Raw genomic sequence first — 288358 nt, 5'->3', positions numbered from 1 at the left:
CAGGCATGCAATAAAGGCCTTCCCTAATTTGCATTTGACATGGCCAGCATCTCTATCAGCAACACGGAAATGTTTCGTTTCAAATCATGCGCACAGGCAAATAGTCTGATTAGGTTCCCTCTTCATGGATGTCTTTCGGGAGGTGGCACACGCACAGAGTGTACCGCCTCCTCCACATTGTTCCCCAGATCATGGCACTCTCTGGGGACCCTCACATTGGGGAGGGCGGCCTGTTCACTGTCATATTTCTATCATATAATGGGTAGCCATGACATCCCCAACCAGTGTTGGGTTCAGAACTGTAGCAAGAATTGCGCTGTCATTTATAAAGGGGCTTTCTGCAACCTATTTTACGTCACAGCAGGAATATCTGCCCCTCTGTAAAATTCCTGAGCTCCGAAAGGCTTCAGAACCCTTATTTTAACCTTTTTCAAACATTTTTTTTTAAATAACATAAATGTCCTTTAGAAGCAAATCCCCTTGACAGTGGCATATCTTCACATCATGTCATTACATAACACTGTGCATCAAGAAGTTAAATAAATGTTCTGCAAATAAGTACCCCGTTTTTTTCTGAAACATTCACGAACAATGGTCTTCAACTTTTAACTCATCATGTATACTGGAGTACATATCCCATCAACACTAGACAACATAGTCAAATATGAGGGATCATAGTCCGAAACCTCTGGAGAGGCATGTGTTGATGTTCCTTAGACTAGTACCTCCTGGAGGAGGTTTCCAATCCTTCCACTTGCAGACAATGGACAGCGGTGCAGTAATCAGAGACTTCGAAAAAAGCAGCAGCAAAGCCATCAATCACCTAATCGTGAAAACAAACTCTTTTTATTTTTAACAAGGCCTCTACAAGCCTCTGCAAATCTAAGTTCTATCTTTGCTCAGCATTTAGCCTCCTCCAGTGTTAGCTGTCCTATACTTAGGTATCCTCATGGAACAGACCTACTCTCCTCCAGTGCTAGCTGTCCTATAGTTAGGTGTCCTCATGGAGCGAACCTACCCTCCTCCAGTGTTATCTGTCCTATGCTTAGGTGACCCCATGGAGCAAACCTACCCTCCTCCAGTGTTAGCTGTCCTAGGTGTTCTCATGGAGCACACCTACCCTCCTCCAGTGTTATCTGTCCTATGCCTAGGTGTTCCCATGGAGCAGACCTACCCTCATCCAGTGTTAGCTGTCCTACACTTAGGTGTCCTCATGGAACAGACCTACTCTCCTCCAGTGCTAGCTGTCCTATCCGTAAGTGTCTCCATGGAGCAGACCAACCCTCCTCCAGTGTTAGCTGTCCTATACTTAAGTGTTCCCATGGACCAGACCTACCCTCCTCCAGAGTTAGCTGTCCTATACTTAGGTGTCCTCATGGAACAGACCTACCCTCCTCCAGTGTTAGCTGTCCTATACTTAAGTGTCCTCATGGAACAGACTTACCCTCCTCCAATGCTAGCTGTCCTATCCGTAAGTGTCTCCATGGAGGAGACCTATCCTCCTCCAGTGTTAGCTGTCCTATACTTAGATGTCCTCATGGAACAGACCTACCCTCCTCCAGTGTTAGCTGTCCTATACTTAGGTGTCCTCATGGAACAGACCTACCCTCCTCCAGTGTTAGCGGTCCTATACTTAAGTGTTCCAATGGAGCAGGCCTACCCTCCTCCAGTGTTAGCTGTCCTATACTGAAGTGTCCCCATGGAGCAGACTGTAACGCTCACCTGGTTCCCACGGAGGCGCGGCGTCAAAGGCGCAGAACTCTGAAGATGGACAGGAAGGGCCCCTCTATTCTGGCTTCCCTGGCTCGTTGGATACCCTCCTGTGCGTGAAAAGGGAGTATTACCAACTGTGGAACAATGCTCAAGCCTCCCACTCCCTTCCAACCCTCCACGATACCTCCTCCACGATTCCCCGTGAAGCCTCACCTTAGGGTTTGGAAGGATGAGCTCTCCATCCTGCTTCTGATGCAGGGGCGCGTTGAAACCCAGTTACTTCACTGGATTGAGGATTGATGGGAGTTCAGGTAAGCTTGACTGTTCAGGTAAGGCGCTGTAAAAGTTCTGTTCAAAAGTTCAAGCTTAATAATAATGTTTGTTGTCTAATTGCAGCAAGCGCTAATGCTTATGTCTTTTTCCCCTTAGGGGCCGGGGTTCGGAGTGCCGGAGATATGGCGCCAACCCGAAGTGAAACAGTTCTGGATGAGCGCTCAGGTAATGTCTTTGCATTCGCTCATTCAATGTCTTTGTCTTTTTTCCCCATAGGGGCCGGGGTCCGGAGATGCCAGGAAGCGGCAGGACCCGAAATGCAGTGGGAATAATCCAACAGGTAAGACTTAAAAGGAAACTGAGCTTTCCTTATTCCTTTTCTCCCTCTCACCTTTGTTCTTGTCTTTTTTCCTCTAGGCGCCGGGGCGTAGCTGAATCCGGAAGATCGCTGCTGAAGATGGAAGCGCCTTGCAAATGTGAGTAAAATGCAGCGCTGCAGCGATCGAAACGAAATGCCTTTAAAATGATGTCTTCCTTTTCAGGGCCGTTGGAGAAATGACTCCGGGTTGCAGATTTAGCAGGTAAGGGCTTTTCTTCTCCTATTCTCTTCCTTTCTCCCCTTGCAGGTGTTCCAGGGTGCTGGCAGGCGTGGCTGAAGTCAGGATGCAGGAGCTGACACAGTGAGCGTCCAGCTGCTAGGTGCAGAACAACGCGAAGCATGTGTGGCTGTTCGGGTGGGGTTTAAATAGCCTTGGAAGAAGTTCCTGGTATGTATCCTTCCACCAATCATGTATGTATCCTTCCCCGACCACACCCGGGTGGTGAAGTAGTCCTACAGGTTAAGTAGTCCCATTCAGGCCTCAAGAGGGCCTGGATGAAGCAGCAAGGTCTGCATCAGGTAAGTGTGCACCCAAGCACTTAAACACATATCCTCTTCTATGAGCCTGGCGCCTAAGGCGCCAGGACTGGGGTCCGCTATGAGCCTGGCGCCTAAGGCACCAGGACTGAGTCCAAAGGGCCCCGACTTGGGCCCGCTGAGACTTCCCTGGGGAAAATGATGTCTGCCTCTGGGGTTGCTGGGCCCGGCCTGGCTCCTTAGAGGTAGGCATCATGACAGTACCCCCCCTCAAGGCCCCTCCCAAGGTCTTTTTCCTCCGGGGGTTTTGGTTTGTGCGGGAATCTTCGATGGAATCTTTGAATTAATCGTGGTTTGTGAACATAGTTACTGGGTTCCCAAGATCTTTCCTGAGGTCCATATCCTTTCCAATCAACAAGATAGAAGAGTTTTGACTTAACTATCTTGGAATCTAAAATGTCTTTCACTTCGAATTCTAATTCTCCATCAATTTGGACAGGGCCTGGGGGCTCAGACAGTCTGGTTCCAGGTTGTACTGGTTTTAGAAGAGATGCGTGAAAAACGGGATGAATCCGCATGTTGGATGGTAAATCGAGTTTAAAGGCCACTGGGTTGATAATAGCTTTGATGGGGTAAGGCCCAATGAATCTGGGATTAAAAGTTCGCTGACCCTTGAGGGGTAGATGTTTAGTTGCTAGCCATACCTGATCTCCTACTTGGTAAGGAGGAGTTTTACTTCGGTGCAAATCAGCGTTTTCTTTATACTTTTTCTTGGCTTGCTGTAAGTGGGTTGTAGCTTCTTTGAAGGCTTGGGTTATTGTGGAATGTAGGTGATTTACTGTAGGCATCTCCAGGGTCAGAGGTGGATCTAGGTCAGAGGTCCGAGGATGGTGACCATACAGGGTATAAAAAGGAGTCTGTCCGGTTCCAGAATGCACTGAATTGTTGTATGCATATTCTGCAATCCAAAGGATGTCCTTCCAATTCAACTCGGATTGGTGTAACATGCACCGCAGATATTGCTCGAGAGTCTGATTGGTTCTCTCGGTTTGTCCGTCGGTCTGGGGGTGGTGGCTGGTGGATAACCGCACGTCTATTTGTGCTAGTTGGCAACATTTCTTCCAAAAGTGGGAGATAAATTGACTTCCACGGTCTGAGACTAATATGGAAGGGAAACCATGTAACCGCACTATATTTTCCATAAATTCCTTGGCCAAGGTGGAAGCTGACGGCAATCCTTTTAAAGGGATAAAATGGGCCATTTTGGAGAATAGATCCACTATTACGAGAATCGTGTTGTAACCACCACAAGGAGGCAGGTCAGTTATAAAGTCCATTGACAAGGTGTGCCAAGGTGCTGGTGGAATGTCCAAAGGTTGAAGTAGGCCGGCTGGCCTTTTCTATTGACTCTTATTTTGGGCACAGATTCCGCAAGACAACACAAATGACTTTATGTCTTTTCTCCAAGAAGGCCACCAGAAGTGGCGTTTGATCTTTTCTTCTGTTTTCGCGATACCGGGGTGTCCTTCCATTAATGATTCATGATGACGGGTAATGACAAGTTCCTGCAATTCTTTACTTGGCAGAAATAACCGCTCTTGGAAGTAGGGTAAATCATCCTTAACGGTGTAGTGAGGACCCTTTTGACTCCATTCCAGTAAGGCAGAAGAGTCAAAAAGCTGTTTTACTTGAGCTTGGATGTCCTCAATGGTTTGCAATGAAGTCAAGCCCAGAATTCTTTGTTCCGGTATGATTGGCACAGGTTCTAAACTCGAATTGGGTTCTTCCATGCCTATCCGGGATAAGGCATCTGCCTTACCATTCTTGCAGCCAGGGCGATAGGTAATTACAAAATCAAATTCCGCAAAGAAAAAGCCCATCGGAGTTGTCGCGAAGATTGAGCTTTGGCCATCTTTAAATACTGCAAATTTCTGTGGTCCGTAATTACGGTGATGGTATGTCTTGCACCGAGAAGATAGTGACGCCAAGCCTTGAAAGCTGATTTAATAGCCAGTAGTTCTTTGTCGGTAATTGCGTAATTGAGTTCAGGTGGAGAGAATTTTCTGGACCAAAAGGCTACAGGGTGTAGTTGGTTAGTTTCTGGGTCTCTTTGCGACAGGACAGCTCCCATGGCCGAACTGGATGCATCGGTTTCCACGATGTAAGGGAGATCTGGGCGCGGGTGCTTCAATACAGGTGCAGAGGTGAATTTGGTTTTCAGGTCCTGAAAGGCTTGTTCAGCCTCAAGAGTCCATTCAAAGCGTTTGTTTTTCTTTAGGAGAGCTGTGATGGGTTGAACAGTTCGAGAAAATTCCGGGATGAACCTTCGATAGAAATTGGCAAAGCCAAGCATGCTTTGCACTCCCTTCACAGAGCTAGGAGATGGCCATTTGAGAATGGCGTCCACTTTCCGCGAGTCCATTCGGATTCCTTGAGGTGTCAGGATGAATCCGAGAAACTCCACTTCTGTGGTATGAAAAACGCATTTTTCGAGCTTGGCAAATAATTTGTTCTGGCGCAATTTCTCAAGAACTGCCCTAACATGGTTTCTGTGATCAGATTCTGAGGAGGAATAAACCAGGATGTGGTCAATATAAACGATGACACAAACATCGATAAGTTCCCGAAGAACATCATTCATGAAGTACTGAAAGGCGGCAGGTGCGTTGCACAAACCGAAGGGCATTACTTGATATTCGAAGAGCCCAAATTTGGTGCGGAATGCAGTCTTCCACTCGTCGCCCTCTTTTATACGTACCAGGTGGTAAGCTCCTCGGAGATCTAGCTTGGTGTACACACGAGCATCTTTTACTTGGTCGATAAGCTCAGGTATCAGGGGCAAAGGGTAACGATTCTTAATCGTTATCTGATTTAGGGCGCGGTAGTCAATACAGGCCCTAAGGTCTCCTTCCTTTTTAGGTACGAAGAACAAAGCGGAAGAGACTGGTGACTTTGATGGGCAAATGAAACCATTGGCCAGGTATTGATCCAAATACTGGCGCAAATGCAGGTTCTCAGGTTCAGTAAGAGCATAAATCCTACTACAAGGTAGTTGTGCATTGGGTATCAAGTCGATTTGGCAATCGTAAGATCGATGGGGAGGTAAGGTGTTAGCCTGCTCTTTCTGAAAAACGTCTTGGAATTCTTGGTATTCAGATGGTAGCTGTACAGGGGTGGAAGTTACAGAGGCTAGACCCATAGCTGGATTCCTTGGGTAACAGGTTGGTTCACAATCAGGAAAAGTTATCTTCTTTGTTCGCCAGTCTATTCTCGGATTATGTGTTTCTAACCAAGGGATTCCAAGAAGTACTTGAAATTGTGGGGCCTTGATCACATCAAACACGATTGCTTCCCGATGTCCGTCCTGACCAACCAGAGTGATTTCAACTGTGGAATGCGTTACAGGCCCTGAGGCTATTTCGATTCCATCAACTGTAGTAATTACATCTTGGGCTACTTTCGGGCGGAGAGGAAGCTTAATCCTGGAAGCCAATTCACGGTCTATGTAATTTCCAATAGCTCCACTGTCTATGTATGCTTTTATAGCATGCAACTGCTGAGGCTGTTTTGGGTTCACAAGCACCATTGGCATGACAAAATGCGAGGTCAAAGAGTTTGTTTTCAAGCTCGGCAAGCGGACCCCTACGCTTGTCGGGCTAGGTCGTTTCCCGAACCAGGTGTCAATAACTCGTTATCAGTGGCTCCAACCACCTTCTTGGGTGGTTTAACTGGACAACTTTGAAGAAAGTGACCGGAAGTTCCGCAATACAGACAAAGTTGCATTTGTCGCCTTCTCTCTCTTTCCTTCTGCGTTAATGGTCCTTTAACACTGCCAATTTGCATAGGTTCGGAAACGTCAGTACTCTTGGAGTTAACGTGGGTCTTGATAGGTACTCTGGTTTCATACTTGAGCCAATCTGCTTTTCTATTTTGAAGTCTGTGATCAAGTTGAACCACTAAGTCTATGCAGTATGCGCAGGCCTGGGGTGGATCTACTATCTGAGCTATAACATCTTTAAGCTCTCCGCGCAGGCCTCGATGAAACAATGTGATCCTTTTATTTTCAGGCCATCCGGTTTCCACAACTAGTCTATTAAAGGTGGCGATATAGGACAAAAGATCCTGATTACCTTGTCGTAAGGATAGCAGTTCGTTGTCAAGGGCCTGTCCCTGCGAGTGTCGAGCGAACAATCTTTCCATGCTGGCCTGGAAGCCCTGGAAATCCCGGAGAATGGGATCATCCTGATTTACCAATGGAATAGACCAATCGGCAGCACAGCCACTAAGGTAAGATAGTACAAAGGCTACTTTGGTCTGGTCGTTGGGGAAGGCCCCGGGCCTGCATAAAAAGTGTAAACGGCATTGGTTCATAAAAACGGCATATTTCTTGGGATCCCCCGCAAACTGTTCCGGCGGGGCCAAAGGCATGTGTCCAGGTAGATTGATTTGTACCGGGTTATTCGAACCCATTGTTGTAGAAATATCTCTAGAAACAGGTAAAGGAGTGTGCTCTGCCTGGCCCTGCAATAACCTTTTGGCCAGATCATCAGTTCTTTCCTTGGATAGGATTAGTTCCCTTCTGAGAGCATTAGTCTCCTGGCGGGCTGAGTGCACTTCTGCCCGTAATTCCCCTAAAAGATGGGCCAGCTGATCTGTCTCGGAAGTCTCCATAGCGCCCAGGTGGGAAATTGTGGTAAGGCTTCGCGTTCTGTAATGCTCACCTGGTTCCCACGGGGAGGCGCGGCGTTGAAGGCGCAGAACTCTGAAGATGGACAGGAAGGGCCCCTCTATTCTGGCTTCCCTGGCTCGTTGGATACCCTCCTGTGCGTGAAAAGGGAGTATTACCAACTGTGGAACAATGCTCAAGCCTCCCACTCCCTTCCAACCCTCCACGATACCTCCTCCACGATTCCCCGAGAAGCCTCACCTTAGGGTTTGGAAGGATGAGCTCTCCATCCTGCTTCTGATGCAGGGGCGCATTGAAACCCAGTTACTTCACTGGATTGAGGATTGATGGGAGTTCAGGTAAGCTTGACTGTTCAGGTAAGGCGCTGTAAAAGTTCTGTTCAAAAGTTCAAGCTTAATAATAATGTTTGTTGTCTAATTGCAGCAAGCGCTAATGCTTATGTCTTTTTCCCCTTAGGGGCCGGGGTTCGGAGTGCCGGAGATATGGCGCCGACCCGAAGTGAAACAGTTCTGGATGAGCGCTCAGGTAATGTCTTTGCATTCGCTCATTCAATGTCTTTGTCTTTTTTCCCCATAGGGGCCGGGGTCCGGAGATGCCAGGAAGCGGCAGGACCCGAAATGCAGTGGGAATAATCCAACAGGTAAGACTTAAAAGGAAACTGAGCTTTCCTTATTCCTTTTCTCCCTCTCACCTTTGTTCTTGTCTTTTTTCCTCTAGGCGCCGGGGGGCGTAGCTGAATCCGGAAGATCGCTGCTGAAGATGGAAGCGCCTTGCAAAGGTGAGTAAAATGCAGCGCTGCAGCGATCGAAACGAAATGCCTTTAAAATGATGTCTTCCTTTTCAGGGCCGTTGGAGAAATGACTCCGGGATGCAGATTTAGCAGGTAAGGGCTTTTCTTCTCCTATTCTCTTATTTTCTCCCCTTGCAGGTGTTCCAGGGTGCTGGCAGGCGTGGCTGACGTCAGGATGCAGGAGCTGACACGGTGAGCGTCCAGCTGCTAGGTGCAGAACAACGCGAAGCATGTGTGGCTGTTCGGGTGGGGTTTAAATAGCCTTGGAAGAAGTTCCTGGTATATATCCTTCCACCAATCAGGTATGTATCCTTCCCCGACCACACCCGGGTGGTGAAGTAGTCCTACAGGTTAAGTAGTCCCATTCAGGCCTCAAGAGGGCCTGGATGAAGCAGCAAGGTCTGCATCAGGTAAGTGTGCACCCAAGCACTTAAACACATATCCTCTTCTATGAGCCTGGCGCCTAAGGCGCCAGGACTGGGGTCCGCTATGAGCCTGGCGCCTAAGGCGCCAGGACTGAGTCCAAAGGGCCCCGACTTGGGCTCGCTGAGACTTCCCTGGGGAAAATGATGTCTTCCTCTGGGGTTGCTGGGCCCGGCCTGGCTCCTTAGAGGTAGGCATCATGACACAGACCTACCCTCCTCTAGTTTTAGCTGTCCTATACTTAGGTGCCCTCATGGAAGAGACCTACCCTACTCCAGTGTTAGCTGTCCTATACTTAGGTGTCCTCATGGAACAGACCTACCCTCCTCCAGTGTTAGCTGTCCTATACTTAGGCGTCCTCATGGAACAGACCTACCCTCCTCTAGTGCTAGCTGTCCTATACTTGTATACTTATATAATGTCCTGTAAGGATATTTGGCGTGTTACAGCACAGAGTACAGCACTACTGCACAGGTAGCAATTTTTTTTTGATGCAGCACCAAATGCCTATGGTGCATTGCTATATGTGTTACCAGATTAACAAGGAAAGACAGGCTATTCAGTCAAAAACGATTTTAACTTATAAGATGCAAATCTATTTTTACAGTTAAAAGCACACGTGCACATTCAAAAATGCACACTATTTTTCACCTGAAATGCCTATGTGTAACGCTCACCTGATTCCCGTAGAGGCGCCGGTCTTGACTGGGCGTATACCGTATCTTCAAAGGTGATGTGTAACACACGGCTGGCTCTTTGGGCTGGACCTCTGTGCACTGTATGTCTGACTCGAAGGGTAAGATGTCTGCAGATAGAAAATATGGGATTAAGGAACTGGGTTATTGAATGTCTCTCTCTTCTTCCCTTTCTCTTCTCCTGTAGAACCCCAAAGGTTAACGCTCTCACCTTACGTAAGTGAACGCCGTGCTCTCCATCTGCCTCGGGGCAGGGTGCTGTAACCAGTTTCTTCACTGGATAAGGGGAGCAGGCCTCTTGACTTCAGAGGACTGCTGTCCGTCGTTTACTGCACGAACGGTAAGTTTCGAGTAATTCTAATGTCTTTAAAGTCTTTAGTAATGATGTTTCTTGTTTTGCAGGGTTCCGGCGATGGCGGATGATGGGCTGAAGTGAGTTGAAGATGGAGCCCGTGTGATGAATAGAAGCGCCTGGAAGCACGTACGTAAGCGCTTGTTGCCTGCTTCACGATGCACTCTAACTGTCTTTTTATTTTGCAGGTACAAGTCCGGAGCGGCTGCAGGGTGCCGGAATACCCACTGGGTTAGATGTGGAAAGGAGTAATGGCACGTGAGTATTAAAGTTCCCCAATGTCTTTAAACGCACCTTGTTTTGTCTTTCAGATGCGGGATGCAGCGCCGAAGGCCTCCGGAGCGTGCAAAGAGTTGGTAAGCTTTTGTCTTTCAGATGCCGGAATGCAGTGTGAAGACCTCCGGAGCGCACAAAGAGTAGGTAAGCCTTTGTCTTTCAGATGCCGGAATGCAGCGCGAGGCGTTGGTGACAGCTGATGGACCAGGTAAGTGAAGAGCTGTCACTGAAGACCGTAATGCTAACCTGTTCTTTCTTGTCTTTATAGGTGTTGCTGAAGACTGGATTCAGGATGGTAAGCCTTTTTCCTTAGGCCCAGGATCAGATGCAGAAGACACGATGAGCGTTCTGCTGCAGAGGATGCAGAATAACGCAAAGCAAGATTCATCCATCGGGTGTGGTTTAAATAGCCTCCTGTAGTGCTTAGGTGTCTCCTTCCACAGCCACGCCTAGGTAAGAAAAGAGTTCCTGCTTTCCAGAAGAGTTCCAGTGTTCTGAATCTAGGGAGTGGCTCCTGCCCCACCCAACAGGAAAAGTAGTTCCAAACAGAAGAGGATCAGAGGCTCAACTGGCAGGTAAGTAAGCAGCATGGTCTGCTGCAGGTAAGTCCACCCAAGCATTATGAGCCCGGCGCTTCCAGCGCTGGGACTGGGCATATTTATGAGCCTGGTGCCACTGGCGCCAGGATTGGGTCCAAAAGGTCCCAATTGGGACTGGTTGGCACTCGGAACCTGGGTTATGGATCTGCTTCCAAGGGAGTTGGGAAAACCCTGACCTTTTGGAAGCAGAGATCATGACACTATGGTGCAAGAGACACATTTGAAAATTAATAACTAACATTACTCATAAATAACCTGACTAATAAAATTGAATTTAACATAACCCACTAATAAAAATGTGTCTCCACTGCAGAAATAGGCCTACTCTGAAAGTGAACTTTTAAACGCACATTCATTTTTTTTTCGTTTTCTCTGCTGCTCTGTCCACATAACTACAGGAAGCAAAAGGGCTTGAAAGAACAGGAAATCAGTTGATTACAAAGTATTACTATAAAAATGAGCCATTGTGGAGAGAGGGAGGAGATGGCATGATTGATTCTGATTGGAGCAGCGTCGTAGCAAGTATCATGCTAGAGGCAGTGATTGGGGTTTTGCTGGTGGGAGTTTGAAGAGAGAAGGAGGACAGTGGAGATTTGGAGAGCTGGGAGAAGGACCTGTTTTTTCCTGGTTGGAGCATTTCTGCTGAAAAAGCTGAGAGTTCCAGGCAATGACCCCGGTTTGAAAACGAAAGGCGCTCGTTTCACTGGGGTTAATCTTCAAGGGAGCCACATTCAGAAAGAGAACAGCTGAAGAAAACTCGGGCTGAACAGATAAGGTAATTACATAAGTGTGGGAGCTGAGTGTGTACGAGAATATTCAGTCAGTGTAGGAAAGGAGATTCCTGTGCCTTAATCACATGATAATGTTGCAAATCGAGTTCTGTTCTTAGCTGTTACTGTGCTATTTTATTTATTTCTGTAAAGAGTGAGATCGTGTTTAAATGCAACTTTTATAATACAGAAAAATATTTGAAAGCAGACGGGTGGTGTGTTTTATATTTACCAATACAGTGCTGATGATGAGGGGAGATTTTTAAACAGTGCAATTGTCATTTTAAGACAGATGTGTGCATGATCATATTCAGTATGGACAGTTGAGAGTGATTGTTTGTAGCATAGCTCGTTGGAGGTACATGAGCCAACGGGAAGAGGGACTCTCTGGACATAGTTCCCTACCGTATATAAGGTAGTGGAAATTACCACAAAATTACCACATATAACTCTCTGTCGTAAATAAGTCAGTGAGATCGCCCATGGTGGCACACTAACACTAACACTGAAAATGTGGTATTCCTGAAATGTAGGTCTGAGGTCTCTCTAGTGATTACACGAAAAATCTAAGCAAAGATAAGGGATTCTGGACATTGGGGCCACAAATAAATCAAGGGAATTATGCTCACCAAAATACCACCAACCACGCATACCAACCACGCATACCAAATATGCATGTCTGGGTGCTGAAATAATGCATGTCCACTGTATTATTGTTGCACATGGCCCAATCTGAATACAAGGAGTGATTATTGCTAAGTTATTTTTCGGCGGTAATAAAATACCGTCAGGTTCCAAATCTCCACAAAATACCCAACATATTTATGGTGCGTTGCAGGCCGGGAAAGTGATCATAGAGTACCTACTGGGCGTGGCAAGCGTGTCTCACACTGCAATTTGCACATTAAAGGGAACCCATTTTATAATAGCAGTGTGCCACTAAAAACGAATATCAGAATGTCACAAAGGGAAACCACATTCTCAGATCTAGTGCAATATTTAGAGGCAAAGTTGTTTGCACATGGGAATTGGTCGTCGAATAGCACATTAGAATGGAGTAACCGCATTCAGGGTGAGGTGCAGAAAGAAAAACTAGACAATATTTTTGCAGAAGGCAGCATAATTCAGGTCTGCCTTACAAGATTATTGAATGCAGCCGATAAAAGTGCAGAGAAAGACTGTTTAATACGGCTATGCGGCAAAATATGGTTTATTTTAAACAAGTCCCTGCGAATGCAAGAGAATGATACTCAGCTAATTAACAGGTTAAAGACTGAATTAGATGGGGCAAGTAAAAATCAGGAAATGTTGAGAGCAGAATTGGATGTATGCCAAAAAGACATGCAATTAAAATGCAGAGACTTTGATACTCAGTTATCCAAAAGCAAGAAACAATTTGAAGATAGTGAGCAAGAATTGGCACACTTAAAAGCCTTAGTGGATCACATTAGACAGGATAAAATGAGGTTGTTTCAGAGATGCAGATTTTACAAAAAGAACATTGTGAAAAAGAATGTGATCTTCAGAGTGCAGAACAAGAAATGATTAAAATGATTCAAGAAAGAGACAAGAGAAATAAAGAGTTCAATGAATGCCAAATGCAAATGTGCGACATGCAGGAGGTGATTAATAAGATGAATGGTGAAAACAACTATTTGCAAGATGAAGCCAACAGACTCCTTAAAAAGTGTAAGGACTTAGAACAGCAAATGTGCATTCCCAGGTCCCAGGAGAGGCGGCAGGGTACCACATTCAATGGAGTGGAGGTGAATTCTAGCTCTGCCCAAAGAGCTAGTGCTCCAGTGACTGGGCCGGTGACTGAACTTGGTTGCAGCGCCCTTGGGGGATTTGATACTCCCATTGGGGGCAGCCACCAATCTCATACACCTGAAAACAGGATTGAATCACAAAATAGTGCAATTCCATGCATTGCAACAAGTAGCCCCATAAAAATAATGAAATCCATTAAAGCCCTGATCAAACCATTTAAAAAGGGAGGTGAATGCTGCATTGAGGATCACTTAGAAGCGGTGCATGACATTTTTAAAGCACTCCAGATACCTAAGGAACAGTACAGACAATATTTTCATTTAACTTTAGATGCCCCGACAGCCAGCATCATAAGGGGATTAAATGAACAGCAGAATATGACATGGTTGGAGTTTGAAAAGGAAATTAGGCGTCATTTTTCTCCTTTTCAGTCATTGCAGGAGGCAAAGAAAGTCACGTACACAATTACTGCTGGACCTAATACATCCCCTCGCCAATTTTTACAAGACTTAAAAAGAGCATTTTCTCGCTTTGATGTATCTTTTGACTCAAATTCCAATGAGTTTAAAACTGCATACTTCTATGGGCTACAGAAAGACATCATATCCCAATTGGTTCGTGAATTTGACCGTGACAAGTCCCTTGAATGGATTGTACATCAAAGCACAAAACTATATGAGGTACTCTATTGTCAGGGGAGAGAAAGTGATAAAATGAAAGATACTAGACCTAAATCTAAAGAACCCTGAGCCACAGTAATGGAAATCAGGTCAGCCAAAATGTCCCTTGAGTCTGCTCAAAGCCAAGGTAAAAATAATGTGACACCTGAACAAAGGGGTAATCAACAAAGATCGCCATTTCCTGTACCATTGTTCCAATCACATGATCCTAGTAATAGAGAGAGCTACATCAGCCCTAGGTGTTTAGGGGACAGACCCCAGGTAGGATACCGGCCTGATATGGCAGGTATGAACAATAACCAGAGACAAAATCAAGATCAAAGAAATGATGGTCCCTACCAGTCATTGGGGACACAGAGCAGATTTGATCCCAACACCATGATATATGGTAATGAGGATAGGCCCCGATATGTGGATCGATTTACTGATAATGGAAATCAACCTAGGGGCCAGTACCCACAATCTGAGAGACAGGACATGAGGCAAAACGTGAACTACAATCCACGCCAGTACAATGATTCCCCACCAGGGGACTATAATCAAAGGATGGGTGCAACCCGCTCCCCTCCACAAATAAATCAAGAGTTCAGAAACCATCCCAACCAACATCAATCACCTGAGAGGTATCAGAATAGATCCAATCAGGGGGAAAACAACCAATATCGACCTAGGCCACAGAAAGATGATCCTAGAGAGATGGAAAGGTTCCAGTGCCTTGAGGCCCAAGTGAAAATGTTAGCTGAGCAAATAGGAAAGCTCTGTACAGCGCAAAAACAACCTTCCAAAGAGGGGGCTGATGGCCATAGCAATGACCGGGGGGCTTCCGAAAAGTGACTAAGTACTCATGATAACTGCAGTGCCAAAATGACAGATTGCTCTGATATAATTTTGCATAACGACTCTGAGATGCCTAATGGATTAAAAATGAAAGTGCCAGTAAATGAACTTGTGACAGAAAGTGCAAATACTTCTAAAAAAGAGGTACGGTTTAACCTAGAGCTAAATAAAACAGTAAAGATTTGCACAAATGAAAAAGAAACATTAGGAATTTCAAAAGAACAAAGGGACAGATTTAAGAAAAATGACTCATGCATGGGGAATACCAGTGAACAGGGAGTAAGTGGGGATGCTATAGCTCCTTCCCTGGGCAAGCAAAACAATGACCAAACACAGACAGAAAAAGGAAATACTCAAAAGGAGGTTACAAGTCAATCACCTGAAGAATTCTTTGAGCCACATATTTTTGAAGAGGCTGAAAGGGCTGGTATCACACTAAATGATCACAAATGCACAGAATTAAAAAATGACAAATTGCTGAATGATGTTGTTACACATGTTCAGTTGGAGGATTGTAATGTGGTCTCTGATGTTACCCAGATGGATGGGCGAACAGTGGCCACACTCCAAAAAACCTCTGATCATGGAGAAATGAATAAAATCTCTCGCGCAGAAATAGGTAAAAAGGAGGGAAAAATGTCTTTCCATTTACCAATGTGTTTAGCCAAAAGTGAAAAAGACCTGAGAAAGGTGAGCCCTGAAATCAATAAGAATTCACATTTCTTATGTGTATTAGAGGAAGTTGAGGACAGATATTATGCACCCATCACTGTAGAAGAAAAATGCCACACCTTTGCTATGATTGACACTGGCGCACAGGCCACAATTATGTCCAAGGAGCTGGTAAAGAGTATCAATGAAGGGAGAACCCCACAGAGTCAGATCACAGTGAAGGAAAATCACGGCCCAGTGCATAACTTTAATGGGGAGGAGGTGCCCATCATAGGTGTAACTGAGGTTGACATAAAAATAGGAAAGCACAGAATGAAACAAGAGGTATTGATCACATCTATTTGTGAAATTCCATTTCTGATGGGGACAGATTGTCTGAAAAGATTATATCCTCTAATAGATGGGGTGAATGGAGTGTTGTGGTCCTTAACCAAAAAACCATTGAGGCCTAAGAAACTAAAATCACAAAACAGCAATATAAATGAATGTCACACCGGTGCCAAAACAAATGATGCTGTGGAGGTATATCTCCAGAATAGCTGCATACCTAGTGTCACTGTTATATTAATGTGTCAAGACAAAATGCAGAGCGACAATGAAAAACTACCTGTACAAATATACTTGGACCCAAGGAAAAATTGGCAGACTGCCATAGATGAGCACACATTACGTTTTTATTTAAAAGAGAAAACATACAAACAGAATATTGCTCCTAAAACAGATTCAGAAAAACACATTACCACTCTGGCAGAAATACACATGGGAGATGAGCAACCATGGGTTCATGTTGGTATAAATGACTATTTTAAAACAATAAAAGCCACTTTAGCGCTTGAACATGAAAGGAGTTTCATTAATGAGAAATTGTTGCAAAAAATAATGGAAAGGGAAGAAATCCCGAGATTTAGGATTAAACACCAATATGTTTCTGGCCTGGACAGTCCAGACTTTGAAAACCGAATTGCAGGCAGAGGCATGCTTAAAATTAGCATTGAGCAGAAAACAATTTACCATAATGTATGGATAGTGAGTGGAGCACAAAATGAATTTTACATGGGAAATGACATCATGCACAGAATGTGTATGGTGTTAGATTTCCTTAATCAAAAAATATGGTCACGCCTAGGTGGTCCGGCACCTGAATTTGAAGACAAAAGAAGGGCTTATCATTGTGCACAACTGGTTCCTTATGCCATCGAATTACAAATGATGAAAGATACTATTATTCCTGCATTTACAAAACAGTTTGCAATAACACTGAAATGCAAAAATGGACAGCAGATGAAAGGCTCTGATGCATTTGTATGCCTGAATGAATCCATAAAACAGCAAAGCCTGGATTATGAATACATTCCATTGGTAGATATTGGTGAAGGATCTGTAAAAATTATGGTAAATAATGAAGGTTGTCAGGATATTCATTTAGAGGAAAACTCCCCATTAGGAATGGCCATACAAAAATCACATTATACGGCAGATTTAAATAACATGGTGATTGGAAATATTCCTGAAAAGTATGTAGATGCCAAGGGTGAGTTGCCAGAACACCTGGACTCTCAGCCCAAAGGAATATTTAAAATTCATTCTGTGTATCCTTATGATTCAAATGAGACAGTGTGCTGCCATCAAGAGGATTGCATAATATTTAATTTAAATGAAAATGAAACAGAAAATCAGCCCATTGAAGTGGAAGCTGATATGCCAAAATATTTAAAAGTGGCAGCTTTACAAAAAGACACAGCGACACAGTTAGAGGAAAGCGCCGAGATTCGCTTACCAGAATATTTTCCAGAATTTTCCAAAATGGTAGAAGAGCAGATCTCCTTAGCGGATGCATGTGAAAGCAATGAAGAGAGGGACAATCTGAGGGAGATATTTATGGAGTTTAAGGATGTATTTGCAAAAGATGCTTATGATTGTGGTTTAACTGATTTACATGTGGCCACACTACCAGAAGGGTGTAGCGGAAATCCAGCGTTTGTGCGCCAGTATAGACTACCGCTGGCATGTTTAGAATCATTGGCAGAGATTATTAAAAATTTGGAATCGCGGGGAATCATCCGGCCCATTCATAGCACATCCAATACACCTATTTTAGGTGTGTTAAAGCCAAATCGTCAATGGCGGCTGTGTGCAGACTTGAGAGAGTTAAATAAAAGAGTACCAGTATCTAGATGGCCACTGCCATTCATTGATCAGGGCCTAGCTCAGATACATGGTTCAAATGTATTTACCACATTAGATCTCACCTCTGGATATTGGTGCGTGCCATTGGCAGAGGAGATACAACATTTATTTTCCTTTACATTTGACAGGACTCAATATGCCTGGCTTAGAGCTCCGTTCGGGTACATCAATAGTGGGAGTGAATTTGGCATATTTTTGAGAAAGGCCATGCCGGATGCAGCGGAAAGAGGAACAATAGTTTATGTGGACGATGTCCTGATAAAAAATGAAAGCCTGAAAAGCCATTTTGATGAAATAAGGCATGTACTTGGCCAATTGCAGAAAGCAGGCGCCAAAGTATCTTTGCAAAAAGCACAATGGTGCAAGAAAAAAGTGAACTTTCTAGGGCATGAAGTGACTGAACATGGGCTAAATCCACAAAAGAAGAAAATAGAGGCCATACAAAGATTAAAAGATCCTAAAAATGTGAAAGGAGTAAAAAGTTTATTAGGGATGACAGGCTATAACAGAAAGTTCATTGAAAATTATGCAGAAATCACTCAACCATTGACTAAACTGCTTAAACTGAATACTCCTTGGAAATGGGAAAAAGAGCAGTCTGATGCAGTGGCTAGATTAAAGGAATGTCTTGTAAAGGCACCATGTTTAGCATACCCCATAAAGGACAGGGATTTCTTTATAGAAATAGGTTTTTCTGAACATTGTATGTCAGCAGTATTATCACAAAAACACGATTTGAATCACAAAACCATTGCATATGCAAGTAAGGCATTTTCCCAAGTTGAAATGAAATTTAATGAATGTGAAAAGGCCCTATTAACCACTGTGTGGGCGCTACAACATTTCCGCCCCATTGTTCAGGGAGAAAAGGTGATTATTGAAACAAATCATCAACCTCTGCAATTTTTAGAGAGTAAAAGGATTAGATCAGGCAATCTAGCGCAATCCAGAATCACTTCATGGACGCTGGCATTACAAGGTTTTCCCGTAGAAGTGAGATATGGACAAAATAGAAAGAGCCCAATTGCTCAAGGGTTAGCTGACTTACATGACTGTGCAGCTGAACAAATACCAAATGAAATGGAAGTGGAAACTAGTTTGCAGGAATTTGAACAATCATCACACAAAGCTTTTGATGAAAAAACATGCAAGGATTTGCCAACTGTATATGTGGATGGTTGTGCTTTTCACATTGAAAATGACAGTAATAAACAGTTAGTGGCAGGAATAGGAAATGTCTGGTTGAAATGTGAAGATGTCCCCAGTATAGGGATGAGGATTGGAGATAGGAGCAGTCAGGTGGCGGAATTGGCAGCCATTTATAAAGCAATTGCTACTGCAGTTGATAAAAAGTTCAGTGAAATTGTCCTGGTGACTGATTCTGACTATGCACGGAATAGCTTTGTGGAATATTTGCCTGGTTGGAAAGCAAGAGGCATGGTTACATACAACAAAAAGCCACATAAGCATGGAAAAATGATACAAGCCATAGACAAATTGGTGTCAGAGAATAAGTTAACAATATACTGGAGAAAAATGTGTGGGCATTTAAAAACACCAGGAGAGGATAAGGAGGGAAATGATAAGGCAGACCACCTAGCTAAGATTGGGGCTGTGATGGGAGAATTGCTACCTATTGATTATTTAATGGGTGAAATACAAATTGATGCAGTCACACGTTCTAAAGCACCAAAGGAGGTAGATCAACCGGTGGTGCAGTGGAGTCATGACACGCCAGACCAAGATTTGATTGAGGCACAAAAGAATGATCAAATTTTGGGAATCTATTATAATCATTTGATAGATCCCGAACAAAATCCTTTAACAGAAAATGATTGTATGGGAAAAGAAGAGTTGAGGGTGCTATTAAAGAACAAAACACAAATTAGATTACAGGATGGACTCATGATTAGAGAGTCCATAACAGGACAAATACAGTGGGTAGTACCCCTTTCATTCAGAGGACTAATGCTACACCATGCACATGATGCCATAACTGCAGGCCATAGAGGTTCACAAAAAACATTAGAAATACTAAAAGATTATGCTTACTGGCCACATATGTCCCAAGATGTGGAATTATATACTAGAGGATGTCTAGTATGCGCCCAATTTAAACCTGCTTCACCAATGCATAGAGCACCATTGATGAAAAGAGGCCTAACTCTCCCATGGTCAGATTTGCAAATAGACTATGTAGGTCCTTTAAAAAGGTCGAGCAGGGGACACCGTTATATTTTGAGTGTGGTATGTTTGATGTCGAAGTGGATTGAATGCATTCCTGCACCAGATTGTAGTGCGCAAACAGCAGCCACATTGCTGGTGAACCATGTGTTCTCAAGGTTTGGGTTGCCACAAAGAATTGAGTCAGACAGAGGAAGTCATTTCACAAGTACTCTAATGAGTAAGGTATGGCAAATACTAGGTGTGAAAACGAAACTACATATCGCATATCGGGCGGCGTCTTCGGGTACAGTTGAAAGAAGCAATAGGTCTGTTGTGGATATTTTAAAGAAATTTGTGGCAGAAGCAGGTTCCAGCTGGGATTTACGTTTACCGTTGGTTTTGATGGCAATCAGGTCAACTCCTGCCAACGCAACAGGTGTTAGCCCCCATGAGGTCTTGACAGGTAGGAAAATGGTGTTACCACAACACCTACTATATAGAACACAGGAGCAGACACTTGTGAGTGCATCCACAGTTCATGAATATATTGATGAACTGAGGAGGCATTTGCAACATGCATTTGCTTTTGTGCAGAGAAATCTGGAAAGAGCTGCTGACAGTGCAAAATCTTATTATGACAAAAAGACATCAGTAAGGGAATACAGTGTAGGGGATCAGGTGTACAAGTTTCATTTTGGAAAAAGTAAACAGAAAAATTCTAAATTTCTAGCAGCCTGGCAGGGGCCATTTCGAATTATAGATAAGGTCTCTCCTGTAGTTTATAAAATTTTGAAAAATGAAGGTGAAACGGCAATAGAGCAGTTTGTCCATGTAAATCAAATCAAACCATGCCATCCCAGACATGAGATCAGGCAGCTTGAGCATGTAGAAACAGATAAAGTCCCTTGAACACAAAAAGAGAAAATAAATGGGTGCAATCAGGAGGCAGTGACAAAGAAGTTAAAAAGTTGATTGTTATAATGGCACATAAACACTGTAATATATGTAAAAATATATAATATAAAATAAATAAATAAATAAATAAATAAATAAATAAATAAATATATAATGGAAGCTCATGGTTGGTGTGCGGAGAGAAAATGTATTAAATATTGAATGCTGTTTATATGTGCTTGTTTTCTTTTAACTTGTGTTTAATTTCAGAAAAAAAAACGAAATATTTTTACCAAGCATGTTTTATTTTTGGCAAAAGGGTGAAGTTAGTATTGTGCTATGTACTTAATTTGTTTATTTTCTATTTGATTTAGAAAATTAACATTATTTGGTCGGAGGTTCCGGGATCAGAGGCCACGGGAGACAATGGAGTCCTGGAGTCCCCTGGATGAAGACCAAAAGCTGCCTGCCTCCAGGTGGAGGAGAAGACAAGATAACCAGAATGCTAAAAAAAGATGACTCCTATGGATCTAAGATTGCCAAGATGAAAGTGTACTCGAATGAACCAAATAACATCGCTGGTCGGGACATATCAGAGGCAGACAAGAGTCCTGACATATGGAGTTCCACGTATTTATTATTTTAATTATTTATTTTAATTTGTTATATTAATTATTTGTTTTGGTTTGTTGTTTTATTTCATTGTTTTTAATTGACTTGTAAAATATAAACTTAGAGTAATGCCACTTCCACTGAGAAGGCAAATGTAGAACATTTTGTAAACTAATGAACCCAGATGAATACTGTGTTGATTGCAACTTTTTCATTGATGCACATGAATATTCATTTTGTTGGATTGCTATATTGTGAAAAGAAGAAAAAGAACAAATTGTTTTTAGGAATTGGCTTGGATCGTAGCCAAATTCTAAAAACAAAAGGAGGGTATGTAAGGATATTTGGCGTGTTACAGCACAGAGTACAGCACTACTGCACAGGTAGCAATTTTTTTTTGATGCAGCACCAAATGCCTATGGTGCATTGCTTTATGTGTTACCAGATTAACAAGGAAAGACAGGCTATTCAGTCAAAAACGATTTTAACATATAAGATGCAAATCTATTTTTACAGTTAAAAGCACACGTGCACATTCAAAAATGCACACTATTTTTCACCTGAAATGCCTATGGTGCAAGAGACACATTTGAAAATTAATAACTAACATTACTCATAAATAACCTGACTAATAAAATTGAATTTAACATAACCCACTAATAAAAATGTGTCTCCACTGCAGAAATAGGCCTACTCTGAAAGTGAACTTTTAAACGCACATTCATTTTTTTTTCGTTTTCTCTGCTGCTCTGTCCACATAACTACAGGAAGCAAAAGGGCTCGAAAGAACAGGAAATCAGTTGGTTACAAAGTATTACTATAAAAATGAGCCATTGTGTAGAGAGGGAGGAGATGGCATGATTGATTCTGATTGGAGCAGCGTCGTAGCAAGTATCATGCTAGAGGCAGTGATTGGGGTTTTGCTGGGGGGAGTTTGAAGAGAGAGGGAGGACAGTGGAGATTTGGAGAGCTGGGAGAAGGACCTGTTTTTCCCTGGTTGGAGCATTTCTGCTGAAAAAGCTGAGAGTACCAGGCAATGACCCCGGTTTGAAAACGAAAGGCGCTCGTTTCACTGGGGTTAATCTTCAAGGGAGCCACATTCAGAAAGAGAACAGCTGAAGAAAACTCGGGCTGAACAGATAAGGTAATTACATAAGTGTGGGAGCTGGGTGTGTACGAGAATATTCAGTCAGTGTAGGAAAGGAGATTCCTGTGCCTTAATCACATGTTAATGTTGCAAATCGAGTTCTTTTCTCCGCCACTCTCTTTTCAGTGTATCACAGACAATGCTGTTACTGTGCTATTTTATTTATTTCTGTAAAGAGTGAGATCGTATTTAAATGCAACTTTTATAATACAGAAAAATATTTGAAAGCAGACGGGTGGTGTGTTTTATATTTACCAATACAGTGCTGATGATGAGGGGAGATTTTTAAACAGTGCAATTGTCATTTTAAGACAGATGTGTGCATGATCATATTCAGTATGGACAGTTGAGAGTGATTGTTTGTAGCATAGCTCGTTGGTGGTACATGAGCCAACGGGAAGAGGGACTCTCTGAACATAGTTCCCTACCGTATATAAGGTAGTGGAAATTACCACAAAATTACCACATATAACTATCTGTCGTAAATAAGTCAGTGAGATCGCCCATGGTGGCACACTAACACTAACACTGAAAATGTGGTATTCCTGAAATGTAGGTCTGAGGTCTCTCTAGTGATTACAAGAAAAATCTAAGCAAAGATAAGGGATTCTGGACATTGGGGCCACAAATAAAACAAGGGAATTATGCTCACCAAAATACCACCAACTACGCATACCAGCCACGCATACCAAATATGCATGTCTGGGTGCTGAAATAATGCATGTCCACGGTATTATTGTTGCACATGGCCCAATCTGAATACAAGGAGTGATTATTGCTAAGTTATTTTTCGGCGGTAATAAAATACCGTCAGGCCCTTAATCTCCACAAAATACCCAACAGTCCCCATGGAACAGGCCTACACTCCTCCAGTGTTAGCTGTCTAATACGCAGGTGTCCTCATTGAGCAGGCCTACTGTGGGGAAATCTTGCATTTTCCCATACACATCTATTGCATATAGTGTTTCTTCCCCACTGGATCTTAGCCTTAAATGCTTTTGTTTCACCTTCCTGGGTAAGAAGCTAAACTATTTATGTGACTTGAGTGTGTCCAGAATAAGGCAGGCAGCATTTTACTGGACCCTCGTAAGTTTTATCATGTGTGCTGCAATGTCCTCAATGCACAGACGCAGCATATTCAACTGAATTCGTTTTAAACAATTGTTTCTCATTAACTGAGCTAATTTGAGCCCTAAACATCCACCATTAACTAGGAGAAAGGCAGAATCACAGGTCGCAGAATCCCAGGGAAAGTTGTATGGATTGTACCATGCAGGCATTACATTTGTATATCTGTGATACGTGAACGGGGACATCTTGACACACTCATATGGATTTGACATGATATTACAATCCCTCACTGTAACCCAAACGACCTGTATGCATACGTTAGTCCCCTTCATATAAATGCCTTGTTCACCTAGCTGACACTTTTGAGTTTCACCTGTACTCTGCGCATGGCTGAGCAGCAGGTGCACATTCAAGTCTCATGTCCACAACCATTGGTATGCATCTCCAATAAACAAAATTACTGCATAACGGAGAGTAGGCCACTTCACGCAATGGCAATCCTGGTCTCCCCTCCAAATGTGACTTTGGAGTCTCCTTGTCGCGGACGTAATGTGCCTATATTTCAGGAGGCAAACGAAGGTAAGGGCTATGATTATGGCGGCCATAGCCATGGCAGGCAGGTATCACAGCCTGTGCAGCAACCAAACAACACTGATGAGCTTGTTCTCTGGGAAGAAGTCAACACTGATGCCTTCTGATCGAGGTGAGTACATCTACAATTTAGAGCATGGCCTCATTCTCCACTTTCAACCTCCTCAAGGACAATGTATCAAATGAAATGGTAAGAGTAACTCCGTAACATACGGAAAAGTATTAACATCAGACAGGGTTGACATATTTCTGTGGCATCTTTGGGGGAGTTGTCAAATGTTCCAAATACAAGTTCTGAGCTGGTCCCAACAAATATATTTCAAGGCAAATGTCCATTAAAGGATGCCCAGGGTGAATAAAACAAATCCAGACTCAAACAGTCAATGGCGGGAGCAGTGAAGAAATAGCATGAGGGACTGCAGTGCAGATGAGGGGGTGCTGGAAGGGACAGTGAAGGGGTAGTGTATGATGGACTCCCTCCCCACAAACTCCTGCATGTGAGAGAGGGGCTGCTCCTGTCAGCCATGAGTCGCAATGAAGGTGAACTGTGACTGAGCATAGCATTAACTGGCTTCCATCTTCTGGAAGTACACAGAGATATGTGTGTTAGCCATTTGGTGTACCACCGCAAAAGTGACACAAGCCAGCTCTTGGGCCCCGTGAGCATCCTCCCACCGAAACCCGTGAGTAGGCCCCACAGCTACTACAGTGAACTGCTTTCAGGCAAGTAGGGTATACTTCTCTGCCCCTGGCTGCTTCAGAAGCCTCTTTGAGGGTTCGGAGATCATCCTCTCTTGTCTCAGAATAGGCCACATCAGTTGCACCAGCAGCCACAGCAGCGGCTGCACTTGCCTCTAGCCATGCTGCCTGGAATTCCCAACAAATGTCTGCATCGGCTTGTTTGCTTACTCCACATCTTGCATCACAGACTCTGGGGACAGTTGGACCTTGACCAGGATCTGGCCCATCCAGGAACAGATGGCCACCAGTTCGCTCCAAGTCTCCTCTACTCGTGACTCAGTTGCCTTCCTGGCTGACATTATCTCTAAAAGATCTAGAAATACAGTGTCAGCTATGGTGACAGAGTCTAGATGAGTTGGGAGGGGTACAATGGATGCCTTTGTTTAATTATTTTTTATTGATTTAGGCAACATATATCAACTTTACAATATTAGAACTAACAATAAAATAATTCACAATTAACAACAAGAAAAGTACGCAGGTTTCATGAGAAGTAATCACAATAAAATTCATAAACTCAATGGAACAGTATCAACAGTAAAAGTTAAAAATAGAAAAAAAAAAGAAAAATTAGAATTGTATTTCATTACAACCTAATATAATATACTCAGAGTACTAAACAGTGGATGATAATCAATTCTATTCTCTATTAAAGATTAGTGGTGTATCTTTGTGCCTCGCTCAGTTTAAGTGCATACAGAAATCCAATGGCTCTGATTCTCACTTGCGTTAAAAATACCACAATGAATCATTTGCCATAAGAGCTCAGGGGACACTTCACGATATTTTTCCATGGTATGTTTCAAATACCTTATTCTCGTGTCAGTTAATGCAGCACAATCAACCAGTAAGTGTTTTAATGTTTCTCTCTGGGAGGACAGGTTGCAAAAATGACAGATGTTCTTTGTTGGATCAATTATTTTGCGTTTGGCTAAAACATCGTTAGTTGGCCATAGATTGAATGGTAAACACAAAAAGTCAGCTCTGTGTGTGGGTCTGGATGTTTTACTAGGTATGGCTCTGGTGTGCTATATCTTTTGGATTGTAATGGGTTTTTCATCAAAGTCTCGATAGGTTTTACATTTGGCTACAGTTCTAATCCAGCCACACTGGAAGAGTTTCGTCTTGACTCTCATAGGATTTTGAATTAAATCAAGTAGTGTGACGTCAGCCGAGAGCGTGAGTAACCATTCTCCGTCATTTACAAATGCACTCGTCTTTAGATGAAAATACATGGTTAGACAGAGCTCCTATTAACATAGTTGACTGGAGGACCAATATACACTTCCTGAATAAGGCTATTATCTGCCATAAGTAGCGCACATATAAGGAAATCAAACCAGGTTAATTCTGGATCCAATCTATAGGAACACAGTTAGGTAATTGTAACAAGCTCTGCCAATATTTACCCTCCATCTTGGCCCAGAAGCTCTCTGAAATTACAGGTTTAGTTTCCGAGGCATACAAGAGAATGGGTGTCACTTTTTGTAAATAATATGTAATGGCTGGTACAATTGTGAATTTGCCCTATTCGGCCTGAATTATTCTAGATTGACAAATGGAGGTCATTAAGTTGTTCTTCAAATTTTCTTTATAAACTTCAACGTCGTTATGATTTGCAATAACTACGCCCAAGTAAGTGTAACGGTGTACACACTCCAATTGTGTGCCATTGATGGACCATGTGCGATTTGTATTCATGTTTTAAATTATGTTAATGTTACACTTCATTATTTTAGTTTTGCTCAAATTTATAGTAAGAAGATTATCTTGGATATAGGTGGTTAAAGTGTCTAATAATATTTGCAGTCCCTGCAGAGTCTTAGACATTAAAACAAAATAGTCTGCATATAATAAAGATGTAACAGTCTTGTTTGCCTGTTTTGGAGCGTCAGTAATGATGTTGTAAAAAGCGTCTCCTATATCGGAAATAAAAAAGTTAAACAGGGTGGAGGAAAGTGTACACCCCTGCCTCAGCCCTCTATATGTATCAACTGACGATGTTAGTTTGCCATCCAGTGACAGTCTTACTTGGTTGGTATTTCCGATATGCAGGTCTCTAATTAAGGAGACTAAATATGCCGGCCATCCTTGACGAATCAGTTTGTTAATCAGTATTTGTCTAGAGACCGAGTCGAATGCGGCTTGTAAATCGACGAAGACCAAGTACAATGGTTGCCTTAAAGTTGCATGATGAGAAATGATAGAAGTTATTGTCAATAAATTGATAGATGTACCTAGACGTGGTATAAATCCTGTTTGAACAGGATCACGTTAAAAGTATTCTGACATCCAATTATTGAAGTCTCTGAGAATGAATCATGAGAAGATTTTGCCAGGGGCGTCCAAGAGCGCGATTGGTCTGTAGTTGTCAGCACAAGACTGATCGCAAGACTTGAAGATGGGAACTATAACCGAGTGACGCCATGATTCCGGTATGGCATTGGACTGTATAATTTGCTTGAAGATGTTATATAGAATCTTGGCCCATGAACTCGGATGCTGTTTTAGCATGAGATTGTTTAACCCATCTGGGCCAGGCGCCCTGGGACTACTCATCATAATTAGATGGCTCAGGAGTAGTGTTATGATCTCTTGTTGTCGGGAGAGCATACATTCTAGTATAATGTAATAATGGTATGCCTCCTCTGCCGTGCTACAAACTATGTGGATCAATGTGATGTAATGATAGAACAAAAAAAGTTAATCAATTGTTTGCGTGTGAATCAGTACTGGTTTAATCAAATGTTTACTACAGCATGTCACAAAATGTTTCTTCCTGTTACAAAAAAAGGGAAAGTGTTTCCCACATTGAGTTATGAACATAATGCATGGATTATAGATGCGGGTGACACATTTAGATTACAATATTAACAAAACTTTTGTGTTACCTGTTTAACACAATACATTCTTGTGCACACTGTCAAGCTAATATACAAAACTTGCACACCAGAAAACATTCACTGAACCCCATTGTTTTTTTTTACTTTAAAACTCTATAATCACAGTCTCAAAACGCCATTCATAGAAGTGAAAATCTATAATATAAGCTGACACATGTTTCGACCCTTTAAGGTCGTGATTAGGGCGAGTAGTAATGCACTGCTTCCATTATATTCAATCCTATGTTGAACCCAAAAGGTTGTGAGTGATATTTCCTTGTGAGGAAAAAGGAAAAGGAGTACACAACAGAGATTTATAATGTTGAATCGTCACCAACTCCATTATATAAACATGCTTGCTCTAGTGATCTACTGTTAACAGATATGAAAAACTAAGCTGTGGGACTGAAAAGTACTTCTTTTAAATCAAATTTAATATTAAACATCTCCTGTTTTTATGCATTGGCTCGGGAGGATAGCTCAGCTGCAACGTACTTGCCTTGGAAGCAAGACGATATGGAGCAACACAGGTTGGATCCCCGGGTCCGCGCTTAGAAACCTCTGGTTATGAATAACCTATCATATCAAAAGGTAGTCATTCTACATAGTGCGCAACCCATTAATTCTCATTGACTCCATTTACTTGGACAGACATTTGACCAGAATGCTTGGCTGTGTTTATTAAAGACCACATTTGCACTGAATGTTTGGTTGAAATGAATTTAAGCATTGCCTCTCCATCAGTTTGATGCATTTGAGCTTGCTAAGATCTTAACCAATTTCCATATTTGCAATTTAGGGCTCGAATGGTCTTCCTTTTTTTCAGTTACTGATGATATTAGTATGGCTTTCTTTTGTCTCCACAGGAGTGCGTTTCTCCTTTGGTCTTGTATGTCATATTCATGTCTTGGTTTAAAGTAGGCATGAGTCGATGAGTTTGTGTGTGTTTTATATAGATGCAAAAAAGCTGTGTACGGTTCACTCAGCCAAGTCCCATCCATGTAACTTCCCGCGATATTTCTATTGAGTGATGTCAATGTGTGTTCATTCCAACAAAATCGTATTCTGGCATTATTCACTATCATATGCTGAGAACATTTTTGCTTGCTATAATTCCCAGGTGAATACTCTAGTGGCCATTGCAAGCTAAACAATTCGTGATCACTATGTAATTGTTGAATCACTTTAAATTCTATTGCTCTATTGAATGTATTTTTATCAACAAAAATGTAATCTATTATCGATGCACTCTGAGCTCTCTGCCAAGTTTGTTTCTGGGGTAAATCTCCAGACAGGGAGCCATTGCACATCCCAAAATGTCTTTCATTCACTAGAGCGTACCATTTTTAATACAGGACAAGTTGTTAATATGGACATGAGATGTGAATAATTGCATGTTTAGGTCTGCCACCATTATGGTATTTTTTATCTGTGGTGACTGAGATAAGATGTTTAATAACTGTTCTAAATCAGTAAAAAAAACTTGTCTGTTATGCCCATAGGTTTGAAATAGATGTTAATTATCACAATCGCTCCACCTGGACATATGACATTGAGCATGTGTAGATATGGATTAGGGGCTGCCTACGGGAAGATTTGCAGGTCCTAGTGATTTTTAATTGCGATCAATAACCCAGAAGATGGTCTTCCTCTGGGAGAGGACTTAGCAGGATGCAAGATAATGGTTGGCCCTCCCATACAGGTTTTTCAATTAGCCTTGTTTCCTGCACTGCCACAATGTCATATGATGTAAGAAATTCCGCACTTGAACCAAGCAATTGAGAAAGGCTGCTCGTATTTCAACTAGCTAGGGGTATGACACACTGCTGAGGTGTCAAAGACAATTATGATTGATAATTTGGAACTTCATTGCGAGACCCAAAATTTAGACTTCGTTCCGTTCTGTTCGGACTCCAATTGTCATGTGTGTTCGACAATTTCTTGTTAGGATTCTTTTCGTAATTCTGAAGGTTTTCAATATTAATCACTGTAGGGTCTTGTGCTAATACGAATCCCAAAGCAAATAGTTTCATACAGGCTTGCCAAAGGACATTTCTTACTACATTTGACAGTAGCCACAGGCGAACTATAAACAAGTCATAGTGATTGAGGAATTCCATTTGTTCGATGTCCATGGAACTAACCTCTTGCAAACTACCAATTTCTTCAAAAATTGCCAGAACACTCGTTCTGTTTAGATCATATGTAATGAAGGGGGCAGGATGACACTTCAATATTAAACAATGGTATTTGTTCCAATTAGGTGAGTGCTTAGACGAGTTCAGGGCAAGTGTATTATTGCCTCGTATGATGACATTTGCTTTGGCATTCACAATCTGAGCGTCCTTGTTAGTCGGACGTTGAGGTCTAAGATCCAATTGTACCTGTTTTGCTTGGATGTAAGGGCCTTTTTGATATATGGGGGTAATTCATAGAATTCAGCACACGAGTGGCACACGTGGCTGGCGCAAAGAGGGAGCGTGAGCTAGTCTGCGCCAGCCGCGTGCGCCAAAACCCATTTCAGCGCACAGCGTATTCATGGATACTTACATCCATAACCAGCCGTGGCGCAGAGTGGTGCAGCGACCCTGCAGCAGCGCCAGTTATGCCCCCAATCCCGCCCCATGCGCCAAAAACTTTACACAAATCCCCTACATGGCGCAAAGGCCAGTGGACCAGCAAACAGCCCCCCAACCGCGAAAACGCATGGAAAACTCCCCGCGCACCCCTTGGAATACACGTACCCCGCTCGTGCCAGCAAAATCACATGTAAAACTCCCTGCACACCCCTGGGAAAAAGCGTACCCCGCTCGCGCCAGCGAAATCGCATGTAAAACTCCACGCGCACCCCTCGGAATATACCTACCCCGCTCGCGCCAGCAAAATCGCTTGTAAAACTCCCCGCGCACCCCTCGGAATACGCGTGCCCCGCTCGCCCCAAAACCTAACCCTAAAGAACTTTGTACAAAGACAGTGGGCAAGTCCTATGGCTTACTTCTTGATGTTCCGGGCCAGGGCATCATCGAACTCCACGTTGATGTTCCGGAGGCGGGCCTCTTCCCTGGCCTCGAGGTCTCGCAGGGATGCATCCATGGCCTCCTTCAAGTCCCTGCAAGTTGCCTCAAGGCACTCAGCCCGGCTCAATGCCCTGCACATGGAGTTCTCTGCCCTGACCATAGTGAGCCGTGCCCTCTCCGCCCGCCACCTCTCCGCATCTATTTGCCAGCCCAACCTCTGCCACATGAAAAACACTCCCAGTCCGGGGTTCTCCTGCCCCTCGGCCGATGCCTGCCACCGGGGTGTTGATGGCCCCGAGCCATGATGCCTCCCACACTGAGCCTGCTGCTGCCTCTGACGCAACTGCCTCTGCCACCACGACGGCCTCTGGGCTGATGGAATCCACCGGCGCCGTCGTGCACGTGACATGCCCGGTGATGCCGGCACATCCTCCATCTGCTGGGGTCCAGTTGGTGGGTGGCCACCCCTGCTGGACGTCCGACTCCCGACTGTGGCAGGGAGGGGATGTCCACCAGGCTGGCTGCGTTGGTTGGGGAGATACACAGGGGGCCCTGGTGGCATCTGGGCCGGAAGACGGCACAGAGAATGACTGGCGTATAGTGTGCACAGAGGAGGAGAGGGCCGCAAGACTGGCCGACACATGGAGGAAACCCTGACCACAGTCCCTCCCAACTGGGCCACATTGGCAAACAGCTCTTCGTGATGACGTGCGTGGTCCCCCCAGGAAGCACGCACGTCATCACGAATGTCACGTGTGCGCAACGCGACACCAATCAGGATGGACTCAATCCAGTCATGGGTCCCCACGTCTGCAGGTAGAGGAGTGCCAGATGATGTGGACCTCCCCTCAACCTGCGGAGGGGCCTGGGATGGGGCATCCCTGCTGGTGCATGGTGATGCAGTCACAGTGTCATGGACAGAGACATGCACATGCACCTCCGCGGCGACCTGTGCTGACTCCTGCCCCTGCCCCTGGTCTGCACCACTTGCATCAGTGGTACCACCCCCACCAGGCCCCCTGTGTGGCTCAGTAGCGGCCTCCTCCTCCTCCGTACACACCACCAACCTGGATGGCTCTGCACCGTCTTTCGCTGTTGCAAGCCCCTGTGGGGCTCACCCACCCCTTCCGCTGCAGCCGTAGTGGCAGACGCGGCACCAGTCCCCTCACTCCCGGATGATGGAATGTCCTGGGAGGGTGACTGGGCCTTGCGTTGCCTGCCGGTAGAGGTATCCTTGCCGCTTTCCTCCACAGCACTGTCTCCGCCCTCTTCTTCACTCACCGATGTGTAAAGGGAGACATCGAACACAAGCATCAGGGTACTGAACAATAGTCCCCTAGACACAAAACAATAGCACATGAGTTGCACTGTCAAACATCACTTCCATCATGTCCATCCACAACACATGGGTCAGTGCAGGCAACACACATGCAGGAACAGGCATGGCACATGCAACAAACATTTGCATCCATGTCCAAGGCACCGTAGAAACATCTAATGGTGGGCTGAAACTCACATGCATCATGGGACATGCTGATCACATGCACACACATCACCGGAGGGTCATGCACCTGGCTCTGTATACCCTAAGACATAGTGGATACAAGGATGACTAGGCCGTATCAGTGGATGAACACATCACGGACATGTGTCATGCATCCATGGCGTTTACCAGTCACTCACACACTACTCAGACTCACGGACATGTACACCATTCATGTCCATGGCAGCAGCACCCATCTCTCATACCCCAGACATGTCCAAGTACAGCCATAGACATGCATACACGCATACATTCGACATGCTGCTCCGCATGATGCATTGTGACACATACACCATCCATGTGGGTCACGACTGACTGCACTCACATGCAGCACCATCATGTCCCTGCACACACACATCCATACATGACCCATGTCACACATACAGCCAAGTAGTTAACTACCACCACACAGCAACATGCATGGGCACTTACCGTTCGACTCCAGTCGGGACTGCATCCTGACGATCTGGTGGTGAAGCACTGGGCGAATGCTCTCCAGGACCCTCATCTGCTGGGTGGTAAACTGGCCACCGGCGCCCCACTGCATCCACTGCGTCTAAGAGGCACTGGGGCCTTTTGAGGGTCCTGGACTTGTAGTCGTCCCATCACTTTTGGGCGTGTTTGATGTTGCGGGGTGCCACCCCCTCCGCGTTGATGGCACCCACTATGTCCGTCCAGATCCAACTCCATCCTCTCATTGTTGGCGCACGATGGTGTGAAGAGGGCATCATAATGCCCCAGGCATTGCTCCACCAGGATGCCAACTTCATTGGCAGTGAAGCTGGCAGCCCTCTGCCTCTCTGCTGGGGGGTTTCCACTGGTGCCAGATGGTGTTGCATCGGACATGGCAACCCAAGAGGCAGTTGTGAGTGGACAACTGGGTCCTGGGGCTGGGCTGTGGAGTGATGGAACACCAATCGGAAGTCTTCTGTTCCAGCAGGGGTGATCACAGCAACTGGACCCCTGCAGATGGAAGATGTGCAGGCACTAAATGGCAGGACACGGTGGCAGCAGGCAGGCAGCAGAAGATGGCTTGTGGGAGGCTGCTCAGGAGTCTGGGGGGCAGTAATTTGGCCTTCTGGGAGGTAGCGTGGTGTTCTGTGTGTTGTCGTGTGGCCAGCTTGATACGGAGTGATTTGGCACATGAAAAACAGCACGTTTGCGTGAATTCCGAGGAAAGGCCCTTAGCACGTAATTGCATAGGTGACGTAATGTACACGTGGGCGTTTCCCTCTGCACGGGTTAAAGGTCCCACGTGGGTTTCCATCAATCTGTATGTGTTTTTCGTGGAGAGCGGTGCATGTGTTTTCCAGACGTTGGGGTTAACACGCGATTACTTCACAGCAGCTACAGTGCGTACTTCTTCTTTTGGCGTGGGTGTTGGCTATGCATTCTTCTTCTACACGCAAGGCAGACGGTGAGTCGCGCATGCTGTTTTTCCCACTACGGGTGTCCCTGTTTGTCACGTATCCCTTTTTTTCAGTCATACTAGCCTGTGTGTTGATCACGTATGCATTTTTTGTGTTCCTGGATGCCACAGCGCACTGCGTGTGTTTTTTTACATGCACGTGGGCTACAGGGGTCACATATTTCTTTTTCTTGCTTTTTTGGAATGCCTGAGCGTTGCGTGACACGTCATTTTTCATAAGGGGCCACAGGCAGCCTTGCAGGAGCACAGGTGTGCTATTTGCATCACGTACCTTGCCCCCCTCACCCAAGTTGCCCAGGACAATTGTTGTGTGCACCTTCCATTGGTACTAGTACATCTGTGCCATGGTTGGGAGGCCACAAAATGTGAGGGGCACCTCAGTTGGGCAGCCTCCACATGCCCCTTCCCCTCCCATGAGCAGTGCCTGTGTGTGTGGTTGTGGATGTGGGGGCACCACCATGTCCACTGGTACGCCCCGCCGTGTTGCAACATTGTGCAGGACACATGCTGCCACAATGATCTTGCCCACTACTGGGGGCGGATGGAGTAGCTGCATGCCAGAGCAGTCAAGGGAGCAGAAGTGTGACTTGAGCACTCCAAATGTGCGCTCCACTATGGCCCAGGTTGCAATATGGGCTGCGTTGTATCTTACCTGGAGTGGGGTGGTGGGGTTCCGTATTGGCATCATCATGTGGGTGCTCAGGGGGTAGGCACTGTCCCCTGGAGAGGTGATAATGGTTGTCATTAGTTTGGTATGTGTATTTGTCTGTGTGTGACATGCATGCATGTCCACAGGCATTTTTACTCACCAATGATCCATGTGTCGCCATGCTTACAAGCTTCCAGGTCCCGGCTCAGAGCAGACATTCTGTATATGAAACTGTCATGGGTGGAACGAGGATAGCTAACATTGACAGAGGTGATGATCCCCTGTGCACCGCATACTACCTGCATGTTGATGGTATGCCAGTGTTTGCGGTTGCGGTGCATATTCTCTGTGGTCCTAGGTGGATGTAGGGACACATGGGTGCAATCTAGGGCACCGGGCACTTTGGGGAAGTGTGCCACCCTGTAAAGCTCCTGGACCACGGTCTGCGTTTCTGGGGGTTTTCTGGGCATGTATATGTGCCTGCGGACTGAGGGTTGCCCAGTCATGATTGCCAACACCTGGTATAGGCAGCGTGACTGCGTGGGCTGTGAGCCCCCCCACTATGGCAGTGATCCGCTGAAAAGACCCAGTGGCCAAGAAATGCAGTGCATTGAGCACCCTTTCCAAGGTGCTCAGTGCTTGGGAGCACAAGGTGGGTGATGTGAGGTCATCCTCCCACTCCTGGACCAGGTATAGGATGATATGAGGTGGAAACCTATCCCTGCCATAAACCTGGTCATCAGGCATCCCAAAAAGGCTGGTCCTGGGCATAAAAATGCAGGGCCTGGCTATTCTCCTCCTCCTGCGGTGTCCCATGATCAGTGCTGCGATAAATGGGACATTCAGCATAGCTGTATGTACGTGTTTGTTGTTTTTGCGCATTTTTATACTGCGCAGGGACGCTTCCGCCTGCCTTCGTGTGGCGGACGAGTTTAGGTCTGTGCGTGTCTTTTGGCGTGCAAGGGTTTCCCCTATTCGATTCCATGAATACGTGTAGTTTGCGTGCGTGTGGGCATTCCGTATACTTCACAGCAGTACTTCCCAGCCATTCCGTTAGGGAGCACTACACCAGATTAGGATTACAGGTGAGAGCAAAAAATCCCCTTTGGTATCAGTCTGTACCACACAGATTTAGTTGGTAGCTGTGGCTGAGCAGTCAGACTTATCTCAAGAGGGAGATGAGCAGTATTCAGGGTTTACACAATAGGTCTATTACACTATGGCACAAGGAAACACTGACCAAATCTTGGTAGTTAAAAAGTATATATATATATATTTATTTTATACACTTCTAATCAAACACATTTATCACAAGTATCAAGCAAGTTAAATTAAGTCAAGGAAAAATATACACACTCCCTATTTGAATTGTAGACCAAGTGAACCATAGTGAAAACTGAGCAAAACGGCACAGTGAAACTACACACAAGGGATCCTCTAACAATTCCTCACAAGGGAGAGAAAACACAAGTTATTCAGAAATAGGTTCTTATACACTCAAGCAACACTTCCCATCAGTTGTGAACCAGTTCAGCAAAACAGTGCATCAGTGTAAGCAATACTTAAAACGAAAACTGAGCAAAACGGCATTTCACAATGATTATGCAGAGGGAAGAAAGAGTAGTTATAAGAAAGGGGTGCACCACACAGTTCGAATGGAGAATCAATCTCGAGAAGGCAGGTCTAACAATGTGACCACAGTCAATAGGCCTGTGCCAGTGTTAGTGGTACAGGGTAAGGCTCCAGGAGCAAAATGTTCTTTTAGCTGCAGTCAAGTCTTTGGTTATCAACATTTGAAGAGGTGGTTGCAAAAGTTGAAAAGACAATGTTAAGAGAGAGGGGCGGCCAACCCAACAGGTAGGTAAAGGATTTAAAACACCTTTAGCACTACCGCGAAAAAAGGGCGGCCTGGCAGAACAATGTACCTTAAATGGAGAAGTGGCTCCTGTGCTGGCGGTTGTTCCTGGTAGTTCCTGCAGTTCAGGTGATGCGACAGAGGAAGAGAGGCTCTCGTCGTGGAGGAAGGTAAGAGTTACTGCACTACCCAAGGATGAAACCAGCCGCGATGCTGCCCGACGAATAAAAGGTACGCTCCTTTAAATCGCGGACCGGGTGGACTGGTGCCTGGCTATCCGGCCTCTGAGTACTGGGTACGGGAGATTCGACCAAGGCAGGTCCGGGAAGGCGATTGGCAAACTGGTTGGCCCCACCAGCTCAAGGGAAGAAGTCTCTTGCAGGTGAAGATCTTCTCTAGTGTGGAGAAAAGTGGTGAGACGTTGCAGCAGGGCTTCACCGGTGGTTCAGTCATTGCAGATGTCTTTGGCTTCTCTCCTCTTCGGCTTCTTAGTTCCAGTGGCAACGTCTTGCTCTTCCAGTCCTTAGGACCCTGCTTTTATGCAAAAAGATCCCCATTCATATAGCCTAGCTGTCACTCACACAGTGGAGTGGTCATCTTGGCGGGGAGACCCACCAGCCTATCAGGATAGAGTGCGACATGGGTTGCTGAGGCAACCCTGTCCAGGGGTCCTACTCTCCTTCCCACACAATGGACCCACCCCAGACCCAGTGGCACCGGAAGGAGGGCTTCTGGGCAGAAGCCTGCCAAACGGACGAACAAAGGATCCCCGACCTGGGTTAGGATTGTAGAGAAAGACACGAGAAAGAAGTTATTTTAAAGTTCTGGCAAATCAAATCTACCGGAGCAAAGTTAATATTAAAATGCTCCGGCGGTATGTCAGAGGCTGTCAGAAAATGTTGTAGCCTCAAACAATGGGAACATCCCATAGAGAAATATTTGTGGTTGAATATTTATGATTGTAACCACTGCCACCAGCCAGAAACAATTGAGAAAGGTACTGTAGGGTACACTCTCGAAAATTAACATAGGGGAAAAACTATTAACCCCTTCCAGTACCTCCATAGTAAGATGGTTTGTACTGGTTCAGTTCATAGGATTTGACTAGTAAAGTCAATGGGGACTTTACATGCCCTGGGAGACAGTAGTCAGTCCCAGGGTATGGAGACTATGTTTGGGGGTTGTTACGTCACCCCTGTGTCACTGCACTGAGGGTGCTGTGTAACACATGTGAATAAAGATGGTTCCTATGGGGTTGAGAAAGATCCCATAGGCATTAAACACAAAAATTGCCTAGAACACACATAGAACAAATGCCTAAGAGTGGGAAAAAGTGTCTCACTCTTAGCAGGTAAAAAGAAACAACCCCTTCAAATCCAGCAAAGCTGCTGGGGGACTCTTTAGGTAAGGGAAATTAGCCATAAAATGAGAATTCTCCCTAACACTCACCCCCCCCACCCCAGACTAAGGGGCAGGAGGATCTAATCCACTCCTGGATGAGTCTCTTACCTCTAGTCGGTTATTAACATCCTAGAGAGACCATCAGCATTTTGGTGGTGACATCCTGACCTGTGCTCAATGGTAAAATCAAACCCTTGGAGGCAGATTGACCATCTTAGCAGTTTGGGGTTTTCCCCTTTCATTTGCATTAACCATCTCAAGGGTTGGAGGTCTGTTTGAATGATGAAAGTAGATCCATACAAGTATGGTCAAAACTTCTTCAAAGCCCACACAATGGCAAAACATTCTCTCTCAATAGTTGCCCACCTTGTTTCAGGTTCCTTCAGTTTCCTACTGATTAAGAAAATGGGGTGTTCCTTACCTTTCTCATCCAGTTGACTGAGTACTGCACCTATACCTATATTGGAAGCATCTGTTTGTACAATGAAGGGTTGGTGGTAGTCAGGAGCTCTAAGAACTGGAGCTTGACAAAGGGCTTTCTTGAGGCTTTCAAAGGCCTGATTGCACTCCTCATTCCATTTGATCTTTTTAGGGAATTTAGGAGAAGAGATTACATTCAGTGGAGAAGCTATGCATCCATAGTTCTCAATGAAATTCCTGTAATACCTAGTGAGGCCAAGGAAGGCTCTCACCTGGGTCTGAGTAGAAGGGGTTGTCCAATTTTGCACAGCTTCAATCTTGCTGAGCAAAGGCCTTATTTCACCACCTCCTACCTCATGCCCAAAGTAGACCACGTTACTCTGATCAATTTGACATTTGCTTGCCTTTATGGTCAAATGGGCCTGTTTCAGAGCCTGCAAACCATATCCTAGGTGATCAACATGTTCTTTCCAAGTAGGGCTGAACATTGCAATGTCATCCAGAAGAGGCCATCCTCCCAGTGTAAACTGTACTTCCCAGGCTCTTGCCCTTCAAGCTGAGAAGCTGCCTGGTGGTGAAGGCCTTCCAGAGTTGGACATTCTCTTTGTCCCTTACTGAAGTCTGCCCTTTGGGGTCCACCTTCTGCCAGTAAAGACTCAAGGGATTTACCCGGGACTTATGGAAAAAGACGGAATATGATGTGTACCCTGTCAATGCCCTATTTTGTTTTGAGAAAGGCTCTTGAGTAGCCGAAACACGTGTAAACAAGTAATAAAGGGCTTTCTTTTGAGGTTTGTACCAGACAAGTGTGGCGCAATTCTTGAGTGGCTGCTCATCTCATTCTTGTGACCAACCAAGGAAGTAGGGGATTGGTTCCTCCAACAAGTGCCACACAGGATGAGACACGGCTGAAAAGCCAACAAAAGTTAATCTAGGTCGCCAACAGAAGAGGTTGTACCGACAAATATCCCGAAATAACAATCTGAGATTTTTGACAACCTAGGAGATTTCCTGGTTGCAGCACTGGCGTGCTTTCTGCTGTTTTTTTCTTTGAAGTCTTGGTTTTCCCCTTTGCATCTAGTTGCTTTGAAATAGCAGTTAGTAACTCCAGTGGAGTAGTAGTCATTTCTTTTTCTATCATCTCCTCAGGAGAGCCCCTCAAGGTCCTCTCCCTTGCAGGTCTGGTAAGCTCCTGTAATCTCTTACTATGAGGTCTGGGAGTACTTGACACTACTCCCAGGTCTTTCAGATCATTGCCCAACAGCACCCTTCCTGGTACTTCAGATTGTACAGTCATATGTATCCTGACAGTCATTTCATTGCACTGGATGAGAGCTGGTAATTGGGGAAGCATCTGCACAGGCCCTCCAGCTAACGTGGTGGGGCATTTGGGTGCCTTAGCAACATCCTCCACCTTGAAAAAAGATGTGTCCACCACAGTTATGCTGGCCCCAGTGTCTCTAATGGCAGGGGTTTCCTGACCATTGACTAGGACACTGTCTTTATAATACTCTTTAGTATTAGGAGGGATAGAATTATACACATCTAAATTCTGTTGTTCCCACAACCCTAGAGATACTAAAGATACACTAGCTGAGACTCCAATGGGATCATCAGCTAGTAGTTGAACGTTTCCACTGACCATATGTACTTCCTCCTCTGGAGCGAAGGCTAAGGAGACAGTGTGGACCCCTGAAGGTTTACCCTTACATCTGGGATCCCCTTTCACATGATCAGTAGAGCCACAAACATAACATTTTCCAAATGTCTTTATGAATGGTGGCTTGTTTTGGCCTCCTTCTGGTCTGGACCAGAAGGTACACTAGCCTGATTTGGTTTCCCTTGTGGCTTACACTTAGAATTTTGTTTGGGGCCCTCTTTGGAATTGGAATTATTTGAATTCTCTTTGTTGTCTTTCTTTGGCTCACAAGTCAGCAGCCTTAGCTAGTTTCTTAGAATCTAATTCTTTTGAATCAGCCAAGTGCTGTCTGAGCTCAGGAGAGCAGGCATCATAGATAGACTCCATCATGACAAGATTTCTCATTCCTTCATAAGTGTTAACTCTATAACCCTTAATCCATCCAACTAAGTTCTTCAAACACTCATTCACCCAAGTAGCCCAAGGGGTACTATCATGCTTTTTGAGGGTCCTAAACCTCTTAAGGTACTGGGAAGGAGTCTTCCCAAATCTAGCTATCAAAACTAGCTTTACACATTCATAATCCATCCTATCCACCTCCCCCATTTCCATTACCACATCAGATGCAACAGGGGGGAGCCTAGCGAATAACTAGGGGATCAGCTGATCCCTGTGATATCCTGGAGCCCATGATTATATTCAAACATAGCAAGCCAATCTAATACATTGTCATGATGCCTACCCCCGGGCATCCGGATCAAGCCCATCAGCCCCGGGAGCAGGCATCCAGGTATTTAATAAAACCCCAGCAGCCCCGGCTGGGGGCTGTCTGGGTTCCGTCCTGGCGCCTTAGGCACCAGGCTCATAATAGAAATCAGTCCTGGCCCCATAGGCGCCAGGCTCATAGACTTTACTTACCTCATGCAGACCATGCTGCAAATGAATCCAAGCCAACGTGAGGCCTGGATGGGATTATTTTTCTACAGGGACGGTTCTAGGGACTTCTTACCTGGAACTACTTTGGAGGCTATTTAAACCACGCCCGTACAGCAGCACATGCTTCGTGTTATACTGCATCCAGCGTAACGCTCACCGTGCCTGCAGTCAGCATCCAGTCTTCAGCCACGCCCGTCTCGAATCCAGAGCTCCTAGCAATAGAAGAAAGAAGAAGGAAAGGTTAGAAAACAGATATTATTTCAATCCTTAGCTGAATTCCGGATCCATCACATCTTCGAACTTGAAAAGGACATTATTCTACACGCGTCGCATCGCCAGCTGCAGCGCCGCGCCATACTCACCAGTCCTCACAGCATTTTTCGATCCGGCGCAGCCTCCATCATTTTCGCCGCCGAATTCCACCATCTAGCGGACAAAAGAAACTTAAGGTGAGCCGAGAGAGCCAACAAATACAACCTCTCCACCATAGACGTACCTGATTAACAACCGGGGCATTATTCTGTAACAAACCGCAACTTCTTACGCCGCACCTGTAAGGAGAGAGAAACCAGCAATTTAAACACACACATCTTTTGCCGGACAGTGTTGGTTAATACAGACTCTTACCTCAACACCATCAGCTGCCACAAGACAATCTTCTCTTGGACCCAGCTGCAACACAAGAAAGGAATGTACAAGAGTGAACATCAGACATATTGAACTCTCGAACTTTATACTTATGGGTTCTCGCCTGGAACATCAGAGTCAATTTTAATCCGGAACTCTTCCAACGCCCTCAAACCAGTGAAGTAACTGGTATCTACGCGCCCCTGCATTCCACGAAGGATGGAGAGCTCATCATTTACAAACATAAGGTGAGCTTATAGAAAGTGAATATCGGTGGTGATTAGTGGGGAGAACAGTGGGGTGCCATTACTAAAATCCACGGGTGACTGAATCCCTTTCTCCACTTGCAGGAGAATATTTCTACGGGTCAAGCAGATGAGACTAGGTGGTCCAGTCCAGTCTGTCATCTCTGCACTACGCTTCACGTTGGAGGAGGTCGCAGCTGTCCGGGTCCGATCGACGCCCCTGTGGGAGCCAGGTGTGAGTAACATACATCCAACTTAGGTTCATACATACTCACAATCTCTTTAGGCATCCGTGGTCTGTTTGGACTGGAAGATCCAGAAGATTCGGGGAGAGAAGCATTTTCCAAAGACAATTTCTTCATCTCAATCTCATGGTTGAGCTCCATTTCTTTGAGCCTTAGTTCTTGATGTCTCTTTTCAGTTTGGGCGCTAATTCTTTTGAATTCAAGTTCAAGTCTCATTTTTTCTAGTGAGATAAATTCAGGACTTAATGTGGGACCTGGTAAGGGTCCAGCAGCCACAGGCTGAGGCCTTTGATCAGGTAGAGGACCAGAGGGGGTGACATTGTTATCCTCCTCTTCCTCATCTGTCTCAACAATAACATCTTCAACATTATCCTCATTACTGTTTTCTACATTTGCTGGACTAGTGGGCACTACAGCACCACTATCCAGACTTTGTTTCTCTAACAGTCTATCAATCATTTCTTGTTTCTTGCCTTTGACAGGAAGACCTTTCTGTCTACACAGATCCCTTAAATAATCAGCAGTATTAGTAAGGAGGGTCTCCTGGCTGTAACTTTCCATAATTTTGATTTTTGTTTAAAAAAACTTGTTGTGACAGTTAGCCTTGTGGTTATTTGAACCAAAGCACTAGCAGAACTCTAAAATGTAAATCCAATATTTTTATCCTCACCACTGTACACCAGTGTTAGGCAGAATCCAGTGCAGTTCCCTTAGGGAGCACTACACCAGATTAGGACTACAGGTGAGAGCAAAGAATCCCCTTTGGTATCAGTCTGTACCACAAAGATTTAGTTGGTAGCTGTGGCTGAGCAGTCAGACTTATCTCAAGAGGGAGATGAGCAGTATTCAGGGTTTACACAATTGTCTATTAGACTATGGCACAAGGAAACACTGACCAAAGCTTGGTAGTTAAAAAGTAGAGATATATGTATTTTATACACTTCTAATCAAACACATGTATCATAAGTATCAAGCAAGTTAAATTAAGTCAAGGAAAAATATACACACTCCCTATATGAATTGTAGACCAAGTGAACCAGAGTGAAAACTGAGCAAAACGGCACAGTGAAACTACACACAAGGGATCCTCTAACAATTCCTCACAAGGGAGGAAAAACACAAGTTATTCAGAAATAGGTTCTTATACACCCTAGCAACACTTCACATCAGTTGTGAACCAGTTCAGCAAAACAGTGCATCACTGTAAGCAATACTTAAAATGAAAACTGAGCAAAATGGCTTTTTCACAATGATTATGCAGAGGGAAGAAAGAGTAGTTATAAGAAAGGGGTGCACCACACAGTTCGAATGGAGAATCAATCTCGAGAAGGCAGGTCTAACAATGTGACCAGAGTCAAAAGGCCTGTGCCAGTTCAGAGTTCAGAAATTAGCAATGATATACACATTTTTATACATATATATTTTTGTACTCTGATTAATAGAATTGTTTGATAAATAACTGTATGAGATAATTCGGTCATCCTCCATCCACTGGTTCAAATTGTTATATATTGTTTGATGTAACAGAAGAGAGGTTGATTTTGGATTGTTTGTCCTCAACAGGACCAATTATTGCTGTAAATATAAATACAAAACTCTCCTTATTAGCATGATCACCCGCACATATATTTTCCACACCAATTGGCACACACTGGGGATATTAATTAGAGTTTTCAGTTCAGGTAGCCATGCCCCACTCTGTTTAGCAGACCCTTTGTTTTTTGCAAGATCATTCATCCATAATACAATTTGATCTATTTGTTTGCTTTATTGAGTGATCTTTCAGTCCAAAGTTTCAAAAAGCTTTGTGAGTGACACAATTGTCATATGCATAGCATTCAAGGTAATCTCTAGGAAAACAGTTTGAGATTTTAACAGTGTTACAGATGGCAAAAAGGACTCAGTCGGTTGCTTGTGCCACTGAGTTCTGTTTCGGGTTGAGCAGGCAAAGGACAAAACAGGATCCTGAATGGGATTTTCAAATAAACTTGGAGATTGATAAAGACTATTGTTCACATAGTCAATGAGAAAAGAGGATGCTATCATGGAGATATTTCCGACAGACTGATTCATAGGGCCTCATTACACGGATGGTGGTGGACCAAGGAGCTATTAGCACCTTGGTCCATGCCGGTAAAATACCGGCACCGCCTTGGTGGAAAGGGGAATTACCGCCCTATTCCAAGGTTGGTGGGGCGGTAATTCCCCCTTCCCCCATTGCCCTTCCCCAGTCCCATTTTTGCCCCATAGGGCATAATGGGAATGGGGAAGGTACTAATTACGGCACCTCAATTTGCGCTACCGTAATTAGCTCCCTGGTCCCTTTGCGGGTTGGTTTTTAATTCCTGCAAAAAGCAGGCGTTAAATTCCCCAACCCGCAAAGGGACCTCGTAGTAAGGCGGTAAGGGTTTACCGGTACCGGTAAAATACCGGTATCGGTATCGTTACCGGTATCGTTACCGTGTAATGAGGCCCATAATTACCAATGTAACTTGAGTAGGGGCAGATGTCAACATAGTGTCTGTCACTAAGTTATTGACATCTAATACAGATGATTTGCTCATTGTTACTACAAGTTGTGAGGCAACCAGTTCCTCTTGGTGGATTCAATCCACCACTTGTGTAGTAATTTCAGGGTATAAGGGCCGCTCACCATCCACCAACATCATCTGATTGTCATTTATTGATAAATTAGATGATTCACTGCTCACGAAATCAGTAGCTCTGTTGTGGATGGGTTGTATTTTTTTTGGCGTCCGGGACATGTGAAGTATTTGCTGGATCTGGACATGGTCTACAAAAGCCCTGAATCTCTCCTGCACAAGTCTTTTTGTCAAGGGCTGAACATGACTGGCCAAGTAATTTGTGTTTAAATGCATTAGCTGAGGACGGCCTGATAGGAGTGGATTTGAGAACCATTGATGCACGTGATACTATCATGTTGAAAGGCATGCCTGTTTTCAGGGAGTAGGGCATGTGTCATAAATTGAACACAAGCAGTTTATACGTTTATAAAGCTTTGTTTTCCGTATTACATCAGCTATTACCGCAATGGCAATCAGTTAATACATTCTCATTAGACACAAGAGCCAAATCTCCTAGGCTGCTGCAAGAGGTAACTCCACAGTCACAGCCAATGAGTAGATGTAGCTGGAAAGTTATTCGATCCTCAACAAAATACTGCAAGAAGGCTGAAAACGCCTTCCAGCAGAATCACAATCAGATTACTTCCAAGGCTGGTCAAAGAGCTAGAACTCTGGTGTCACAGCGAGGAGGGAATGCAACTCATAGGTTAATCAATTCTCAGCAAAAACGCCACCAGCAGACGCAACACACCCAAAGACACCTCCCAAGCGGGTCTCTCTCAAGTTACTACCCACTCTGCAGTCACAGCCAAGGAATAAATGCTGCTAGTAAGTTATCTAGTTATCCACAAAGTGCCACTGGCAGGCGCGACAGACTCGAAAGCACTTTCCAACATAGTCACTTGCAGATTCTTTCTACGGCTGTTCAAAGAGGTAAACTCCATGGTCAGAGCCTAGAATACCCAGTAGTGTGAGCTGGAGTTGTGTGTCATTGTTGTTGGTTGCTTTTGTTAATTATTTTTCGAGTATGCACAAAGTGTAATGCTTGGTGCTCTATTATGACACACGCTTCTGCAGCTTTATGGTGATATTAATTATTAGAGTGAAGATTTGTTAGTAACCCAGTGTTCTGCAACATGGATGGTGCTGTTGGTAAATGTCTATTCATTCGTCAAACACAGAATTTTCAGTAAGACAAGATGTCCGTGTGTACCGGGGATGAGTTGAATAACAGTTATATGAGTTTGTACAAAACTTACCGATACGGCGAGATAAGAGTTCTTCTCCACTCGCCACGTGCCATCCACCAGACATGAGATACACAGCTAGCACACGCACAGCACTCTGCGCATGCACAGTGTTTTTAAGGACAAGTTCTTGAATATCCTGGTAATAGAAAGAGGACTCAAAGGAGGACTCGAAGCACTTCCAAAAGTTCAAACTCGGAGGAGAGTTGAAACAGTACTTCCTTCCAGTTGTCCAGAGACACACAGCTAGCACACTGTGCAGTGCTCCGTGCATGCACAGTGTTTTTAAGGTCAAGTTCTTGAACATCCTGGTAATAGAAAGAGGACTCAAAGGAGGACTCAAAGCACTTCCAAAAATTTGAACGTTAAGGAGATTTGAAACAGTACTTCCTTCCAATTATCCAGAGACACACAGCTAGCACACCACCAGTTTTCTGGGGTGAAACAGATGCCCCTTCCTTAGAGGAGCAGTAACCACCATTCCTGGAGGGGTAGGAGATTCATCCATAAGAGTGATGATTTTCCACATCACATAAACCACTTGTAAGAAGCTCCCTGACATGAACTGTTGGATGATGGGCTGGCCCACAGTGATAATGCCTGTTGTGGAGACATAGGTAGTGTCCTGGTCACTGTGACCTTTTGATGGCGTTCAGTGTTGATAGAGGGAAGGGTCTGTGTAATGTTGCAGGTGTGTGGACGGTGTGTCCCATCCTAGGAGTCGTGGCCAGGCTGGGTTGCCCCCTCCTTGGGATATTCCTCATCTTCTCCAAATCTCCCTTCAATGTCATCCTTATGACTGTCATCATGTTCTCCTTTGGGTTACAGCACAATGTTGCTTTGTATGGTGCACGCAACATTTACTTCCTTTACTCTGGTAAGACCTGGGGCTTCCATTCACATACACTGTCCCCCTGCTACTGCTTCCGTTTTCACTCTGTTACTTATTTTCCTGAATGCAAAAAAAAAGAAAAAAAGAAATAACTTTGGGACACATTTTCTTTATTGCAACCTTTTGTTTTGGTTGAACTTCGAGCAGCGTGTTTGGGAGCCTATGCGGTTGGCCTTGGTCCTTGTCTATCCACGAGTCATCTTAACAGGGAGGCGGGAGCCGGCCTGTCCTTCAAAAGCCCACTACTAGACCCTGCTGCCTCCATTCATCTTGCTTCCCGGACCCTGCTGAACACGCGCCCTCAGTGTGCACATTTACCAGCATTGCAGCTGGTTTTCTACTTCTGTAGTCCTGCATGTTTCATGCTTCATGTATGCACCTTCATCCTATCTCAGCTGAGCCTCCCTGAAGATCAATGTACCTAGGGCTCCCCACGTGCACATTACTGCCAAAATCAGCTGTTCCTGGTTTCGGAGGCTGAGCTTGCGCACCTCCGCGCATTCCAAATCCCCAATCAGCTGTGCTATCTCCATGGCGCTCACAAGTTGGCTACTTCCTTTACTCTGGTAAGACCTGGGACCTCCTTTCAGATACACTGTCCCAATGCTACTGCTTCCTTTTTCGCTCTGTTACTTATTTTCCTGAATGCAAAAAAAAGAAAAAAAAAGAAATAACTTTGAGACACATTTTCTTTATTACAACCTTTTATTTTAGTTGAACTTCGAACAGCATGTATTGAAAAAGCATGTTTTGAGCACGTGTTTTGTGTCCAGCAGTGATTTGTGAAGGCACCATATTCTTGGATTGCGAGACTTTGCCCAACATTACTGTTGCTTTCCACTTCTTTCCAAGATGGCTGTGTGAGGTGTTTGAGAGCCTGTGCAGCTTGGTCTTTGCCCTTGCCTATTGGCTGTACATGTTGTTATCCACCACTCGTCTTGACCGGGAGGCGAGAACCGGCCTGTCCTTCAAAGGCCAACTTCCAAGGCCTCTGTCTGCTCCCTGTCTGCTACTAGGACGTTACATGAAGCTATCATCACTACCTGATCCTCTGTGGCGCTTCCAGTACATTCAACAATGATTCTGGACTACCTTTCCTATTCCCTTCATTCCCCTTACTCTTTCCCCCAGCTTATTCCAATCTGTTCTCCCTGGCTATTCTCAATTGCCCTCGTCTTCAGCACCTGCTGCTAACTCATGCCTCATTTCCTCGACACATGCTCCCTTACTACTGCCATCATCACTGAAATCTGGGTGTGTTTTGAAAGTCAAATTTGGGTTGTTCTTGTAACTGAAATCTGGGTGTGTTTTGAAAGTCGAATTTGGGTTGTTTTTGTAACTGAAATCTAGGTGTATTTTAAAAGTCAAATTTGGGTTGTTTTTGTAACTGAAATCGGGTGTGTTTTTGGGGGTTTTCCCATTACCTTGACCAACAATTTGTACCTGCTAGCCCAGTGACTATTCCATATCGCTGTACTTGCATACTTTCTTCTACTGCTTCCTCTCCTTACTTGCTCATGGCACTATCTGTTTCTCCTATCTACTCTAACTGCTTCTCGATTAACTTTCCTTCCCTTCTCACCAAGTCTGTCAAGAAGAAATTCAAAAAGGATTTTTTGGCTTCTAACCCTGTCCTCCTCATCGCTGATACCTATTCCAGTTTATCTGCCAGACAAACGCTCACTGACATTCTCGTTTTCGTTCCTTCGCCAGTTCTATGGACTCCCCATATGATCTTTGACCTCTGTCCTGTCGCCTCCTCTCCCTTTAATGGTGGTACACGCTGGGAAGTCCTCATGGCTTGCATTGACTCCTCCACAGTCATCATTAATGTCTACCTGAATGGTACTGTCATGGTGCAAGGCCCTCAGGCTAATCTCCTCCTCTTAGATACAATTCCTCTACCTCATCAACTTCCACTCATCTCCTGCTGCCCCTTACCCTCCTCCCTTGGCTACTTCTCACTTTCCTCCTTCCTCCTCTGCCCCATCTCAAGCTCCCTCCACACCTCCTCAGGGTGTACCCCTGATTAGTACCCCTCCCCGGAAGGTTTTTAAGGCTGGCAACCTTCTCCATCTTGCCACTCTCAACTCTCGCTCTGCTGTCAAACAATCCTCTGACATCTGCCACCTCCTTGAAAAACTTAACCTTGATATCCTCGGTCTTACCGAGAAGTGGTTCACGGCCAGCTCTGTCACAATTTTTGACACTTTCCTCCCAGATGGCTGCAAGATTCTCTCCACCCCCAGATTCAACCGGCCTGGAGGGGGTGTGGCCCTGATCTTCCCTGGGTGGATTCCTGCCTCCATCATCTCCACTCAGACTTACTCTTCTTTTGAATGCCTTGTTTGCAGGCTCTCCCTCTCTCCTAGACACTATCTCACTGTTGCTACTCTCTACCAGCCACCTGGCCAAATTTCCTCTTTTCTCCCCAAGTGGGCTGACCTCTCCTCCTCCCTCTTGGCCTCATCGACTCAATTCATCCTCCTTGATGACCTCAACATCCATCTTGATTCACTCTGTTCCTCATCTGCGCTCTTTCGCGACCTCTGCGACTCACTCTCCCTATCTATCCTCCCCTCGGGCCCTACCCATTCGGCAGGCCATACACTTGATGTCTTGATCTCCTCCAGCCTCTCCCCTTACTACTCCTCTCTCCTGGAGTGTTCACTGCCTCTTCTCCTCTCATCTTTCCATCTCCTCCTCCAAAGCCAAGCCTACCCAAGACTGCCACCCACCTTCTCAGACATCCGGCCCATGAAGCGTGTGTCAATCGAGGCTTTCTCAGCCACCTTCTCCCCCCTTCTCCACCTCAGGCTGACTCACATCCTGATACAGCGCTTTCCCGGCTTTATTCCACTATCTATGCTACTCTTGATATTCTTGCCCCTGTATGAGGATCCATTTGAAGTCCAAGGCCAATTGTAATTCTTGGTACGACTCTGACCTAGCTACACTCAAACGTAAGTGTAGGGTGGCTGAGAGGAAATGGAGGGCTTCCTGCTCATCCTCGGACAAACTAGCCTGCAGCCTGCTCCAAAGGCAACACCGTCTTGCAGTCCGCTCTAAGAAGAGAGGCCAAATTCAAGCCTGTGTCTCTGCAGCATCTAACAACGTGGCCAAACTCTTTAAAATGTGCAAGGAGCTGGCCAACCCTGCTGCAGTTCCCCCCCTCACTTCCCAGGCTCTTTGCAACTCTCTTGCCTCTCACTTTAATTTCAGAACTCAGGACATCTTGTCCTCCCTCTCCTCTGCACCCCTCCCCTCTCCCTCACTGCCTGCTGACCCTCAATTAGACAACCCCCTCATTCTTTCACCTCCTTTCCTTTTTTCTCCCCAGATGAGGTTGCTAGACAAGTCAGATCTATGAAAGCCTCTTCAAAACAGGTTCATCCCTGTTCCTCTAAAACCTTTAAGGACCACATTGATACCCTTGCTCCAGCCCATGCTGATTTTTTTAACCGTTCCTTTGCCTCTGGATCTTTCCCCTCCCCGCTCAAGCACTCCCTTGTGCATCCTCTCCTCCAGAAACCCAAAGCTGATCCTTCCTATCCAGCTAGCTATCACCCAATTTCCATTACTCCCTTTCTGGGTAAGCTCCTGGAAAAGCTGGCCATCTCGCAGCTTAATCTGCATTCCAACTCTGTTGGCTCTCTCCACGACCATCAATCTGGTTTCATAGCTGCCAGAAGCATGGAACTTCTCCCCAGAACATCCGTGAAGACCTGCTCTCCAACCTTGACTCCAACATTCCCTCTGTCCTCATCCTACTGGATCTCTCCTCTGCTTTCGACACAGTCAACCATACCATCCTGCTCAATTGTCTCACTGACAACCTGGGTATCACTGATCAGACTTTGGCCTGGCTGACCTCTTTCCTATCTGATCGACCCTCCCAGGTATGGGTCCTTCCTTTCCTCTATCTCCCTCTCTACCTGTGGTGTTCCCCAGGGATCTAACCTCTCGCCCTGGCTTTTCAACCAATACCAGGCTACCCTCGCCTACTGCATTTTCTTTTTCTGCTCAAGTTTCCAGTGCTATGCTGATAACACCCAACTCATTTTCAGGCTTTACTCAGACACCTCCTCTCCTTCCCTCCTCTCTGATTGCCTAATCGCCATTCAAAATTGATGTGCCACCAATGATATTTTTGTCTGAATGCCAACAAGATGGAGATCCTCCTCACTGTTACATCTTCACCATCCTTTCCCCTCAGTCTCTGGCCAGCCTCCCTTGGCCCACATCCTAACCCTACCTGTGAGGCCAAAAATCTCGGGGTCATCTTTGACTCCACATTTTCCTTCTCTGCACACATATCTGACGTCTCAAAAGAGTTAAACATCCTACTGCACCTCCTTAGAGGTACTCTGCCTTTCCTCGCCTTCTCCCAGAAACTCACTGTCTGCCAAGCTCTGGTTCTATCTAGGCTGGACTACTGCAACAGCCTCTTTCTTAATCTACCTGCCTCCACTCTCCGCCCCTTACAACTAATCCAGAAAAAGGACTGCAGGACTTATCCTTGGCCTCAAGCCCTGGGATTGTATCTCTCCAGCTCTGAAATCGCTTAATTGACCACCAGTGGATGCAAGGTTTGCATTTAAACCCCTCTGTATTGTCTGCAAGGCTTTCTGGGGCCTGGGTCCAAAATACCGTCAACTATCCCTCTGTAAATACCTCCCCTCTTGAGCCCTTCGTTCCTCTACGTCTAACTCTCTCAGGGTCAGCCGTTTTTCCGAAAAAAACGAGCTGGGGGTAGATCTCTGTCTTCGGCGGGGTCCTCACTCTGGAATAATCTCCTGGCCACCTTGAAAATCTCTAGCTCCGGAAGCACCTCAAGACATTCCTCTTTGCTTCTGCCTTTGCCCCTCTTCTCCCCTGCTGATCTGCTTTCTCTCATCGGCACCATGCTCCTGGCCACCCTTTGTCCTTCGAGTCCAGGTATCTTCTCACCCACCTGCACTGCCTCTGAGCCACCCCCTGCACTAGGATCTGTAACTGTACCCATACAATCCCCCACTTTTCTTCTGCACTTATCAGTTATACCCTATCTGACAAATTACACACTTGCCTCTGTCTGTATTTATTTTATTTATTGCATTTATGTATTTACTGCACATGATCATATGTTGATATATAAATGCGTGTTGCCAATAAAAGGCAGTATGGGGAGGCAAGCACGCTGATGACCACTGATTGCCATACACTTGAAGTTGTTCTTCAGATCCCAGCATATTTCACACTATGACTACAGTTGTTGGACATAACATAATGTTTTAATTTCCTTCCATCGAATAGGTTTACTCAGCATCATAGCAGGTGGCGGATAGGTGGACGTTTCCTTTCCCTTTCCCATGTACTTTCCAAGCTCTATTGTATCAAACAGACTACACAGTTTTTTGAGTCCATAAAACTCATAGGGGTCCTCGTGGCTCTTTGCATTCCATGTTTACGAAACAAAACTCGATAGGGGACACATGATGCCGAAATGTCAGGAGTACCGCATGGCTGGTATGCAATGATTTCAGTTATAAAAGAGCCTGCAATTGCACATCACTGTTCTCATCCAACTATCGATTATTTAGACGTGGCAAGAGGGTCATATTACATAAGAATCCTGTGGAATACACATGTCTTCTTGCAACTGGTGCATGGTAATTCCAACCACTACACTATGAGGCATGCACACAGTCAGGTTCCCATGTCAAGTGCGGCTATGTGATGACTCAATGTGCCTGGGGAACCTGTACAGGGGTCTGGTCCAGTCATCAATGTTGTTTACAGTGATACTCTCTTTGCTGCCATTTTAACAGCAAACAGTACAAACACACTGATGCACCAGGTAATGTACACAGACAAAAGAGTAGGATAGGGTGTGCACAGGGAAATGGACAGTACATAACGAGAGCCATGTGTGGAGTGACAGGCAGATGTGGTTTGGATGAGCAGGCATTGCAGATGTCTCCAGTCTAAAGCTGTTGGCACATGAATGTGTGTGTGCTGACATCAGTAATTGTGCACATTTATACAACAAGCAAATGATGGGCTTGTCCATTCAAACAGACAGCAAATCACATAATTCCTTTTTGTCATGGATATGATTGATGCCAGGTGATGTTGGAAAAAGTAGCAGCAAAGCTGGTTAGGCTGGGAACACATTGTAAAACCAGTCTGCAGCAGCAAGAAATGGGCAGACAGAAAGGGTTTCAGGAAAGGTGAATGAGGATGGGAAAGGGGCAATTTGGGGAAAGCTGGGGAGGTTGGTAGCAGCAGTGGTCTGGTGTTTGTGCCAGAAGAAGAGGGAGGTAAATTGACTAGTGCAGTATACGAGGAAAGCGGAGGGATTATGGCAGTCTGAGCAGGTTCAGCGCAGTCATGGAGGAGAAAGAGCATTCGGGGATCGTTGAGAGCACTCAGGAAGGGATATAAAACAGTCAGGGAGTGCTGTGCCGATGATAAAAAATGAGGCAGAGCAGTCAGCGAGTGCTTTTCAGCCGTCAGAGTGGGGGCAGAGCTTGCAGGCTGTTCTGGGCAGCTGTCAGGCAGACTGGTGGTTTGTGAGGTTGACAAAAGGATAAGATGCCACCATTAGGTAGGGGATGCTGGACCAAGGGGTGACATGGGAAAATCCCCTGACTACCCATAACATGCCATGAACAGAAGGCAGGGTTTTGTCACAGTTCTACCTTAACCCAACCAGAGACTTCAACAGGGATACAAAATCTGGGAGTCCTCATGAACAACCACAAGTCAACACAATAGCTAAAGCTGCTTCTACCTCCTCCAATTAATTAGAGGGATCCTCTCTTACCACAACTTCACACACAGAACCCTAGCAGTCATCTCGTTGGTATTGTGAAGGATAGACTGCACAAATAGTCTATACCTGGGAATGCCCGAACGTCTCACCAAAAAACTACAAAGCACCAAAAATACTGCATCAAGTCTACTCCTGAGATTAAATAGAAGAGATCACATCATATTGGCCCCAAGAAGTCTACACAGGCTACCAGTAAAGAAAAGCATCAGCTTGCCCGCCCTCTGCATTGCCCAGAAATCACTACATGGATAAGGAGCTGAATTGATCCAAACAAACATCACCCATTCCAGCCGTGGAGAGACTTAAGATCCAGCACCGACCTCCAAATAGAAACAAGCCACTATGGAAAAGAAACTTTGGAGGAACTGTATTTTCCTATCTGATACCCAAACTCGATCCCTAAGGAAATAAGAATGACGGAAGACCACCTCACTTTCAGGAAACGTCCAAAAACCTGGCTTGTCAACTTGCCGCGATAACCACTGACCAACCATTTAACAACCACCCCATGAACGGACTGTACAACCCAGAAAATCCCTGCTTCTACAAAACATAAACCAGAAACAAGGAAAGCAAGGAATACATTCAGAATGGAAAACAATAACATAACCACAACTAACCAGAGATCACTCATAACCCACACACAACTTCTGCTCTGCCACACAACCCACACTCCTCACCTGCAACACACATCCAGAAGGAACCCACCAATACATGCAAACTGCACACGGAAACCTCACATCACTCTAACCAAACTACAAACCCAATCACCTCAGACAACAAACTTGTTAAACACTAAATGTTGCCCTTCTGGACACAACAAGCCATGTTCACAAAACAAAGCACTTCCAGAAAGCTCACTTACACAGATGCCAGTTGGTCCTGGTTCTGCACCATTTAACAGATGAGTACACCATCTATCATACCCGTATCTCCCTCACTAACCAACCCTATCCACATTTCCTTACAGAGCAACGTCAGTGCCTGGGGACCATAAAAATAGCAGTGGTGAACAGTATAAATCAACTTTACTTAGCTAACTACCTTAAATGCCCCTTCTACCTTTAAGGTAATCAATGAAGGGTGCATCCCTCAGAGCCGTTAGCACCTGGACACTCTTGTGTGGATTCAGAAATCATATCTAAAATAAAAGGGAGAAACAGTACGGCCTGCTCAAACACAACAATTAATCATTTGCCTCACAAGGTCTCTACACACATATAGATAAATCCTTTCAGGTAGGGGGCTGTTAGGGTAGAATTTCATTTTTGCGGGTTCTGCGGTCCCATTTTATGGGGCCCCTAAATGTTTTGCTATCCTGCTTTTTCTACTGGAGCTTCTCTGCCACTACCACCTTTTTGGATTTGCTTTCCAATGTTAGTCCATATGGCTCTTAGATCAGGGGTGCTTTTGAAGTCACCATATTGGGCGAATATCGATTTGCATCATCCTATCCTTGTTTTATGGAGTAAGCTAATTTAGTTTTGCTGCAATTGGTTTTAGCGCATAAACAGCCCAATTCAGCAGTATGGTAGACATTGGGCTACTAATGTACTTTTTATGACCTACTTCTAGACATTTCGTTTCTGGTTATCCATGTGTCTGTCATGACCATGAGGCTGGTCTTAAATTGTCTTACCTTGAGCCCATCTCTGCATCCTAAGTTTTTCTAATTGTGTTGGTTTCCTTTTCCAGACAGCCCAGGTATGCTTCCAGTGTGGGTGGCACGGGGTGGGGGATGGGGGCTCTGAGTGTTTTCCACCTTATTTGGCCTGCCTGATTTGCTAGTCGCAAACATGTTTGTGTGCTTTCCCGGTGTATGATTTCAGGGCTGCCTTAGGCTGACACATGAGTAAAAGTTCATTTCTAGGCAGTATCCTATGCATTCTGATCTCAATTGATTCTTACCTGAATTGCTGTAGAATGTGCCAAAAAGATGGGCTACTGATTTCCTAGGATCAGGTTTGATCATACTGGCCGGGCCCTGGTTCCTTTGCTTTAGACCAAGTTTCTGTGTTGTCTGCTGGATGTCCTATGTGGGGTGTTACTCATCCTTCTCCCAGTCCTTCTTGCTGGCTGGACTGGCTGACGCATGCAGGACTGTTCCTCGATTAATGCAGTGTTTCTTGCCCCCAAAATCCGAAATCCACTTGGACCAAATGTCTCAAATGGTAAAACCTCCAACTCCCTGTAGTTGGGGAGGCACTACTGCAGCTCCATCTTGGATTATCCATGCTGCAACCATTCTTTTTAGGCTGCCTTCTATGTTTTAACTCCAGAGGTACTGGATCTCCTAGATCAGGTACCCTGCTTAGCTTTCCTAATTGGCACCTAAGACTTCAGTTGATGGGTTTTATACCTGGGTAAAATTAATATTTTCCTCTCCTTTATCTGGTTCATCGTGGGGGACGGACTCAAGGCGATGAGTAAAGGATCCTATTCTCATCCCAGTGGAAGAAGCCCTGTACTTACTATGTTATTCTGCTTCTTCCAAACTGAATCATTTGCAACTGGCACCATGAGTACATGTCCTCAGGTCCCAGGGACCTGAAATATTCTTCATAAACCAATTCAGGGGTCCAATGGGTACCGGAGTAGTGGGACTTTGGAGTACCTGTCTATAGCAGTTTATCCTTGGCTTACATTGGCCTAAATCCAGCTCTGCTTCTTTCCTTTTCTGATCTGCTGGGTCTCTAGCCTCAGACTAGAGCTGTTCAAGAATGTGTCCTCTGGCATTCTCTCTGGTTGGTTCTTTGTCCAATCCTTTGTGGTGGAGCCAGTGCTTACCAGATTCCAACTTCTAACCGCAGCTCTGCACAATTGTAGTAAAAACTCTTGGTTTACTGCACAATTTCGTGAATTAAATCACTGCACGGCATTCCTGCCACAACAAAGTATTTAGAGACGGTGTCTAACTGTGCTTAAATTGCATCTATCAATTTCTAGTAGCGTAATGGGAAGTGCCAAAAGTGTAGTTATTGCAGGAAAGTGTATTAAGAGCAAAAGGAAACTTCTACTCAGGAGAGTCCTGTCTTCTGTCCGTATGTGCTTGTGCATGATCAGAACTGCCTGCTCTTCAAAAACCCTCCTGAGGTGCGAAGCACTGCAAAGTGCCCCACGTGCACTCATTGCAGTTTGTGCATAGTGTGAGAAATTGCCATCTGGCAAGGGTGCCAAAGCTCTGGATTTCTTTATTTGTATTATTAATAAAATGATGAGGGTAATTCCATCTCTGAAAGCGTATCCTGCCAATCAGATTACCCGCTCATAAATTGCATGCCAAAAGCATAGTAACCTGATCAGTAACCTGATCTGTACTGTCTGCTCTACCAGTGGCACACAGCTTGTCTTTAGCGCAAGTCTCAGTGGGTGGGGTGGGTGATTCGAGCTCTAAGAGGATCTTGAAAAGCTATTTAGAGCCCGATTTGGCATTGGAGATTCTATTATTAAAGATTTTGCTTTTCGTTTGGTGGATGGCTAATTTGTATGTCTTGGCTGACTTTAAGAAGGCATCTCTGGTAATGTCTGTGGGATGGTTTTTCGAGGTCAATTCCCCAGTCCTTTTATTGGCACGTACTGTTTTTAGGTTGGAAGAGAACCAATTTTTGAGATGAGCTTGAGGCTTGGCTTTCCTTAATTTCAATCGGACAATAGTGTCAATGACTTGGAGGAGCGTGAGGTTGTAGAGCTCCACAAAAGTAGATTGGACTGTATCCGTTTTTGAGTAGTTGAAGAGAGGTTTTAATAAAGGTAGTAGGTTTTCCGTTGTGATGCTTTTGTTGTTTCATGTTAAGGCCAGTGGAGCCATGTTGCTAGGAGTTGGAGGGAGTGAGCAAGGCTGCATGGAGAATGTTATTAAATGGTGGTCAGTCCATGCACATGGTGCATTGGCAAGGATGTTGGTTTCACAGTTAAGGTCAGCTATCCAGTCGAGGATTCTGACTTTGTCATGGGTGGGTTTGTTAATGCGGTGGGTGAAACCTAATTCCGTTATTGCATCAGCTAGTGATATGGCTGGGCTGCCTTTCGGGTCATGGAAGCCCAGGTTGAGATCGCCAAGGAGCAGAATTTGTGAACTCGGTTTGGTGTCTGTGATGAGGAGTTGTTGCAGATCATCCTTGAATGTAGCAATAGGGCCAGGTGGTCTGTAGATAAGACGGATCTTAAGGATGCGTGAGGCTGAGAAGTGGAGTTTTACAAAGAGGGGGCCTGCAGGGGGAACGGATGGTGGGGGAGGGCTCTGATACCAAAGTCGGTTTTGCTGATTATGGCACTGCCGCCCCCTTGAGAGGATTCTCTATCATACCTCGTGATAGTGTATTTGTCGGGGATGGCTAGTGCCAAGGAAAGGCCTAACGCAGCATGCAGCCAGGTTTCCGTAATTGCAAGGAAGTCAAATTGGTTGACAGTGATAAGGTCTGCCACTTCTAAAGCATGAGCTGTTAGAGATCTGGCGTTGATGAGGGCACCTTTGACAGGTATGTAAGGTTTAGTAAGGTTACTGCTGGCAGTGGTACCTTTCATAGTGCAAGGAGAGTCTCTACTGGTGTCATTCTTATAGGCCTTCCTGGTATTGTTAGTAGTGTTGGGTTTTACAGGCTTGATTGGAGGTATGAGCTTGGGAGAATATGCATCTAAGTCTCAGATTTCTGTTTGCTGACTTGTCTGGTTTCAGTGTTGTATTGGTTATGATTATAGACTTGATTAGGGGTTTAGTAGTAGAGAGGTATTGTGTTTTCAGTCTTGATCCAAGCCTAGTATTTCTGCTGGCTGCAGTGCAGGGTTGATTAGGCTTTGGCCTGGACGCATACCATAGTTTCCATAAGGCAGGTGAAATAGTTTCATTGTGGTTTAAGAGTATGGGTACCAGATGAGGTTGGCATGTTAATGGAGGCAGATACTGGGCCTCATTACGACCCAGGCGGTAAGTTACCGCCTGGGCCGTGACTTTACCACCATGGCGTAAACTATGTTTACGCCATGGTGGTTGGCGGACTTACCGCCCCATTCCGACCTTGGCGGGGCGGTAAGTCCCCAATCCCCATTTACCCTTCCCCATTCCCATTTTTGCCCCATAGGGCATTATGGGAGTGGGGAAGGCGTTAATTACGCCACCGTAAATTACGGTGGCGTAATTAACTCCATGGTCCCTTAGCGCCATGGATTTTAACACCTGCTAAAAGCAGGTGTTAAATCCGCCATGGCGCTAAGGGACCTCGTACTCAAGCGGTAAGGGTCGGCGCTGTTTACGGTGCCGTAAACCCCTTACCGCCTGAGTTGTAATACTGTGTAGGTGATATGGAGTCATGGTGTGGGAGGGTAGTTGACATAGAAAGTGACACGTAGTTCTTGGTAGAAGGGATATGGTGTAATGTTATGGTGCTGTTGATACATTCCATATTGCACAGGTTTAAAGCTAACACCTGTGGGAGCAGGATGGTTATTGTGCTTGAGATGAGATAAGATAATAGCGAGCAAATCTGCAAGGGAGGGTTAGCAGTGTGCAAAGGCATGTCTAGTTATTTGGTGGGAGGTTACTGGCGACATAGTGGCTGATCTACTGGACACAAGGTGCTGGCAGGTGCTATGATTGAGGCATAGGCTAATACAGATGGGCACAGCAGCACGAGCAACACAGTGTGCCACAAAAAGGCGCAGGACAAGCAGTTTGCACAAATAAAATGACTGGGTAAACGTCACGCAGTTGGGCACAGTTACTGTGGCTAGCAGTTATATGTCACTCAGGCACAATTAGTATAACTAGGTATGGGCAAGTTGATTATATATGGGGCAGAGTAACACAAGCACCGCAGAACACCACAGTAGAGCACAGGTTAAGCACTTAGCACATATAAAATGGCAGAGTATACGTCACGCAATTAGACACAAATAGTGTAGCTAAGTGTAGGCAGGATACAATTATCTACGGGCACAGTGACACGAGCACCACAGTGCAACATAATAAGGCGCAGGCAGGCAGTTTTTCATAAAGTAACAAGGCATGATGCGGTATAAGCGAAGTTCCGATGTCTAAGAGCGCAGGATATCAACACAGCGAATAGGTCACATGATGCACCCAATCAGGTGAGAGGTATCTAATCAGATGTGTAGCGGAGCATAAGAGCATAAATATAGTAGAAATGCTTAGAAGATCAAATGCTCAAGTACAACATTTTGATAATGAATATCATATTGTGTAGAATGGGTCGTAAGGCTGTTTCTGACAGTCGAGATACAGTAGTGAGTGATTACAGTGATGCCGTTAGTGGCGGTATACAGGAATGGGGGTGGTCAAGTAGATCATGGCGTAAGAGCACTTAGGCATAGGACTGCAGGCCTAAGACTGCTATGTGAGGCATGTTTAGTCTGTGGACAGTCAGAAGGAACACCTGGTAGGTCGGCAACCTGATGGGTAGGCAATGAGCTGCTCAGTAAACTGTGGCAGGACTAGGGGATAATAGAGGTTTGTAGTGGTAAACTACGATGACAGATAAGGACGCTGTGCTGTAGGTAGGGTGTAGGTGGAGAGGCGCGCTACTCACAGGGGCAGCTGGTATACAGATAATGATCTATATAATGTACTGTATGGAGGCGGGTGATTGGTGGAAGAGCACGATGGCAGATCTATAAATACATAACAATCTTACCAATAGATTTGTCAGGTGCACTCAGTTATGTTTATGCTTTGGTCAGCCAGTGTTCAGGTCGGGAAAGGTGTAGACTCCAGGGCAGCCCTCCGGTCCTCTCGGCTCCAAAAGGCTCTGGACAGGGCCTTATGCTGGGGGCCTTAGGGCATTGGGGCCGGCTTCCACTTGCCGATGGGGCCTATTAGCTTATAAGCCAGATGACGCCTCAGGTTGCTTAGCAACAGAGTAAACAAAAACAGATTGGTGTGAAGTCAGACATTTTGCAGTCAGCTGCAGAATGCAGAGCCTGGTGCTCCGCATGGCAATGTCAGCCGCAGCTCGAATTGAATACATTCTTCGTGGTATGGCCATATGACACTGCAGTAGTTCTGCCAGTGCATAGATTCTTTGGTACATACTCTATCTGTAACCTATGCAAACATCTTCATGTCATATACATTCTACTCTCCTACCCTAATGAAGGCTGTCTGCAGTCACCAGATAAGCCAGCAGCCCGAGGCCCTGTTTGCGGACTACCGCGGTATCCTCGGACTGCCGCAGACACCACACGGTCTTCTTCCGCCTAAACAAATACATCATATCAACCATCTTTCACTCCCCACCCTTCCCATGTCCTCTTCCCAACACCAAATGCCCCAAAACATGTTTTTCAGCACTGTCCCTCCTCGCTGAGCTGTCGGGGAATACAACATGGCGGGCAATTTGAAAAATATGATGCACGTCACGTTTCCCTCCAGCCAATCAGTGGGAGCGTTATGGGTCTGCGGACATCACGCGGCCCACCGGGCCAATAAGAGTCATCTCTGCGGAGCGAACAGGGAAATGAGTCCGCAGAGCGGACCCAGATACTACTAATTTTTTAAGACCTACAGTTTGCCTGATTTTTTAAAAAAAAACTACTGGGTGGATTTCCAGCAAATTTACAAAACCACGCTTTTGGGACTAAGCCGCCACTCCTGCTGCAAATTTGGTGAATATCAATCCAGCGGTTTGGACTGTCGGTGTGAGAAAAACATTTTTCCATAATGTCTATAGCAAACATATTTTATGGGACCCCCTTACAACTTTGCCCCCCCTTCACTAAACCTCACCAAACTTGTCAAGAAAGTTCAGAATGGGCCATATACTTCTTCTGCAAAGTCCAGAAGGGGGCCAAGTTATGAGCCACCCAAAAAGTGTTCTTCCTATGGGTTCAGCAACTGAACCATAACTGCACGGCCGCTACCACAGGCCGTGTAATATGTAAGACTGGTACACTGAGCTGGATAACAGAAGGAATAAAAAATACATAGTGCATAATAAATAAACAAAATAAACATAAATAAATAAATAACAATAAAATACCTTACCCACATTAGAGTCTAGCGTATACGGTTACAGAAATAAGGCCAGTCGATCATATAGAAACATTGTGCTCCATTAATTGTATTTGTTTATTTGTAAAGCGCTTTTACACAAGTGAAGTGCTTCAAAGGACTTAGAGTGGTTCAATCACTGGCCTGAGGGCGGGGATGTTCCACCAGGATCAAATCCTTGTTTCATCAATTGTGGGGGCATCAGTTGACCGCTAAACCTAAGGTCCATAAAGGTTACACAGTGACATGAGCCTGAATGCCCATGTGCTTGAAAGGATGCTTACATCACACTCTCCACCTCCTAAGACCACATCTGTGTGTGCTTTGGACAGGGCACACAGGTGAATGTGCTTCAGCCCCATTGAATGAAAATGAGACACCTAGAGCCAAAACGATGAACAAGGTCTCGTAAAGCTATGGCCGGCATGCGTCCAAGATAAATTGGGCTTCTTAATGGTGGAACAATCTCTTGGTGAGATGGCCATTTCAACCAATTAAAAAAGAGAGATGTACACACCTCACGCTCAACTAAAGTACTTAAATCCAATCCTTTAATTCAAACACGTGTCCTTCATTATAGTAAAACATGATTAACTTCAATCATTTCAGCTCTTTCTGCACGCTGTTCAAACCTGCCTCTTCCATCGGTTACAAGCAAGCATCAATAGTTTTGGGACATATGTAGCAAAATGTGGAGCTATAATGAGCAGTTGAAAATAAAACACAAAAGATAGCTATCTAACAAACAATAACGTTAACAAACTGATATTCATTTAAAATAATGCCAATATTGTAACCTGTGTTCTGTGAATAGAATACCGGCATAGAACATTTTGGGAACATTGTTTCCGTTTGAATTTTTATTTGAAGAAACCTTGGTTCTGAGGATTCCCACTGTCAACGATGAAAACAAGTAAAATAAATAATGCCATGAGGCAAGTGTAATTTGCACTTCATGATTAACTATATAGCAATCCAAACTTCTGCTAAAAGAAGAGCTATGGTGCCCTTACTATATATTGGAATGACGTTTTCCATTGTGGGTGGGAGGTGCCAGATATTGTGTGGATTTCGATCTACACCACAGACACCGCTGTTTATGCCTGGAGTTTAAATAACGGTGCTGTCAGGTGGGGGCCTGAATCAAAGCCGTTTGGACAAGTACCTTTTCATATTAGTTTAACAGATGGCCAGAGTGCAAAAGTGCACAAAGGTTACCCCTTATTTGCAAAGGGGTGAAACTTTCCTGCACTCCTATAGGGTCGATGCCCTTCTTGTGTCCTTTCCTGGTCAAATAATGATGACCACTTTCAATATTCAAATGTTATTGCTTAAAACACAGTTCGCGGTATTTCAATGGTAACCATTTCTACAGGATGTGTTCATTTAAAGAAAGTACTTTACTATCTCTATAAGAATGAGTCTCAGAAGTCATAAATATATGTTTCCAGGAGAATCAGATAATGTACCAATTTTAATCAAGTTAATCACATTAGGCATTCATAGCATGTACTTGTTAACTTCGTAAACAGTCTTAGCTTCAAACTGTACAAAAAATTCAACATTCAAAGTAAGGACAAGAATTCAGTTTTAAACATAAAAAATCTCAGGTTGTCTCTAGTAGTTCACAGTCTATCCATTCCCCATTGACTTCATGGGGTTCTAAGTAGGCTTGTGCTTAGTTCGTAAAGTATAAGAGATAGTCATTTTAGGTTTGTTTTTCAAGGTCCGGAGGATACTTGGAACAATGTTTTTTGAAATTAGTGCCCACGCGTTTCGAACTTAATGAAGTTCCTCTTCAGGGCCATCAAGTTGTCTGTTCCACAAAGGGTAATATTCATTCTGTGGGTAAGACAGAAATGGGCTTAGTTGTAGTGGTTCAACAATATCTCGTCTGTTGCAGTTAAAGTAGTATAATTTATTTGCTAATCGTCAGTTAGGTGACTTTTCGAATTTCATCCATTCCATGTAAAGCGTAAATTTCATTTGTTGGAGTCAATAAGTTAGGAGAGTAGTACTCACCATAAGGGCGAGTGTATTCTCTCTGAGGTAAGTATGGTGTTGGAGAATATCTGGTCAATCGCCCACAGGAAATGTTACCAGAATCTGTACAAATGAAACTTATTTCAGTACATTGTGCTTCGGGCTTAGATTTTACATAATGCCTTATGTGTGTGCTCGTATGGCAATCCGCATCGAGCCATGTTTCCGAGTGTGTTTTACGGCGGGATTCAGACACTTCTACATGTTCACGGTTATATCGAACTCGTGACTTCCCATTAGCGCTCGTCACATCTGAAAGTATCTCTGTGTTAATAAGTAAGCTGAGGGAGTATCTATAGGTGCGGGAAAGGTTAAAGTGGTATATTATCGTAATTTAATTTACCTTTCACGTTGCGTTCTGCTCTTCTCACTGTGGGTCTGTAGCGGCCGCCATCGAGATTGTATTCTCGTAACTATGGTGACCGTGCACATGCGTATATCCTAGTATAGCGCCCACCATCTTGGTGTTGGCTCATAGAATGAGTCCATTTAGTCATGGATACCGTTTATTTTGATTCTCTGCAGTGTTGTGTGTATTACAGCCTGCACTTAACTGAGTTTGTCTAATGATTACTGGCGGTCGCTTTAGGATCTCAGATTGAGATATCGATCGAGCTGTCTTTCTAGGTGAGTGCAGCCATGGTAAACAAAGTGATTGTACGACCCTAAGTGCCGTGGAGTCGGAACACTGGGACTGAACCCCTTGTTCCTCCGGAGCACCTGGGTCATAACCTGTCAATTATTTAATTTGCATCTTTCAAACATTGCTCATTAACAATTCGAATTTGGCGCTGTGGATAGAGATACTCAATAACCATATTCTATTATTCGATCGTGGGAACCATATCAGTGGATTGGCACTATTGTACAGTAATCATATCTTATATTCAAAAAGATATCTGTCGGGTGACAGTGTATTGCATAAAGCATATCAGAGTGCAAAAGTGGCCAGCTTGATGGATGTCGAAGTGGGGGGGATTAGGCATTTATAATCGAAATCTGCTTGAAAAAACAATTGAATTAGATTCTGAAGAGGATGTATTGAGGGTTCATTCAAATGTGTTGATGGAGAACTGAACGAGTCAGTGGCCAGTCAAGAAAATGCCTTTGGCTGAAGAATGCTGATAGGAAGGATGATCTCAAGTGAGGGCACCTTTATTGCTGCGAGTCTCTGGTGGGTATTAAGCTTCAAGAAGTGATGATGATGTGCTAGGATTGACCAACATGCTTATTGCAAACTGATGATCTACTCCTCCCAATTAATTAGAGAGGTTTGATTTGTTTTCCCATATCTGAAGATAAATCTTTAGTGTTAATGATGTCCCTAGTGAAATTGGGAATTTGACATATTGCATCCGTAATGCAATGCATTAGGAATGAAAAGTGTACTTAAGAATCCATCTGTGGCAGAGGTGTGTGGCACTAACTTGGAGTCCTTCAGAGATCTAACCCTGGAAATGCTGATGTACACATTATACACAGAGAATCAGCTTTCCAGGAGATCTAGTGGGAGACTACCTGGAAGTCTATGAACCCTAGAGGATGGGGTTGAGCTCCAGAAGCAGTAACTGGTCGTGGGCCTAGTCGCCAATTGGTCTGTATTGAAGTTGCTTTAAATGGACTAGATTCATTCTTCTGTTACTCTTCCCCTTTTGCATTTCTGAACACTCTCACTTTATTTTATGTTCCCTCGTTCTTGCAGCACACTCCCTGCTCTATATGCCACTGCTTGCAAACTGACAAGATGGTTCATCTCTTGATCATGTAACTCCTTGCAAGACATTGTTAATGTAAAAAGAAACACATTAACATCGTACCAGATGTTGTTCCTGTCGATAAGCAGTGCATAACTCTGAAATTGCTGTTTACCAACAACTTTACATGGATTTGCAGAAGGAGATGCTTGCTGTGTGACATAAAGAAAAGAACTGACAACACTAGAACAAAATCTATTTCAGATACATTACGACAAATATATTTTTTACTTTTGCAGGTCATTTCAAGGAACGATCAGCACTGTAAGTAGCCTAACATTATTTATAACTTTAACCGAACAGAGATGAACATGCTTAAATGCAGATCATATAGATGGGGTTACATATTTACCAAGCTTTAACTGTTCCAATAAAAGAGACTCCCATGTTAGAGGCTGATATGAGGCTAGAACAGTTTAAGAGTTTTTAAAGAATTAGTATAAAAAATATCAATGAAAGATATTGGGGATAACATTCCAATCCCCAAGTGGTAAATTGGTTGTTAAAACCATGCGGAAGCGAGGTATTAACAAAACCCTTTCCATGAAGAGTATTAAAGTGACACATAAAATCGAGGTTGCCCGGATTTAACGTGTTACATTTGCACCCTTCACTGAAAAGTTGTAAAATTAGGAACTGAAGTGGCCATAACTGATCATATTCGCAGTCTTCATTCAACTGGGACCGCAGGGAATATGTGTCCAATATTGTACACTTTATTGGGCTCCTATTGGGGGAACTTTGCAAGACATACTTTGCATACAAAAATTTCAATTGGTGTACCTGTCCTTGCGGCACCAGCAGGCCTGTCACGAGGGGGGAGGGCAGAGGGGGCAAACTTCCCCAGGCCTCGCACTTGGAAGGGGTCTTGTAGTACACCTGAGTGGAAGGCAGCACAGTCCACCCGTGTTCTTTATTGATACTGAGGATGGTGCTGCCTGCCTCTCAGCAGGGTCCAATCGATTGCAATAATGTTGTTTGTTTGTTTGGATGCAGAGCTGTTTGGCACCGCAATAAACAGAGAAATAATGAGAGATGGCAGAGCTCAGAAGTGAGCTCTGCTGGCTCTCATTTTTGTGCAGATAACGTAGAGACGCTAAATGACAGCAGAGAAGACCTCTCCTGTAAGTCAGTATGTTAACATTGCAGAGACCAGCAACACGAACAAGCTGACTGGTATGAGAGGCCTCTTCAAAATGCAGCGACCCTGTGGGGTCACTAAATGTAGGGGTGGGGACTGGTTGGATGCTTTACCCTTGATACACAGAACCATGCATCAAGGGTGAAGCAAAATTAAGGGTAGATCCAGGGACAGTGTCAGGGCCTTTCAGCATTTTCAACTAAAAGGTGCCTCGACCCTTGGGGGCCCCAAGCAATTGCCCCATGTTGCCAGTCAGCAGTGTTGTAACACAGCAATATGTTCCATTCTATATTACTTTCATTTTGGGGCTTCAAATGAACGCTCTGAAGTGCTTGGTTTACAGCTGTGTTTGCTGAAGCCCTTCCACCTGTCACTTCCCTGGGGTATACAGAGGTGTTATCACCTTGTTGTATTTTAACACTGTTTCCTACACATCATCCACTTGCTGACAAATAAATATTTAAAGCTTTTCATTGGGCATTTAGTGTTGTGATACTCGTCTGTTAATGACCGGCTGTATTTCTTTGTCTCCATTATAATGTATGAAGCCCATGGGTGCCTCAGACTGTTTCCCCGCTCTAAACAATGGGGGGCCTCCAACCATCATGTTCGAATGGGTCCCCAATCGTCTTCAGTCCTGTATGGGTAAATAAAGCATAAGTGTTATCATGCAGCCAGACTGGCCAACATTGAAAATTGGCCTGTCTAGCCAGTAGTATCACATATCGTGCACAGCCAGTCTGGATATACTTTATGTGGCATGGCATGTATTACCGGCTGTGAGTCCTTACATGCATGTACATGTATGGGAACAGCCAGCATGAACATTTTTTTAAGCTGGCATATTTTGTGGGCAAAGGTGGCATGAAATGCATTGGAAAATGCTCCTGGCACGGTTGGTGACTTGCATCTATTGGGGTTTACCATGTACTACCATACAAAACCAATTGCAAACTTTGCTTAAAAATCATTGCGTGTTACACAATTTTTCGAGAAAGTTCTGTAACATGCACCATTTCAATCCTTCGTTTCAAAAAATGTTCTCAGGGCAAGAAACCCTCTCAAACACCTCTTGTTTGTTTTGGGCTCCATCACTCTGCTCTGTCGATCCCACATAATTGGCACAAGCGTTTAAGCCTTACAGTTAAAAAATGTCACTCTCTATGATGTGTTTTTGATGCACATGCAGGGGCAGGTCACTCCCTAATGCTGTCACTGCACGCTGTCAGGCCATCCCATATATATTGATTCATATGACAAAAATGTTAGTCTGGAATAAACCTTTCTTTAGTAGAGAAACATAACTTTAATGTAGCTGATTTGCTGTCATAATAGGAAAACCATATGTGGGTTCCTCCACACATACCCAAGGGGAGATGTCTTGTGTCTCCTCTTTGCGGTGGCACTACTGCTGGCCAGAGCAAAAAATCATAAGGGGGCCTCTCCAAATGTTATGCCCCGGGCCTCACCGCACCTTGTGACAGCCGTGGGGACTGGGTACAGTGACCTAATTGTAGGACCGTTGCCAGTGCACACACTCAGAAATCAGAATAGCCCAATGAGTCTCCAATTTTATGCATGTGAAACTGCCAGACAAGTCCATTCACTGCAGAATTACATTTGGACAGCCAATTCTATGGCATATGTCATACACAGAAGGAAGCAAAAAACATCCCTTTGATGGAGACACATAATAATATCTTTATTTGCATGAACAAACTAATTCCATACAAATCCAATCAGTATACAAACAAGGAGACAGGAAAATCAATTTATATTGAGGGTCCTCAGAGGGTGGCTTTTTGATGAAGGTCCTTTACAGGAAAGATTGATTGGTGAATTGTTGTGACATGCCATACAACTGTCTGTGCCAGACGGACATTAAGACACTACTTATGGATGGGAGTGGCTTGCTAAGTGCAATATATTATATTTAGTTATTATAGAAAAGAAGGCCGATGGTCGGAGTTCTTTCCAAATAATTAGAGAAAAATTTACTTTTGCTGCCAGACTCTTACACTAGATTGCTTGAAGATTTTTTGAGCAACACTTAAATGATTATACATTGCAGAGATAACTACTTTTTACCCTTGCTTGATTTAACCCTTACTGTACTTAAAGTTGATGTTCCATTATTTAGCCACTGAAACACGATGTTCTTTTTTTGTGGGGAGGGGCTAACACTTCATGGTGTAGGATGTTGTTGTTAGGAAAGATTTCTCTAAATTCAACTTTCCCTCCATAATTATGGACCACTCAAACTGTTTGCTTGTTACAGTACCCTGACCTGACTTTTCACAGTGGAGCCCAGCTTCAGCTGCACTCCACTGGGCTTTCAATCATTGTTATTGGGAAACTGACAGGTCCCTCAGACTGTCAATACTGAGAAACATTGTTTCTCTAAATCTTTCAACTTTCTTGTCACTTTTGGTAACAGTTTATCATTGTGCAAAGTACATTACTGTACTGTGCAATGGGGTCTATGTGTTTTCTGGACCTAGACACCCTCTAAGTATTTTGGGGTGTGTTACGGTGTACCTAGGAACAGACTGGTGGCACCAGTAGCTTTTCTTTGTATTTTTACAACTTTTTATCAATTTGTTCATGACTAAATGCAAGTGTGTCTGTAATGGCCGTGCCACAAGGTCTTGTGTCTGTTACTTTGGCCATTTTGTCTGTTGGCCTTCCCCCTGGAATGTCTGTCCTGGGACTTCCTTATTTGGGCATGCAGTTGTGCAAAATCCACTTCTTTCGCAGGTCCATGCAGGTCATGTGTGTGGGTATCCAGGAAGTGGGTTGGGACCGTCTGGTCCCAATCCACACTGCTGGTAACAGGATGTCTGATGCACATGAACGCATGAGAACCCTAGTGGTCACTGATTGGACCACTGCTGGTGAGCATGCATGGGGCAGATCTTCCCATTGGTGGGCCGGGTGCAAGCACTTGCCTGACTTTAGGATATGAGGAGGGGTCCTGAATGTATTCCAATAGATCAGCAACAGATCAGTACCGCCATGCAGATGGAGCCAAGTATCCAGAAGAGCGCGCAAAACAAAGGACAATCCTGAGACACGCAGAAGAAGTTTGGCACCCGAATCCCATTGTGGTCCCGTTGGAGCCCTGCTTTGCAATCGATCTCCGACGACTTGCGAAGGTGCTTTGAAACTTTGAGTGGTGGGATTAATCACTCTCGATGCCACCTGGTTGCCCTCCAAAAGAGCCTGTTTAAAAGTGTCCTTGGGTCATCCAGCTGTAATCTGGGTGACTGTGCAGGAGTTTTGGATAGCTTGCTCTGCAGAGCACCCATCCACCAAATGTCATTGTCCCAGCCTGTTTGGGTCACAAGATAGAAGGCTTCATCAGATCGCAAGAGTTGGGATCACCTGCATCACTGTGCTACAGTGATGTTAACTGAAGGTAAGTTTCCCGCATTCCTTCTTGACCCCTGAGATCAGCTGCATTTGTGTTTTCTTTCTTCATCACTGAAATCAGGATTTACAGCTCCTGTTACATACCGAACATGCAGCCGCATGTGCAGTGCCTGTACACCTAGAAGCCAAACCAAGGGCAGGAAATCAAACCTTTGACACCCACTTCCAGACTTACCAAGTTTGGACCAAAACCGAGCAAAGGGCAGTGAGTATTGCAGTCACTTACCATTGTCCCTTTGTTCATCCAAACACTTTTACGGATAGAGTATCACTTGCGGTTCTCTTTGGCTTGGGTAGCCTTCACTTTCTAAAGTCCTCCAAAAAGTTGGGAATAGCTTGGTTCATCGTAGAAGACCCACTCCTGACTCTCGAAACCTGTTTCACCCCTTCAGAATTCTTACCCTAACTTTCTCTCCAGCTTCCTAAAAAGGTACTTTGTGACTTTTACGCACGACCGGGTGCTTTTACACATGCAACGAACATTGAGCAATTGCGGGGCTGGACTTCTAAAGTTAGGATTGTCATCTCTGAAGTTTGTCTGTGCTCTAAAGGTTATTCACCCTTTTCCCTTACAGGTATTGGTGGCGTTATTAACTTTATCACAATGACCCCAGTGAAAGTATGCATATTACATAGTGTGTTGCTTGTCTGGTATTTTGCTACCGCTTTGCTTTATTCATTTGTATTGATTCTTGGGCCCCTAATAAATAGTATATTTTTGTATAATTCTGACTAATGGTAATTCTTGGTGTTTCACTGTGTGTGCTCATTGTGGACATCTGATCACGCTCAATTCTCCTGAGACCTAACCTGCCTCCAAGCTACAGTGAATTGGTCTGGCTCTCTTCCCAGAAGTGTCCCCTGTTCATCTAACAAGGGTGGCCTCATAACATCTGTCCACCATGCCAGAGTTTAGAATTCCATTCTAGAAAATTGGTGTGCAGTGGTGAGGATATGGTCTAAGGTGCTTCAGTGTTGCACACTGGTGTAGTACATGAATTACAGTTACACAGTAACACAGTGACTTTTGATATCTAGTAATTAGAAACAACCTGCCGAATGTATAAAATGGAAACAGTCACTGCTATTACTTTAAGTGATTCCAGATCTGAAACATTAAGAAGGCTGTGTGCTGGGAGAGGTATGACTACCTCTGGTACTAAAACTGAACTAAGTCAACAGACTGCTGATTGGCAAAACATTGGCAAAACAGTAGTGTTATACCTCTCCACTCCTATGATAGTGCAGTAGGTGTTGGGGCTGCTCTCAGTTACAGCCAAGACGTGGCTGTTGATACCACCATAGAGAGAAAGGATGAGGAGGAGGATGTTCTGTCCCATGTCTCCTCTGTTTCCTCTGAGGCTGAGGCTATGCTGGAACTTAAGAAACAGAGGCTTAGGCTAAGCGAAAAAGAGCTTGAGTTCAGCATGGCTAAGCTGGAGATGGAGACAGTGGAGAAACAGAAAGATAGGCAACATCAATTGGAGTTTGCCAAGATTCAAACTGCCAATAGCTCCTTTACAAGGCCTTAGAGTGGTTCTGGCCCCTCTTCACATCCTAGCATTCCAAATTATCTGCTCAGTGGGTATGATTATAATAATGATATCATGGACTGGATAACTGTGTTTGAGCATACATGTGGTGAAGCCCTAAATGTTAGGTCCAAACCTTGGGGGTCCATTCTTTGAGTCTGTCCTTCTCTCATGATGAGGAAGAGATACTCGCAAGGGCATCCATCTCTTCAGATTCCTTACCCTGCGGGATAGGAACTGAAGTAGCCTTAGTTTCCCTGGGATCCTTGGAGCCTAGAATAGCTGAGGCATATACCTCCAACCCTGACAAATACCAAGTATTGCTTTAAGGATAGTGTAATGGTAGATTGTGTAGAAACCTCTGTCATTAGGGGCACTGGGGCCAACAGAACTGTGGTGGATTCCACCCTGGTAAACCCAGAGGAACTGGCCAAAGCTCATCTGATGCCCACCAAGTTGGCTGATGGACCCCCTCTCAAGTTCCCAGTTAGACCTGTAACTCTAGCTGTGAATGGTGGAGTAGGTAGGATGCATGTGAGTATACAGAGGCATGTCCCTGTGAGAGTTATGTAGGTAAATGACTTCAGAGACCCCTAAGCCTTTTGGGAGATACAGCAGAATGACCTTGCACAAGTTCTCAGACCAAGGCTGCCCTGGTCCACTGAGGTGGAGGCAGTTGGCCAAGCACCTGAACCTGACAAGGAAGAGGGACTGCCTGAAATTGTTAAACCATTTGACCATCCTGAATTGCAAAGTTTGCTTGCTAAAGGTGGTTTTAACAGGGCAGAGTTTAGTAAAGGCCAACATGAGTACCCATCTTTAGAAAGCATTAGGAGACAGGCATGTTCCTCCCTTCAGAGTGAGTCTCCTGGGAAATATAGACGTGGTTGGGAAGGTAGGCTCCTATGTACTGAGCCCACAGAGTCCACTAAAGGAGACCATAGAAGGTTGGTGGTCCCCCTTCACGTGAGAGCCTTCCTCCTGCAGTTGGCACATGAGATCCCCTTGGGAGAAAGAAGTATAAGGAGAGGTTATCCATGCATTTCTACTGGCCCAACATGGGGGTCCAAATAGAAGACCACTGCATGAGTTGTACCAATTGTCAGATCTCTCAGAAAAGTGTGTCAACAATTCAGGCTCCATTGGTACCACTTCCAGCTGTGGGTGTACCATTTGAGAAGGTAGTGATTGACTTTGTTGGTCCCCTTGACCTTCCAATATCCTCTGGCAGTAGGTTTATCATGGTGTTGGTTGGCCATGCCACCAGATATCCTGAAGCCATCCCACTCGAGGCAGTAACTGCCAGGTCTAATTGCTAAAGTATTTTCACCAGGGTTGTATTGTATTGTCCTGTATGCTAACTTATAAAGTGTGACAAAGACTCAAATGCATCAAGGCGCTGAGGCAGTAAACTGCCAGAGAGAGAGACAAGTGAAGTAGACTCAGAACAAACAAGTTTTCAGTTGCCTGCGAAAGGCAGATAGTGCCTGAGTACTCCTAATATGCAACAGGAGTGCGTTCCGCAGCGTGGGTGCCAGCACTGAAAAGGATATGCCACCCATCCGGGTATGCCGAAAGCGGGGAACAGTCAGCAATAACTGATCAGCCGAGCAAAGATTTCTCTTAGGTTGATAAAGATTGAGCCTTGACTGAAGAAACAAGGCCACTGTAGCATGGATGGGCCGATGAACAATACATAGAATTTTGAACTCAACCCGAGACTTAACCGGGAGCCAATGAAGGCGCGCAGAAGGTTTCGAGAGTGAGCATATCAAAGGGCACTGAGGGCCAACCTAGCTGCCACATTCTATAAATTTGGATGTCGCTGCAATTGTGCTGCCAGTTGACCCAGGTAGATGCCATTGCAATAGTCAATGGCATCCATAATGGCAGCAGTGACGATTTTGCTCCTGGCATTACCAGGAAGAAATGCAAGCACCTTCCTCAATATCCTAAGTTTAGCAAAGCCGCTGCGGCATACTACAGAGATATGTACGTCTCTGGAACCAGACAACATGATCTTAATACCGAGGCTTTTCACTGCACTGGACGGTTGAGGACAAGACCCAAGGCAGGAGGGCCAGTAATCAGGAGTGCAGCCAGTGATTGTCTTTCTGATAACAAGAATTTCTGATTTGTCACCGTTTAGCTTTAACCATTTGTCAGACATCCATTCGCACACAGCAGAGAGACAGTCTTTCAAAAGGGCCGGGGGACTGTCAGCGGTTGCATTTAGATGAAAGAAGGTTTGTGTGTCGTCCGCGTACATGTAAAAATAAACACCGAAGCTGGCAATAAGTCGAGTCAGGGCGGCCATGTACAAATTAAAAAGCAAGGGGTAAAGTGCCGATCCCTGAGGGACTCCGCAATCAACCACTGTGCACGAAGATGTAAAAGGGGGAGGAGCACCACCTGTGTGCGCCCTAACAGAAAATAGGGGAACCATGTCAGCGGCATTCCCGAGACACCGGCATCCATGAGACACTGCAGCAGTCTTGAGTGGTCGACAATGTCAAAGGCCGCAGAGAAATCAATTACGGTGAGGGCACTTGTCTCTCCGAGGTCTGATGCCAGTGCAATGTCATCGTGGAGGGCCTCCATCCATGACTCAGTACCGATCCCAGGACAGAAACCCACCTGGAAGGTATGAAGGATGTCATTAACCTCATGATGAGTGGAGAGCTGAGGTGTAACAATGGTTTCAAACAATTTGGACTGCACTGGGAGGAGTGTTATAGGGTAACAGTTTTCCGGCATCTCGCGATCCAAATGAGGCTTCTTGAGCAGCAGGGAATCCACTGCATGATTCAAAGAAGGAGCAATGAATCAGGTACTGCATGACTATTGGAGCGCCTCAGTAATAAAAGGGATCATATTCATTGCTGGGTCCTGTAAGATATGCAGAGGAATCAGATCCATAGGGGAAGCCGATTTAAGTTTAAGGAGTGCTTCTACAACCACACTCTCTGAGATGGAAGCAAACTGGAACATTTAGGAGCCATGAAGTGAGAAGATGCAGTGGTCTTAAGGGTGGTGCATCTCTCTGCATGAATATTATCTCTGATCGTGCAAATCTTATTTAGGAAAAAAGAGGCTATGAGATTGCATCGAGATTGGGATCGAGAGTCTGTGGCAGGGGGTTTGCCACTAGAAAAAGCTCATTAGAAGAGCCTGAGGCTTTGAGGATTCGATCAGCATAATGCTGAGATTTAGCAGATTTGACTGCCTTTTGATAGTGGTTTCTAACATATACATATGCCGATTTAGTTTCAGGGTTAGGTAGTGACTGCCATTTCCACTCAGAGTGGCGGTATACTTGTTTCAGGAGCCGCAATTCTTGAGAGTGCCAGGAGGCAGATGGCACGTCAATAGGAACTTGAGACCATTGACATTGTAGTTTTAAAAGGGGATGTGAGTTAATTTTGGAGTAGGAGTTGGGCAGGGAAAACAGAAAAAGAAAGTGGTCAGTCCATAGCATAGGCAGAGGCTCAAAGACCTGCAGACTAGAGATGTTTGAAAAGATTAGCTCCAGTAGATTGCCCCTAATATGGGTAGGTCCATGATTGTGAAAAGGAAAACCAGAGTCACTAAAGGAGGTCACAAGGCCTTGTGAATGGGGTTTAGGGGCGACTGAAATGGCAGGTTAAAATCACCTAATAACACTAGATTGGAATGGGTCATGACAAGGTCAGCAATGGTTTGAGAAAAGTCTGCCACAAACTCATTGGATACATAGCCCGGTGGGCGAAATAGTACCGGACAGAGGCGTAACCAGGGGGCAGAGAAAGCCCTCAGTCCAGATTATATTAGGCGGTACAAAGCTCATGAGTGCACCGCGTGAGTAAGTAGTATAGTCATGAGCATATGCAGTATCTAACTGATCAAAGACCCAGAGCCCGGACCTATCACGGACGGGCACAGAAAGGCTTGCCTTAAGAGCACCTTCGGTGCGCCTGTCCACTGGGCGGGCGGTAGGTTTGGCACATAAAAGCCGATCGGGATGAGGGAGAGGCAGTAAGTCTTCCATAAAGAGGTTGTGCCTGACAGAGGCAGCAACCTTATGTCTAAGTACATGCAAATCATGTGGAAGCAGTGTGGGGTCTCCTATATGTTTTCTTAAGCATATCATCCATAGTAAAATGGCTTAGTAGAGAGATTCAACAGATCTCTCAAAGGCATGATTGGAGCTCTTGAGGAGCCCTAGAGGAGAAATTGGGATCTCTTTTAACCATGCTTACTCTTTGCCTACTGAGCGGTCCCTCAAGAAGGGGTTAGCTACAGTCCCGTTGACCTTCTATTTGGTCACCCTGTCTGGGGACCACTGGCTATAGTGAAGGAAGGATGGGAGCTCACCACTCTTCCTGTCATTACAAATGTGGTGGTCTATGTGCTGGGTTTGGGAAAGAGGGGGCCTCACTGATGGTTCAGGCTGGTGACAAGGTGAAGGCTGGTCAGGCATTGGTCAAACACTGGATAACTTACCTACCCTCAACAAGCACTCTAAGACTGATGATGCCCCAGCTGTCTTTTTAACCCCATAGGGCCTGGGAAGTTATCCAGTATGCCCATTGGAAACCCGAAGATTTCCTCCAGACACCCATGAAATGGAGAACTGTCCTGAAGAAAGCAGCCAATGATCAGAACCGCTGAAACCGGTTCACTGTTATTAAGTAGTTTTGGGCTGATGACCCTTACTCCGATGCCTGCCATACTTCGATGAAAGGGCTCGATTAAGAAAGCATCATAGTGATCCAATCTAATAGAAGAACATACCAACTGTTAGATGGATACTTATTTTTAAACATTTGCCAACCAGTAGGTTGAATAGTTACTAGTGATAAGACACACATATTGGAGGCAGTAATATTAAATAAGAGAACCGACCACCAATGAGTCCGCACTTGACCTTTTTAAGCATAGGAAAGTAGTGAGTGAGGAAAGGGAGAGGACTTCTACACCTCATTTGTAGGCGTCGCATCAACGAACACCAGGGCTGATGAGACAACTTCAAACGTAGAAATTAACACAGGGCAAACAAGTCATTTATAGGGACTTAGATGTAGGAATAACTTTTTTAACCAAGTACTTCTGTCTATATTGTGTTACAGATATTAGGGTACAGACAGGTGGTGATATGCCCTTGACTCGAATTGTATTTACCTATTTCTTCTGGCGACGTCAAAAACCGCAAGTCAGTGTACCAGAAGCACACTATAAAAAAAGAGAACAAGTACAGACTTGGGCATCAGGTTTGAGTGCTTTTGCCTTTATTAGGCAACTACGAGAGACGACAGACATAAAAACAATGGCAGAAGCCATATATCTGGCTTTTGCGGAAGAGCTCATACAAGGGATATTGGCAAACCCCTCCATCCTAGGAATTGAACAATAAGCAGCCATAGCCACAAAAGGCGATGATTGGAATGAATTGGAGATCGTAAGGAAAAAACATATCAGAACTGAACTGCACAGGGCTATCATGACAGAATATCTGCAGGCAATATTGCACCTGACGGTTTCATCATTAGAATCGAACCCAGAATTTTTCTGGAGGAGTTACAATTTCAGAAAGACTGGAGTTTTATTGCCAATAAATGCATGAGGGACTGGATCATTCTGATAATTAACACTGCGAAAACCGTCTCAGAAAGAATCATGAACGACATTATCGCAAAACAAGATGCATTGGCAACTAAAATGATAGCAGGGGATTGCCTGAAAAACATGGCAACTTTAGATGCAACAATAAATGAATTTAAAGAACTTAACTTGAATAAAAAAGTTATCAAGCTAAAGAAGGACATCACTACATTTTCGCATGAGAAAAAATACCCCAACACAACTAATGAATACTATGAAGAACCGAAAAAAGGCGGCAATATGCCCAGCAATACAGGCTCCAAAAGAGGAAGACAAAATCAACAAAGAAAAAGGCCAAGACCAGGGAACTGGAACTTTTCCAGTGGCAGCTCAGACGAGGACACAGGAAGAACCAATAAAACCCTCAGTTTCGAAGATCAAGAACAGAACAGAGGTGGAAACACTCAGGGTTTTCAGGCTCCAAGAGGCTGTGGCAGACCAAGAGGGTGGTGGCAGGAGCAGTCACCCAGGGTCACCAGGAATTGAGGGAGAGGATGGTACCAACAGAACATCCCCCAAGAATAAGAGATTATCCCGAGACAGTTGGGAATTAATCACTAGTTGTGAATGTCTCCGATTTTGCCCTAACACAAGAACACTCAATGGTACTTCAGAAAGGGTTGTCATTTGTACCTACATCCACACATGACCCTTTCCAGACTAGAATTGAGATAACCCAACTCATGAGAAAAATACGATTGAAGCAACATTTTTCCAAAAATACCTATGAAGGATCAAGGGATGTGACTGGACTTCATAACAAATCAACATACTACCTGCACCACATGCCGTCACAGTGGAATCACAGACCTTTGAAAAAATAATTTTGAAAAAACTGGATACACATTGAAAAAGAAGAAAAAAAGCATTTTAATAACATGACCAGGACGAAAAGAACAGCTCTCAAGGAATTACAGAATCATGACAAAATAACAATAAAACCCACCGATAAAGGGGGAGCAATTGTCATTATGAATAAACTTGACTACGAGGGGATGGTGAATACTTTAATTGAGGATCAAACCACACACCAAAGTCTAGGGAGTGATCCCACAGAAAGACTCAGAAATGTGATAAATCCAATCATAGAAGAGGCAGAAGCAGAAGGGCATATTAGTGCAAAAGAAGCAGCCTTCCTAAACCCACAACATCCAAGATGTCCCGCATTCTACACACTCCCAAAAATCCATAAAGGTGTCTCACCACCACCAGGACGACCTATAGTGTCTGGTATCGGCTCCATTTAGGAACCCCTATCGCAATTCACAGACTTCTTCCTACGAAATCAAGTTATCAAAATGCAATCCAACACTAAAGACACCACAGCGGTTTTGGTATACCTGGAAAACCTGAACCTGGACAACCCGGATACCTTTATTGTAATCATGGATATAGAATTGCTATATTCCAAAATCCCTCAAAGAGGAATTCTGAAAGTTATATAACAAGTTCTACAGGAAAAAACAGGATCCCTGGAGATGCCCATCTCCCTCATTATGCAATTAGCAGAGATCGCACTAACAAAGAACTGCTTTCTAAAAGAGGAAAGTTATTTTGAACAAATAGCCGGGACAGCTATGGGTGCGACTTTCACTCCAACATTGGCAAATTTATACGATGCAGATTTTGAGGAGAAATACATCTACCCTGAGACTAACCCTTTTTCTAACAACATACTGAGCTGGCGTCGCTATATCAACGACATTCTAATGATTTTTGAAGGAGATGCAGCAACATTAGAACATTTCATTAAATGGGTGAACGAGCAGAATCCATTTTTGAGGTTCACATACGAGGCAAGCAAAATGGAAGATACCTTCCTGGACTTAAATATTACCAGGACAAGGCATACGTTGGAAACTGCAGTGTTCCAAAAGGCGATGGACAGAAACTCTCTCTTGGAATAAACCAGTTTCCAGCAAAGGTCCTTGAAAGAAAATCTCCCTTCGGACAATTTCTTCGGTTCAGAAGAAATTGCACAACAAGAACCAAATATGATATACAGGCGGAGAGACTAGCAGCCAATCTTAAATAAAGGAACTATCCTAACAAAATAATCAAACAAGCAAGAAAGAGGGCAAGAAATATACCAAGAGGGGTGACCCTCACCCAACATGGGAAAAAAGAGAGAGGAGATGACGTGATTACAGCTGTCTTCAGCCACTCACCAGTCATAAACCGCCTCACGTGATTACAGCTGTCTTCAGCCACTCACCGTCATAATGACCCTTTCCAGACTAGAATTGAGATAACCCAACTCATGAGAAAAATACGATTGAAGCAACATTTTTCCAAAAATACCTATGAAGGATCAAGGGATGTGACTGGACTTCATAACAAATCAACATACTACCTGCACCACATGCCGTCACAGTGGAATCACAGACCTTTGAAAAAATAATTTTGAAAAAACTGGATACACATTGAAAAAGAAGAAAAAAAGCATTTTAATAACATGACGAGGACGAAAAGAACAGCTCTCAAGGAATTACAGAATCATGACAAAATAACAATAAAACCCACCGATAAAGGGGGAGCAATTGTCATTATGAATAAACTTGACTACGAGGGGATGGTGAATACTTTAATTGAGGATCAAACCACACACCAAAGTCTAGGGAGTGATCCCACAGAAAGACTCAGAAATGTGATAAATCCAATCATAGAAGAGGCAGAAGCAGAAGGGCATATTAGTGCAAAAGAAGCAGCCTTCCTAAACCCACAACATCCAAGATGTCCCGCATTCTACACACTCCCAAAAATCCATAAAGGTGTCTCACCACCACCAGGACGACCTATAGTGTCTGGTATCGGCTCCATATAGGAACCCCTATCGCAATTCACAGACTTCTTCCTACGAAATCAAGTTATCAAAATGCAATCCAACACTAAAGACACCACAGCGGTTTTGGTATACCTGGAAAACCTGAACCTGGACAACCCGGATACCTTTATTGTAATCATGGATATAGAATTGCTATATTCCAAAATCCCTCAAAGAGAAATTCTGAAAGTTATATAACAAGTTCTACAGGAAAAAACAGGATCCCTGGAGATGCCCATCTCCCTCATTATGCAATTAGCAGAGATCGCACTAACAAAGAACTGCTTTCTAAAAGAGGAAAGTTATTTTGAACAAATAGCCGGGACAGCTATGGGTGCGACTTTCACTCCAACATTGGCAAATTTATACGATGCAGATTTTGAGGAGAAATACATCTACCCTGAGACTAACCCTTTTTCTAACAACATACTGAGCTGGCGTCGCTATATCAACGACATTCTAATGATTTTTGAAGGAGATGCAGCAACATTAGAACATTTCATTAAATGGGTGAACGAGCAGAATCCATTTTTGAGGTTCACATACGAGGCAAGCAAAATGGAAGATACCTTCCTGGACTTAAATATTACCAGGACAGGGCATACGTTGGAAACTGCAGTGTTCCAAAAGGCGATGGACAGAAACTCTCTCTTGGAATAAACCAGTTTCCAGCAAAGGTCCTTGAAAGAAAATCTCCCTTCGGACAATTTCTTCGGTTCAGAAGAAATTGCACAACAAGAACCAAATATGATATACAGGCGGAGAGACTAGCAGCCAATCTTAAATAAAGGAACTATCCTAACAAAATAATCAAACAAGCAAGAAAGAGGGCAAGAAATATACCAAGAGGGGTGACCCTCACCCAACATGGGAAAAAAGAGAGAGGAGATGACGTGATTACAGCTGTCTTCAGCCACTCACCAGTCATAAACCGCCTCAAAAAAGAAATTAACAAGGCTTGGCACTTATTGAATGTAGAAGACAGCAATCTACCGACACCCCTGTTCGCAATCAAAAGAAGAAAGAATCTAAGGGACAGTCTGGTACACACGTATAAAGAAGTAAAGACATCTACATTTTGGAACATAGCAAGGTCACTTGGACATGCACCTTGTGGTAACTGCTCTGTATGTCAATTCACGAAACAAACCACCTCCCTAGACATCGGTTTGAAATATCCATGGGAACAAAGGAGCTTCACTAATTGTAATACCACCAATGTAGTGTACCTTATCCAATGTCCATGTAACAAAAGATACATTGGTATGACAACCATGGCCATAAAAACACAGATATGTGAAAACAGATCCAACATCAGGACAAAAGATGTACAGCCCCACTAGTGGAACACTATATGGTGATGGGCCATACAGAAAATCAATTGACATGGACAATATTAGAAAAAGTAATGACACCAAGAAGAGGCGGCAATATAACGGCGCTCCTATTGAGGAGAGAACAGATGTGGATCTTTAGACTTCGGAGCCATAAATCCGGCCTCAATGAGGAAATCTGCTGGCAAGCACTAGCAGTAGAGTGATCCCCACAACACAATAGGCACACGCCCAACCTTAGCACTTTTTCGTACCACACTAAAATCACTGCACTAGAAGGACCTGTTATGGATGTAGCCATCGATTTCCATAATATTAAGTTACACACGCATCAGCACTTATCAGAACTAGATTGCTCTAGACCCTTATCACTACCCTCAGCCAGTACCATTGGTACACGGATCATAGACTATGACGTTACGACATGCAGCGTAACACATAACAGTTGCCACTGTAGTAACTGTGGACGAACGATAGAAGTGATTCCCACACACACACAGTAGGGACTACAACACCCACAATCCCCCAGGAGCCCCTTCATTAAACACTGACAAATAGAAACATGCGGCACCTGCAAAAAGGTCCCTCACAATGTAATTGGGCATACCACCGGCACGCAACATTGCACAACGGGTTTATAATGACACCACAGAGAAAAATCTGTATATCTCCTTAAGTTCTAATCGAGAAAATTAAGAAAGCGCTATCAGCGAATCAGTGAGTCACGTGACCACAGACCACAACTCCCATGAGCATCAGGGTGTTAGCTGTAGTCCTCATCCCTAGATAACAATAAACATGAGGCAAGAAACCTACTTTCATGCCGGTCATGGCAATCATTAGTATATCTTCTTAACCTCTAATCTAGAACATTAAGAACACGCAATCTGTGCATCAGCGAGCCACATGACCGCAATTTGTGCATGTATATACCACAACTCCCATGAACACCAGGGAGTTTTTTGTAGTCCTAATCTCTGTATACCAGCAAGTCAAAGGCAGGAAATAAAGTTAGCGAGCCACGTGACCGTAGTTTGTTCATGAAAAACCACAACTCCCAGGAGCCAGGGAGTATTTTCGTTGTCCTAATTGCCGTACATCAGTGAATTAAAGGCAGGAAACAGAGTCACTACTTCCCAGTCGGCCATAACAACTACAAAGGCATAGAAATTCTTCTAAAATTGGGATTTCTCAATACCAACTTTAAAAAGCACGCAATCACAATCGGTAGCGTATCACATGACCGCAGCCTGTCTATGTAAATACAGTGTAACTAAGATGGCACCCGCGACCGAACGTGTAGCAATCTAGACGCGGGGGCTGACAGGAAGGTAAGAACGGGGTGCCCTGAACCGCTGCTAGACAGCCTGGACAGTGGTCCAGCTAGGATAAGGTGAATATTTACAAGAATCCACCTAAACTGGGGGTTAAAGAAAATCCTACATAAGAGCGGATGTGTGTAATAGGACTTTAGCACGGCATAATCTGATACCTGTATATATTCCTTCAGGCATTTGAAAAGGGAACTGTACATATTAACTACAGTGAAATTGCCATCACAAAGTGAATCCTAAGCACTTATATACTGGGATTTGTATTATAGGGCAACCAGGAACCTACTGAAGACTAGAACCCACCAACATACTAGCGTGGACCATGAATAGGAACCCCGATTAACAACAGGTAAAGTGGGTCTCCGATATCACATTATCTATGAGCTGTCATTAAAGATGTAGTGCACTATAGATGGGAACCACGAGAGTAATGTACTCTTAATCTATTCCTAGACATCTGACTAGAGAGAAAACATAGAAGATATTCCAGATCAGGATCCATCTTCCACATTTGATCCATGACAGATGAACTATTAGGGAGACACAAGCCAACACAGGTAAGGGGGAAATGTTCAAGATGCATGGGCACCGAAACCCAAGCCCGCATTACTTACCTACCCTCAACAAGCACGCTAAGACTGATGATGCCCCATCTATCTTTTTAACCCCATAGGGCCCGGGAAGTTATCCAGTATGCCCGTTGGAAACCCGAAGATTTCCTCCAGACAACCAAGAAATGGAGAACTGTCCTAAAGAAAGCGGAAATGATCAGAACCGCTGAAACCGGTTGACTGTTATTAAGTAGTTTTGGGCTGATGACCCTTACCCCGATACCCGACAAACTTCAATGAAAGGGCTTGATTAAGAAAGCATCATAGTGATCCAATCTAATAGAAGAACATACCAACTGTTGGATGGATACTTATTTTTAAACTTTTGTCGACCAGTAGGTCAAATAGTTGCTAGTGATAAGACACACATATTGGAGGCAGTAATATTAAAGAAGAGAAACGACCACCATTAAGTGCGCACTTGACCTTTCTAAGCATAGAAGTAGTGAGTGAGGAAAGGGAGAGGACTTCTACACCTCATTTGTAGGCGTTGCACCAGCGAACTCCAGGGCTGATGAGACAACATCGAACGTAGAAATTAACACAGGGCAAACAAGTCATTTATAGGGACTTAGATGTAGGAATAACTTTTTTAACCAAATACTTCCGTCTATATTGTGTTACACAAACACTGGTATGACCAGAAGGTTTCACTTTTACATTTTCCCCGAGGCCAAGTAATCCCAATCATGAATCCCATCAAACCAAGGGCCTTACAGGATAGAGGATAAGGGATCAGGCCTGTACAAAGCATTGTTTTGGATAGTCTGTTATTTTCTCAGATTACGCTCAGAGGTTCCTGCAAATAAGGCATTGCAGCAATCCAGCTTGGCTCCTGCGATGGCTCTTGTTATCACAAAATGGTTTGGGGTCGAGAGGAACGGCTTGCTGGCATTGAGCAGTTTGGCATTGTATGCAGCGGATGACGCAATTGAGTTTATTTGGTGACAGAGGTCAAGAGTCAAGTGAAGGTAAACGGCCAGTGTTTTGGCTGCAGATGAGTTGGGGATTAGGTTAGCATCAATGTTGACCTCCTTGTATGCTGGGTCCAGGTTTTGGAGCATGGAATGGGAGCCAACAATCAGGATTTCAGTAATGTCATCGTTAAGGCATAGCAGGTGGGTTGCCATCCAGTTTTGGACGGTTTAGTAGACTGCAGTGATTGCTGCAGTATCTTGGGTGTAGGAGCCTGATAGGAGGATAAAGAGTTGGGTATCATCGGCATAGTTTGTGTAGGATATGCCGAGGCGATCAAGGTGATCGAAGTGGGGTTTTGTATAAATGTTATACAGTGTGGGGGAAAGGTAGGAGCCACATGTTACTGGTGTTGGTGAGGTAGCATGGTTGTCAATGAATACTCAGGAGGATCGGTCAGCCAGGAAGGATCTGAATCACTCTGTGGCTTATAGTGGGAAGATTGATGTTGAGGAGAGGGGTTTGCAAAGTGTCTGATGGTCGACAAGGTGCTGCCGAGAGGTGCAGCATCATAAGCAGAGCGAGTTTGCCGGCATCATTGATGACATCAAGTTGTTTTTTAAGATCGAGCAGGGCAGATTCAGTTTCATGTCTGGGGCAGAATCTCAACTGGCAGATACCCAGAATGTGATTTGTCCCAAGATATTGTTATACCTGGATGTAGGCGGCTTAGTCAAGGATCTTGAGGATGAAGGGCACAGTTCTGATGGGATGGCAATTTGTGGGGATGCTGTGGTCTTTTTTAGCAGGGTCAGGACGAGGCTTCCTTCAGGGAGGTAGGGACAGTTTTTGAGGTGAAGGAGGAGTTGATGATGGCTGTGATGATTGGGGTGAGCATCTCAGCAAAGTCTTTGATGATTGGCTGTGGGCAGGCGTCTCCTTTGCATCAGGATGGATTTAGACTTCTGATTATTTTGCCAACCTCAAGTTCTGAGACCATTTGGAAGTCAAAATTGAAGCAAGTTCAACTACAAAATCCTGCGAATCATTAACCGCTAAACTCCTAACATCAGCCTCTCAAACCATCACTATACACCTTATCTATAGACCACCAGGCCCTATTGGTACGTTTGAGGAGGATATCTCCACGATCCTTTCAAACAACCTAAAAAACACATCACAAGCCATCCTTCTGGGAGACTTAAATGTAGGCTACAATGACCTTAAAGACCTGCAAGCAACTAATATCGCTAATGTCATTTCAGAAATAGGTTTCTCCCAAAAAATCTCACAACCCACCCATGAAAAAGGCTGAATACTTGACTCGGTTGCTGACCATAATTGCAATGTAACGATCGTCAATATCACTCCACAAAACTGGACAGATCATGCACTGATAACTTTCCTCTTAAATGTTAACATGGCCCAACCCATCGAAACTGCATTGGCTCCCCCCTTGCCAACCAGAAATAAAAAAATGTATAACTACCGAAAAACTGCTACCACTTATCCTCCTTACCTTAAACTCCCTACCTGATTCACTGGATACCTCGACACTAGTAAAGGAATTTAACTCTACCATGGCCATAGCTCTAGATACTATCGCCCCATTGAAATTGAGAAAAAGTAAGCCCAGAGCCCATCTAAACACCTGGTTTACTCCACACCTTAAATCCCTAAGGATAGAAAAACGCAAATGCGAATCTGCCTAGCGACTAACCCCAACAGAGACAAATAAAATTGCACTCATCAATGCCTCCAAGACCTACAAAAATGAAATAAAGAAAGCAAAAAAAGAGAACTTCAACAATAGAATACTGCAGGCTAAATCTGGAACCAAAGAACTATTCCTTATACTAAAGGAACTGGAAAACCCCATTCCTGTTCAGGATAACTGTGACAAAAATGAAATGTGGTGCTCGAATATCCAAAAAGCACTAAACGACAAAATAGCCACACTACAAACAAAAATTGAGAAAAAGAAACTGACTATTCCCCCCTCAACCAACCAAAGAGACAGACTACCAACCACCACCAAACCAGAACAAAAATTTAACTTTACTAAAGTAACTATACTTGAAACCGAAAAGATAATACTTTCACTTAAACCATCTAACTGCCAAGGCGACCTATGCCCAGCCCAACTAATAAAAGACGCGGCCAGAGACCTATCCCCTTTCATTTCCAAGCTCATCAATGCCTCCTTTGCATCAGGCACAATACCAGATAATCTCAAACAATCTTGGGTCCTCCCCCTCCTTAAAAAGCAAACATTGGACCCATCCATCCCGACCAACTATAGGCCTATCACAACAGTACCTTTCCTGTTAAAAATCCTGGACAGAGTAGCCTACTTACAGATTCAAAAACACCTGGAGTTGCACCATCTTCTAGGCACAAGACAATCAGGTTTCAGACCCCAGCACGGAACTGAAACTGCGCTCATCGATCTCAAAACCCAGGTCGACGAGCTGAGGGACTCCGGAAAGATGGCCTTACTCCTCCTACTAGATCTATCTGCAGCATTTGACTTGGTGGATCATGATGTGCTTTGCACCCACCTAGAAACAGCTGCCCACTTCTCCACACATGCCGTTGCATGGATCAAATCATTCCTAACTGGTAGAACCATGAGGGTCTTCTCTACCTCTGATGCAGCTGACCCACTATCCATCACATGTGCAGTCCCACAGGGCTCCTGTGTCTCCCCCACCATGTACAACATTTTCACGAAGCCCTTGTTCGACGATCTGGACAGTCTGGGTCTCACCTACACTAACTATGCAGATGACCCTCAGATTCTCATCCCACTTTCGGGGATTATGAACAAGATTTGGTCTTGGTGAACAATATCTACCTCATCATTCAGGCATGGATGGCCTGTCATGGACTATGCCTGAATGATGACAAAACGGAACTCATCATATTGGGGAACACACAAAACATCAAAAGACTAAAAGACGAATACTCCTCTTTCGTCATAGATGGTAACGACATTAAGGTAGCAAAAGAGGTAAAAACATTAGGTTTTTACCTTGACTCCTGCCTCTCCCTAACAAAACAGGTGAGTGTAATGGCATCCAGCTCTGCATACACCTGCAAGTTGATTAGAGCCGCAAAACCATACCTGTCTACCACCAATTGCCTCACCCTTGCTCGAGCCTTAGTGCTATCGAAATTGGACTACTGCAACGCACTATATATATAGGGTCTAATAAAAACACGTTGCAAAAGATTCAAACACTACAGAACAATGCTCTTAGAGCTGCCCTAGGAATTCCAAGAAGAGAGCATATTTCAGAGGCTAGATCCAACTGGCTTTCCACAGTGGACAAAATTAAACTCAAAACAGCCTCTTTAACATTCAAAAGTATCAACGATCTAGCGCCCAAATACCTAACTGAAAGATTCAATAGAAAAACCTCCTCTAGACCTACTAGAGAAGCATATTCCAACCAGTTAGTGGTACCCCCATTTAAACTAAGTACTGCCGGAGGAAACAGCTTCCCGGTCAAAGCTGCCCAGCTGTGGAACTCCCTCCCGCCCTGCCTAAGATCTTCCCAATACTACTCAAACTTCAGATCTAATTGCATCAAGTGGATTAAAGAAAATGATCTATAAACCATCCTTATGCCTACATAACCTCGGACTAACAAGACAAACTCTGCATACACCCTGTATATAACTGTATATAGTACTTACTCTCCATATAACTGTATATATCCTGTACAATGTATATTTATCTTACTGTCTTGTACTATGTAACTGTTATATGCAAGTAACTGCAATCTGTTAACATGTAAGTATTCTTGAACAACGCGGCCGGTTACCCTCGGGTCTGGTGCGCCCTATAAATAAATAAACAAACAAACAAAAGGGGAGCATGGGTGATAGTGGTGGGTGTGATGGGAGAGGGCTGAGGTGGTTTGAAGTGCATTGCTAGTTGTTTAAGGTGGATTTCTTTCTTGAGGGAGCTGATTTTTCTGGTGAGTCCGTCTTGAATGTTGGAGCACCAGATATTGTCTATGGTCAGGTCCAGAAGAGGGGCAATGGTTGACTCAACCTCTCTAAGGATCGAGAAGAGCTTGCGAGAGCTGGTTTGGCATTGTTAATTCTCTCGTTGAAGCTGTTTGCATTGGCAGTGAGGATCTCTTTTTTGTACGCTTTGCCAAGGGTGCTGTATTAAGCTTTGGTGGTGGTGGAGGGGTTCTTTATCCAGGCTGATTCTACAGCACACTTTTTTGTGCGGGTTGTGAGGAGTTCAGCGGTGAACCAGGAGTTATTTTTTAGGGTTGGTTTGGCTTTGCACTGTTTGAGGGGGCAAGTGTGTCAACCGCCTAGGCGACGACATTGTTATTGAGATTGACTAGGGATGCAGGGTTGTGTTGCTTTGGTGGCTGGTTTCTCAAGAACAGAGAGGAGTGGGCCAGACTGTCCTTCAGATGGCTCAATTGAGGATGCCAAATTGGCTCCTCGACTGACTCCTCAGCAGCAAGATGAGGTGAGGACTTTGCTGAGGCAAATCTTCCTCCTTGTTTTCACTGATTCCAGGTTTGACACCTTTGTGCAAACAAGAAATTAACACTGGAGATAGTGTGCCTACCAAACGTAGGCGCTATATGATGTCAGACAAGGAGAGGTCCCACATAAAGTCTGAGGTTAACAAGATTTTGGATCTAGGCTTGATTGAACCCACCAGTAATCCATGGTCAAGTCCTGTGGTTTGGTGCCAAAGGCAGGCACCCCTAGGTTGAGGTTCTGTGTGGATTACAGGGCTCTGAATGCTGTCATCAAGACATGTTCTCTCCCCCTAGGAAGAACAGACACACTGGTAGACAAGCAGGGTGTTTCTTAGTATCTCAGCATTTTGACCTCACTGCAGGGTATTGGAAAATGTTCCTAGCGGATGATGACAAGGAGAAGACTGCATTCTCAACCCCAGAAATGCTTTATCATTTCAGGGTAATGCCATTTGGATTAAAGAATGTACCTGCCACTTTCCAAAGGTTCATCAATCATGTACTGAATGGGTTGGATAAATACTGCATTGCATATGTGTATGATACAGCAGTCTTCAGCCCCACTTGGGATAAACATGTGAGACACCTGAATATAGTGTTGCAGGCTCTTCAGAACACCCACCTGACCATAAAGGTCCCTTGGTGGATCCCTTGGTAAGACTAAATAGTCAAAGGTCAGGGTGCCAGTCCCATGTTCATGCATCTAGCAGGGATGATGTGGCCAAGAAGTAACCACTAGGTGTTGGATCTCACGCAGGGCTCCCCTAACAGTGTTACGCTCTGCTTATTTCCTTTTTTTAACGTTTAGATTGACAAAAATGGAACCTGTGTTCATCACAGTGTACTCTCCAAAAGGGAATGATATGATATGCTCCTTCACACCCAGGTAGGGGGGAACTGGGATCTGGCAGCTTTAACTTCAGGTCCCCATCCACAGCACAAGCACGTTCTCAATTAGGACCCACAGTACCCCTGTATGTTGTTCACATTCTTTCTCAACACAGGTACAAAAGCAACCCATGTGTGAACATAAGGATAACCAGATGAGTGAACACATTTGGTTAAATTAGTTGAGATGGACCTACAGAGAGATAAGGAAATAATGTCCTCTGTATTCTATTGTACCACAAACTAGGTGGTCTCTCGGTCTTTTTCTTTACGTTTAATTTCTGTACCATTCTTGGTACCAAGGAATACCTGTTTAGGCTGAGGCCTAGCACACACCTCTGTGCGCTCTATCTATCTTTCTGTAACAGTACTTGACTACCAAAGCACTGTCCCCGGGGTTTAATTTTATTAAATGTGTTAGGCTGATGTTGTATGTCGATACACATGTCCTTTGCTCATCTACTTTTTAAGGATCGGTATGTGTTTGTTTTTAGGTGATCATGCCAGGTTCTGACAAGCGGCATATCAGGGACAGATACCGGACCTTATAGAATAAAAATTATTAAAAAGTAAATTAAACTAAACACGTCCAATAGTGGAATTCTCTTTTTTGTTCAATCCCTTACCCCAGCCACCACTGGAAGAAGGGGTTACCCCTGCTTTAGTTGAACTACCAGAAATTCTGGAACCAGTAGTGTGGATTGGGAGCAGACAGTCCCAACCCACTTCCATGATACCCACAAACGTGACATGTAGTGACCTGCTAAAGAATCGGCTTTCACAGGCAGCGGCATGCTCAAAAAATAAATCCAGAAGTCCCAGGTCAGGAAGACCAGAGGAAGGCCAAAGGACAAAATGGGCAAAAGAAAGACAAAAGACCTCATGGCATGGCCATGATGGACACTAGCCACAGTCATGTGCCAAACATAGTAAGCACAGTATGGCTCGATAAAAAGTTGTACAAATACAAAGGAAAGCTATTGCTGCCATCAGTAGGTTCCTAGGCACACCATCCAATCACCACAACATCCTTAGAAGGTGTCTAGATCCGGAAAACACATAGATCCCATTGTTCCTTACTGTAATGTACTTTGCACTACAATAAACTGTTACCAAAAGTGGCAGCAATGTCAAAAGACTAAGAGAAACAAAGTTTCTCACTACTGACAGCCTGAAGGGCCTGTCAGTTTCCCCATAATAATGAGCAAATGCCCAGTGTAGTGTAGCTGAAGGCTGTGCTCCACTGTGAACAGTCAGGTCAGGCTACTGTAACATAACACAAGCAATGGGTTTGGGGGTCGATAATTATGGAGGGAAAGTTGCATCTAGAGAAATCTTTCCTAACGCTCGCTCCTCTCTGACCAAGGACAGGGAAAACCAATCCACCCATGGCTGAGTCTTATGTTCAGGTTGTTAAAACATTTGGGACAACCCATCAGCATTGCAATGCTGGGTACCTGGCCTGTGCTCAACAGTCCTATGTCTGGACAATACAAATGTTCTGATAGTCAGGGGCCCTGAGAAAAGGGGTCTGGCACAGGGAGTCATTTAAGCCTTGAAAGGCCTTCTCACACTCCTTAGTCCAAGTAACCTTCTTGGGTTTCTTTGGACTAGTGAGGGCAGTCAGGGGGGCATCTTTGGTACCATAGTCTGACATGAAGTTCCTGTAATATCCAGTGAGGTTGTTGGGGTAGACCAGTCATGAACTGCTTGTACCTTACTGGGAAGAAGCTGAATTCTTCCTCCATCAACTGCATGCCCAAGGTAGACCACTGACAGTGTTACGCTCTGCTTTTTTACATTTTTCTACATTCAGATTGACAAAAGGTGTATGTGTGTTCATCACAGTGTACTCTCCCAAAGGGAATGAGATGATATGGTCCTTCACACCCAGGTAGGGGGAACTAGGATCTGGACCCTTTAACCTCTGGTCCCCATCCACAGCACAAGCACATTCTCAATTAGGCAGTATGATACCCCCCTATGTTTTTCACATCATTTCTAAACACAGGGACACCAGCGACCCACAGGGTGTCTTTGTCGATTCCCCAGAGAAACAGGGATTTCCAACACCTGGTTACTTCTTGGCTACATCATCCCTGCTAGATGCATGAACATGGGACTGGCACAATGACCTTTGACTATTTAGTCATACCAAGGGATACACGGGCACTATACCCAATAGGTTGCATGACCACGGTACTGGAAACTTTAATCAAGACAATTTTGCTATAACTTAGACAAGCATATGGCTCCCCCTGATTAAGTATGGTTTTCTGACCTAGTTTTTAGACATTAAAGACCCACCATTCCTTGAACAGCACAGGGATCCGAAAGACCTCAGGACTCACTGCTTCCATTGCAAAAAAGTCTCAGTGTCGGCCTTTCTAGTCATAACCGCCACTCCAGACAGGTAGATGATGCTTGGAGCACCCTACTTCCCTCCACTTTAGGGTAAGTGAACACGGGTGATATAATGACCCCCTAAAAGACGCATAATCACATACTGGCATGACACTAAAACATATATGTATGCATTTACAGTGTCCACGAAGATACACTGACGAAGGTGATTCTATTTTCAATCTTGATCGCTGAAACATACCAGATCAGGGGACCCTACAAAGAATTCAGGAATCCCCCCGGACCACTCTGATGTTACAAACACGTTGGCAGACCCCATTCTAAAATAATTGACTCTAGAAACTGAAGAACAATAGACACAAGACATCTGCAGTGATGCAAATGAAAAGTAAAAAAAAGTGAAAAATACACATAGTGAATAATAGAACTAGAATATACATCATATTGCCTGATGGGTTATCTCGCTTTTCATTGAAACCAGGAATTATGTCCCCAATTAGATTTGAACATAAGGATATAACCAGATCAGTTCGCACATTTGTTAATATTAGTTGAGATGGAACTACTGAGAGAAAAGGAAATAATTTCCTCTGTATTCTATTGTACCACAGACTAGGTGGTCTCTGTGTCCCTTCATTTCTTATTTTTTCTTTACTTTTCATTTCCGTACCATTCTTGCTACCAAGGAATACCTGTTTACGCTAAGGCCAATTAAACCCTATGGGTGTTCTATCTATCTGTATGCAATTTACTTGACTACCCAAGGTACGGTCCCTGGGGTTTAATTTTGCAAAATGTGAACCTCATGTTGATACACATGTCCTTTGCTGATCATGAAAATTAATACAGCTTCTACTTTTTAAGGATCGGTTGAATTAGTTATTGTTTGTGCTATATGTGTGCGTGTTTAGCTGATCAGGCCATGTTCTGACAAGCGGGATATCAGGAACAGATACCCGACCTTATAGAATAAAAATGATTAATAAGTAAATTAAACAAAACAAGCCGAATGTTGTAATTCTCTTTTTTGGCTAGGATGTCTGGTATGCATGAACGCATGAGCACCCCAGTGGTCCCTGATTGGACCACTGATGGTGTGCATGCATGAGGCAGATCTTCCAATTGGTGGGCCGTGTGCGAGCATTCTCCTGACTTTAGGATATGAGGAGGGGTCCTGAATGTATTCCAGTAGATTAGCATCAGGTAAGAACTGGACTGGAGATGGAGCCAAGTATGTGTAAGAGCCGAGCAGAACAAAAGACGATCCTGAGACACGCAGAAGAAGGTTGGCACCAGAATTCCTTTGTTGTCCCGGGGGAAACCTGCTTTGCGCTTGATCTCAGAAGACCTGCAAAGGTGCTTTGAACCTTTGGAGTGTTGGGACTTATCACTCTCAATGCTTCCTGGTTGTCCTGCGAAAGAGCCTGTATGGAAGTGTCCCTAGGCTATCCTGTGGGCTGTCCAGCTCTAATCTGGGTTGCCGTACAAGAATGTTGCTGTGTCAAGAACTTGATTCTCTGCGTAATCCGAGCTTGCTCTGGAAAGCACCCTTCCACTGTAGGGAGTGGGAGCGCCACACTCATCATCTTTCAGTGCTCGCTCATCCCCCCGTTGAAGTGTTTAGCATTTCAAATACTATGCTGCGCTGCCAATGGGGACCATAATCGCCCATTCCCGTTTTCCAAAAGGCTTGGTTGCCCACCCGCCCACACCCGCTATGTGTGTAACTAGGCTGCTAATGATTGAGCCACTCCCTACGGAATCACTTGCTTATTTTATTTAAATGTAAAAGTACCCAGTTAAAATAAATAAAAAACACAGGTTCATGACCCCACTGGTGTACTGTGGTAGATGTTGCTTTTGGCTGGGGGTTTACATCAGTACTTGCTGTGCGTTGTCTTTATTCTGCTTGAAAGTTGGCCCACGTCAAGGAGCCAGATATTATACAACAATGATAGTGTTTTTATTCTGTCCATTTTGGTACATGTAACTCTTTTTTACTACTACAAATTCAGGTTTACAGATCACAGTATAGAAGGCAAAAGAGGACTCACATAGGACCGCTGGAAAGCCATGCCTTGAAGTAGAACACAGCGGAAATTAATGAATGAACAAATCGGCAGTAAAATCTATGATTTTGACATGTATTCTATTTTATTAGTATTCAAACACATAGACGTGTGCTTTTTCACAGCTTCAAATGCTATAGACGACAACTTTTGAGAAGTATTTCTATGGTGATTTCAGACAGAACTCTCAAGTTGTCCAGCTCCATGTCTGACACACTCTCCGTTTTTTTCTTGGATGTGTAGTCCTGCATTTAACATGGAAAAGACAACTACAAATCCCAGAATTCCAACCAAAAAGGGGCTAGATAGCTTTCTCACGCATGTTAGTGGGAAACATGAGAGCTCTGCCTTATAGTGAATGCATTACCTTGCCAAAACCAGTACACAGTGGAACTACATTGAGTGCCATTTTCCAATCTATGTAGAGGCCCAACAAGCGTCATCCATGAATGCACAAAAATACAAACTGTGCTGTTAGTGAACGGTTTATTTTCTGATCATGCATTCCTTTCATGGTTTACACAAAAAACATCTGTAGACCACAAAGAAGAGGAATGCAATAAAAAATGGATGTACATATTTTAAAGTGTGTGTTACATTTACAAAGTGTTTTTCTTGTCTACATAACTTTTTTTGTTCAAAAGGCAAGTATTCAGCTCTGTGTTCCGCTCCTCCCAAATACTTCTCCTACTATTTGGTATTCGGCCAAATACTTAAATCTACTATTCAGTACATCACTAGTCGCGAGTTAGAGGGTTGCATCAGATCATGAGAGCTGGGAACCCCTGCATCACTGTGCTACAGTGATGGTTACTGAAGGTGATTGTCCTGCTTTCCTTTTTGTGCACTAATATCAGCTTCATTGGTGTTTTCTTTCTTCATCACCCGAATCAAGATGTACAGCTCCTGTTCCACTGGACATGCATTTGCAACCAAAGTGCCTGTGCACCTAGAACTGAACTGAGGGTGGGAATTCAAACTGCCGGTGACCCCTTCCAGACCCATCAAATTTGGACCATAACCGATCAAAGGGTGGTGAGTAGTGAGGTCACTTACCAGTAGCCGTGTTCATCCATACGCTTTTACGCATAGAGGTTCACTTGGAGTCTTCTCTTTGGCTTCGGTAGCCTCTGATTCCTAAAGTTCTCTGAAAGTTGGGAATAACTTTGTTCATTGCAGCAGATCTACTCCTGACTCTTGGAACCTGTTTCTTTTCAGAATTCTTACCCTAACATTCTTCAGCTTCCTTAAAAGGTACTTTTTGACTTTTACGCACAACCAGGTGCTTTTACGCGCGTATCGAACATTGAGCACAAGGCTCCATTCATCGTAGGGCTGGACTTGTAAAGTTAGGATTGTCATCTCTGAAGTTTGTTTGGTCTCTAAAAGTTATTCACCTTTTTTACTGACTTCATCGCACTGACCCCCAGGTAATTTATATATTTTACATAGTGTGTTGCATGTGTGGTATTTTGCTAGTGCTTTATTTTATTCATTTGTGTTGATGCTTGGCCCCCCAATAAATAGTATATTTTGTCATAGTTCTGTGTAATGGTAATTCTTGGTGTTTGACTGTGTGTGCTCCTTGTGGACCTCTGATCACTCTCGCTACTCCTGAGACCTAGTCTTCCTCCAAGCTACCGTGAATTGGTCTGTCTATCTACCCAGAAGTGCCCCCTGGTCATGTAACAAGGGTGGGCTCCTAAACATCAGTCCTCCAGGCCAGAGTTTAGAAATCCATTCTAACAATTGTACAAGGTGATTTTGTTTGCAGATTACGTGATCACTTAGGAGCTTAGATGCCTTCCATTAATGCCACTCCCCATTTTCATTCATTAGTATGGCAAAGAGAATGGGCAGAACGCAAGTTGCATTTCCGTCGCCACTCCTCCTCTCGAGCATGCAAATGCTGGGGATCCCTATGGAACCTGCTGGCTTTTTGCGCCATCATAAAGCAAGCAGCTCCATAGGGATCCATTGTACACATGGCAGTCAGTGTTTACTCATTTGCATGGTGAGTGTAAATGTGCAGGCCTTTTGCCCTGCACATTTGCACACTGCCATGCAAATTACTAAAATTTGGCATCGGTGAACCACCTACATGCATGCCTACAGGTTACTGCTCCTCGCCGCCAATTACAGCCAGAAGCAAAGTGAGCTTTATAGGATGTGATTTTAAACTGGCTGGGCTGAGCATTAAAACAAGGTGTAAATGCAAGGTGGATTACATTTAAGTCTTGCTTTATTTTGCCCAGTTCATTTTTTGTTTTGGCTATTAGGTGGTACTAAAGCTAGCTTTTGTAAGCTGTAACATCAAACCTTCTGCTTTAAGTGCCTGTCAGTGGTATTTCAAAGCAGTCTTCTGAGAGGTAATTGCTAAATTGGGGCTGTAAATGTGCTATTCCTCTAATAAAATGTCTTAAACAAGTGTACCTTCGGCCACTTGATGCATGCGTGTCCTTGCTTTTGAGTCGTGTTAAACACATGCATAGTGTAGGGTATTTTGTGGAGATTTGGGGCCTGACGGTATTTACTTACCGCCAAAAAATAACTTAGCAACAATCACTCCTTGTATTCAGATTGGGTCATGTACAACAATAATACAGTGGACATGCATTATTTCAGCACACAGACATGCGTATTTGGTATGCGTGGTTGGTGTGCGTGGTTGGCGTGCGTGGTTGGTGGTATTTTGGTGAGCATAATTCCCTTGTTTTATTTGTGGCCCCAATATCCAGAACCCCTTATTTTTGTTTAGATTTTTCGTGTAATCACTAGAGAGACCTCAGGCTTGCATTTCAGGAACACCACATTTTCATTTTTAGTGTGCCACCATGGGCAATTTCTCTCTGTCTTATCTACGGCAGCGAGCTATCATGTGGTATTTTCACTATCTTATATACCGTAGTGAACTATGTCCCGGGCCTCCCTTTTTGCCGACTCATAGACCTCCGACAAACTACAACACACACAGTTAGTTATAATTACTCATACTGAATTATATTGTGCACACGGCTGCAGCCAAATTTGATGTTTAGCTACCTTGAAAATGACAATTGCACTGTCTAAACATCTCCCCACATCATCAGCACTGTATTGGTAAATATAAAACACACCACCCCTCTGATTTCAAATATTTTTGTGTATTATAAAAGTTGCATTTAAGCACGATCTCACTCTTTACAGAAATAAATAAAATAGCACAGTAACAGCATTGTCTGTGATACACTGAAAAGAGAGTGGCGGAGACAAGAACTCAATTTGCAACATTAAACATGTGAGTAAAGCACAGGAATCTCCTTTCCTACACTGACTGAATATTCTCGTACACACTCAGCCCCCACACTTCTGTAATTACCTCATCTGTTCAGCATGAGTTTTCTTCAGCTGTTCTCTTTCTGAATTTGGCTCCCTTGAAGATTAACCCCAGTGAAAACAAGCGTCTTTCGTTCTCAAACCGTGGTTATTGCCTGGAATTCTCAGCTTTTGCAGCAGGAATGCTTCAGCCAGGAAACAGGTCCTTCTCCCAGCTCTGCCAAATCTCGAATGTTCTCCCCCTCTCCTCAAGCTCCCCCAGCAAAATTCTAATCACTGCCTCTAGCATGATACTTGCTATGACGCTGCTCCAATCAGAATCAATCATGCCATCTCCTCCCTCACTACACAATGGCTCATTTCTACAGTAACCATTTGTAACCAACTGATTTCCTGTTCCTTCGAGCCCTTTGCTTCCTGTAGTTATGTGGACAGAGCAGCAGAGAAAAAGAAAAAAAAATGAATGTGCGTTTAAAAGTTCACTTTCAGAGTAGGCCTAATTCTGCAGTGGAGACACATTTTTATTAGTGGGTTATGTTAAATGCAGTTTTATTAGTCAGGTTAGTTATTAATAAGGTTAGTTATTAATTTTCAAATGTGTCTCTTGCACCATAGGCATTTCAGGTGAAAAATAGTGTGCATTTTTGAATGTGCACGTGTGCTTTTAACTGTAAAAATAGATTTGCATCTTATATGTTAAAATCGTTTTTGACTGAATAGCCTGTCTTTACTTATATGTCCATGTTAATCTGGCAACACATATAGCAATGCGCCACACCCATGTGGTGGTGCTGCATCAAAAAAAAATTGCTACCTGTGCAGTAGTGCTGTACTCTGTGCTGTAACACGCCAAATATCCTTACAATAGGCAAACCCAACATTTATCACTTGTGTGTAGATATTAGAAAGTATTTGCCAGGCACTGCTATCATATGCTGAGGCACTTGCACCATTTTGCAGCTACTACCGTTAATGGTCTGTTAGGACTCATTATCCTATGGAATCTGCTTCACATTTGCACCTGCAAATGAGGAAGCAGATTCCATAAGAAACCATTAGTAAAGTTTGCCTGAAAAGCATAATTTGCAGGTGCCGTTCAATGTTTTGTAAAGAGTAAAGGCAATTTAACCTTCTTCTGCTGTTTACTTTTACATTCCGCCTGGCAAATGTAGAATATTGCATGCAAGGGACCCAACAGCACATACGTGCAGCCATTAGTGTGCCCATGACTGCAATTTGCATTTTTTCAAAAGCCCCCTTTAAAAAGTGTGTTTGCTTTTGAAGCTTCACAATGCTTGATGGTGGTATGCACTGGAAGGGTGTTTATTAATTTTGACATTGCATTACCTGCTTGAGGACTTTGCTTATTTAATTTAATGTAATTCATATCATGAAAATTACAGGGAAAACAATGCATTTTTGGTACAACAATGCTTACACAACTTTTTAAAATTGATTTATAGAGATGCAGGAGAGGTAGAAACATTAACCAGGGACAAGGATAGTAGAGCATAATATAGGAATGGGATAGCAGAAAAAGTTCTACATTTTCAGATGAAGAGGGTGAGGGATAAGTGCTGTGAGGTTGTCATAGAGAGGTAGGGTTAGAGGTGAACAGGGATGTGGTGGCTTAGAATGCTATGAATCTGGTTCTTCGGAAAGGTGGAGAGCTTGGAGGTTGGATTTAAATACAGACAGAGTGGGAGTAGTGTGGAGAGGGAGAGGAAGAGCATTCCAGAGTAAGGGAGCGAAGAAAGAAGAGAGCAGAAAATGAAGAGAGGATAAGGGCATGAAAGGTGGCAAGGAGGTGAGCTGAGGATGTTCGTAGGGAGCGAGCTGGAAAGTAGGGAGTAAAACAGACCAATATGTAGAGTGGGCAAGTCAGTGTATAGTTTTGAAGATGATGGTAATGCATTTAAACGTTGCCTTGTGTCTCATAGATAACCAGCCTAACTGACAACAGCCTGGCGAGGTGAAGGTGAAGAGGCGATGGTTGAAGAGTGTACCGACAGCAAAGTTGAGGACTTTGTCAAGAGAGGAAAAAGGGTGGTTGAGAAGGCCAAAGAGTAGACTGGCACATTAGACAAATCGAGAGAGTACTTAAGAGGAGATTAGGTGCTTTGCAGTGTTAAAGGGAAGAAGATGTTGAAGACATTAAGTCTGGCCCAGTGACAGATTTGGACATGAAGAGAGAATAGTTGTAAAATGGGCTCAACGATGACATCAAGGTTGTGAGCAGAAGCAGATTAGAAAATGTAGTCAGGAGAGAAGAGAAGAGAGGGAGAGGAAGAGTTTTGCTGGGAAGTAGAGAACCTCAGTCTTAGTGGAGTTCAGCATGAGCGACTGAGATGCCATCAAGTATTTGATGGCGGAGAGGTAGTTAGAAATGTTTTACTGCATCTTGTTAGATAAGGAACACCAGGAGATGATGCTCTATATCGAAGTGTTATCAGCAAAGGAGAAATCTGAGGATGACGTCAAGGTACCACCAGCAGAGGTATAGTGAGTGAAGAGAAGTGGGCCCAGCACTTACCCTTTAGGAACACCAACAGTAAAGGGGCTGAGTGGGTAGATGATGCTGTTCCAAGACACCTGGATGTGCTGGGATGGAATATGAAGCAAACCAAGCAATGGCCTTATCCCTGATGCCTAGAAGTGAAAGTGTTAAGAGAAGGTCAAAATTGTTGATGGTATCTAAGGCAGCAGAGAGGTCGAGAAGATGTGTTGTTTTGATTAAACAGCATGATAACAGAGAGGGCTCTATGTTTTGATCACACTTTACTTCACCATTTCCTTTACAGTGTTATGTTTCGTATTTGTATTTAGTTGGATGGTATTTCCACCAGAAGTGTGGTACAGAGAACCAAAAGAGAAATCAGATGCAGTCCCTATTTAGGTTTTCTGTACATAGTTAAAGTGAATAGGTGAGTGTAGGTGAGTAGAGTAATGCCACTGTAGGTTTTGGAGACATACAAAGGTAAGATCAAGTGACTGCTAGACATGCATAAATATAGTGTAGCATTTAGAGGTTCCAATAATGCATGTTTATATATTAAGAGATGTAAGGGGCAAACTGGGGCTTAGAGGGAGTTCAAGGTGATGTGATGAGGGGGTATAGTGGATAGACATTAGTTTATCCATACTAGTATATTAAAGGTTGTAGGCATCAGATTAGGGCAGCAGGAAATTTCAGGGGAGAGGGCACAAGTAGGGGTTAAAGGACACCTTTTCACTGGCTAGCAGTTGGGCCAAGAACAGAGAGATTGTTGATTGTACATGTGTGGAGAGCCTGAGTAGGAGCATAGAGAGAGATGGACTCAGCAATGTAGTGGGGTCTAGTTCATGAACAGATTTTAAGATGAGTAGAAACCTGAAGAGGGAGCAGTTTTGCAAGGAGAGCCAAGATGTTTGGTTATGATACACTGAGGTTGAAGACGCTCTAGCTAGTTGTAATTTTTGCATATAGCAAATTTCAAAAATCTGTTGAGAGAAGCAAAAAAGTGGAAGAGAAGACACAGGAGTAGCCTATAGCAGTAATCATGTTTATATAGCAGCAGGGTGAATATTACTGTTTGACAAAGTGGTAGATGCAGTGTTGATAGATCGTCATGCTATTTAGAAGGTTCATCTGATCATCCATATGAGTGGCACTGATGAAGTTATGTAGTTTCAATTCGCTGTCAAAGAGGACCCCATTGTTGTGATCCTTGGGAGGTGGAGTGAGGATGTCAGGAGTAAGGTTCCATTCTTTGGAGAGATGGTTTGTTCATGGTAAGCAATGACAAGTTGTTTTTGATTTTGGGGTAACACTACTTAGTTAGAAAGTTGTGGTAGTGACTATACCTACTACACAATACAAACACGTTTCAGAGAGCACTCTAGATCACTCCAGAACTTACTTGCACTTCATTTCATCTTAACGTTTTACTGTGTTAGATTGGATTTCTAAACTATGGCCTGGTGGACAGAGTTCAGGAGGCCAACCTAGATATAGTGAACATGGACAACCCAGAGAGCTATGGCCAAACCAATCAAGGTAGCATGAAGACTGGTCATGGCTAAATCTCAGGAGTGAGTGAGTGTTGGTCAACCAGATGCGAGAACCCCAGTTTCAGAGACAGGGACCCTTGCACTGTGACAACAGGGGACACAGATGTCATGGTCGAAGTTGGTCCTCGTTCAAGCTGGTATGCTGAAATTTCACAGGAAAGACTCTTGCAGGACAAGATGACGACCCCTTGTGTTCGACCCAAAATGCAAAACAATGACTCTTTGACCTTGGTAGAGCAAACTGGAGTTGGTGAGTCAACTGGATGGTCCAGGAACACTTCGAAGGCTCCAACTTGTTGAATTACCAGAAGAAGTCGAGAATGGTTGTTCCAACACTGCTACGGGATGAAGAACGGATGATGGTCTTCGAAAGATCACTAGCCAGCCAGGCTCCATCAGGACTGTAGCAAGCGTCGGTCACTAGGCCTTCTCAGGATTGGTCCATGGGTCGTCCAAAGTCTTCACAGCTATGTAGGATACGTAGCTTCTCATATGATCTTTGGGGAGTGCCTGCAGGACTCCTCTTCTTATGGAAAAACTTGATTGAGCAAAGAAAACTCATCCCAACCAATGAAGATCTGCCCCTTACTCACACCCCAGTAGTGGTCCAATCAGTACCACTGTTCGTGAAACTCATGCACACACTCCAGACATGCAGAAAGCAGTTTGTGTATTGGGATCAACCAGTCCCTACCCACTTCCTATCTTGCAACAGACATACCCTGCACTAGCCCGTGAAAACCAAGACTTTGCCAAGGAAATGCATGACCAATAAAGGATTTTCCTGACTTGGCAATGCAGAAAGAAGGCCAACAAGAACATGGCCAAAGGAACAAGAAAAAACCTTGTGGCACGGCCTTGTTAGGGCACAAGCCACAGTTGGTAGCCAAACACGGTAAACACTGTAAGCTAAAATAAAATACAGTAAAAATAGTAGAAAAGTAACTGCTGCCATTGCTTGTATTTAGGCACATTCAAAAACAACCAAATAATCCGTTTGACTGTAGTCTAGGGCCATACAAAAGACACAAAGGCACTGCTTTGGAAGATGCATTTTGCAATGTAAAAAAGTTAAGCAAGCATGCAACAGAGTCAAAGACTAAGGGGAACTTAGTTTCCCAGTACTGACAGTCTGAAGGACTAGTTAGCTTCCCCATATCATATGATCAAAAGGCCCGTGGAGTGAAGCTGAAGTTGTCACTTCAGAGCAAAAACAAAAGCAAAAAGGTTGGGGGAGCATAAAATATGGAGGGAAGGTTGCTACATGGGAAAACTTTCCTAACAGACTGGAATATTACAGAGTATGCGTGATCCTCACAGTCAGAAGCAAGCAGTTTTTTGTGAGAGCGAGACAGTCTGCCTAATGAGGCTTAATGATTTCACAATAACATTTCACAAGGCATTCAATGTTTTGCTTGCACTTGCGTTTTCAACCACTTTTGAATTACTAGCTTAAGCACTTCTGAAACTTCCCTGCAGCCAGCCTGCGATTAGAATCTGGCAGTTTTGCAAATGTAGACCATCCCTAAAAATTGTGAGATATTAGAATGCTCATTAGCAACCGGAGCGGGTGCCCCAGCTAATCAGTTTGCTCGGAAAGCGGGCTGAAGCTCAAATTATAAGCTTGTTTTCCAAGCAAGTTCACAGATGTTCTCTCCCTGTCCCGCCATTTCCCTCCGTAGGCATGCTATCTCTCCATCTCTCTCTCCACTCTCCTACCACTTAACTGAAGATGATGCAGTGCAGCTCCTCTCATGTCTGCCGGCCGCCATGGAAATGGCAGAGGGGAAGCGGAGCACCACACTTTGCAAAACCATTCAAAATCTGCTCTACAATAGAATTTCATAATTGCATGCAGTTTCATTGAGTGGCGCCAAAGTTATAAGCCATCCAAAAACTGATTTTCACCAACCCTGTAATGCAAAAATAGGCATAGAGCTCCCCGAACATCACAGATGTTTGCAAACTTCGTAGGACCGCCCCGGACATCCGGACTGTTTGTGGATGTTGGAGAAGGAAAAACACAATTTATTTGGCCTTTAAAGGCCATATCCAATCCCATCCTCATCACCCCTCAACTCCCCAGAGATTCTTTGATTAATTTGACAAGTGCAATATTGTGTTTTTTAATGTTTGTACCGCATTGTTCGTGGACACCAGTCCGTGTCTGTGAATCCAGCATGGCGGGCATTTCAGAAAAAAATGGCCAATCAGGGGCCTGTCTTTTTCTTACCTACTTTTTGGCTGTTTAAAAAAAATACTGGATGAATGTACACCCACCAAATTTACAAAAGCAAGTTTTCAGGACCAAGCCACCGCTCCTGCCGCAAATTTGGTGAAAATCCATGCATCTGTCTGGACTGTAGGCATGAACAAACTTATTTTTCCATTGCATCTATGGGAAAAAGCAAACATTTTGGGATCCCCTATAACTTTGCCCCCTGCACAAAACCTCACAAGACTTTGCAGAATCAATATGGCCTGGCCATATACCCATTTGGCAAGGTTTCTTGAGAATTCGTCCAGGGTGGGGGGTAGTTATAAGCCACACAAAAATTGTTCTTCCTATGGGTTGAGCAACTTAACCATAATTAGAGAGCCACTACCGCAGGCCCTGTAATATTATATGAACAAAAAATCATGTGGTCAACCATTAGAGACACTATAAAACCCACTCTGTAAAAGAAGACAGAAAATGCACTGCATGTGTGTGTTGGCCCAGTGGATACTTTAGCAGGGAGGATAAAAGCAAGAATGGCAATACTGTTACTCCTAAAATATGCTCTCTATGAAATAGATGCAACCAGGGACATAGGACTAGGGCCCCAAAAATTGACCAAGCAAGCAGGAGCTCTCAATAGTATCTGATTCCGGTTCTTAGGCGATTTGATAGGGTCAAGCTAGGCTTTGAGATGTGGATCAAACTGGATTTGAAGGTGGTGAGTCACGTTGATCGCAGGTGGTGTGAGTCAGTATGAAGTCAGTTTCAAGTGTTGTCCATGAAGTTCGAAGGTGGTGACAAGCAATGCATTTGGATGGGTCATCCTGAGCATTTTAGTGATAGAGCGTGGTTCAAAAAAATGAGTACCACTGATTTGGGTCAATGAATGACACAATACTCGAGCAGTTCGAGTAGAGCTGCAATGCAAAGCCCTGGTGGTTCAGCTGACGGCAGGGGCCTCCAGGACAAAGTGCGATTTTTGTTAGCACAGTGGCAGGCTTTGGTCCTTAGCAAGATCACATGCAAAGCACCCCGTGAATGGTTAAGTAGCAGAGCTTTCCTCTGTCTTGGAATAGCTGTTTTTCCCTCTTGCAGAGGGATAGGAAAGGGCTTCTTTTGCAAAAGGGTCCAAATTATATCTTTCTGATCTCCTTGAAGGACCAAAAAGGAATACAAAAAGGAGTGGGAGGCCCCCTTCTTTTGTAGGTAAGAGGCCACCGGGGATTGAATGAAAGCAAGCCTGTTTTAAGCGTTAAATCCCTGGCTTTGAGACAAGTGACCCTTGTATCCAGATGTAATTTCCAGAGTGCTTTGTTCAGCAGGATGTGGAGTCGACAGAAAGTAAAGCAAGGAAATGCCCACAGAAAAAAAAGGTGGAGAAACCTGTCCTCAATCCCACTTGTGCTCTCTGACTGTCCTAATTCCACCCCTCTCTCAGCCTGCAATTTCAAAGGCTCTCTACGGTGGCAACCCCTAAATGTGAAGCAGTCCATTGATATGGAAGTGCATCTTTGAAGCAAGGCTCCCAGGACATTTCCTGGTGAGAGTTACAGAGCTTGGCAGGGAGGTGTTACTCATCCTCCCAGAGAGTCAACAGTGGCAGGCATCCCGTCTTTTGTCTCATTTACTGGTATGCAGAAAGTGCAACTGCATGTATTTACATAACCTCTCATAGCTTGTCTGTGATCATAGGGTTGAGAGTAGTATGCATTTCATTTGGTGTTGCTATAATAATTATGTTTCTATCAGTTACCATACTGAAATCAATATGGCTTATTTGTAGATCCAGGATTACTGATAGATCCAGTATTATGATATTTTACATTGGTGGTGAACCTCGTTATCCCTGTGCCTGCAGGAACCTTGCGCTCCAGTAGCTGTCAAAAGGGCACATGTGACTTTTGAAACTGCTCTGTGTTACTGGAGAGCAGGGGCTGCAGCTCTGTCAGGAGACTAATGCAGAGGGCACATGTGCATATTATGCTTTTGACATGGAGTTCTATGAAAGGAGAATGGTGTGGTCCTTTTTAGCAGGCCACCCTTTCTGAGATTGATTATCCACATCATTTTATCCTGATAAAAATAAAATAATACTTGTGCTTTTACAGCCTTGCCAGATGGCAATCCTTCAGAGAGATGTTTGGACAATTACATCTTTCCGACATACTACAGATGGAAATTAGATTATTTGAGAGAACCTATTCAGAGTATGTGAGGTTGTGCACTTCAGAGAAGAATTTCAATAACTTTGCCCCAACCCCATTCTGGCCACTAGACATTATGGAGGAGAAACATCTACCTCACTAGTAATACACAGGGAGCAGACACTGTTACATCTGAAGCTGATGAAGAACAGTCGAAGGGTGCTCTCTTCACAAATAGTATTTCTGTCACCATGTTTATGTTTGTGTAAGTCAAAGACAATTGTACATTTTTGCTCTTGTCCCCTATAAACGGGCTTAATCACAAGCAACTGAATCGATGGACAGTCAAGCTGCCTTACTATCTGATATGCTATTCAGTCTCCAGCAGTACATTTTATCACTGGATAGTAACTATGTGTGATGCTCAGGCCCACAGGCACCAACGGGGCTCACAGGCCGTTATGTCGGCCCCATATAAAACACAGCAACACTCAGGTAATGTGGTCTACTTGCACTGCCCTGCTTCCGCCGCACATGTGTACTCTATTCTTATCTCCCCGCCCCTTCCTCGCATCACATGGGGCAGGCACCCCCTCCCATTACGTGTTGCCCAGAAGAGCACAACACCACATTCCTCCCAAACTTGCATTTGTAAAACAACAGTATGACCACTGTCAAGTTTGATAGTATGGCCACTTTACAGTTTGGTCATGTGTGGCACGGGGCCCCAGACAGGTCTGTCACACTGGCACTTCCTCCCGGTGGTACATCCCACTGATTACATACCCTAACTGTCGTGATGATGCTGAGGCCATTCTCTCAGTGCATAGCGAGATCTTTGCCCTCGTTCTGGGGGGTCAGCTTCTTCAGCTTGTGGGGGAGTAGGGCTGGGGGTTTCATGTATCATTGGGGCATCCTCCATGCTGACTACTTCTTCACCTCCTGAGACTTCCTCTTGACGGGTTGGTGACTCATCGATCCTTAGGGCTTCGTCTACTCTCTCCTTCCACATTGTCAATGGTACTTTGTGGAATGAGATATGTTTTGGGTTGACTGTCTCCCATCCTCAGCCCGCTGTCACCATGCTATGTTCAGCCGCCACAATGTTACAGGGCTGTGATTCACATAATGTCATAATTTTCTTGGGTGGAGACCAGTTCTTTACTAGTATGGTGTCTCCTGTTTGGGGCTCTTGGTGCTGTGCCTGGCAGGCATGGCTCTCCTTCTCATTGTGCCATCGTGTGTGTGTTCTCTACTTGCTCTATGCCCATCTCTGGCACCACCAAATTTGGGTGAAGCAGTAGTTCTGCCTGAATCGGCCCTCTGAACATCAGCGCTGTGGGGCTTATTTGAGTGGCCTTGTGAGGGGTATACTGGGAGGACCGTAGTAAACGGTATACCGCTGGTAGCCAAAGATGTTTTTTGTCCATGGCGATTCGTATTACCTTTTTCAATGATCCCATAAACCTCTCTGCATCTACATTGGCTTGTGACCAGCATGTGGTACCGGCTACATTTTTCTACAGCTACCAGTACATAGCATACATTTCCCACCGTGCAAAAGTTTACGCTGATCGATTCTGATCTTTTCTGGCTTCTGGGGGCACTGGCTATGGGTTCTGGGGCCATCTGGATTGACAAGCTATACAGGCCTCAATGAGGGCGAGGACTCTCTGTTGAATCTTTTGCATTCAGATTCAGGATTTGAGGTATGCCTGGGTTTTCACTACCCTCTGATGTCCTTCATGTGCCAGCCTGAGTGCTCGTTCTTCCAGCACTTCAGGCAGTACAATGCATTGTCCTTTCAGAACAATGCCTTTGGTTGAGATCATCAACCCATTTTGAATCGCGAATAGGGCCTGTAGCTTTTCCTGCACAGCTGCAGTGCAGTGTGATATAGCTGACAGGAAGTTCTTCCAGTCTCTGGACTGTATTGTTTGCTTCACTCGCTGCAGACATGAGTGTTTCTTTGTTTCTTCAATTATCTCTGGTAGGGTAATTCCTTTCAGGTGAGCGCACTCCACTACATGGCACACCTGTTCTTCCGTCTCCTGAGCATGCTCTTGCTCCTGTTGCTTTGCTGGTCGTGGGTTCCGGGACAAATAGTCTGCAGGGTTATCCGCTCCTGCACGATAGATTACCTCTAAGTCAAAAGGCTGAAGTTGTTTCATCCACTTTTCCAATTGGGCTGGTGGGTGTGGCGCTGATCCTTTGAATATTGGGATCAAGAGTTTGTGGTCAGTGAATACTTTGGCTGGCTTACCAAGGAAGTACACCTGAAAGTGCCAGCACCCCCATAGTATTGCCAGGGATTCCTTCTCAATATAGTCATAGTTTTGTTATTTTTTGGTAAGCGCTCTGCTAGTGAAGGCGATGGGGTATATGGTGCCTTCTTGTTCTACTTGGTTTAGAACAGTCTCCAGGCCTATGGGGCTGGTGTCCACTAAAATGCGGTGCTCTGCGCGAAGTTGAAGAATGCCATCTTTGCCTTTCCAGTTAGTGAGTCTTTGATCTGCTGAAAAGTCTTTTCTTGTTCTTCACCCCACTCCCATGGCACTTCTTTCCGGGTTAGTTGCAACCGTAGCCAGATCTGGGATGAACCTAGCACAGTATGTGGCCATGTCCATGAGGCTTCTGACTTCAGAGGGTGAGGTGGGGGTTTTTGCTACTTTAATGTCTGCGACTTTAGCAACATCGAGCAACACTCCTTCGGCGTTGAATACATATCCAAAGAATGCAAGCTCACTTTTCCCGAACTCGCACTTCTCAGTGTGCAGTGTCAGACCTGATTCTTCCAGTCGTTGTAGGATGGCTCTTAGCCAGCCATTGTGTTCTTGTGGTGTCTTTCCGTAAACTAAGTTTCCTCACTGACATTGGTCATGCCTGCCAAATCATGTAGGCCGCCGAGGATATACCAAATTTCATCCTGCAATTTCTCTGGAGGCCAAGATGAGACGAGAACATTGTGATGTATCTTGATCCACAGGCTAGGGGTATCTGGTGGTACCCAGAATGTAGGTCCAGTTTACTGAACACTGTTGCTCCTGTTAGACCTACGATCAGTTGGTCAATGGTTGTTGAAATGTGGTCATCAATATCGCCACATTTGGTAGTCGGATATCCATACAGATGCACACAGAGTTTGGTTGTTTGGGTTTTTGTGTTACCACCATATGGGACAGACATGGGGTGGCGACGGATGTCTTCTCGATGATTCCCATGTTTTCTAACTTCTCTAGCTCAGCTTCTACATCTTCTCACAGGTGGAAGGGGACGCAGCGGTGCCTTACTGTGTTTGATAGTCAGGTCAATGTGCAGCTTGACTGTCCGTGTCTTCAGGCACCCGATCCCTTGGAACAACTTGGCATGTCTTTCCAACAGTCTGTCAACTTCGGGCGGGTTGATGCTGAATTCAAAGTGTATCAGTGTACGTTTTTTTGCTGTGTTACAGCTCATGAGAGTTTCCATTCCCACATTGACTGAGTATATGCGGGACCGATAGGTGGTTCCGTTGTGGGTCGGGTCTGTCCAGAATTATCCTACTATGAGCAGAGGCTTCTTACATCTGTAGGCAAATAGCTGCACATTCTTATACTGTTCTTGTACTTTTGCAAACTTAACCAGGGGCATTACATTTACTGTTGCTCCGGTGTCTATCACCACTTTTGTGGGGATCCCGTCAGCTAGAATCAGACATGTTGTTTACCTGGTTTTCTTCTCTTTTGGGTTTTCTTTCCTGGTTTAATGGCGTAGATCATGTGGACTAGCTTGCTGCATTTCTTGGGCCGTCTTCCTGGCCTTTTCGGTAATGATTCTTATTCTGATGCTTCTTCTCCTTCACTGTCACTGAATTGTCTATGAGCTGCTGCTACGGCTCTCACTTTCCCTTTTTCTCCTTTTTCAGACGTGCTGGTGCTTGATTTCCCTGTCTCTTTCAGAGGGGTAGGGGTGAGGCAGACTGCTGCAAAGTGGTTAAGGTGTTTGTATTTTCGATAGGTGGCTCCTAGGGCAGGACAGAGCTCCTCACGGTGCCATGTGCCTCCACACCATTTGCAGGATTCCCGCTGTTTGTCTTGCCGGCATGGAACCTCTTCTTCTTTCAGGTCTGGACTTGATGGCTGCAATGCTTTTGTCTTCCTTGAAGCTGTCGATTGGCAATATACTCATTGCCACTTCCATTGCTGCGACTTGTTCATCAGTGTGTTCTCTTTGCTGACCCATTGCCAGGATTCTGTCTAGCTGTAGGTACCTTTCTGAAAGGATTGCTCTCTGCAGCTTCTCAGATGATATGCCATGAATGATTTGCTGACGCACCGCAAAGTCCTCATCCAGAAATTCACATTGCAGGGCCGGCTCCCTGATGCGGTTGTGAAAATCATCAATTTTCTCTCCCGGGCTTTGCCTGGTCATGCTCAGCTGGAAAACGTTCATAATCCGAGTTTAGTTCTGGTTTGAACTTGCCATTCAGGGCTGCCTTTACTGCTTCGTAGTCATCAGCTTGCCCTCTGTTGGGTAGGGCATTAAATAGTCTTAGCGCTAATGTGCCTAGGTTGAGCATTAATAGCGTTCACCGCTCCTCTGTGGCAGTAATTTTCTTAGCTTTGAAGTGGAGTTCAAACTGCTGGAGCCGCAGTTTCCATCGCAGCGCCTGCTCCCATGGCATAGGTGTCAAATGGTCTTATGAAGGTGCTGTGGGTCGCATCTATTCCTGCAATGGGGCTGTCTTGTTCTGTGGCCCCTCCTCTCATGTTCCTGGGGGTACCCCCTCTATCTGAGCCTGCCTGTTGGCTTTCCATCATTCCACGTGACTATCTTCTAATCAGGGTATTAGTGGGGCTTTGTTGGGTAGTTGCATTGTCTGTAATTGTTCAATGACCTTTCCCCCATTGGATGGAAACTACTGGTGTGCTGGACCCTCAGCGGAGAATGTGCGATTGTGCTCACTTCTCTTTCAGTCTGCATAGGCCATACAGAGTTGACCCTTGCTTGGGGCTTGTCCCTTGCTCTGTCTTTGTGGACCCAGGCAGACCCCTTCAGATATGCTGGTTTTTCACATCACCACACGTGAGCATGCGCTGGAGCTTGTGCCAGTATTACTGGGTGAATGGCAGTGGACATATGTGCTGTTCACTCTGGCCTGTTCATGGCCACAGCCCTTTGTGCTCAGGTCATCCCTCCAGTTTGGTCCCCTTTTTGATCAACCTCACCACTCACCTCTTTGTAGCAGGATCCTCCCTGGCGTCTGGGTGGGCTGTCAGCTGTGACTGTGCTGTCGATCTGTGACTGGCGGACCTCAATCTCATTAAGCGGGTCAGTGCTTGACTTGCCTCTGTGTCGAATGATGTGCTTTACCCATTTGGAGCTTCCCGGAGCTTTGCCTTCTTGGCCTTCTTAGCCCTTCGTTCCCACGCTGCTCAGAGTGCTGTTTATGGGCACTGTGCATGTAACATTGCACACTGAGAACCTAGCTGGTGACTGGCACGGTAGGTTGAAACCGGGGAGTCCGTTTTCACGATGTGGGGTCGTTCACCACTCATCGCCAATGTGATGCTTCTCGCTCAGGCCCACGGGCACAAACGGGGCTTAAGGGCTGTTGTGCTGGCCACATATAAAACACACCAAAAATCAGGTAATGTGGTATACTCATACTGCCCCACTTCCGGCGCAAAGCCCCTCCCATCACATGTTGTCCAGAAGGGTACAACACCACACTATGGATGCTTTCAGGGCCCTAAATAAAAACATGACTCCAGCTCAAAAGACGCTCATAGGGTGCTAACTAGTCGTGCCTCAGTACAGCTGTGAATGCTGCAATGCTCCAACTTAGATTATCTATAATTCTCATTGAGGCCCATTCTTTTTACTACCTTCTTCATATACTTTACATTAGGTGACAAGTGTCTCCAATATCAGTAGTGGCCCACATCTTTACTCCCTGTTTTATGAACAGATTAATCAATCACACATCGCGGTAGCTCCTCAGAAAATAGTAATCTTCCATCAGACCATAGCATTTTTGGGATCATTAAATATGTTTTGTGTGCTTTACATTTTTATAAATGTTTTAGGTGAGCTGGATATATGGGCTGTTTGTTAACTGGTTAGTTTTTGTCCTTTCACCAACTGTTTTGATTAGTTGTCCATGTATTAAACTGCAAATTATATTTTCTTTTTGGCTGATCACATTGAACCCGAAGCACGATGATAAGTTTGTAAAAAGTGATCTTTTCATTTTCAGAAGAGATAGAGAGACAGTACCTGAGCCCCCTTTTTCCAACTGTCGCCCCGTGCCACCTCATCTATCACTTGTAGTCACACTCGCCTAGCCGCCTGTTTTCTGATCCAAAAACATTATGACTCAACTATTGAAGGTCAGCATTTTTGTGGCTTGATTTTCTCGTATAAACTGTATAAGTGGTAGAAACTGTGTGGCTAGTCTCCAGAGAGGTGGCACAGCACTTATGCAAATTCTTGGTAGTACATACAAGCTATGACTTGTAAATTGCTTGTTGTACACCCACATATGATTAGGTCCTAAAATGTTGTGACATCAGCTGTCTGAGCTGAGGAACTCGAGTGTGATGCAGAAAATAACAGCTGAAAAGGTAGAGAAGGTTTCAACAGATCTAGAAGAGCTGAGTGAGAGAGATGCGGGTTCCAGTTCACATCACTGGCATCATTCACATGTCTGATTGTTGGCTGACTGTGCAATTTGTCTTGAACAGCTATGAGAAGCAGTTTCCAGACCCACCACTAGGTGGTAGTGCATCTCACACATTGGTATTAGTACACAGGCAGAATATAGGTAAATGGAAGGATCGCCCATACAATGAGGAACTTTTCACACAAGGTCAAGATGGGCACACAGTACAGAACTCCTGGTATATACCCACACCTTTGCCAAGGCAGACATGTGGGTCCAGTGGACCTATACCCTAGCGTTTGGATTTTAACCAATTATTTGACATTTCTCGTGTTGTATGTTAGGTTATATGGGGCGGTGCATATTAAAACTAATTTTGACTTCACACAGTAAGTCATAATATAGAACACTTCCTTGTAAACATTTTGAACTACCTTTTGCAATATTAAATAATTTCATATCTGGTTTGTTCTACGTGTATTTGCAGCTGTCAACCTTATAAAGAGTTTCACAATCAACATTTTTTATGAAACGTACTAGAAAATGCAATGTACTTTTCAAAAAGCTGTGTAGCACATTTTTGGGCAAAATGAGAAGAGACGTTCATGTACTTTGCAAAGTTTGTATAAACACGTTTGTACTACTGGTGTGGCATTGGAGGATGTTTTGTTTGTTTTAAAAGATGTGTCCAGTACAAACGTAGACATAATTTTCTTGAACATATATTTTCGTCATAAAAACATTTGCAGAAAATGGTTGGAGAAATATATTTTATTGGAGTTTGTTCTGTTCGCACCTTTATATAAGATGTCCAGTGTATCAAAAGGCCAACATGTTTTCTGTAGCATTCACGTCCTACTGTTAGTAATGTTTGCACACACATGCTTTTTTCTTAGACACTGTGTTGAGCCGTGACCGAAATGAGGAACACATCCACTGTCACAGAATTTATCCTGGTGGGATTCACTGGCAATATTTCATTCCGGATTGCACTCTTCATTATTCTTCTTTGCACCTATGTCATCACCATGCTGGGAAATGTTCTCATGATCATCTTGATATGCGTAGACAAGCATTTACATAATCCCATGTACTTCTTCCTTTGGAACCTATCCCTGCTGGAGACCTTGAACATATCAAATATTGTCCCTTTAATGCTAGTGCAGACACTTTCATTGCACACAACAATATCAATATCAAATTGCCTGGCACAGTGCGTTTCCTATTTTTCCTTTGTCACCATGGCATTTTTACTCCTGCCCATCATGTCTTATGATCGTTACGTAGCCATATGCAATCCACTGCGCTACACCAGCATCATGAACTTTCGTCTCTGCATTCACTTTGTAATTGGTGCCTGGCTAGGATCATGCACTTGTATCCTCTATCCTGCAATCATAATGAGTCAGCTCCAGTTTTGCAACCCCAATACGATTAACCATTACTTTTGTGACAGTTTGGCTATGCTAAAACTATCCTGTAACAACACTTTGATAATCCAGTTCATCATTTTGGTCACAGGTCTCATTGTCCTATTGGGATCTCTGGGATTGACTGTTATATCTTACACCTTCATCATTCTATCTGTTCTGAGAATTCCATCAACACATGGAAGACAGAAGGCCTTCTCCACGTGCAGTTCTCACCTTACTATGGTAACAATAGTCTACGGAAGTGCTATTTTTATTGAAATGAGTCCGGCTTTGAATCCTTCAGTAGAAGTCTATAAAAACGTGTATATAATTAGTACAATTGTTTCTCCTTTGATGAACCCTTTCATTTACACATTCCGAAACGAGAAAGTAAAGGAATCATTAAGAAACATGCTTTTGTCAAGAAAAAAATTCTAATTAATGGTCACATTCAATTCTAAAAGCTATGTACTAGATACAATGTGCAACCACATGACTCATTTGGGGACTACCTATCATACTAGCTAGCTAGTTAATGTATTGTTGAGGTAATTGCTGATTTTCTTTGTAAATTAATTTGTAATTCTGTGTTACTTTGACAAGCATCAACACATTTGGATTACATTATGATGAAAATAATGTAACACATATCAGTCAGTCAGTTATTAAGCTTTATTACGGCCTTAGCCAAAAAGCAACAAGTAAATAAAACAATAAATATTAGAGAGAGGGATAAAAAATAGATAAAAGGTGACCAAAAATGTTCAGAGTAAAACAACATATTCAAGCATAACATAGGCGAGTGCACGATTATTCAGATAAAATATACTACAGCATATAACAGGGGATTTAGACATAACAAACCAAGGAACAATCATGAAAAGAAAAGGGGTAGTGTGGTCATGTCACCCATTTTGCTTCTCTTTAGCCATGCCCTGTGAATGTATTTGGACACAAAATGTACAGTAATCAAATTACTAGTGTCCCTTCAATAGGCTAGGGCATCTTCGACATAGCGAATTTCAGTCAGTCTAAGCACTGGGAGCAGATATTTCATACGATAACTCTTTTATCCCTCGCAAAAAAATTTCAGCCAGGCTAATGACTGAGGTCAGATATTTCATATGATAACTCTTTTATCGCTTGCAAAAAAACAAGAAATGGGTGATGGATTCTTCTTTTAACCGACAGACAGAGCAAACATTGCCATTTGACCCTTGAAAATTCTGCATGAAAGATGCCACTTTTAAAGTGTTAAGGTGAAACTGTATGTGCAGGGAGCAGGCATAGCGTGGGCTAATCATGTCCAAGTAAAACTCATACCCGAAATTAGGTTTGTGCAGCACATAATGCTGGCCAGTACTAAGAGTAGCACATTCCTTTTCCAGCCTACTGTGGGAAAAGACACCACCCGCACATTTAATCTGCTGCCTCGAATCTCTGGCCATTGCTTCAGATGACCTCCAATACTGATCAATTGGACAAAACAACTTTCACCAATTTGAACCATGGAATGAATTTGGACCCTGCCAGGGACAGAACGCGCGCCAACGCATATCTATATAGGCCAATCTGGCAAGGTCCAAATCCTCATCCAGTACAGGGAGGTTTCAGCCTGGCTTGATCTTCCACTGGTGGAAGATCACACTCCATGAATATACTAGCACTGGGTGAAGACATTGGTAACATGAGTAACATTTTTAGGAATTTCTTTTCAGCAGTGCCCAGGGAATGTACTCCCACTTTTCCCCAAAGCTCAGTCCCATATAGTGACAAGGTGATTGCCTGCATCTGATGCAGTAGTAGGGTTGGACTGATAGCACCACTATGATGGGAATGATGGAATTGCCCTATGCCGCCACAATACCTTTCAAGAGTGGGCGTTGCTTTGATTACCTGCAGTGACCATAGACCATTGTCCGTGAACCTGACTCCAAGATAATCATTGGATTTGACCTGTTCAAGAGTGGTACCATCCACCTTGATCTCAAGCTTCAAGAATTGGGCTAGTCGGTGTCTGAAGAGTAGTGTTTTGCTTTTCTCTTTGTTTAGCTCCAGACACAGTTTGTTACATTTCCAAATTAACTTTGCCAAGGTTGTCTTGAGGCCCATTGGGGATGTAGCCAGCAGCACCACATCATCCATGAATAGCAGCGTGGGAAACTTGGTGTTGCCCAATCTAGACTGGTCAATGCTGCGTGCTTCCAACTTCTCAATTACTCTGTTAATATAGATGCTAAAGAGGAGTGGGGCGAGTACGCAGTCTTGCCTAAAACCTCTCTGTACATCGATTGGGTCCATATATCTCAGCTCCTTAGCACCAGCGAACATATGCTTATATGTATTTGTTTTGTTTGTATGCATTTGTGTAGCGCCCAAACCCAAAGAAACCACATTGCTTGTACATGGTGTGGAGGTATGCAGATGCAGTAAGAACAAGTCAAAACAGAGCTACAGGTTAGTCATATTTGCTGAACAACCAGGTTTTCTGGAGTTTTCTGAAGGTGAGGTGTGAAGGTTCATTCCTGATGTGGGCGGTCAGTGAGTTCCACAGGGTAGGCATTGTGATGCAGAAGCTAGAATCTCCATCTTGGAGGAAGGATAGCTCAGGGCAACACGTTTGGCTTGGAAGCAAGGCAACGCGGCACAACACTGGTTTGAATCCACTTGCTGGTATTAAGCGCATAATAAATGAACAATAACATAAATAGCATAAATAAATAAAATAAAGATTAAAATCTAGGCATTTGAAGAGCGAGGATGGAAGAGGAGCGGAGAGGGTGCACAGCGGTTTTAGCAGGGGATGAGGTAGGAGGGGGCATTCTTATGCAAACAGCACTGAGTAATCGCTAAAGTTTTGTTGTCGAGAACCCTTAAAAGAAGGTGCTAGTATTTCTTTACCACCATTATGCCAAGAATGCTGTGAATGCCTGAAGCTGGATGGGTGATCAGATCTACACACATGCGAAGAGGAACATTGGGCTTTTTCAGTAAAAAATGTTCTCATCTGCTGACTTGTAAAACAGGGTATAGAAAGACGAATCAGTCTACACTTTCATCAGTATTACCTGCCATTTATCCGAACACTGCACTGCTACACTTCAAGCTCTCATCAAAGGCACACACTGAAACCACAGACGAAGCATAACCATGAGTTTGTTGGAAGGTGTTTTGGGCTTTTTGGAGTGTAGACCCTCCCATTCTATGGTACCATGAAAGAACACTTAACAAAACATTGCCTCAATATTTGAACACTATTGAGTAAACAGTGGGTTCCCTTACAAAGTGGAATCCAGTCTCACAACCCATTTGTAATATCTGTCAAAAGTAAACATGATTGTTATTATACTGATATTACATCATAAAATCAGTAAAAATGCAGAGATTCTTTTGAGAATCGCAAAACTAACTCAGAGTTAGTTTTTATCCAAACACTTGCTTGATTTGACATTAAGCGTACACAGGACATCTACAGTGTTTAGTTCATAGCTTGTGTTCCTGTGTTGCTGATTAAAAGTACAAGTATTTTCATCATTAAATCCAATAAGGAATCATTGTATGCCCCGCCCACTCCCTCAGTCAAGTGCTATTTGTGTAAAGACTACTATTGGACATTAACTTGCTATTGTAGATATTTATCATACGTACTTTGTATACGTAAAAAAAACGAATTATATTGTTTGAGTTATACAGTTCAGTCATTAACCAATAATAAAATGTTGCATCTTACGTCAAGCATCACATACTTTCCAAAGACTTTTGCCATGGCTGTTCCACCACTACTGCCTCCAGTGATTGGAGGACACATGAGGGAGACTAAATAATACATTCCTTGGCATGGAACCTCCCCGGGTACTGAAAACAGTACTTGGAAGAAACCCTTCATCCATTTCATGGCAGTGGTGAGACCAATGTCAGGTCTCAGGCAACAGATACTGTTGGAAAAAAGTCCAGCTGTATGAAACTGTAAAAGCAAACGATTGGCCGGGTTCTGGGTAGTCCTAAAAGTGTCCTGGACATCTGAAAGACCGAAGTTGTGAAATAATTATTCAGAGAAATGAAAATTAAGACACAGGAACTGAACAAAATAGGCTTACTGACAGCCCTCAAGAGGAGCAGCAAAGGAATCGTTACAATACAGAGAAGATAAAAGTTGAATCCGAGAAACGTTACCCCTGCTATATTTTGCAATGAGCCATGTAACAACATCAAATGCCAGTAGATCTACAATGTCACTGAAAGTAGAGGTACTCTGATTTAAGGGACTGGCAATCAAAATTCAACTGGTATGGGGGCATAACAAAGGATTTCGTCATCATGAGAGACAAACTGGAATTGGAAGATTGCAAGCTAGTTGTGGCTGGAGAGGAGCAAAGGATAACTGCAAAACTTGCCGGGGCTTTTTTAAAAATATTTAATGAAATTGAATGATGGTAGTTCAACCTCTTGAAAATGTATGGGGCTAATCTGCACACATTTTTCCTACGCTCACTGTACGACATATGCATAGACCTGTGTACTCTGGGTGGACACTGCCTACAGGTAGAGCCCTCACCCTGTCATATTTAGTTGGGATTTGACAGGTTGAGTACACAATGTATCTCCAGAAAGGGGAGGGCCAAACCTTCCCCCCGCCATGGGCAGTCTAATTAACTAACAAAAGCTCCATGGATCCGCCCTGTCATGTTGTTGAGCCTTGTACCTGATTGCAGCATTCACATACTAATTAACAAATACTTGTAACTGCATATGCTGTAAAGACACATGTAACCCAATCACAATGTTCTATCTTCCTGTACTGTACCATTGTCCTAGAGCTGTGATACCTCCGGGTCTGAGCGATACAAACAAATGCAACAAATAAATAAATAAATACATCAAAGTTTTATTCAAACAGGCCCTCATGGGGCCTGGCTGCAGAGGCTAACAAAGGAGACAGGAAACCCCAACCCCCTTTCATATTCACTGTGTCAACCTGAAGCCAGCTCCCACCCCCAGTATCGATCAACAGTGAAATGTCATGTCTGGGACTGCATGTTTACAGTAGTCATCCCCCGCAGGGGGACCCCATTCAGAAGGTACGAGTATGTGGTTTGACGGAGCCAGAAAGTCTGGTCTCACAGCAGCTTCAACGGATACCTGCGACTTTAATCAGGAACCACAGAGAGTTCCATTAACCAGAGGGACTCTTTATTCCACAAGAGAAAGGAAGATGGGTTGGATTTAGTATTACATGTTTTCACCCCTTTACCTTTTCTGTTGCAAAGCACTCTGGTTATGACCTCATGCATACTGGATTGGTTCATTACGATAGGCTTAGCCTACACCAATCCCTGTGGTCCAATTGGCTTTAAAAGAGGGCCTAGCCCCTTTTTTTCAGCAGATCATTTGAAGGTTTCACCAGCAGCAGAAAGAAGAACTCATCATTTGGACCCTGACTGAAGGTAATGTCTACCTTAAGTTTTCCACCAGTGAAGGAAGGCCAGGACCTCCAAGAGTGAAGCAAGATCCCTCCCCTAAACATCTCCCAGGGAACAGAGGGAGATACTGAATCCTGAGGACCCTCCAGCAGCTCCAGAACCAGTAGCCAGCCAGCACACAGCATGCCCTGTTAGGCTCTGCAGCAAGCTTCCTAGGTGGGAAGTGCCAGAGAGTCTCTGAACCAAACCAAGGACAAGGCAGCTGCCGGCAACACTCTTCTCATCTTTGGGCCGTCTTCCTTAAAGGACGACACAAGACCAGTGAAGAAGCTAGGAGGTTTTCATCGACAAGCATCTACAGACATCTGCCTAAAAGGACATTGTTGAGCCAGTCAACCCCCTCGAGCTGCAACCGACTGCACCTCTGACTATTGTTATGCTGCAGTTCGCTAAAGCCATCTGAGAAACCTCAACCAGTGCTTCAAAACCACTAACGAGTACTGAGTCAATGATTCCTGATCCCGAGCTGCCATGCAAGCCACCTGCAGCCATCTGTCCAGCTAGCTCACCAAACTGCCTGCTGCCTGATACCCGGAGCTGTCTCCCATCTTGAACTCTGTCACAGAAGCTGCAATGCACCCTGAAACCAACTCGACCCTGCTGAGCACCAAGAACTCCTACAGCACAAGGTAATTGTGGTTCTGTCCCCCCTAGTCCTTCGCCAAAGGCCATTATAGACATTTTAAGACCCATTGCTACCTTTGTGCTGAAGCTAAATATCCTTGTTCTGTTGCAATTATTTACTATACCGACTGCCCTCCGATAAGTATCCAGAGTGCATCCTTTTTGCTTCTTTGAAACTGTCTGTCCTCTGCATCCTTTACAGGGTGGGTTGTATTTAGTACTGGGCAAGAACTATCTTTTGTGATAATGATAAAGTAGATATGTGTATACAACCTTTTATCATTGGGTAATAATTGTATTTTTGCTGTGTTGCAACTAACCAATGATCAACAACGTTTTGGAAATAAACCTGCATCCACGTTACCAAAATTGGACAAAGAGGTTTATCGTTTGCTTGTGTTTCAAATCTGTTTGGATCCCTTCTGGTGTGGGGCTGATTGAAGGTTTAGAAACTGATATTGGCGACAAAAATACTGTTGCAGACAACATTTAGACACTGCTGGTATTGTTAAATAATCATGGATCTTGACATAGAGACTGTGCAAGACATGAACAAGGATGTCCTATGTCAAGAGAGGAGACTTCACCACAGCCCTAAGGTTAATAAACCTGAGTTGCTGACCAGGCTCCAAGCTTGGGTAGAAGTGAGGGCGGTTGGGGAGAAGATCCCAGGGCACGGGTTAGACCCTGTGTACCCAAATGAAGATGACCTTCTGGGAGGGGTAGTGGAAGATGAGGAAGAAGACAGCATGAGAAGTGTTTCTCACCAACCATCCCACTGGGGGGCAAGCGTGGTTTCTCAAAACTCTAGAGTATCACCGAAGTCAGGGGCTATTGCAGCATCCTGCAGGTCCCAGGCCTCGCCACAGTCTCTAAGTGAGAAACCTTTACCAATTGGGTGTGAGTGATGTAGTGGTTGTAGTAATTTTGGGGTGAGAGTAAGAGGTGGGTTGAGTCTAAGTGGGAGGGAGAGGGAAGTGAGAGATAGGAAGGGAAAGAAATATAAAGGCAGTGTAGTGTTAGGAGTGAGATTTGGAGGGAAGTGGATAGGATCAGAAAGAAGTTGGGTGGATACAGGATAAGGCAAAGAGAGAGATAAAACAGGAATAGAGTATAGTGAGAAGGGGAGAACAGAACAGTAGGGTGGAGACAGAAGAATGGGGATAAAGCAGTAATCCTGCGGACGGTGAGTGATGGTAAAGAGAGAGCGAGAGAGAGAGAGGGTGGAGGATGGGGAAAAGAGAACACAGGTGTGATCAAGGAAAAGGTTGAGAGATGGCCATCGAGAGGAGAAGGGCAACAGGACAAGCAGACTACTCCACTATGCCCCATAGGAAGTCCCTGAAGGTGTGACATAGATAAGCCATGGTCTTTAGGGCCTTCCAGATAGTAGGGGTACCCGAGCTCTAGTAAAGTTATGGACTATGACTATTAGTAGAAGGGCAAGTGGGATAGGGAGGGGGAGCCCCCTTCAAAGTTTGAGGTAATATTATATTCAGACCCACCTAAAGAGTGAGCCCCATATGGCATGTATTTGGAGAATCTTTTTTTTTTTTCTTTTATAGAAAACTGGTAATCTTAGTGATTATTTATTGTGGCTCATTGTGCACCTTGTCACAACCATAACCATCATCACAATGTAAGTCAGAGTTCTGTGTTCTTTTTCACTAGCAAACAATGTTTACAAACTATAGGATGTTCTCCTCTCTAGTCTTTGTTTAGCCTACAGATTGTATGAGTTACGCACCCACTCAGATCAAATTAATGTAACCATTTGTTTAAATGCATCAATAAATATATGGTTCAAAAATAGGTATTCTACAGGATTTCTTAATGTACAGTTCCATGACAGGACCTATAAGGATGTCAATGCATTCCATCTTCTCACTTCTTGCGGCATTCTAAATCTATGTTTTGTGAATAAGATGTGTTATTTTCAGTTATTTAAATCTGCTCAGATTTAGACTGGATTATGTTTATAAATATCATCACCATTCTTGTGTCCATTATCATCCCCCACAGCTTGATGCCTCACAGCCTGTTTCTAAAAATATCATCAAAACATTCTTATTTCTCTTATAAAAGTCCCCCACACCCTGATGTCAGCCACTTGCACGGGGTTTCAACGATCCATTGCGAACGTAGTGTTGGGGGTGGCCAGCAGTGATCACTGATAGTTGCTTAAGCTTGGATCTCCTGCACCCCATACAATTTCAGCAGAGCTCAAAGCACCAGAAGTGTGGTTGCGCTTTAGCCCCCCCATGTCAGAATGGTATAAGTGCTAACCTGTGAGCCCCAATGACAGGAACTATTTCAGTGTTCCTGTGTTAGACACAGATGCTGCAAGATCAGGAAAGGCAAGATGGCAAACTCAAGTAATGCAACCTTTGAAATAACCCCCAGATGCACTGAGATCTCAAAGACAGTTTCAGTCCTTTACTCCCACAGCTGAAAATTAGAATGGGGAGTTAAGGTGGTGTGCATTCTCAGCATCAAATTAAGAGCGTGGGCATGCCTCTTGCTTGCTGGAGGGCACCAAATCATGGGAAGCACAATATTCATTCGCTAAGGGCCTGGCTCCCTTCAGGACTGTGATGTATAGCCAATGGAGGTTGGACCTGATTAAAGGGTGAGAAACATGTAGTGAAGAGGAGTTGGATGTAGTTTCCCTTGGAACAGAGGTGTTGCTAGGGTGGGGTGGGGCTGAGGGGCAATAGCCCCGGTCTTTTCGTTGTAGTGCCCGGATAGCTCAGGGACTATAACCAAAAGGCTATAGCTAGCCCCGAATCCTGCCAGTCCCGACATTTGCTTAGCCCCTGATCTTTTCCAGACCTATCAACATCCCTGCCTTGGAAGCTGTTATCAAGGTTTGGAGATGAAGTACCTGTGTATGGCACTGCAGGGCATTCACCCCCTGTTCTCATCGAATGGTGTTCTAGTGGAGTAAAACTAAGGAGAAAGAAGGCCAAAGAGATTACACAAATACACCAGCTGTATCAGCCTATCCTAGAGCAACAGAGCTGAATGTGAAGAGCTCTCCCCTCATTAAATGTGGCATTCTCATAAAAGGATGTAGCCTATTGACACACCTACAGAGCAGACCAGCAATGGCATAAAAATAAAAACATAATTGACAAGGACAGGTGCACAGTCTTGCTTAAAGAATTCAAAAAGCCACTGTGAAAGCCAGGAGTGATTACCGGGCCTCGGCAATACATCTTGCACCAAAAGCAATCCAAAAAACTGTTTTGTTTAGTTTCCTCTCTTATTGCCCCACAATGGTGCTTACCAGTTGTCACAATAACCATGACGATTTGTAATATCTCTAATAGCTCCTTTATAGAGAAAATCAAGACCACATGACATAACCTGGACATGAGTGGTAAACAATTATGTCTAATGCTGTGCTCTTCCATACAGACCTACCCCAAATTTCAGTATCTATTATTACTTGCTTAAGATTTTCTTTTCTCCCAACTCACTATCAAGAAGTTGCTCCTAGTTTACGCTTCTTGAAACCAACTGACTCCCTGGCTGATCCATTCCCAAGTTGTAACATCCTAGTGCTTTGGCCTGATTGTTCGAAGCAATTAATAAATGATGCTTACAGACCCTTGGACCTACCTGAATCTGCCAGTTGAATAATGCAAACTACACTTTATGCTGCTGTAATGCCTGGTCAATGCCTTGTGTTTGTTTGGCCAGCAGATGCACTTTATAACTAAATGCAGATAGATGTGTTTACTGTTATCACTGTACCACTGTCGAGGGGCGCCTTGGCCGTTGATTCGCGGAAGCTGCTGAGCCCCACCAGACCCTCAAAGGCGTGGAACACTCAACTACTTTTTCAACAGCTCCCTGGGGGAGACAGGCAATTGGAGAAAACAAAAAAGAACAGACTCCTTCCGGTCCCTCAGACCCTCAGGAAGATCTGCAGTTAAGGAGGAAAGCATAGGTAATAACTTACACTGCTGGTCTCATTTAAAGCATTCCCAGTAATTACTAAATGACTAAAACAACTGTATACCTGTATATCCTCTGCTCCATGCTCAGAGGATGAAAAAGACCTTGCTTATAAATTGATAAACAATTTCTCTCAATAAATAATTCCTTCAAGTGCGAGGGCTTCTTTAGCCAAAACTGAAGCTTGTCACAAAAATTGCATTTAGGATACTCTCTTCCTTGAGTTCAAAAAGTGTGGCTTAAACGTTAAGTACAACACTGTTCCTTCCCTGAGAAGGTTCTTCAGCTTTACTCATAGTTCATTACTTGTCAGGGGTTGAGTCTAACAGAGACTAACCCCTGTGTACCTCACGATTCCCGCGCTCCTGTCTCCACTGCTGGGGAAAAAGTCACAGCGCTCCCGTGGTCTTGCGCTTTCCGAAAACTTGGCACTCAAAAATAGTTGCTTGCCACCAACGTGACTTTTTAGAGCTAGACTGCCCCACAACCGCAAAAATAAAATGGGTTGCCTACCTTCTTCCCTCTCGATTCTCTTAGCAAGGGAATAAAACTATTTACAAAAAAAACTTTAACACAGCAGTTTGATTTTAAAGTTTATCTTGATATCTACGTTCGTTCCGCGAAAAGGTACAGCTGTTGTTTCCTCCCTTTGATTTACAAAAGTGGGAGAGAAACGAAGACAAGGGACGCGGCCTGCCACGACAACCCAAAAATTAAAATAGCTTGTTGCATCGTTAAAACAGTATAAACTGGGTTACAGATGATTGCTATTCGCTAACAGGGTTTGCTTCAAGCGTCACGACCGCCGGAGCTTTGGCAAACAAACTTAGGCTTTCCTAGAGTGGAAGAGCAGAGCGAGTCTCTCCAGGAAAGCATTCAAAATACTATGGAGCAAACGAACAAACTAAATGACGCTCGTTGGATGAGGTTCACTCAATGAATGTTAGGAGGTTTCTTTCAAATTATTCCCCACAGAGTAAACGATGAATGAATGAATTCACAGTCCCAGAAAAAAATTGTAATAGAAATTACATCAGTCTACAGTCTCCTGATTTAGAAAAAAAGGTGATTAAAGCACTTATTTCAGGAAATGGCTCAATCACTGCTCCACTCCACTGCAATTTCTTAAGTTTCTCTCCTGGCACACATAATACATGTTAGGGGAGGGATAAGGCCCAAAAACTGTAACTCCATAACACCTGACCTGCTCAGCGGATGACAATCAATGAAAGGCAGTTGAAAACTCCTTCCTGTTGAACAAATGGAATTCTCAACCAATTGGATCACTAGCCAGACCCTCCATCTTGGCTTGGGCACTTGTCAATGCTCTAAATACTAAGTTAAGGCATAAACTACAGAAAATGACGACACTCCTAGAAAAGATTGCCTAAACTCCAAACTTCATATTAATTAGCATAGCCAAGTTGTAACAACCCTGACAACCATTTATTTTCTTTTTTTGGTGTCTCCCTGAACTGATGCTTTACACCCCTAAAACGCTTTGCAGCCCTCATTGCCTACACCCCTATTTACTGTATTATTCATCGGGTCACAGAACCATGTCTGTTGATGACTTACCCCCTGCACTTCCTCCATATGCCACGCTGGAAGCGACACCACCAACATTTCTACTGTTCCGACATGACACCCACTGCATGACTACAATAGCCCACTAGGTGGCCAGCATATTCTGCCCACTATAATCGCTCAGGAAGGACCCTAGGACCATTGCAAAGTTTAGACATGTTTAAGGGTCCTGTAGGGTATTTTGTATAGATATGGGGCCTAGCGGTATTTTCTTACCGCCAAAATGAAAATAATTCAGTAATAATCACTCTTTGCATTCAGATTAGATTTGGTATATAGTACTATAGTATACATACATTATTTCAGCACACGGATACATTTAGTGGAATACATTATGTTGGTATGCGTTATTGGTGGTATTTATGGGTGAGCATAAATCCTTTGTTTTATATATGTGACCACAATATCCAGAACCCCTTATTTTTGTTTAGTTTGTTCGTGTGATCACTAGAGAGACCTCAGGCTTGCATTTCAGAAACACCACATTTCCAATTGGAGTGCCACCATGGGCTGTTCTCACTGACTTATCTACGACAGCAAGCTATATGTGGTATTTATCACCAATTTATTTACGTTTGGTGAGCTATGTCCAGGGCCTCTCTTCCTGCCGACTCATAGACCTTCGGCAGCCGACTATTTCATCTTGTTATTATTATGTTCCATTCAGAAAACACACACACACTCATATACTGAATGGATTTATGCACACAGCTGCTGCCATGTCTTATCTTTTAAAAATTTGTGTGCATTTTGAATATGAAAAATAAAATGCGCTTTTAAATGAGAAAATGGTTTGTTTTTAACCTGTGTAGCCTGTCTTCATATACATATCCATATGTTGCACTGGCAACACATAGCTTGAAGAAATTGCATTAAACCCATGCAGTGGCGCTGCACTTCAAAAAACAATCTATAAATTGATCCTGTGCAGTGGTGCTGCGCTCTGTGCTCCCAAAACACGCTAAACAATCCAACATATACCCTCCTTTTTTTTTTAGAACTGAGCTACGATCCAAGCCAATTTTAAAAAAACAACCTGCTTCTTTTCTTCTTTTCAAAATTTAACAATCCAATACAATTAACATTCTTGTTGTGAACATGAAAATTGAAAAATCACTGTTCAATCAACATAATATTAAAATTCATCTGAATTCATCAATTCTTATAAAATGTTCTACATTTGCCTTCCCAATGGAAGTGTCCATAGTCCAGTGTTTCAATTTTATACTTGAACTCCATTGAAAATAATAAAATAAAACAACTAACTAAAACAAATAATTAACATAACAGATTAAAACAATTAATTAAAATAATAAATATGTGGAACTCCATATGCCAGGACACTTGTCTGCCTCTTTTGGTTCATTCGGGTACTCTTGGATCCTTTTCTATAGAAGTCATCTTTTCTTTGGCATTCCGGTTATTTTGTCTTCACCTCCACCCGGAGGCAGGCATCTTTTGGTCTTCATCCAGGGGACTCCAGGACTCCATCGTCTCCCGTGACCTCCGGTACAAATATGTTGATATTCTAAATCAAATAGAAAAGAAACAGATTAAGTATATAGCACAATACCAATTTCACCCTTTTGCCAAAATAAAACACGCCTTCTAAAATATTTCGCCCTTTTTCTTTCGCCTTCTGAAATTAAACACAGGTTATAGAGAACAAGCATACATAAAACAACATTCAATATTTAATGCATTTTCATTTTGCACACCGACCATGAGCTTCCATTATATATTTTTTTATTTATTTACTTTTTATATTATTTATACTTTATATATATTTACATATATTACAGTGTTTATGTACCATTTCAACCATCTTTTTTTTTTAACTTCTCTGTCACTGCCTTCTGTCTGAACCCACTTATTTCATTCACTTTTTTTATTCAAGGGATATTATCTGTTTCTACACGCTCAAGGCGTTTAATTTCATGTCTGGGATGGCATGGCTTGATCTGATTCACATGCACAAACTGTTCAGTTACTGTTTCACCTTCAGTCTTTAAAATTTTACAAACTACAGGAGGAACCTTATCTATAATTCGAAATGGCCCCTGCCAGGCTGCTAGAAATTTAGAATTTTTCTGTTTACTTTTTCCAAAATGAAACTTATACACCTGATCCCCTACACTGTATTCTCTCACTGATGTTCTTTTATCGTAGTATGACGTTGCACTGTCAGCAGCTCTTTCTAGATTTCTCTGCACAAAAGCAAATGCATGTTGCAAATGCTTCCTCAATTCATCAATGTACTCATGAACTGTGGATGCGCTCACAAGTGTCTGCTCATGCGTTCTGTATAGTAGGTGTTGTGGTAACACCATTGTCCTACCTGTTAAGACTTCATGTGGACTAATACCTGTTGCTTTGGCAGGAGTTGATCTGATTGCCAACAAAACCAACGGTAAACGTAAATCCCAGCTGAAACCTGCTTCTGCCACACATTTCTTTAATATGTCAACAACAATCCTATTGCTCCGTTCAACTCCACCTGAAGAGGCTGCCCAATATGCAATATGTAGTTTCCGTTTCACACCCAGTATTTGCCATACCTTACTCATTAGAGTACTTGTGAAATTACTTCCTCTGTCTGACTCAATTCTTTGTGGCAACCCAAACCTTCAGAACACATGGTTCACCAGCAATGTGGCTGCTGTTTGCGCACTACAATCTGGTGCAGGAATACATTCAATCCCCTTCGACATCAAACATATCACACTTAAAATGTAACGGTTTCCTCTGCTCGACCTTTTTAAAGGGCCTACATAGTCTATTTGCAAATCTGACCATGGAAGAGTTAGGCCTCTTTTCATCAAACGGGCTCTATGCATTGGTGAAGCAGTTTTAAATTGGCCGCATACTAGACATCCTCTAGTATATAATTCCACATCTTGGGACATATGTGGCCAGTAAGCATAATCTTTTAGTATTTCCAATGTTTTTTGTGAACCTCTGTGGCCTGCAGTTATTGCACCATGTGCATGTTGTAGCATTAGCCCTCTGAATGAAAGGGGTACCACCCACTGTATTTGTCCTGTTATGGACTCTCTAATCATGAGTCCATCCTGCAGTCTAACTCATTTTTTATTCTTTAATAGCACCCTCAACTCTTCTTTTCCCATACAATCATTTTCTGTTAAAGGGTTTTGTTCAGGATCTATCAAATGATTATAATAGATTCCCAAAATTCGATCATTCTTTTGTGCCTCAATCAAATCTTGGTCTGGCATATCATGACCCCACTGTACCACTGGTTGATCTACCTCCTTTGGTGTTTTAGAACGTGTTACTGCATCAATTTGTATTTCACCCAATAAATCATCTATAGGTAGCAATTCTCCCATCACAGCCCCAATTTTAGCCAGGTGGTCTGCCTTATTATTTCCCTCCTTATCCTCTCTGGGTGTTTTTAAATGCCCACGAATTTTTCTCCAGTATATTGTCAAATCATTTTCTGACACCAATTTGTGTATGGCTTGTATCATTTTTCCATGTTTAAGTGGCTTTTTGTTGTATGTAACCATGCCTCTCGCTTTCCAGCCAGGTAAATACTCCACAAAGCTATTTCGTGCATAGTCAGAATCAGTCACCAGGACAATTTCACTGAATTTATTATCAACTGCAGTAGCAATCGCTTTATAAATGGCCGCCAATTCCGCCACTTGACTGCTTCTAGCTCCAATCCTCATCCCTACACTGGGGACGTCTTCACATTTCAACCAGACATTCCCTATTCCTGACACTAATTGTTTATTACTGTCATTTTCAATGTGAAAAGCACAACCATCCACATATACAGTTGGCAGATCCTTGCATGTTTTTTCATCAAAAGCTTTGTGTGGTGATTGTTCAAATTCCTGCAAACTAGGTTCCACTTCCATTTCGTTTGATACTTGTTCAGCCGCACAGTCATGTAAGTCAGCTAACCCTTGAGCAATTGGGCTTTTTTTATTTTGTCCATATCTCACTTCTACAGGAAAACCTTGCAATGCCAGTGTCCATGAAGTGATTCTGGACTGCGCTAGATTACCTGACCTAATTCTTTTACTCTCTAAAAACTGCAAAGGTTGATGATTTGTTTGAATAATCACCTTTTCTCCCTGAATAATAGTGCGGAAATGTTGTAGCGCCCACACAGTGGTTAATAGGGCCTTTTCACATTCATTGAATTTCATTTCAACTTTGGAAAATGCTTTACTTGCATATGCAATGGTTTTGTGATTCACATCATGTTTTTGTGATAACACTGCTGACATACAATGTTCAGAGAACCCTATTTCTATAAAGAAATCCCTACCCTTTATGGGATATGCTAAACATGGTGCCTTTACAAGACATTCCTTTAATTTAGCTACTGCCACAGACTGCTCTGTTCCCATATCCAGGGTGTATTCAGTTTAAGCAGTTTAGTCAATGGTTGAGTGATTTCAGCATAATTTTCAATGAACTTTCTGTTATAGCCTGTCATCCCTAATAAACTTTGTACCCCTTTCACATTTTTAGGGTCCTTTAGTTTTTGTATGGCCTCTATTTTCTTCTTTTGTGGATTTAGCCCATGTTCAGTCACTTCATGGCCTAAAAAGTTATTTTCTTGCACCATTGTGCTTTTTGTAAAGACACTTTGGCGCCTGCTTTCTGCAATTGGGCAAGCACATGTCTTATTTCATCAAAATGGCTTTTCAGGCTTTCATTTTTTATCAGGACATCATCCACATAAACTATGGTTCCTCTTTCCACTGCATCTGGCATGGCCTTTCTCAAAAATATGCCAAATTCACTCCCACTATTGATGTACCCGAACGGAGCTCTAAGCCAGGCGTATTGAGTCCTGTCAAATGTAAAGGAAAATAAATTCTGTATCTCCTCTGCCAATGGCACGCACCAATATCCAGAGGTGAGATCTAATGTGGTAAACACTTTTGAACCATATATCTGAGCTAGGCCCTGATCAATGAATGGCAGAGGCCATCTGGATACTGGCACTCTTTTATTTAACTCCCTCAAGTCTGCACATAGCCGCCATTGACCATTTGGCTTTAACACACCTAAAATAGGTGTATTGGATATGCTATGAATGGGCCTGATGATTCCCCGAGCTTCCAAATTCTTTATAATCTCTGCTAATGATTCTAAACATGCCAGCGGTAGTCTATACTGGCGTACAAATACTGGACTTCTCCTACACCCTTCCGGAAGTGTGGCCACATGTAAATCAGTTAAACCGCAATCATAAGCATCTTTTGCAAATACATCTTTAAATTCCATAAATATCTTTCTCAGTACGTTCCTATCCTCATCGTTGTCACACGCATCCGCTAAGGAGATCTGTTCTTCTACCATTTTGGAAAATTCTGGAAAATCTTCTGGTAAGGGAATCTCAGCGCTTTCCTCTGTGTGGCTGTGTCTTTTTGTAAAGCTGCCCCTTTTAAATATTTTGGCATATCAGCTTCCACTTCACTGGGCTGATTTTCTGTTTTATTTTCATTTAAATTAAATGTTATGCAATCCTCTTTATGGCACCACACTGTCTCATTTGAATCATAAGGATACACAGAATGAATTTTAAATATTTCTTTGGGCTGAGAGTCCAGGTGTTCTGGCAACTCACCCTTGGCATCTACATACTTTTCAGGGATATTTCCAATCACCATGTTATTTAAATCTGCCGCATAATGTGATTTTTGTATGGTCATTCCTAATGGGGAGTTTTCCTCTAAATGAATATCCTGACAACCTTTATTATTTACTATAATTTTTACAGATCCTTCACCAATATCTACCAATGGAATGTATTCATAATCCAGGCCTTGCTGTTTTATGGATTCATTCAGGCATACAAATGCATCAGAGTCTTTCATCTGCTGTCCATTTTTGCATTTCAGTGTTATTGCAAACTGTTTTGTAAATGCAGGAATAATAGTATCTTTCCTCATTCGTAATTCGATTGCATAAGGAAAAAGTTGTGCACAATGATAAGCCCTTCTTGTGTCTTCAAATTCAGGTGCCGGCCCACCTAGGTGTGACCATATTTTTTGATTAAGGAAATCTAACACCATAAACATTCTGTGCATGATGTCATTGCCCATGTAAAAGTCATTTTGTGCTTCACTCACTATCCATACATTATGGTAAATTGTTTTCTGCCCAATGCTAATTTTAAGCATGCATCTGCCTGCATTTCGGTTTTCAAAGTCTGGACTGTCCAACACAGAAACAAATTGGTTTTTAATCCTACATTTCGGGATCTCTTCCCTCTCCATTATCTTTTGCAACAATTTCTCATTAATGAAGCTCCTCTACTGTTCAAGCGCTAAAGTGGCTTTTATTGTTTTAAAACAGTCATTTATACCAACATGAACCCATGGTTGCTCATCTTCCATGTGTATTTCAGCAAGAGTGGTAATGTGTTTTTCTGAATCTGTTTTAGGAGCAATATTCTGTTTGATTATTTTCTCTTTTAAATAAAAACGTAATGTGTGCTCATCTATGGCAGTCTGCCAATTTCTCCTTGGGTCCAAGTATATTTGTACAGGTAGTTTTTGATTGTCGCTCTGCATTTTGTCTTGACACATTAATATAACCGTGACACTAGGTATGCAACTATTCTGGAGATATACCTCCACAGCATCATTTATTTATGTTGCTGTTTTGTGATTTTAGTTTCTTAGGTCTCAATGGTTTTTTGGTTAAGGACCACAGCACTCCATTCACCCCATCTATGAGACGAGACAATTTTTTCAGGCAATCTGTCCCCATCAGAAATGGAATTTCACAAATAGATGTGATCAATACCTCCTGTTTCATCTTGTGCTTTCCTATTTTTATGTCAACCTCAGTTACACCTATGATGGGCACCTCCTCCCCATTAAAGATATGCACTGGACCTTGATTTTCCTTCATCTGTGATCGATTCTGTGGGGGTCTCCCTTCATTGATACTCTTTACCAGCTCCTTGGACATAATTGTCGCCTTTGCGCCAGTCTCAATCATAGCAAATGTTTGGCATTTTTCTTCTACAGTGATGGGTGCATAATATCTGTCCTCAACTTCCTCTAATACACATAAGAAGTGTGAATTCTTACTGATTTCAGGGCTCACCTTTCTCAGGCCTTTTTCACTTTTGGCTAAGCACATTGGTAAATGGAAAGACATTTTTCATTCCTTTTTACTCGCGAGAGACTTTATTCATTTCTCCATGTTCAGAGGTTTTTTGGAGTGTAGCCACTGTTCACCCACCCATCTGGGTATCATCAGGAACCACATTACAACCTTCCGACTGAACATGTGTAACAACATCATTTAGTAATTTGTCATTGTTTAATTCTGTGCATTTGTGACCATTTAGTGTTTTACCAGCCCGTTCAGCTTCTTCAAAAATATGTGGCTCAAAGAATTCCTCAGGTGATTGATTTGTACCCTCCTTTTGAGTGTTTCCTTTTTCTGTCTGTGTTTGTGCACCGTTTTGACTGTCCAGGGAAGGAGCTATAGCATCCCCACTTACTCCCTGTTCACTGGTATTCCCCATGCATGAGTCATTTTTCTCATATCTGTCTCTTTGTTCTCTTGGAGTTTCAGGTTTTCTTATTTCATTTGTACAAATCTCCAATGTTTGATTTAGCTCTAGGTTAAACCGTACCTCTCTTTTAGAATTATTTGCACTTTCTATTAGATGTTCATTCATTGGTGCTTTCACTTTTACATCATTAGGCATCTCAGAGTCATTATGCATAATTATATTAGGGCAATCTGTCTTTTCGCCGTTGTAGGTATCATGAGTACTTAGTCACTTTTCAGAAGAAGCCCCCCGGCTATTGCTATGGCCATCAGCCTCCTCTTTGGATGGTTGTTTTGCGCTGTATAGAGCTTCCCTATTTGCTCAGCTAACATTTTCACTTGGGTCTCGAGGCACTGGAACCTTTCCATCTCTCTAGAATCCTCTTTCTGTGGCCTAGGTCGATATTGGTTGTTTTCCCCCTGATTGGATCTATTCTGATACCTCTCAGGTGAGTGATTTCCATTGGGATGGTTCCTGAACTCTTCATTCATTTGTGGAGAGGAGCGGGGTGCATTCATCCTTTGGTTGTAGTCCCCTGGTGGGGAATCATTGTACTGACATGGAGTATAATTCATGTTCTGTCTCATGTCCTGTCTCTCATGTTGTGGGTACTGACCCCTATGTTGATTCCCATTATGAGCAAATCGATCCACATATAGGGGTCTATCCTGATTACCATATATCATGGTGTTGGGATCAAATCTGCTTTGTGTCCCCAATGTCTGGTAGAGACCCTCATTTCTTGATTTTGTCTTTGGTTATTATTGATACCTGACATATCAGGCCGATATCCTGCCCGGGGTCTATCCCCTAAATACCTAGGGCTGATGTAGCTCTCCCTATTACTAGGATCATGTGATTGGAACATTGGTGCAGAGTGTGATGACCATTGTTGATTAACCCTTTGTTCAGGTGCTGAATTATTTTTTGCCTGGACTTTGAGCAGACTCAAGGGACATTTTGGCTGACCTGATTTCCATCACTGTGGCTGAGGGTTCTTTAGATTTAGGTCTAATATCTTTCATTTTATCACTTTCTCTACCCTGACAATAGAGTAACTCATATAGTTTTGTGCTTTGATGTACAATCCATTCAAGGGACTTGTCACAGTCAAATTCACGGACCAATTGTGATATGATGTCTTTCTGTAGCCCATAGAAGTAGGCAGTTTTAAACTCATTGGAATTGGGGTCAAAAGATACATCAAAGCGAGAAAATGCCCTTTTTAAGTCCTGTAAAAATTGGCGAGGGGATGTGTTAGGCCCAGCAGTGATTGTGTAAGCGACTTTCTTTGCCTCCTGCAGTGACTGAAAAGGAGAAAAATGACGCCTAATTTCCTTTTCAAACTCCACCCATGTCATATTCTGCTGTTCATTTAATCCCCTTATGATGCTGGCCGTCGGGGCATCTAAGGTTAAATGAAAATATTGTCTGTACTGTTCCTTAGGTATCTGGAGTGCTTTAAAAATGTCATGAACCGCTTCTAAGTGATCCTCAATGCAGCATTCCCCTCCTTTTATAAATGGTTTGATCAGGGCTTTAATGGATTTCATTATCTTTATGGGGCTACTTGTTCCAATACATGGAATTGCACCACTTTGTGATTCAATCCTGGTTTCAGGTGTATGGGATTGGTGGCTGCCCCCAATGGGAGTACCAAATCCCCCAAGGGTGCTGCAACCAAGTTCAGTCACCGACCCAGTCACTGGAGCACTAGCTCTTTGGGCAGAACTAGCATTCACCTCCACTCCATTGAATGTAGTACCCTGCCGCCTCTCCTGGGACCTGGGAATGCACATTTGTTGTTCTAAGTCTTTGCACTTTTTAAGGAGCCTGTGTGCTTCATTTTGCAGATAGTTGTTTTCATCACTCATTTTATTGATTACCTCCTGCATGTCACACATTTGCATTTGGCATTCATTGAATTCTTTGTTTCTCTTGTCTTTTTCTTGAATCATTTTAACCATTTCTTGCTCTGCACCTTGGAGCTCACTTTCTTTTTCAAAATTTTCTTTTAGTAAAATCTGCATTTCTGAAACAATCTCATCTTTATCCTGTCTAATGTGGTCCACTAAGGCTTTTAAGTGTACCAATCCTTGCTCACTGTCCTCAAATTGTTTCTTGCTTTTGGACAACTGAGCATCAAAATCTCTGCATTTTAATTGCATGTCTTTTTGGCATACATCCAATTCTTCTCTTAACATCTCCTCTTTTTTGCTTGCCCAATCTAAATCAGTCTTTAACCTGTTAATTAGCTGGTTATCATTTTCTTGCATTCGCAGTGACCTATTCAAAATTAACCAGATCTTGGCGCACAGCCATATTAAACAGTCTTTTTCTGCAGTTTTATCGGCTGCATTCAATAACCTTGTAAGGCAGACCTGAATTATGCTGCCTTCTGCAAAAATATTATCTAGTTTTTCTTTCTGCACCTCACCCTGAATGCGGTCATGCCATTCTAAAGTAGTGTTCGATGACCACGTCCCATGTGCAAACAACTTTGCCTCTAAATATTGCACTAGGTCTGAGAATGTGGTTTCCCTTTGTGACATTCTGAAATTCGTGTTTAGTAACACACTGTTATTATAAAATGGGTTCCCTTAATGTACAGATGGCAGTGTGAGACACACTTGCCATGCCCAGTAGGTGCTCTGTGATCACTTTCCCGGCCTGCAACGCACCATAAATATGTAGGGTATTTTGTATAGATATGGGGCCTAGCGGTATTTTCTTACCGCCAAAATGAAAATAATTCAGTAATAATCACTCTTTGCATTCAGATTAGATTTGGTATATAGTACTATAGTATACATACATTATTTCAGCACACTGATACATTTAGTGGTATACATTATGTTGGTATGCGTTATTGGTGGTATTTATGGGTGAGCATAAATCCTTTGTTTTATATATATGACCACAATATCCAGAACCCCTTATTTTTGTTTAGTTTGTTCGTGTGATCACTAGAGAGACCTCAGGCTTGCATTTCAGAAACACCACATTTCCAATTGGAGTGCCACCATGGGCTGTTCTCACTGACTTATCTACGACAGCAAGCTATATGTGGCATTTATCACCAACTTATTTACGTTTGGTGAGCTATGTCCAGGGCCTCTCTTCCTGCCGACTCATAGACCTTCGGCAGCTGGCTATTTCATCTTGTTATTATTATGTTCCATTCAGAAAACACACACGCACTCATATACTGAATGGATTTATGCACACAGCTGCTGCCATGTCTTATCTTTTAAAAAATCGTGTGCATTTTGAATATGAAAAATAAAATGCGCTTTTAAGTGAGAAAATTGTTTGTTTTTAACCTGTGTAGCCTGTCTTCATTTACATATGCATATGTTGCACTGGCAACACATAGCTTGAAGCAATTGCATTAAACCCATGCAGTGGCACTGCATAAAAAAAATGCTCAATAACACATGTCTTGCTGTACCACATTATATCAATGCATTAAACCCATGCAGTGGCGCTGCACTTCAAAAAACATGCTATACATTGATCCTGTGCAGTGGTGCTGCGCTCTGTGCTCCCAAAACACGCTAAACAATCCTAGAGTCCAGATACAGCGCTGTCAAGGGGGATGCATGTACCAATTAAGGTGTTGATGTAAATGTTACGTGGTGGATGACATTGGGAATGGTGACGTCATTGAGCGTGGCGCAGGTGGTATAGATATAGTTTGTTGAGACACATGAACTGGTGCAGTGCAAGAAGTCCCGCAGGGGAATGGGAAGGAGAGTGTGTAACTCGTCTAGTGATGGGGTAGCTGTTGCAGCTCAGGCATAGGGTTGGGGGTGCAAGGTGCCTTATGGGGTAATGTGGTAGGTTTTATTTTTTATTTAAGCAATATGTGAACATTAGAGAAGCCATGTTTTGTAGGCCTATGTTAGGAAAACATTTTTGTCGACAGATCACAATAAATGGCTGCAGGCTTGTGTGACAGCAATGTTCATTTTTGAATATTCAGCAGAAAGAGTGCACAGTAACTTTGCAAAACTGAAGTTTCCCAGGTGAACACAATCCTATAGAAGTCTCTCCAGGAGATACTTTGGGGGCCACTGAGCTAAGCACTTGGGTGTCAGAGAACAACTGGTAGGGAAACATGAATTATATACAGTTAATTAAAATATATTTGCAGTATTGGATATGTTTTAAAAGTATGCCTGGCAGCAAGGTTTGAGAAGAGATCTGGGAGGGGCTATAGCCATGAAGTCGGGGTTTTTCGGTGCTTGACAGGGAGCAAATCAGCAGAGAGGGGTTTCAGTGTTCCTAGGGTGGAGCATTGTAGAGTGTCCTTGCTGAAGTCCATGGAGCACATCATTGGTCAGACTCAGTGAGAAGGTCTGGTCCATGCCATCTCAAGATGCCATGTCCAATCAGTATGCAGCAGGTTATCCATTTGTATATTGAACAGGGCCAACACCAGCTGTTTGGGTCCAATACATCTGTGTTAGGTCTTGATTGGTGTACACTCCCTTTTTATTTTTATTTCCTGGGTTTACTTTTGACAGAGTTCCCCTGGTAAAGACCCACCCCCAATTTTTCCATGTTTGCAAAGAAAACAGAGAACACTGTGAGGAACTGACCTCAGACCTACCTGGAAAGAGATTATTTCAAATCATCCCTTAAGTCTGGTTTTTGCACAGGCATGGAATGGCTACCACACTTCTGGGATTTTGGAATTTCTCTCTATGGAAGATGAATGTGGTGCTCTGCTGGCTTCAATATTCAGGAGCACGAAATGCTTCTCCATAGATTGTCTATAGTGGCCCAAAATCCATAAAACAAATCCACTCTTTATAAAGGACATATCCCAGAAGGTCCAATTCATCAGTTTTATCTCTGATTTGGGTACCTCAATGACATGGTCTCAGGATTTTCCCTTCTCCCCCAAACTGTTTTATTGCCTATTTGTTCATGCTTCAGAAATTCCCAGTGCGTGTTCAATCCTATGCACATAACACACCTATGTTAAGACGAATCACTTAATGTTCATTCCTAGATGAAGGCCAGCTCCATGCAATATAATGGCTCAAAAGTATATGCTATTTTATTTGGGACAGAAGTGCATTTTCATTCAAAAACTATTTTAACCATTCCACCTCTTTAAACATCTTCTCTTAATGAACAAGGTTAAGAACAAATGTTTTCTTTAAGTCTATGCACTTACAAATCAGTTGCGTCTACCCGCTCAGATTTCTAAAAGAATTAACTAATTCCTCTCCAGAAGACACAGAACACTAATTGAAGGTACCACACTTAACTCGCAATTTGACTGAACGAACACTCTTGATGCTGGATTTCCTGCTAGTAAATTCTTAAGGCTACAGCGGATTCAGATTGCAGCTAAGGAACTGGTCTTTAAGCCAATGTGCAAAGGGCACAGAAAACCCTTAATTGGTTTGGGGATAAATAACACACACACTTTGAGTTAACCTGGCTGACTTTCAAATATGTTTTGTCACTGCTGCTTCCTATTTGATTAACAGGTTTTCACTATGTTGACCTCCACAGTCCCTATGCAGCTCTGGCTAAAGTCTACTGAATATCCTGGAATATGCTCTCGTGATCACCCGGTGATGTTAAGTTCTCCAGGTTCATGGAATAAGTAAAAACCCTCTTGTTCAAATGTTGTCCCTTCAGGAAATAATGCCAAGAGACCCGTTTGTGGTATTGAGCAATATATAAGTGTTGTATGCATACATACTGTCACCAAGAACACCTGGAATTGGGAAGGATGCCAAGGCCAAGTATTGTAATTTACATTTTTTTTTTATTAGATGGATCATCTACAAGTTGGGATCGACGAATTTATAAAAATGGGAATTTACATGAGAAATGGTGTTTAGGTCCAGGGAGTGAATGCCTTGTCTGAGATCTTCAGTATGGGGAATGTTGCATTTTCACCTCAAGTGAAGGTGCCCCAAACCATTTTCTTTTATCTAGTTATTTGAGGGTCTGTGCATACCTCTGTCTGTTTTCACAGTCAGAAGAGAGAGAGCTAGAGAGGGGTTTCGGGCCAGGTTGAGAAGACTTCTTCTTTACCTTCATTTCTATCTGATGTTTGTATCTGTCCATGTCTCGTTCATCATACACTTGTGTATAGGTGCGTTATAAATGCCATATCATATCATATCATATCATATCCGTCAACAAACGAGATTGACCTAGGGCTGAATTGACCTGCCAGAGCATTCTTATGCGTTCTGACCTCCCCTATTATCTGATTCGGTGTTGGTTCTCTTTCACTTCCCACCTACTACCCCCGAAGTAATCTTTCCAGCTAATGCAAAGGATTCGGTGTCACTCCCACAGTGTATCAACACAAGTCACTAGTCCCTAGGTCTTCACTTCTCCACTTTGCCTCTATTTTCCACCAACTTTGCTACTTCTGCAACCTATTGTTTTCACTTCCTCCTCCTTCTCTTGGACCTCTCTGCTCATAATGTTAAACCTTCCATAAGTCCACAATCCATTATGATGCTATGACTGCTTCTTGGATCTCTCTGTTGAATCCTTCAATTTACTCCCCACCCATGATGTTATTGTTTCCCGTGCACCTCTCCTCTCACCATCATCTCCTTCCATTAGCTCTCTGCCATGAATGCTATCACCTCCTCCTGGGCCTGTGTAGTGACTGCCACCTCATGCCATTCACTCTGCACCCTTGATGGTGTCATCTCCTGGTGCTCTCCTTTCACTACCACCTTCCTCACTTCACTCATTCTTGCTGTTATCCCCTCTACCTGTACATTTAATGTCCCCACCATTTCATTTGGTTTCCTCACACCCTTAAGTTACCGCCTCTTCCTTCTCTCCACAGCCGCAATCACGCCAGCCTTTTATGTTTCATTAGCCTCCTCTTCCTCCACTGTTCGCATGCTTCCATCCACTTCCACTCGCGTGCCTGCTGCTGCTGCTGCAACACACCCAAAGCAATGAAGGCTGGCAGCATTTATACTCTGTTGCATCCAACACAAAGGCCCTCATTACGAGTTTGGCGGTAACCATGCCGCAATTAGCGGCATGGCTGCCGCCGAAATCGCGTCGTGGTCGTGGTCCGGGTCCTCGGAATGAGGACTTACCGAGCCATTCCGAGTTCGGAAGACCCGGTAATTCCTCCCTCCAAGGACCCGGACACGATCCTTCCCCATTCCCATTTCAGCCCCCATAGGGCTGAATGGGAATGGGAGAGGGAGCAAACAATGGGCCATTACGAGACTGATATGTAGTGGACATTTCGCTTCTGTGAAAGGATGGTGAGCTAAAGACTCTGGTTGAGACTCAAACCCGAGATATAGGCCAGCAGAGAGAAACTCTGTGAACTTCCCTTACATATGCATATTAAGTAGCTTTGGGTTTTCACCCTAGGTTACTAGGGTATTCCAGATGTCGACCCCTTGCTCACTGTTCTCAGAGATACAGCTCCACCTCACTGACGAGGCTCAACCAGGCTGAAACCTGTGTCTGGGGTTGCTGTTGGTACTCTTGTTCAGAAGAGAATTGCCTGGCATTTCGATGCTGGACTTCCCTTGGGCAGGGCAAAGATTGACATGTAATAGAAATTTCTCTTCTGTGAAAGAATGGTGAGCTAACACTTTGGTTGAGACTCAAACCCGGGATCTATGCCGGTAGAGAGAAACTCCCAAAACCCCCTTACTTATAAATATTAAGTAGCTTTGGGTTTTCACCCTAAGTTACTAAGGTATTCCAGATGTGGAACCCTTGCTCACTGTTCTTGGAGAGGCACAGCTCAACCTCACTGATGAGGCCCAAACAGGCCGAAACATGTGTCTGAGGTTGCTGTTGGTACTCTTGTTCAGAAGAGAATTGACTGGCATTTCAATGCTGGACTTCCCTTGGGCAGGACAATGACTGATATGTAGTGGACATTTCTCTTCTGTGAAAGGATGGTGAGCTAAAGACTCTGGTTGAGACTCAAACCCGGGACATATGCCGGTAGAGAGAACCTCCCAGAACCCGCCTAACTTATGCATATTAAGTAGCTTTGGGTTTTCACCCTAAGTTACTAGGGTATTCCAGACGTTGAACCCTTGCTCACTGTTCTTGGAGAGGCACAGCTCCACCTCACTGACGAGGCTCAACCAGGTGGAAACATGTGTCTGAGGTTGCTGTTGGTGCTCTTGTTCGGAAGACAATTTCCTGGCATTTCAGTGCTGGATTGCCCTTGGGCAGGACAAATACCGATATGTAGTGGAAAAGTATCTTCTGTGAAAGAATGGTGAGCTAACACTCTGGTTGAGACTGAAACCTGGGATCTATGCCGGTAGAGAGAAACTCCCAGAACCACCCTTACTTATAAATATTAAGTAGCTTTGTGTTTTCACCCTACGTTACTAGGGTATTCCAGATGTGAAACCCTTACTCATTGTTCTTGGAGAGGCACAGCTCCACCTCACTGACGAGGCCCAACCATGCAGAAACATGTGTCTGGGGTTGTTGTTGGTACTCTTGTTCAGAAGAGAATTGACTGGCATTTCAATGCTGGACTTCTCTTGGGCAGGACAAAGACTGATATGTAGTGGACATTTCTCTTCTGTGAAAGGATGGTGAGCTAAAGACTCTGGTTGAGACTCAAACCCAGGATATAGGCCGGCAGAGAGAAACTCCTAGAACCCCCTTTAATTTTTACATATTAAATAGCTTTGGGCTTTCACCCTAAGTTACTAGGTATTCTAGACGTGGAACCCTTGCTCACTGTTCTTGGAGGCACAGCTCCACCTCAGTGACGAGGCCCAACCAGGCCGAAACACGTGTCTAGAGTTGCTGTTGGTACTCTTGTTCAGAAGAGACTTGCCTGGCATTTCAGTGCTGGACTACTCTTGGGCAGGACAAATACTAATATGTAGTGGACATTTCTCTTCTGTGAAAGGATGGTTAGCTAAGGACTCTGGTTGAGACTCAAACCCAGGATATATGCCGGTAGAGAGAAACTCCCAGAACCCCCCTTACTTATGCATATTAAGTAGCTTTGGGCTTTCACCCTAACCTACTAGGGTATTCCAGACATGGAACCCTTGCTCACTGTTCTTGGAGAGGCACAGCTCCACCTCACTGATGAGGCCCAACCAGGCCGAAACACATGTCTAGGGTTGATGATGGTACTCTTGTTCAGAATAGACTTGCCTGGCATTTTGGTGTTGGACTGCCCTTGGGCAGGACAAATACTGATACGTAGTGGACATTTCTCTTCTGTGAAAGGATGGTGAGCTAAAGACTCTGGTTGAGACTCAAACCCGGATATAGGCTGGTAGAGAGAAACTCCCAGAACCCCCTTACTTGTTGAAGATGACAATGACAGTACTTGTCATTCCAGTGCCATGCAATCACTGGCTGAAAGTCAGTCAGAATCTGTACCTCTACTGGCCCTGTTTATAGTGTTGTTGCCCTTAACATGACACAATTGCATGCCTGTAACCCAATTGTACCATCTGCAAGCCTGCACCATCAGTGTAACATACAATCCAAGTTACCAACTGAAACAAATGCAGCAGTCTAGGACTACGTAACTGTCTCTAAAGCAACATTGTGATTTGTGACATTTGCAAATAAAAGTTAAGCAGAAGCATGGCAGGTGGGCATTTGGGCTTTTTCGGACCGATAGATCACTTGAAATGCAGAATCAAAAAGGGAATGCTATAACCAGATAATTTCCAGAACCAAAAACACTAACCAATGAGGGCATGCAGCAGTACACACTGGTTGAGGCCTTGAAAAACAAAGTGCATATTACTGCATGCATCCCATCAGTGGCGTAGCACAAAATATGGACCCCCCCTGCGAGCCATGCTGAGGGCCCCCCCCTAAGCTCCTGAGGCACAGGGCACACCAAACCCCGGACCAGCCTGGTCCACCACGTGTGCGCAATGTCCATGATCATTATGCCACTGCAGGGGCATGCACTATTTCAGATGAAAGAAGTAAATATATTTTTGAATCAAAGCTTATATGTTTATCCTAGCATAGTAAGAAGTGGCGGTTCCTGGTCCACTTAATATACCAGTCATGTCGGGTGATTTATTTTTGGTGTAAAAATGTGCCACAAGTATGCTATTGCGATTTAGCATAACGAGGGATCATGAACTAACGAATTAACTAAAACGAACTAACTCAAACATGTTAGGGGGAGTTGGAAGGATTCTTCCCCCTCCTCTCAGAAAATGTTTAGAATAATTGGTTAAAATGGTGCATTATACAGCACACTTTCTGTGAAAAAATGGGTAAAAGGTTGAGCTTGCAATCAGTTTTGTAGGGTGTAGGGTAACTCATGAAAAAAATGCAATAGATACAATTCACCAAAAGTGCACAGGCAAATTTTCCAATGCCTTGTCATGCCGGTCCCTGCAATATATGCCAGTATAAAAAAATACTTTCATGCTGACTGTGCCCATGCATTTCCATGCTGGCGCAACCAATATATGCTAGTTTTCCCATATAAGAACATACTATAGTATCATTACTGGCACTATGCACAAAGCTGGCTCTGCCAATATATGCCAGTACTCCTAGAGAGGTAATGCTACTTATCATGCATGTTTTATCAAAGATGTCGAGTAAAACATGTCATGCCACAGTAAGCAGTGGCTAGACAGGCTGCACCAAAATGCCAGTCTAGCCAGGTAATGACACACATGAACATGGTTTTGCCCAAAAATACCAGTAAAACATGTCAATAAAAGATGTGTCAACAATGCTTTAGTGATCCCTAGTCACACAGGGTCTTACACACACACACACACACACACACACACACACACGTATGTACCCATCCCCTTTCACTCACCAGTCACTCACCCATAGATCTCCTCTCACATTCATTCACACTGCATTCACATTCCTACAGAAACACTTGTGTCCAAGTGCGTTATAAATATAAATGACATGTCATATCATATCGGTACAACGTCCTTTCATCGCGGGATGTTTTTTTGTGGGGTTTTTTACCGTGAATACTTTTTCGAAAAACCCATTGAATGTTTTTAAAAAATCTGGGGGTTGGGGGGGCCCCCCAAAAATAATTAAAAAAAGAATTGATGGGTTTTTTTCAAAACAAAATCACGGCAAAAAAACCCTGCGAAAAAACATCCTACGATGAAATGACATGGAACCATCATATCATACTCACTTGCCCACCATTCACTCACCCATAAACCTCACATGTCCACTCGTACTTCATTCTCCACACAGGAACACAACCACCCACCTAGAACATTCAAACACAATATCACAGTCCTACCAATTTACCCACCAGTCACTTACTCGTACACCTTCTCTCACATTCACTCTCACTGCGTTCTCCACACAGAAACACACCCACCCATCGAACATTCAAACACGCAATATTAGATTCCTAATCATTCACCCACCAGTCACACTCACTCATACACCTTCTCTCGTATCCACACACAATGCATCCTCCACACATCCATGCACCAACCCACCCACCCATCCAGAACATTCAGTCACACACTATCACATTCAATCCTTCACCCACCGGTCACTCGCACATAACCATTCTCTTACATCCACACAGGCCCCCACACCCAGACCTGGTGTGCCAGCCCCCCTCACCGCAGGGGGTGCAGGGGCCCCCGCTACACCAGTGCACCCTGTAGCTCACTAAATGGAGTCCATAACTGCAAAGACACTCGCTGTAAAAATGTTATCCTTCTCTTTCATTGTTATTCTTGTTTTCCAGCAACTGATGACATAGGTGGCACTCCGATGGAAGAACACAGCTATCACTCTTCCTTCATGACTGCATTTCCTGAACTGTCACACAGCTGCAAAATGCACTCAAAGAACCGTAAATCAAGGAAGTCCATCTTAACATAGCACGTGTACAAATGGACAGGGTACAGACTGTATGACGTTCACATAACACATGAGGCACTGGTGCACAAGGAAAATATACCCCACATTGACAAGCAGTGTGCACAGTTATGACCTGAAGATCTACAATGCATCAGGCTACTTTCTTTCTTTGTCATGTAAGTTGGGGTATTCATGATGAACAATGGACACAATGATGTAGCCACGTAATGGCAGCTCTGTCATTACCTACTTCCTCAACACATCATCAAATGAAGTTGGAGGTCATCACTACCATATATATGTCGGAGAGCCTCCTTGAACAATAACTTCACATAATTGGTTACACTATGTCACTGCAGCATTAGGCAGAATTATAATGCCAGTAAGCTAGTGGGCACTGAGTAGCTTTTTCTAAATGGCCATTAGGCTGTTAAAGGAGGCTAATATTGAGTCATGTGGAAGCAGGGCTCAGTAAAATACGAACATGTTTGCCTTATTGAAAATCGCCTAAACACAAATGCAGCATGGGATTTCTGTGCAAGGAAAAATCACGGAGGAATTAGGGGCTAATGTGTGCAGTGGGTGATCCACTGCGTTTAAAGCTCATGCATTTTTTTTTAGATTTCTACGGGAGGAACAATGCTCTTTTTTATCACAAAAGAATGTGCACTAGATAAGAAATCAGATTTGACTGCCAGCAGTGAGCTTCTTACAATGGGATGAGTTTGAGGGACATTCTGACCAGGTTGTGGAGGTAAGTGGTCCAGTCACCAGGGACAATATGTAAGTGGACACACATGTATGGCTTGTACATGCTAATGTTGCTGTGCAAGTGCATAGCTCCCATTCAGCAAGTGTCCAATCACAGAGTGATTTTAATGCTTCTAGGATAGAGACAGATGGGAGGATGTGTCTGTCCACAACACGTCTGCAGAGTCACACTTTCTTGAATATAAATCATCACTTAATAGAATAAAAATGATTGCCAGTTACCCTCAGCCACTGGAAAGAGAGTCTACAATGATGCCTGTAATGATGTTTTTTCTGGGCATAATGATCGTTGATTCTTCTATGTTATTATTGGGCAATTGTGGCAATATATGTTTTCTAGTTGTACTTGGTGGCGTATCATTTGCTAATCTGGCAGCCTCTCTCTCTGCTCTCTCTCTCGCTCTCTTTCTCTCTTTATGCTATCTCTTTATGTCTTTCTATCCCCTTCTCTGTCTCACTATATGCCTGTTCCTCTCTCTGGGAGTGTGAGTCACGTTGTAATACTGTGTTTGGAGGGCCACCTCAGCTACTGTTGACAGCAGCACGAACAGAGAAGAAAACAGGCATCTTGGAGTTATTTTTCGTTAATGAGTAATTTGGCGGTGGAGAGCCGTTACGAGTTGCCATACACCTAGCTGGCTCCCTGTTGCCAAATTTTTGTCATTTGCAGGGCAGAGTGCAAAAGTACAGGGTAAAAGGCAGTGTAGACATGTGTATGGCGTCATTTGCCCTGCATTTTTGCCCTCCTCCGCCGTGCAAAGGGAGCCAACGCTTCCAGACATTCTTGCATGTAAAGCAGCCTATACTTTTTTTTGTGAGCACCGCTTGCCATGGTTGCATGGCAAGCAGTGCTCATAATTACAGTTTAACCCAGCCAGTTTAACCCTGCTCAACATGCTTGCATGTTGGGCAGGGTTTAATTTAAATTGTTAACAATTTAATTTTATTTATTTACATTTGTATTGCGCACAGCTGCCCTCGGGCATCGTGGTGCTGTTAATAACGCTTACTTAGTTACATAGTGCATGTGAAATCTTGGCTACAAAAGAGCTAGCAAAGACATACAGTTTGCGTGGTCTCCTTTATAGGGGTGGTATCCGCAAACAATGATTGCAGGAAGTCAATATATGTGGTACAGACATGATGCACAGCCACATCTTGAAGGGCGGCATCCGCATACAATGCAGAATGTCAATATATGTGGCACAGACATGATGCGCAGCCCCATCCTGAAGGATGGCATCAGCATACAAGGCAGAAAGTCAATATATGTTGCACACAGACATGATGTGCAGTCCCATCTAGAAGGGTGACTTCAGCATACAATGCAGAGAGTCAATAAATGTGGCACAGACATGATGCGCAGCCCCATCTTGAAGGGTGGCATCAGCATACAATGCAGAAAGTCAATATATGTGGCACAGAAATGATGCGCAGCCAAATCTTGAAGGGCGGCATCCGCATACAATGCAGAATGTCAATATATGTGGCACAAACATGATGCACAGCCGCATCTTGAAGGGCGGCATCAGCATACAATGCAGAAAGTCAATATATGTGGCGCACATACATAATGCGCAGCCCCATCTTGAAGGGTGGCATCAGCATACAATGCAGAAAGTCAATATATGTGGCACAGACATGATGTGCAGCCACATTTTGAAGGGTCGCTTCAGCATACAAGCCAGAAAGTCAGTATATGTTGCACACAGACATGATGCGCAGTCCCATCTAGAAGGGTGACTTCAGCATACAATGCAGAGAGTCAATAAATGTGGCACAGACATGATGCGAAGCCCCATCTTGAAGGGTGGCATCAGCATACAATGCAGAAAGTCAATATATGTGGCACAGAAATGATGCACAGCCACATCTTGAAGGGCGGCATCAGCATACAATGCAGAAAGTCAATATATGTGGCACAGACAAGATGTGCAGCCCTTCTTGAAGGGTGGCATCAGCATACAATCCAGAAAGTCAATATATGTGGCACAGACATGATGCGCAGCCCCATCCTGAAGGGTGTCATCAGCATACAATGCAGAAAGTCAATATATATGGAACAGACATGATGTGCAGCCCCATCTTGAAGGGTGGCATCAGCATACAGTGTAGAAAGTCCATATATGTGGCACAGACTTGATGCACAGCCCCATCTTGAATGGTAGCATCAGCATACAATGTAGAAGGTCAATATATGTGACATAGATGCAGGGGCTCATGCACACACAGGCGACCAGTGGGATGGATGGGGCTCATGCACACACAGGCGACCAGCGGGGTGGGGGGGGCTCATGCACACACAGGTGACCAGTGGGATGGGGGGTCCCTCATGCAAACACAGGCAACCAGTGGGATGGGGGCACATGCACACACAGGCGACCAGCGGGATGAAGGGGGGGCTCATGCACACACAGGCGACCAGCGGGATGGGGGGCTCATGCACACACAGGTTACCAGCAGGATGGGGGAAGGCTCATGCACACACATGTGACCAGCAGGATGGGGGGTGGTCATGCAAACACAGGTGACCAGTGGTATGGAGGGGGGGCTCATGCACACACAGGCGACCAGCGGGATGGGGGGCACATGCACACACAGGTGACCAGCGGGATGTGGGGGGCTCATGCACACAGGCGACCAGCGGGATCTCCCGCTTCCACCGATACTGTTGTGCCTTAATTTTCTTTGTCCTCTAAACCAGCCATTTTCAGATGGTGGTCAGTTTACCTTGTATGCTCATCATGCTTATCATGTATGCATGGTAAGCATTGTTCACAATTCCAATGAAACACTACCCACATGCTTACATGTCAGGCAGGGTTTAATTGTAATTGTACAAGCTGCCTGTCATGTGAGCATGGCAGGCAATATGTACAATGGATCCCTATGAAGTTTTTCTGCTTTATGCAGGCTCATAAACCTGTTGAACCCTATAGGGATCTCCAGCATTTGTGCTGGCATGCAAAGTTGCATTCCACCCCTCCTCTCTGCCATACAAATGATTGAAAATTAGCTGTGGCTTGAATCAAAGGCATTAAAGCTTTACTCTGCCCTCCATTCGGTTCCATGTTATTATGTTGCAGGAGAAAGCCATCAAGTATGCAACTTTTTGCCCCGACCCCTTAAAATTCTTTCCACAAGTATTCTAGGAGGAGTATAATTATATATTATTACTTCTAGTCCAGAATATTTGGGGCAAGTGTTTAATTTTCTGGAGGGTGCATTTATAGGGAAATGACACCACCTGGCAGCCATTTCCCCGGCAACATTATCACTGGATACCGTCCATTCATGCTACGGCTCACAGGAACATGAGCTCCTTTATGTTCATTTCTAATAATCTCTTCCTGATTATGTTGTAGTCACAAACATTTTACACCTGTCTTCCTGAGCAACACACATTATCAAAACCGAGAATAACCATATATATATATATTCAGTGAAAAAAACTTGTTTGTTTGTTTGTTTGTTTATTATTTGTAATGCGCGATCATACCCTCGGGTAACAGGGCGCAGCCTTTACATGAATTGGCAAAACTTAGTTACAACACCAAAATATATACATAACACAATGAGGTACACATGATAATATACATATATACAAGTGGGCACACGTGGCTACAATGTGTGCAGGTGGCGCGAGTTGGATTTTCTTGCCACCTGATTGTGTTAGGGAGCCTACGTTTTCAGCCATAAAACTACCTTGGAAAGGAAGGGACATTATGGTTAAGTTGCGCTACTAAAAACCTATCAAATTCAGCAAAAAAAGTTGTTAAAGGGACAGTGTGAGCGCTTTAAAAATGTAAAATAAAATAAATAAGAATATAAACAGAGTAAGTGCTACTAAACCTGTATAAACTGTAAAATGAACTTACTATCATTTCTCCCATCTGCTATGATGAAGTGTCAATTGCCAAACTTTCAGCTTTCCAAATTTTTGTTAACACACACACCTATCTAAAAAATCTTTGTTCATATTATAAGATGGGAAAAATAACAGCATAATTTTGAAAAATACTGTCCAGTGTGTTATAAATTTACACACTGCCAGGATGAGTACATTCATCTTCTTCAAGCACACACACAGACAATATCATTTGAAAGGCTCCCAGCTCAAACAACACCACTGCCTCTGTATGAAATCCTTCTACTTTATTTCCCACACCTTCACAAATGCATACATTGCATGCTTTTCTGCACAATCTCTGCCATTTACCCTGTAAAAATAGCAAAAAATGCATAGGATTATTTCTTCTATCTCTTAACATCCATTAACATAACATAACAAAATCAAGTGTGCTCTATACGTTTACTATTATACTAATTTGTAAAACATATTCAACTAACAGATTCTAAATAAAATATACAGGATGCACATAGGCAAATGAAAGTGCAGATACATAATATGCTCGTTGCAAGAAAACACTACTACTACAAAAACAAAAAAACAATGTCTACATTAACAAAAGTGCTATAAACACACACATTCACTAACTTCTTTCTTTTACAATTGCAGTGAAGACCACTCTTCTGAAAAGCAGCTGTGTCTGAAGTACGAAAAAGGACTTGGAAGAAACCTACTCTTTCCACACAAAACAGTAAGTACAATACTAACATTATGTTCTAACTGTTACTCATACACACTAGCATTTTAGTATTGTGGAAGAAACAAGTCTATTAACCCTTTGCCATTAGATGTAGTATTAGTGCTTCCCCTTACCAGTTACATACTTTATATTGTCATCCGAATCCCAGTATAGTAACACACACATACAAGAATAGCCTTCCAAACTTGATGTAGCTGCCCATTGCACAATCACACACCTCCACAATCATCCTTACCATCATACTCAGATACGCATGCACAAAGCACACATACACTGTACAACAGCCCAACCCACACTTTCATCTTTTTCTCTAACAGACCCCAAAGAATGCCTACCAAAAAGCAACTCTGCAGAAAGCAAGGCCGAAGTAGAGCAAATCAAAATAAAAGTGTCCGAAATAAGCATCCATCTCTAGCAGATGTTGTACAAAAACTTCAAACAAAACAGCTAATACAGTCATTAAGCGAAACAAAACAGCTTCCTGTACAGAAACTTTCCCTCCTCTATCAAAATGTAAAAAGAAACAGAAAGTGATTAACAAAACTTCAGCTACCACTACTACTAACGCTGCACCTATAATTCTTGATGTAGTGGCAAGTAACCATACCGAAAGAATATTTTACAAAAAATGTTCCGCCACAGAGTCCTTCAGAACCTTAGAAAAACTGGAGAGAAATCATGCACAGCCCTTAAAACCTACCGTAGAAAATTAATTCTAGAACCTCTCATAGACAGTGCAATCCTTCTCAAAGAAAGTTATTTATTTTAGTTTTAAACAGAATGAAACCACTAACAAAACAAACTACTAAACTACAAAAAAGACTTCTCAATAAACGGAATATCAAGAAAAATAGCTTCTTAAACATCTGTGGAGGTGAATGGAGTCACACCACGAGCACAGAACCATATTTGAATGAAGAAGCATATAAACAAAAGCAAACAAACCCAATTGCCATACATAGCAGTGGATGAGGGTATGAAAAACGTAATAACACCATTATGGAACAAGAAACTCCGCTCACAAAAATATCCTCAGAAAACTCAGTATCACCTCTTCATTTTACTGACCAAAACGTCCAGTCTACAAATGTCTGTGAACATCAATGTGTAACATTGCCAAAAAATCTTTCAAATCTTTACGCCAGTTCCTCAATCAGTATGTAAAAAGCAAAGACAAAATCAAAATGAAACTACTACAAAATATGGATGCCTGTCCAGTGCGCAAATACACAGAGCTACAAGGACATTCTTTAGCCTGCATTTCAGGACCTATTTGCAAAAGCACCTTCCATCATATCAAAATGAAATCAACACATCATTCAATTATAATAAATCTGGTCCATAAACTCTACTATGCTAAAGGTCCTGCTTTAGCACTAGCCAATTTAAATAACAATCTTCTACATGGTACAGCCAAACAAATACTCGAAGAAATAGAGCATATCCAGAGAAAATATTTTGGAAGTGAAAGCCACTTACAAAATGCAATAGCTGTACAACAAACTAGCAACTACTGTACAAATAGCAACCTTCTATTAAACACATACAAAAAAGAAATACTAAAGTTTAAAAGTACCTCCGCTGAAGTATCAAACCATGTGTGTGTGTTGCTGCAGGACTTTTAATAAAAGTAGCACAAAAACTGTAGACATAACGTACAAAATAGAAGACAATTAAGATTCCAAATGGTTCCAATTAGCTCTCTACCTTATAGCAGAAAACAAATACGACATTACTGCCTGCTCAATACTTTGCAATTACTGCATTGCAAAACTTGACAACAACCAAACTTCTTCACGTGCTATTAGAAATAACTTGGAATTATTCCCACTACCAAAACCCCTGCAACAACTCAACTTATATGAGAGCATCATAATTCAAAATGTGCACCCATTTCAAGCAATAATACGCCTTCAACCAAAAACAGGAAAATGATCTCCCTCTGAATTAGTTAAAGGCATTCGTGGCAAAGTAGTTTATTAACCATTAGATCTCAAAGAAAATATACACACTATAGAAGTGCAACGGCCAATAGATCAATCTTTAATTCTCTTAGTGAATGGCTTACCTACAAAAGGCAAAATAATTTGGCAACAACTTGTGGACTTACATAAAGTTAGACAAGCCCTGCAATATCTAAAAAACAACAATGAATACTACAAAGAAATTAATATTGAAGAAAACCTGAGAGAAACCATTGAAATAATTCAAGAGTCACCAGAAACTTTTAAATCCTGCTACAGAATCCAATATTTTAGACCATTATACAATTCATCCTTTACACTCTAAAGACACTATAGATGATGCACTGGAAACGTATCAAATGCAGCAAGCCAAAGGATCTCCAATCAGCATATGGGAAAAAACAATAGAAGCACGGGCCTTTCCTCTACTCTTTCCTACTGGAAAAGGATGAAGGTACGATGATAGACCCAGGAAACCATAGATGATGCACTGGAAACTTACCAAATGCGGCAAGCTAAAGGATCTCCAATCAGCATATGGGAAAAAAGTGTACAAGCACAAGCCTTTCCTCTACTCTTTCCTAATGGAAAAGGAGGAAGGTACGATGAAAGATCCACACAAATAACAGCATCAGAATATCGCTCTTTACGAATGTATTCTGATGACCCCAGATTCAGACAAAACGTGGAATACATATTCTACCTTCTCTTTGAAAGTGAACTAGCAACTCTATTCTACGGAGTTGCACACACATTTAAATGAGTTACCCATTTTCAAAATATGTCAGCTATGCAATTATTACAAAAAGTGTAAGAAAAAGATGAGGTTTTACAGTCAAGTATTATAAATCCTTTAGCAAACATGCGTGGTACAAAAGAATACTGGTTCTGACATCATGGAGATGTACGCTATATGATAAGAATCCCTGGCCCACCCACTTGGTTTGTTACATTAAGTTGTGCAAAATGTGCCTACGCATAGCAAACAAAAACAAAACAAACATAGATATAAAAACACCAGGAGAACTCTCTAGATCCTGTAAATGTATGAAGATATTTCCATCATCGCTTCATTGCTATGCTATGCTTTATTTGTAACAAGACTGTTCCTCCCCTCGGTGAAGTTCAACACTTCTTTTGGAGAAAAGAATACCAAGCCAGAGGAGCACCACATATCCACATGCTATTACGGATTAAAGATGCTCCTAAATTTGGTCAGGACAGTAATGCCAATGTTTTGCAGTTCATCCAAAAATATGTCACTTGTGAAATCCCTTCACAAACAACACATAGTGACCTTCATGCACAAATTTTACAATTTCAAAGACACAAATGTGGGAAATATTGCCATCGAAAATATATAAAAAAATTGAAATACTACAACAAATTCCGCTTTGGTTTCCCTAGACCAGTTTCAGCAACAGGTCAAGTAACCAACTTCATGTCTTCAGTCAGACATAGTGTCAAAAATAAATCACCTAAGAACACATATTGCATAAAAAGAACAAAAGAATCAAAATACATTAATGATTACAATGCAATCATTGCCCTCCAATAGAATGCAAACATAAATGTGCAGTACATTGCAGACAATTCCACTGTATTTGCACGATATGTCACAGCCTACTTAACCAAAGCAGAGAAAACAGAGCTTCAGGACGTCTGCAATGACATATCATCTGGCAAAACACTATCACAAAATTGTACAGCTTAGTCATTAAAATGCTCTCTCGGAGAGAATGTGGCTGCTATGAAGCTGCAGATTGTTTAACTGGTACTGCCTTGTATGGGAAATCTGACCATATAGTATGGCTAAGTCTTGGTCCTGCTAAATCGAGACCAAGAGTTCTCAAATCATATGAGGACATAGAAATAATAGAAAAAAATGTTCCCAACAGCCAGGACATTTTGAAACACAATTTACTAGACACATACTATCCAAACAGGAGTATCACAAAACTTCACATACAAAAATAATATTAAACCAGATGAAAAGAAAGGTAGAGACAGAGTTGTAAATTGTGAAGGCAGCTTAGTGAAACTTACCAAACGTAGCTTAATTAGTCATATCAAATTGTCATTAAAAACACCTCAACATAAAGAACTGTATTACATTTCCCTGCTACAACTTTTCAAACCATGGAGATAAGAAGAAGAGTTAATGGATACATATGACTCCTATGAAGATGCTTTCAAAGCAAATGAAAGCACTATAACAGACGTAAACTTTACACAGTACCAAACTATGCTGTACAATGAACAGCAACACGAAGAAGAACTCCAGGCCCAACTACAAGTGGACACTGCCGACAGTAGTCAACCTTCTGTAACAGGAAGCCAAGAACCACTTGCACAGCCACTAATAGCAAATGAGGCAGAATTAACCCCATGACAGAAGTAGAAAACATCATGTGTCAGTATGAACAAGCTACAGAAGACTTTGCTGTACTGAAATCACAACTGTACAATGGACTGCATAGCATTTTCCAAGAAATAACAAAACAAATTAAACATGGTGTGCAACATGAAAATAAAAACTGTAAATGCCAAGACCACAAACCTATACTGCGGTACGTGAGTGGTGAAGCTGGTTCAGGCAAAACATTCTTAATCAAAATCATCAGCAAGTTCCTTCAACAATTGACAAACAACAAACTGTCAGCTGTTGTAACTGCCCTCATAGGTTTAGCTGTCTACAAGATAGGCGGTGTAACTTTACACTGATTAATACTCCTTCCTGTAGAACACCAAAACAAATCAGACTATTACAAACTATCCCCAGAAGCTGCAATGGAACTACGCACACAAATGAAAATGCTGCAAATAGTTGATGTGAGCATGGTCTCCACCCTTATGTTGCTTGGTTCACCTCAGATTACAAGAGGTCCTCAAAACAGACTACGAAGAGCTCTTGGGAGGAAAACACATTATTGTTTTCAGAGATCTTCTTCAATTGACACCAGTGAAAGCTGAACCTTTTTTTAAAACCTTAGGGCACAAACTGTGCCGTAAAACTCTTAGCAGCATAGGAAATGTCAACCTTTGGCAACATTTCCAATACAGAAAATTAACAGAAAACCTGCGCCAGTCTGCAGTCCTCACCTACGCCAACATTTTAAAAAGTATTAGAGTTGGTGTACTATCACAAGAAGCACAATCAATATTAAAAACCAGGCACATCCATGCACTCTATGGCCATAACTCATGTGCTACTGATGTCATCGAACAATTAGTACACAAAAATGTCAATTGTATGTCCTTTATGCCAACTTTTGCAAGCTGTTTAAAATTCAATGAAACATGTTGAAAATAGAAATGCAACCAATAATAGAAATTTGCTCCACAGATAAATTGGACGTACATGGTATGACACTACCCATGTGTAAACAAGCCACAACAAGACTAAATACCTTAAACTCTATCTCCAACAGAGCTGGTTTGGAGAAAATAATAAAATGATCTTTAAACTGTAGAGTAATGCTTAAACTTAACTTTGACGTGGAGCAAGGACTAGTTAATGGAGGACTTGGTACAGTTGTTGACTTTCAAACATACCCACGTGACAACAACATTCACTTTGTCAATATTCTCTTTGACAAACTATCAGAAGTTAAAAGGATAGGACGCTCAACAGCCCGCTTCCTTCTTTTCAAAGACATGTATGTACGCAGAGAACAATTTTCACTAACTCTAGCATACGCAGTTACCATTCACAAATCACAAGGTCTTACCATAAAGCATTAATTGATATTGGTAGCACAGTCTTTATAGAAACCATGAGCTATGTAGCACTATCACTCTTACGTACACTTGACAGACTATTTCTATTCAACTTTGATGCAAGTAAAGTAAATGTAGATATTCCTTGCATGCTAGAATACAATAGGCTGTGTTTACTCTACACCCCCATCTAAAAGCCTATCATCTTCCACAAAACAAAACGTTGTTAAAGAAAACTACTTCAAGCTGAAACAATACAGGATATCACTGCAATTACTCCAAAGAAAAAAAAAGAAACTAATACTTCATCAAGTACCACAACCAAAGAAGAATCTACTGGTCAAAGTAACTCAACTACTTCTTCAAAGAAGCAACAAGCACTCCAAACAAATGACTTCGACACAGTGACTTGTGTCATGTACGCGGACACGCAACGTGTCCGCCAATTGGCTGGAGTGAGGCGTGAGGTGCGTCATATTGTTTCGATGTGCCCGCCATCTTGGATCACAGTGCGGCGGTGAACAGAGGCAAACTGCAATTTTGGGGAGTGTGTTGGTGTGCAGGAGCGCTTGGGGAGGTTTGGGGAATAAGAGATGGGTCAAATACTGTATTTGTTTAGGTGGCAGGTGCCCCTGATGTGTTTGCCATGTCGGCAGCCTTCGCAGCTGTCCGCGGATATAATAAATGAACTAGTAGCTATTTTACTTTAGTATGATGTTGGTTTTTGGTTGTTAGTAGAGCATTGATTGTAATTAATATCCCCTAGAAGCAGCCCACATACCATAGTCAAAATGTTTGGTAGCATAGGTGTGTTATGCTGCGGTGGTTGTGACCAGGGCCTAGATTCTTGGGTGCATGGCCGAAGGCCATAGGCCGTAGGCCATGTAACCAAGACTCTAGGCCCTGGCCACAACCACCACAGCATAACATACCCATAGAATCAAACACCCATCAAATAGCCACAACCCAAAAGATTGTGTACTGTTTCATTTCTAGAGTTCGTATGTGAAGTTTTGGCTAGTCTATGCAGTTAAGATTGTAGATTTGTAACAAGGACTGCGTCATAAGATACCCTTGGAAGTAAACCTTTTGGATTGTGGTGTATTGTTAGATGTTTGCTTGAATGGGTGTGTTATGCAGCGGTGTTTGTGAGTCTATTTATTTTATACTTGCTGGTTAAGTTTTTTGTGGTTGTATGCAGTTTTTTCATGACATGGGTAACTGGACCAGACAAACTTTTTCGATTTCTGTGATAAAAGAAAGGATCATATGTTAGAGTAGGTAGTTCATAATGAGTTATTGCATTGCATAATAGACATTTCAGTATTTTTTTACCCTCATATTTAGTACTTTACAATTTGCTCTGTTTCTGTGTTTGTTTTATAAATCATTGGGTGTGTGGGAAAAAAAGTCCATGCTGGATTAAAAATAAAACCTTCTATGTTGTGGTACAATATTTTTCGTTCATTGGGCCTCATTACGACCTCGGCGGTATCCATGCCGCTATTGGCGGCATGGCTGCCGCCGAAATCGCCTTCAGGTTCCCAGAATGAGGAATTACCAGGCCATTCCGAGTTCGGAGGGCCCGGTAAATCCTCCCTCCAAGGACCCGGACCTTCCCCATTCCCATTCAGCCCCCATAGGGCTGAATGGGAATGGGAGAGGGAGCAAACAACGGGCCGATTACGAGTTGGCCCGTTGTTTGCTCCCTCTTTCCCTCGCGGGACCCAGTAAGCACATCTGGTTTTACCAGGCTTGCTTACCGTGTCCCGTGAGGGGACCTTGTAATGTGGCGGAACGGGTTTAACGGGTCTGCATCCTTTTGTGGCACCAGTTAACCCGTTCCGCCAGGGTCGTAATGAAGCCCATTGTTTTACTGTTTATTTCTTGTTTCTTGCTAATCTTCTATCTGTTGGCTTGTTGAAGATTTTTGGGGCAATTAGATACCTGTTGGCATATTCTAAATGTATATTTCTTGTTTGATTTTAGTGATATTTATTTGTTTGCTTGTTGCACAATCTTGGGGCAGTTAGATACATGTTGGCGTATTTTAACTGTGCACAGTTTTGAAGTTGAAGTATTGCTTATGTTCATACACAGATTACAGATTAAATTTTGGTTTTAAGAATATTGAGTAAGCGTTTACAAGATTTGCTGGTAATCTCTGCTTTAGAGTAATGGTACTATCATTACATAAGAACCATCCACAATTCTTTTTTATACATGCAGTACAGTGACCTGCATTGGTTGTGGCTCGTGCGTGGTAGATTATGACTATTGTTGTGAAGGTTTTCTTACCAAGTGATACTTGACCATGTGTGAATCCAGTCAGCTTCCAGTTGTTTTTGGTACCATCTGCATTGTAACGTAAAAGCATTACTATCACGTATTTACTATGTGTCTGTATTTGTAAGGTGGAGCGATTATCTGAATTGCAGGTAGAATATAATCTGCCATGGCTTGCATTTTGTACAAGTTGCTAAAATGGAATGGATTCACAGTTAGGTATGGATACATACACAAAGCGTTCATTAGGAACTTGTTCCTGTGCCACATGGCAGCAGAGAGTGCATGTATGTTTCCACATGTATGAAATTTGGAAGACTTCATTTATAGGTATGTTTTTGTTTTCTAGTACTTGTAGTAAGTACATCAGAAATTCTTGTGGATCTTCTTGCGAGTTTATAGTGAATTTGACCATTCCAGCACAGAAGTCCAATTCCTGCCTTATTCCAGAAACACTAACAGGCCGATTCATGGAATAATTAGCGCGGCGCAAGTGGGCAAAAACGTGCGAATCGCAGTGGAATAGCGAAAATCGCAGTGCAATTGCGAAAATCGCACGAAAAGCAGCGCACGTCGATTCATGGAAGGCCATGCGCGAGAAAACCAGCGTATGTGCGATAAAAAAGTGTGCAGCGCACGTTGGCGCACAGGCCATCTAACAGCGTGCGCCAGGTCACAGCGAAAATCGCACAGGCCACAGCGAAATTTGCACATAGCGCGGCGCACGCAACAAAAGTAGGCGGAACACGGGCGTAACACTCGGAATGGGGAACAACTTGCCAAAACGTGGGCGTCACGGGGGAAGTACAGGGCACAAGTGCGCGGAACGCCCACACGCTCGCCTACAACACGTATTTATGGAATAGAATAGGGGAAAAAAGCGCATGCTCAAACCAGCGCACAGGCACAAACACGACCGCCACAAGAAAGCAGGCGGTAGCGTCTCTGCGGCTGTAAGAAATGTGCGCCAAAAGGTGCGCCAACAAATAGCACCTATATACTGCCATGATGAATGTCCCATACTGTGGTCCTCCAGGAAAAATGACGTGCAAAGGGGTACCCACAAACACGGACACCCGCTGACAAAAAATACATGTGCGTGTATACCGGGGTGCGCGGGAAGTCTAACACGCGATTTCAGCAGGGTACGTGCATCACAGGGGTTCGCGTGAAGTTATTCACGCAATCGGGCCTGGGGGAGCGGGCTATGTGTATTTCAGGGGTTCGCGTGAAGTTTCTCACGCGATCGGGCCTGGGTGAGCGTGCTACGTGTATTTCAGGGGTTCGCGTGAAGTTTCACACGCGATCGGGTCTGGGGGAGCGGGCTACGTGTATTACAGGGGTTCGCGTGAAGTCCCTCACGCGATCTGGCCTGGGGGAGCGTGCTACGTGTATTTCAGGGGTTCGCGTGAAGTTTCACACGCGATCGGGCCTGGGGGAGCGGGCTACGTGTATTACAGGGGTTCGTGTGAAGTTCCTCACGCGATCGGGCCTGGGGTAGCGGGCTACGTGTATTACAGGGGTTCGCGTGAAGTTCCTCACGCGATCGGGCCTGGGGTAGCGGGCTACGTGTATTACAGGGGTTCGCGTGAAGTTCCTCACGCGATCGGGCCTGGGGGAGCGGGCTACGTGTATTCGAGGGGTGCGCGGGAAGTTCCACACGCGAATAGCCTGGGCGCGTGTATTTGAGGGGTGCGCGGGAAGTTCCACACGCGAATAGCCTGGGCACGTGTATTTCAGGGGTGCGCGGGAAGTTCCACACGCGAATAGCCTGGGCGCGTGTATTACAGGGGTGCGCGGGAAGTTCCACACGCGAATAGCCTGGGTGCGCGTGTAATTCAGGGGTGCGCGGGGAGTTCCACACGCGAATAGCCTGGGTGCGTGTATTTCAGGGGTGCGCGGGTAGTTCCACACGCGAATAGCCTGGGCACGTGTATTTCAGGGGTGCGCGGGAAGTTCCACACGCGAATAGCCTGGGTGCGCGTGTATTTCAGGGGTGCGCGGGGAGTTCCACACGCGAATAGCCTGGGTGCGTGTATTTCAGGGGTGCGCGGGAAGTTCCACACGCGAATAGCCTGGGCGCGTGTATTTCAGGGGTGCGCGGGAAGTTCCACACGCGAATAGCCTGGGCGCGTGTATTTCAGGGGTGCACGGGAAGTTCCACATGTGATTTGACAGTGTGGGTCCTCCCAGGTGTACCCTGTACACCCTCCACGGCCCCTGCAGGCAGCCCACACCACAGGGGACTACCCTGCATCCCTGGTCATGTCCCGCAGGCAGCCCACCCACCATGGGCATGCCCCCCAGCAAACGCACATGTCTCCTTGAACTAATGAACACCAACTCATGTCCCCTTGCACCCCCACCCCCCAGCACTGTGGGGCACCTGCCAGCAGGCCCCCACCCATGTCCAACTCATGTCTCCCACCACCCCCACACCCCAGCCACCAGGGGCACCCTCCACCAGGCCCCCACTCATGTCACCCACCACCCCCACCCCCCAGCCACCAGGGGCACCCTCCACCAGGCCCCCACTCATGTCTCCCACCACCCCCACACCCCAGCCACCAGGGGCACCCTCCACCAGGCCCCCACTCATGTCACCCACCACCCCCACCCCCCAGCACTGTGGGGCACCTGCCAGCAGGCCCCTACACATGTCCAACTCATGTCTCCCACCACCCCCACACCCCAGCAGTGCAGGGGCACCGTCCACCAGGCCCCCACTCATGTCTCCCACCACCCCCACACCCCAGCCACCAGGGGCACCCTCCACCAGGCCCCCACTCATGTCTCCCACCACCCCCACACCCCAGCAGTGCAGGGGCACCGTCCACCAGGCCCCCACTCATGTCTCCCACCACCCCCACACCCCAGAAGTGCAGGGTCACCCTCCACCATGCCCCCACTCATGTCTCCCACCACCCCCACACCCCAGCAGTGCAGGGGCAGCCTCCACCAGGCCCCCACTCATGTCACCCACCACCCCCACCCCCCAGCACTGTGGGGCACCTGCCAGCAGGCCCCCACCCATGTCCAACTCATGTCTCCCACCACCCCCACACCCCAGCCAAAAGGGGCACCCTCCACCAGGCCCCCACTCATGTCTCCCACCACCCCCACCCCCCAGCCACCAGGGGCACCCTCCACCAGGCCCCCACTCATGTCTCCCACCACCCCCACCCCCCAGCCACCAGGGGCACCCTCCACCAGGCCCCCACTCATGTCTCCCACCACCCCCACACCCCAGCCACCAGGGGCACCCTCCACCAGGCCCCCACTCATGTCTCCCACCACCCCCACACCCCAGCAGTGCAGGGGCACCGTCCACCAGGCCCCCACTCATGTCACCCACCACCCCCACACCCCAGCAGTGCAGGGTCACCCTCCACCAGGCCCCCACTCATGTCTCCCACCACCCCCACACCCCAGCAGTGCAGGAGCAGCCTCCACCAGGCCCCCACTCATGTCTCCCACCACCCCCACACCCCAGCAGTGCAGGGTCACCCTCCACCAGGCCCCCACTCATGTCTCCCACCACCCCCACACCCCAGCAGTGCAGGGGCACCGTCCACCAGGCCCCCACTCATGTCTCCCACCACCCCCACACCCCAGCCACCAGGGGCACCCTCCACCAGGCCCCCACTCATGTCTCCCACCACCCCCACACCCCAGCAGTGCAGGGGCACCGTCCACCAGGCCCCCACTCATGTCTCCCACCACCCCCACACCCCAGCAGTGCAGGGTCACCCTCCACCAGGCCCCCACTCATGTCTCCCACCGCCCCCACACCCCAGCAGTGCAGGGTCACCCTCCACCAGGCCCCCACTCATGTCTCCCACCACCCCCACACCCCAGCAGTGCAGGGGCAGCCTCCACCAGGCCCCCACTCATGTCTCCCACCACCCCCACACCCCAGCAGTGCAGGGGCAGCCTCCACCAGGCCCCCACTCATGTCTCCCACCACCCCCACACCCCAGCAGTGCAGGGGCACCCTCCACCAGGCCCCCACTCATGTCTCCCACCACCCCCACACCCCAGCCACCAGGGGCACCCTCCACCAGGCCCCCACTCATGTCTCCCACCACCCCCACACCCCAGCCACCAGGGGCACCCTCCACCAGGCCCCCACTCATGTCCCACCACCCCCACACCCCAGCAGTGCAGGGGCACCCTCCATCAGGCCCCCACTCATGTCTCCCACCACGCCCACACCCCAGCAGTGCAGGGGCACCGTCCACCAGGCCCCCACTCATGTCTCCCACCACCCCCACACCCCAGCCACCAGGGGCACCCTCCACCAGGCCCCCACTCATGTCTCCCACCACCCCCACACCCCACAGTGCAGGGGCAGCCTCCACCAGGCCCCCACTCATGTCTCCCACCACCCCCACACCCCAGCAGTGCAGGGTCACCCTCCACCAGGCCCCCACTCATGTCTCCCACCACCCCCACACCCCAGCAGTGCAGGGGCAGCCTCCACCAGGCCCCCACTCATGTCACCCACCACCCCCACCCCCCAGCACTGTGGGGCACCTGCCAGGAGGCCCCCACCCATGTCCAACTCATGTCTCCCACCACCCCCACACCCCAGCCACCAGGGGCACCCTCCACCAGGCCCCCACTCATGTCTCCCACCACCCCCACACCCCAGCAGTGCAGGGGCAGCCTCCACCAGGCCCCCACTCATGTCACCCACCACCCCCACACCCCAGCAGTGCAGGGTCACCCTCCACCAGGCCCCCACCCATGTCCCCCTGCCCCCAGGTCCTGACGATACACAATCATGGCAGTAATGGGCAGCATACCCAGCACAAACACCCAGGCAAGGATTGCATCCACCCACATAGTGAATGCAATTACATGTCACAACCCCAATGGCAAGTATGTAAATGAACACATGTCCGTCACACACACATACACAATGGCTGCAAGTGAATGTCAAAACCCATATCATGACATGTATGAAACCAAAGACAAAATAAGACAAGTGGAAGTAAAAATAAAAAATGTATTAAAGATTAAAAATAAGTAAACAAATCAAACATACAACTATGTGGATAACAAAATAAATGGTCCATGTTGGAGAACAAAAGTAAAAATCAAAAAACGAAAATGGAATAAAAAAACAAATGTTGACCAAAGCAATATCAAGTAGAAGCAAAAGAATGAAAAAACATTTCCACATGGTGAACACAATAATGAAAAAAAGAAAATTTTCCTTCAAAAAACAAACTAAATACAGGAATGTACCAGGGTCCATGAGCCCAACACCATAAAGGAAACCTACTACTACCTAATGAAAAAAATATATACAAAAAAGTGGCCATTGTCCGAGCGGTCCAAAATAATAAAAACAAATAAAGGAAACCTAACACTAACTAACTATATAACTATATACAAAGGCAGCGGGCAAGTCCTGCGGCTCACTTGTTGATGTTGCTGGCCAGGGCATCATCGAACTCCATGTCGATGTCCTGGAGGCGGGACTCTGTCCTGGCCCCGAGGTCTCGCAGGGATAACCCCATGTTCAGCTCAAACTCCCTGCGAGCTTCCTCGAGGCACTCAGCCCGCCTCAACGCCCGACGCATGGAGAACTCCGCCCTGACCATGGCGAGCCGCTCCTCTTCCGCCCGCTGCCGCTCCGCACCTATCCGCTGGACCAACTGCTCCCACACGGAAGACACCACCATCCCAGGGTTGCCCTGCCCTCCGGCCGATGCCTGCCCCTCTGATCTTGATGGCCCCGAGCCATGATGCCTCCCACGTCGAGCCCGCTGCTGCCTCCGACGCCACTGCCTCTGCCAGCACGACGGCATCCAGGCTGATGGAAACCAGCGACGCCGTCGTGCACGTGCCCTGCCTGATGATGCTGTCACATCTTCCATCTGCTGGGGTCCAGTTGCTGTGTTGTCCACCCCTGCTGGACCTCCGACTCCCAACTGTGGCAGGGATGGGATCCCCACCGAGCTGGCTGCATTGGTCGGGGCAGGTCCACAGGGGGCCCTGGTGGCATCTGGGCTGGAAGACGGCAAGGGGAACGACTGGTGGATAGCCTGCACAGAGGAGGAGAGGGCCGCCACATTGGCCAACACATGCAGGAAACCCCCGAACATGGCCGATCCCAATTGGGCCACGTCGGCACGGTGCACTTCGTGAAGACGTGCGTGCTCCTCCCGGGAAGCACGCACGGCATCACGAATCACAGCCGTGCGCATCGCGACCCCAATCAGGACCTTCTCCGCACGGCCAGGGGTTCCCACGTCCGCAGGTGGAGGGGAGTCAGGTGACATGGACATCCCCTCTACCTGCGGACAGGCCTGGGACGGGGCATCCCTGCTGGTGCATGGTGGTGCACTCACAGGGTCAGGGACAGCGACATGCACAGGCCCCTCCACGGTGACCTGTGCTGCCTCCTGCCCCTGGCCCTGGACTGCACCACTTGCACCAGCAGGGATGCCCCCACCAGGCCCCATGTGTGCCCCAGTGGCGGCCTCCTCCTCCTCTGTGCAAACCACCAACCTGGATGGCTCCTCACCGTCTCCCACCGTAGCAGGCCCCTGTGGGGGCTCACCCACCCCTTCCGCTGCAGCCGTGGGGGCATCCCAGCCGCCTTGCTCCACAGCGCCGTCTCCGCCCTCTTCTTCACTAGCCGCTGCGTAGAGGGAGACAAAGAACACAAGCATCAGGGCACTGTACAATGGTCCCCTAGACAGGAAGCAATAGCAGATGAGCACCACTGTCAAAGTACACTTCCATCATGTCCCTCCACAACACATGGGTCAGTCCAGGCAAAACACACACAGTAACAGGCATGGTGCATGCCATGGACATTTCCATGCATGTCCAATGGACTCTTGAAACATTCAATGATATGTAACTCACATGCATCATGGCTCATGCCTATCACATGCACACACTTCACCTCAGTCACATCCATCTGGCCCCAAACACACCAAACACAGCTGATACAAGGGTAATTTGGCTGCTTCACTGAATCTGTGCATTGTCACACACATGTGTCATGCATCCATGGCATGCACAAGTCACAGACACGCAGGTCAGGCACACAGACATGGCTACCATATATGTACCTGGCATCAGCACCCATCCCTCACCCCCACCCATGTCCAGGTACAGAGACTGGCATGCTCTCATGTTCAAAATCTGCATAGGGCTCCCCATGCGGCATTTCAACACATGCAACAACCATGTGGATCACACATCACTGGTTGCACATGCATTACCATGATGTCCCTGCACACATACATGCATACATGGCCTATGGCACACATACAGGCAAGTATCATAGAACCAGCACACCGCAACATGCCCTGTCTCACACAGTAATGCTTGGACACTTACCGCTCAACTCCAGACGGGCCTCCCTCTCAAGGATCTGGGCGTGGAGCGCTGGGCGTACGCGTTCCAGGACCCTCATCTGGATGGAACTCATGCGGCCCCGGCCCCCCTCCACGAGGCGCCGGGCCTTCACAAGGGTCCTGGACCTCAAGTCCTCCCAGCGCTTCTTGATCTTCAGGACGTCGGGGGTTGCCACCCCCTCCGCGTTGATGGCAACCACACAGTCGGCCCAGATCCTCTGCCGTCCTTCCTTGCTGGCGCGGGACGATCCAAAGAGGGCATCATACTGCCCCAGGACATGCTCCACCAGGACACCAACTTCGGTGACAGTGAAGCTGGTGCCCATCTGCCCCTCTGGCCTGGGGTTGCCACTGGTGCCAGATGTGGAAGTGCCCGACATGGCAACCCCAGAGGCAGGTGTGGGTGGGCAACTGGGTCCTGGGGCTGGGCTGTGGAGCGATGTAATCCCAGTCGGGAGTCTTCAGTTCCAGCAGGGGTGGACACAGCAACTGGACCCCTGCAGATGGCTGATGTGCAGGCACCAAATGGCAGGGCACGGTGGCAGCAGGCAGGCAGGCAGGCAGGCAGCAGCAGATGGCACGTGGGAGGCTGCTCGGGGCACTGGGGGGCAGTAACTCAGCCTTCTGGGCAGGAGCGTGGTCTTCCGTGTGTTTTCGCGTGGCCAGCTTGATACGGAGTGATTTGGCGCGTGAAAATCCTGCACGTCAGCGTGAAATCCGAGGAAAGGCCCTTAGCGCGTAAGCGCGTCAGCACGCATACGCGATTCTATTGGACCAGAGTCCCTCAGCGCGTAAGCGCGTCTGTGACGTGACCCACACGGGTGTTCCCCACTCAGCACGTGATGACGGGGCACACGTGGAAATACTGCACGTCAGAGTGTCATCGCGTGTAATTGAACAAAAGTGCGCGTACACGCGATTGGCCTATGTACGTTTATTTAATGGGTGCGCGGGCACTTACACACGCAAGTACGTCAGCGAACCTGTATCCCGTGGTGCGTGTGAATTTCCACACGCTATTGGACTGGGAACTGGATTCCAGGGGTGCGCGGGTCACACGCTCGCCTAGAACACGCGCAAAGCATACATTTGCGGACTTTAACAATAACAAGCTCAGACGCCAGGATGAACATACCGTTCCTAGCAGCAGTGGCAGTGGGCTACCAAAGGAGGAGGAGGAGGGTAGTCAGGGCCAGAATATTCACACCCAGAACCAGCCTTTTCGGGATGCCTGATGACCAGGTGTATGGGAGGTACAGGTTTCCACCACACAGTATACTGGACCTGGTGAGTGAGTGGGAGGATGACCTCACATCACCCACCCTGTGCTCCCAAGCACTCAGCCCCCTGGAGAAGGTCCTCAATGTACTGCACTTCTTAGCCACTGGATCATTTCAGCGGACAAGTGCCATAGTGGGTGGGGTGTCACAGGCCACCCAGTCACGCTGCCTACACCAGGTCTTGAACATCATCACTGCACGCCCATCAGTCCGCAGGCACATATACCTGCCCAGAACACCTGCAGAAAGGCATGCTGCCGCCCTGGATTTTTACGCTGTGGCACGATTCCCCAAAGTGCTAGATGCCATCGACTGCACCCATGTGGCTCTACGTCCCCCCAGGGCATCTGAGCACATCTATAGGAACCGCAAGCACTGGCATTCCATCAACGTGCAGGTAGCATGTAATGCCAAGGGAATCATCACCTCAGTATATGCCAACTATCCCGGCTCCACCCACGACAGCTTCATTTACCGAATGTCCACCCTAAGCCGGGACCTAGAAGCTGGGCGGCATGGCGATACATGGCTGCTTGGTGAGTATGTATGCCACTGCACATGCATGCATGTTGGATACTGAGCACGGTCACAACCCCACCAATGATACCAATCACCACCTCCACAGGGGACAGTGCCTACCCTCTCAGCCGACACATGATGACGCCAATTCGGAACCCCACCACGCCACCCCAGGTAAGATATAACACAGCCCACATTACAACCAGGGGCACAGTGGAGCGCACATTCGGAGTGCTAAAGTCACGCTTTCGCTCCCTTGACCGTTGTGGCGGGCAGCTGTTATACGCTCCCCCAGTAGTGTGCAGGATCATAGTGGCAGCATGTGTCCTGCACAACGTTGCAACACGCCGGGGCCTGGCCGTGGACATGGTGGTGGCCCCACATCCCCAACCACATGCACAGCCGCTGCGCATGGGAGGGGAAAGGGCACGGGGGGAGGCAGCCCGTACACAGCTAGTGGCTAATTACTTCACATAGAAATCACACCCCTGTGCAGTGCACACTGCCCTGGCACATTCCATCTGACAATCAATGATGACTCAACCTGACACTGATCCTGAATGTCTGGAGAATGAACCGGGAATACCATGTCAGCCTGAGATTGTTCACCTGGAAGTGTCACAATGTGCGCATCCCTACCCACACAGACACCACCAATGCCGTTTTGTGAAGTTACACATTGAAGCAGCTAAAATGAATACCCACTTGCAAAATGCAACAAGAGGACAGTGCCATGTCAGCCAACCCAACCCCAGCACCGCCACACGACACACCGTGCCATGTCATGCTAATTGCAGGTAAACAAAGTAATCCCCACAACATGACATCAGTCTCATTATGTACAGTGGCACTATTAGAAACCTGCAACACCTGAAATGCTCACAGCAATGCCGGACCAACAACATACTTGAGCACGTACTACCATTAACATGACATCACAAATGTTACATATTAGTAGTCTCACCACCTGGAAATGCCTGCACTCCCACCACTACCAACTGTGCAGTGTTGTCGCCATGTAGAGTTGTAGGTGCACTGCTGCCAACATGGACCCCATCTCCAGACTAGAGGTCCTTGTGTGGACATGAGGAAGGGACCTGCAAATTGGGAGGTAGACACAGAAGAAGAGTTACACATCAATGCAACATGCAGTGTACAACAGCAATATGCACTAGGAATGTATACACAGTATTGACTACAGACTGGCCACACAGCTCATGGGAGTCCAACGTCACTGTGTAATTCACTTGGGCACACCCTATGCAAGCCCATGGAAACGGGAAGCAGGAGGGGTGTGTGTGACTCAAACCCAAGCATCTGAACCAAATACATTACAAGCCTGCATGTGCCCAGCCACAATGCAGCGTATGCCCACAGGAACCACGGAAGCCAACAGATCGTCCCAAAAAAATTGGGAATAAAAGAAATCAAAATAAAAATAAAAATAAGAAACAATCAAAAATGGCCATTGATGGGCCCGGGGGGGTTGGGGAGGCCACCCAGGAGGTCCGAGGACAGGATGCACACCAGAACCCACCTGCGTGGATCCTGGGAAGATAAAACACCTCCATGGGCTCATGGCCCACACGGCTACCCTATTGTGGGAGTATCACTGCTGTCGCTATTATCACCCTGTGCAGCTGCATCCGGAGGTGGTTGCACTATGGGAGGCAGCCCACGCAAGGCCCTAGTCTGCTCCTCCATGGCTGCAAGCATGCGGGTGTGGTAGGTCTGGTTCTGGAGGATGAGTGTGCGGAGGTCCCCATGCAACAACTCACGGGATGCCCGGACCTCCGCCCTCGTTGCCTGCATCTCAGCTGAGAGCGTACGGGTGAGACGCTCCAGCTGCTGTTCTGTCCTTTGGTGTGTTGAAGCCTCAAGCTCAACAAGAGTCGTCCTGAGGTGAAGGAGCTCCTGCCTCAGGGCTTCCCTGTGGCCCTGGGACTCAATGGAGATGGCCTCCTGCAGAGTCACCAGTGCCGCCCGCCTGTCCCTGTTGGACCCCAACATGTCCTCCCTGTGTGACTGGCAGATGGAGTCGGTTGCCTGCTCTAGTCGCTCCATCAGCCTTTCTGGGGGGACAATGGAAGTGGCCACCCTATCCATGGCCTGAGCCATCATCTCGGATGATGCAGCCTGTTGGGTTGCCATACCGTAAATGGATTGCTCCCATGCGGTATTGCCGGGTGGCGTACGGCCACCACGTCGGCGGGCACCACACCTGTCTGGGGCAAGGCGAACTGCGCCTTGCTGTGCCGGCACTGCCTGAGGCTGCAGGACTGCATTCCCCCTCTGATCTGCTGGCCCAGGAACAGGATCAGATGTCGCGGAGTGTGACCCTGCATCCGTAACCACCGAAGGCGTAGCTGCCAGCACTGACATCCCCATGGAGGGTTCTGACCCTGGTGCAGGTGGGTGAGACAGAACAGAATCCCTCCCTGGAACACTCACCTGCGACGGCACGTAGGTCTCATCCGAATCAACACCTGAGTACAGCTCGGGGGAGGTGCAGCCAGAGACACCCCTTGAGAGCACGACCTGCAGCACTTGTGGGTTCTCCACCACCACCACACCACGTCCCTCACTGGTGGTTGGTCGGCCCTCGGACCCCTCCTGGGTCTGCACCATCTCCACAACCCCAGCAGTATCAGGTGCGTCTTCCCCTGCAAAGACATGAAAACAAAGAAATGGAAACAGACATTAGCACCATGGCACACAATGAGGACTGAGAAGCAAGAGAACCAGTACTTGATTGACACATGTCCCACATGACTAAAACCCTCCCATGCATGCACCCTCACTGCGTATGAAGTGCAGGCAAATGGCACACACTGATGACACCAAGATGGAAGATGAACACATTTTCTGCATGCTGCCTGGCAGTGGCATCACACATTGGCCTGTGATTGCCAGGTGAAACACACATGCCATCACACAGATGGCATGTACCATTGCTATTGAGTGAAGATGGAGAGGAGGGCAGCACCTATTCATTCAGTCCAGTTCCCGCATGTAATTGCTTTTCTAATTCTAACAGGTCAGATTTTTCACCTGGAGCTGCCAGTCTGAAATGGTCCAATTGCACAGGGACATGTGTGTACAAATGATATCCAGGTAACAAAGTCACTCCACTTTACCATACCCATGTCAGACATGTGACTAGTGGACAGCGACATGCCTAGTGAAAGTGGTGGAATGCAAACAAACTGACTGAATGAACAGTGAAAAATAAGCAAATATGTTGTGGCAAGGTGACACTTCAAGGGCAACTGGCGTGCAGTTGGGCTAGATGTCTACTGTTGGCAGAAGGGATACTGCTATGGCCAAATGCAGCTGCGCAGGAAGTATTGCATGAAGCACATGGCTGACCCATACGACTCAGGCGCACACACTCTCACCTGGCACACAAACAGAAGCCCTCACACACACACCATGCACATGGATGACACACACATGCATGTGCACTCACCGGACAATGCCTCGTAATCAGCCAGATCTCCCACGCCTTGGATCTGTTCCTCCGTGACGTAGGTCCCAGCGACTGACTCATGTGGAGTGAGTTCCATGTCTACTACTGGAGACCCACCTCCAGTCACTAGAGTTGCGGCATGACTTGAGGCCAGCTTACTCTTTGCCCTGCGCTTTAGGTCATTCCAGCGCTTATAGCAATCATTGGCTGTGCGCCTCACAATTCCAAGGGCACTTACGATGTCCGCAACGGTCTGCCAGTGTGCCTGGCGTTGTGCAGGTGTGGTCTTGGATCCTGCAACAATGACCATCTCGTTGTCATGTCCGGACACATACTCGACAAGTGCATTCAGTTCGTCATCCGTGAAGCTGGGCTTCCTGGACGGGCCGGACTGTGTAGCCGTGTCTGGGGCATCAGCCTGTGCCGGACGAGCACTCTTCCTCTTCCGCTTGGAAGGTGGTGGTGATCCTGAGTGTCCTGCGCCGCTCTGGACACTAGGGGCAGGAGCCCTGGTGGACTCTGTATCTGGAGTGTGGGATTGCACACTCAGCATGGGAGTTGGTGCAGGCATTGGCTCTAGTGTGATGGTGTCAGGGGGAATGTCAGCAGCATGGACTAGGACCGACACTGTCCTGGCTGGGTGTGTGAGGGCTGGGGTGGATGGAGCCGCAGCTGCCCCTGCAGCCTCTCCGCCCTGCCTCCTTGGTGCAGTAGATGACCTTGCTGCCCCAGATCCACGTGGCATGATGGCATCAACGTGCACCAGCGCACGTGTCGTAGCCCTGCTGACCTGGAAGTCAGCCATGGAGTCAGCCAGGTCTGGTGCCACAATGGGCTGGTCCAACAAGGGCTGAGCATGGATGGTGTCAGCCACATCAGCCTCAATGGGAGGGGGGAGTGGGGGGGGGATTATGGGTGCCCGTGACTGGTCCTCCACACATGGGGGGACAGGCTCACCCTGCAAGTTACGACCACGTCCCCTACCGGATCAACCACGGCCACCACTTGTGGCTCTTCCACCTTTGCCACCCTTACGGAATCCTCGCCTCCCAGCCATGGCACTGATGTTAATGTGCGTATGGGAGTGGATGTAGACTATTGTCCTGGGCAATTGGGGGTCAAAGGGGTTGGGTACCAGATGGTAATTGTACCCTAGTGCTCTAGCAAGGCTGAATGTAACCCCTGGGGAAAGATGACGGGTCACGCAACGCACAGGAGGCCCAAAAAAGGGAGATGACGTGCACGCAACCCCTCCTAGACCACGTGTGCAGAAAGAAAAACCTGCACTACGCTGTGGCACCCAGAAACACAAGAATGAACGTATGCGTGTCACACGCAGCCTAGAATGACCTCTGAAGGGGTAGGCTACACACGGGGCAAGCACAGATGTTAGAAACGTGCGTGACTCACCGTCTGCCTGGTAAACGAGCGTGTAAAAGGAGCACGTTTGGTTGGCAACACCCCCGCCAAAAGAAGATTTGTACGCTGTCTGAGGAGACAGGACAACAGTAGAAGGGAACACTGTTTGAGGGAACAGGCCCAGGTAAACCAGTAAAAGCGAAAGAAGAGAAAAAGCTGTCAGAGGTAACAGGGAATACGAACTTGAAACGCTGTGAAGTAAATCGCGTGTGAAACGACAAGAAGTACATAATTCACCCACTCGCTCTCCACGAAAAGCACGTACAAGGAAGTGGTGTTCTACGCGTACCTTTTATACAGGCCCACACGTCCAGCGTCACTTACGCGGCGTGTACACGCTAGGGCCATTTCCACCAATTACACGCTTTGTCACTTCTGCGTGTAGGGACATTTCCTCCAATTACACGCTTTGTCACTTCTGCGTGTAGGGCCATTTCCACCAATTACACGCTTTGTCACTTCTGCGTGTAGGGCCATTTCCACCAATCACACGCGATGAGACTCTGACGTGCAGTCTTTCCACGTGTGCTCTGTCATCACGTGCTGTGTGGGAAACACCCGTGCGGGTCACGTCACAGACGCGCTTACGCGCTGAGGGCCTTTGGTCCAATAGAATCGCGTATGCGTGCTGACGCGCTTACGCGCTAAGGGCCTTTCCTCGATTTTCACGCTGACGTGCAGGATTTTCACCTGCCAAATCACTCCGTACCAAGCTGGCCACGCGTAAGCACACGGAAGACCACGCTCCTGCCCAGAAGGCCGGACTACTGCCCCCCAGAGCCCCGAGCACGCTCCCACCTACCATCTGCTGCTGCCTGACTGCCTGCTGCCCACGTGCACTGCCATTTGCTGCCTGCACATCAGCCAGGGGTGCTGTTGCTGTGACCACCCCTGCTGGTACCGAAGACTCCCGACTGGAATTCCATCGCTCCACAGCCCAGCCCCAGGACCCAGTTGCCCACCCACTCCTGCCTCTGGGGTTGTCATGTCGGGGCAAACACCATCTGTGACCACTGACAACCCCCGGCCAGAGAGGCAGAGGGGCACCAGCTTCAGTGCCACCGAAGTTGGTGTCCTGGTGGAGCAAGTCCTGGGGCAGTATGATACCCTCTTCGGAAGTTCCCGCGCCGACAAGGAAGGATGGACTCGGATCTGGACTGACATCATGACTGCCATCAACGCGGAGGGGGTGGCAGTCCGGGACTTACAACATGTCAGGAAGCGCTGGGAGGACTTCAGCTCCAGGACCCTGAACAAGGCCCGGCGCCTCTTGAAGGCAGCGGATGCCAAGGGGCGCCGGGGCCACTTGTCGGAAGAACAGGTGGGGGTCCTGGAACGCATATCCCCAGCGCTCCACGTCCAGGTCCTGGAGAAGCAGACCCGTCTGGAGTCGAGCGGTGAGTGTACATGCATCCTGATTGTGAGCAGTGCGTGTGGTGATTATTCGGTATTGTGCAGGTTGCACATCTGTTTGTATGGGGTCGAGTATGGGTGGGGGTGTACATGGCCGTGGGGCTGACACATGCGAGGGCTGTAATGTGTGAGACATGGATGGTGCTTGTGTGTGTAGGCTTGCATGGCAAATGCAGTTGTGCGTGCACACATGTTTGTATGTATGTGTATGTAAGTAGACATGTCCGTGATGTCACGCATGTATGTTGTATTGGGCTGCATGTATGAGCACTGTGTACATGTGCATGTGTGTGTATTTGACAAGGGTGCAACAGTGATGCAACATGGATGCATGTGACTGCGGTATGTGTAAGCCTGATTGGCAGATGTGACATGGATGCCCGTCTGAACAGTGCGACACTTGGCAGAGGTGTACACATGCATGCAAGTGTGGTGGTGTGTGTACATGTGTGGTGCACTTCCTGTGTTGCATGTGATGTCTGGGTCACCTTTGGCTGCTCATGCTGTTGTATGTGTATGGATGGTGGTGGCAGTTGCGATATGGCTGTGGTATGGCTCATGTGTGCGAGTTGCAATGACATGTGTGTTGGGGATTGTGATGACATGTCTGAGGTTTGCCAATGCCACTCATGTGCAACTGTCATGTGTGTATGTGTCCATTGTACAGTGCCCTGATGCCTGTGTTTTGTTTCTCCCTGTCTGCAACGTCAACTGATGAAGAGGGCGGAGAAGGTGCTGTGGAGCACAGCGGCGGGGATCCGACCGCCAGCCGGAGACGCAAGGCCCGGCTCCCCTCCCGTGTTGTCATCTCGTCGGGGAGTGAGGAGTCCGGTGCCGCGTCCCAGGCCGCAGCTTCCGGGGGGAGGTCCAAGAGGCGGAGGTTGGAGTTGGACTCCTCGGCAGCAGAAGGGGCAGCTGGGACCCCACAGGGCCCAACAGGGGAAGATGGCACGGAGTCATCCAGGTTGGTGGGGGGTCTGGTGGAGGAGGAGGCCGTGCAAGCACCAGAGACGCGGTCTGGAGGTGGGGATCCCACTGGTGCTAGTGGTGCAGTCCAGGACCAGGGACAGGAGGCAGCACAGGCCGCCGCGGAGGTGCCTGTGTGCAATCCTGTCCCCGATCCTGTCCCTGCATCATCTTGCACCAGCAGGGATGCCTACGTCCAGACCCGTTTCCAGGCAGGGGATGAGCTGACGTCAACTGGCTTTCCTCTGCCTGCGGACGTGGCTATCCAGGTCCGGGTTGAGCCTGTCCTGGCTGGTGTGGCGTTGCGTCAACGGGCCATGCGAGGTGACCTGCAGTCTTTTCATGGAGAGACTTCACATCATCTCGAATGGCTCGTTGACCACGTCAGCCTGCTGGGACAGGTCACCCAGACCGGATTCCTCCGTCTGATGGGGCTTGTTCCGACCCCCTCCTCAACTGGACCCCCTACGCACCAGTCTTCCTCTGTGCCATCTTCCCACCCATCAGTCACCTGGGTGCCCTGTGGAGCTGCCTCTGACAGTGCGGCCAGGCTGGTGGAGGAGGCATCCCTGCCACAGTCGGGAGTCGGACGTCCAGCAGGGGTGGCCACATCAACAACTGCACCCCAGCCGGCGGAGGATGTGCAGTCAGCAGGAGGCAGTGCACGGGCAGAGGCAGAGCAGCAGCAGCAACATGGTGGGAGCCATGAAGGCTCGGGGCCTTCGACATCGGAGGGGCAGGCATCGGCTGGAGGGCAGGAGGACCCAGGACAGAGAGTGTCTTCCGTGTGGCAGCGGTTGGGCCACGCCATAGGTGCGGAGCGGCGGCGGGCGGAAGAGGCGCGACTCACAATGGTCAGGGCGGAGAACTCCATGCGGAGGGCCCTGAGGCGGGCCGAGTGCCTCGAGGCAATCCGCAGGGGGTTGGAGGAGGACACGGCGTCGTCCCTGCGGACCCTCGGGGCCATGGAACTGGACCGCCTCCGGGACATCGAACAGGAGTTCGATGATGCCCTGGCCCGGAACACCACGGAGTGAGCCGCTGGACTTGCCCGCCGCCTTTGTATATAGTTCTTTAGTTTTAGGTTTCCTTTGTTTTTTCTTATGATTTGGAGTCGACGGACACTGCTCCACTTTTTGTATATAGTTGATATTTAGGTAGGTTTTTTAGTTCAGTTGTGATGATGGACCCTTGTTATTTTTGTACATAGTTCTTTGTTGCATGGAGAGTTTTTACATTTCACTTTGGACAAAATTTTATGGATTTGATTTTCTACTTTTGTGTTTTTATGCGGACATGCAGCTTATTTTTTCACATTTACATTGTAGTTATTTTTCTTTCTTTACCATTCGTATTTTTGTCCAATACATTTTTTTTTCCATTGTTCACTGGGTGGTTTCATCTCATTGGGTTCATGCATGTCATGTTGTGTGTTTTCCCATTCAATTTGAAAATCTGTGTGTGACGGACATGGGTTCATTTGCTTCATGAACATTGGGGGTGTAACATGTGTTTTCATTTCCATGTGGGTGAATGGGTTACTTGGTAGGGCTTTTTGGCTGTGGAGGCTGACCATTACGCACATGATTGGGGATTGTGAGGACCTGGTGGGGGCTGCACATGGTGGCAGGGGGGTGGGGGTGGTGGGAGACATGAGTGGGGGCCTGGTGGAGGGTGACCCTGCACTGCTGGGGGGTGGGGTGCAGGGGGACATGAGTGGGGGCCTGGTGGAGGTTGACCCTGCACTGCTGGGGGGTGGGGGTGGTGGGAGACATGAGTGGGGGCCTGGTGGAGGGTGACCCTGCACTGCTGGGGGGTGGGGGTGCAGGGGGACATGAGTGGGGGCCTGGTGGTGGTTGACCCTGCACTGCTGGGGGGTGGGGGTGGTGGGAGACATGAGTGGGGGCCTGGTGGAGGGTGACCCTGCACTGCTGGGGGGTGGGGGTGCAGGGGGACATGAGTGGGGGCCTGGTGGAGGGTGACCCTGCACTGCTGGGGGGTGGGGGTGGTGGGAGACATGAGTGGGGGCCTGGTGGAGGGTGACCCTGCACTGCTGGGGGGTGGGGGTGCAGGGGGACATGAGTGGGGGCCTGGTGGAGGGTGACCCTGCACTGCTGGGGGGTGGGGGTGGTGGGAGACATGAGTGGGGGCCTGGTGGAGGGTGCCCCTGCACTGCTGGGGGGTGGGGGTGGTGGGAGACATGAGTGGGGGCCTGGTGGAGGGTGACCCTGCACTGCTGGGGGGTGGGGGTGGTGGGAGACATGAGTGGGGGCCTGGTGGGGGCTGCCCATGGTGGCAGGGGGGTGGGGGTGCAGGGGGACATGAGTGGGGGCCTGGTGGAGGGTGACCCTGCACTGCTGGGGGGTGGGGGTGGTGGGAGACATGAGTGGGGGCCTGGTGGAGGGTGACCCTGCACTGCTGGGGGGTGGGGGTGGTGGGAGACATGAGTGGGGGCCTGGTGGAGGGTGACCCTGCACTGCTGGGGGGTGGGGGTGCAGGGGGACATGAGTGGGGGCCTGGTGGAGGGTGACCCTGCACTGCTGGGGGGTGGGGGTGGTGGGAGACATGAGTGGGGGCCTGGTGGAGGGTGACCCTGCACTGCTGGGGGGTGGGGGTGGTGGGAGACATGAGTGGGGGCCTGGTGGAGGGTGACCCTGCACTGCTGGGGGGTGGGGGTGCAGGGGGACATGAGTGGGGGCCTGGTGGAGGGTGACCCTGCACTGCTGGGGGGTGGGGGTGGTGGGAGACATGAGTGGGGGCCTGGTGGAGGGTGACCCTGCACTGCTGGGGGGTGGGGGTGCAGGGGGACATGAGTGGGGGCCTGGTGGAGGGTGACCCTGCACTGCTGGGGGGTGGGGGTGGTGGGAGACATGAGTGGGGGCCTGGTGGAGGGTGCCCCTGCACTGCTGGGGGGTGGGGGTGGTGGGAGACATGAGTGGGGGCCTGGTGGAGGGTGACCCTGCACTGCTGGGGGGTGGGGGTGGTGGGAGACATGAGTGGGGGCCTGGTGGGGGCTGCCCATGGTGGCAGGGGGGTGGGGGTGGTGGGAGACATGAGTGGGGGCCTGGTGGGGGCTGCCCATGGTGGCAGGGGGGTGGGGGTGGTGGGAGACATGAGTGGGGGCCTGGTGGAGGGTGCCCCTGCACTGCTGGGGGGTGGGGGTGGCGGGAGACATGAGTGGGGGCCTGGTGGAGGGTGACCCTGCACTGCTGGGGGCTGGGGGTGCAGGGGGACATGAGCAGGTGTGCAGGGTAGTCCCCTGTTTTGTGGGCTGCCTGCTGGGGCCGTGGAGGGTGTACAGGGAACACCTGTGCGGACCCACCCAGCCTAATTGCGTGTGATAATTCCCGCACACCCCTGTAATACACGTACCTGGCCAAATCGCATGTGAGAATTCCCGCGCACCCCTGTAATACACGTACCCAGCCGAATCGCGTGTAGAACTTCCCGTGTACCCCTGTAATACACGTACCCAGCCAAATCGCGTGTGATAATTCCCACGTACCCCTGTAATACACGTACCCTGGCCAATCGCGTGTAGAACTTCCCACGCACCCCTGTAATACACGTACCAAGCCAAATCGCGTCTGATCATTACCACGCACCCCTGTAATACACGTACCAAGCCAAATCGCGTGTGATCATTCCCGCGCACCCCTGTAATACACGTACCCAGCCGATTCGCGTGTAGAACTTCCCGTGTACCCCTGTAATACACGTACCCAGCCAAATCGCATGTGATAATTCCCACGTACCCCTGTAATACACGTACCCTGTCTAATCGCGTGTATAACTTCACGCGTACCCCTGTATTACACGTGCCCTGGCTAATCGCATGTAAGACTTCCCGCGTACCCCTGTAATACACGTTCCCTGGACAATCGCGTGTTGAAGTTCCCGCGTACCCCTGTAATACACGTTCCCTGGACAATCGCGTGTTGAACTTCCCGCGTACCCCTGTAATACACGTTCCCTGGACTATCGCGTGTTGAACTTCCCGCGCACCCCTGAAATACACGTACCCTGGCAGCCTGGCTAATCGCGTGTATAACTTCACGCGTACCCCCGATATGCACGTTACCCGCTTTGCGTTCCTTGTTTGGCAGCCCTGTAAACTGGTCCAGGGTTAGCGCAGCCCTTTGCGATGATTTAGCGATTTTGATGGCTTTTCCTTGCGCGAGGGCGTTCTTGGGGGCGTTACTGGCGCTGCTGCAGGGTCGCTGCGATACTCTGCGCCACGGCTGGTTTGGGAGCCTAAAATCCATGAATACGCTGTGCGCGGAAATCGGTTTTAGCGCACGTGCCTGGCGCAGACAATCGCACACGGACACTCTGCGCCAGCCGCTTGCGACACTTTTCTGCGAAATTCTATGAATTACCCTGTAAAAGTGTTGTCAGGATTGTTGGTTGCATTTCTGTGAAGGGCAAACATTTGCCAACATAATTGTTCTGTCCCGTTTAAGTAAATATTTTCAACAATTGGTGGTAATTGGAATAGAATATTGATTGCTACATTTGCATAGCAATTTACACCAGTTGTATTTATAAATTTGAATGGACCAGACAGTTCTGTGTCTAAGTCATTTGTTGGAAGTGTGCATTGTTTCTTTGAAGAGGTAGCTGGTTTTGTTTGTGCAGTAGATCATTCTTTGGTTTTGGTCATTGATGAAGTATTAGCTTCTTTTAATTTCTTTGGAGGTATTGCTGTGAGTTCCTGTAGAATCTGAGTCTGAACTCGTTTTCTTTAACAAACTTTTGCTTTTTGAGGAACAGGATAGGTTTTGAGATGGGGTACGTAGAATGCACACAGTCTGTTGTATTCTACAATGCAAGGAATATCAGCGTTTACTTTACTTGAATCTAAGTTGAATAGAAATAGTCCTTAAAGTGTACGTAGGCGTGATAGTGCTACATAGGTCATGCCTTCATATAACTCTGTGCTGCCAATATCTAACAATGCTTGATCTAATGTAAGACCTTGTGATTTTTGAATGGTGACTGCTTATGCTAGAGATAGAGAAAATTGTTCTCTGCGTACATACATGTCTTTGAAAAGAAGGAATCAGGCTGTTGAGCATCCTATCCTTTTAACTTCTGACAGTTTGTCAAAGTGAATATTGACAAACTGAATGTTGTAGTCACTTGGGTATGTTTCAAAGCAAACAACTGTACCAAGTGCTCCATTAACTAGTCCTTGCTCCACGTCAAGGTTTCGTTTGAGCAGTACTCTACAGTTTAAAGATAATTTTAATATTTTCTCTAAACCATCTGTGTTAGAGATAGAGTTTTCTAAGGTATTTAGTCATGCTGTGGCTTGTTCACACATGGGTAGTATCATACTGTGCACGTCCAGTTTGTCTGTGTAGCAAATTTGAACTATTGGTTGCATTTCTTTTTTCAACATTGTTTCATTGAATCGTGCACAGCATGCAAGAGTTGGCATCAAGGACATAAAGTTCACATTTTTGTGTGCTAATTGTTCCATGACATCAGTAGCACATGCATTATCGCATGGATGTGCCTGGTATTTAATATAGATTGTGCTTCTTTAGATAGTACACCAACTCTAATACTTTTTAAAATGTTGGTGTAGGTGAGGTCTGCAGACTGACGCATGTTTTCAGTTAATACTTTGTATTGGAAATGTTGCCAAAGATTGACATTTCCTATGCTGCAAGAGTTTTATGGCATAGTGTGTGCCCTAAGGTTTTAAAAATAGGTTCACATTTAACTGGTGTTAATTGGAGAAGATCTCCAAAAACAATAATGTGTTTGCCTCCAAAGAGTTCTTCGTAGTCTGTTTTGAGGACCTCTTGCAATCTGAGGTGAATCAAAGCCAACATTAGGTTGGAGACCATGCTCACCTCATCTATTAGCAGCATTTTTTAATGTGTTTCAAAACTCTACATAGTTCCATTGCAACTTCTGGAGAATGTTTGTAGTAGTCTAATTTGTTTTGTTGTACTACTGGAAGGAGTAGTAATCTGTGTAAAGTGACACTGCCTATGTTTTAGGTGGTTAAACCTGTGGGGGCAGTTACAGCAGCCGACAGTTTGTTTTTTGTCAATCATTGGAGGAACTTGCTGATGATTTTTATCAAGAATGTTTTCCCTGAATCAGCTTCACCACTCACATATAGCAGTATAGCTTTATATTCTTGACAGGTACACATTTTAGTTTCGTGCTGCATACCATGTTCAATTTGTTTTGTTTTTTCTAGGAAAATGGTATGCTGTTCGTTGTTTAATTGAGATTTGAGTACCGTAAAATCTTCTGTAGAACCTTCATACTGGTACATGGCTTTTTCTATTTCAGCCATGGCTAATTCAGCCTCATTTGCTATGAGTGGCTGTCCAAGTGGTTCTTGGCTTCCTGTTAGAGAAGGTTGACTGCTGTCAGGAGTGTCTGTATTTAGTTGTGCTTGGAGTTCTTCTTCTTGTTGCTGTTTATTGTCTTACATTGTTTTGTAATGCGTAAAGTTTATGTCTGTTATAGTGCTTTCATTTGATTTTAAAGCATCTTCACAGGAGTCATGGGTATCTAATAAATCTTCTTCTTTTCTCCATGGTTTAAAAAGTAGTAGTATGGACATGTAATAGAGTTCGTTATGTTGAGCAGTTTTTAATGACAATTTCATATGATTAATTAAGCTGCATTTGGTATGTTTCACTAAGCTGCCTTCACAATTTGCTACTCTGTATCTACCTTTCTTCTCATCTGGTTTAATATTATTTTTGTATGTGAAGTTTTGGGCTACGTGGTATAGACACATGGTTTCCAAAGCAGTACTCCTGTTTGGGTAGTATGTGTCTACTAAGTTGTTTTTAAAAATGTCTTGGCTGTTGTTTCTGTGTCTTCATTTGATCTGAGAACTCTTTTTCTGGATTTAGCAGGACCAACGCTTAGCCATACTATGTTTTCAGATTCGCCATACAAGGCAGTACCGGTTAAACAGTCTGCGGCTGCGTAGCAGCCACATTCTCTATGGGCCGACATTTGTATGCCTAAACTGTAGAATTTCTGTCACAGTGTTTTGTCAGATGATATTTCGTCCTAGAGGTCTTTGAGCTCTGTTTTTTCTGCTTTGGTTAAGTAGACTTTAACATATCGCGCAACTGCAGTGGAATTGTCTGCAATGTATTGCACATCTATATTTACATTCCATTGCAAATTATTGCATTGTAATCATTGTTGTACTTTGATCCTTCTGTTCTTTTTATGTATTATGTGTTCTTGGGTGATTTACCTTTGACCCTATGTCTAACTGAAGGCATGAAGTTGTTCACTTGACCTGTTGTTGAAATTGGTTTAGGGAAAGCAAAGAGGCCTTTGGTGTAGTATTTCCCTTTGTTTTCATTTTTGCGCCGACAATACTTCCCTACTGTGTCTTTGAAATTGTAAAATGTGTGCATGTTGGTCACTATGTATGATTTGTGAATGGATTTCACAAGTGACATATTTTTGAATGAACTGCAAAACAGTGGCATCACTGTCCTGAACAAATTTAGGAGCATCTTTAATCCACAAAAGCATGTGGATGTGTGATGCTCCTCTGGCTTGGTATTCTTTTCTCCAAAAGAAGTGTTGCACTTCTCCTAGGGGATACACTGTTTTATTACAAATGAAGTGTAGCATGGCAATAAAGCAATGATGGACATATCTTGATAAATTTACAGGATCTAGAGAGCAGTTCTCCTGGTGTTTTTATATCCATATTTGTTTTGTTTTTGTTTGCTATGCATAGGAAATTGTGCAAATCTTCCCATGCATATTCTGCACAACTTAATGTCACAAACCATGTGGGTGGGCCAAGGTTTCTTATCATACAGCAAACTTCTGCGTGTCGTCAGAACCAGTATTCTTTTATACCACGCATGTTATCTAAAAGATTTGTAATTCTTGACTGTAAACCTTCATCTTTTTCTTGCACTTTTTGTAGTAATTGCATAGCAGACATATTTTTAAAATTGGTACCTGATTTCATTGTGTGTGCAACTCTGTAGCATAGAGTTGCTAGTTCACTTTCAAAGAGAAGGTGGAATATGTATTCCACATTTTGTCTGAATCTGGGATCTTCAGAATACATTCGTAAAGAGCGGTATTCTGATGCTGTTATTTGTGTGGATCTTTCATCGTACCTTCCTCCTTTTCCAGTAGGAAAGAGTAGAGGAAAGGCTTGTGCTTGTACACTTTTTTCCCATATGCTGATTGGAGATCCTTTAGCTTGCCGCATTTGGTAAGTTTCCAGTGCATCATCTATGGTTTCCTTAGAGTGCAATGGGTGAATTGTATAATGGTCTAAAATATTGAATTCTGTCATAAGATCTAGAAGTTGAAATTGGCCAGTTCCTGGTGAGTCTTTAATTATTTCAGTGGTTTCCCTCAGGTTTTCTTCAAAGTCTATTTATTTGTAGTATTCATTGTTGTCTTTTAGATCTTGCATGTCTTCTCTAACTTTATTCAAGTCTACTAGTTGCTGCCAAATTTTGTTGTCATTTGTTGGTATGCCATTTATTAGGATAATCAAAGCTTGATCTATTGGACATTGCACTCCCAGAGTGTGTACATTTTCTTTGAGATCTAATGGCAAATAAACTACTTTGCCAGGAATGCCTTTCAGTAATTCAGAGGGAGGTAGTTTTGCTGTTTTTGGTTGAAGGCGTATTATTGCTTGAATTGGGTGCACTGTTTGAATTATAATGCTCACATACAAGTTAAGTTGTTGCAGTGGTTTTAGTGTGTGGGAATAATTCCAAGTTATTAGTGATAGCACGCAAAGGTGTTTGGTTTTTGTCAAGTTTTGCAGTGCAGTATCTGTAAAGTATTGAGGGGCTAGTAATTTCGTGTTTGTTTTCTGCTATAAAATAGAGAACTAATTGTAATCACTTGGAATCTTCATTGTCTTCTATTTTGTACATTATGTCTACAGTTCTTGTGCTATTTTTATAAAAAGTCCCACTGCAACACACACACACATGGTTTGGTACCTCAGGAGATGTGTTTTTAAACTTCAGTATTTCTTTTTTGTATGTGTGTAGTAGAAGGTTACCATCTGTAAAGTTATTGCTACTCTGTTATAAAGATATTGAATTTTGTAAGTGGCTTTCACTTCCAAAATATTTTTTCTGGATGTGCTCCATTTCTTCTAGTAGTTCTTTGGCTATACCATGTAGAAGAATGTTATTTAAATTGTCTAGTGCTAAAGCAGGAATTTTGGCATAGTACAGTTTATGAATGAGATTTCTTACAGTTGAATGGTGTGTTCCTATCATTTTGATATGGTGGAAGGTGCTTTTGCAAATAAGTTCAGAAATTCAGGCTAATGAATGTCCTTTTAGTCCTGTGTATTTTTGCACTAGACAGTAGTCCATAGTTTGTAAAAGTTTTATTTTCAATTTGCCTTTGCCTTTCACATACTGATTGAGGAACTGGCGTGAATATGTGAAAGATTCTTTGCCTATGTTACACATTGATGTGCATGGCCATTTGTGGACCGGACACATTGGTTCAGTGGAATGGAGAGTTTTTGCTAAATCTGCTGGAGATATTTGTGGGAGCAGCATTTCTTGTTCCATGATGGTATTATTAACCTTTTCATACCCTCGTCCATTGCTAAGTATGGCAATTGGGTTTGTTTGCTTTTGTTTGTATGCTTCTTCATTGAAATATGGTTCTGTGCTGGTGGTGTGACTTCACTCACCTGCACAGATGTTTGTGAAGCTATCTTTCTTGATATTTCGTTTGTTGAGAAGTCCTTGTTGTAGTTTAGTAGTTAGTTTTGTTTGTGGTTTTGTTATGTTTAAAACTAATATAAATTATTTCCTTTTGAGAAGGATTGCACTGTCTATGAGAGCTTCCAGCATTAGTTTTAAGGGTTGTGCATGATTTCTCTCCTGTTTTTATAAGATTCTGAAGTACTCTGTGGCGGAATATTTGTTGTAAAATAATTTATTTGGCATGCATACTTGTGGCTACATTAAGATTTATAGGTGCAGTGTTAGCACTAGTGGTAGCTCTAGTCTTTTTAATACCTTTCTGTTTAGTTTTACATTTTGAAAGAGGAGTCAAAGTTTCTTTACTGCAAGCTGCTTTAGTTTTGCTTAGTGACTGTATCAGCTGTTTTGTTTGAACTTTTTTTATACATTCTGCTACAGGTGGACACTTATTTTGTACACTTTTATTTTCGTTTGCTCTATTTCTGTGTTGCTTTTTACAGAGTTGCTTTTTGGAGGCATTCTTTGGTGTCTTTTGGAAAAAAAGAAAGTGTGGGTTGGGACGTTGTGCAATGTATGTGTGCATTGTGCATGAGTGTCTGAGTATGATGGTAGGCATGTATGTAGAGGTGTGTGATTGTGGAATGGGCTGTTACTTCAGGTTGGGAAGGCTATTCTTGTATTTGTGTGTTACTATACTGGTGTTCGGATGACAATACAACGTGTGCAACTGCTGAGGTGCAATCAGTAATACTGAATCTTATGCTGTAGGGTTGATACCATTTATTGTTCTACAATACTAGAATACTACAGTGTTTGAGTAGCAGTTAGAACACTACAACAGTATTGCACTTACTTTGTTGGATGCAAAGATTAGGTTTCATCTGGGTTCTGTCTTGTACTTTAGACGCTAATGGTTTTCAGGAGTGTGTCTTCACTGCAATTGTGAAAGAAGGAAGTTAGTACATATGTGTGTTAATGGCACAGTAATTTCACTTGAAGAATAGATTAGTTACATTTGCAGAATGATCTCTTTCTAGGAAGAGATACTGTATGTGTTATATTGCATAGCTTTGTATATGAATGGGTATTTTGGAGGATCAGCATCATTACTAAGGGGGTTAGTGGAGTATTTATAGGTGTTTCCTATGAGGTGCTCTTTTGAAACTGTGTATTCCTGTTGCACTGTTTAGTGTGGTAATGGATCAGTGGAAGTTGTAGTACGGCGAGAAAGAAAGCTTGGAAAGATGTACAGATTGAAAAGGAGAAAGCCTTGTAAAATCTTTAATTGATGCATACAAGTAATAAAAAAATAGGAGAATGTTTTTGTGTGTGGAATTCCATACATTTCCTGGTGCTTAGATGCTCGCTACATGAGTGCTGGAAACCGTTCAGTTCTTTGACTTTGTTATCCAGATTTCTATTTGAACTGTTCTGAATGTACACTTGTATTTGTTAGGTTTTGCAAGTATGGCAAGTGTCAGGCATTCTGTTTAAATACATGCGTTTTATGTACGTGCAATGCTTTTGTAAGATACAAGCAGGTCTCCTGTTTTGTGTGTATTCTAGGAATGTATAATAGTGTTTTAAGGGGTATGTGGTTGTGAAAATGACAGAAGGAAATAAGACAATTATAGTTTGGACATTGCAATGAGTAATATGGGTAAATTAAAATTTGGAAAGCATACACTTTTGTAAGTGAACTTGATTATAGGAGATGGGAGAAATTAGAGTATGCTTTTTTTGCAGATTATGCAGGGGGAATGGCAGGTACCCTGTTCAAATGCATTTATTATAGAGTTGCAAATTTACTGTAAACAAAATATTCTTACCTGTAGTTTGTATTGATGTATGTAGATGTAGTTGAATCTGGAAGAATGAACTGTTCATCAAAAAGTGCTGAATTATGATGACAGAGTTAGATGTAGAGTTCTTGGATGTGATTGGTGGATGTATGTGTCACTGCTTATGTGTATCCAATGAGAGAGTGGTGCAGACAGTGAAGTGGAAAGGGAAAAAGGGCTGCCCCTGTGTTTCAGGGTCCGCAGACACTGCGGCTGTTCGCAGACAGTGCATGGCACATACAGGGTTTCCCAGCATGTCTAGCATGGAACGGGGACTGTGGGGATTAGTCAATCAGGTGTTGAAGTTGCTCTTTGCAGGAAGAGAGAATGGGCCTCATTAGGACCCTGGCGGTGACGGAATGAACAGTGCTGGTAAGGCACCAGCAGCGTATATACCGTCCCGCTGCATTACGAGTTTTGCTTATGGGTTCCTGACATCCCACCAGGTCTTACATGGAAGGTTGTGCAGTACCCACGAGCAGAAATCGTGATTGCACCGGCACCGTTTTCAACGGTGCCGGTGAAACCATGCTCCCCACCCCCATTCTGCCCCGCCACCTGCGAATGTGCAATTACGTCCCATTGAACTCGTAATGGGCCGGTTATTGCCCAATCGCGGGTGGCGGGGCCTGTAGCGAGCATGGTGGTAGCCCTCCCTGCCATACAGGTACGGCTACCGCCATGCTCGTAATGAGGCCCATTGTGTGCGTAGTGAAGATAGCAGAGGTGAGAACGGTAGGGTGTTGGTATTTGGAGATCTGTTTGTAAATGATTTAGTGAGGTATTCTATGTCTAAACATATGGCTGCCAGTCTTGGTTTTGAAGGAGTGGAGGTTTTGTGGTCAACTGTGCCTGGTTCCAATATGAAGGCAGTGGTTGGACATTTGTGATGTCATCTTTGATGTCCTGGGTGTTAGTGTTAGCAGTGCACGGTGGCGGCGCAAGTTATGGTTGCTTATCTTACCATAACTGCCGAATTTCAGGGGTTTTTCGGTTTTACTTTGAACCATAACGTCCCTTTAACAACGTTTTTTCACTGAATTTCATAGGTTTTTAGTAGCGCAACTTAACCATAACGTCCCTTTAACAAAGATTTTTTAATGAATTTCATTGGTTTTTAGTAGCGCAACTTAACCATAATGTCCCTTTAACAAAGTTTTTTTACTGAATTTCATAGTTTTTTAGTAGCACAACTTAACAATAATAACTTTGACTTTATGTACATATAATATGGAACATACTGAACCCTTTCTACTGAATTTGACGGTCCGCAGACATGTTTGGACAACAGTACCACCACCTAAAAACTCTGGGGGGTATGTGTAATAGTTATATCATAACATAGGAACATTTAACAAATTCACAAACCAGCACACATACAAAGTATATGTAGTAATACTTAAAAAATGTTACCCATATATGTAACACACTAACCATTCATGTAAATACAATATGTTTTAAAATGGAATATACCAAAAGAAGATAAAGTGGCTTCCACCATAATTACCCCAACTTTGTGGAAAATTATGTGAAACCCCCAACAGCACACCATTGTCCAACCTGCACTTGTCCCCCCTCACCCTATCCCATGCAGTTAACCGCAAACCCTGTCTATGGACCAAAGCATTTCGATGAGATTTCCTTCCCTTCTTCACCTGATCCCAGTTATCTAGAAATCCCTAATTCTCCTGTTTTTGTTTCCGTTTCTGCCCCACCTTCACAGTCATAATTGTATATATATATATGAAATAAAGTTACTTTTCTTATATTGTGTTGTAATTACTTTCAGTTCCTTGTGATAAAACCAATTTAGGTGTCCACGGACACCGCGGTTGTTCGGAAATGTTCGGAAACAAACGAAAATGTAACTGTCCTGAGGACACTACATCTGTCCGTAATGTTCTCATGCAAGTTGAAAATGTTCTAAGAACACTCGTAGTGTCCTGAAATGTTCGTAAATAAACGAAAATGGAGGTGTCCTTAAGAACACTATGCCTATTCGTAGTGTTCGATAGCAAGCAGAAACTGTTCTAAGAACACTTGTGGTGTCCTGAATTGTTCGTAAATAAACGAAAATGGAGGTGTGCTTGAAACGCTATGTCTGTCCGTATTGTTAGCAAATAAATTAAATTGTGCTAAGAACAAATGGCTGTCCATAACTGTTCGTTTTACATGTGACGCACTTTTAATTAGTTCAGGACCCGAACACTGTCCGCAGAACATCAACACGCATGTGCAAAACAATGTCCGTATATTGGGTGTCCTGCGGACGACCGCTACCTTAGCGAACATGCTCACAAAACAATCATGTGACCATGCCCACGCTCATCTCGTGCTCTAAATGCGGACACTGTTCGTGTCCCCGACCAGTTTAAAAGTACATTTCCAAGTAATCCACAATATTTCTCATTAAAAAATCACCATACCGCAAATCCCACATACTAATCCTAACTTTCCACATAGTTTTTGTGACTTTTTGAACCTTTTTTGAGGTTCGATCTGTCTTGCGGACGGCGCACATGTCCGTGACCCACCCACAAGCACCCCAATATAAGACCACGCCCTAGAGCGCATTCTCATTGTGTTTCTGACTATTCCACAGAGCACACTGCATTTTGCTGCATACTTTGCAGATTTTGAGATTTCCATCTCCAAGCCTATGACATCCATGGCTCGACTATTACCACATGGTGCTACATCTGCCTCAGCACCACTCCCACCCCCTCCACCACCACCATTTCCCCAAGGGCCTGAAGGGGGGAACAGGAGTGAGGATACAGAGGAGGATGACGAGAATGAGGTAGAGGAAATCTCTACTACCCGCCGTCGGCGTGAATCTTGGGTGTGGCGGTTGTTTACCGTTCATGGAAACGGTCCTAAGTCTCATGCGAACCATGTCACCTGTAATGAGTGCAAAATGGTACTCAGTCGTGGGAAGCATGGTTCGTATAGCTTTGGGACCACTACCATGAAGCGACACCTGCGCCAATTCCACAATGGGGCCATTCGCAAGGTTGTACCTTGCAAGTAGCATAGTAGGTTGATTGCCTCTACTTCATCCTCCGTTCCTGATCCTGTCACCACAAGGAACATCTCTGGGACAGCGTCTTCCTCAAGCTGCCTCACAGGCCATACAGAATTCTGATGACCCTTACCTTTTGAGGGTCACAGTTGTATGTGTGTACTGTGACACAGTACTCTGCAGGGGGGAGCGACTTCGGAATGCTTTTGAGACGATCGTCTCAGAGCACCAGAAGACCTGCTCACTACCCAAATAAAACCCACTCTACATCTTCCTCTCTCAGCTCGCCCTTTCTTATCCCTTTGGTTGGTGTCCCCCTCCCTTTACCCTCCTTTCCCTCCTCTCCTAGTGTGTCGTGTATAAAAAAGAACAAAAAAAATACAAAATAACAAAAATCAAAAAAAAAAATAAGGCTCTTTTCAGAGCCACCTTTCACAGTTAAAAAATACAAGTGAAGATACATAAAGCATAGCCATTTCCATTTTGTGAAAGTCCGCGGACGGTCCGCGAACAGAAAAACAATTGCATTGCTACCCTATTGAAACCAATGCATTTTTCTCTAACAGGAAGTGGTGGCTCTGAAAAGAGCCTTTGGGCGGTGTTTGAATGTAAAACATTTTAACTACGTAAGACGTACTTCAAAACGAATGCTGTAAAAAGGTCGCAATGCATTTTGTACATTTCTCAGAAAAATCTGATTGCCAGCATAAGTAAGATGGACTCCATCTTTGCGAAAAATGTATGTACTACGAAACAAAATATTTTCATTGTTAAAAGAGGACATGCCAAAATCTCTTAGGAAGGCACAAACAGTCTTATTAACATTACGCCTTGCTTTCTCCATTTGTGGACCACATGAGAAAGAACGAAGCCACACTTGTCTCTGCGCAATCCGTGAAAAAATTATTTTAGAGTTTGGAAACATGTCCATTATCTTCTGAAGTCCTTCTTTCATTGCAAATTGCAAAGAAACTCCAGACACATGTCCTAAACTGTTCCCTCCACAATGAATTACAATTATGTCTGGATGTTCCTCTTCAAAGTTGCACAGAGAGGTAGCAAGTCCAACCACTTCATTCCACACACTCCATTCCAGTGCACTTCCACATGTGGGAATCCAAGATCTATAGATACTCCACAGCTTTCTGCATGCACCTTCAACCAATGAATCCACGAGTCTCCCAAAATCCATACAATCTGTGTTTTGAAACACTCAGCCATAGCTATCTGTTCTTCTCTCTGCAAAAACAATATCTGAGAAAACCTCTCCTAGCACAACACACTCACTAAACTTTACTGACCAATCCCTTGCTTCATCCAATCTCATTTCCATACCTCCCCTCCCCAAATTCCCCGGATGCAATACGCGGTGTCCTAGAACTACCACCATGTCCGCGAACGTATCGTAACATGTACAGCCCTTCTACCATTTCGATTTCACTCTCTGTGCCATTCCCTCATTGGATGTAGCTAAGCAATCACATGACCATCCACCAATCAAATCCAATAACTCTACATGTAACTGCATCATCATAGAGCAGCACTACAAATGTACGGTGTATCTCTCGGAGTACAAGTCTCATACCATTGACAACCACGATCTACGAGAAATACTATACAAATCTCCAATATTTCTACTTGCAGCTTGGTCCATATCCATATACATGAACAGAAAGTACAGGTATGCATATTTTCTACACAGTACATGAACACATTTTCTAACCGACTTTTACCTTCTATAATCTGAAAAATGAATGGACGATCATTGTTTCATTGTCCTAAAATGACCTGTCACTTACAAACCTTTATATCGTTTAATTTCTTCATACACACACACACACATGCCAATACTATTAAACTAACATTTTTGAAATAAAATATATACACGACATATAATCACACAAAATAACATACACACTCTATGATCAAATCTCAAACAATAATATTTGTACAAACACATATTTGGTTTTAATTTTTTTCGTTTATATAAGTACTTACATACATTTATATAGGACAAGCAGACCATGACATTCACTCACTGTTACGTGCAAAAGCAGGCTATGACACATAGTCGCCTGCCAGTAGAACACCAAAACGCTGTCCATATTGCTTGTTGTCAAGTTGAAAGTGTTCTAAGAACTCTTGCGTTGTCCTGAAATGTTCGTAAATAAACAAAATGGGGGTGTTCTGAGGACGCTGTCCGTATTATGTTCGTAAATAAAGAAAATGGGGGTGTCCTGAGGACGCTGTCCATATTGTTCGTTGCCAAGTTGAAAGTGTTCTAAGAACTCTTGCGTTGTACTGAAATGTTTGTAGGGGGTGTCCTGAGGACGCTGTCTGTATTGTTCGTTGTCAAGTTGAAAGTGTTCTAAGAACTCTCGCGGCGTCCTGAAATGTTTGTAAATAAACAAAATGGGGGTGTTCTGAGGACGCTGTCCGTATTGTTCAATGGCAATTTGAAAGTGTTCTAAGAACTTATGCGTTGTCCTGAAAAGTTCGTAAATAAACAAAATGGGGGTGTCCTGAGGACGCTGTCCGTATTGTTCTCTGGCAAGTTGAATGTTTTCTCAGAACACTCGCGGTGTCCTGAAATGTTTGCAAATAAACAAAATGGGGGTGTTCTGAGGACGCTGTCCATATTGTTCGTTGTCAAGTTGAAAGTGTTCTAAGAACTCTCGCGGTGTCCTGAAATGTTCGCAAATAAACAAAATGGGGGTGTTCTGAGGATGCTGTCCGTATTGTTCTCTGGCAAGTTGAATGTGTTCTAAGAACACTCGCGGTGTCCTGAAAAGTTGGTAAATAAACAAAATGGGGGTGTCCTGAGGACGCTGTCCGTATTGTTCTCTGGCAAGTTGAATGTTTTCTAAGAACACTCGCGGTGTCCTGAAATGTTTGCAAATAAACAAAATGGGGGTGTTCTGAGGACGCTGTCCGTATTGTTCGTTGACAAGTTGAAAGTGTTCTAAGAACTCTCGCGGTGTCCTGAAATGTTCACAAATAAACAAAAAGGGCGTGTTCTGAGGATGCTGTCCGTATTGTTCGATGGCAAGTTGAAAGTGTTCTAAGAACTCTCACGTTGTCCTGAAAAGTTCGTAAATAAACAAAATGGGGGTGTCCTGAGGACGCTGTCCGTATTGTTCTCTGGCAAGTTGAATGTTTTCTAAGAACACTTGCGGTGTCCTGAAATGTTTGCAAATAAACAAAATGGGGGTGTTCTGAGGACGCTGTCCGTATTGTTCGTTGTCAAGTTGAAAGTGTTCTAAGAACTCTCGCGGTGTCCTGAAATGTTCGCAAATAAACAAAATGGGGGTGTTCTGAGGACCCTGTCCATATTGTTCGATGGCAAGTTGAAAGTGTTCTAAGAACTCTCGCGTTGTCCTGAAATGTTCGTAAATATACAAAATGGGGGTGACCTGAGGACGCTGTCCGTACTGTTCTCTGGCAAGTTGAATGTTTTCTAAGAACACTCACGGTGTCCTGAAATGTTTGCAAATAAACAAAATGGGGGTGTTCTGAGGATGCTGTCCGTATTGTTCGTTGTCAAGTTGAAAGTGTTCTGAGAACTCTCGCGGTGTCCTGAAATGTTCGCAAATAAACAAAATGGGTGTGTTCTGAGGATGCTGTCAATATTGTTCGATGGCAAGTTGAAAGTGTTCTAAGAACTCTCGCGTTGTCCTGAAATGTTCGTAAATAAACAAAATGGGGGTGACCTGAGGACGCTGTCCGTACTGTTCTCTGGCAAGTTGAATGTTTTCTAAGAACACTTGTGGTGTCCTGAAATGTTCGCAAATAAACAAAATGGGGGTGTTCTGAGGACGCTGTCCAAATTGTTCGTTGTCAAGTTGAAAGTGTTCTAAGAACTCTCGCAGTGTCCTGAAATGTTCGTAAATAAACAAAATGGGGTGTTCTGAGGACGCTGTCCGTATTTTTCGTTGTCAAGTTGAATGTGTTCTAAGGACACTTGCGGTGTCCGGAAATGTTTGTAAATAAAGAAAATGGGGGTGTTCTGAGGACGCTGTTCGTATTGTTCGTTGTCAAGTTGAAAGTGTTCTAAGAACTCTCGCGGTGTCCTGAAATGTTCGTAAATAAAGAAAATGGGGGTGTTCTGTGTTGTAAGAACACTTGCGGTGTCCTGAAATGTTCGCAAATAAACAAAATGGGGGTGTTCTGAGGACGCTGTCCGTATTGTTTGTTGTCAAGTTGAAAGTGTTCTAAGAACTCTCGCGGTGTCCTGAAATGTTCGTAAATAAAGAAAATGGGGGTGTTCTGAGGACGCTGTCCATATTGTTCATTGTCAAGTTGAAAGTGTTATAAGAACTCTCACGTTGTCCTCAAATGTTCCTCGGGGGTATCCTGAAGACGCTGTCCATATTGTTCGCTGGCAAGTTGAATGTGTTCTAAGAACACTCATGGTGTTCTGAAATGTTCACAAAAACACAAAATGGGGGTGTTCTGAGGACGCTGTCCGTATTGTTCGTTGTAAAGTTGAAAGTGTTCTTAGAACTCTTGCGTTGTCCTGAAATGTTCGTAGGGGGTTTCCTGAAGATGCTGTCCGTATTGTTCGCTGGCAAGTTGAGAGTGTTCTAAGAACACTCATAATGTCCGCGGACATTAAAAGTTTCCATAGGCCATAGTTGATATATTTGACTCTATGGGTGTGATATGCTGTGGTGGTTGTGGCCAGGGCATAGAGTGTTGGGTGCATGGCCACATTACAAAATACCAATATTAACATGCTATTTTCTTTTATCACAGAAATGAACAGGAAATACATGTACTCCAGTTACTAAACCAAACAGTAAGTATATTATACACTCTATGCCCTGGCCACAACCACCAGTTTCACGGCAGAGTTTGTGTCCTAATGTTTTAAAAATAGGCTCACCTTTTACTGGTGTCAATTGAAGAAGATCTCTGAAAACAATAATGTGTTTTCCTGCAAAGAGCTCTTCATAGTTTGTTTTGAGTGCTTCTTGTAATCTGAGGTGAACCAAAGCCAACATTAGGTTGGAGACCATGCTCACTTCATCTATTAGTAGCATTTTCGTTTGTTTCAATACTCTGCGTAGTTCCATTGCAGCTTCTGCAGAAAGTTTGTAATAGTCTAATTTGTTTTGGTGTTCTACTGGCAATAATAGTAATCGGTGTAACGGGACACCACCTATGTTGTAGGCAGCTAAACCAGTGGGGACAGTCCCAACAGCTGACAGTTTGTTGTTTGTCAATTGTTGAAGGAACTTACTGATGATTTTGATTAGGAATGTTTTGCCAGAACCAGCTTCACCACTGACATACAGTAGTATAGGTTTATAATTATGGCAGGAACATTCTTTATTTTCATGTTGTACACCATGTGCAATTTGTTTTGTTACTTCTTGAAAAATGCTACGTTGCTCATTGTTTAGTTTTGATTGTATTATAGTTAAGTCTTCTTTATCTTCATACTGAGACATGGTGTTTTCTACTTCTATCATAGCTAATTCTGCCTCATTTATTATTAGTGGTTCTGCCAGTGGTTCTTGGCTTCCTGTTACAGAAGGTTGACTACTGTCAGGAGTGTCCTTATCTAGTTGGGCCTGGAGTTCTTCGTCGTGTTGCTGTTCATTGTGCAACATTGTTTTGTACTGTGTAAAGTTTACATCGATGATAGTGCTTTCATTTGCTTTGAAAGCACCTTCATAGGAGTCATAGTTATCTAGTATTTCTTCTTCTTTTCTCGATGGTTTAAAGAGTTGTAGCAGGGACATGTAATATACTTCTTTATGTTGAGGAGTCTTTAATGACAATTTGATATGATTAAATTTGGTTTGGTGAGTTTAACTAAGCTGCCTTCACAGTTTGACACTCTGTATTTACCTTTTTTTCATCGGGTTTTATATTTTTTTTGTATGTGTAGTTTTGGGCTATGTGGTATAGACACATGGTTTCCAAAGTATTACTTCTGTGTGGGTAGTATGTGTCCAATAAATTGTTTTTTAAAATGTGTTGGCTGTTGGGATCACGTTTGGCTATTGTTTCTATATCTTCGTATGATTTTAGAACTCTTTTTCTAGATTTAGCTGGACCAAGACTTAGCCATACTATATTTTCAGATTTACCATACAATGCAGTACCAGTTAAACGATCAGCTGCTTCATATGATTCACATTCTCTATGGGAGAACATTTTTATGCCCAAGCTGTATAATTTCTGAGACACTGTTTTATCTGATGACAGGTCATTCCAGAGGTCTTGGAGCTCTGTCTTTTCTGCTTTGGTTAAGTATGCTGTGACATATTGTGCAACTGCAGTAGAATTGTCTGCAATGTACTGCACATCTATGTTTGCATTCCATAAGTAGGCAATGATTGCATAATAATCATTGATATATGTTTCTTCTTCTTTTCTTTTTATGTAATATTTATTTTTAGGTGACTTACCTTTAACACTATGTCTAACTGAAGACATGAGGTTGTTCACTTGACTTGTATTTGTAACTGGTCTAGGGAAACCAAATCGGCATTTAGTGTAGTATTTCCCTTTGTTTTTGTATTTGCGACGACAATATTTTCCACATTTGTGTCTGGAAATTGTAAAATTTGTGCATGAAGATCACTATTTGTTGCTTCCAATGGAATTTCAGAAGTGACATATTTTTTAATAAACTGTAAAACAGTGGCATCACTGTCTTGACCAAATTTAGGAGCATCTTTAATCCATAAAAGCATGTGGATATGTGGTGCTCCTCTGGCTTGGTATTCTTTTCTCCAAAAGAAGTGTTGCACTTATCCAAGGGGATGAACAGTTTTATTACAAATAAAATGTAGCATAGCAATGAAGCGATGGTGAAAATATCTTGAAACATAAACAGAATCCAAAGAACAAAGTTCTCCAGGTGTTAGTATATCTATATTTGTTTTGTTTTTGTTTGATATGCGTAGGAAATCATGTAAATCTTCCCATGTATATTCTGCACAACTTAATGTAACAAACCAAGTGGGTGGGCCAAGGTTTCTGATCATACAATGTACATCCCCATGACGTCGAAACCAGTACTCTTTAGTACCACGCATATTTGCTAATAGATTTGTAATATTTGTTTGTAAAACCTCATCCTTTTGTTGCACTTTTGTAATAATTGTGTAGCTATTTGAAAGTGTGATCCTGATTTTAATATGTGTGCAACTCTGTAACATAAAGTTGCTAGTTCACTTCAAAAGACTAGGTGGAATATATATTCCACATTTTGTCTAAATCTGGGATCTTCAGATCTTCAGAATACATCTGTAATGAGCGGTATTCTGATGCTGATATTTGAATAGGTCTATCATCGTACCTTCCTCCTTTGCCAGTAGAGGAAAAGCACGTGCTTCTATACTTTTTTCCCATATGCTGATTGGTGATCCTAGTCTAGCCTATGCTTCCAGTGCATCTTCTATGGTGTCATTAGAGTGCAAAGGATGAATTGTATAATGGTCTAAAGTATTTGATATTGTAGAAGGATCTAGGAACTCAAATTGACCAGTTTCTTGTGTTTCTTGAATTATTTCAGTTGTATCCTTCAGATTTTCTTGAATATTAATTTCTTTGTAATATTCATTATTCTCTTTAAGATATTGCAAGGCTTGTCTAACTTTATGTAAATCTACCAGCTGTTGCCATATTTTTTTGTCTTTTGTAGGTACTCCATTTACTAAGATAATTGAAGATTGCTGCATTGGACGTTGCACTCCTAGAGTATGCACATTTTCTTTTAGATCTAATGGTAAATAAACTACTTTTCCACAAATGCCTTTTACCAATTCAGAGGGAGGTAATTTTGCTGTTTTTGGTTGAAGGCGTATTATTGCTTGAAATGGGTGCACTGTTTGAATTATGATGCTCTTATATAAATTAAGTTGTTGTAGGGGTTTTGGTAGTGGGTATAATTCCAAATTATTTGTGATAGCACGTGAAGGAGTTTGGTTGTTGTCAAGTTTTGTAGTGCAGTAACTGCAAAGTATTAAGGAGTCAGTTATTTCATATTTGTTTTCTGCTATAAGGTAGAGAGCTAATTCAAACCATTTAGAATCTTCATTATCTTCTATTTTGTATGATAGGTCTACAGTTTTTGTGTTACTTTTATAAAAAGTTCTGCGGCAACATACACACACATGGTTTGGTACTTCAGCTGATGTACTTTTAAATTTTATTATTTATTTTTTGTATGTGTTTAGTAAAAGGTTGCCATGTGTAGAATTGTTGCTAATTTAGTTTAAAGCTATTTCATTCTGTATAGTAGAGTTTATAGACTAGATTTCTTATAGTTGAATAATGTGTTGATATCCTTTTGATATCATGGAAGGTGGTTTTACAAGTAGGTCCTGTAATGCAGGCCAATGAATGTCCTTGTAGTCCTGTGTACTTGCGCACTGGACAGGTATCCATATTTTGCAGTAGTTTAATTTTGATTTTGTCTTTGCTTTTTACATATTGATTGAGGAATTGGCGTAAAAACTTGAACATTTTTTGGGAATGTTACACATTGACGTGCATGGCCATTTGTACACTAGATGTTCTGATTCAGTTGAATCGAGGGGTACTTCTAAGTTTTCAGGGCATTTTTTTGTAAGGAGTACTTCTTGTTCCATTATGGTATTATTCACTTTTTCATTACCTCGCCCACTGCTATGTATAGCAATTGTATTTATTTGCTTTTGTTTGTACGCTTCTTCATTAAAGTACGGTTCTGTGCTTGTAGTGTGATTCCATTAACCTCCGCAGATACATAAGAAGTTCTTTCTGTTGACATTTCGTTTATTGAGAAGTCTTTTTTGTAATTTAGTTATTAGTGTTGTTAGTGGTTTCATTTTGTTTAACACTAAAATAAATAACATTCTTTTGAGAAGAATTGCACTGTCTATGAATGCTTCTAAGATTAATTTTCTACGATAGGTTTTAAGCGTTGAACCTGGTTTCTCTCCTGTTTTTATAAGATTTTGAAGGACTTTGTGACGGAACATTTTGGCTAAAATACTTTTCTTGGTATGCTTACTTTGAACTATATCAAGATTTAAAGAAGCAGTTTTATGTGTAGTGATAGGTGATTTTATACGAATTGTTTTTTGGTTTGGTTTACATTTTGATAGAGGAGGCAAAGGTTTTGTACTTGAAACTTCTTGTGTTTCACTAAATGACTGTATTAGCTGTTTTGTTTACAAATTCTCCTAGAGATGGATGCTTATGTTGGACACTTTTATTTTCATTTGCTCTACTTCTGCGTTGCTTTCTACGGATTTGACTTTTGGTAGGCATTCTTTAGGGTCTGTTGAAAAAAATAAAGAAGGTATGGGTTGGGGTGTTCTGCAATATATGTGTGCTCTGTGCATGAGTGTTTGAGTAAGATGATAAAGATGTATGTAATGGTGTGTGATTGTGCATTGGGAACTAGAACTAGTAGGGATGGGTATTCTTGAATTTATGTGCTACTAAACTGGAGTTCAGATGACAGAAAAAAGTAAGCTAGTGGTGGGGAGAAGTACAATTAAAACAGTTGTTTGTTCTATAATATAAAAATTCTATTGGTTGAGTTGGGTAATTTGTGTGCCCAAAAATAGGAATTTGTGGGCCATTCTGGCTGTAAATCACAGTTTAAGACATGGGGAGTTTTGGACAGAATGGTGCACAATCTCTATTTTTAGGCAGTGAAATAGCATGAATTAACTTTACAGTGTGTTTGAGTAATAATACAAATTTTATGGTGATATTATACTTACTTTTTTTCTAAAATGAACAGGTTACTTCTTAGTTCTTCTTTGTTCTTCAAATTCGCTGCTTGCTTCTTTTCAGGAGAATTGTCTTCACTGCAATTGTAAAAGAAACACATTTTTGTTTGTATATAGCACTGTTTTTAATTTAGACATTGATTTTTTTAATTGAAATCCTCAGTGCCTTCCTCAAAACCATTAAAACTATCTTATTTACATAAGATACGTCGCACCAGTTCAATAGATATGGTATTTTCTTAATGAACACATTGTATTGCAATGACTACCTGTAGCAAACAAAATCAATCAATCAAACAAGTTTATTCGGAAGTATAAAAAATTCCATTAAACGACAAAAAGAGATAAATTACACGTTTTCAACATTACAAGGACACCAATTATATAAAAGACAGATAAAAGTAGATACCGAAAATTACAAGTCACAATCTACAATAATAAAATAAAAAAAATATATAACTGGCACTTACTTGCCGATCGGGAGGGGATATTTAAAAGTTATACATTATAATCAAGCATAAAACAAGACTCAACCACTTTTCCCCATACACAGTACATTGTAAAAATTAGTAGCACTAACTACCCCCCCTGCAGATTTAATAAGTTCTTTCTAAAATACATCGCTCTTTTTAAAAAGGTCAACAGAGCCCAGGATGTAAAAACTGATTCGGCACTCAGAAGAAACTCAAGTGCGACCTTGTGTGAACGAATCTCCGTTTTCTTGAGGGCGGGGACCAGGGTCATTCTGCGGATACCCGCATAACCTATGCAAAAGAACAACACATGCAAAAGGTCCTCGCGCTTGTGGCCACAGACTGGGCAGCCGGCATCACTGGGAAAACTTTTCCAATTGCACGTGTTTCCCTGTAGCCGAAGACAATCAAAGCGGGCCCTCGTAATCAGCCACCTATCTGTTTTAGAAGTGCTCCTAATCAAATATGGTTGGATTCCAGAGAGATTGCTGAAGCTAGAGTGAAAAAAAATATCTTTACTATGTCTTGTGAAATTCATAATGTACCACTGAATACCACTATTTCTGTAACTAAGCTCTTCCAGATAATAGTGCCTCAATGTCATGCTTAAATTAAAGTAATTAAATAAATAAAGAAATAAAAAAATTATGTAATTGTATAAGTATTATTTTTTGAGATTTGAACATAGATTGTGCATGCATGCAATTTTGTTTGAATATATGTAGTCTATATATTTCATTTAAAAAATGTTAGTTTAACATGATTTGAGTGTGTGTATAAAGAAAGTAAATAGTGTAAAGGTTTATAAGTGACAGTTGATTTTAGGAGAATGAAAAAAAGACAGTACATTCATTTTACAGATTACACAAGCTAAAAGTCAGTTTGAAAATGTGTTCATGTACTGTACAGAAAACATGCATACCTGTAGTTTGTGTTCATGCATATGGATATGCATGGAGCTGCAAGTAGAAATCTTGGAGACTTGTACAGTATTTCTTGTAGATGGTGCTTGCCAATGATATGACACTTGTACTCAGAGAGATTCACAGTACATTTGCAGTGCTGATCTATGATGATGCAGTTAGATGTAGAGGTCTTGACTGTCATTGGTGGATGGTCGTGTGACTTCTTAGCTACATCCAATGAGGGAATGGCACAGAGAGTGAAGTAGAAATGGTAGAAGGGCTGTTCATGTTACGATATGTCCGCGGGCATGGCAGTAAATCGCGGACATCGGGTGTTACATCCAGGGATTTTTGGGTTCAGAAGTCATGCAAATGAGAATGAGCACTGAAAGGGATTGGTCAGGAAAGTATAGTGGGTGTGTTGTGCCAGGAGAGAGTTTCTCAGAAACTCCTTTTGCTGAGAGAACAACAGATAGCTATGGCTGTGTGTTTCAGAAAACAGATTGTTTGGATTTTGGGAGATTCGTGGATACATTGGTTGAAGGTGCACGCAGAAAGCTGTGGAGTAACTGTAGATCTTGGATTTCCACATGTGGAAGTACACTGGCATGGAGTACGTGGAATGAAGTGGTTGGACTTGCTACCTCTCTGTGCTACTTTGGAGACAGAACAACATCCAGACATAATTGTAATTCATTGTGGAGGGAACAGTTTAGGACATGTGTCTGGAATTTCTTTGCAATTTGCTATGAAAGAAGGACTTGGGAAGGTCATGGACATGTTTCCTAATTCTCAAGTAATATTTTCACGTATTACGCAGAGACAAATGTGGCTTTGTTCTTCTTCATTTGGTCCACAAATGGAAAAAGCAAGGCGCAATATTAATAAGGCTGTTTGTGCCTTTCTAAGAGATTTTGGCATGTCCTCTTTTCACAATGAAAATATTATCTGCCTGATTCATGGAATTATTAGAGGCGAAATCGCAGATTTGCACACCTTTCTGCCCGAAAATCCCCATACTTTTAACAGGGATTTTCATGCAGAAAGGCGCGCAAATCTGCGATTTCGGCGTTAATGATTCCATGAATCAACCCTTATGTTTCATAGTACATACATTTTTCGCGGAAATGGAGTCCATCTTACTTATGCTGGCAATCAGATTTTTCTAAGAAATGTACAAAATGCATTGCGACCTTTTTTAGAATTACAGCATCCATTTTGAAGTAGGTGTTGAGTATTTATAATTTTTGATACAAACACCTCCCAAGGGCTCTTTTCAGAGCCACCACTTCCTCCAAGAGAAAATTGCAATGGTTATGATAGGGTAGCACCCCAAATTTTTAGATGTCCGCGGACTTCTAAAAAATGCAAAGGGCCCTTCTTCATTTATTTTCACTTCTATTTTTTAACTGTGAAAGGCGGCACAATAGGAGAGGAGGGGAAAGGAGGGGGAAGGGGGGACACCAACCACAGGGATAAGAAAGGGCAAGCTGAGAGAGGAAGATGTAGAGTGGGTTTTATTTGGGTAGTGAGCAGGTCTTCTCATGCTCTGAGACAATATTCTCAAAAGCACTGCGAAGTTGCTCCCACCTGCAGAGTACTGTGTCGCAGTACATACATACAACTGTGACCCTCGAAAGGTAAGGGTCATCAGAATTCTGTATGGCCTGTGAGGCAGCTTGAGGAAGACGCTGTCCCACAGAGGTGGTCCTTGTGGTGACAGGATCAGAAACGGAGGATGAAGTAGAGGAAATCAACCTAATACGCTCCTCGCAAGGTACAACCTTGCGAATGGCCCCAGAGTAAAATGACCTTTGTCGCTTCATGGTAGTGGTCCCAAAGCTGTACGAACCATGCCTCCCGGGACTGAGTACCATTTTGCACTCATTACAGGTGACACGGTTTGCATGAGCCTTAGGACCATTCCCATGAATGGTAAACAACCGCCACACCCAAGACTCACGCCTAGTGCGGGTAGTAGGGATTTCCTCTACCTCATTCTCGTCATCCTCTTCTTCCGCCTCTGCATCCTCACTCCTGTTCCCCTCTTCAGGCCCTTGGCAAGGTGGTGGTGGTGGAGGGGATGGGGGAGGTGCTGAAGCAGGTGCAGCACCAGGTGGCAGTAGTGCAGCCATGGATGCCATCTTGATGATGGTGTAATCTGCAAGTTGCAGGAAAAAAAGCTGTGCTCTGAAGAATAGCCAGAAACACAATGAGAATAAGCTCTAGGGCGTGGTCTTTTATAGGGGTGCTTGTATGCGGTTGACGGACATGCGCGCTGTCCACGGACAGATCAAACACAAAAAAAGGTTGAAAAACTTTCAAAAAGTATGTAAAAATTCAGGATTAGTATGTGGGACTTGTGCTATGGTGAGTTTTTATTGAGAAATATTGTGGATTACTTGAAAATGTACTTTTAAATTGTTCAGGGACACGGACAGTGTCCGCATTCAGAACACACGATCAACTTGGGCGCAGTCACATGATTGCTTCGCGAATATGATCGCGAAGGAAGCGGCTGTCCGCAGGACACCAAATGCACGGACATTGGTTTGTGCATGCGCATTGATGTTCTACGGACACTGTTCGGGTCCTGAAGTAATTAAAAGTGCGTCACACGTTAAACAAACATTTCTGGACACCGCATGTGTTCTAGAACAGTTTGAAGTTGGTAGCGAACAGTACGGACAGGTAGAGTGTTCTTCAGGTCACCTCCATTTTTGTTTATTTATGAACATTTCAGGACACCAATTGTGTTCTTAGAACAGTTTCAACTTGCTAGCGAACACTACGGACAGGTATAGTGTTCTTCAGGACACTTTAATTTTCGTTTCTTTGCAAACATTTCAGGACACCAAGTGTGTTCTTAGAACAGTTTGAATTTGCTAGCGAACAGCACGGACAGGTATAGCGTTCTTCAGGACACCTCCATTTTCGTTTATTTACGAACATTTCAGAATACCCGAGCTGTCCGCAGGCACCGACATTATTTATTTATTTTTTAAAACTGAAACTAATTACAACACAATATAAAAATGTAACTTTATTTAAAACATATTAATAATTTATGATAGAGAAGGTGAGGCGGAAACAAAAACAGGAGAATTAGGGGTTTCAACATGATTTGTATCAGGTGAAGAAGGGATGGAAGTCTCATCAAAACGTTTTGGGTTATGGAGAGGGTTTGGGGATAATTGACTGGGATATGGTGAGGGGGGACACGTACATATGGGACAATGGTATGAGTTTTTTGTTTTAAAATGATCTTCAACAAAAGTTTGCAAATTATTATAATTGGTGAACAATAAATCCATTTTTTCTTTTATGCTGTCAAGAGTGTCATCCATAACAGTTTCTTCAGAGGTATTTTCTATTTTGGTATGCTCTGTACAAAAAAATATATATATATGTTAAATGTATATAAAATAATAATAATTAAATGGTTTATATTGTAAACTGCTTACCATTAGTTTCACTATCTTCTGACATTTCATCATGTGGGAAATGCTCCTCTAGCCATTCCAGAGTACTAGACATTTCTGTGAGAAAAAAAAAAGATAATGGGCCTCATTACAAATCGCCCGGTATGGATACAACGGTGGCGGTAAACCCGCCGCCACCGTTGTTTCCATGCCGGGCGATCACAACTCCTGCAGGTGGGAGGTGATGTTCCCGCCAGGTCTGACCTGGCGGGTTTAACACCGCCCGCCTGCAGGCGGACGAGGAAACACCGGCAGCATTACGAGATGCTGCCGGTGTTTCCATGATCCTCATTCCCATCGAGTCCCATAGGACTCAATGGGAATGGCGATTAACACCATTCCGCCTCCGTGATTCCCAGAAAACCGGGGTTGTAATGCCCCGGTAATTCCGGGAATCACGGAGGCGGAATGGTAATACGAGTCCAGCGGTAACCAGGCGGTTTTACCGCCGCAGTTACCGCCGGACTCGTAATGAGGCCCAATATATTTTTTTTATCTAATACAGAAAGTTTAGAAATATATGAGTAAAATGAAGTACACTTACTATTTCAGGTAAGATATGTTCTAAGTACTCTGTAGGTCTGGTCTTGCTCTTAGTTCTGTAGTGTCGGTGAGGTAATTATGTTGGAAGCCAATTATCTTCTTTTGGTATTCCATTTTAGAACATATTGGGCCTCATTACCCGGTAGGCGGTGAGCCATGGCGCTATTAGCGCCATGGCTCATGCCGGTAAAATACCGGCACCGCCTTGGCGGAAAGGGGATTTACTGCCCCATTCCAAGGTTGGAGGGGCGGTAAATCCCCCTTCCGCCATTGCCCTTCCCCATTCCCATTTCTGCCCCATAGGGCTCTATGGGAATGGGGAAGGCGCTAATTACGGCACCGCAATTTTGTGGTGCCGTAATTAGCTCCGAGGTCCCTTAGCGGGTTGGATTTTAACGCCTGCAAAAAGCAGGCGTTAAATCCCCCAACCCGCAAAGGGACCTCGTAGTAAGGCGGTAGGGATTTACCGTTACCGGTATTTTACCGGTACCGGTAAATCCCTACCGCCATCCGTGTAATGAGGCCCATTGTATTTAAATGAATGGTTAGTGTGTTACATATATGGGTTACATTTCTTATGTATTACTACATATAATGTGTATGTGTGCTGCTTTTTGAATTTGTTAAAAGTTCATATGTTATGATATAACAATGAAACATACCCCCCCAGAGTTTTTAGGTAGTGGTACTGTTCTCCGAACATGTTCGCGGACATTAGAAGAGTTTGCGGACATCAGGTTCAATATTTGATTGTGATGTCATCTTTGATGTCCTGGGTGTTAGGCTTAGCAGTGCACGGTGGTGGCGCGAGTTAAGGTTGCTTAGCTTAGCATAACTGGCGAATTTCAAGGTTTTTTCGGTTTTACTTGGAACCATAACGTCCCTTTAACAAAGTTTTTTCACTGAATTTCATAGGTTTTTAGTAGCGCAACTTAACCATAACGTCCCTTTAACAAAGTTGTTTCACTGAATATATATATATATATATATATATATATATATATATATATATATATATATATATATATATATATATATATATATATATATATATATATATATTGTAAGCTTGAATCACCAAATACATGATGCACATATGGCTTGGTACTTAGATACTGTTTTACAGAACTGGTCCTACAACTAAAGCATTTGTTATCTTAACACATATATTCTTTTTTTACAGTCTCAAGATTAGGATGTTAGCATAAAATACCTGTGACATCTCTTCTCCATTAGTCAGGTCTGTGCACATGCTCAGTCTGAAACACACAGACATCATTAGCGCATAAAATGTTCTTTATTTCAAATAAACAGCCTGAATCCACCCACATATCTGTTCTACTTTAATAAGAATTATGCAACATTGTGTGTGTCAGATAACTTTAAGCACCCGGACCTTAAGCGACGTCTAAGGCAGTACTTTGCTGTCATGCACCTATGGCTTTTGAGTTTTATGGACTCCCATTGAGGCTCTATAGGGCTGAAAGGCTGCAGAATGGTGATATGCAAGAGAATATAGCTTTTGACTGTCTACTGGTGCTGCCATTACATTTTTCTGGCGGGGTCTCAAAACCATTCCTTGCATCCCGTATACTGAGTTCATTGACATCTACTTCACCTACCCTGACAAACTACTCCCCCCTGATTTACCAACCTCACCTGTAGAAAAGCTAGGAGGAGGTGTCACCCATATCACCATGTGAAACCTGTGATGCAGCCTTATTCCATCGGCTGTTACTAGTCTAAAATATCTGATAATAAATACCTTTCATAAACCAAACACATTAATCATCTTACTCATTGTCTACTGAAAACCTACATATAAGAAACAATTCCTTAATGACTGCTGAAACTTTTTGGCTTTATGGCTCGCATATTATCCAAGTACCAAAATTCACAAATACATGGTGCATCAATATGTGTGCTGATGCTCGCACTAAAGTATCTGCTCGAGAACTTTTGTGAAAAGTGACTGACCTAGGTTTTTCACACTGGATCAAAGGTCAGTAGGAGTAGTGTAGGAGTAGGGACTCTGAATTTTATCATGCACATGTAGCTTGATATTTTAGCATGCACATGTTAGCGTGGGTTTGAACTGCAATAGGGCCTCAGGGGATGACTCATTCTTGAACTCAAGAGTGTGAGTCTCAGATAGAATTACAGGGATGCCAATGCCCAAGGCACATGATTGAAATAGCACAGAGTACATTATTAAAATTGCATGTTACCTCAGGATGGTATTTCAATGGACTGGCCTACACTAAATATAATAACTAATATAAATTAATATACTAGCCCAACCCCAGTTAACATAAAATTGAATCCCTTAACAACATTCACTGCAAATTAGTCTATGTGGAAATAACCTGAAGGAAAATTTGGAAAATGCATGATGCTCTTTGAAATGGAAAGTAAACGTGCAGGCTGAGTTTGTGTAGTAAGCAGAAAAATGTGAAGATACGTTTTGCTAAAGACAGGCCATTGTGTGACGCAGGAAGTACAAGAGAAATATTTAATTTTTCTTTTCTGCAATGCGGTTAGCACAATGAGGAAAACACACTGAAGGAATTGGGTGATGTGCGTGGATCTGGTCAAGGGGAAGTATTTCCCTTGATTGACAGGGAGATCTATTAAAAAGAGCTGTGAGTGAGAGTAGCTTTTCAGGCATCTTCGGGAAAGGGGAGACAGTGGAACAGGGAGCTGACTGCAGACAGAGTTCAGTGTTGGCAGGCCGTTTGATTATGAGTCCATTTTTATCTGAGCAACCCTGGGTGAAGCAAGCTGAAAGATTAATGGGGACTTCCATGTGAAAGGAAAAGCATCCCTCATCAACATTCTTGTTAAATATAAGTTAAGTGAGGAGCCGCCCTGTTGAATGGGATCAGTTAGTCAAGGCGAAATAGAACAATTCATACTAAGTGCTGTCTATTTTTAATGTGCATCTAAGCCTGAATTTATGTTGAATACCATCGCTGTGTTTTTTCCTTGTTCCTCAAAGTGTATTTCTCTTGCCAAGTTTCACGTTCTCAAGGACAGTTGGGAAGACTAGGTACAGCTATTCATAGAAAGCTATTGTAATATATTCGCACTGTGAAACACAATGTGGGCTTAGCTGTTACTATGTGTAAATTGCATATATATCTGTTATGATAAAAATAACACATTTTATTTTTTAACCTTTTATATATTGCCAGGAGTTAGTAACAGGTACACAGTGCAATCAATTTTTGTTTACATACACAGATAGACATCTCTTAGATCAATAAATGACATGTATGGGCATATTTGCCTAGCACATCTTGAACTAATGCTATCAAGAGCTGGATCGGTCTTGCATGGGCGGCGAAGTAGGGAGTGCCGCTTCATTGTCAAACTGTTTGTTGAGGTAACTGCAGAAGGCAGTCCAAACATTCTTAGGGTGAGAGTGCATGGGAAGGGAGTTTATGTATTCTTCTTCGCAGGTCTGAGTCCAGGTGAGTGCATTCAGCCACATAGTAAATGGGGGAGGGGAAGTGTGTTTCCAGTGCACTAGTATACATTTCGTAGCAACCATACTGCTTACATTTAGAAATGTTGACATTTTCTTCACCTCATCTCTAATTAATAAACCAATCGGATCCAGATCAACTGCGGTTCCAACAATCTCAGATAAAGCCTTAAGGATCTCACCCCAGAATGTGCTAAGTGCCCTGCATGACCAGAACATATGTATGTGATCAGCATTTTCAGAGTGGCATCTCGGGCAAGCGTGGTTGGTTTCGGTCAAACTTTGTCAATTTGTATGGGGTATAATATAGCCTGTTCAGGAATTTTTACTGCATGCAACAGAGCCTAAAATTAAGGGAGACTCTGTGTGTGTGCGGGCACATTTTCCTCCAAATCTCATCAGTAATCTCGAGATCTAGCTCCTCTGCCCATTCATTCTGTGCCCTGGGGGGCTGATCCAGAGACTTGGCTATCAGTAATTTGTATCGGGAGGAGACTACACCCCTGCTAGTACTAGAGTTGGCTATGTACTGTATTTCATGTGTATCTAGGGGCTCGTCCGGGTACGATGACCACATAGTGCAAAAATAACACATTTTAAAATAACTGATATTATTAGTGTATTTTTTCTGCAGTCAGTCATTTTATTCAATCTGCACAAAGAGACGGGTGCGCGATAAGAAATATCCCAAAGTGAAATAACTGCAGAGAACGGTTTAGATAGCGAGATTGAATGAATATGCAATGTTTAATTTTGCCTGCTTTACAATTGTTGAAACCTGACCAAAAGGGCATAGTGAGACATCGTACATAAGCGACCACAAGGAAGTATAAATAATTTTTTCAGAGTGTACCAAGTCCATTATTGTGCTTGTTGTTAGTGACCCTGGTAAAAACAATTATTAGGCAATATCATGAAATTAGCCTCATCACCACAGAAATACCCAAACAAGTTACCACAATATACCACCAAGAATGATAAAAATCCGCCATTTATCACTGTAACAAAAAATACCACAAAGTGTTAGGTGTAATCCCAATATATATATATATATATCCAACATAGTTGGTGCATTGGCCATTTGGAAACTTTAAAACGGTTATTGGGTGTGGCCTTGCATTTTAAAGCATAACCATATTGTGCACTCATTAATTGAATCAGTGCTGTGAAGTGGTGCAGTATTGTGTGCTCATCTCACACAATAGTGTCACCATGTCCCAAATCCAGGCTGAGTTTTCTGAATAGGCAAACTATCTTGATGCAAAGCGTTATGCCCATGCAGTTTGGTCATCATAAAATGCAACAATATGGAAAGACAGAATTACCACAGAGGTGAAGAAGGAGGCATTTGAAAACATTTTTGATGAAGGAAGCATTGTGCAGGTGTGCCTCATGAGGTTATTCTAAGCATCAGAACGCAAGGAGGAGAAAAAACAGCATCATCAGATTATGTACCAAGTTGTGGTTTTTGCTACTAGATCAATACGAATACAAGGAAATTACAGTCAAGTCATTAGCAAGTTACAGTGCAGCTTGTACAATGAATGTGATTAGGAGCAGCAGTCAAAAGCAGAATTAAAACAGAGGCAGCTAGACACGGAATTTCAATTTGAATGAAGCAATATGGCTACTCAATTGGCTCAGAAAGAGAAACAATTTCATGAGAGTGAGCAAGAAATAAGAAAAAAACAAAAATGTTGCTATTTCAGAAATACAAACCCTTAGAAAAGATAACATGGAGAAAGACAGAGAATTCTATCCTATGAAACAAGAGATATTCAAATTACTGGAAGAAAATGACAAAAAGGACAAAGCGCTTAATCAGTGTCAGGTGCAAATTAATTAACTGCAAGCAATAATCAATAAGGTCAGGGATGAGAATGCTGATTATGAGGCAGAACGGCTTCATGGACAGAGCAAGAACTTAGAGTAGCAAATACGTGCTCTCAAATCTCAGGAAAGGCGACAAGGCACTACATTCAGTGGAATTGAAATTCTATACAGGATGTCAAAAAAGCTTATACTATGACGGCAAAGACTGATATGTCCGCTCGCCAATACCTTCAAAATTTGAAAAGAGAATGTTTACGCTTCGATGTGGCCTTTAACCCTGTAGAATTTAAGACTGCATACTTTTATGGACTCTAAAACTAAATTGTATCCCAGTTAATTTGTGAATTTGACAGGGAAAAACCACTAAAATGGATAACAGAACTGTGGACTAAACTATGTGAAGTGATATTTGGTCAGAGAGAGGAAGAGCCTAAGAATAAGGAGATGAAACCAAAGTTTAAAGAACTGCGCCAGCGATTCTGGAGGTACAATCTGTAAAGATGCTGCTTGAATCAGCCCAGATTCAGGCAAGAAACAACATGACACCTAATCAAAAGGGCATGCCTCCAGAGAGGACATCATCCCAAACTCCTATGTTCAAATCTATTGATCCCAGTCATAGGAATTCTTACATTAGCCCTATATATTTTGGCAATTCTGCCAGGGTGGGATTTCTCCACAATATGTCAGATCTAAGTAACAATCAAAATCAAAAGTACAATGGCGCATACCCGCCACTAGGGACTCAGAGTAGATTTAACCCTAATACAATGGTATATGGCCGATATGAAAGACCAAGATATGTGGATAGATTAATTGAACATGGAAAGCAGCATAAGGGACAATTCCCACCAAATGAAAACAGAATATGAATTAAGTACCTCGCCAATATAACCAATCACCACCACCAGTCGACCATGGTCAAATGATGGTCACTCTGCGTTATCCACCCCTGTGTCACCTAAATTCAGAGGTAACACAAATAGAAATCAATCTCCTGAGAGGTACCACAATAGGCCTAATCAAGGTGAGTTTAATTAGTACCGGCCCAAGCCACAAACAGAAGAATTCAGAGACATGGACAGATTTCAATGCTTAGAGGTCCAAGTTAAAATGAAAGAAAGTGAGACAGGGAATTACAACACACACAAAAAAGGAGTGTTGTTCAATTTTGAGTTGAACCAGTATATTGAGGTGTGTGAAAATGAAGAACAAAAGTAGGAAAATGCAGAGAACAGAGAAACAGATTTAAAAAGAGCATCCAATGTGAAAATAAAACACAAGGCGAAGAGTTAGGATCAACAGTTAGATTATCCTCACTTGAGAGTCAGAATACTGTTGATGCCCATACAAAGGAAACAGTAGCTCATAAGGAGGGTGTAAATCAGCCAACTGAGGAGTATTTTTAACCACGGATATTCCAAGGGACAGAAATGACAGGCTCCATGCAAAACCCAGATAAGTGTCATGCGCCAGAAATTGACAGGCTCTCACGTGACACTTGTGAAAATATCCAGTCAAAAGATTGCAGTGTAGAGAATCCAGACAATGTGAAAGGTACAATAAGACATTGGCGTGTGAACACTAGTTATCCCAAGTCATGGGGGCAGTCAGTGGCTGGGAATAGACAAAGAATTTCAAAATGAATTTCCCAAAAAAGAGGGAAAGATGTCATTTCATATTCCCATTTGCCTAGCAAAAAGTAAAACGGAGCAAAGGAAAGTAAGTCCTGAAATCAGGAAAAATTCACACTTTTTATGTGTGCTATAAGAGGTTGAAGATAGGTACTGTGCTCCTATTACAAATTGAAGAAAAGTGTAATGCATTTGTGATGATTGATACAGGTGTCGAAGCAACAATAATGTCAAAAGAACTAGTGAAAGTATCAATGAAGGGAGATCCCCACAGAATCACATAAAAGTGAGGCAAAACAAAGGCCATGTGCACAATATCACTGGGGAAGAAATACCTATTGAATGTGTCACTGAGGTTGACGTAAAGATATGGAAGCATTGAATGAGACAGGGAGTGTTCATCACATACATTAATGAAATACCTTTACTCATAGAGACAAATTGCCTGAAGAGGTTGTCACACCTCATCGATGGAGTATTGTGGTCCATAGTTAAAAAAAAACATTGATACCTAAGCAAATAATTACACCAAGCAACAGTGTAAAAGAATGCCATACCATTGCTCAATCAGAAAGTGCAGTGGAAGTATATCTTCAGAATGGCTGTATGCCCAGCATCACTGTCATTCTCATGTGTCAGGATGAAATGTGAGTAGAAAAAAAGAAGCAGTCTTTGGAGATTTTGTTTGGACCCCAAGAAAAAATAGCAAACAGAAATAGATGAAAACATATTGGGCCTCATTACACGGATGGCGGAAAGGATTTACCGGTACCGGTAAAATACCGGTACCGGTAAATCCTTACCGCCTCACTACAAGGTCCCTTTGCGGGTTGGGGAATTTAACGCCTGCAAAAAGCAGACGTTAAATCCCCCAACCCGCAAAGGGACCCAGGGAGCTAATTACGGTACCGCAATTTGCGGTACCGTAATTGGCGCCTTCCCCATTCCCATTGAGCCCTATGGGGCAAGAATGGGAATGGGGAAGGGCAATGGTGGAAGGGGGAATTACTGCCCCGCCAACCTTGGAATGGGGCGGTAATTCCCCTTTCCGCCAAGGCGGTGCCGGTATTTTACTGGCATGAACTCGCTAATAGCGCCATGGTTCTCCACCATCCGTGTAATGAGGCCTATTGCGTTTTTATCTAAATGAAGAAAAATGTAAGCCAAATGTTACTCCTGAGATAAAAAAAGAAAATTATATTTCAGCCATCTCAGAAATACACATGGAAGATGGACAGCCATGGATCCCTATCCGTGTGAATGGGCATCCTGAAATGATTGAAGCCACTTAAGCACTTAAACGTGAAAGACGTTTCACTAATGGAAAAGTACTCCAGCAAATAATTGACAGGGAGGAGGTCCCAAAGTTCAGGATAAAGAATCAACACATTTTTGGCCTAGATGATGCCAAGCCGGGGAACGAATTGTAGGAAGGTGCATGTTAAAGATCACAATTGGTCCTAAGAGAATTCATCACAATGTGTGGATCGTGAGCGGGACACAAAACAAATCTTATTTGGAAAATGACATCATGCACAGAATGCGTATGGTATTAGACTTTCTAAATCAACAGGTTTGGCCCAGGTTGGGTGGAGCCGCACCTGCATTTGAAGACAAAAGACAAGTTTACCATTGCACCCAAATGACACCATATACAGTTGAACTGCAGGTGAAAAGGGATGTTACCATTCCCGCATTCACCAGACAAGTTACAATAGCGTTAAAATTCAGCAAAGGACAACAGATAAAAGGTTCTGATGCATTTGTATGCCTAAATGAATCCCTGAGGCAGCAAGGTTCAGGATGCAAATATACACCACTGATAGAGATTGGGGATGGACCCATTCACATCCTGGTGGACAATAAAGGGTGTCAAGATATTCATTTGGAAGAGAATACAGCAATAGGAATGGCAATACAGAAGTCTTACCACACTTCAGATTTCAGCAACATAGTGATTGGGAACATTCCTGAAAGCTATGAGACTGCACAGGGTGAGTTGCCAGAATCCTTGGATTCTAAGCCTAAAGGAACCTTTAAAGCTCAATCTGTGTACCCTTATGAGCCAAATGGAATAGTGTGCTGTCATCAAGCTGATTGTATTCTATTCGAATTAAGTGAATCCAAAAGAGAAAAGCAGTGTTTTGAAATGTTCCAAAATATTTAAGTGCAGCGACCCTCCAAAGAGATACTGTACGTGATTAGATTAGAGGAAAGTGCAGAGATTCCTCCCCTGGAGGACTTCCCAAAGTTCTCTAAAATGGTAGAGGAGCAAATTAAAGCTCTAGATGGTTGCACAAGTGAAGAAGAAAAAGACCAATTCAGAAAAATATGTGTGGAATTTGAGAACAGATTGGCATGTTGCCATGCTCCCAGAAGGACATGGTAGGGAGCCAGTATTTCTGCCACAATATAGGTTACCCATGTCATGTTTGGAATAACTAGCTGGATAATCACATTTTTTGAATCTGGAGTAATCATTAGGCCGCTTCATAGTACATCAAATATCACTATATTAGGCGTGCTGAAAACTAAATGGCCAATGGCTCTTGTGTGCAGATCTACGAGAATTAAACAAAAAGATACCGGTTTAAAGGTGGCCCCTTCCATTTATTAATCAGGGTCTTGCACAGGTTCACGGGTCAAAGGCGTTTACCACATTAGACCTTACTGTTGGATACTGGTTTGTGCCACTAGCTGAAGATATTCAACATGTGTTTGCATTTTCTTTTGACAAATCACAACATGCGTGGTCCTGGACACCTTTTGGGTATGTCAATAGTGAGAATGAGTTTGGGATATTCCTGAGCAAGGCGCTCCCGGATTCAGCTGAAAGGGGGACATTAGTTTATGTGGATGATGTGCTAATCAAAAATGAATATCTGAAAAGCCACTTCAATGAGATTAGACATGTGCTTAGTCAGCTACAGAAGGCTGGGGCAAAAGTATCTTTACAGAAAGCACAGCAGTGTAGCAAAAGGGTAAACTTCCTAGTTCATGAAGTGACAGAATATGGATCAAACCCACAGAAGAAAAAGGTGAAGGCAATTCATAAACTAAAAGATTCCACTAATTTGAAAAGTTTGGTTTTCGGGCTGTCGGAGGCGGTCAAAGCAGATACGCAGATACGCAGAGCGCAGAGTGCAGAGCACAGAGCATGTAGAGTGTTGCTTGTGGTGCGGCCTGACGATCCTGTGTAGGTCCTTTCCTCTAGCCGTGTTTGTGCCGGCGCTGGAAGTCTGCGAGCAGACGAAGATCCGCGTTCACCTCCGTCCACCTAGAGGAGCCAAGCCCTCTGTGCGCTTCTGTGAGCCCCAATTCTTTATCCAAACAGCATCCCTCCTCCGGACCCTTGGACCCCCGAGCTTGTGAGCCCGTGAGCATGTGATTTGGAGCGGGTAGGTTCTGTTGGTTCTGTTGTATGTTGTAAGCTACGTGTCCCGTAGCTCATTTCACGTCTGTGGTGCACGTGTTTTGGTGTGTTTCCACCTCCGCGTGTATTTGCGAGGTTGGAATCTTTTTTTATTTTTTTTTATTTGGTGCTTTGGAGCGAAGGCCCCATGCCTTGAGCTCGGGCAGGGAGGCTGGGAGTGGGTGAGGATTTTCATACTGCAGGAAAACCTCCAGTGATTCTCACTGCCCTCCATCATCCTCCTCTGCCATCCTTTGCCCCCCACTGGTCTCCATTGTACACTGTACATTGTGGGGTAACACCCTATACCCTGAGAGCTATAGAGCCCAAAGCCCCAAGCCGAAAGGCGGAGTAGACTGCAGAGTGAAGCCCAGTGTAGTGAGGGACGGTGCTTTGTTCTGTGTCCACGGTGTGCTGCCATTGTTTGATTGTGGAGGGCAGTGGTTCAGCCTCATAGTCGCCCCTCGAATAGCCCCTGCTCCCGCTGAACTCTCTGCCTGACCCAAAGCAAAGAAAACTCTCTTTTGGACAAGGCTAGGGGTGGTCTGGTGTCAATTGGGGCTCTCTTCAGAGTTGTGGCAGACTAATGAGAAGGGAACACATCTCTTTCCACTTCTCTATATTCCTGTTTTGTCAACGCTATTTTGCTAGGGCAGGACATCAAATGAGACTCCACAGCACCCCTGTTTTGGAAAATATGCCTGATCAGGAAGGCTCATACTTGGAGCAGGCCCGAAGTGAAGGGGAAGAACTGGGGACAGTTGCTCCGAATACCCCAGCCCCAAATCTTCATCAGCCTGCCCCTATAATTATACAAGCTCTCATTCACTCATGTGAACAACCAACAGCTGGGGAAGCTGCTCCTACTTCCCTCATACAAAAAGGATGGAAGCAGGGCTTGGAATACACCATCACGACAAAGAAGATCCAGAGTAGAATCAATGACCATTTCTCAAGGAAAAGAAACAAAAGTGTCAATAATAATAGACAGTGCATGGCAATCCTCTGATTGTAATCAAGCGGATGAAGTTGGGGCCCCCCACTTGGAAATGGATTGTAGAAAAAACACTGCATCCAACACTAATCTCCAAAGTGAGGTGAGCCCAACTTCAATGCAGGACCGTCCAGATGAGTTTCCTCAAGCCGTCCAAGGTGCTTCCTCCCAAGCCAGTGAAAGCATACTGGCATCCCCTAAGCTTTGTTTTAAACTCCTTGGTTTCGGTATTCAAACTTCTAAAATCAGACGTCCAAACTCAAGCTGGTGTATTGCTGGAACTGTCGAACGAGATGGTTAAGAGTGAATCAGCAATGGTGGGCCTTAGTAATATCATGAACACAATTATGATCCCCACCCTTAAGGAGATCAAGTGGAAGGTGTGAAACAAGGGCTTGATATTGCACAAATAGTCTGCCTACTCAAAGAGGGGAAAAAGGAGAATGACACCACACATGAGCTCCTAAAAGATCTTTCATCGAAAGCCCTGAACCCACAAACCTCCGGTGATCCCCCGGACAAAGAGGTCCTCGAAGGCAACCCAATATTATATGATACCCCATTATCCGAATCAACCCTAGAAGAAGTTAGACGATTAGCAAACGTAGTTATGGATGAGGATGTGGTGGTTTCAGAAAATCCATCGACAATTAAAGATAAGAACATCCAAGGTATCTTCCCTACCAATGCCACTTGGACCTCAGCTTCCTGTCAAAATTATAAGGGAAGAAGGAGGCTAAAGCGGGAAAAAGGGAGCAGAAGGGAGCAGAATGCGGTCCAGAACACAGCTGCCACAGCAGAGAAAAACTCATAAGACAAAAAATCAGAAAAACCCCGGTGTGAAGAACACAGGAGCAAACCTAGTTCTGAAAAATGTGTCATTACCTGATGTTAACAAGTCACCGGAAATCTCTGCTTCCGTTACCCTAATCCCCGAATTGGTGCAGAGTTCAAACGAAAACCAAAATAGGCCGATTGAACCTGTCCCGGAAAAAAGGGGGGAAAAAAGTGTCATGATGCCTAACCACGGGCATCCGGATCAAGCCCATTAGCCCCGGGAGCAGGCATCCAGATATTTAATAAAACCCCAGCAGCCCTGGCTGGGGGCTGTCTGGGTTCAGTCCTGGCCCCTTAGGTGCCAGGCCCATAATAGAAATCAGTCCTGGCGCCATAGGCGCCAGGCTCATAGTCTTTACTTACCTAATGCAGACCATGCTGCAAATGAATCCAAGCCAACGTGAGGCCTGGATGGGACTATTTTACTACAGGGACTATTTTTTACTCGGGTGTGGTTCTAGGGACTTCTTACCTGGAACTACTTTGGAGGCTATTTAAACCACGCCCGAACAGCAGCACATGCTTTGCGTTATTCTGCATCCAGCAGCGTAACGCTCACCGTGCCTGCAGTCAGCATCCAGTCTGCAGCCACGCCCATCTCGAATCCAGAGCTCATAGCAATAGAAGAAAGAAGAAGGAAAGTATAGAAAACAGATATTATTTTAATCCTTACCTGAATTCCGGATCCATCACGTATTCTACACGCGTCGCCTCGCCAACTGCAGCGCCGCGCCATACTCACCAGTCCTCACAGCATTTTTCAATCCGGCGCAGCCTCCATCATTTTCTCCACCAAATTCCACCATCTAGGGGACAAAAGAAACATATGGTGAGCCGAAAAAGCCAACAAATACAACCTCCCACCATAGACTTACCTGATTAACAACCGGAGGCATTATTCTGTAACAAACCGCAACTTCTTACGCTGCACCTGTAAAGAGAGAGAAACCAGCAATTTAAACACACGCATCTTTTGCCGGACAGTGTTTGGTAACAAAGACTCTTACCTGAACACCATCAGCTGCCACAAGACAATCTTCCTTTGGACTCAGCTGCAATACAAGAAAGGAATGTACAAGAGTGAACATCGGACATATTGAACTCTTTGAACTTTATACTTATGGGTTCTCAGCTGGAACCTCTGAGTCAATATTCATCCGGAACTCTTCCAATGTCTTCAAACCAGTGAAGTAACTGGTATCTACGCGCCCCTGCATTCTGCGCAGGATGGAGAGCTCATCATTTACAAACATAAGGTGAGCTCACTGAAAGTGAATATTGGTGGTGATTAGTGGGGAGAACAGTGGGGTGTCATTACTAGAATCCACGGGTGGCTAAATCCCTTTCTCCACTTGCAGGAGAATACTTCTACGGGTCAAGCAGACGAGGTTAGGCGATCCAGTCCAGTCTGTCATCTCTGCACTACGCTTCACGTTGGAGGTGGTCGCAGCTGTCCGGGTCCGATCGGCGCCACTGTGGGAGCCAGGTGAGCGTAACAAAAAGGTCCAATTGATACAAAGCATACGATCTAAGGCTTTCAAGCCAAATAGCACAAATATCGGTCTGCAAACCGATCCAGTAATATCTCTGCGAAAGAGTAAGCAATGTCACAAATTGGGTCAAGACTGCATTAAAATAGCCCCAATATTTCTGAAAAACATTGCATCAAGGGCTCAAAAATCCAGCATAGCTCCTGATTCCTTAAAAGTAGTGCCAAAGATCCCTATGAAATTGGCACCAACTTTTTGGAGACCAACTGTAAAACCTGTGTCACTCTCGGGAACTGGTACTCCCAGTGATTCTTCACATACCCAAGAGGAAGCACCTTTACGGACCAGCTCAAATGAAAATGATTCCTGGAACGGCCTAGGTAAATGCAGAAATCTGGAGTCTCCAAGTGGTAGGAGCTGCACGGAGGAGCAAGCTGAAAATGTGCCAATAAAGCCAGCTGAAAAGAAAGAGCAGGAGGTGTCTTATTACACAATCCCAAAAGTATGGCCAAGGCTGGTCAGACACAGCAACAATAACTCACTTAGTAGATCAGTGATATTGTCCCAGGTTAAAAAAATCCAAAACCTGTTTCTTTTTGCTTCAGAGGATATCGACTATGTGAAATTCCCTCTTAAAGGGGATAAGTTCTTTGTGGAAATTGGTCTTCAATCGCAAAGAGCGCAGCAGGCCTTACTCAACAACAAAAATGATCTGGTGTGAGGCAGATTTATGGTTTACAACACCGGTGAGGAGGGCATACCTGAAGTCCTCTCTAACATGAAAAGCTCCAGGGCGGGAGAAGGCTCTAAGAAAAATGACAAAGCTGGAGATTCAAAAGTGACAAATACGAGCCTGGCCTTAGGTTCAAGTATAAGCGGTAATCTTATAGCAAAGCTTCCAGAGATCATCTCCCAAATCATCCTAAAACTAGTGGAGGAAATCTCTCTTTAGGCAAAGGAGCCTGAAACTAGTATCCTAGAATACCTGTGGTCCCAGCTTTCTGAAAAAGAAAACATTGAAAGAAGATCTTCTAGGGCAAAATGATATTCTGTTATTCCAGGAAACTTGGCTAGCCAATCCAATTGAGATAGAGAGCTTCACAATTCAAAACCTCCGGGCCTCCCAGAAAGCCAAAGGGAGACCAGCGGGAGGGTTGTTAATTGCCCTCAAAAACTCCTTTATTAAAATGACCACTCCACTATGTAACAACGATTTGGGTATTCATGCTTGCAAATTAGAATTGAAAATGGACACTCCACACTACATCATGGTTATTATCAATGTAGACTGGAACCCGGCTTGCTCAAAACTCCAGCACTTTCTAGAAGTCTTGGATTCCCTTTTAACAGTGAAGACAGAGCATTAGGGAGCAAACATCCTTCTAGCAGGGGATTTTAATGCTGATCACATTACCATTTGCTGCGATAAGACTAGGCAAATAAAAAGGAGCTCATTGCAAAAAAGAAAATTGTGGAAGGACTTATTGACCTCTTGGGATCTCGAGATGTTAACAGAATAGCCTGCATTAACTTAAAAAACAGGAGTAAACTGCAGTCAAGGGAACTTAGAGTCTACCTTAGACTATATCTTTGTTTCCTCAGGACTTTTTGGTCTGTGCTCCAGCCTAATCACAAACTGGGAGGGGGGCAGCAACCATGCAAGCTTGGGACTCTCGTTTCCTGATCTGCAAAAATCTCAGCACAACAAGACTGCTCAAGAAATCGAGGATCTCAAAGGAAAATTGAGAGTCGGAAAATATAAACAAGGGTGAAAAAGGTGAAACAAACGACTAGAAAAACTCCTGTCTTCAACTTGGAGCAATGAATCCCATCTGGAAAAATTTGGAAACTTCATCTGGGCAATATTGCCACCAAGTGAAATAGGCACCTTTGGCAAACAACATCTTCATCCTTTTGACGAAGAAACACAAAGGAAAAAGAGAAATCTCTGAAAAACTCTGCGCCATATAATAAATAAGCAATATCACCCCATTATCCTTTTGCATGAACTAAGAAAAGCTAAACGGACTTACAGAAATTGGTCTAAAAACCGTAAACATCAAAGACTACAAGAAGATGGCGAGCGAATGCTCTATTCATTAAATGCAAACAACTCCAGAAACTTCTGGGCAGCACTCGGTCAACTAGAGACTGGGTTTAACAGCTCCCTGTGTAACCTAGACCCTGAACGAAAATGGGTAGAATACCTGTCAGAAAATTTTAAAAGAACAGGGTCCACAGATTTAAACATGCCTATGGACTCCCCCTGGTCCCTTACGTTTGATGAACATGACATCTTGGAACTAATCGCCAACTCTTCTTCATCAAAAGCTGCAGGCCCAAATGGCCTAACCTATCAGGTCTTAAAAGATAACCCAAAACTCTGGGCCAGGATTCTAAACTGTCTCTTCCAAGAAATCCTAAAGATCAGGGTCTTCCCTCCATCATGGAAGAACGCTTTAGTTATCCCATTTTTCAAGGGGGGCGATCGGCTTAGCCTTGCGAACTATTGCCCAATCGCCCTCCTTGATACTGATAGTAAACTCTTCATGCAGCTTCTATTAAGAGAACTCTCATACTGGGTGGACTCAAGGTAGATACGTTCATACCATCAAACAGGCTTCAGAAAAGGTCTCTCCACAAGTCTCAATGGGCTCATTTTGAATGTTCTTAGTGAAAAGACAAATGAGAAAGAGGGCAGCCCCCTCTACGGGGCATGGGTAGACCTTTCTAAGACATTAGACCACGTGGACAGATCTCTACTCTGGCGCAAACTACATAGTTGGGAGATTCCAGCCTCTTTGTTAGCAATGCTTATTGAACTTCATAAGAATACCACCATAAGATTGAGGCTGGACGACCAGGGTCACCTGTCAGATCTAATAAAGGTCTTCAATGGGGTGAGGCAAGGATGTCCAGGAGCACCCCTGTTTTTCAATCTGTTTCTGTCAGACCTAGGAGACGATCTGTTCTCATCGTCATTGGTTAGTCCAATGATTAACGGAAGGAGAATGGATTGGCTCTCCTACGCGGACGATTTAGTCCTGCTGGACACATCGGTGATTGGTCTTCAGCGCCTCTTAAATAAACTAGGGGAATATGCCACCCTAAATGGGCTTTCAATCAACTCTTTGAAATCCAAGATACTTATATTCAAGCATCCGAAGAAGAAAATAGGTTATGGAAATTGGGTCTTGGATGGTAAAGCAGTCCCCCGCATCAACAAGGTGAATACAGCTATTTTGATAAAGCCAAAAAGATCATTCCTCAAATGAAAAAACTGAATGCAAAATGTTGTAAATTTTCTTTTCTCCAACTTATTAAGTTCTACATAGCCAAAGCAGTTCCAGTCCTCCTTTATGGCCTGGAAGCAAAATCCTGGCTATGGCATATTAATTGGAACAAATTAGAGGGTCTTTTGTGGAAAAAATCGTTGGCTCTTCCAATGTGCACCCCTTTGGTGAGCCTACGCTTCGAACTAGGTCTAACTTCTCTTGGATGTCGAGCAGACTGGAAAATTATATCATTATTCCGTGAAATTTCGATCGCAAGCAAGACCTCTCTCTACTTTGACATGAATTAACATCTTAAAAACTCAAGATCCCAGCAACTTCTCGGTCTAGAGAAGAAAGTCAGAGGTATCCTGCTTAGGCTCGACATGTCATTAAAAACCTTAGTATCCAATCCCTTGAAAGTGAAAAAGACTCTAGAAACAAGCAATTGGATTGACGCCATTGACGGAGTGAGGAATCTCAATCCCCCCAACCATTTGATAAAGGTGGATAAAAAACTCGGTTATCTTCCTCGCTACCTTCAAAAGTTTCCGGATAAGGGAATAAGAAATAACTTCTTGAGACTCAGGCTAGACCTAGTCCTTACCGGGGAAATGCTGTCTAGAAGAAATGTGGGGGACCAAGCAAAAAACTCTGTAGACAATGCGACCCTCCAAGCCAACAATCCCTAAGACACCTTCTATTGGATTGCGAAGGAACCTGGGAAACGAGACTGCTGTTGCTTAGGAGATTTGTGGCCAAGGAAGAGAGTCTAGCAACAGAGTTTTTCTGGGACAGGCTGATCGCCGGCCAGGAGACCATGCTGACGGCAACAATTGTAGAAGTCATAAAAAAATGCTCCATTCTATCATAGAAGGAAATCATTTGTCCCCGGAAAGAGCGCTGCCGTGATGAAATTGGTCCCTGAGTTGCATTTGTATTCTTTGTCTTGTATTCACTCATTTTCTCTCGCATTTTTCTTCCTCCTGCTTGCCTGCTGTAGTTTTACTTTTTTTTATTTTATCGAGTTCAAGTGTAAAAAACTCTTTTATTTTGTGTAAAGGTTTTTCTTTTTAAAAACCAAAACAAATAAATAATAATAATATTATTTTTTAAAGCGTTTATTAGGAATGACAAGTAGTTACAACAGGAAATGTATTGGGAATTATGCAGAGTTTACAGAACCTTTAACCAGATTACTGAAGCAGGGTGTACACTGGAAATGGGAAAAAGAAGAAAATGAGGCAGAAGCCAGGCTAAAAGATTGTCAATGAAAGCACTGTGTTTGGCATATCCAATGAAAAACCAGGATTTATTTGTAGAAATATGATTTACCGATCAATGCATGTCAGCAGAGTTATATCAAAAACATGATGTAAATAACAAACTATTGCATATGCAGCAAAGCATTGTCACAGCTAGAGACCAAATTTAGTGAATGCGAAAAATCACTTCTGACCACTGTCTGGGTGTTACAACATTTCCATCCCATAATTCAAGGAGAGCAGGTAATTATTGAAACAAATCACAGCTTCTACAGTTCCTGCAAAGTAAGAGAATCAGATCAGGGAATTTGGCCAGTCAAGTATTACTTCCTGGACCTTAGCACTTCAGGGATTTCCTGTAGAAGTGAAATATGGACAAAATAAAAAGAGCCCAGTTGCTCAAAGACTAGCAGAGTTGCATGATTGTGCAGCCGTATGTGCACCTGATGACACAGAGCTGGAAACAAGTTTTAATGAATGTAAGCAGTCCCCAAACAAAGTGCTGAATGAAGAAATATGTAAGGATTTACTGACTGTGTATGTAGATGGATGCACAAAATATGTAGAAAATGATACACAAATATGGGAATAAGGAACATATAGTTTATATGTGACAACATTCCAAGAATAAGCATGAGGATAGGTCTCATAAATAATCAAGTGGCAGAATTGGCCGCTATTTATAAGGCAATATCTACAGCAGTAAAAAATAACCTCAAAGAAATAGTTCTATGTAACTTTGTGGAGTATTTACATGGCTAGAAAGTGAAAGGCATGCTCATCTATAACAAGAAACCACTTAAACATGGCAAGATGATTCAAGCTATAGACAAGCTTGTGTCAGAAAATGACCTGATAATCCACTGGAGGAAAATACGTGGTCATTTGAAAACACCAGGTGAAGATAAGGCGGGAAATGACACGAAAGATCATTTAGCCAAAATTGGAGCTGTAATAGAGAAGTGTTTTTCTATTGAACACCTTCTTGGTGAAATGCAGGTAGATGCAATAACAGGCTACAACACTCCAAAAGCAGTTGAGCAGCATGTGGCACAATAAAGTTTTGATACTCCAGATAAGAACCTGATCAAAGCGCATAAGGAAGTCCTTATTCTAGGACTATTTTATAACCATTTGTTTGACTGAAGAGGACTGCAGAGGGATAAATGAATTGAGAGCGTTATTGAAAACAAAAAGAAAATTATATTACAAGACAAACTGATGATTAGAGAATCTTTGAGAGCCAAATCAAATGGGTAGTACCTTTGTCATTTTGGGGATTGATGTTACATCATGCCCATGATGCCATAACTGCAGGACACAGAGGTTCACAAAAAACGTTGGACATTTTTAAAGATTACGCCTATTTGCCACACATGTCCCAAGACATTGAGCTGAACATGAGCGGGTGTTTAGTGTGTGCACAGTTTCAACCTGTGTCAACCACTCATAGAGCACCATTGATGAAAAGGGGTTTGACACCCCATGGTCTGATTTACAAGTTGACCATGCCAGGCCCATTAAAAAGATCAGCAAGGGGAAACAGGTACATGCTGACAGTAACTTGTCCAATGTCCAAATGGGTGGAGTGCATTCCAGCCCCAGACTGCAGTGTGCAAATGGTGGCCACTTCACGTGTAAATCATATTTTTTCAAGATTTGGTTTACCTCAAAGAATAGAGTCAGACCGTGGAAGTCATTTCACTAGTGCATTGATAGCTACATATTTCTAGACGGCCCTCCTCTTCAGGGGGAGTGGAATGGTGTAACAGATCAATAGCTGACATGTTGAAAACGTTTGTAGCTGAAGCAGGATCTAGTTGGTATTTGCAGCTTCCATTGGTACTGATGGCTTTCAGGTTGACGACTTCTAAATCAACTAATCTCAGCCACCATGAAATATTGACAGGAAGAAAATTATTCTGCCACACACTTACTTCACAGAAAAAATGAGCAGGTGCTTGTAAATGCGTCCACAATTCATGAATATCTGGAGGAATGGAGACTACACTTGCAATATGCATTTGTGCAGCGAAATTTGGAAAAGGCAGCCGACAGTGCAAAGACATTTTATGATAAGAAGGCATCTGTGAGAGAATATGAAATAGGAGACCAGATTACAAATTTAACTTTGGGAAGGGGAAACATAAAAACTCTGAATTTATTGCAGCATGGCAAGAGGCATATGGAATTTTAGATAAGGTTTCACCTGTGGTCTACAGAATTACAGAATTGTTAAAAAGGAGAATTAACAGTGGGACAGTTTGTCCATGTTAATTAAATTAAATGTTTTCACCCGAATCATGCAGTTAAAAGACTAGAGCGAGTTGAAACTAACAGATAGTAAAACATATATATATATAGAATTGCCATAGCTAGTTTGGTGTTAATAGTGCAAAGATATAAAAAGGAGGTGGGAAATGGTATATATATAGTGAGAAAATGTCTTGACTGCATGGCATGTCTTTTCTATAATTTATATTTGTGTGCATAATTAAATTTGGTTTCAGATGCTCCAGTGAGAAAGGAAAATAAAAGGTTTGATGTGCTTGATACTTAAGTTGTCTGTTCTTTTTACTCTAGAAAAATAATTGTTTTCTTTGTCAACACTGGATCCTTGGAGCACGGAATCACTGGAGGATACCATTGGATTGGAGTCTCCTGGAAAGCCCCCTACACCCAAAAGATGTCGAGATGACAACTCCAACAGTCCCATGGAGTCCTGGAATGGTGGAGTTCCATTAAGAATGGTTTCCTGCGTGATGTTTTTTACCACAAACTACTATTTACAAAGTCTACTTCTATTACAGAATATGTTTACTATTTTTATCACAAACTATTTTATTACAGGCTTTATTTACAAAGACTATTTTTATTACAGAGTATGTTTATCACAAATTGAATTTTATCGCAAACAGTTTTTTTTTATTGTTACTGATTTTTGAATTTGACTGAAGCCAATGTCAAAGTGTTGTTGGATGCATGTTTTCTGAATTAAATAATGATTTTTTTTTAAACAGATCACCAATTTTTTAAAAAAGATACAAAGATAAAGGTGATCAAAAGATAAAAAGAAGCAATCTCTTAAAAATGTTTAAAAAAAACATATCACCAATTACAAAAAATAAGAACAAAAAATAGAGATCAATAGATAAAGGTGACCAAGAGATTAAAAAAATATGTTTTTATTCTTTCTTGAAGATATTGATGTTGTTTTTTGTTTTTTGATCAAGTCAAAGTGCAAGTCTAGAAGTGCATACATAATGTTTTTCATATATGGATTTTGTCATTTACGTTTTATTTATTTTCGACTGATATGAGAAGATTCTGGGAGCAGGAGGGAGTGTAGGAGTAGTGTAGTATTTGAGACTCTGAATATTAGCATGCACATGTAGCTTGTCGTTTTAGCATGCCCATGTTAACGTGTGTTTGAACTGCAATAGGGGTTCAGGGGGAGACTCATTTCTGAACTCAAGAGTGTGAGTCTCAGGCATAAATAAAGGGATGCCAATGCACAAGGCACATGATTGAAATTGCACTGAAAACATGATTAAAATTACACATTACCTCAGGATGGTATTTCAATGGACGGGGCAGCACTAAATATAATAACTAATTTAAATTAACATACTAACCCAACCAATTAGTCTATGTGGAAATAACCTGAAGGCAAATTTGGAAAATGCATGATGCTCTTTCAAATGGGAAAGTAAACGTGCAGGCTGAGTTTGTGTGGTAAGCTGAAACATTTGAAGATCTGTTCAGCAGGAAGCGCAAGAAAGATTTTTCATTTTTATTTTCAGCAATGCGGTTATCACAATGAGGAAAACACACAGAAGAAATCGGGTGATGTGAGTGGGAGATCCCTTGATTGACAGGAAGATCTATTAAAAAGGGCTGCGAGTGGGAGTAGCTTCAGGCACTAGGAGACAGTGGGACAGGGAGCAGGCTGGAGACAGAGTTCAGTGCTGGCAGACCATTTGATGATGAGTCAGTTCTTATCTGAGTGACCCTGGGTGAAGCAAGCAGAAAGATTAATGGGGATTTCCCTGAGAAACTGAATCAAAAACATCCCCCGCCAACATTCTAGGTAAATATAAGTTAAATGAATGGGATCAGTTAGTCAAGGCAAAATAGAACAATTCATACTAAGTGCTGTCTGTTTTTAATGTGCATCAAAGCCTGCATTTATCTTGAATAACATCACTGTGTTTTTTCCATGTTTATCAAAGTGTATTTCTCTTGCCAAGTTTCACGTTCTCAAGGACAGTTGCTAAGATTGGGCACAGCTAATGATGGACATTTATTGTAATGTATTTTTCACTGTGAAATACATTGTGGGCGGCATAGCTGTTACTATGTGTAAATTGCATATATATCTGTGATGATTTAAATAACACATTTTAAAACAACTGATAGTCTTAGTGTATTTTTGCTGCAGTCAGTCAATTTATTCGATCTGCACAAACAGACGGTTACTCGATAATAAATATCCCAAAGTGAAATAACTCTTGAGAACAGTTTAAATAGAGAGATTGAATGAATGTGCAATGTTTCATTTTACCTGCTTTAAAATTGTTGAAATCTGGTCAAAAGGGCATAGTGTGGCATTGTACATAAGATACCACAAGGAAGCCTAAATCATTTTTCCAAAGTGTACCAAGTCCAATATTGTGTTTGTTATTAGTGACCCTGGTAAAAACAATTATTAGGCAATATTATGAAATTAGTCGCACCACCATAGAAATACTGCAATGAGTTACCACAATATACCTCCAATAATTATAAAAATACTGTTATATATCGCCATAATAAACAATACCACAAAGTGATAAGTATAATCCCAAAATATATATCCAACAGGTCCTATTGACAATGCACCACACACAATGGACATAATATTCTCTCATAATGTTAAACTTGAGAACATGAATACATCCCCTCTTTACAGGTCAATTCCAACCTTGGCTTTGTGCTACCTAACACAGAGAGCGAAGCTTAAAATGAAAAAAACTCTCCTCAGAAGCCTTTGTCATGTCACTTGTCCAAGTGCCTTCTTAATATTTGAAGCCAAGATCAGAAATGTACTGAGTATCTAGCTCTACCTCAAGACTGCAGTTAGGTCCCACACCATCTAGCAAACAGAACTTGACATAAGAGAGATTGTTCTCCCGATCCTGGTGGACAATCAACACACCACCCACCTCCTGATACGAAGGGTATGACATAGTTGGGCACTCTACCCTCCTCATCTGCAGCCATCTACAGTTTAGTGTTGGGAGATGTAATGCCCTCTTATGATTGAATCCTTCTTCAATGATATAATGTTTCAAGCTAAAGTGACAAGCTAAAGTGGCGATTTCCTATCAGAAACTACCACTCACCACACATGGAGTGAAAAAGTGATCAGCCATATCCCTTCACTCTTGAATGGCTACACAAAGCCATTGGTCTTCCTCTTTGAAACCTTCTCGCACCTAATTTAGTGCTGTGTAAATGACTTTGAAATCCTCATCAAACTGTACCTAAACAAAAAAACACTAAGATTCTATGGGCCTCATCAAGAGTTGGGCTGTAGCCGTTGAATGCGGCAGTATCAGTATTACTGCCACATTTAAGGGCTGGCCCTGTCACGATTTGGGTGTTTAATGGGCTGTTTTACCTCCATCTTTTTTCTGGAGGTGAAAATCCCATTTAGCTCCATGTATTACCACCAGCTGTATTAGCGCGCAGTATTAGCGCTGTAGATTCCCCATTGGGTCCAATGGATCCAATGGTGAATGGGGATTTACATTTAACGCCCAACCCATGATCCAGCAGTAATACTGCCAGACCGATGGGCCCTAATGCTATTACAATTGGGCAGTATTACAGCCGGAATACCGCCCAACTCGTGATGAGGCCCCATGAATGGATGGGTGAGAGTGCTCTCTGAATAGAGACACAACAGAGGTTATTATATTCAGTCTCCCACCACCCAATTACCTCCTTTTAATGTGACTGTCCTCACTAGCCCCCCACTTCACCCACCAACCCAGATCACTAAACTTGGTGGCATTTTAGGTTTGATCCTTACTTTCCGGCCCCAGGTAAATGCAATATATATCTCAACAAGAAAGTATACCCTGTATGATAATTGTCCCTCTCACATGGGACAGCTTACATAACATCTTGGCAATACTGGCCCATTACTCATTGTTGAGTTAGGGCCAGTTTCCCCTTTCTCTATCCTCTTTTAGATAGGCGGTGCACCATTCTCGACCTAGGGACAGAACACTCTGCAGGGTCAGGGAGTTCTTCCGGCCAGGGTCATAATAGGTAACACAATATCAGTATTGCCAAATCCAAGAAATGTCAACAATGTGTACAGTCCTATTCCTGTTTTGAGTGATATCGTGATTGAATGTGGCAGGGTCCATACATCATTTAATGATTGTTCTATTTAAAAAACTCTTCCCCTTGAGTGTTTGTTTCCTCTCACAGATTGACCAGTGCAATATATTTGTCGCTGGTGCTCCAAGAAAAGCAACTGCAGTTTATTCACAACTGTTCGGCCTGACAATGTGTATGGATTAAAAAAAAACAATATTACATATCACCTGTACTGGAATCCATGCATAGGCTACACATGTGGACTACATTTTTCTGGTGCTGCTTATGAGCTTTACTAGTAGACAAGTTGCAGGCTTAATACCCTCCTGAGTTTCTGTACATGCCCACTGCCCTCAAGCTCCCTATTGCCTTCCAAGTGAGGCTATCCTTTCTTCGCATGCTTGACATTTGGGCAGACTGCTGGCACCCATGTAAATTAATTTAGTGTTAATATATCACATTAAAACATATCTGTATATATGTTCAGTGAACAAACATTAATAGAGACACACTAAAAGTGAACCATTTCAACACCACGAAACACATGAAATGCGGCAGGCGTTGGGCTTATCTCTGATTTCAACTATGATGTCATTGCTGATGTAATGTGCAATCTCTTATATGTTCTCATGGGTTGAGCAATAGAGGGCCTCTGATTTAAGGTTGTCTTCACTTCCAATGCCCACCGAATTTCATGGGATGTCACCCACTCTAGTAAACCACCAGGTCCCATCAGCCATGGCATTTGGTCATGCCCATTGTCCACATTGCAACAAATAGGGTCAATACTTTAGAAGTTTGTCTAGAAGCACCCCTCGCCACCGTCCTTCTTTCCTGCAATCCTTTTCCTTAGTAATTTCCCACAGAAACATGAAAACATTCATAGCGGCGCAGCCTTGTATTGCCACCGTAATTGTTCCTGTGGATACATAAAGGTTTCTCATTATAGCGGTAATGGGCAAATGTCTGGAAATTAAAAAGTCTTCTGCATGCTTAATGTCCCCTCTTTTTTAGTTTCCTCCATGTTTACACCACTATGTAAATCTCGCCTGACCCAGTTGTCCTCTTTTCACCACTCGTTCCAGTGACACACTTTTTTTTCAAGCACATATTCAGTTTTTCTTTTTTTTAATTCTTTATTTTAATTTTAGTACTTAGAACAGGACTGAACAATAAATCACAAAATATCATAGCACAGCATAAAGGATATAAACATGTAGGAATAGAAAAAGAAAGAATTTAACGATGAACTAGTACCTACTCAAAAAAGCTCCCCAGACCTTTGTATATAAACTCAATTTCCCCATTTTTCTGTATATAAATTTCTCAATATTCGCTAAGCAGTTCATTTCTGTAATCCAATCCTCCAATATTGGTGAGACACACGATTTCCAGCTCCTCAAAATCATTTTTTTGCAAATAGAAGCACCTCTGAACAAAAATTTCTTTTCCGATAGTGAAAGGTCATCAAGTAAATCATCGCAGCCTAGCACCATAGTCTTAAAATCCAAGTCAACATTTTGGTTCAGAACCCCGAGACAAATAATACAAACCTCATGCCAAAAACCACGAACCCTCAGACAGTCCCACAGCAAATGTTCCATACTGCCTTTCTCACTCCAGCAACACCAACAAACATCAGAATCAGACAAACCTCTATTTTTAAGCCTTTCCGGGCTCCAAAAAACTCTATTGAGAATTTTGATTTGTCTCGACCGCTCAGTCAAACTTATCGAACAAAGCTTCACATTCGCACACATCACAAGCCACAGGTCAGAAGTGATTTCACAACCCACTCTTCTGCTCCATTCATTAATTAATTCAGTATTCTCCTTATTATTCGATACAATTCGATGATAAACCCTACTCGCAAGCGACTGAACGCCAGTCGTGAAAAGTTCAACATTCGCAACCCCGTCACAATGCTCTTCACCAATACATCTCTTCAATTTCCTGAAGTCCAAGATAGAAAAATTTTCAACAGTAAAAGTAGCACTTAACTCAGCATAGTCAATCCATTTTCCATCTTTAAAAACATCACTAATCCATTGAATTCCGCCAAGAAAACACTCCGGCCAAAACAACAACTTGCCATTGTCCGTTATAGCTTTATTCAACCACAGAGATGCATCAGGCGATTTCAGAGCAACCGAGCCACACATATCATAGATATTCTTCCAAACGTCTCTTAGAAACTCTGTCAAGGGGCATCTACTACCACGTTTGCTAACAGTCGTGAATATCGCTCTTGGGGCGAGTGGGCCCATCACACTTGCCTCTGCCATTGCCCACACACACTAGGAGAATCCTTCAAAAAAGGAAGAAAAAATTGGCACGAGAAGGCCAAATGATATGCCTTAAAGTTTGGGACACCTAGTCCCCCCTTCTCAACCGGAAGCTGGAGTTTCCAAAGCTTCAGTCTTGGCGGTTTCTCATCCCAAAGAAAGGACTGGAGAGTGGTATCAATCAACTTCCAAAAAGATTGACCAATTTTCAGGGGAAGCATACTCAGAATATAATTAATTTTTGGTGCAGAATTCATCTTTAGCGCATTTACCTTACCCCACAGAGATAGATGCAATACCGACCACCTTTGGACGTTCAATTTCAGTTCCTTACAAACCATACCCATGTTCTCTTCAACCATATCACTGACATCCGGAGTCAACCAAACCCCCAAGTACTTCAGTTTTTTCTCACACCATTGAAATCCAAACCCCACCACCAAAGACTTATCACAATGTGCAGTCACCGGCATTACCTCCGATTTAGACCAGTTAATCTTATATCCAGCCACTTCATGAAACCAATTTAGTGTATTCATCAACGAATGCAAAGACAAATCCAAGTTCCTCAAAACTAATAAAAGATCATCTGCGTAGAACCAAATCTTCTGTTCAACACCGTGAAAGGAAACACCTTGCAAATTCAAATCACCTCTCAATGCAATAGCCAGCGGTTCAATGGCTAGGACAAACAACAATGGGGACAATGGACAAACTTGCCTAGTGCCCCTATGTAAATCAAAAGATTCCGACAATAAGCCATTAGTTTTAACTTCGGCTGTGGGGCGAGCATATAAAAGGGCCACCCACGCAATGTATTCTTCTCCCATGTTCATATTTCGTAAAACCATAAACAAATATTGCCAGTTAATTCGATCAAATGCTTTCTCAGCATCTAGGGAGAAAATCGCCACGTCTTCATCTAAATCCCGTGCATGGGACATGGTCAATAACAAATTCCTGATATTACTGGAAGACCTACGGCCTTTAACAAACCCAGATTGGTCAGTGTGAATAAGCTTCGGCATGAGTTGTTCAATCCGTAAAGCAAGTAATTTAGCCAAAATCTTATTGTCAGTGTTTATCAAACTGATTGGTCGATAATTTGACGGCAAGTTACCATCCTTGCCCTTCTTTAAAAACACTGAAATAGTAGCATGGTTTGTAGACGACGGGAGAAGTTTTTCCTGTAGGAGACCCATGGGATTCCCGGGGAAAGATGAAAATGACTGCCTCTCTACCCCTACACTGATGTGAAACATCTGCTCTCCCACTGCCAATTATCAATTTGAGCACTTTTTACTTTTCTGTTTCACATACCTCATGGGTTACCGCGGGAAACGCTCGGATGTATCAAAAGAAAAAAAAAATCAAATGGTGTATTTCAATTTCTGGTCAGAATAGGAACATCAAACATTATTGGTTAGCATATGTTGACAAATAGGCCCAACGAAGAAGTCATTTCTGTAGTAATTTTTGTGAATACATGGGTATCATCATGAGTTGGAAGGTATCCCAGCTGTAATACCGCCCAACTGTAATGTGTAAGCGCCAACCGATCCGGCGCAAATAATGCTGGATCACGGGTTTGGCTTTAACAGTAAATTCCCATTCCCCTTTGTGTCCATTGGACCCAATGGGGCATTTTCGGTGTAAATACTGCGTGCTAATACAGTCGGCGGTAATTGCACTGAAAACAAGGCACTAAGGGCCTCATCACGAGTGGGGCAGTATCCCGACTGGGATACCGCCCAACATTGCGTTAGCACCCACCCGTCTCGTGGTATTACCGCTGGATCACAGGTTGTGTGCTAAACATTACTCCCTTTTCCCCATTGGGACCATTGGATCCAATGGGGAATTTTCTGCGCAATTACCATGCAGTAATACTGCCAGCGGTAATTGTGCCGGAAATGGAAATTTTTCCAGCATGTTTATCCCCAGCTCAGAGCTGGGGGTAAACACACCGGACTCAATATTGGGCATAGCAGTAAATGCAGCGGTAACCCCATTACCGCCACATTTAAGGGCTACCGCCCAACTTGTAATGAGGCCCTGATTGGGATTTTCACCTCCAGAAAAAAGCTGGGGGTAAAACAGCTTATTCAGCACCCAACTCGTGATAGGGCCAGCCCATAAATGCGGCACCGCCGCATTTATGGGTACAGCCCAACTCGTGATGAGGCCAAATTTGTCTGATTATGTGGCCTCATCACGAATTGGGTGGTATCCTGGCTGTAACTGTAATAGCGTTAGAGCCCACGGGTTTGGTGCTAACGGTAAGTCCTCATTCTCAAATGGGTCCATTGGATCCAATGGGGCATTTTTGGTGCTAATACTGCACGCTAATACAGCTGGTGGAAATGCCACCAAAAACAGGGTGCTAAATGTGATTTTCACCTCCAGAAAAAAGCGAGGAGGTAAAACAGCCCATTTAGCACCAAACTCATGATAGAGCCAGCCCTTAAATGCAGCGGTAATACCATTACCACTACATTTAAGGGCTACAACCCAACTTGTGATGAGGCCCATATCATGAGTTTGGCGGTATCCTGGCTTTAATACTGCCCAACTGTTTAACATTAGCACCCACCATTACCGCCGGATCACGGGTTGGGTGCTAACAGTAAATCTGCATTCCCCATTAGGTCCATTGGATCCAATGAGACATTAATACCGCACACTAATACAGTCCGCGGTAATACTTTCTTTGCTTGTCTGTCAATTTGGCTGTTCTATCTGAAAAATGTGGGATAAATCTACAGTGATAACCAATCAATCCAAGGAATGCCCTCAGGTCTCTCGTGGACTTGGGTGTGGGGACATCTAGGGCGGCTTTCACTTTTTCTTGCTAGGGCTGACAATGCCATTCCCTACAAAGAGGCCTAGGTATTTAACGGCTGATTGAACCAGCTTATATTTTGATGGATTGGCAGTTAAACCGGCCTCTGTGAAGGTTCTCATAATAGTAGAAAGATGAAAAAGATGGTCTTCCCAAGTTTTACTATAAATCACTATGTCATCAATATGTGCCTCACAAAAATTGGAGTAAGGCTCTAATATCCTGCCCATAGGTCATTGGAAAGTGGCTGGAGCCCCATGCAGTCCAAAAGGGAGGACTTTGAATTGGAATAGTCCCATTGGTGTCGAGAAATCTGTCTTTTCCTTATCAGGAAATTTCAAAAACAAAGGGGATTGCCCAAAAATCTAGGGTCCTATGGGCTAGATATTCAACAAAATACAGATTTGGACCCTTAGATAGAGGATGACAATACATTCATTTGTTCTTTTTTTATAAATACTCACAAATGATTCAATATTTTCCTTTTGGAAAAAAATATTTTTAATATTTTTTGTATCAAAATAACACCTGCTGGTGTACAAGTAGTAACAACGTCAAACACAGTTTACATTTATTTAAGATCCACACAACCATTCAACCCTACATATCATTCATATCACTTTGTCATACCATCATTCACACTAGTATTCTGTAACCTTACACATTAGGTCACCCTACTAGGTCTGAAGGGATGCTATTGTGGTTCCTTGTTTGTCCTGAAGATGGTTGGCATACTCAGTGGACTGATTGAAGTCTAAAAATACAACCTGAAACACTTGTTGACATACTGTCTGACAGAGAGACAGACAGATATTTATATTGGAAGATTGTAATAAGAGGCTCTAAACAGAACAAAAAACATTGTTGAATACTGTAGGGTGACCTAATGTGTAGTGCGATGTCTTCATACTCAGTCGCCTTGCTCCTCTGCACAGTGTTTTTGTAGAAAGGGGCGGGGGGAGTTGGGACATCAGAGTATCCTAGAAAAATAGGATGTGTTAGGTGTACTAAATAAATGCAGGGATTAACAGCATTAGTAATATTGGTGCCAGTAATTCCTGCAATCCCCTTGATGGAGTTCTGTGGGACTCCATGGGCTGGGGATTTACCACCCTTTCCGCTGCTTCTAGTATCCTGGTAATTCCGGGATATCAGGAAGCAGAAACAGTAGGTCATTTTCCCGGTATACCCCCAGTAATACCGGAGGGTTACCCAGAAACCTATCATGAACCTGAATGCCTTTTTGTAATATTGTTTGTCAATACAATCATGGACATGTTTCTTATAATAAACCTTATAGTGTTGTTAATGTTCTAAATTTGTTAGACACACATTGCCATATTCTGTTTCGTTAAGCAGAATGAGCAAAGCAGGTATCATGTTAATGGATGCATTATGGTTTTAGGAGTATTAAGTAGGCAATTTGTTTGTTTCAAGGTAACTGTTATGATGTGTTTCTATCTACGTTTTGCTCCTTAGTGCTGTGTGACTGTTCTGCTGAGTGTTCCAGGTATGGCAGTTGGAAAGAGGCTGGCTGAGTGAAAGCATGTGCTTGTGGATGTTCCCTACATATCATTGCCAAGAGTCTATTGTGCCTATGAGGCGGTACTATTATTTGGTGTAACTTATTAAAGAAGATTTCATTTTTGTACCTGAAGCTCCTGTCTTCTTTGGAAAAGATCACCTTACAACAGTAACCATTATTATGAATTATGCAAGTATCATTTAGTTCGAACCAACAAGCCATAAAAAAAGTCATGGTACTGGGCCATGTGCCCATCTGGACTTCCCATCAGGAAGACCAGGCAGACACTGCCTTGAGCACCGACCAACCATCTCTGTGTGATCCCAGGACACAATCCCGCTGCTGTAGACATGGGGTGCTGCTGGTCTTTCATCTCGATCTGGCCTGATTGACACCTGGCCACATGTCATCCTGTCACCTTGCAACCTCACCCATTCTCCCCGGGTATGAGAAGCCAAACGACTGACAGGAATCCAGATATTTAATGGGTTGTAGCTATTTCTGATGTGAAGTATTGGTCCTGCTACAAGAAAAGGTACAACCTGGCATGGGTGGACCTGTGATTTGGGTGGGAGCTGGAACTGTGTGATAATCTTTCATTTAGGACTTCTTCCAAAACCAGCTGTGTATCAACTATATTGAATTCCTTACCTCTGTGAAACCCTCACAATTTGGAGCTTGAATGCAGAATATTTGAAGGCACTAGCTGCAGAGCAGCAGACAGTGAACCAGACTTCTGCAGTTCGCACTGAGACTCTGTTTATCTCTCTCCCAACAATACTTGCTGAAGTGTGATGGTGATGGCCTGAACCTACACATATTTATCTAGTTTGTCCGTATATGGTTTCAGCACTGCATTTTTTAGATGATGATTAGGATATGGAAAGGGAGCTGTAATAGTGTGACAGTGGTAGGGTAAAGATTAATTTGTGAGAAAACATTTATTTCATTTTTTATTTTCTCACACAAAGGCCGCAGGATTCAGCGCGCACACCAAGACAAAAAAAACACAACACAAAAGACCGGACACAAAGGAGATCTAGGCAGGGGGGAACTCAGTTATTCAAATAAACACATTTGTATTCTTATTGTTTATTTATTTTTATTTTGTTTGTTTGTAGATGTTTCCGAAAGGAAGACAGATTCCTTTAATGCCCTAAGTCAATAGGCAAGGAGTTCAAGCATGGGCAGTCTGTGCTGGAAAATGCTGACTGTTCCCCTTATCACACTTACCTCTAGGACATACCAGAAGATTTTTTTTACTAGAACAAAGAACTTTCCTTGGCTCACATTGCACTAGGCTTTGTTTAAGGTAGAAAGGAGCTGCACCATAAAGGCACGTGTGTGTCAAGGTGTTTATCTTAAACTGCACTCTGGCAGGTGCAGGCAGCCAGTGCACATCTTTTCTGAAATTAGAAATATGAGCTCCATGGGGAACATTTTGACAATCCAAATTGCTTCATTCTGCACCACCTAAGGTTTATGAATGCTACCCGTAGTGGCATCACTCTGAGGTACGTTACAATAATCAATCAAGGGCATGATCGTAGCTCTAGCCAAAGTTTCATAATTTGTATAATAGACAAAAGGTTTGATTTGTCTCAAAAGTCTCAGATGGTATTGCAAGTTTTTTGCAATGCATTCAGTGTGTGCCTCTGCACCAAGAGCAGTTTCAAAACAAACACAGAGGGCCTGATTCACAGAGAGTTTTCCTATGGGATTGCACCATTATAAAACACTTCTGTGAATCAGTCCCCAAGTGTCTAATGCTTAATTCAAAACTGAGATACTACTATCCTCAGTCCTAAAGGTTGAATATTTTGGATTGAGCTTAGCTCTAGCTTGAGTGGATCTGAATATCATAAATTCTGTTTTGAACTGTTCAGACACATCCAGCTTGTAGACATCCAGTGTTGAACAGATCTTTAGATGAAAGGGAACCTATCAGAGTCATTGGCATAATTGCCACTCAGCTCTATCAACAACTCATTGTCATCAACATATTCGTTAGACTGCACCCACATTTCTGTAAGCAAGTTGCAAAGATGTTTAATGTACACATTACAGAGAGCAGGTGACAAACATGCACCCTGAGAAACTCCACAATGTAGAGGAGCCAGGTCAGAGGCGGCGTTTCCCCAGTGTATCGAAGATCTTTGGTTGTTTAACAAAGCACACATCCAGCATGGTCTCGGAAGGATAGCTCAGGGGCAACATGCTCGCCTTGGAAGCAAGACGACACAGAGCAACACAGATTCGATCCCCGGGTCCGTGCTAAGAAACCTCTGGGTATTAAGCGTGTTATAAATAGCGTATCATATCATATTATGCGTAACTCTCTGAGACATCTCCCATTGTTGATAAAGTTGCCAGAAGGAGCTCATGATCTAAAAGGTAACACGCTGCTGACAGATCTAATAACACCACCAATCCAGTCTTACCTCTATCCATAGCATCGAAAATGTGGGTTTAGAGAACCAACAAGGAGCTTTAAGTGCCATAGTTTGGCTGAAAACCAGATTGCCTCAGATGAAGAATAGAGAGGCAGTCCCGATATTCCTGGAACTACATAGTGGTAATCTTTCCAAAAGCAGAAGTAGCATTCAAAAACCATGTGAGGTAGAGGGAAAACATTTTTACATTTCCTGAAACAAGTTTGGATTTAGTGGTTTCACTTACATAGTAGGATGCATCTCAACCATCTCAACCACAGTGACAGATTTAAACAAAAGGTTTTATTGAGTAGGACTTCCATCAACATCCAATGATTTGTCATTTTTGTCTATACACAGATTACTTGCAATCTTCCTATGGACTGTGCTCGTAGATCCTATAACTTACAAAATAATGAATATCCCACATGGAGTGTCCATGGTGGTGGGGACAGGAAGGTGTGGCATAGAAGAAGGAAACCTCTCTGAATTCAATATACATAACCTTCAACTGACAGATTATGTACAATGAAGCTTTTCTGTTTTGTAAGCACCTGAGTGGTAAGGAGAACCACACCTGCTCTGTTTTCCAACCATCAGTTTCACATATCTTAAATGTCTCTGTGTTTAAGAGTGCCACTAAAGAAGACTGAAATGCAATTTTTCCTGAATAATGAACTCATAAGTATCTGTGAAAATATCCTGCATCATATTGAGTTGTGAGAACCTGGAAATGACTCCGGCCTCCTCTAAGACCTATGGCTCTGAAGGGACATACAGAAGTACAGAACTGGAAGATGTTGAAGACAATTTTGAACCTTTCAAGCTAATGGTGTTGGATTTATGCTCCGACATTTCAGATTATACCAGGTCACTGGGCAGGCTGCAATTGGCACTGTGTATCCTATGGCGCTGGAGTCTAACCTCCTGGAAGTCTGACTTGGTATCTGACTACTGCCCCAGGAATAATCCCTGACCTGTGAATAGGAGAAGGCACACATTGGTTATGGTTGCCCTCTCAGCATCCAGAGCTGCAATGTCTTAGAAAGCTTGCTAGAGGTCAGGTACTCTTGGTGATGAATAGAATATTTTGGGAGGGGTATGCCATAGGTACTACCCTCTAAAGTTCAAATCTGTATTGTGAGTCTAACAACAGTATCTTTTCGGTGTCACTGCCCTCTATACGTGTACATTTCCTTTTCTAGACTAGTACTAGGAAGCATGGTGTGTTCTAGCCGACAGAAAGGGATCAATTGATTATGTCATGACCTTGAACAGAATCAAATCAACTTCATTGCACAAAGGTTTGAGAATGTATTGCAATAGCTGCTGCAGGTTGAGAAAATGAATGACACACAGAAGGAGGAACATGTGTTAGAAGTGTAGAGGAGAAGCCAAGTACCCCTACCGGAAGTCCTGCCCCCATCCTGCCTATATGTTGGCAGCTGGAAATTGCCACATGCGCAAGGCCAGTAATGGTAACTATAATGTGAAAAGTCCTTGAAACAAGGTATCCATTGTGAAAACCCTATAAGTATCTGCTGAGAAATGATGGTTTTCTGGAAGAAGTTCCGGAAGAAGTGTGAAAGTGAATGAAAGAAAAGACTGGTGACGTCACATGAAGCAGGAATGACTTCCCAGAAGAGGTGTCAATGAAGAAAGATTCTAGACTTTATAGAATCTGAGGAAGAACTAGCGAATTAAGCAACATTTTGGGAGCAAAATGAAGATTGCACATGCAGAGATGCACTGATGAAAATGCAAAACCATTTTACAAAACACAGACACAGTAATGCAAGTAGACAAAGTAATCATAACAATCATAAGGCTGGCTACATAGTGAATAGCCTGCAGGCAATGTGCCAATGTATTACATGGCCGCACTAGCGGCCATGTAGTTATGGTTAAGTTGGTGTTTCCATAGGAAGAGCACTTTTTGGGCGGCTTATAACTTTGCTCTCCCTGGACGAATCCTCACCAAACTTTGCAAGAAAAGTATATAGCCCACTCTGAATTTTTTTTTTTTTGCAAAGTTTGGTGAGGATTCGTCCAGGGGGGGAAAAGTTATAGGGGGGGTCCCAAAACTTTTTTTTCCCATAGACTGAATGGGAAAAAACTTTGTGCACGGCTACAGCCCGAACCGCTGGACGGATTTACACCAAATTTGCGGCAGGAGCGTCGGCCTGGTCCTGAAATGCTTTTGCAGATTTGGTGTAAATCCGTCCAGTAGTTTTTTAAAAAATGACCAAAATGTAAGGCAAAAAAATTAGTGATAGCCGTGTTCGCTTCGCGGACTGACTTCCCTGTTCGCTCCGCGGACAGCACCCCGATTGGCCCAGCGGCTTGCGTCATGTCCGCGGACATGTGACGTGTTCGCTGATTGGGCGGCGCGGTGCGTGAATGCGCGTCAGATTTTCTGTCGCGCCCGCCATCTTGCATTTGCGGACGTCCGCAGACAGCGCGGTGAAAGTTTGTTCAAAATGTGTATTTACTAGAGTGTGTTGGTGTGTAGAAGTCTTTGGGGAGGATGGGGGAATATGAGATAGGTTCAGAGTTGTATTTTATTTATGTGCTAGATGCTTTTGTTGTGTTTGATTTGTCTGCGGACAACACGGCTGTTCTGGAATGTTCGTAAATAAACAGAATGGATTCGGTGTCAACTTGAAAGTGTTCTAAGAACACTCGTGGGGTCTTGGAATGTTTGCAGGGGGTGTCCTGGAGACATTGTCTGTATTGTTCATTGGCAAGGTGAAAATGTTTTAAGAACAATCGCGGTGTCCACAAATGTTCGTACATAAAGAAAATGGGGGTGTCCTGAGGACGCTGTTTGTATTGTCCTCTGGCAAGTTGAATGTGTCCTAGGACCTTCCCCCTGTCCGCGGACATAACAATGGTTGCAATGTTTGCATCTATGGGTGTGATATGCTGGGGTGGTTGTGGCCAGGGTATAGAATGTTGGGTGCATGGCCATTTGGCCATTTGGCCATGCACCCAAGAGTGTATGCCCTGGCCACAACCACCGCAGCATATCACACCCATAGTGGCTTTTAACTTTGGGTTAAAAACTAATTTATAAGGAACAATGTTATAAGCTGGTATGGGTGTGATATGCTGCGATGGTTGTATTTATCTTGTTATACGTACTATTTGGTTTAGTAACGGGAGTCCATGTTTTTCTTGTTCATTTCTGTAATAAAAGAAAATAGCATGTTAGTATTAGTATTTTATAATGACTTATTACATTGTACAATCAACATTTTCTTCTTTTTATTGACCCTCATATTTAGTAGATTACAAACCAGAGTACTGTGCAATGTGCAAAGTTTCTGTGTTTGTTGCTAAAATCATTGGGTCTGTGGGAGAAAAAAAATCCATTTTGTATTAAAAAAAAAAAACCTTTTTCTGTTATGCTACAGTTTATTTATTTGTTTGTTTTCCGTGTTTACTTGTTCTTTCTGCCTAATGCTTTATGCATTGGATTGTTCCAGTTTTTGTGAGCAGTAAGATATTAGGTATTTGTTTGGATATTGTAAAATTTTGGCCCAGTTAGATACCAGTAGGCGTATTCTAACTGTTTATGTTTTGATATAATTTTGTGGTATTGATTTATCTGTTTGCATATTTGTAAAGTTTGGGACAGTTAGATACCAATTGGCGTATTCTAACTGTTTATTTTTTGCTCTATTTGAGTGGTATTAATTTATCTGATTAGTTGTTGTAGAATCTTTGGACAGTTAGATAGGTATTGAAATATTGTGACAGTTTATATTTTTTTTACTACAAGTGTACTTAAGGTTTAAGTACAGTTCAGTTATCAAATTTTGGTTTTAAGAACATTAAATACGCGTTTGTAAGATTAACTGGTAATCTCTGCTTTAGAGTAACGGTACTATCATTACATTGAAACCATCCACATTTTTTTTATATATGCAGTGTAGTGACCTGAGTTGGTTGTGGCTCCTGCGTGGTAGATTATACCTATTGTTGTGAAGGTTTTCCTACCAAGTGAAATTTGACCATGTGTGAATCCAGTCAGCTTGGAGTTGTTTTTCGTACCATCTGCATTGTAACGTAGAAGCATTAGTATTACGTATTTACTATGTGTTTGTATAAGTAACGTGGAGCGATTATCCGAATTGCAGGTAGAACATAATCTACCGTGGTTTGCATTTTGTACAAGTTGCTGAAATGGAACGGATTCACAATTAGGTATTGATATATAGACAAAGCGCTCATTGGGGATTTGTTCTTGTGTCACATTGTTGCAGAGAGTGCATGTATGTTTCCACATGTATGAAATCTGGGAGATTTCATTTATAGGTATGTTTTTGTTTTCCGGTACTAATAGTAAGTACATTAGAAATTCTTGTGGATCTTCCTGTGAGTTTATAGTGAATTTCACCATTCCAGCACAGTAGTCCAATTGTCGTCTTATTCCAAAAACACTATACGTGTTGTCAGGATTGTTTGCTGCATTACTGTGAAGTACTAACATTTGCAAACACAATGGTTCTGTACTGTGTAAGTAAATGTTGTCAACAATTGGTGGTAATTGAAATAGAATATTCATTGCTACATTTGCATAGCAACTTACACCAACTATATTTGAGAATTTAAATGGTCCAGGTAGTTCTGTATCTAACTGCTTTTTTTGGAGTTTGTCTTCCTTCTTTAAAGAAGTACCTGGTTTACTTTCCATAATTGATTCTTTTTTGCTTGTGGTACTTGATGAAGTTTTAGTTTCTTTTATTCTCTTTGGAGGATTTGCAGTGACATCCTGTTGCATTTCTGTTTGATTTAGTTTTCTTTTAGAAAATGTTCCTTTTTGTGGAACAGGATATGTTTGTAGATGGGGGGTGTATAGTGAACGAAGTCTATTATATTCTAAAATGCAAGGAATATCAGCGTTTACTTTACTTGCATCAAAGTTTATTAGAAATAGACCGTCAATTGTACGTAGGCGTGACAGTGCTACGTAGCTCATGCCTTCTTTAAAGACTGTGTTACCAATGTCTATCATTGCTTTGTCTAAAGTAAGACCTTGTGATTTATGAATGGTGACTGCGTATGCAAGAGTTAGAGAAAATTGTTCTCTGCGTACATACATGTCTTTGAAGAGAAGGAATCGAGCTGTTGAGCGTCCTATTCTTTTTACTTCTGAAAGTTTGTCAAAGAGAATATTGACAAACTGAATTTTGTTGTCACGTGGGTATGTTTGAAAGCCAACAACTGTACCCAGTGCTCCATTAACTAGTCCTTGGTCCACGTCAAGGTTCTGTTTAAGCATTACTCTGCAATTTAAGGATAATTTTAATATCTTTTCCAAGCCTGCTGTGTTTGAGATTGATTTTTCTAAACTATTTAGTCTTGCTGTGGCTTGGTCACACATGGGTCGTGTCATTCCATGTACATCTAGTTTGTCTGTGGCGCTAATTTCCATAATTGGTTACATTTCTTTGCTTAACATTATTTCATTGAATTTGAAACGGCTTGCAAGAGTTGGCATTAAGGCCATACAATTGACATTTTTGTGGGCTAATTGTTCCATAACATCTGTAGCACATGCATTATCACCATAAAGTGCATGAATGTGCGGGTTTTCAATATTGCTTCTGCTTCTCTAGAAAGTATTCCAACTCTGACACTTTTTAAGATGTTGGCATAAGTGAGATCTGCAGATTGGCTCATGTTTTCTGTTAATTCTCTGTATTGGAAATGTTGCCAAAGGTTGACATTTCCAATGCTGCCAACAGTTTTACGGCAGAGTTTGTGTCCTAATGTTTTAAAAATAGGCTCACCTTTTACAGGTGTCAATTGAAGAAGATCTCCGAAAACAATGACGTGTTTTCCTGCAAATAGCTCTTCATAGTTTGTTTTGAGTACTTCTTGTAATCTGAGGTGAATCAAAGCCAACATTAGGTTGGACACCATGCTCACTTCATCTATTAGTAGCATTTTCATTTGTTTCAATACTCTGCGTACTTCCATTGCAGCTTCTGCAGAAAGTTTGTAATAATCTAACTTGTTTTGGTGTTCTACTGGCAGGAGTAGTAATCGGTGTAAAGTGACACCACCTATGTTGTAGGCAGCTAAACCTGTGGGGGCAGTGACAACAGCTGACAGTTTGTTGTTTGTCAATTGTTGAAGGAACTTACTGATGATTTTGATTAGGAATGTTTTGCCAGAACCAGCTTCACCACTGACATACAATAGTATAGGTTTGTAATTTTGGCAGGTGCATTCTTTGTTTTCATGTTGCACACCATGTGCAATTTCTTTTGTTATTTCTTGAAACATGCTACGTTGCTCTTTGTTTAGTTTTGATTGTAGTGTAGTTAAGTCTTATTTATCTTCATAGTGACACATGGTGTTTTCTACTTCTGTCATAGCTAATTCTACCTCATTTGTTATTAGTGGTTCTTGGCTTCCTGTGACAGAAGGTTGACTACTGTCAGCAGTGTCCTTATCTAGTTGGGCCTGGAGTTCCTCTTTGTGTTGCTGTTCATTGTGCAACATTGTTTTGCACTGTGCAAAGTTTACATCAGTTATATTGCTTTCATTGGCTTTGAAAGCGTCTTCATATGAGTCATAGGTATCTAGTATTTGTTCTTCTTTTCTCCATGGTTTGAAGAGTTGTAGCAGGGACATGTAATATATTTCTTTATGTTGAGGAGTCTTTAATGACAATTTGATATGATTAATTAAATTTGGTTTGGTGAGTTTTACTAATCTGCCATCACAGTTTGTGACTTTGTATTTACGGTTTTGCTCATCAGGTTTTATATTATTTTTGTATGTGTAGTTTTGGGCTATGTGGTATAGACACATGGTTTTCAAAGTGGTACTCCTGTTTGGGTAGTATGTGTCCAATAAATTGTTTTTTAAAATGTCTTGGCTGTTGGGATCATGTTTGGCTATTGTTTCTATATCTTCGTATGATTTTAGAACTCTTTTTCTAGATTTAGCTGGACCAAGACTTAGCCATACTATATTTGCAGATTTACCATACAATGCAGTACCAATTAATCGATCAGCTGCTTCATAGGATCCACATTCTCTATGGGACAGCATTTTTATGCCCAAGCTGTATAATTTCTGAGACACTGTTTTATCTGATGACAGGTCATTCCAGAGGTCTTGGAGCTCTGTCTTTTCTGATTTGGTTAAGTATGCTGTGACATATCGTGCAACTGCAGTAGAATTGTCTGCAATGTACTGCACATCTATGTTTGCATTCCACAAGTGGGCATTGATTGCATTGTAATCATTGATATATTTGTCTTCTTCTTTTCTTTTTATGCAATATGTATTTTTAGGTGACTTACCTTTAACACTATGTCTAACTGAAGACATGAGGTTGTTCACTTGACCTGTATTTGTAACTGGTCTAGGGAAACCAAATCTGCATTTGGTGTAGTATTTCCCTTTGTTTTTGTATCTGTGACGACAATATTTGGCACATTTGTGTCTTTGGAATTGTAAGATTTTTGCATGAAGATCACTATTTGTGGATTCTGATGGAATTTCCCATGTGACTTATTTTTCAATAAACTGTAAAACAGTGGCATCACTGTCTTGACCAAATTTAGGAGCATCTTTAATCCATAAAAGCATGTGGACATGTGGCGCTCCTCTGGCTTGGTATTCTTTTCTCCAAAAGAAGTGTTGCACTTCTCCAAGGGGAAGAACAGTTTTATTACAAATAAAATGTAGCATAGCAATGAAGCGATGGTGAAAATATCTAGAAACATTAACAGGATCCTGAGAACAAAGTTCTCCAGGTGTTAGTATATCTATGTTTGTTTTGTTTTCGTTTGATATGCGTAGGAAAGCATATAAATCTTCCCATGCATATTCTGCGCAACTTAATGTAACAAACCAAGTGGGTGGGCCAAGGTTTCTGATCATACAACGTACATCTCCATGGCGTCGAAACCAGTACTCTTTAGTACCTCGCATATTTGCTAATAGATTTGTAAGATTTGTCTGTAAAACCTCATCTTTTGTTGAACTTTTTGTAATAATTGTGTGACTGTCATATTTTGAAAGTGTGATCCTGATTTTAATATGTGTGCAACTCCGTAACATAAAGTTGCTAGTTCACCTTCAAAGAGTAGGTGGAATATGTATTCCACATTTTGTCGAAATCTGGGATCTTTAGAATACATTCGTAATGAGCGATATTCTGATGCTGATATTTGAACAGGTCTATCATCGTATCTTCCTCCTTTGCCAGTAGGAAAGAGTAGAGGAAACGCACGTCCTTCTATACTTTTTTCCCATATGCTGATTGGTGATCCTTTTGTTTGACGCATTTGGTACGTTTCCAGTGCATCTTCTATGGTGTCATTAGAGTGCAATGGGTGAATTGTATAATGGTCTAAAGTGTTTGCTATTGTAGCAGGATCTAGGAGCTCAAATTGACCAGTTTCTTGTGTCTCTTGAATTATTTCAGTTGTATCTTTCAAGTTTAGTTTTCTTCGATATTAATTTCTTTGTAATAATCATTATTCTCTTTGAGATATTGCAGGGCTTCTCTAACTTTATGTAAATCTACCAGTTGTTGCCAATTTATTTTGTCTTTTATAGGTACTCCATTTACCAAGATAATTAAAGATTGTTGCATTGGAGTGTGCACATTTTCTTTTAGATCTAATGGTAAATACACTACTTTTCCACGAATAACTTTCACTAATTCAGAGGGAGGTAATTTTGCAGTTTTTGGTTGAAGGCGTATTATTGCTTGAAATGGATGAACTGTTTGAATTATGATGCTCTCATATAAATTAAGTTGTTGAAGGAGTTTTGGTAGTGGAAGTAATTCCAAGTTATTTGAGATAGCACGTGAAGGACTTTGGTTGTTGTCAAGTTTGGTAGTGCAGTAACTGCAAAGTATTATGGGGTCAGTTATTTCGTATTTGTTTTCTGCTATAAGGTAGAGAGCTAATTCAAACCATTTAGAATCTTCATTGTCTTCTATTTTGTATGAAAGGTATATAGTTTTTGTGTTACTTTTATAGCACATTCTGCGGCAACATACACACACGTGATTTGGTGCTTCAGCTGAAGTGCTTTGAAATTTTAGTATTTCTTTTTTGTATGTGTGTAGTGAAAGGTTGCCATGTGCAGATTTGTTACGAAGTTGGTTGACAGCTATTTCATCTTGTAAGTGGGTTTCATTTCCAAAATATTTTTTCTGTATATACTCGATTTCTTCTAGTAGGTCTTTTGGTGTACCATGTAGAAGAATGTTATTTAAATTGGCTAATGCTAAAGCAGGACTTTTTGCATAATACAGTTTATAAACTAGATTTCTTATACTTGCATGATGTGTTGATATCTTTTTGATATCATGGAAGGTTGTTTTGCAAGTAGCTCCTGATATGCAGGCCAACGAATGTCCTTGCAGTCCTGTGTGCTTGCGTACTGGACAAGCATCCATACTTTGCAGTATTTTAATTTTGATTTTGTCTTTGCTTTTCACGTATTGATTGAGGAATAGGCGTAAAGATTGGAAAAATGTTTTGGGAATGTTACAAATTGACGTGCATGGCCATGTGTAAATTAGATGTTCTGATTCAGTTGAATGGAGGGGTAAATCTAAGTTTTCAGGGCATATTTTTGTAAGGAGTACTTCTTGTTCCATTATGGTATTATTAACTTTTTCATAACCTCGACCACTGCTATGTATGGCAATTGTATTTGTTTGCTTTTGTTTGTATGCTTCCTCATTAAAGTATGGTTCTGTGCTTGTAGTGTGACTCAATTCACCTCCAGAGATATTTAAGAAGTTATTTCTGTTCACATTTCGTTTATTGAGAAGTCTTTTTTGAAGTTTAGTTATTAGTTTTGTTAGTGGTTTAATTCTGTTTAACACAACAATAAATACGTTTTTTTTAGAAGAATTGCACTGTCTATCAACGCTTCTAAGATTACTTTCTTACGATAGGTTTGAAGTGTTGAACCTGGTTTCTCCTGTTTTTATCAGATTTTGAAGGACTTTGTGACGGAACATTTTGGCTAATATACTTTTCTTGGTATGCTTACTTTGTACTATATGACGATTTATAGAAGACGTTTTATTTGTAGTGATAGTTGATTTTCTGTTAATAGTTTTTTGGGTCGTTTTACTTTGTGATAGAGGAGGCAAAGTTTTTGCACTAGAAACATCTTCTGTTTCACTGTATTAGCTGTTGTGTTTCAACGTTTTTTACACATTCTGCTATAGATGGGTGTTTATGTTGGAGACTTTTCTTTTCATTTGCTCTACTTCTGCGTCCCTTTCTACGGAGTTGCTTTTTGGTGGGCGTTCTGTAGCGTCTGTTGAAAAAAATACAGAAGGTATGGGTTGGGGTTTTCTGCAATGCATGTGTGTTGTGTGCATGATTGTTTGAGTAAGATGATAAAGATGTAGGTAATGGTGTGTGATTGTGAATTGGGAAGTTGAACTACCAGGGATGGGTATTCTTCAATAAATGTGTTACTAAACTGGGGTTCAGATGACAGAAAAAAGTAAGCCGGTGGTGTGGAGAAGAATAAATAATATAGGTAAAGCTATACAATTAAAACAGTTGTTTGTTCTACAACATCTACATTCTAGCGGCTGAGTTGGGTAATTTGTGTGCCGAAAAATAGGAATTTGAGGGCCATTCTGACCGGAGATCACTGTTTAAGACGGGGGGGATTTTTGGTCAGAATGGTGCAGAATCTCTATTTTTAGGCACAGAAATACCATGAATGCACCGTACAGTGCGTGTGAGTTATAAATCAAATATTATGGTAACAATATACTTATATTTTTTTCAAAAATGAGTAGTTTGCTTCTTAGTTGTTCTTTGTAAATCAAAATCGGCTGCTTCTATTCAGGAGAATGGGCTTCACTGCAATTGTAAAAGAAAGAAATTAGTAATTTGGTTGCTATATAGCACTGTTTTCATTTTAGACATAGATTTGTTTAAATTGAAATGCTCAGCGCCTTCCTGAAAACCATTAAAACTATTTTATGACTAAGAGTAGGAAAGAAAATATCTTTACTATGGGTTGTGGAATTCATAATCTACCAACGTATACCACTATTCTTGTAACTAAGCTTTTCCACGTAATAGTGAGTCATTGTCATAGCCTGCTTTTGCACGTAACAGTGAGTGAATGTCATAGTCTGCTTGTCCTATATAAATGTATGTAAGTACTTATATAAACGAAAAAAATTAAAACCAAATATGTGTTTCTACAAATATTATTGTTTGAGATTTGATCATAGAGTGTATATGTTATTTTGTGTTATTATATGTCGTGTATATATTTTATTTAGAAAATGTTAGTTTAATAGTATTGGCATGTGTGTGTGTGTGTATGAAGAAATTAAACGATATAAAGGTTTGTAAGTGACAGGTCATTTTAGGACAATGAAACAATGATCGTCCATTCATTTTTCAGATTATGGAAGGTAAAAGTCGGTTAGAAAATGTGTTCATGTACTGTGTAGAAAATATGCATACCTGTACTTTCTGTTTATGTATATGGATATGGACCAAGCTGCAAGTAGAAATATTGGAGATTTGTATAGTATTTCTCGCAGATCGTGGTTGTCAACGGTATGAGACTTGTACTCCGAGAGATACACCGTACATTTGTAGTACTGCTCTATGATGATGCAGTTACATGTAGAGTTATTGGATTTGATTGGTGGATGGTCATGTGATTGCTTAGCTACATCCAATGAGGGAATGGCACAGAGAGTGAAATCAAAATGGTAGAAGGGCTGTACATGTTACGATACGTTTGCGGACATGGCGGTAGTTCTAGGACACCGCGTATTACATCCGGGGAATTTGGGGAGGGGAGGTATGGAAATGAGATTGGATGAAGCAAGGGATTGGTCAGTAAAGTTTAGTGAGTGTGTTGTGCTTGGAGAGGTTTTCTCAGATATTGTTTTTGTAGAGAGAAGAACAGATAGCTATGGCTGAGTGTTTCAAAACACAGATTGTATGGATTTTGGGAGACTCGTGGATTCATTGGTTGAAGGTGCATGCAGAAAGCTGTGGAGTATCTATAGATCTTGGATTTCCACATGTGGAAGTGCACTGGCATGGAGTGCGTGGAATGAAGTGGTTGGACTTGCTACCTCTCTGTGCAACTTTGAAGATAGAGGAACATCCAGACATAATTGTAATTCATTGTGGAGGGAACAGTTTAGGACATGTGTCTGGAATTTCTATGCAATTTGCAATGAAAGAAGGACTTCAGAAGATAATGGACGTGTTTCCAAACTCTAAAATAATTTTTTCACGGATTGCGCAGAGACAAGTGTGGCTTCTTTCTTTCTCATGTGGTCCACAAATGGAGAAAGCAAGGCGTAATGTTAATAAGGCTGTTTGTGCCTTCCTAAGAGATTTTGGCATGTACTCTTTTAACAATGAAAATATTTTGTTTCGTAGTACATACATTTTTCGCAAAGATGGAGTCCATCTTACTTATGCTGGCAATCAGATTTTTCTCAGAAATGTAAAAAATGCATTGCGACCTTTTTTAGAAATACAGCATTCGTTTTGAAGTACGTCTTACGTAGTTAAAATGTTTTACATTCAAACACCTCCCAAAGGCTCTTTTCAGAGCCACCACTTCCTGTTAGAGAAAAATGCATTGGTTTCAATAGGGTAGCAATGCAATTGTTTTTCTGTTCGCGGACCGTCCGCGGACTTTCACGAAATGGAAATGGCTATGCTTTATGTATCTTCACTTCTATTTTTTAACTGTGAAAGGCGGCTCTGAAAAGAGCCTTATTTTTTTTTTTTATTTTTGTTATTTTGTATTTTTTTTGTTCTTTTTTATACATGACACACTAGTAGAGGAGGGAAAGGAGGGTAAAGGGAGGGGAACACCAAGCACAGGGATAAGAAAGGGCGAGCTGAGAGAGGAAGATGTAGAGTGGGTTTTATTTGGGTAGTGAGCAGGTCTTCTGGTGCTCTGAGACGATCGTCTCAAAAGCACTCCGAAGTCGTTCCCCTCTGCAGAGTACTGTGTCACAGTACACACATACAACTGTGACCATCGAAAGGTAAGGGTCATCAGAATTCTGTATGGCCTGTGAGGCAGCTTGAGGAAGACGCTGTCCCACAGAGGTGTTCCTTGTGGTGACAGGATCAGGAACGGAGGATGAAGTAGAGGCAATCAACCTACTACGCTTCTCGCAAGGTACAACCTTGCGAATGGCCCCAGTGTGGAATGAGCGCAGGTGTCGCTTCATGGTAGTGGTCCCAAAGCTATACGAACCATGCTTTCCGCGACTGAGTACCATTTTGCACTCATTACAGATGACACGTTTCGCATGAGACTTAGGACCGTTTCCATGAACGGTAAACAATCGCCACACCCAAGATTCACGCCGAGGGCGGGTAGTAGGGATTTCCTCTACCTCATTCTCGTCATCCTCTTCTTCCTCCTCTGTATTCTCACTCCTGTTCCCCTCTTCAGGCCCTTGGGGAAATGGTGGTGGTGGAGGGGGTGGGGGTGGTGCTGAGGCAGATGTAGCACCATGTGGTAATAGTCGAGCCATGGATGTCATAGGCTTGGAGATGGAAATCTCAAAATCTGCAAAGTATGCAGCAAAATGCAGTGTGCTCTGTGGAATAGTCAGAAACACAATGAGAATGCGCTCTAGGGCGTGGTCTTATATCGGGGTGCTTGTGCGTGGGTCGCGGACATGCGCACTGTCCGCAAGACATATCGAATATCAAAAAAGTTTCAAAAAGTCACAACAACTATATGTAAAGTTAGGATTAGTATGTGGGATTTGTGGTATGGTGATTTTTTAATGAGAAATATTGTGGATTACTTGGAAATGTACTTTTAAACTGGTCGGGGACACAAACAGTGTCCGCGTTTAGAGCAAGAGATGAGCGTGGGCGCGGTCACATGGTTGTTTTGTGAGCATGTTCGCTAAGGTAGCGGTCGTCCGCAGGACACCCAATGTACGGACATTGTTTTGCGCATGCGTGTTGATGTTCTGTGGACAGTATTCGGGTCCTGAACTAATTAAAAGTGCGTCACATGTAAAACAAAAAGTTACGGACAGCCGTTTGTTCTTAGCACAGTTTAATTTATTTGCTAACAACACGGACAAACATAGCGTTTCAAGCACACCTCCATTTTCGTTTATTTACGAACAATTCAGGACACCACAAGTGTTCTTAGAACAGTTTCTGTTTGCTATCGAACACTACGAATAGGCATAGTGTTCTTAAGGACACATCCATTTTCGTTTATTTACAAACATTTCAGGACACTATGAGTGTTCTTAGAACATTTTCAACTTGCATGAGAACATTACGGACAGATGTAGTGTCCTCAGGACAGTCACATTTTCGTTTCTTTACGAACATTTTCGAACAACCGCGGTGTCCGTGGACACCTAAATTGGTTTTATCACAAGGAACTGAAAGTAATTACAACACAATATAAGAAAAGTAACTTTATTTCATATATATATACAATTATGACTGGGAAGGTGGGGCAGAAACGGAAACAAAAACAGGAGAATTAGGGATTTCTAGATAACTGGGATCAGGTGAAGAAGGGAAGGAAAGCTCATCGAAACACTTTGGTCCATAGACAGGGTTTGGGGTTAACTGCGTGGGATAGGGTGAGGGGGGACAAGTGCAGGTTGGACAATGGTGTGCTGTTGGGGGTTTCACATAATTTTCCACAAAGTCTTTCAAATCCATAAAATTTAGCATAAGGTTGTCCATTTTTTGATTAATCTGCTGTAGAGTGATATCCTCTGATTGTTGTTGTGAGATGCTTGGAATTTTTGTATGGTCTGTAATAAAAAAATGTATATGTTAAATGTATACAGAATAATATTTATTAATTGGTTTATATAGTAAAGTGTGTACCATTAGGTGGACTATTTTCTAACATTTCCTCTTGTGGGAAATGCTCCTCTAGCCAGTCGAGAGTACTACACATTTCTGTGAGAAAACAAAAAAGTAATATGTTTTTTTTTCTAATATAGAAAGTTTATAAATATATGAGTAAAAAAAAGTGCACTTACTATGTCTGGTGAGATATGTAATCAGTAGTATATACGTCTTGTCTTGCTGTTGGTTGTGGAGCGTCTGTGAGGTAATTATGGTGGAAGCCACTTTATCTTCTTTTGGTATATTCCATTTTAAAACATATTGTATTTACATGAATGGTTAGTGTGTTACATATATGGGTAACATTTTTTAAGTATTACTACATATACTTTGTATGTGTGCTGCTTTGTGAATTTGTTAAATGTTCCTATGTTATGATATAACTATTACACATACCCCCCCAGAGTATTTAGGTGGTGGTACTGTTGTCCAAACATGTCTGCGGACCGTCAAATTCAGTAGAAAGGGTTCAGTATGTTCCATATTATATGTACATAAAGTCAAAGTTATTATTGTTAAGTTGTGCTACTAAAAAACTATGAAATTCAGTAAAAAAAACGTTGTTAAAGGGACGTTATGGTTAAGTTGCGCTACTTAAAACCTTTGAAATTCAGTGAAAAAAACGTTGTTTAAGGGACGTTATGGTTCAAAGTAAAACCGAAAAACCCCTGAAATTCGGCAGTTATGGTAAGATAAGCAACCATAACTCGCGCCGCCACCGTGCACTGCTAACACTAACACCCAGGACATCAAAGATGACATCACAAATGTCACTGATGACATCACTGATGACATCACATGTGCATTTAACTTTCATGAAAAGTCTGTACAAGGGATTCTTAGTGTAATATTAATAAAAAAAGTGTCAAAGATTATTGGAATAAATATCAAGTGCTAATCAGTGCATTAAGCTATGCATTGATATAAATAGGATTCTATTATTAACTTCAATCCAGTATACTAAGGTACTCATGTAGAAACATAGGCATTGTGTGCAGCATACATGATGGAGGTGCAATATTCATAAGCTTGCCATGTTGAATATTGAAATGATAACTGTTTTCATATTAGAGTTTTGCGTACAGTGAAACTTGTGATAAGTAGGTAATAAAACCCACTTACTACATAATTGCATTATTATACACAAATCACAAAGAGACAACACCACATACAAATATGAATACATACAAGGGAATTGAAGTAGGAAAAAGAAACAGCAATAGTAGCAGAAAGTGTTCATAACCTAACTGATTACCTTTATGCAGAAAAATGATTGCTCTGTTTCAAAGCTGTTACTTACCCTATCTATATATATCACATGATGTGTCTGTACCCTAAGGAAAATAGTGTGAGTACAACATATAAAAATATGAGCATATACAGGGAAAGTACAGTAATAAAAAAACATCAAAAGTATCAGAAAGTGCTGATAAATCTACTGATAATTTTAATGCACAAAAAGGATTGCTGTCTTTCAAGGTTGTGACTTCTCCTATGTATATGTTTCATATGATATGACTGGACCATAAGGGAATTATTCTAAGAACATACTTGAAGGATAAGTCTACGAATATAGTAATTTACAATTTTTAGTTCCTGACTGTTACTGAAGAAAATCATGTGGCCTAGATATGTCAGGAAAGGAAAAAGGGGGAGTCAGACATGTGATGTCATCAGTGATGTCATCAATGACATTTGTGATGTCATCTTTGATGCCCTGGGTGTTAGTGTTAGCAGTGCACGGTGGCGGCGCGAGTTATGGTTGCTTATCTTACCATAACTGCCGAATTTCAGGGGTTTTTCGGTTTTACTTTGAACCATAACATCCCTTTAACAACGTTTTTTCATGAATTTCATAGGTTTTTAGTAGTGCAACTTAACCATAACGTCCCTTTAACAAAGTTTTTTTACTGAATATATATATATATATATATATATATATATATATATATTTGTATATATATATATATATATATATATATATATATATATATATATATATATATATATATATATATATATATATATATATACAGGAATGTATAGAATCTGGATGTTCCTTGATGCATTTTAGCAAACTTGGACCCTGTGAATGAAAGGGTTGGAAGTGTGGCGCAGCAAAATACAATAGCTGATGGCGAAGGAAGATTCAAGAAGGCTTGCCTGGCCCAGTGTCAAGAGTCGGGCCGCCGATAGCCTGGTTATCTACTCAAGAAGATACAATAACATGAGAAGTGAGCTGAGCTCCTGTCGAGGTATCATGGAAAAACACTAGAAGTGCCCAGGTTTCTTCATTTAATAGTATTAAAAGCAATGTAGGAGCTCAAAACATGGTCTCTAGTCTCATGGTCAGATGAAAATAGACTTTGGGGCGAGCTACAACGAGACCAGAAGATAAGGCCATGCCTTCAATCCCTTTTATTCTCAGGCGTAGTGAGCCTCCACAAGGCCGAGTTGAAACATATTTAATTGAATGGCAGACCGCCGGAGTGATGATGAATGTTGGGCTAATTGGGTGGGGAGGCATGACCAGGCCAACCCCCCAGCACCTAGGGTACCAGCATGCGTGCTGCTAGCGAGTGGAATATTCCAGAAGGGTACAAGCGTGCCTACCAATTGTAAAGGGCCACGTAGCAAGGATCCCTATAGTTTGAGAAGCCAATAGAATATTGTGTATTAGTCTAAAACGGAAGATGACTTGCACTTGGGGTGGGTTTATTTGTCCACCTGAGTTTAGAGACCCAATCAAAACCCCATACCCCATAGAATGTATATGTAGATGTTCCTATTAAGCCTATCATATCCCCTAGTAGGTGTTCTTATTTTGAGACATAGTATGACATCACTTATGACGAATATTTATTATAAAGTTGTGTTTTTTATTAAATGTTTTCGAGAACTTGTTGAGTAAGCTGTGCGGCGTCCGTTGATGTCCATGGTACTCCCTGGTTTAAAGACTTGTTATTAAAACAGATAATGTTAGCCAACTTCCTGAGTCAGTCTGATTATTGATATATAAGTAAGATCTGCATCCCCATCCATCTCGTCTTAAAGGGCCCACTTGGGTTCAGAGGTAATCTATGATAAAGCTTTCCAGATAGCCTACCAAACTATCACTCTATTCATCCCCCCCTCATATGGGAAATGTTATTTCACTGAAAGTGCCGAGGAAAAGCTACCTCCTTGGGATTCACACTGTTTTCTGTTTTTAGCAGGATTACTGATGAATTGTTGCAAATGCAGAAATAACAGTAACAACATTACTATTACCACCTACAAACCGGGATTACTATTCCACTGTAATGTTCAATAACTTTTTTATGAGACCCAAAAGAAGTAGTTGAAGAAGTAAATACCCTGATAAGTATGGAAATTCATATTGTAATTTAGGTGAGAATTACAGTCCTGTCCACGTAGACCGAGTTTCCATGAAACCTGAATCTCTGTAAAAGGGCAAGTTAGTAGTGGTCATTGTAGAACAGAATAGAGGTGAAAGAAACGTACAAAACTGACAATCAACCCTTATTGCTGACTGTAGTTCTGGCTGCAGGTAGACGACCCCCTAATGGGGCTGGTATTTATCGCATTATGCAAAGTGTAGCAGGCCAGGCAAACTATTAGGTGGGAGACTTTCCCTAAAGATTTAGTGCTACCAAATATGTATAGTGATCTGATACCGCTCCTGCTTGGAATCTATGTGAATCCTGATACGTCAAACAAGGCTGTTATTTTATCAGATATAAGCACTATGTATAAAAGTTAAAAACATGTCACAGTTACTAGTAGGGCCATTAAAATGAAGGTATTAAATCATAATAAATTATGATCATCATTATAAAAGACGGCCCAGTGGTAAGATGAGCAATGTCCGACAGCTAAACAATATCTAATAGATATGGCCCTTTGTGATGCACGAGTCATATACAAAGACATGGTGTAAATGAAAAGGGAGGATTTTGCCAGAACTGCATGGGTTACCATGTTCACGGCCACAGAAAATAAAGATATGAGAAAGTTATTGAAGTTCGGTTGGTAAGGGACTAGTGGAGGATCTTCAAATTGTGCAGGGCAATAACACCGAAGATAGGTGATTTGAACATTTCAGCAAACTTTATTCCGAGATTGAGTTTTTGACCAGCCCACAAGTGAGTTTGGCACCCTGACATTTGGTATTGACGATAAAAGAGGTCAGTGAGGCTGTTATGGTGAAGAAAAGTGGCAAAGCCCAAGGCCCTGAAAAAGTACCACTGGACTTGTTTAACTCTGAACCTGTTATATGGGCACACATTGTATTTGTATTTTATTAGAGCTTATAAAGTGCTTTTATCCAAAGCGCTGCACAGAGTATTAAAACAATAGTACAAAAAATATGAAAGGGTGAGGGGATTCAAATATCGATTCTGAAAGCAGACAGTCAAGGACATAGGAGAAGATGATTTTTTAAAGAGACTTTAAAAAGAGAAAAGACAGTAATAGATCGAATAGAAAGAGGAAGAGTGTTCCAATGGAGAGGAGCAAGAAGCTGGAAAGAGTGAAATTGAGACTGAGCACAGGGTGGATGAGGAACCGACAACTGGAATAGAAGAGTGACGAGAACGAGGGGGGTGTAAATGGACAGAAGAGCGCCAAGATAAACAGGGGCTAGCCCATACAGAGATTTGAAGAGGAGGCAAAGAAAATGAAATTTAAGTTGAGAGTGAAAAGGTAGCCAGCCAAGAGAGGCAAGTGATGCTGAAATAGAATCCATATAGGAGAGAAGACACAGTAGACGGACAGAGGAATGATAAATAGATGTTAAAGGAGCCAGACGAGATGAATGAAGGCCAAAAAGTGTGGCAGAACAATATAAAAGTCGAGAAAAGGTAAGAGAGGAAATAAGCATTTTTGTTGCATGAAAGGTGAGAAAAGAACAAACTTTACGGATGTCATGCAAATGAAAACAGAAAGACCGGTATGTAAGGAAGCTACGATGGGTAAAAGAAGGATTAGAACCCAAATACAGAACAAGATTTCGTGCAGTAGGGGAAATGTAAAGGGTAGAGGGTGGAAAAGAAAAGGATGGAGGTGGGGAAAAGGAATTGGCAGGGAAAAATAGAACCTCGGTTCTCCCATTATTAAAGGTAATAAAGTGCAGTGACATCCAAGATTTGATAGCGGAGAGACAAGAAGAGAGAGTGTGGTGAATTTCAGGTGTAAAGGAAGAGAAAGATAGGAAAAGTTGAAGCGTAAAAGTGATGAGAAATTCCAAAGAAAGTAATCACAGGAGCAATTACTGAGGTATAAAGTGAAAATAGAAATGGACCCAAGACAGATCCTTGGTGAACACCATGTTTGAGGGGAAGAGGTGACAACGTTTTCCCATCCCACAAAACTGAAACAGTTCTGTTAGAAAGGTAAGAAGAAAACCGGGAAAAAACAGAACCCTTAAAACCAAAAGAGGAAAGAGAATCAAGAAATACAGAGGGATCTACAGTGTCAAAAGAAGCTGATAAATCAAGAAGAATAAGATAAGAAGAATGTTTATGGAAGCGAGCAGACAGAAGAGAGTTAAGAACACACATTAGCGCAGTCTCGGACAAGTGACAAGGACAAAATCCATACTGAAAATGAGGAAGAAGAGATAACTCATTAACAAAAGAAGATATTTGGGAATAGACAAGACACTCGAGGAGTTTAGATAAGTAGGGAAGAAGAGAAATGGGATGCTGTGGGGTGGACTTTGGCCAACAGAAGAGTAACATCATTTGGATACAGGAGCAAAGTCTGACAGGAAAGTTAAAGGTTTAGGAGGAGGAGAAAAAGCAATGGAAGAGGAACATGAATTAATAATGTCCTGACAGAAAGAGGAACACTTAGAAGAAAAGAAAGAAGCAAAATCAGAAGCAGAGAGAGTAGAGTTAATAGAAAGATCAGGAGGAGGAGGATGGAGAAGGCGTGATAAGGTTTGGAACAGACGCCTAGGGTGAGCAGATTGAGAATGAAGAAGAGCAGAGAAATACATACGAAGACATAGAGGACAAAGGCATAGAGTTTGCCATTGTATAAGAAGGGAGTTTTGGAGGACCCTAGCCATTATCGGATCTCACTATTAGAGGCAGGTGGGAATATCTTTGCCAGTGTGGTCCTTGCTCACAAAGAATCTTGGACTGAAGAACTGAGCTTCATCAACCATCTTCAGGCTGGGTTGAAATGGGGCATTAGCAAGATGAACCATGCCTGCGGGTACATCTACTTATTGAGAAGTATGTGGCAATTAGAAAAATTAACATTTATGTTATGTTCATAGATTTACAGGCCGCATTCGATTGTGTGCCCCGCCTGAAACGATGGCAGACCCTAATTGATGCTGAAACCCCCCACAAATTACTCTCAGCACTTCAGCTCCTGTACAATGAAAACTAAGCTTCAGTAAGATGGAGCTTGAATGGGGAGATAACACAACCATTGAAGATACCGAAAAACGTCCGTCATGGGCATGTCCTGGCCCCAACATTGTTCTGCATATATATCAATCAGGTAATTAATGGAATACTCTCTATTGCAACAGATGCACCCCTTTAGGTATCGAAAAATTCACAATGTTACTGTACACAGACGATGCAGCCCTCATTTCACTGACACCTTTTGTCCTCACAAGTCTGTTTAACATATTACAGGAGTTTTGTCATGGTAGCGGTCTACCAATAAACGCTAAGAAAACCAACTATTTGGTGCTTACAAGAAAGAGAAAGAAGTATGACATTCCTGGGCTGAGGATCACAGATAAGTGTTCCTGGAAGAGCCAGATTGAAAAGGGAGAAGGGGTATTATCATGAGACAGTGGGATAATAGCCAGGTTGACTAAGGAATATGGTAATGGGGCAGTAAGGGTATCTATAGAGGCCTATTCAATCACAAACTAGGCAAGCTGCATTGTATGGGGCAATGCTTTGGGGCTACATGAACTGCAACACTCTTCATATCATTGATTACGCAAAACTATCCTAGGGTTGCCTAGTAGCTATCCTAACATTCCACTCCATATGGAAATCGACATGCAAGATATAGATTGACTGATCAGATACCGACCTCTGGCATATTGGGTAAGAATATGGACAGCTGATAAATAAAATACATGTAAATAAACAATTTGAGACTTGATAAGTGGTGATGAGAGCTTTGCATCAGCATGGTGTTTTATCTTAGATTAAAGGGACCCTGGGATGGATAGGGCATAGAGAACTCTGGAGTAGTGCATACCCATAAATAATATGCCAAACAAGCTCATAAAAGAGGCCTTTTATAGCTAGGAGGATGACATTCTGAGTAGTACTTGGACTACCTAAATCTGGTATTTCTGCTTACCAATATTAAATATAGAATAGGCACCCTAACACTTGCTGAGTTGATTCACAAATGGAACCCCTCAAACTCTGAACAATGTTGCTTTTGTAAGATCCATGTGGAAAATATCATTCACTTTATGTTAATATGTCCATCAACCCAGAATCTAAGAAAGACACTTTTGAAAGCAGGATTCCTAGAACATGTAATTAGAGGGACATCTCAAGCTATGAGTCTTTGTCACAGATTCAACAATGAATTGATGGTATTTACTGTGGCCACATTTCAGCATATAGCGTAGTTCAAGAGACAATCTGCGATGCAATTGGCAAACTAGGCGTTTTACAGGATTAAAACAACAGATGCTAGTTACAGTGAAAAGCCAAAATCAAAAGGTCATAGTCACAGGTGAGTAGATCAAGCCAGGGCGGGGCTCTGGGAGAATAGCAAAGTCTTAAGGTGTTTTCAAATGGACCAGTATGATTGTTCTGATCTAAGTGTTAAGTGTAATGAGTCCCAGTTCTTGCTGACAATGACCGGGAAGCTCAGCCCACCAGTTCTCTTTAGTCTGAACTAAACTCTTTTGTCTGAACCACATATTCAGGCTGAGAAAAACCTATTAGCACATATCATTGTGTGAGCAGAATGAGTTTTGCGCAGCAGAAGGTGCATGTATTGTTTATAGCTAATTTTGACACATATTAGATACATACATATATCAACGCAGAAGGAGCATCACATGTATTAATGTTGTGGTTGCAGATATTATCAATAGTGAAGTATAATAGGTCCAGTGTTTAAATGTTGTTTCCAAATTTATGTTTTTTAGTGAGTGGTACAAAAAGAGATGAAACAGATGGAAGATGAAGTCTGAAAAAATCTGTGGTAGAAGCAAGGCACGCACATTAACATGGCAGAAGTATCGCCATATTGGATGTTGAGACATAGTACTGGATGAACAGAATAGAATGCAGGCCCTCATGTGGAGCTACGGCTCTATTTAGTTCAGTCTCAGAAACAAATCCCTTTTCCATTCCCCATGAGAGAAGCCGAGGTCAGAGGCACCCGAGGTGCACAGATAACCGTTAATTGTATCCAGCTGCAGAGCCTGAACGTATTAATGCAGGGTGAAGCAAGAAGGGATGAGTCCTTTGAAGGACACATTCATGAGAATAGGGCATAAGGTTCTGTGATGCCAAGATGCCAGGCAAAGATTTGGAGCACTTCTGCCCTCACCCAAGAGTAGTCATCCCATTTGAATTACAAGCACACATATATATCAAAAAGTGAATAAATCCCTGAAATTCAGACTCAAGGGCGGTGCCCGGGCATTACTCGGTATCTGGGGTTTGAAGTAGATAGGGGGGTGCGTGTCTGGAACGTTCTGTGATTTGGGGTAGGAGGAGCAGAGGTGATGTCAATACATTTAGTATAAGGTTGGGGGTCCAACTTGTGTGCACTGTGGCATCTGATATGATGAGAAGGCCTATTGTCCTATCAAAGGAAATTGGTCTTGCCAGTTTACTTTGAAAGCGTCTACATTGGGGGGTGCACATCACGTAATGGTGTCAATTTATTAATGTGGCAATATGTTCAAACAACTAATCCCATCCCTGGACTCAATAGTGACAATGTAGTGGGCCACAAGTCTAGGGGAATGGGTTTAGATAAGGTGTGGCCAATTGTTCCAGCGACTATAGGGAGGTATTAGGATGTTCTATAGGTAGTAGCCAATGAGGGTGGTGGGACAACATTGTAATCTGTGTATTCAGATGTTGTGGTTTCTCTGATATATTACCTGTAACTTCTTGGTAAGGGATGAGCTCCATGTCAGTACGGTGCTACAGGACCATCTGAGACCTTTTTGCATTTAATAAAACCTTGTTTTTCCTTGCAAAGCGGTGCAGTGATTATTTGGCCTTTTTGATTATTTTGAACATTGAGGTATTGGGTTGCTATTCTCTTCACAAAGTGATGACCCCAACATCGGGGGTGTCCCAGCCATGCATCCTGGGGTGCGGCACCCATCTGTAGAGACCAGTCTCTCCGGGCATGATCTGAAGAGGTTTGCTGGCGCTGTGTTGCAAGAAGGCATGCCTGCTCCTTGTAGTGGGGCGCTGCTCCCAGATTGTGTAGGCTGTTGAGGGGACCCTGTAACAGAGACGCTCGGGAGAATGCATAGATTTAAGTGCAGGAGAGAACAACAAGTGGTGAGTGTGTATGTATGGAGTGAGTTGATTGGGAGTGTGTGGACTGCAAAAGACAACGTGGCAATATATATTTGTTTTTTATATATGGAGGTGGCCAGAGGGATCTTCTCCGCTGAGAGGAAAGGTGACACCATGATAATATAGAGTGAGAAAAAGAGAATAGAGAGAGAATAGGCTCTCCCGCATTGTGGGGGGGAAGGCAGTGCTTCAAGTAAAATAGGGGTGAGGTCCAGGATATGGAGGACCTGGGATCTCTTCACTTCACAAAAGGGATTGTGAGGAGGTAAATTCCCTCTTCATGAGGCAACGGGATAAAAGAAGGGTCTAAACCATAGTTTAAATAAGTATTATTTTGTTGTGTAGGCCCATTATATGGCAGGCCTGAGATCCCTTCCCCTGGCATGTGGGGGCGTAAAGAGGTACATTCCCTTGTCTCGAAGTGGAGACTGAGGAAATGTCTAAACCATTGTGTACATAGTTGAGCTTTTGTGACCTGTGGTTTATGGTATTTTTGAAATTGTTTTAGTTTGGCGTGGTGGTTGTGGAGCTGTGTGAAGAGTTATTTGGTGTAATAAGTGTGTGGTGTGTGTGGTGAAGAGGATTGGGAGGGGTAACGGGGTGTGTGGCAAGTCTGGGAAGGGCGGGATACATCAGCTCTGCTGGATCAGTGTACAGGAATCAATAGATTATTAAGAGTGCAGGATTAGACATAACTATGAGTTGTCTCACCCTACTTGAATACATGTGTACAGTGCTCCCGCTGCACCGAGGAGGGATGTACAAGCCTTGGCCAGAAAAATGAACAAAAAATAAAGATGTTCTGGGCCACATGTATACATATTTAGCCGCACAATATAAGGAGAGGAAGTTGCAGAATAGGAAGGCTATTCTTCAGCTCTGGAGAACGGTTGAGGATTTGGAAGATGTCAATGATTATCCTAAATGGGGAGACTTTGTAATACAACCATCTCTGTGATAACCTGAGCATCACGGGTCAGGCCCTGGCGTGGCTGACTTGTTTTCTCTCCGATCGTCCCTCCCACATTCCAACTTGGGTCCTTCCTCTCCTTCATCTCTATCTACACCTGTGGTGTTCCCCAGGGGTCTAACCTCTCTCCCTGGCTGTTCAACCAATACCTGGCACTGCTTGCCCACCGCATTGCAGCGCTTTTCCCCGACTTCCAGTGCAATGCGGATGACACTCAGCTAATTTTCAGGCTACCCTCAGCCACCTCTTCTCCCAATCTCATATCTGACTGCCTGTCCGCCATCCAGGAGTGGTGTGCCACCAATGATCTCTGCCTGAATGCCAGCAAGACTGAGATTCTCCTCATCGGCACACCCACACCCTCCTTTCCCGTCACTCTCTGGCCGGCCTCTCTTGGCCCGCTCCCTACTCCCACTTGTGAGGCTAAAAACCTCAGGGTCATCTTTGACTCCACACTCTCCTTTTCTCCTCACATCTGTGATATCTTCAAGAAGTCACACTACCAGCTGCACCTCCTCAGAGGTATTCTTCCTTTCCTATCCTTCCCCCAGAAGCTCACTGTCTCCAGAGCTCTGGTTCTCTCCAAGCTAAACTATTGCAACAGCATCTTTCTAAATCTGCCTGCTTCTACTCTCTGCCCTCTGCAGCTCATCCAGAACTGGACTGCGAGACTTGTCCTTGGCCTCAAGCCCACGGATCGTATCCCACTAGGACTGAAATCTCTGCACTGCCTTGCAGTGGTTGCGAGGATTACGTTCAAAACCCTCTGCATCGTCCACAAGGCCTTCTGGGGCCAGTGGCCTCAATACATTCAACTCTCTCTTCCTAAATATCTTCCTTCTCGAGCTCTTCGCTCATCCATCTCCAACTCCCTCAGGGTCAGTCACTTCTCCAAGCAACGAGTTGGTGGTAGATCACTTTCTTCAGCCGGGGCCTCCCTCTGGAACAGCCTCCCTTGCCCCCTGAAACTTGAGGAGAACCATCTCCGCTTCCGGAAGCACCTCAAAACCTTTTGCTTTGCTTCTGCTTTTTCTCCTCCTCTCCCCTGCTGATTTCCAGGCTTATAATGAAACTGGACTGGTTTTCCTGGCCACACTCTTATCGCGGGCCCAGGTCCCCCCCTCCGACAGACGCACACCTGCATTGCCCTCCTGGATACCCCTGCACTTGTGGACTGTTCTCTGTATCCCTACAGTCCTACCACGAGCACTTGACACCTGATGCCTGCACTTACCCTTCTCCCTTGCACTTGCCACCTGCTGGCCATACTTTATTTTGCTATTTATTCTATTATCCCTTGTATTGCACTGTCCTCTTTCCCGCCCCCTTGCCGTACTTTACTTGTTATTTATTCTTTTATCCCTTGAATTGCACTACCCCCTTCCCCGTCCCCCTGGACTTTCCCCTTCCCCCTTCCCATGCACTTGCGCGATCTGAATGACACTTGGCTTAGTAGGAATATTGTCTGTCTTCCCTCTGTTCCCCCTCCCTTGCCTCGTCGTGCCTTGAAACACCTGTGTATAGGCGCGTTATAAATGCCATATCATATCATATCATATCAAGCACTTGCATCCTGTGATACATCTACAACCCCCAAAGCCGCGCCACCCCACAGGGGTGTTACCCCGTGCAAGCAGCCGCAGGTTATACTAATCCTCAGTATGTGCCCCATGCATCCCTGGGACAGTGAGCTCCCACAACTGATGAAAACATCCTGTTTCCCCAGAATTGAATGCCACACATGACCCATTAGTGATGGAGACAGAGAAAAGAGCTCAAACAGATCTAGAAACAGTGTTGCAAAAGACAGAGGCAGACCTGGCGAAAGTAAAGTTAGAATGGGAAGAAGGGCGAAGAGTGCGAATAGGTACTGATGAATGGAGAATTTATAGTACCGCAATTACGGACAAACATGTTGAAACAAAGAATGATGGTTGCAACAATGAGAGTTATCTAGAGGGACTTCCACGGGTGGATAGTTTAGACTATGAGTCAGTCAGATCAGATGCTGATTTCGGGAGTAGCACAGAAGGAGGAATGGGCATCAGTTGAGGAACAGGGAGGTGAGATGTCGGCCAGGGTGACAACGAGATTAGAGAGTTTGTGGGGTCCAAGACTGAGAGCAAGACCAGACCTAATGACGATGGTGAAGGGGAAGCAAGGGGGAGAAAGTTACTGGCTAAACAGTTGGGAATATAGTTTTTTTTGTTACATTAAGGTCCCCGCAGGGTACAGTGCATAACCTGAGCACACATGGATAGAAACCAATTGATCAAAGCACTGCCATTCATTGCATCAAAAGCAGACAAGTGGATATATGCACTTGATAAGCAGACCACAGGCATTGCACAAGGGGTCAGTGATATGAAAAGACTGCTTGCCGCATTATTAGGAGACCAAGGGGATGATAATTGGAAAAAAGCGGGCAACCCAGGGGTATGGATTGCTGATGACAATTATGATGGGGTACATTTCAATGATTGTTGGGCTAGAGTATGGGCGCCATCCCCTGAAACACCAGACATACAGTCAATTATGGCGCACACTATGAAAGAAGATGAAGACCCGATACAATGTAAACTCCAGATTGAGGAGATGTGGATTGCCGAGACAGGGGAACCATGGGATAAGAGTATAGCAATATTCTATCATGTGGTAAAGAAAGGACTCCCCAAAGAGGTGTAGAAAGATTTGGACATGGTGGTGTGGATCGATGCAAAGAGATGGGCAGAGGTCGGCCAATTATATTACACCAATGCAGGCGATGGCAGAGAAAGAGAAGGAAGTGGGGAATAATGCACAAAAGGAAAATGGCAAAGTTCAGCATAGAAGGGGCAGTGATTACGGGCACACCTGTACAGCAGGTAGAACTGAGAATGACCCCAGTAAAAACGAGAATTTAATCCGGCACTGTAACGAGCAGAGATTCCATGTGCCATTTACTGTTGTCTTTGAGATGCCCTTTGTAGTCCATGTGAATGAGTTGTGGTACTGGATCAACTTATCTGATGTTTGTAAAGCACCCACCACTGCTTCACCTTCACACGAGAATGAACACATTACTGAGTGAAATTAAGTATACATTGCAGCACATTTCCTTATAATCCTGCAGTTTATCAATTCTTATACTATGATGAAGAGTTTACATTTATTTCCATGCTTGTCTGTGTTTTTAATCCCTCTGCAGGTTCAGCACAAGCGCTGTGTAATAGATATATTATGGTGGTTTCTGTTGTTTGTTTTTGGAGTAGGTATAGTGTTTCTGTGTGCTTATGCTATACAGTGTGGGCATCTAACGTGGGGTATGGACATTCAAATGCAAATGACATAGATATATCCTAGGGGATGAAACAAACAAGGAGGGAAACTGAGGCAGAGATAGAATATAATCATATATGCTTAATATAGTCATCCCCCAACTGACCCACCACACTGAATCCACTGGCTGTATCCACGGCCACCAGTCTGGCTTCAGAGAATCCAGAGGCACAAAAACTGATCTTCTGAGCAGACATGATGACCTGCTCTCAAATCTGGATTCCAGCTCTCCCTCTGTTCTAATTGCCTTTCACAGGTCATTCACACCATCCTCATAATTCTGCTCCATGATACCTGTGGTATTACGAACCGGGCACGGGCAAGGCTGACCTCCTTCCTCTCTAACTGCCCTTTCCAAGTACAACTGAGCCCTTTCCTCTACTCCACCTCACTCTCTAAATGCAGCATCCCTAGGGCTCTATGCTATCACCTTGGCTCTTCAATATCTACCATGCTCCACTGGCTGACATGATCTCCACCTTCTCACCTCACTTCCAGTGCTATGCTGATAACACACAGCTCTCCTTTAATCATCCCTCTTCTACCGCCTCTTCCTCATCTTCATCTCTCATACCTGACTGCTATTCAGGTTTGGTGTTCTGCTAATGATCTCTGCCTTAATGCCAGTGAGACAGAGTTCCTTCTCAATGGGATGTCTGCTCCCAGTTTCCCTCCCACTCTCTGGCCACCCTCCTTGGGCCCTCACCTGCTTGCGAGGCAAAAAATCTCGGGGTCATCTTCAACTCCTCTCTCTCCTTCTCCCTTCACATCACAGACCTGGTCAAGAAGTGACATTTTCAGATCCACCTCTACATTTTCTCGCCTTTGACCAGAAGCTCAATGTCTCCAGTCTTAAATGTAGTTGTGCCTTTGATCCAAGTTTGAACTCTGATCCACATTTGAACTGTATAGCTCACTAATAGGACATACTGTGCAAAACAACAGCAGCTATCAAATAGAAAGGCAAAGAGTATTTATGCTTCTACTTTCAGTTCTGTTTTAAAAAGGCTATGTACAGAAAGACATGATGAAAATTTCAGATGTATATGGCATCACCAATCAATTGCCTTCCAAGAACACAAGTTTCAAAGCTACAAAATACACAGAAAAAAAGTAACACACATTGACAATGCCAACTGTTTAGGCTTTTTTTGTGGGTACTTTCCAGGCACTGCTGCATTGGCATTAACTGAATATTGATGGTGGTAGGTGATAGATCGATTGGCTGAAAGCAGCCTGGTTAAGACATTTTTTATTACACCAGAAGCACTTTCACAACTCCAATAAAGTCATTAACTATCAGAAGACTGCTTTGAGAAAACACTGTCAAGCACTTCAAGTGCAAAGAGTTCCCATGAGGAGGTGTCTTGGGTGGGTTGGGGCAGGAACTGGGTGGAAATTGCTAGAGGCATTAGCATGGCCATGGCCAGTGAATGAGCGGGCAAAATACCAAACAACACCTACAAGCTTTGTGTCCCTCCTCATAGGCCATTTCTATTAACTGGCCATTGATAGTGGCAGTTGCAAAATGGTCCGAGTACATCTAATAGCAGTGCCTGACAAATGCCTAATGCTTATAAAAGAGCCAAAACTGTTGGCTTTGCCAATGCTTGTTTTTACATATGATTGGTCATTGCAATATAAGGTATGAGCAACTGCAATACCAGAACAATTGCAAATAATTGGCTTAGCCAATTCTTGTTTTTGCCTATAGTTTTACACATTTGATTGGTCATACTAATTGAAGCTATGATCATTTGTTTGCCAATGAACAGCTAAAAGATAGCAAAATCCTTCTTATCTTGTCATATTTTTTGACAATGATTTCTCATAACAAATGAAACAATGACCATGTGCCTCTATTATGAGTCCAGCGGTGACCCTGCCGGTGCTATCGGCATGTTGCCACCAAACTTGTAAAAATTTACCGGTGCCTGACTTCCCGGTACCACCTGGAGATTCCAAGTCCAGTGGCTCGGGAAGTCAGGTGCCTATAAAATGTAAGTCGCCAAGGACTCTATGGGAGTGGGGACACGGAAGCACCAGCACCGTTGCTTATGGTGTTGGCGCTTCCGTGACTATTCTGCCTACCCTGGCCGCTGCCCCTGGCAGGGTCACACCTGTTGGGCACAGAGGCTCCGGAAGACAAACTCCTAGTTTGCCGGTCCAGAAACAAGTATTTCCGGACCGGCAACCTTGTAATGAGGCCCCATGTGTTTGTCAACCAGAACTGCAAATGGCAAACGGTTGGCTTTGCCAAACATAATTCTTACACATGTGCATACATGATTGCTCATAGTAGTTGAAGCGTCAAGAATGTATTTGTCAAAGCACAACTACAAATGCCAAAACCACTTGACAATGGTTGATAGGGAGTGTTCATAGAAATTGAATCTTTGACCACTTGTTTTTCAATGAACAATACAAATGGAAAAATGGTTTGCTTTGCCACAACTTTTCATTTAATATATTTTTACAGAGTGATTGGTAATTGAATTTGAAGCTACAACGATTTGTTTGTCAATAAATTAATAAAAATGCCAATGCTAATGCTTTCGCTAATGCATGTTATTTCATACATTTCTACACTTGTGATAAATTGTAGTAATTGACAATACAACCTTTTTTTTACAAGGAGCAACTGCAAAGGCCCAAACTATTTGAACTGCCAGAGCTTATTTTTTTGTACAATTTTTAGATTGTGATTGGTTGTAGTAAACTGGAGCAACTGAAATCAGAAAAACTATGAAATTTGCCAGTGTTTGTTATTGTATACCTATTTGTTGGCGTGATTCTTCATAGTAATTGTATTGGGAATTGTACTTTATATTAAGGGTACATTTTTACACATTTTATTAAGAATGATTACTCAACATAATTGTATTTGGAACTGAACTTCAAAGAAAAGGGTACATTGTGAAGAGAGCATGACTCTTCTACATATTTCAAGATGTCTCATACAGATGTATTTCTCTCACTTCTATACAATGTCAGGGATTTCTAGAAATAGCCATGCCATCCTGCTCAACCATCTTCGTGATAACCTGGGTATCACCGATCAGGCCTTGGTTTGGCTGAACTCTTTCCTCGCCTAACGACCCTCAAGGTCCAACTTGGGTCCTTCCTCTCCTCTATCTCTGTCTCTGCCTGTGGTGTTCCCCAGGCCTCTAACTTCTCTCCCAGGCTGTTCAACCAATACCTGGCACTTCTTGCCCAACGCATTGCCGTTCTCTGCCACAACTTTCAGTGCTATGCGGATGACACTCAACTCATTTTCAGGCTCCCTTCCACCACCTCTTCTCCTTCTCTCATCTCTTACTGTCTGTCCACCATCCAGGAGTGGTGTGCCGCCAACGATCTCTGCCTTAATGCCAGTAAGACTGAGCACATCTGCTCTCTCCTTTCCTGTCACTCTCTGCCCGGCCTCTCTTAGCCCTCTTCGTGCTCCCACCTCGGGGTCATCTTCGACTTCACACTTTCCTTTCCTTCTCTCCTCACATCTCTGACGTCTCTTAGAAGTCACACTACCAGCTGCACCTCCTTGGAGATATTCTTCCTTTCCTCTCCTTCCGTCAGAAGCTCACTGTCTCCAGAGCTCTGGTTCTGTATTACTGCAACAGCCTCTTTCTAAATCTGCCTGCCTCTACTTTCAACCCGCTGCAACTCATCCAAAACAAGACTGCAAGACTTGTCCTTGGCTCTAGCACAGGGATCGGATATCTACAGGACTGAAATCTCTGCACTGGCTCGCAGTGGCAGCGAGGATTAGGTTTAAAACCCTCTGCATTGTCCACAAGGCATTCTGGGGCCTGGGACCTCAATACCTTCAACTCTCTCTTCTTAAATATCTTCCTTCTCGAGCTTTTCGCTCATCCTGCTCCAACTCCCTCAGGGTCAGTCGCTTCTTCAAGCAGTGAGTTGGTGGTAGATCTCTTTCTTCGGCTGGGGCCTCCCTCTGGGACAGCCTCTCTGACTTTCTGAAACTTGAGGAGAACCATCTCTGGTTCCGGAAGCTCCTCAAGACCTTCCTCTTTGCTTCTGCTTTCTATCCTCCTCTCCCCTGCTGATCTCCTGGCTGAATCTGAAACTGCACTGGTTACCTGACCTGGCTAGCCTCTGATCTCGGGCCCAGGTCCCCTGCCCGCCAGTTGCACACCTGCACTGCACCCCTGGCAACTCTTGCACTCAGGGACAGCTAGGGAGAATTCTCATTCTATGGCTAATTTCCCTCACCTAGTGTGTCCCCCAGCAGCTTTGCTGGACTTCTGGAGTTTACTTTTTCCACTTGGTAAGAGTGTGCCTCTTTTTCCCACTCTTACCTGTGTTTTGTCATGTGCATTTCTACTTGTCGTGTGATCTTGGACTCTGAGGCACACCACTCCATGAGCTCAACTTGTTGTGTGTGTTACACAGCACCTTCAGTGCAGTAACACAGGGTTGTGTAGGATTGTTTAGCGTGTTTTGGGAGCACAGAGTACAGCACCACTGCACAGGATCAATGTATAGCATGTTCTTTTTGAAGTGCAGCGCCACTGCATGGGTTTGGTGCATTGCTATGATGCAATTGTTTCAAGCTATGTGTTGCCAGTGTAACATGGACATATAAGTGAGGGCAGGTTATTCAGTCAAAAACGATTTTTACATATAAAATGCAAATCATTTTTTTTTCACAGTTAAAAGCACACATTTGTACATTCAAAATGCGCACTATTTTTCACCTGAAATGCCTATGTTGCAAGAGACACATTTGAAAATTAATAAACTAACCTCATTAACAACTAACCTGATCATAACCCACTAATAATAATGTGTTCTTCAGTGCAACATGAATGGAAAATGACAGGCTCTGAAAATCATTATTTAAATGCACGTTCAGTTTTTTTTTTCTTTTTGCTCTGCTGTTTTGTCCACAGTAACTGCAGGAAGCAAAGACCTTGAATAAGCAGGAAATCAGTTTGGTTACAGTTGCAACTGTATAAGCCAAGCCATTGTGTGCAGAGGGTGGTTAGGGCATGATAGAATTTTATTGGTTAGGATCCTTTGGTAGGAGGTAACCAGAGTTTTCTTGGATAATCTCGAGGAAGAAGCTAGGGAGAGACATCTTGACACAGCTCGAAGAAGGACTGGGTTGATAGCTGGGGATGCCTGATTCTTAAAGCAGATTCAACTTGGTTGCAGAGACTGGGATTTCCAGTCAACAAGTCCCAGTTTGAGTGACAGCAGATGCTTGTCCTTGCTGGGTGAACCCCTCCAGAAGGCGACCAGCCAAAGAAGTTACATACTGAATAAGCCTGGTAATTATCTCGCTGAGGTGTGGGGGCTGAGTGTGTACGAAAATATTCAGTCAGTCCAGGAAAGGAGATTCCTGTGCTTTACCCACGTGTTTAATGTGCAAATTGAATTCTTGTCTCCGCCACTCTCTTCTCAGTGTATCACAAATAATGCTGTTACTGTGCTATTTCATTTATTTCCATAAAGAGTGAGATCGTGTTTAAATGCAACTTTTATAATACACAAAAATATCTAAAAGCAGACGGGTGGTGTGTTTTATAGTTACCAATACAGTGCTGATGATGTGGGGAGATGTTTAGACAGTACAATTGTCATTTTTAAGGTAGCTAAAAATAAGATTTGGCTGCAGCTGTGTGCGCAATGTCATTCAGTATGAGCAGTTATAACTAACTGTGTGTGTTATAGCCTTTTTGCTGAAGGTACATGAGTCAGCAAAAATAGAGACCCGGGACATAGTTCACTACCGTATATAAGTTAGTGAAAAATACCACATGATAGCTAGCTGCCGTAGATAAGACAGCGAGAAATTGCCCATCGTGGCACACTAAAAATGAAAATGTGGTGTTCCTGAAAAGCAAGCCAGAGGTCTCTAGTGATTACATGAAAAATCTAAACAAAAATAAGGGGATCTGGATATTGGGGCCACAAATAAAACAAAGGAATTATGACCACCAAAATACCACCAACCATGCATACCAACGACGCATACCAACCACGCATGTCTGTGTACTGAAATAATGCATATCCACTGCATTATTATTATACATAACCCATTCAGAATACAAGGAGTGATTGTTGCTAAATTATTTTTCGGCGGTAAGAAAATAACGCCAGGCCCCAAATCTACACAAAATACCCAACATATTTATGATGCGTTGCAGGCCGGGAAAGTGATCACAGAGCACCTACTGGGCGTGGCAAGTGTGTCTCACACTGCCATCTGTACATTAAAGGAAACCCATTTCATAATAGCAGTGTGTTACTAAAAACGAATTTCAGAATGTCACAAAGGGAAACCACATTCTCAGACCTAGTGCAATATTTAGATGCAAAGTTGTTTGCACATGGGACGTGGTCGTCGAACAGTACCTTAGAATGGCATGACTGCATTCAGGGTGAGGTGCAGAAAGAAAAACTAGACAATATTTTTGCAGAAGGCAGCATAATCCAGGTCTGCCTTACAAGATTATTGAATGCAGCCAATAAAAGTGCAGAGAAAGACTGTTTAATACGGCTATGCAGCAAAATATGGTTTATTTTGAATAGGTCCCTGCGAATGCATGAAAATGATACCCAGCTAATTAACAGGTTAAAGACTGAATTAGATGGGGCAAGTAAAAATCAGGAAATGTTAAGAGCAGAATTGGATGTATGCCAAAAAGACATGCAAATAAAATGCAGAGACTTTGATGCTCAGTTATCCAAAAGCAAGAAACAATTTGAGGATAGTGGGCAAGAATTGGTACACTTAAAAGCCTTAGTGGACCACATTAGACAGGATAAAAATGAGATTGTTTCAGAAATGCAGATTTTACAAAAAGAACATTTTGAAAAAGAAAGTGATCTCCAAGGTGCAGAACAAGAAAATGTTAAAATGATTCAAGAAAAAGACAGGAGAAACAAAGAATTCAATGAATGCCAAATGCAAATGTGCGACATGCAGGAGGTAATAAATAAAATGAGTGATGAAAGCAACTATCTGCAAAATGAAGCACGCAGGCTCCTTAAAAAGTGCAAAGACTTAGAACAACAAATGTGCATTCCCAGGTCCCAGGAGAGGCGGCAGGGTACCACATTCAATGGAGTGGAGGTGAATTCTAGTTCTGCCCAAAGAGCTAGTGCTCCAGTGACTGGGCCGGTGACTGAACTTGGTTGCAGCGCCCTTGGGGGATTTGATACTCCCATGGCGGGCAGCCACCAATCCCATACACCTGAAACCAGGATTGAATCCCAAAGTAGTGCAATTCCATGCATTGCAATAAGTAGCCCCATAAAAATAATGAAATCCATTAAAGCCCTGATCAAACCATTTAAAAAGGGAAGTGAATGCTGCATTGAGGATAACTTAGAAGCGGTTCATGACATTTTTAAAGCAATCCAGATACCTAAGGAACAGTACAGCCAATATTTTCATTTAACTTTAGATGCCCCGACGGCCAGCATCATAAGGGGATTAAATGAACAGCAGAATATGACATGGGTGGAGTTTGAAAAAGAAATTAGGCGTCATTTTCCTCCTTTTCAGTCATTGCAGGAGGCAAAGAAAGTCGCTTACACAATCACTGCTGGGCCTAATACATTCCCTCGCCAATTTTTACAAGACTTAAAAAGAGCATTTTCTCGCTTTGATGTATGTTTTGACCCAAATTCCAATGAGTTTAAAACTGCATACTTCTATGGGCTACAGAAAGACATCATATCCCAATTGGTCCGTGAATTTGACCGTGACAAGTCCCTTGAATGGATTGTACATCAAAGCACAAAACTATATGAGGTACTCTATTGTCAGGGTAGAGAAAGTGATAAAATGAAAGATACTAGACCTAAATCTAAAGAACCCTCAGCCACAGTAATGGAAATCTGGTCAGCCAAAATGTCCCTTGAGTCTGCTCAAAGCCCAGGTAAAAATAATGTGACACCTGAACGAAGGGGTAATCAACAAAGATCGCCCTTTCCTGTACCAATGTTCCAATCACATGATCCTAGTAATAGGGAGAGCTACATCAGCCCTAGGTATTTAGGGGAAGGACACCGGGTAGGATATCGGCCTGATATGTCAGGTATGAACAATAACCAGAGACAAAATCAAGATCAAAGAAATGATGGTCCCTACCAGACATTGGGGACACAGAGCAGATTTGATCCCAACACCATGATATATGGTAATCAGGATAGACATGGATCGATTTACTGATAATGGAAATCAACATAGGGGCCAGTACCCACAATCTGAGAGACAGGACATGAGGGAAAACATGAACTAGAATCCACGTCAGTACAATGATTCCCCAACAGGGGACTATAATCAAAGTATGTGTGCACCCCGCTCCCCTCCACAAATGAATCAAGAGTTCAGAAACCATCCCAACAGACATCAATCACCTGAGAGGTATCAGAATAGATCCAATCAGGGGAAAAATAACCAATATCGACCTAGGCCACAGAAAGAGGATTCTAGAGCGATGGAAAGGTTCCAGTGCCTTGATGCCCAAGTGAAAATGTTAGCTGAGCAAATAGGAAAGCTCTATACAGCGCAAAAACAACCATCTAAAGAGGGGGCTAATGGCCCTAGCAATGACCGGGGGGCTTCTGAAAAGTGACTAAGTACTTATGACACCTGCAGTGCCAAAAAGACAGATTGCCCTGATGTAATTTTGCATAATGACTCTGAGATGCCTAATGATTTAAAAGTGAAAGCACCAATAAATGAACATGTAACAGAAAATGCAAATACTTCTAAAAAAAGAGGTACGTTTTAACCTGGAACTAAATCAAACATTGAAGATTTGTGCAAATAAAAAAGAAACACCGGAAATTCCAAAAGAACAAAGAGACAGATTTAAGAAAAATGACTCATGCATGGGGAATACCAGTGAACAGGGAGTAAGTGGGGATGCTATAGCTCCTTCCCTGGGCAAGCAAAACAATGACCAAACACAGGCAGAAAAAGGAAATACTTAAAAGGAGGATACAGGTCAATCACCTGAAGAATTCTTTGAGCCACATATTTTTGAAGAGGCTGAAAGGGCTGTTATCACACTAAATGATCACAAATGCACAGAATTAAACAATGACAAATTACTGAATGATGTTGTTACACATGTTCAGTTGGAAGGTTGTAATGTGGTCCCTGATGTTACCCAGATGGATGGGCGAACAGTGGCCACACTCCAAAAAACCTCTGATCATGGTGAAATGAATAAAGTCTCTCGCACAGAAATGGGTAAAAAGGAGGGAAAAATGTCTTTCCATTTACCAATGTGCTTAGCCAAAAGTGAAAAAGGCCTGAGAAAGGTGAGCCCTGAAATCAGTAAGAATTCACACTTCTTATGTGTATTAGAGGAAGTTGAGGACAGATATTATGCACCCATCACTGTAGAAGAAAAATGCCAAACATTTGCTATGATTGACAGTGGCGCACAGGCCACAATTATGTCCAAGGAGCTGGTAAAGAGTATCAATGAAGGGAGACCCCCACAGAATCAGATCACAGTGAAGGAAAATCAAGGTCCAGTGCATAACTTTAATGGGGAGGAGGTGCCCATCATAGGTGTAACTGAGGTTGACATAAAAATAGGAAAGCACAGAATGAAACAGGAGGTATTGATCACATCTATTTGTGAAATTCCATTTCTGATGGGGACAGATTGCCTGAAAAGATTGTCTCCTCTCATAGATGTTGTGTATGGAGTGCGGTGGTCCTTAACCAAAAAAAACATTGAGACCTAAGAAACTAAAATCACAAAACAGCAACATAAATGAATGTCACACCGTTGCCAAAACAAATGATGCTGTGGAGGTATATCTCCAGAATAGTTGCATTCCTAGTGTCACTGTTATATTAATGTGTCAAGACAAAATGCAGAGCGACAATGAAGGACTACCTGTACAAATATACTTGGACCCAAGGAAAAATTGGCAGACTGCCATAGATGAGCACACATAACGTTTTTATTTAAAAGAGAAAACAATCAAACAGAATATTTCTCCTAAAACAGATTCAGAAAAACACATTACCACTCTTGCTGAAATACACATGGAAGATGAGCAACCATGGGTTCATGTTGGTATAAATGACTGTTTTAAAACAATAAAAGCCACTTTAGCGCTTGAACAGGAGAGGAGCTTCATTAATGAGAAATTGTTGCAAAAAATAATGGAGAGGGAGGAAATCCCGAAATTTAGGATTAAAAACCAATATGTTTCTGGGTTGGACAGTCCAGACTTTGAAAACCGAATTGCAGGCAGATGCATGCTTAAAATTAGCATTGGACAGAAAATAATTTACCATAATGTATGGATAGTGAGTGGAGCACAAAATGACTTTTAAATGGGCAATGACATCATGCACAGAATGTGTATGGTGTTAGATTTCCTTAATCAAAAAATATGGTCACGCCTAGGTGGGCCGGCACCTGAATTTGAAGACAAAAGAAGGGCTTATCATTGTGCACAACTGGTTCCTTATGCAATCGAATTACAAATGAGGAAAGATACTATTATTCCTGCATTTACAAAACAGTTTGCAATAACACTGAAATGCAAAAATGGACAGCAGATGAAAGACTCTGATGCATTTGTATCCATGAATGAATCCATAAAACAGCAAGGCCTGGATTATGAATACATTCCATTGGTAGATATTGGTGAAGGATCTGTAAAAATTATGGTAAATAATAAGGGTTGTCAGGATATTTATTTAGAGGAAAACTCCCCATTAGGAATGGCCATACATAAATCACATTATACGGCAGATTTAAATAACATGGTGATTGGAAATATCCCTGAAAAGTATGTAGATGCCAAGGGTGAGTTGCCAGAACACCTGGACTCTCAGCCCAAAGGAATATTTAAAATTCATTCTGTGTATCCTTATGGTTCAAATGAGACAGTGTGCTGCCATCAAGAGGATTGCATAATATTTAATTTAAATGAAAATGAAACAGAAAATCAGCCCATTGAAGTGGAAGCTGATATGCCAAAATATTTAAAAGTGGCAGCTTTACAAAAAGACACAGCCACACAGTTAGAGGAAAGCGCTGAGATTCCCTTACCAGAAGATTTTCCAGAATTTTCCAAAATGGTAGAAGTGCAGATCTCCTTAGCGGATGCGTGTGACAGCGATGAGGATAGAAAGAATCTGAAGGAGATATTTATGGAGTTTAAGGATGTGTTTGCAAAAGATGCTTATGATTGCGGTTTAACTGATTTACATGTGGCCACACTACCGGAAGGGTGTAGCAGAAGTCCAGTATTTGTACGCCAGTATAGACTACCGCTGGCATGTTTAGAATCATTAGCAGAGATTATAAAGAATTTGGAACTCGGGGAATCATCAGGTCCATTCATAGCACATCCAATACACCTATATTAGGTGTGTTAAAGCCAATCGGTCAATGGCGGCTATGTGCAGACTTGAGGGAGTTAAATAAAAGAGTGCCAGTATCCAGATGGCCACTACCATTCATTGATCAGGGTTTAGCTCAGGTACATGGTTCAAAAGTGTTTACCACATTAGATCTCACCTCTGGATATCGGTGCGTGCCATTGGCAGAGGAGATACAGAATTTATTTTCCTTTACATTTGACAGGACCCAATACGCCTGGCTTAGAGCTCCACTCGGGTACATCAATAGTGGGAGTGAATTTGGCATATTTTTGAGAAAAGCCATGCTAGATGCAGCGGAAAGAGGAACCATAGTTTATGTGGATGATGTCCTGATAAAAAATGAAAGCCTGAAAAGCCATTTTGATGAAATAAGACATGTGCTTGGCCAATTGCAGAAAGCAGGCGCCAAAGTGCCTTTACAAAAAGCACAATGGTGCAAGAAAAAAGTGAACTTTCTAGGCCATGAAGTGACTGAACATGGGCTAAATCCACAAAAGAAGAAAATAGAGACCATACAAAAACTAAAGGACCCTAACAATGTGAAAGAGGTAAAAAGTTTATTAGGGATGACAGGCTATAACAGAAAGTTCATTGAAAATTATGCTGAAATTACTCAACCATTGACTAAACTGCTTAAACTGAATACACCCTGGATATGGGAAAAAGAACAGTCTGAGGTAGTAGCTAAATTGAAGGCATGTCTTGTAAAGGCACCATGTTCAGCATATCCCATAAAGGGTAGGGATTTCTTTGTCGAAATAGGGTTCTCTGAACATTGTATGTCAGCAGTGTTATCACAAAAACATGATGTGAATCACAAAACTATTGCACATGCAAGTAAAGCATTTTCCCAAGTTGAAATGAAATTCAATGAATGTGAAAAGGCCCTATTAACCACTGTGTGGGTGCTACAACATTTCCGCCCTATTGCTCAGGGAGAAAAGGGGATTATTGAAACAAATCATCAACCTTTGCAGTTTTTAGAGAGTAAAATAATTAGGTCAGGTAATCTAGCGCAGTCCAGAATCACTTCATGGACGCTGGCATTACAAGGTTTTCCTGTAGAAGTGAGATATGGACAAAATAAAAAGAGCCCAATTGCTCAAGGGTTAGCTGACTTACATGACTGTGCAGCTGAACAAGTATCAAACGAAATGGAAGTGGAACCTAGTTTGCAGGAATTTGAACAATCACCACACAAAGCTTTTGATGAAAAAACATGCAAGGATCTGCCAACTGTATATGTGGATGGCTGTGCTTTTCACATTGAAATTGACAGTAATAAACAATTAGTGTCAGGAATAGGGAATGTCTGGTTGAAATGTGAAGGCGTCCCCAGTGTAGGGATGAGGATTGGAGCTAGAAGCAGTCAAGTGGCGGAATTGGCGGCCATTTATAAAGCAATTGCTACTGCAGTTGATAATAAATTCAGTGAAATTGTCCTGCTGACTGATTCTGACTATGCACGAAATAGCTTTGTGGAGTATTTACCTGGCTGGAAAGCGAGAGGCATGGTTACATACAACAAAAAGCCACTTAAACATGGAAAAATGATACAAGCCATAGACAAATTGGTGTCAGAAAATGATTTGACAACATACTGGAGAAAAATTTGTGGGCATTTAAAAACACCCAGAGAGGATAAGGAGGGAAATGATAAGGCAGACCACCTGGCTAAAATTGTGGCTGTGATGGGAGAATTGCTACCTATTGATGATTTACTGGGTGAAATACAAATTGATGCAGTAACACGTTCTAAAGCACCAAAGGAGGTAGATCAACCAGTGGTGCAATGGGGCCATGACACGCCAGACCAAGATTTGATTGAGGCACAAAAGAATGATCGAATTTTGGGAATCTATTATAATCATTTGATAGATCCTGAACAAAACCCTTTAACAGAAAATGATTGTATGGGAAAAGAAGAGTTGAGGGTACTATTAAAGAATAAAAAACGAATTAGATTACAAGATGGAATCATGATTAGAGAGTCCATAACAGGACAGATACAGTGGGTGGTACCCCTTTCATTCAGAGGGCTAATGCTACAACATGCACATGATGCAATAACTGCAGGCCACAGAGGTTCACAAAAAACATTGGAAATACTAAAAGATTATGCTTACTGGCCACATATGTCCCAAGATGTGGAATTATATACTAGAGGGTGTCTAGTATGCGCCCAATGTAAACCTGCTTCACAATGCATAGAGCCCTAATGATGAAAAGAGGCATAACTCTCCCATGGTCAGATTTGCAAATAGACAATGTAGGCCCTTTAAAAAGGTCGAGCAGAGGACACTGTTACATTTTAAGTGTGATATGTTTGATGTCGAAGTGGATTGAATGTATTCCTGCACCAGATTGTAGTTCGCAAACAGCAGCCACATTGCTGGTGAACCATGTGTTCTCAAGGTTTGGGTTGCCACAAAGAATTGAGTCAGACAGAGGAAGTCATTTCACAAGTACTCTAATGAGTAAGGTATGGCAAATACTAGGTGTGAAAAGGAAACTACATATCGCATATCGGGCAGCCTCTTCAGGTGGAGTAGAACGGAGCAATAGGTCTGTTGTGGACATATTAAAGAAATTTGTGGCAGAAGCAGGTTCCAGCTGGGATTTACATTTACCGTTGGTTTTGATGGCAATCAGATCAACTCCTGCCAAAGCATGAGGTCTTGACAGGTAGGAAAATGGTGTTACCACAACACCTGCTATACAGAACACATGAGCAGACACTTGTGAGTGCATCCACAGTTCATGAGTACATTAATGAACTGAGGAAACATTTGCAACATGCATTTGCGTTTGCGCAGAGAAATCTGGAAAGGGCTGCTGACAGTGCTAAGACATACTATGATAAAAGAACATCAGTGAGAGAATACAGTGTAGGGGATCAGGTGTACAAGTTTCATTTTGGAAAAAGTAAACAGAAAAATTCTAAATTTCTAGCAGCCTGGCAGGGGTCATTTCGAATTATAGATAAGATCTCTCCTGTAGTTTATAAAATTTTGAAGAATGAAGGTGAAACAGCGATAGAGCAGTTTGTCCATGTAAATCAGATCAAGCCATGCCATCCCAGACACGAGATCAGGCAGCTTGAGCAAGTAGAAACAGAAAGCCCTGGGGCTACTGCCCACTGATGCACACAATACAACAGAAAGTCCCTTGAACTTATGTCTAGTCAGGAGGCAGTGACAGAGGAGTATAACAAAAAGATGGTTGAAATGGTACATAAACACAAAAATATATGTAAATATATAATATAAAAAGTAAAAAAAAAAATATATATATATATATAATGGAAGCTCATGGTCGGTGTGCAGAATGAAAATGTATTAAACATGAATGTTGTTTTAGGTATGCTTGTTCTCTATAACCTGTGTTTAATTTCAGAAGGCGAAAGAAAATTTTACAAGGCGTGTTTTATTTTGGCAAAAGGGTGAAATTAGTATTGTGCTATATACTTAATCTGTTTCTTTTCTATTTGATTTAGAATATTAACATATTTGTACCGGAGGTCAATGGAGACGATGGATTCCTGGAGTCCCCTGGATGAAGACCAAAAGATTCCTGCCTCCGGGTGGAGGTGAAGACAAAATAGCCGGAATGCGAAAGAAAAGATGACTTCTATAGAGAAGGATCCAAGAGTACCAAGATGAAAGTGTACCCGAATGAGCCAAAAGAGGCAGACAAGTGTCCTGATATATGGAGTTCCACGTATTTATTATTTTAATTAATTGTTTTAATCTGTTATGTTAATTATTTGTTTTAGTTAGTTGTTTTATTTTATTATTTGCAATTGACTTCAAATATAAAATTGAAACATTGGACTGGCCACTTCCATTGGGAAGGCAAATGTAGAACATTTTATAAGAATTGATGAATTCAGATGAAGTTTAATATTATATTGATTGAACAGTGACTTTCAATTTTTATCTTCACAACAAGAATGTTAATTGTATTGGATTGTTACATTTTGAAAGAAGAAAAGGAGCAAGTTGGATTTTTTCTAATTGTGGCTCAGATTAGCCAATTTTTATTAAAAAGGAGGGTGTATGTAGGATTGTTTAGCGTGTTTTGGGAACACAGAGTACAGCACCACTGCACAGGATCAATGTATAGCATGTTCTTTTTGAAGTGCAGCGCCACTGCATGGGTTTGGTGCATTGCTATGATGCAATTCTTTCAAGCTATGTGTTGCCAGTGTAACATGGACATATAAGTGAGGGCAGGTTATTCAGTCAAAAACGATTTTTACATATAAAATGCAAATCATTTTTTTTTCACAGTTAAAAGCACACATTTGTACATTCAAAATGTGCACTTTTTTTCACCTGAAATGCCTATGTTGCAAGAGACACATTTGAAAATGAATAAACTAACCTCATTAACAACTAACCTGATCATAACCCACTAATAATAATGTGTTCTTCAGTGCAACATGAATGGAAAATGACAGGCTCTGGAAGTCATTATTTAAATGCACATTCAGTTTTTTTTTTCTTTTTGCTCTGCTGTTCTGTCCACAGTAACTGCAGGAAGCAAAGACCTCGAATAAGCAGGAAATCAGTTTGGTTACAGTTGCAACTGTATAAGCCAAGCCATTGTGTGCAGAGGGTGGTTAGGGCATGATAGAATTTTATTGGTTAGGATCCTTTGGTAGGAGGTAACCAGAGTTTTCTTGGATAATCTCGAGGAAGAAGCTAGGGAGAGACATCTTGACACAGCTCGAATAAAGACTAGGTTGATAGCTGGGGATGCCTGATTCCTAAAGCAGATTCAACTTGGTTGCAGAGACTGGGATTTCCAGTCAACAAGTCCCAGTTTGAGTGACAGCAGATGCTTGTCCTTGCTGGGTGAACCCCTCCAGAAGGCGACCAGCCAAAGAAGTTACATACTGAATAAGCCTGGTAATTATCTCGCTGAGGTGTGGGGGCTGAGTGTGTACGAAAATATTCAGTCAGTGTAGGAAAGGAGATTCCTGTGCTTTACCCACGTGTTTAATGTTGCAAATTGAATTCTTGTCTCCGCCACTCTCTTCTCAGTGTATCACAAATAATGCTGTTACTGTGCTATTTCATTTATTTCTGTAAAGAGTGAGATCGTGTTTAAATGCAACTTTTATAATACACAAAAATATCTAAAAGCAGACGGGTGGTGTGTTTTATATTTACCAATACAGTGCTGATGATGTGGGGAGATGTTTAGACAGTGCAATTGTCATTTTTAAGGTAGCTAAAAATAAGATTTGGTTGCAGCTGTGTGCGCAATGTCATTCAGTATGAGCAATTATAACTAACTGTGTGTGTTATAGCCTTTTTGCTGAAGGTACATGAGTCAGCAAAAATAGAGACCCGGGACATAGTTCACTACCCTATATAAGTTAGTGAAAAATACCACATGATAGCTAGCTGCCGTAGATAAGACAGCGAGAAATTGCCCATGGTGGCACACGAAAAATGAAAATGTGGTGTTCCTGCAATGCAAGCCTGAGGTCTCTAGGGATTACACGAAAAATCTAAACAAAAATAAGGGGTTCTGGATATTGACGCCACAAATAAAACAAGGGAATTATGCTCACCAAAATACCACCAACCATGCATACCAACCACGCATGTCTGTGTACTGAAATAATGCATATCCACTGTATTATTATTATACATAACCCATTCTGAATACAAGGAGTGATTGTTGCTAAATTATTTTTCGGCGGTAAGAAAATACCGCCAGGCCCCAAATCTACACAAAATACCCAACAGTTGTCTCTAAGACTTCCCTATGACTCCTCTTTCTGGGGCTGACTACTGTCCCCCAGAAACAGGTAAAGTTGCCCTTAACTTTACATAGTCACTTTAAACTACAGACCCAATACAACCCATCTTACATGGAGTACTGGAAAGGGTTAGATCCTACCCCTTGTTGTCTGTGCCTTTCTGAGCTTTGTTTTGCTCTTTTAACATTTGGACTTGGTTGGCGGCAGTGGTATCTACCCTAACTTTTCTACCGTGATTATACTATATAAAAGTGGTATTGTTTTAGGCTATTATATTAGCCTCGAACATAAACCCGATTGACCAAATATTCTTTCTTTCGGCTCTGGTTGGGTTTATTCGCCATTTCTTTTTGTTAAAGTCCTTCTTGTGTTTTACTTTGCGCAGCAAACCAGGTTTGCCTTCTCTGTTCACCGTCTTTTGGCGGCTTCTGCCAAGAAGCCCTCCTCTGGGCGCCTGGGTGTCTAGGTGGGCTGAATGTGAGGGAGGGTGTTACGCTCACCTGGTTCCCACGGGGGCGTCGACCGGAACTGGGCCGCTGTTATTTCCACCAGCGTGACATGTAGCGCCGAGATGACTGACTGGACTGGCCCGCTCAGCCTAGTTTGTATGGCTCGCAAGAATATTCTTCTGCAAAGGAGAAGAGGAATTAACCCCTGTGGAATTGAGTGTCAACCCACCTTCCCCACTCCCGTTGTCTTCCCACTGATCACTCTTGATGTCCCCTCCTTAGTCTCACCTGATGGTTTGGAAGGATGAGCTCTCCATCCTGTGTCGACCGCAGGGGCGCGTTGATGACCAGTTACTTCACTGGCGTAGAGGAATTGGTTAGTTCCAGTATTGACTCTAAAGTCCAATTGTTCATAAGAGTTCAAATGTCTGCTCTTCACTCTGTCCGATTCCTTGCAGGTTGCCAATGAATCCACTCGAAGATTTCCAAATGGCACTCTGTAAGATCCAGGTAAGTCTATTGTGTTTTTCCCCTTAGGGGCCGGGGTACGGCGGTGAAGCAGAGTTGACTGCGCCGACCCGAGATGAAGTGAGACCCCCGTGGTAAATCAGGTAAGTTTTGTGGGGGGTAACTGGTATTGTCCTTGCTTTCTCCCCTTAGGGGCCGGGGTACGGCGATGAAGCAGAGTTGACTGCGCCGACCCAAAATGAGGTGAGTACCTCCCGTGGTAAATCAGGTAAGTCCTTGGGGGTAGCTTGTATGGCCTTAGAGCGTCCCCTTGCTCACCTTGCTGTCTTTGTCTCCTTAGGTGTCGGAGGGCGGCCGCGAGATGGAGAGAGCGTGATGGAATGCTGAAGTACCGCCAAGCAGGTGAGTTCAGCGCGGCGCCGTAGGAATGCGAAGCGATGCTTCAAAGACTTCTGTCTTTCAGTTCCATGGCGAAATGGATCAGGATTCAGGTAAGGATTAAAGTTAAAACTCCAGTTCTAACCTTTATCCTTTTGTCTTCTTGTTTCAGGAGTCCCAGGACTGAAGTGGGCGTGGCTGAAGACTGGAGCTGCTGAAAACACAGTGAGCGTTACGCTGCAGCAAGCAGAATAATGCGGAGCACGTGTGGCTGTCCGGGCGTGGTTTAAATAGCCTTGGAAGAAGATCCAGGTAAGTATTCTTCCACAGCCCCACGCAAGTAACAAAATAGTCCCTTCAGTAAAATAGTCCCTCCTAAGCCTCATTTGGCTTGAGTCTTCATGCAGCATGGTCTGCCTCAGTTGAGTATGCAGCATGGTCTGCTTCAGGTAAGTTATCAATAATGAGCCTGGCGCCCATGGTGCCAGGACTAACTTTATCTTTATGAGCCTGGCGCCATAGGCGCCAGGACTGTACCCAAACAGCCCCTAACTGGGGCTTTTGGCCATGCTCCAAGTGGCATGATGCCTGCTTCCGGGGCTGCTGGGCCTGGTCTGGTCTTCCGGGGGCAGGCATCATGACAGAGGGGTGTAGTCACCCCCTGCACAGGGTATCCTAGGAAACCCAATTCGCACTTTGCCATGATTGGCTGAGGTGGTTGTCCGAGCCGGACAACCCCCCTGCTGCATGATTGACAGCCAGGCTGTGTGAATGGGGGATTTTCTCATAAAAGGCAGGACTCTTGGGCTGGAAGTCAGAGTCGCCACTGGAACTACATGGAACCGAAGAGAAGCGGAGAAGAAGATGGCTGCTGCAACTACCCCGTCCCGCTGAATCCCTGCTGCAGTCCTGAGCTATCTACCCTTCAACGACCAGAGAAGATCCAGTCCAGAGTCTTCTTCCCTTGAGCCTGGTGTAGTCAACCAGCTCATCTTCCACAGCCAGAGGATCCTCTTTGTGGTCGAAATCGCTGCACCCTGCTGTAGTGGTCCAGATAGCCATCTGAAGAGCCTCTCCTGTTTTAAAGGAGTGCACCTTTTATTTACCGTCGCTGCTGTTGGCCTCATCCCTGAGTAGTGCAGACCCCTCCAGATGTCCTTCTTCTTGTCTCCATGACTGAAGCTCCAGGAACCGTGGGTCTGCAGGAAACTACCAGGAACAACTGCCGTGGCACCAGCTTCTTCATTGAATAAGGTACTGTGTCCAGCTTCGAGGAACTAGGGTGAATCCCTTTTCCTCCTCATCCAAGGCTTGCCCTTGTCTTCCTTCCCTCTTATAACTTTAGCTTTCTCTGTTGACAATATCCAAGTACTCCTGGTAACATTGAATCTTGAACTGTCTGACTGTGTGATCCTCGACAACAGGAACCCGGTTCCACTTAACACTGGCTCTGGCCTATTGACTTTTGTTTTCCTGTCAGCGAGTGTTCTCTGATTCTGTCTGCCTTGACAAAAGTATTGCCTATGATTTTTGCCCGCAACTCTCTTTGGTTAACCCAGGTGCTAAGTGTGTTTTGCCGCGGTAACATTTCTTGCTGCGGATACGCGTATCTTTAGTAAGACCGAACTGTCAAAAAGTGATTGCATATGTATTCCCGGCAACGTCTTTTGTTTCATAAACCGGTCCGCCAAAACATAAGGTATTTACCTTGAGTTGTTCTGTGCCAAGAGAATTGGTTGTGGGTAGTGTATTTTTCGTGTGAATTTAATTTAATAGAAGTGAAGTGTTTTAGCAACAGATGGTTTAGAAATAAATGTACTTTTACTTTTCAACCAAAAACCTTGATTCAGTGTTTGCTTGAGTCACAGTAATTGTGGTCCTTTGTGTAATTTCTACTACTGCTCATTTGCTCTTGAGATAGGTCTGGCTGGTCCGCTACTGCTACCACTTTAACAGTGTAGTACAGGCTTGTACCAAAGGTGAACTTGTATTACCACTTGTAGTCTTAATTGTGTGTAGTGGTCACTAAGGGCACTGCACAGGATTCTGCCTAACAGGGACTGTTTCTGTATCCCTACAGCTCCTACTAGCACTTGACCCCTGATGTCTGCACTTACCCTTGCACCTGCCACCACCTGGCCACTCTTTTATTTATTGTCTTTATTTATTTACTGTTATCCTGTGTACTGTACTGCACTGCACCCTCCCGTTCCCCCCGTACTTTTGCCTTCCCCCCTGCACTTGGGCGATCTAGTAGGATCGTTGTCTGTCTTCCCTCTGTTTCCCCTCCCTTGCCTCGTCGTTGGGCCTTAAACCACTTGTGTATAGGTGCATTATAAATGCCATATCATATCATATCATATCAATTGTATTCGTATTGTACTTCAGGATAAAGGATACACTGTGAAGGGACTTTTGCTCGTGAAAGGTGCATCATATATTTATCAATCATTTTTGTTATCATGTTGTGTTAATATGCTTTAATACTGCACCAAATGCACACCGTAGAATGTTAGGAAGACAAAGGCTTGTCTTTGGAGTGACATACTGTTTTAACGGTACCACTTGTACCTTGTTGTATGGACTTGTGGTATGGACCACTGTCAAGATGCTAGGGGTCCATATTGATGCTACACTATCCATGAACAAGCAAGTCAGCGCTATTGTCTCTGCCTCCGCCCTAAGTACCAAACTCATTAACGCCATAAAACCCTTCTTAACAAAGGACAACTGTCTCTCAAAAGCTAGAGCCACCATAGGGGCCAAGCTTGACTATTGCAATGTGCTACTAGCTGGCATCTCAATACAAAACTTAAACAGACTCCAAATCACCCAAAATAACTCTCTAAGAGCAGCCTTAAACATTCCAAAAAAGAGACCACATCTCACAAGCAAGAAAGACTGTTCACTGGCTCCCAGTCAAAGACTGCTCACATTCAAAATTCTTACGATCACACAAAAATGCATCAACCTTACAGCACCGTCCTACCTTTCAGACACACTATAAGAACATGCTACACCAACCTACTTACCATACCGTGCATCAACAGAGCCAAAGCAGGAGGGATAGGCTTCCCATATCTAGCCCCAAAGCTCTGGAATGCGCTCCCCACTGCCCTCAGATCAGAAACTTATCTCCTTGCCTTTCGTAAAAACCTTAAAACTGCTCTCTTTAACTAACCTCGTTCAACTTCCCCTCCACTTCTCAGCTTCCATCCTATCCATGTGCTGTACAAACTGTTGTATACAATTGGTACAATATGTATGCCTTTCTGTTGTTATATGTAACTAAGCTCTGATCATTCACTGTAACAAGCGCCATGATGCCTTCGGGCTGTTGCCGCTCTACACATTTGAATGGATAAATAAATAAATAAATAAATAAATAAATAAATAAATAAGTAAATCATGAGTCTGCTGAAGAAAATGAGTATGTGG

Source organism: Ambystoma mexicanum, chromosome 13 (assembly GCF_040938575.1).
Source record: "Ambystoma mexicanum isolate Mex_15411 chromosome 13, UKY_AmexF1_1, whole genome shotgun sequence".
NCBI lineage: Eukaryota > Metazoa > Chordata > Amphibia > Caudata > Ambystomatidae > Ambystoma > Ambystoma mexicanum.
This window is presented reverse-complemented; position numbering follows the sequence as displayed.